Source organism: Maylandia zebra, linkage group LG8, assembly GCF_041146795.1.
Source record: "Maylandia zebra isolate NMK-2024a linkage group LG8, Mzebra_GT3a, whole genome shotgun sequence".
Classification (NCBI taxonomy): Eukaryota; Metazoa; Chordata; class Actinopteri; order Cichliformes; family Cichlidae; genus Maylandia; species Maylandia zebra.
The window spans coordinates 28447518-28678129 of record NC_135174.1 but is presented as its reverse complement, the minus strand read 5'-3'; the positions used below and the strand labels follow the sequence as shown (position 1 = coordinate 28678129).

The 230612-nt window shown below is 42.9% G+C and overlaps 9 protein-coding genes, 1 long non-coding RNA gene and 185 other non-coding genes across 207 annotated transcripts; 61 read left to right on the top strand and 134 right to left on the bottom strand.

Annotated features, from left to right (window-relative positions):
- Positions 1-2616: 2616 nt before the first annotated feature.
- Positions 2617-16985, top strand: wu:fb74b10 (uncharacterized). Of its 3 annotated transcripts, none has more exons than XM_024803419.2 (6): positions 2617-2823; positions 10428-10573; positions 10658-10723; positions 12944-13487; positions 13604-13773; positions 13946-16985. In XM_024803419.2, the coding sequence occupies exons 1-6, from the start codon at positions 2703-2705 to the stop codon at positions 14477-14479; spliced, it is 1581 nt and encodes a 526-aa protein (XP_024659187.1). In that variant the 5' UTR covers positions 2617-2702; the 3' UTR covers positions 14480-16985. The 3 variants fall into 3 exon arrangements, with proteins under 3 accessions (XP_024659187.1, XP_004565254.1, XP_004565253.1); XM_004565197.5 differs by having other exon boundaries at positions 10649-10723; XM_004565196.6 differs by having other exon boundaries at positions 10428-10723.
- Positions 16986-18294: 1309 nt separating this feature from the next.
- Positions 18295-25262, top strand: LOC101468917 (uncharacterized). 2 transcript variants are annotated; one of them, XM_004565192.3, is made up of 5 exons: positions 18599-18736; positions 19329-19509; positions 20244-20330; positions 23153-23292; positions 23729-25262. In XM_004565192.3, the coding sequence occupies exons 3-5, from the start codon at positions 20275-20277 to the stop codon at positions 25177-25179; spliced, it is 1647 nt and encodes a 548-aa protein (XP_004565249.3). In that variant the 5' UTR covers positions 18599-18736; positions 19329-19509; positions 20244-20274; the 3' UTR covers positions 25180-25262. The 2 variants fall into 2 exon arrangements, with proteins under 2 accessions (XP_004565248.3, XP_004565249.3); XM_004565191.3 differs by lacking the exon at positions 19329-19509 and having other exon boundaries at positions 18295-18736.
- A 5445-nt stretch (positions 25263-30707) lies between these two features.
- On the top strand, positions 30708-40153 carry LOC101468621 (uncharacterized). 2 transcript variants are annotated; one of them, XM_023152655.3, is made up of 5 exons: positions 30708-30944; positions 31935-32077; positions 33048-34469; positions 36108-36800; positions 37832-40153. In XM_023152655.3, the coding sequence occupies exons 2-5, from the start codon at positions 31969-31971 to the stop codon at positions 39289-39291; spliced, it is 3684 nt and encodes a 1227-aa protein (XP_023008423.3). In that variant the 5' UTR covers positions 30708-30944; positions 31935-31968; the 3' UTR covers positions 39292-40153. The 2 variants fall into 2 exon arrangements, with proteins under 2 accessions (XP_023008423.3, XP_004565247.3); XM_004565190.4 differs by lacking the exon at positions 37832-40153 and having other exon boundaries at positions 36108-37224.
- A 3140-nt stretch (positions 40154-43293) lies between these two features.
- Positions 43294-49428, top strand: LOC101468336 (uncharacterized). Its single transcript, XM_004565189.3, has 3 exons — positions 43294-43527; positions 44778-45051; positions 46471-49428. Exons 2-3 carry the CDS (start codon positions 44790-44792, stop codon positions 48075-48077), a joined length of 1869 nt encoding a protein of 622 aa, XP_004565246.1. The 5' UTR covers positions 43294-43527; positions 44778-44789; the 3' UTR covers positions 48078-49428.
- Positions 49429-51952: 2524 nt separating this feature from the next.
- LOC101466765 (uncharacterized) lies at positions 51953-61400 on the top strand. 5 transcript variants are annotated; one of them, XR_003024508.2, is made up of 6 exons: positions 51953-52166; positions 54553-54658; positions 55579-56673; positions 57124-58605; positions 59665-59883; positions 60157-60213. XR_003024508.2 is itself a non-coding variant. In XM_076887749.1 (6 exons), the coding sequence occupies exons 3-5, from the start codon at positions 55686-55688 to the stop codon at positions 59855-59857; spliced, it is 2529 nt and encodes an 842-aa protein (XP_076743864.1). In that variant the 5' UTR covers positions 51953-52166; positions 54553-54658; positions 55579-55685; the 3' UTR covers positions 59858-59883; positions 60157-60288. The 5 variants fall into 5 exon arrangements, 4 of the variants coding, with proteins under 4 accessions (XP_076743864.1, XP_004565239.3, XP_076743863.1 ...); XM_076887749.1 differs by having other exon boundaries at positions 59799-59883; positions 60157-60288; XM_004565182.4 differs by lacking the exon at positions 59665-59883 and having other exon boundaries at positions 60157-61400.
- A 1264-nt stretch (positions 61401-62664) lies between these two features.
- LOC143419910 (uncharacterized) lies at positions 62665-67302 on the top strand. 3 transcript variants are annotated; one of them, XM_076887758.1, is made up of 3 exons: positions 62665-62952; positions 63344-63477; positions 64954-67302. In XM_076887758.1, the coding sequence occupies exons 2-3, from the start codon at positions 63375-63377 to the stop codon at positions 66300-66302; spliced, it is 1452 nt and encodes a 483-aa protein (XP_076743873.1). In that variant the 5' UTR covers positions 62665-62952; positions 63344-63374; the 3' UTR covers positions 66303-67302. The 3 variants fall into 3 exon arrangements, with proteins under 3 accessions (XP_076743873.1, XP_076743872.1, XP_076743871.1); XM_076887757.1 differs by having other exon boundaries at positions 62665-63100; XM_076887756.1 differs by having other exon boundaries at positions 62665-63100; positions 63193-63477.
- Positions 67303-70079: 2777 nt separating this feature from the next.
- trnav-cac (transfer RNA valine (anticodon CAC)) lies at positions 70080-70152 on the bottom strand. The gene has a single exon. It is a non-coding gene; the product is annotated as a tRNA-Val (tRNA).
- Positions 70153-70766: 614 nt separating this feature from the next.
- trnav-aac (transfer RNA valine (anticodon AAC)) lies at positions 70767-70839 on the bottom strand. The gene has a single exon. It is a non-coding gene; the product is annotated as a tRNA-Val (tRNA).
- Positions 70840-71361: 522 nt separating this feature from the next.
- trnad-guc (transfer RNA aspartic acid (anticodon GUC)) lies at positions 71362-71433 on the bottom strand. The gene has a single exon. It is a non-coding gene; the product is annotated as a tRNA-Asp (tRNA).
- A 151-nt stretch (positions 71434-71584) lies between these two features.
- Positions 71585-71656, top strand: trnaq-cug (transfer RNA glutamine (anticodon CUG)). Its single transcript has one exon. It is a non-coding gene; the product is annotated as a tRNA-Gln (tRNA).
- A 474-nt stretch (positions 71657-72130) lies between these two features.
- Positions 72131-72203, bottom strand: trnav-cac (transfer RNA valine (anticodon CAC)). The gene has a single exon. It is a non-coding gene; the product is annotated as a tRNA-Val (tRNA).
- A 614-nt stretch (positions 72204-72817) lies between these two features.
- Positions 72818-72890, bottom strand: trnav-aac (transfer RNA valine (anticodon AAC)). Its single transcript has one exon. It is a non-coding gene; the product is annotated as a tRNA-Val (tRNA).
- Positions 72891-73412: 522 nt separating this feature from the next.
- trnad-guc (transfer RNA aspartic acid (anticodon GUC)) lies at positions 73413-73484 on the bottom strand. Its single transcript has one exon. It is a non-coding gene; the product is annotated as a tRNA-Asp (tRNA).
- A 151-nt stretch (positions 73485-73635) lies between these two features.
- On the top strand, positions 73636-73707 carry trnaq-cug (transfer RNA glutamine (anticodon CUG)). The gene has a single exon. It is a non-coding gene; the product is annotated as a tRNA-Gln (tRNA).
- A 474-nt stretch (positions 73708-74181) lies between these two features.
- trnav-cac (transfer RNA valine (anticodon CAC)) lies at positions 74182-74254 on the bottom strand. The gene has a single exon. It is a non-coding gene; the product is annotated as a tRNA-Val (tRNA).
- Positions 74255-74868: 614 nt separating this feature from the next.
- On the bottom strand, positions 74869-74941 carry trnav-uac (transfer RNA valine (anticodon UAC)). Its single transcript has one exon. It is a non-coding gene; the product is annotated as a tRNA-Val (tRNA).
- A 745-nt stretch (positions 74942-75686) lies between these two features.
- On the top strand, positions 75687-75758 carry trnaq-cug (transfer RNA glutamine (anticodon CUG)). The gene has a single exon. It is a non-coding gene; the product is annotated as a tRNA-Gln (tRNA).
- Positions 75759-76232: 474 nt separating this feature from the next.
- trnav-cac (transfer RNA valine (anticodon CAC)) lies at positions 76233-76305 on the bottom strand. Its single transcript has one exon. It is a non-coding gene; the product is annotated as a tRNA-Val (tRNA).
- Positions 76306-76919: 614 nt separating this feature from the next.
- Positions 76920-76992, bottom strand: trnav-aac (transfer RNA valine (anticodon AAC)). Its single transcript has one exon. It is a non-coding gene; the product is annotated as a tRNA-Val (tRNA).
- A 522-nt stretch (positions 76993-77514) lies between these two features.
- trnad-guc (transfer RNA aspartic acid (anticodon GUC)) lies at positions 77515-77586 on the bottom strand. Its single transcript has one exon. It is a non-coding gene; the product is annotated as a tRNA-Asp (tRNA).
- A 151-nt stretch (positions 77587-77737) lies between these two features.
- Positions 77738-77809, top strand: trnaq-cug (transfer RNA glutamine (anticodon CUG)). The gene has a single exon. It is a non-coding gene; the product is annotated as a tRNA-Gln (tRNA).
- Positions 77810-78283: 474 nt separating this feature from the next.
- Positions 78284-78356, bottom strand: trnav-cac (transfer RNA valine (anticodon CAC)). Its single transcript has one exon. It is a non-coding gene; the product is annotated as a tRNA-Val (tRNA).
- A 614-nt stretch (positions 78357-78970) lies between these two features.
- trnav-uac (transfer RNA valine (anticodon UAC)) lies at positions 78971-79043 on the bottom strand. The gene has a single exon. It is a non-coding gene; the product is annotated as a tRNA-Val (tRNA).
- A 522-nt stretch (positions 79044-79565) lies between these two features.
- On the bottom strand, positions 79566-79637 carry trnad-guc (transfer RNA aspartic acid (anticodon GUC)). Its single transcript has one exon. It is a non-coding gene; the product is annotated as a tRNA-Asp (tRNA).
- Positions 79638-79788: 151 nt separating this feature from the next.
- Positions 79789-79860, top strand: trnaq-cug (transfer RNA glutamine (anticodon CUG)). Its single transcript has one exon. It is a non-coding gene; the product is annotated as a tRNA-Gln (tRNA).
- Positions 79861-80334: 474 nt separating this feature from the next.
- trnav-cac (transfer RNA valine (anticodon CAC)) lies at positions 80335-80407 on the bottom strand. Its single transcript has one exon. It is a non-coding gene; the product is annotated as a tRNA-Val (tRNA).
- Positions 80408-81021: 614 nt separating this feature from the next.
- On the bottom strand, positions 81022-81094 carry trnav-uac (transfer RNA valine (anticodon UAC)). The gene has a single exon. It is a non-coding gene; the product is annotated as a tRNA-Val (tRNA).
- Positions 81095-81615: 521 nt separating this feature from the next.
- On the bottom strand, positions 81616-81687 carry trnad-guc (transfer RNA aspartic acid (anticodon GUC)). The gene has a single exon. It is a non-coding gene; the product is annotated as a tRNA-Asp (tRNA).
- Positions 81688-81838: 151 nt separating this feature from the next.
- Positions 81839-81910, top strand: trnaq-cug (transfer RNA glutamine (anticodon CUG)). The gene has a single exon. It is a non-coding gene; the product is annotated as a tRNA-Gln (tRNA).
- Positions 81911-82384: 474 nt separating this feature from the next.
- Positions 82385-82457, bottom strand: trnav-cac (transfer RNA valine (anticodon CAC)). The gene has a single exon. It is a non-coding gene; the product is annotated as a tRNA-Val (tRNA).
- A 614-nt stretch (positions 82458-83071) lies between these two features.
- trnav-aac (transfer RNA valine (anticodon AAC)) lies at positions 83072-83144 on the bottom strand. The gene has a single exon. It is a non-coding gene; the product is annotated as a tRNA-Val (tRNA).
- A 730-nt stretch (positions 83145-83874) lies between these two features.
- trnaq-cug (transfer RNA glutamine (anticodon CUG)) lies at positions 83875-83946 on the top strand. Its single transcript has one exon. It is a non-coding gene; the product is annotated as a tRNA-Gln (tRNA).
- Positions 83947-84420: 474 nt separating this feature from the next.
- On the bottom strand, positions 84421-84493 carry trnav-uac (transfer RNA valine (anticodon UAC)). Its single transcript has one exon. It is a non-coding gene; the product is annotated as a tRNA-Val (tRNA).
- Positions 84494-85015: 522 nt separating this feature from the next.
- On the bottom strand, positions 85016-85087 carry trnad-guc (transfer RNA aspartic acid (anticodon GUC)). The gene has a single exon. It is a non-coding gene; the product is annotated as a tRNA-Asp (tRNA).
- Positions 85088-85238: 151 nt separating this feature from the next.
- On the top strand, positions 85239-85310 carry trnaq-cug (transfer RNA glutamine (anticodon CUG)). Its single transcript has one exon. It is a non-coding gene; the product is annotated as a tRNA-Gln (tRNA).
- Positions 85311-85784: 474 nt separating this feature from the next.
- trnav-cac (transfer RNA valine (anticodon CAC)) lies at positions 85785-85857 on the bottom strand. The gene has a single exon. It is a non-coding gene; the product is annotated as a tRNA-Val (tRNA).
- A 614-nt stretch (positions 85858-86471) lies between these two features.
- Positions 86472-86544, bottom strand: trnav-uac (transfer RNA valine (anticodon UAC)). The gene has a single exon. It is a non-coding gene; the product is annotated as a tRNA-Val (tRNA).
- A 730-nt stretch (positions 86545-87274) lies between these two features.
- Positions 87275-87346, top strand: trnaq-cug (transfer RNA glutamine (anticodon CUG)). The gene has a single exon. It is a non-coding gene; the product is annotated as a tRNA-Gln (tRNA).
- Positions 87347-87820: 474 nt separating this feature from the next.
- trnav-cac (transfer RNA valine (anticodon CAC)) lies at positions 87821-87893 on the bottom strand. Its single transcript has one exon. It is a non-coding gene; the product is annotated as a tRNA-Val (tRNA).
- A 614-nt stretch (positions 87894-88507) lies between these two features.
- trnav-aac (transfer RNA valine (anticodon AAC)) lies at positions 88508-88580 on the bottom strand. The gene has a single exon. It is a non-coding gene; the product is annotated as a tRNA-Val (tRNA).
- A 522-nt stretch (positions 88581-89102) lies between these two features.
- Positions 89103-89174, bottom strand: trnad-guc (transfer RNA aspartic acid (anticodon GUC)). Its single transcript has one exon. It is a non-coding gene; the product is annotated as a tRNA-Asp (tRNA).
- A 151-nt stretch (positions 89175-89325) lies between these two features.
- trnaq-cug (transfer RNA glutamine (anticodon CUG)) lies at positions 89326-89397 on the top strand. Its single transcript has one exon. It is a non-coding gene; the product is annotated as a tRNA-Gln (tRNA).
- Positions 89398-89871: 474 nt separating this feature from the next.
- Positions 89872-89944, bottom strand: trnav-cac (transfer RNA valine (anticodon CAC)). Its single transcript has one exon. It is a non-coding gene; the product is annotated as a tRNA-Val (tRNA).
- A 614-nt stretch (positions 89945-90558) lies between these two features.
- trnav-aac (transfer RNA valine (anticodon AAC)) lies at positions 90559-90631 on the bottom strand. The gene has a single exon. It is a non-coding gene; the product is annotated as a tRNA-Val (tRNA).
- Positions 90632-91153: 522 nt separating this feature from the next.
- Positions 91154-91225, bottom strand: trnad-guc (transfer RNA aspartic acid (anticodon GUC)). The gene has a single exon. It is a non-coding gene; the product is annotated as a tRNA-Asp (tRNA).
- Positions 91226-91376: 151 nt separating this feature from the next.
- On the top strand, positions 91377-91448 carry trnaq-cug (transfer RNA glutamine (anticodon CUG)). The gene has a single exon. It is a non-coding gene; the product is annotated as a tRNA-Gln (tRNA).
- A 474-nt stretch (positions 91449-91922) lies between these two features.
- Positions 91923-91995, bottom strand: trnav-cac (transfer RNA valine (anticodon CAC)). The gene has a single exon. It is a non-coding gene; the product is annotated as a tRNA-Val (tRNA).
- Positions 91996-92609: 614 nt separating this feature from the next.
- trnav-aac (transfer RNA valine (anticodon AAC)) lies at positions 92610-92682 on the bottom strand. The gene has a single exon. It is a non-coding gene; the product is annotated as a tRNA-Val (tRNA).
- Positions 92683-93427: 745 nt separating this feature from the next.
- Positions 93428-93499, top strand: trnaq-cug (transfer RNA glutamine (anticodon CUG)). The gene has a single exon. It is a non-coding gene; the product is annotated as a tRNA-Gln (tRNA).
- Positions 93500-93973: 474 nt separating this feature from the next.
- trnav-cac (transfer RNA valine (anticodon CAC)) lies at positions 93974-94046 on the bottom strand. The gene has a single exon. It is a non-coding gene; the product is annotated as a tRNA-Val (tRNA).
- A 614-nt stretch (positions 94047-94660) lies between these two features.
- On the bottom strand, positions 94661-94733 carry trnav-uac (transfer RNA valine (anticodon UAC)). Its single transcript has one exon. It is a non-coding gene; the product is annotated as a tRNA-Val (tRNA).
- A 522-nt stretch (positions 94734-95255) lies between these two features.
- On the bottom strand, positions 95256-95327 carry trnad-guc (transfer RNA aspartic acid (anticodon GUC)). Its single transcript has one exon. It is a non-coding gene; the product is annotated as a tRNA-Asp (tRNA).
- Positions 95328-95478: 151 nt separating this feature from the next.
- Positions 95479-95550, top strand: trnaq-cug (transfer RNA glutamine (anticodon CUG)). The gene has a single exon. It is a non-coding gene; the product is annotated as a tRNA-Gln (tRNA).
- Positions 95551-96024: 474 nt separating this feature from the next.
- On the bottom strand, positions 96025-96097 carry trnav-cac (transfer RNA valine (anticodon CAC)). The gene has a single exon. It is a non-coding gene; the product is annotated as a tRNA-Val (tRNA).
- A 614-nt stretch (positions 96098-96711) lies between these two features.
- Positions 96712-96784, bottom strand: trnav-uac (transfer RNA valine (anticodon UAC)). Its single transcript has one exon. It is a non-coding gene; the product is annotated as a tRNA-Val (tRNA).
- Positions 96785-97306: 522 nt separating this feature from the next.
- trnad-guc (transfer RNA aspartic acid (anticodon GUC)) lies at positions 97307-97378 on the bottom strand. Its single transcript has one exon. It is a non-coding gene; the product is annotated as a tRNA-Asp (tRNA).
- Positions 97379-97529: 151 nt separating this feature from the next.
- trnaq-cug (transfer RNA glutamine (anticodon CUG)) lies at positions 97530-97601 on the top strand. Its single transcript has one exon. It is a non-coding gene; the product is annotated as a tRNA-Gln (tRNA).
- Positions 97602-98075: 474 nt separating this feature from the next.
- On the bottom strand, positions 98076-98148 carry trnav-cac (transfer RNA valine (anticodon CAC)). The gene has a single exon. It is a non-coding gene; the product is annotated as a tRNA-Val (tRNA).
- A 614-nt stretch (positions 98149-98762) lies between these two features.
- Positions 98763-98835, bottom strand: trnav-uac (transfer RNA valine (anticodon UAC)). The gene has a single exon. It is a non-coding gene; the product is annotated as a tRNA-Val (tRNA).
- Positions 98836-99357: 522 nt separating this feature from the next.
- trnad-guc (transfer RNA aspartic acid (anticodon GUC)) lies at positions 99358-99429 on the bottom strand. Its single transcript has one exon. It is a non-coding gene; the product is annotated as a tRNA-Asp (tRNA).
- A 151-nt stretch (positions 99430-99580) lies between these two features.
- Positions 99581-99652, top strand: trnaq-cug (transfer RNA glutamine (anticodon CUG)). The gene has a single exon. It is a non-coding gene; the product is annotated as a tRNA-Gln (tRNA).
- Positions 99653-100126: 474 nt separating this feature from the next.
- trnav-cac (transfer RNA valine (anticodon CAC)) lies at positions 100127-100199 on the bottom strand. Its single transcript has one exon. It is a non-coding gene; the product is annotated as a tRNA-Val (tRNA).
- Positions 100200-100813: 614 nt separating this feature from the next.
- On the bottom strand, positions 100814-100886 carry trnav-uac (transfer RNA valine (anticodon UAC)). Its single transcript has one exon. It is a non-coding gene; the product is annotated as a tRNA-Val (tRNA).
- Positions 100887-101408: 522 nt separating this feature from the next.
- Positions 101409-101480, bottom strand: trnad-guc (transfer RNA aspartic acid (anticodon GUC)). Its single transcript has one exon. It is a non-coding gene; the product is annotated as a tRNA-Asp (tRNA).
- A 151-nt stretch (positions 101481-101631) lies between these two features.
- trnaq-cug (transfer RNA glutamine (anticodon CUG)) lies at positions 101632-101703 on the top strand. The gene has a single exon. It is a non-coding gene; the product is annotated as a tRNA-Gln (tRNA).
- A 1223-nt stretch (positions 101704-102926) lies between these two features.
- On the bottom strand, positions 102927-102999 carry trnav-cac (transfer RNA valine (anticodon CAC)). The gene has a single exon. It is a non-coding gene; the product is annotated as a tRNA-Val (tRNA).
- A 614-nt stretch (positions 103000-103613) lies between these two features.
- Positions 103614-103686, bottom strand: trnav-uac (transfer RNA valine (anticodon UAC)). Its single transcript has one exon. It is a non-coding gene; the product is annotated as a tRNA-Val (tRNA).
- A 730-nt stretch (positions 103687-104416) lies between these two features.
- On the top strand, positions 104417-104488 carry trnaq-cug (transfer RNA glutamine (anticodon CUG)). The gene has a single exon. It is a non-coding gene; the product is annotated as a tRNA-Gln (tRNA).
- A 474-nt stretch (positions 104489-104962) lies between these two features.
- trnav-cac (transfer RNA valine (anticodon CAC)) lies at positions 104963-105035 on the bottom strand. The gene has a single exon. It is a non-coding gene; the product is annotated as a tRNA-Val (tRNA).
- A 614-nt stretch (positions 105036-105649) lies between these two features.
- Positions 105650-105722, bottom strand: trnav-uac (transfer RNA valine (anticodon UAC)). The gene has a single exon. It is a non-coding gene; the product is annotated as a tRNA-Val (tRNA).
- Positions 105723-106244: 522 nt separating this feature from the next.
- On the bottom strand, positions 106245-106316 carry trnad-guc (transfer RNA aspartic acid (anticodon GUC)). Its single transcript has one exon. It is a non-coding gene; the product is annotated as a tRNA-Asp (tRNA).
- Positions 106317-106467: 151 nt separating this feature from the next.
- On the top strand, positions 106468-106539 carry trnaq-cug (transfer RNA glutamine (anticodon CUG)). Its single transcript has one exon. It is a non-coding gene; the product is annotated as a tRNA-Gln (tRNA).
- Positions 106540-107013: 474 nt separating this feature from the next.
- trnav-cac (transfer RNA valine (anticodon CAC)) lies at positions 107014-107086 on the bottom strand. Its single transcript has one exon. It is a non-coding gene; the product is annotated as a tRNA-Val (tRNA).
- Positions 107087-107700: 614 nt separating this feature from the next.
- On the bottom strand, positions 107701-107773 carry trnav-uac (transfer RNA valine (anticodon UAC)). Its single transcript has one exon. It is a non-coding gene; the product is annotated as a tRNA-Val (tRNA).
- A 730-nt stretch (positions 107774-108503) lies between these two features.
- On the top strand, positions 108504-108575 carry trnaq-cug (transfer RNA glutamine (anticodon CUG)). The gene has a single exon. It is a non-coding gene; the product is annotated as a tRNA-Gln (tRNA).
- A 468-nt stretch (positions 108576-109043) lies between these two features.
- On the bottom strand, positions 109044-109116 carry trnav-uac (transfer RNA valine (anticodon UAC)). Its single transcript has one exon. It is a non-coding gene; the product is annotated as a tRNA-Val (tRNA).
- Positions 109117-109638: 522 nt separating this feature from the next.
- Positions 109639-109710, bottom strand: trnad-guc (transfer RNA aspartic acid (anticodon GUC)). The gene has a single exon. It is a non-coding gene; the product is annotated as a tRNA-Asp (tRNA).
- Positions 109711-109861: 151 nt separating this feature from the next.
- Positions 109862-109933, top strand: trnaq-cug (transfer RNA glutamine (anticodon CUG)). The gene has a single exon. It is a non-coding gene; the product is annotated as a tRNA-Gln (tRNA).
- A 474-nt stretch (positions 109934-110407) lies between these two features.
- On the bottom strand, positions 110408-110480 carry trnav-cac (transfer RNA valine (anticodon CAC)). The gene has a single exon. It is a non-coding gene; the product is annotated as a tRNA-Val (tRNA).
- A 614-nt stretch (positions 110481-111094) lies between these two features.
- Positions 111095-111167, bottom strand: trnav-aac (transfer RNA valine (anticodon AAC)). Its single transcript has one exon. It is a non-coding gene; the product is annotated as a tRNA-Val (tRNA).
- Positions 111168-111689: 522 nt separating this feature from the next.
- Positions 111690-111761, bottom strand: trnad-guc (transfer RNA aspartic acid (anticodon GUC)). The gene has a single exon. It is a non-coding gene; the product is annotated as a tRNA-Asp (tRNA).
- Positions 111762-111912: 151 nt separating this feature from the next.
- trnaq-cug (transfer RNA glutamine (anticodon CUG)) lies at positions 111913-111984 on the top strand. The gene has a single exon. It is a non-coding gene; the product is annotated as a tRNA-Gln (tRNA).
- Positions 111985-112458: 474 nt separating this feature from the next.
- trnav-cac (transfer RNA valine (anticodon CAC)) lies at positions 112459-112531 on the bottom strand. The gene has a single exon. It is a non-coding gene; the product is annotated as a tRNA-Val (tRNA).
- Positions 112532-113145: 614 nt separating this feature from the next.
- Positions 113146-113218, bottom strand: trnav-aac (transfer RNA valine (anticodon AAC)). Its single transcript has one exon. It is a non-coding gene; the product is annotated as a tRNA-Val (tRNA).
- Positions 113219-113740: 522 nt separating this feature from the next.
- Positions 113741-113812, bottom strand: trnad-guc (transfer RNA aspartic acid (anticodon GUC)). Its single transcript has one exon. It is a non-coding gene; the product is annotated as a tRNA-Asp (tRNA).
- A 151-nt stretch (positions 113813-113963) lies between these two features.
- On the top strand, positions 113964-114035 carry trnaq-cug (transfer RNA glutamine (anticodon CUG)). Its single transcript has one exon. It is a non-coding gene; the product is annotated as a tRNA-Gln (tRNA).
- Positions 114036-114509: 474 nt separating this feature from the next.
- On the bottom strand, positions 114510-114582 carry trnav-cac (transfer RNA valine (anticodon CAC)). Its single transcript has one exon. It is a non-coding gene; the product is annotated as a tRNA-Val (tRNA).
- A 614-nt stretch (positions 114583-115196) lies between these two features.
- Positions 115197-115269, bottom strand: trnav-uac (transfer RNA valine (anticodon UAC)). Its single transcript has one exon. It is a non-coding gene; the product is annotated as a tRNA-Val (tRNA).
- A 522-nt stretch (positions 115270-115791) lies between these two features.
- trnad-guc (transfer RNA aspartic acid (anticodon GUC)) lies at positions 115792-115863 on the bottom strand. Its single transcript has one exon. It is a non-coding gene; the product is annotated as a tRNA-Asp (tRNA).
- A 151-nt stretch (positions 115864-116014) lies between these two features.
- trnaq-cug (transfer RNA glutamine (anticodon CUG)) lies at positions 116015-116086 on the top strand. Its single transcript has one exon. It is a non-coding gene; the product is annotated as a tRNA-Gln (tRNA).
- Positions 116087-116560: 474 nt separating this feature from the next.
- On the bottom strand, positions 116561-116633 carry trnav-cac (transfer RNA valine (anticodon CAC)). The gene has a single exon. It is a non-coding gene; the product is annotated as a tRNA-Val (tRNA).
- Positions 116634-117247: 614 nt separating this feature from the next.
- Positions 117248-117320, bottom strand: trnav-uac (transfer RNA valine (anticodon UAC)). The gene has a single exon. It is a non-coding gene; the product is annotated as a tRNA-Val (tRNA).
- A 730-nt stretch (positions 117321-118050) lies between these two features.
- trnaq-cug (transfer RNA glutamine (anticodon CUG)) lies at positions 118051-118122 on the top strand. The gene has a single exon. It is a non-coding gene; the product is annotated as a tRNA-Gln (tRNA).
- Positions 118123-118590: 468 nt separating this feature from the next.
- Positions 118591-118663, bottom strand: trnav-uac (transfer RNA valine (anticodon UAC)). Its single transcript has one exon. It is a non-coding gene; the product is annotated as a tRNA-Val (tRNA).
- A 522-nt stretch (positions 118664-119185) lies between these two features.
- On the bottom strand, positions 119186-119257 carry trnad-guc (transfer RNA aspartic acid (anticodon GUC)). The gene has a single exon. It is a non-coding gene; the product is annotated as a tRNA-Asp (tRNA).
- Positions 119258-119408: 151 nt separating this feature from the next.
- Positions 119409-119480, top strand: trnaq-cug (transfer RNA glutamine (anticodon CUG)). The gene has a single exon. It is a non-coding gene; the product is annotated as a tRNA-Gln (tRNA).
- A 474-nt stretch (positions 119481-119954) lies between these two features.
- On the bottom strand, positions 119955-120027 carry trnav-cac (transfer RNA valine (anticodon CAC)). Its single transcript has one exon. It is a non-coding gene; the product is annotated as a tRNA-Val (tRNA).
- Positions 120028-120641: 614 nt separating this feature from the next.
- trnav-uac (transfer RNA valine (anticodon UAC)) lies at positions 120642-120714 on the bottom strand. Its single transcript has one exon. It is a non-coding gene; the product is annotated as a tRNA-Val (tRNA).
- Positions 120715-121444: 730 nt separating this feature from the next.
- trnaq-cug (transfer RNA glutamine (anticodon CUG)) lies at positions 121445-121516 on the top strand. The gene has a single exon. It is a non-coding gene; the product is annotated as a tRNA-Gln (tRNA).
- Positions 121517-121990: 474 nt separating this feature from the next.
- On the bottom strand, positions 121991-122063 carry trnav-cac (transfer RNA valine (anticodon CAC)). Its single transcript has one exon. It is a non-coding gene; the product is annotated as a tRNA-Val (tRNA).
- Positions 122064-122677: 614 nt separating this feature from the next.
- trnav-aac (transfer RNA valine (anticodon AAC)) lies at positions 122678-122750 on the bottom strand. Its single transcript has one exon. It is a non-coding gene; the product is annotated as a tRNA-Val (tRNA).
- A 522-nt stretch (positions 122751-123272) lies between these two features.
- On the bottom strand, positions 123273-123344 carry trnad-guc (transfer RNA aspartic acid (anticodon GUC)). The gene has a single exon. It is a non-coding gene; the product is annotated as a tRNA-Asp (tRNA).
- Positions 123345-123495: 151 nt separating this feature from the next.
- Positions 123496-123567, top strand: trnaq-cug (transfer RNA glutamine (anticodon CUG)). Its single transcript has one exon. It is a non-coding gene; the product is annotated as a tRNA-Gln (tRNA).
- Positions 123568-124041: 474 nt separating this feature from the next.
- On the bottom strand, positions 124042-124114 carry trnav-cac (transfer RNA valine (anticodon CAC)). The gene has a single exon. It is a non-coding gene; the product is annotated as a tRNA-Val (tRNA).
- Positions 124115-124728: 614 nt separating this feature from the next.
- Positions 124729-124801, bottom strand: trnav-uac (transfer RNA valine (anticodon UAC)). The gene has a single exon. It is a non-coding gene; the product is annotated as a tRNA-Val (tRNA).
- Positions 124802-125323: 522 nt separating this feature from the next.
- Positions 125324-125395, bottom strand: trnad-guc (transfer RNA aspartic acid (anticodon GUC)). The gene has a single exon. It is a non-coding gene; the product is annotated as a tRNA-Asp (tRNA).
- A 151-nt stretch (positions 125396-125546) lies between these two features.
- Positions 125547-125618, top strand: trnaq-cug (transfer RNA glutamine (anticodon CUG)). The gene has a single exon. It is a non-coding gene; the product is annotated as a tRNA-Gln (tRNA).
- A 474-nt stretch (positions 125619-126092) lies between these two features.
- On the bottom strand, positions 126093-126165 carry trnav-cac (transfer RNA valine (anticodon CAC)). Its single transcript has one exon. It is a non-coding gene; the product is annotated as a tRNA-Val (tRNA).
- A 614-nt stretch (positions 126166-126779) lies between these two features.
- On the bottom strand, positions 126780-126852 carry trnav-uac (transfer RNA valine (anticodon UAC)). The gene has a single exon. It is a non-coding gene; the product is annotated as a tRNA-Val (tRNA).
- Positions 126853-127582: 730 nt separating this feature from the next.
- Positions 127583-127654, top strand: trnaq-cug (transfer RNA glutamine (anticodon CUG)). The gene has a single exon. It is a non-coding gene; the product is annotated as a tRNA-Gln (tRNA).
- Positions 127655-128128: 474 nt separating this feature from the next.
- Positions 128129-128201, bottom strand: trnav-cac (transfer RNA valine (anticodon CAC)). Its single transcript has one exon. It is a non-coding gene; the product is annotated as a tRNA-Val (tRNA).
- A 614-nt stretch (positions 128202-128815) lies between these two features.
- On the bottom strand, positions 128816-128888 carry trnav-aac (transfer RNA valine (anticodon AAC)). The gene has a single exon. It is a non-coding gene; the product is annotated as a tRNA-Val (tRNA).
- A 522-nt stretch (positions 128889-129410) lies between these two features.
- trnad-guc (transfer RNA aspartic acid (anticodon GUC)) lies at positions 129411-129482 on the bottom strand. The gene has a single exon. It is a non-coding gene; the product is annotated as a tRNA-Asp (tRNA).
- Positions 129483-129633: 151 nt separating this feature from the next.
- trnaq-cug (transfer RNA glutamine (anticodon CUG)) lies at positions 129634-129705 on the top strand. Its single transcript has one exon. It is a non-coding gene; the product is annotated as a tRNA-Gln (tRNA).
- Positions 129706-130179: 474 nt separating this feature from the next.
- On the bottom strand, positions 130180-130252 carry trnav-cac (transfer RNA valine (anticodon CAC)). Its single transcript has one exon. It is a non-coding gene; the product is annotated as a tRNA-Val (tRNA).
- A 614-nt stretch (positions 130253-130866) lies between these two features.
- On the bottom strand, positions 130867-130939 carry trnav-uac (transfer RNA valine (anticodon UAC)). Its single transcript has one exon. It is a non-coding gene; the product is annotated as a tRNA-Val (tRNA).
- A 522-nt stretch (positions 130940-131461) lies between these two features.
- trnad-guc (transfer RNA aspartic acid (anticodon GUC)) lies at positions 131462-131533 on the bottom strand. The gene has a single exon. It is a non-coding gene; the product is annotated as a tRNA-Asp (tRNA).
- Positions 131534-131684: 151 nt separating this feature from the next.
- Positions 131685-131756, top strand: trnaq-cug (transfer RNA glutamine (anticodon CUG)). Its single transcript has one exon. It is a non-coding gene; the product is annotated as a tRNA-Gln (tRNA).
- Positions 131757-132230: 474 nt separating this feature from the next.
- trnav-cac (transfer RNA valine (anticodon CAC)) lies at positions 132231-132303 on the bottom strand. The gene has a single exon. It is a non-coding gene; the product is annotated as a tRNA-Val (tRNA).
- A 614-nt stretch (positions 132304-132917) lies between these two features.
- On the bottom strand, positions 132918-132990 carry trnav-uac (transfer RNA valine (anticodon UAC)). Its single transcript has one exon. It is a non-coding gene; the product is annotated as a tRNA-Val (tRNA).
- A 730-nt stretch (positions 132991-133720) lies between these two features.
- Positions 133721-133792, top strand: trnaq-cug (transfer RNA glutamine (anticodon CUG)). Its single transcript has one exon. It is a non-coding gene; the product is annotated as a tRNA-Gln (tRNA).
- Positions 133793-134266: 474 nt separating this feature from the next.
- On the bottom strand, positions 134267-134339 carry trnav-cac (transfer RNA valine (anticodon CAC)). Its single transcript has one exon. It is a non-coding gene; the product is annotated as a tRNA-Val (tRNA).
- A 614-nt stretch (positions 134340-134953) lies between these two features.
- trnav-aac (transfer RNA valine (anticodon AAC)) lies at positions 134954-135026 on the bottom strand. The gene has a single exon. It is a non-coding gene; the product is annotated as a tRNA-Val (tRNA).
- Positions 135027-135771: 745 nt separating this feature from the next.
- On the top strand, positions 135772-135843 carry trnaq-cug (transfer RNA glutamine (anticodon CUG)). Its single transcript has one exon. It is a non-coding gene; the product is annotated as a tRNA-Gln (tRNA).
- Positions 135844-136317: 474 nt separating this feature from the next.
- On the bottom strand, positions 136318-136390 carry trnav-cac (transfer RNA valine (anticodon CAC)). The gene has a single exon. It is a non-coding gene; the product is annotated as a tRNA-Val (tRNA).
- A 614-nt stretch (positions 136391-137004) lies between these two features.
- trnav-uac (transfer RNA valine (anticodon UAC)) lies at positions 137005-137077 on the bottom strand. Its single transcript has one exon. It is a non-coding gene; the product is annotated as a tRNA-Val (tRNA).
- Positions 137078-137599: 522 nt separating this feature from the next.
- Positions 137600-137671, bottom strand: trnad-guc (transfer RNA aspartic acid (anticodon GUC)). The gene has a single exon. It is a non-coding gene; the product is annotated as a tRNA-Asp (tRNA).
- Positions 137672-137822: 151 nt separating this feature from the next.
- trnaq-cug (transfer RNA glutamine (anticodon CUG)) lies at positions 137823-137894 on the top strand. Its single transcript has one exon. It is a non-coding gene; the product is annotated as a tRNA-Gln (tRNA).
- A 474-nt stretch (positions 137895-138368) lies between these two features.
- On the bottom strand, positions 138369-138441 carry trnav-cac (transfer RNA valine (anticodon CAC)). The gene has a single exon. It is a non-coding gene; the product is annotated as a tRNA-Val (tRNA).
- Positions 138442-139055: 614 nt separating this feature from the next.
- trnav-uac (transfer RNA valine (anticodon UAC)) lies at positions 139056-139128 on the bottom strand. Its single transcript has one exon. It is a non-coding gene; the product is annotated as a tRNA-Val (tRNA).
- Positions 139129-139858: 730 nt separating this feature from the next.
- trnaq-cug (transfer RNA glutamine (anticodon CUG)) lies at positions 139859-139930 on the top strand. Its single transcript has one exon. It is a non-coding gene; the product is annotated as a tRNA-Gln (tRNA).
- A 474-nt stretch (positions 139931-140404) lies between these two features.
- trnav-uac (transfer RNA valine (anticodon UAC)) lies at positions 140405-140477 on the bottom strand. Its single transcript has one exon. It is a non-coding gene; the product is annotated as a tRNA-Val (tRNA).
- Positions 140478-140999: 522 nt separating this feature from the next.
- trnad-guc (transfer RNA aspartic acid (anticodon GUC)) lies at positions 141000-141071 on the bottom strand. The gene has a single exon. It is a non-coding gene; the product is annotated as a tRNA-Asp (tRNA).
- A 151-nt stretch (positions 141072-141222) lies between these two features.
- On the top strand, positions 141223-141294 carry trnaq-cug (transfer RNA glutamine (anticodon CUG)). Its single transcript has one exon. It is a non-coding gene; the product is annotated as a tRNA-Gln (tRNA).
- A 474-nt stretch (positions 141295-141768) lies between these two features.
- Positions 141769-141841, bottom strand: trnav-cac (transfer RNA valine (anticodon CAC)). Its single transcript has one exon. It is a non-coding gene; the product is annotated as a tRNA-Val (tRNA).
- A 614-nt stretch (positions 141842-142455) lies between these two features.
- Positions 142456-142528, bottom strand: trnav-aac (transfer RNA valine (anticodon AAC)). Its single transcript has one exon. It is a non-coding gene; the product is annotated as a tRNA-Val (tRNA).
- Positions 142529-143050: 522 nt separating this feature from the next.
- Positions 143051-143122, bottom strand: trnad-guc (transfer RNA aspartic acid (anticodon GUC)). Its single transcript has one exon. It is a non-coding gene; the product is annotated as a tRNA-Asp (tRNA).
- A 151-nt stretch (positions 143123-143273) lies between these two features.
- On the top strand, positions 143274-143345 carry trnaq-cug (transfer RNA glutamine (anticodon CUG)). Its single transcript has one exon. It is a non-coding gene; the product is annotated as a tRNA-Gln (tRNA).
- A 474-nt stretch (positions 143346-143819) lies between these two features.
- trnav-cac (transfer RNA valine (anticodon CAC)) lies at positions 143820-143892 on the bottom strand. Its single transcript has one exon. It is a non-coding gene; the product is annotated as a tRNA-Val (tRNA).
- Positions 143893-144506: 614 nt separating this feature from the next.
- On the bottom strand, positions 144507-144579 carry trnav-aac (transfer RNA valine (anticodon AAC)). The gene has a single exon. It is a non-coding gene; the product is annotated as a tRNA-Val (tRNA).
- A 522-nt stretch (positions 144580-145101) lies between these two features.
- Positions 145102-145173, bottom strand: trnad-guc (transfer RNA aspartic acid (anticodon GUC)). Its single transcript has one exon. It is a non-coding gene; the product is annotated as a tRNA-Asp (tRNA).
- A 151-nt stretch (positions 145174-145324) lies between these two features.
- trnaq-cug (transfer RNA glutamine (anticodon CUG)) lies at positions 145325-145396 on the top strand. The gene has a single exon. It is a non-coding gene; the product is annotated as a tRNA-Gln (tRNA).
- Positions 145397-145870: 474 nt separating this feature from the next.
- On the bottom strand, positions 145871-145943 carry trnav-cac (transfer RNA valine (anticodon CAC)). Its single transcript has one exon. It is a non-coding gene; the product is annotated as a tRNA-Val (tRNA).
- Positions 145944-146557: 614 nt separating this feature from the next.
- On the bottom strand, positions 146558-146630 carry trnav-uac (transfer RNA valine (anticodon UAC)). Its single transcript has one exon. It is a non-coding gene; the product is annotated as a tRNA-Val (tRNA).
- A 730-nt stretch (positions 146631-147360) lies between these two features.
- trnaq-cug (transfer RNA glutamine (anticodon CUG)) lies at positions 147361-147432 on the top strand. The gene has a single exon. It is a non-coding gene; the product is annotated as a tRNA-Gln (tRNA).
- A 474-nt stretch (positions 147433-147906) lies between these two features.
- trnav-uac (transfer RNA valine (anticodon UAC)) lies at positions 147907-147979 on the bottom strand. Its single transcript has one exon. It is a non-coding gene; the product is annotated as a tRNA-Val (tRNA).
- Positions 147980-148501: 522 nt separating this feature from the next.
- On the bottom strand, positions 148502-148573 carry trnad-guc (transfer RNA aspartic acid (anticodon GUC)). The gene has a single exon. It is a non-coding gene; the product is annotated as a tRNA-Asp (tRNA).
- A 151-nt stretch (positions 148574-148724) lies between these two features.
- trnaq-cug (transfer RNA glutamine (anticodon CUG)) lies at positions 148725-148796 on the top strand. The gene has a single exon. It is a non-coding gene; the product is annotated as a tRNA-Gln (tRNA).
- Positions 148797-149270: 474 nt separating this feature from the next.
- On the bottom strand, positions 149271-149343 carry trnav-cac (transfer RNA valine (anticodon CAC)). Its single transcript has one exon. It is a non-coding gene; the product is annotated as a tRNA-Val (tRNA).
- Positions 149344-149957: 614 nt separating this feature from the next.
- On the bottom strand, positions 149958-150030 carry trnav-aac (transfer RNA valine (anticodon AAC)). Its single transcript has one exon. It is a non-coding gene; the product is annotated as a tRNA-Val (tRNA).
- Positions 150031-150552: 522 nt separating this feature from the next.
- Positions 150553-150624, bottom strand: trnad-guc (transfer RNA aspartic acid (anticodon GUC)). The gene has a single exon. It is a non-coding gene; the product is annotated as a tRNA-Asp (tRNA).
- A 151-nt stretch (positions 150625-150775) lies between these two features.
- trnaq-cug (transfer RNA glutamine (anticodon CUG)) lies at positions 150776-150847 on the top strand. Its single transcript has one exon. It is a non-coding gene; the product is annotated as a tRNA-Gln (tRNA).
- A 474-nt stretch (positions 150848-151321) lies between these two features.
- Positions 151322-151394, bottom strand: trnav-cac (transfer RNA valine (anticodon CAC)). Its single transcript has one exon. It is a non-coding gene; the product is annotated as a tRNA-Val (tRNA).
- Positions 151395-152008: 614 nt separating this feature from the next.
- On the bottom strand, positions 152009-152081 carry trnav-uac (transfer RNA valine (anticodon UAC)). Its single transcript has one exon. It is a non-coding gene; the product is annotated as a tRNA-Val (tRNA).
- A 730-nt stretch (positions 152082-152811) lies between these two features.
- Positions 152812-152883, top strand: trnaq-cug (transfer RNA glutamine (anticodon CUG)). The gene has a single exon. It is a non-coding gene; the product is annotated as a tRNA-Gln (tRNA).
- A 474-nt stretch (positions 152884-153357) lies between these two features.
- On the bottom strand, positions 153358-153430 carry trnav-uac (transfer RNA valine (anticodon UAC)). Its single transcript has one exon. It is a non-coding gene; the product is annotated as a tRNA-Val (tRNA).
- A 522-nt stretch (positions 153431-153952) lies between these two features.
- Positions 153953-154024, bottom strand: trnad-guc (transfer RNA aspartic acid (anticodon GUC)). The gene has a single exon. It is a non-coding gene; the product is annotated as a tRNA-Asp (tRNA).
- Positions 154025-154175: 151 nt separating this feature from the next.
- trnaq-cug (transfer RNA glutamine (anticodon CUG)) lies at positions 154176-154247 on the top strand. The gene has a single exon. It is a non-coding gene; the product is annotated as a tRNA-Gln (tRNA).
- Positions 154248-154721: 474 nt separating this feature from the next.
- On the bottom strand, positions 154722-154794 carry trnav-cac (transfer RNA valine (anticodon CAC)). The gene has a single exon. It is a non-coding gene; the product is annotated as a tRNA-Val (tRNA).
- Positions 154795-155408: 614 nt separating this feature from the next.
- trnav-aac (transfer RNA valine (anticodon AAC)) lies at positions 155409-155481 on the bottom strand. The gene has a single exon. It is a non-coding gene; the product is annotated as a tRNA-Val (tRNA).
- Positions 155482-156003: 522 nt separating this feature from the next.
- Positions 156004-156075, bottom strand: trnad-guc (transfer RNA aspartic acid (anticodon GUC)). Its single transcript has one exon. It is a non-coding gene; the product is annotated as a tRNA-Asp (tRNA).
- A 151-nt stretch (positions 156076-156226) lies between these two features.
- On the top strand, positions 156227-156298 carry trnaq-cug (transfer RNA glutamine (anticodon CUG)). Its single transcript has one exon. It is a non-coding gene; the product is annotated as a tRNA-Gln (tRNA).
- Positions 156299-156772: 474 nt separating this feature from the next.
- On the bottom strand, positions 156773-156845 carry trnav-cac (transfer RNA valine (anticodon CAC)). Its single transcript has one exon. It is a non-coding gene; the product is annotated as a tRNA-Val (tRNA).
- A 614-nt stretch (positions 156846-157459) lies between these two features.
- Positions 157460-157532, bottom strand: trnav-aac (transfer RNA valine (anticodon AAC)). Its single transcript has one exon. It is a non-coding gene; the product is annotated as a tRNA-Val (tRNA).
- Positions 157533-158054: 522 nt separating this feature from the next.
- On the bottom strand, positions 158055-158126 carry trnad-guc (transfer RNA aspartic acid (anticodon GUC)). The gene has a single exon. It is a non-coding gene; the product is annotated as a tRNA-Asp (tRNA).
- A 151-nt stretch (positions 158127-158277) lies between these two features.
- Positions 158278-158349, top strand: trnaq-cug (transfer RNA glutamine (anticodon CUG)). The gene has a single exon. It is a non-coding gene; the product is annotated as a tRNA-Gln (tRNA).
- A 474-nt stretch (positions 158350-158823) lies between these two features.
- Positions 158824-158896, bottom strand: trnav-cac (transfer RNA valine (anticodon CAC)). Its single transcript has one exon. It is a non-coding gene; the product is annotated as a tRNA-Val (tRNA).
- Positions 158897-159510: 614 nt separating this feature from the next.
- On the bottom strand, positions 159511-159583 carry trnav-aac (transfer RNA valine (anticodon AAC)). Its single transcript has one exon. It is a non-coding gene; the product is annotated as a tRNA-Val (tRNA).
- Positions 159584-160313: 730 nt separating this feature from the next.
- Positions 160314-160385, top strand: trnaq-cug (transfer RNA glutamine (anticodon CUG)). Its single transcript has one exon. It is a non-coding gene; the product is annotated as a tRNA-Gln (tRNA).
- A 474-nt stretch (positions 160386-160859) lies between these two features.
- trnav-uac (transfer RNA valine (anticodon UAC)) lies at positions 160860-160932 on the bottom strand. Its single transcript has one exon. It is a non-coding gene; the product is annotated as a tRNA-Val (tRNA).
- Positions 160933-161454: 522 nt separating this feature from the next.
- Positions 161455-161526, bottom strand: trnad-guc (transfer RNA aspartic acid (anticodon GUC)). The gene has a single exon. It is a non-coding gene; the product is annotated as a tRNA-Asp (tRNA).
- Positions 161527-161677: 151 nt separating this feature from the next.
- trnaq-cug (transfer RNA glutamine (anticodon CUG)) lies at positions 161678-161749 on the top strand. Its single transcript has one exon. It is a non-coding gene; the product is annotated as a tRNA-Gln (tRNA).
- A 474-nt stretch (positions 161750-162223) lies between these two features.
- On the bottom strand, positions 162224-162296 carry trnav-cac (transfer RNA valine (anticodon CAC)). The gene has a single exon. It is a non-coding gene; the product is annotated as a tRNA-Val (tRNA).
- Positions 162297-162910: 614 nt separating this feature from the next.
- trnav-aac (transfer RNA valine (anticodon AAC)) lies at positions 162911-162983 on the bottom strand. Its single transcript has one exon. It is a non-coding gene; the product is annotated as a tRNA-Val (tRNA).
- A 745-nt stretch (positions 162984-163728) lies between these two features.
- trnaq-cug (transfer RNA glutamine (anticodon CUG)) lies at positions 163729-163800 on the top strand. The gene has a single exon. It is a non-coding gene; the product is annotated as a tRNA-Gln (tRNA).
- A 474-nt stretch (positions 163801-164274) lies between these two features.
- Positions 164275-164347, bottom strand: trnav-cac (transfer RNA valine (anticodon CAC)). Its single transcript has one exon. It is a non-coding gene; the product is annotated as a tRNA-Val (tRNA).
- A 614-nt stretch (positions 164348-164961) lies between these two features.
- On the bottom strand, positions 164962-165034 carry trnav-aac (transfer RNA valine (anticodon AAC)). Its single transcript has one exon. It is a non-coding gene; the product is annotated as a tRNA-Val (tRNA).
- A 745-nt stretch (positions 165035-165779) lies between these two features.
- trnaq-cug (transfer RNA glutamine (anticodon CUG)) lies at positions 165780-165851 on the top strand. The gene has a single exon. It is a non-coding gene; the product is annotated as a tRNA-Gln (tRNA).
- Positions 165852-166319: 468 nt separating this feature from the next.
- On the bottom strand, positions 166320-166392 carry trnav-cac (transfer RNA valine (anticodon CAC)). Its single transcript has one exon. It is a non-coding gene; the product is annotated as a tRNA-Val (tRNA).
- Positions 166393-167006: 614 nt separating this feature from the next.
- Positions 167007-167079, bottom strand: trnav-aac (transfer RNA valine (anticodon AAC)). Its single transcript has one exon. It is a non-coding gene; the product is annotated as a tRNA-Val (tRNA).
- A 745-nt stretch (positions 167080-167824) lies between these two features.
- trnaq-cug (transfer RNA glutamine (anticodon CUG)) lies at positions 167825-167896 on the top strand. Its single transcript has one exon. It is a non-coding gene; the product is annotated as a tRNA-Gln (tRNA).
- Positions 167897-168370: 474 nt separating this feature from the next.
- trnav-cac (transfer RNA valine (anticodon CAC)) lies at positions 168371-168443 on the bottom strand. The gene has a single exon. It is a non-coding gene; the product is annotated as a tRNA-Val (tRNA).
- Positions 168444-169057: 614 nt separating this feature from the next.
- On the bottom strand, positions 169058-169130 carry trnav-aac (transfer RNA valine (anticodon AAC)). The gene has a single exon. It is a non-coding gene; the product is annotated as a tRNA-Val (tRNA).
- Positions 169131-169652: 522 nt separating this feature from the next.
- trnad-guc (transfer RNA aspartic acid (anticodon GUC)) lies at positions 169653-169724 on the bottom strand. The gene has a single exon. It is a non-coding gene; the product is annotated as a tRNA-Asp (tRNA).
- Positions 169725-169875: 151 nt separating this feature from the next.
- Positions 169876-169947, top strand: trnaq-cug (transfer RNA glutamine (anticodon CUG)). The gene has a single exon. It is a non-coding gene; the product is annotated as a tRNA-Gln (tRNA).
- A 474-nt stretch (positions 169948-170421) lies between these two features.
- trnav-cac (transfer RNA valine (anticodon CAC)) lies at positions 170422-170494 on the bottom strand. The gene has a single exon. It is a non-coding gene; the product is annotated as a tRNA-Val (tRNA).
- A 614-nt stretch (positions 170495-171108) lies between these two features.
- On the bottom strand, positions 171109-171181 carry trnav-aac (transfer RNA valine (anticodon AAC)). The gene has a single exon. It is a non-coding gene; the product is annotated as a tRNA-Val (tRNA).
- Positions 171182-171703: 522 nt separating this feature from the next.
- Positions 171704-171775, bottom strand: trnad-guc (transfer RNA aspartic acid (anticodon GUC)). The gene has a single exon. It is a non-coding gene; the product is annotated as a tRNA-Asp (tRNA).
- Positions 171776-171926: 151 nt separating this feature from the next.
- Positions 171927-171998, top strand: trnaq-cug (transfer RNA glutamine (anticodon CUG)). The gene has a single exon. It is a non-coding gene; the product is annotated as a tRNA-Gln (tRNA).
- A 474-nt stretch (positions 171999-172472) lies between these two features.
- On the bottom strand, positions 172473-172546 carry trnav-cac (transfer RNA valine (anticodon CAC)). The gene has a single exon. It is a non-coding gene; the product is annotated as a tRNA-Val (tRNA).
- A 617-nt stretch (positions 172547-173163) lies between these two features.
- trnav-aac (transfer RNA valine (anticodon AAC)) lies at positions 173164-173237 on the bottom strand. Its single transcript has one exon. It is a non-coding gene; the product is annotated as a tRNA-Val (tRNA).
- A 998-nt stretch (positions 173238-174235) lies between these two features.
- Positions 174236-178478, top strand: LOC143419912 (uncharacterized). The gene is made up of 2 exons (XR_013099936.1): positions 174236-174548; positions 176631-178478. It is a non-coding gene; the product is annotated as an uncharacterized LOC143419912 (long non-coding RNA).
- Positions 178479-186138: 7660 nt separating this feature from the next.
- On the top strand, positions 186139-189324 carry LOC101487215 (uncharacterized). Its single transcript, XM_076887875.1, has 3 exons — positions 186139-186486; positions 187287-187359; positions 187817-189324. The coding sequence occupies exons 1-3, from the start codon at positions 186139-186141 to the stop codon at positions 189190-189192; spliced, it is 1797 nt and encodes a 598-aa protein (XP_076743990.1). The 3' UTR covers positions 189193-189324.
- A 4908-nt stretch (positions 189325-194232) lies between these two features.
- Positions 194233-211788, top strand: LOC101486931 (uncharacterized). Of its 2 annotated transcripts, XM_024803526.2 has the most exons (7): positions 194233-194605; positions 206159-206263; positions 208317-208412; positions 208727-208822; positions 209137-209235; positions 209451-209587; positions 210001-211788. In XM_024803526.2, exons 1-7 carry the CDS (start codon positions 194415-194417, stop codon positions 211326-211328), a joined length of 2052 nt encoding a protein of 683 aa, XP_024659294.2. In that variant the 5' UTR covers positions 194233-194414; the 3' UTR covers positions 211329-211788. The 2 variants fall into 2 exon arrangements, with proteins under 2 accessions (XP_024659294.2, XP_076743866.1); XM_076887751.1 differs by lacking the exon at positions 208727-208822.
- A 4870-nt stretch (positions 211789-216658) lies between these two features.
- Positions 216659-229396, bottom strand: LOC101486460 (uncharacterized). Of its 2 annotated transcripts, none has more exons than XM_004565985.3 (2): positions 228811-229385; positions 216659-218716 (listed from the first exon to the last, which is right to left on the bottom strand). In XM_004565985.3, exons 1-2 carry the CDS (start codon positions 228929-228931, stop codon positions 217251-217253), a joined length of 1587 nt encoding a protein of 528 aa, XP_004566042.1. In that variant the 5' UTR covers positions 228932-229385; the 3' UTR covers positions 216659-217250. The 2 variants fall into 2 exon arrangements, with proteins under 2 accessions (XP_004566042.1, XP_004566043.3); XM_004565986.4 differs by lacking the exon at positions 216659-218716 and adding an exon at positions 219914-224933 and having other exon boundaries at positions 228811-229396.
- Between the last annotated feature and the right edge of the window lie 1216 nt (positions 229397-230612).

Below are 230612 nucleotides of genomic sequence, written 5' to 3'. Positions count from 1 at the left end.
AAATTTTATAACCTTTCTTTATATTATGCAATCTTTGTAAGATTATTTGTGCACTGACTTTATTTTTTAAAAGACTGTGGTTTAGCTGTGTGCCGTATTTTCCTCCTATCGCGCCCCTTTGAATGGACACTCGTCCCTCTATGGTCTCTACTCGACCTTTTCATGATTAAATGTTACTGTATAATATTTCTTGGCCTTTTGTTTGTTTTTGGTTTATTTGTAACAGACCATCCAGCCAGAGACAGTTTGGTGGATTGTGGAGATTTTTAGAGCGATGCACCAAAGGCAGACAGTGCGGAGAACTGTGCACGTGTCGAGCAGCTCCTCATTTCTTCATATTTCGCAAACATGTGGAAATATAGTGTACGAGGCAAAAAGAGTTTATACAAGTATAATTAGCTAGAAAATTAATGTGTCACCAGATTTATTCTTTTACAGTCTGAACTCTGAGGCAGCTTTCTGTTGTTTATTTCTGGAATAATTCTCCAAACTTTAAAGGACATGTGTCTCCTTGGAAGCACAATATAAAGAAATGAGGGTTGGCTCAAGACTTTTGCACATCAGTTTATTTCATAGCAAAAGATCACACACTTGCAACAAAGTTTATAAACTCAGGAGTTCAATTATTCTCTTTTTTTTTTTTTAGCTATGCACCTGAGTTGGTTTCTTTCACAGCGTCACCAAACAGCAGGTAGCACTGAATCCTGACTGTATCTAAAAGATGGAAGTCGTACCCATGATGTCACTCGCTGTTTTTGGACTCTGCATTTTGAAGCCTAAATATTACTGATTTGGCTGCCACTGAATTAGGGTTCTTGGAGAAGTTATCATATTTAAGTGGTGTGTTAAATTAGCAGCCAGCGGTGGTGTTAATGTACAGACACAGTTACCTGGTGGTTTATTAGCAACAGACTAATAAAATACTATGAATTTCAGTCACCAAAACAGATTAATGAGCTTCTTTTGTGGTTATTATTTGTCTGATAATTCCTGTCACAGGCAGCTATAGCATAACACTGTCAGACCAGCCATGTCCCCAACTTTGAGTCTCACCATTATCCAGATCAGCACAGGCTGTCTCGCTCCCACCTTCAACACACAGCAGTCTTACCAGAGCAAAGTGGTCCACTGAGGATGCCACAGAACACCAGAGGAGCTCTGAGAGGATGCTTTTTACTGACTATACAGCACTATCATCCTGGACATCCCATCATCACATTTGCCTGTGATACAACGACTGACTCTGCCTACAGAGATTTTGAGATTGGAAAACAAAGGAGCAGCGGTGCAGACCTGGCCCCCTCTGCATCAGTGGTGCCAACCTTCAAATTCCTTGGTACCTTCATCTCCCTCAGCACGGCCAAACGTGTTTTCTGGCAAACGCTACAGACCACTGAGACCAAGAACAGAACACCAGCACCACAGTGACCCTCAAGACGCACCCAGGGACTCTGATCACAACCAAGACCAATATTCTAATTACTGAAACAAAAACCACTGTGAAACACATCATCAGTAATGCTCCTTCGCCTAGCATGATTGCATCTTACATCATTACCTTTATCTATTAGTTCACGCCCATTCATCTTAGAGATGTCACCTAAAGGAACAGTAAAGTATTTTTGTGCAGATATATTAATACTTTTAAACTAAGATTAATTGTGAAATTAATCTGGAATAGAAAAGTTATCCTGTTTAGAACTCGATTATATTACTTATTTAAAATTACAATAATAATAATAACATCGGATTCATGTTTTTGTTTTTTACTTTATTTATCACATTTTAGACATACAGTCAAGTAAAACAGGGATCACATAAAAGATGACATTGTGGTAGTACAATGAGGAACAGAAAGAGTGACAAGGACAGTGAGACAAAAGTGAGTACAAAAAATAAAATAAATTAAGGGGAACATAAATAAACAAAAGTTTGCAAGAGCCAAAATCAAGTTAGCAGTTTCAATCGGTTATAGATGTTAACAGTCTTGAGAGCCTTAGTGTTTTTTGATGAGGAGATTGTCCTTATATATTGTGCAAGTTCCATTTTTAATACAAGAAGTTCAGGCTTTCTGCCGAGGACTTTGCTTTTGTGTATATGAAATTTTGCCAAAAATAAAACCTAATTTATAAAGAAGAAAGCATCATTGTCCTTGTCTTTAAAATTATAATAGCCAAAGATAACATCCTTATAGTATAGTTGAAGATTAGGGAGAACAGAGTCAGTAATAAACTTGTGGAAATCCTTCCAGAATTTACACGTAAATTTACACGACCAAAACAGATGAGAAACTGTTTCAGGTTGCTCTTGACAGAAGGTACAGTTTACATTTATTTCAGCCATAAATTTGGACAAATATTGTTTGGTAGGGTAAAACTTACGAATCAACTTAAAGGAAATCTCTTTAATTTTGTTTGTCAAGAAAAACCTTTGTGGTAAAGTCCAAACTTTTTTCCATTTTTTTGCATCCTGAAAGAGAGATCTTAGTTTGGTATTTATAGACTTATGAGAGGAAAAGCAAACATTGCCAAGAGAAGAATGTATCGGATTCATGTTTACACGTCTCCAGTTATAACGCATGATGTCATCTGTAGACGCGGGACCCGAGCAGCAGTGACGTGTAAGTGTGCGACTGTGATCTTTTGTGCTGACTCCGAAGGAGCCTGCAGTTTATTGTGAAGCAGAAAATATCTGCGGACACCATGAATGGAGCGGATTATCTGCAGCAGCACAGCGCCGAGAGTCTGTCCTTCGAAGAGATGCAGCAGATTAACCCGCTCGGAGTCCATCAGCAGCAGAAAGACGAGGGCAGCCAAACCTCCGGTGAGAATAACGACAGATTTAATGTGGAGGAAACGGGCTAGCTGCTAACACACCAGACAGGGATGGCCGTGTGTGGTTTTTTTCTTTTCACTTCATTAAATCAGTTCACATTATCCTGGAACAGCTCGTAGGACACAAGTAACACCGGTGTGAGTTAAGGTTGGTTATGAGGAGGAGTGCAGCGATCCAATCTTTCCCAGTTTCCGATCTGCTTCAGGGTGGAGGGCTGATTCTGCATCTACAGCTGTGGTCACAGGTTTACATCCACTCATCATGGTCACGAATGTCACTGTCATATGGAGTTAGAGCTGGGCGATATGAGATTTTTTCATATCACGATATGTTTTTTTCATTTCAGGCGATAACGATATCTATCACGATATAAGCCAAATAACTATATTTGTAAGATTTAAATGTGCCGTTGCTCACAAGTAAAATGTGAAATAATCAGCAGCTTGTTTTTATTTAAATATTTATTTCCCATAATAAGTTCAACAGGGTAGATGTACTTAAGGAACATGAGACTTTTTCAGATAAATAAAGGCAAATATTGCAAACTACACAAAAGGCAGCCGCTAAAGCGTTTAAGTTTCAAAATAGAACAAACGAAACAGACTAAATTGTCAATTCCACTTAGAAACAAAATATTAATTCTAAAAATAAATCTTAGTTTGTTTTACAGAATAACAGACAAAACTGACTAACTTTTGTCAATATCAAATAAACTGAGAACTAAAAGGAAATTCTCAATCTCTCCTTGTTGTATAGCTGAGCTTTTCAAACAGTTTTAACAGTTACTTTAGTCTGACAAAAGCCGAATGACGAATTAGCGCTTCCAGTCAGAGACTGAGGCTACGTCCACACGTACACGGGTATTTTTGAAAACGGAGATTTTCCGTTTTCGTTTTAAAAATAATCCCGTCCACACATAAAGGCAGAAATGAAGGAAAACGCTGCTATGAACATGCCAAAGCAGCAGGTGGCGCTAGATTCCTAACCGTGCAGAAATGTTGGCCAATCAGAAGTCTAGAAGCCTCGGTGGGAAAAAGTAAACAAAGCTGGGGCATAGAAGCAGAACCGAGTCGTATGTGTGGAGGGACAGTAACTGTGTGTATATGTAAGCATTTAAACACTGCAGAGAGTAGAATTAACAGTATTGTAGAAATTCATTTCACCGAAACAATAACGTGGCGCACAGTGTGACGCATGCACCAGTTTATTGTATTTCCAGACTTGCTTTCGGCACAATTTACAGTGCACGCTACTCTGTTTTTTGTCAGACTTGAAATAGCCGAAATACCTTCACACTACGGAACTTCTATGGCTCTTCCGTTCGACAATCTCTCCGGCGTTGGAACCATCATCTGTTTTCTCTTCGGTCACGCTCGGTTGATTTTTCTAGTCGGCACACTCATTTCCTCCATTACCCGCTGGCTGCTTCCCAAACAAACACACGTGCGGCTTGGCACTTGTGCTGTACGTAACAAGTCACGCGACGTGACGCTGCGGCTGTGATTGGTTCGGCTCTGCGCTACTTAATTTGGATTGGCTGACCTTTTAAAAAAAAAAAAAAAAAAAAGAGGACAAGAGCGGCGAGGTCTATCGCGATAGCTTAATTTCTCTATCGAGTAAAAGTTATATCGCGATACATATCGTTATCGTTCTATCGCCCAGCTCTATATGGAGTTTATCTGATCTTTTTGCAGCGTGGAATGATTGTATTTTTAATGCGTGTTTTTTTCCCCCTCTTCATCCACACAGGGTCAAAAATATACATACAGATTCAAATATAAACATAAAATCTAAACTTTTGGTTGGTTAAATGTCCCTTAACAAACTGCACTTCAGCTTTTTGTTGTTTTTGTATCCATCAACAAGCTTCTGGCATAATTCTGACTGAATATTTGACCACTCTTCCTGGCATAACTTTTGTTTTTAAATTGGTTCGTTCCTTGGCACAGATCAGCTCTTAAGTATAGTCCTCAAATAGGGTTGAGGTCGGAGCCACGTAAATCCAGATGTTTAATGCTAGCCTGCTTTATCCATTTCAAAACCAGTGATGTGTTTGGGATCGTTCTCCTGCGGAAACATCCAACCATGTCCAAGCTTGAACCATCAAGCTGTTGATCTGATGTGAAGTTGAGGGATTTGGAGGTAGTTTTCCTTCTTAATTATTCCATTCACGTTGTGTTATATACCAGTACCACTGGCAGGAAATGGGCCACAGCATGTTTGACAGTCAGTCTTCTTAGGTTTGAATTCTTCAGCTCGACTCTTGTATTTGTGACCAAACAGCTCAATCTTTGTGTCGTCTGACCACAAAAGTTTTCTCGAGAAGGCATTTGGCCCGTCCACGTGGGCAGCTGCACATTTCAGTTGAGCTTGAAGGTTTTGATTTTGGAGCAGAGGCTTCTTTGTTGGTCGGTACCCTGTAACCCTGGCTTCACTGTGGACAGTTGTGCTGGTGTTACAGTAGTTTCCAGTTCATGGCAGGTATGAGCCTCGATGTTTCCTGGGCTGTTCCTGAACATCCTAACCATAGTCCTCCTTTCTGAGTCTGACAGTTCTTCAAGACCAAAGTGGTGACACGTCTGAATAATTTGTACTTGTGCGAGTGAATGTGAGTGCGAATGGTTGTCTGTCCCTGTGTGTTGGCCCTGTGACAGACTGGCGACCTGTCCAGGGTGTACCCCGCCTCTCGCCCTATGACAGCTGGGATAGGCTCCAGCACCCCCCGCGAAGCTGAAAAGGATAAGCGGAAGCGAATGGATGGATCTCTGCAGATCCTTAAACATCCTGGTTTAAGCTGCAGCCTTAGGTCAGCTTCTACAGAGCACTGTTTACAGCAATGGCTTCTTCCTCCAGGCTGGATGGACACTGAAATAACCCACTGTTCAGGCCATGTGCACATTGTACTACACAATTTGCACTTTTAAAATTAATATCTAAGGTTCATCAAGGTTGCACTCACCAGTATACAGACGTTTGTTATAGTTTGTATAGTTTTTTAAGACTTTCTGTTACTTGTATCCTCATATTTATGTTCTCCTTGTGAATATGTTGCTTATTTAAAATGGTTTCTTTTTGTATACAGAGAGCAAAGGGAACCAGAGTCAGATTCCTCATCTGTATGCACAAACTCGGCCAAATAAAGATGACTCTGAATCTGAACAGGCTTTGATCCTGACAACTTAAGACATACATTACAGCATCACTCATTAAAAGGCCAGAATCACCATGGTGTTCATGCCCTTGATGAGTGGATGGAAACTTCTGACCAGAACTGTAACCATAGCAGTGTTTTCTTCTGACTGAACTTGCTTTACAAGCCACATTCACACATTTACACACCACTTCTTACTGTGTGCCTTTGTGTGTCTGTGGAGCAGGGCATCAAATTAGCTCCACTTTTAAGGTGCAGCAGTCTAAGCACAGAAGCCCACGCGGTCTCTAAGGGCTGATTTGGATTTCTGTGGGGAGCTGGTGACGTAACCTACATAAGTGGCTGACATTTTTGCTGGCATTTACACTTGTGCTGGTGCATTATGGGTTAGTTGCAGTTTGTCCCGGTGTTTCATATGTAGTGCCAGCCAACAGAAATAAATAAAATACTGGGTCCTCACCTTTGTCAGAAAAACATGTTTTTCCCTCTAGTTTTCCCCCATTCTTTGTAGTTTCAGCATTCTCCTTCCAGGAATCTGCTGGTATTTGTGAGTCGTTATATTGATGCTGTAATTATTATTCCTTGTATCAAGACAGCGATTGTTATTCTCTCACTAATCAACAGTGCTGAACAGAACAACCACATTAGTTGGCAACTTTGACCTGACATGTAGTTACATTCCCCAGGAGGTGCATGTCAGGATTGCACACTTACACAGAGAGCAGAGACATCCTTCAGATGAGTCCTGTTTCTTCTTCTACTTTTATCTGCAGTGTCAATATTTCACTTCTGTCACTGCCCACAGCTCGTTGCCATAGGTGAGGGTAGCAGCATATCATAGGAGTGCACCAAACATAATGAGAAAGACAGGGAAGGTTATGAAAAAACCATTAGCAAATACACAAATAAAAGTTGTTGTTGTTTTGTTTGTTTTTGCAGTTTTCAGTTTACAAGTCAGGTCCATGCCAAATAGCGCTAATGGATATGTAACCATGACAATGTCATACAAAGAAAAAATGGACATGTTTCTCTTGAATTGGACTGAGTTGTAATTTATATGCAGTTTATTTTTCCTAACGTGTGACGTCTGTGTGTTCTTGATGGTTTTGCTTGTTTGTTTAAACTTTTTTTAATATGTAAGTGACCTCATTTCTTATGTTTGTTTGTTTTTATGCCTGTGAAGCTCTTTGAGCCTCTTTATGTGATTATGTATGAGGCAAATAAAAATGAATTGGACTGAATTGGATTTAGTGACCATTTGAATCTGTTTTTTTAAACGCACATATAATGCAAAACTGGGGGGAAAAAAACTAAACTAAACTGAGCAGTTAGCTCAGGTGATGAATACAGTGGGGCAAAAAAGTATTTAGTCAGCCACCGATTGTGCAAGTTCCCCCACCTAAAATGATGACAGAGGTCAGTAATTTGCACCAGAGGTACACTTCAACTGTGAGAGACAGAATGTGAAAAAAAAAAAAAAAATCCATGAATCCACATGGTAGGATTTGTAAAGAATTTATTCGTAAATCAGGGTGGAAAATAAGTATTTGGTCAATAACAAAAATACAACTCAATACTTTGTAACATAACCTTTGTTGGCAATAACAGAGGTCAAACGTTTACTATAGGTCTTTACCAGGTTTGCACACACAGTAGCTGGTATTTTGGCCCATTCCTCCATGCAGATCTTCTCGAGAGCAGTGATGTTTTGGGGCTGTCGCCGAGCAACACGGACTTTCAACTCCCGCCACAGATTTTCTATGGGGTTGAGGTCTGGAGACTGGCTAGGCCACTCCAGGACTTTCAAATGCTTCTTACGGAGCCACTCCTTTGTTGCCCGGGCGGTGTGTTTTGGATCGTTGTCATGTTGGAAGACCCAGCCTCGTTTCATCTTCAAAGTTCTCACTGATGGAAGGAGGTTTTGGCTCAAAATCTCACGATACATGGCCCCATTCATTCTGTCCTTAACACGGATCAGTCGTCCTGTCCCCTTGGCAGAAAAACAGCCCCATAGCATGCTGTTTCCACCCCCATGCTTCACAGTAGGTATGGTGTTCTTGGGATGCAACTCAGTATTCTTCTTCCTCCAAACACGACGAGTTGAGTTTATACCAAAAAGTTCTACTTTGGTTTCATCTGACCACATGACATTCTCCCAATCCTCTGCTGTATCATCCATGTGCTCTCTGGCAAACTTCAGACGGGCCTGGACATGCACTGGCTTCAGCAGCGGAACACGTCTGGCACTGCGGGATTTGATTCCCTGCCGTTGTAGTGTGTTACTGATGGTGACCTTTGTTACTTTGGTCCCAGCTCTCTGCAGGTCATTCACCAGGTCCCCCCGTGTGGTTCTGGGATCTTTGCTCACCGTTCTCATGATCATTTTGACCCCACAGGATGAGATCTTGCGTGGAGCCCCAGATGGAGGGAGATTATCAGTGGTCTTGTATGTCTTCCATTTTCTGATGATTGCTCCCACAGTTGATTTTTTCACACCAAGCTGCTTGCCTATTGTAGATTCACTCTTCCCAGTCTGGTGCAGGTCTACAATACTTTTCCTGGTGTCCTTCAAAAGCTCTTTGGTCTTGGCCATGGCGGAGTTTGGAGTCTGACTGTTTGAGGCTGTGGACAGGTGTCTTTTATACAGATGATGAGTTCAAACAGGTGCCATTCATACAGGTAACGAGTGGGGGACAGAAAAGCTTCTTACAGAAGACGTTACAGGTCTGTGAGAGCCAGAGATTTTCCTTGTTTGAGGTGACCAAATACTTATTTTCCACCCTAATTTACGAATAAATTCTTTACAAATCCTACCATGTGAATTCATGGATTTTTTTTTCACATTCTGTCTCTCACAGTTGAAGTGTACCTCTGGTGCAAATTACTGACCTCTGTCATCATTTTAAGTGGGGGAACTTGCACAATCGGTGGCTGACTAAATACTTTTTTGCCCCACTGTATGTTAACATTCTTTATGTATTTATATCAGTATGTTAAATATATTTCCTGGGACGGAGTAGATTGCAGTCAGCTGTGTTCTGTCATCTTACCCCTCCCAGTTAAGTGTATAATCCTAGCTATCCGCCTATTAAGTCTGAGGTCATTAGTCATTTTTATTTTATTTAATTTTTATTATTTTTTATTTTAATTTTTTCATTTTTATTTTTATTTATTTTTATTTTATTGTTTTTTAACTTTATTGCTATGTCTGGTTTTATTACTATGTGCATATTAGTATTGTACAGCACTTTGGTCTACCAGGTGTGTTTTTAAAGTGCTATATAAATAAATAATTGATGATGATGGTGATTTCCGGGTCCAAACTCCTCTTCAGGTCCCAAACAAACACTGAGAGATAAAAACTGTCTAAATTCTTTCATCTTTAATAAAATGATCCGTGTGGCTGCTCTGCAATAAAGTTTCAAATCCAGGCATCCACGAGAAACAGGATTTATGAAGTTTGAAGTTCTGAAAAATTTCTGAAAAATTAAAAACATACAGCTCTGCTATCCAACATAAATGAAGACAGAAAACGAAACACCAGTGACGTTTGTAGGGTTGCTGAAGTTGGGCTAGCTGGTATATAATGTTGTGGTGGCTAGCTACAGAGCTATAGTTAGCATAATACAAACACACAGTGAAGCTGGAGGATGAACGCCAAATCTTTATCCCATCGATAAAAATTAAGATGAAGGTTCACGATTTTTAGGGACAAATGCAATCACATGGCAGGAGAAAGATGCTCTAATTGGACCAAACGTCACTCAGGAGATAATCCATTCAGAATTAGTCATTAATATACTGCTGCATGGTTTATATTACTCATAATTTAAAAAATCCCGATCCTCAGCTTCATGTACCCATTCAAATCTTTGTTGGCCTCAGAATTATTTTTTTCTAACCTGATCAAATATTTGATGCCTGGCAAACTGTGAGCTGCTGGGCTGTAGTTACACCGTGAGGTTTTAAAAACTGAGCTTTAAAACAAGTAATTTTGTAATGGTTTTGTAATTGATTCATTCTTTGCTGGAAGACATAATTACACATTATTCAATACAATATATATATTTATGAGTATAACATATATATCTAATTCCATGGCCTGTACCTTTAAATTATTATTTATATGATGGCTTTGAAGCAGGAATTCTCTTATAAACTCTGGTGAAGCAAAGTGAAAAAAACCCCAACTTGTTTCACTTTCACAAACTCCTTCATCCTGACAGCATTTCTTTTAAAACACTCACTGGAAGTACAATGATAAAGCATTTCTTTTATTGCAGGCTAAAAGTCGACTAGAAACACAAGCTTGCTAAAGATTTTCACTCATCTCAGTATAGTTTCATTCTTTCTTCTAATTTCTATCAGATTCCTAGAATACTCCAGTGCTACAATTGCCTTTATAATAATTTAACTCCATGTGTTTTGCTGTTTTCTGCAGAAGTTCAGCAGCTGCTGGAGATGAAAGAGGATCACCCTGAATGGAGCCTCGGTCTGGACCAGCAGGACCGAGAGTCTCTGCAGATAAAGGAGGAACAGGAAGAACTCTGGACCAATCAGGAGGGAGAGCAGCATAATGGATTGAAGGTGACTGATGTCACCACTTTCCCATTCACTATTGTTACTGTAAAGAGTGAAGATGATGATAAAGAGAAGTCTCAGTCTTTGCAGCTTCATCAAAGCCAAACTGAAGACAACAGTGAGATGGAGCCTCTGACCAGCAGCCCAGCTAAACAGGTAAAAACAGAGCCTGATGAAGAGGACTGTGGAGGACCAGAATCAGAAGGGAACCTTGATACACATATTTATTTACAACCAAAAACTGATGTAAAGGCTTCAGACTCTTCTGAGACTGAAGTGAGTAATGATGATGATGACTGGAAGGAGCCTGTATCAGATTCTGGACCTAAAACCAGACACAGTGATGATGTTTGGAAGGTGAGCAGGGAACTTGAGTCAGGCATAAAGAGTCAGGGGGCATTTAACATTTTAAACAAATCCTTTAGCTGCTCAGAGTGTGATAAAGAGTTTCTCCAAAGGCAGTCTCTTCAAAAACACATGACATGTCATTCAAAAATAATTATCCTCCAGCTCCAGCTTGGAAATTAAGAAATCTCATACAGTGAGGAAAAATGTAGAGTCTCAGAGGACAGACCACACCGAAGAGAAACCATTTGGCTGTAATGTTTGTGAAACAACTTTAAGACAGCGGTATAGTCTTGACAGAGACATGAGAGTTCACACAGGAGAGAAACCATTTGGTTGTGATATTTGTAGCAAAAGATTTTCATATTCACGAGATTTGAAAAGACACCAGAGTGTCCATACAGTAGAGAAACAATTTAGTTGTGGTGTTTGTTGTAAAAGATTCAAGCAGAAGATGCATTTCAAGGCTCACAGAAAAGTCCACACAGCAGAGAGGCCATTGGGTTATGAGCCATATAGCTGCGAGGTTTGTGGCAAAAGATTTAACCAAAACACTCATCTTAAGTCTCAAATAAGAATCCACACACGAGAGAAACTTTTCTGTTGTAAGATTTGTACAAAGAAATATAGACATTCTTCTACTTTCAATAAACACATAAAAATTCACACAGGAGAAAAACTGTTTAGATGTGATGTCTTTGGTAAGATATTTACTAATCACGAAAGTTTGAAGATTCACAAGATAGTCCATACTGGAGAGAAACCATATGGCTGTGGTGTTTGTGGCGAAGGATTCAACCGAGGAAGCAATCTGAAGAGACACATGCAACTTCATGTGGGAGAGAAACCATTTGGCTGTGAAGTGTGTGGGAAGAACTTTACATGATCTGAAAAACTGAAAAGACATGTGAAAGTTAATGTAAAAGAGAAACAGTTTGGTAGTGCAGAAATTTTTACGTGACAGGGAAGTCTGAGACACATGGGGACATGTTAATAATGTATTCCCAGTTGTTCACATTTCCATTATTTTGTACAATTAATTGCTACATAAATATAAAACAGTGATACTAGTTGTACTTGGGGTAATATACAATCTATCATTGGTAAATCAGTACTTATAGGTAAGAAATTAGACCTCAGTTAATTTATATCAGGAGAGATAGTTGGAGAAGATCACCTTTAGGACTTTCTGTTAGCTTCCTGGAAGTCATAATGATCAAGAAAGCCACTATAGGCTTTGGTGACTAAATGGGTCCAGGGCTTGCAAAATCGCTAGCCCGACGTCCCGGAGCTAGCGATATCTCCGGTCGGGCCACCAAAATCTGTTGGGTTATCATATAGCCCAACGGTCGGGGCTGAGAAAGATTTTGGTGGCCCGACCGGAGATATCGCTAGCTCCGGGACGTCGGGCTAGCGATTTTGCGAGCCCTGCGGGTCAAAGACAAGACTTTTACAAGTTAGAGTGAGCCTTAATCCCACTGTGAAATGTATCTATTTCTGTGTTTACCTTTTAAAAGAATTTGTTTGACATGATTTGAGTTGAAGCAAACTTTCTTGGGAATATAATTTTATTTTGCACACAAACAGTTTTTGGCCTTGGATACTCTGCTATATATAGTTTTAAATAAGGTTTAATGTACTTAAACTTGGAATATAATTTTATTAATTATATGACCAACAATGTGAAACTGTATATAGTTTTTTTTGTTGCCTTATGCCCCTGTTACACAGGCCTAGAGACCAGTTGACTATCATCCTGCCAACCACTGGTCGCTAGGGTAAAATGTGTAATCCCCGACTGCTTGGCAAGTGGTTGCTGGCTGTCACGAGCTAAAATTAATGGCAAAGAGGTGTATTGTGTTGCACCAAAAACCTCATAGCGATTGCTTTGGTTGCTAGCAGATTGTTACCCATAGTTTGCATGGACACAGACACTCTGCAGACACTCAATAACTACTTGCCGAGCGGTCAGCGGGACTGGTTGGTGACCTTGAGAGCTTTTAATCACTTGACCTCTAACTGTAAATGCAGGTGTGCCGACAGCGCCAACAAGTCTACAGCCAGTCACCAAACATGATGCAAAAAAACGTGTCAAGATTCAGCATCCCGCCAATGGAAAGGAGGACTGCACGTAGATCCATGAAAGGAAGAGGGAGATGGCAGAAGTGCCTGCCTGCCAGTTCCAGTTCGGACATCACTCTTGCAACCTCTCAATACCAGAAGGACTCGGACGAAAACAGTGACCCCTCGCTGTCACTCATTGCCAACATGCCACACACAATGCTGGAGCCGGGCTCGTCAGCCAGCCTGCACGGACGTGTTGGCCACAGAGTTGTGACCGGGGAGCCAGAGTTGGAGATAGAGGATGAAAAGCCAATGGTGTCACATTGGCCCGGGGTCAAGAAGAGGATCCGGATGGAGCCAGAGGCAACTCTCTCGCCCGAACAGGAAGACCACCTCGTAGAGTGGTTTGCAGCTCACCCGTTCTTCTACGACCAGACAGCACGCGACTTCAAGGACAAGCGCAGGCGAGAGCAGCTGCTGGATCAGAAGGCCGAGGAGCTAGGAGTTACCGGTGAGCTATGTCTCTGTAATTTCTGTTGATGCTCAGTATCTTAAAACACTCTAACGTTTTTTATCTTTTTTTAAACGGGACATTTATGTTTGTGTTTTTTTTTCGACTGTGCTCAGGGAACTTCCTCTGGGGGTGGTTCCGCAACATGCGGACCGTCTATGGTAAACTAAGGAAGAAGAAGAATGAGCAAGCAACACGACCACTGACAGCCAGGCAGCGGTGGACTTCAGATATGTTCAAATTCTTGGACAAGCACATGACCATCCGCAGGAGCAGCCTGGGAAAGGTAGAGTAATATGCCCTTTTGTTTGTTTGTTTTTTTCTCCCTTGTAGCTGCTCTGTTTAATGGCGTTTCAGGGGAAGTAGTTAAGCAAAAGTAAATGTGCTATAAAATGTCTGCACTTGCCTTGTATGCATTTGATATTTATGTTAATGTTTGTTTGCTTGTGTTTAAAAAGCTTCAAGGGGCACAGTCCACCAATACCGGAGTGGAAGAGGAGGAGGAGGAAGAGGAAGAAGAAGAAGGAGACGAAGAGCCTGCGAGGTCATCAAGTCGTCCTGGGTCTCCGTCTCCTGTTCCCTCCAGTCAAACCCCAAAGTTAAAGGGCAAGAAGGCCAAGCTCGCCAGCCGCTGCGTCAACAAGGCAGTTCTTCAAATCCCAAACAGCATGTCCTCACTGCAGACGGCTATGAGGTCCCTGCAGGTAGCTATGGAGTCCCTGCAGGCGGCCGTTGGGGGGTTGAGCAACAACCGAGTCATGTACTGTCAATACCTGAGCACCGAGGTGGGCATGCTCACAGAGGAACAGTGGTCAATGTTTCAGCAGGAGACTATGGGGATGCTTATTCGTTTCCGTACTGCCCGTCAGCAGCGGCAGCAGTCCGCAGTTCCAGTCCTCCTCCCTCCGGGCTCCATGGAGTCGATTCCAGGCCCGAGCAGCACTCTGCTCAGTAGTTCCTATTTCCAGTCCCGGCCAGCACCGCCCCAGTAGCCTCTGTCCCAGCAAATTAATTTTTTTATTGAATTTGTGAACTATTTCACAATTTATTTACTGATCATAGTTGAGTGTTTATGTTAATAAACAATCATGTTTCACTGGTACTTACTTCTTGATTCCTTGTATCACAGTAGTAAAACTTGTGCCTTACAGCTGCAAGACATTTTAATTGGCGCAAATTTTACTTTGAGGCGGAGAGTCTCAGTTTCTTGTCGGTGTTATGTGTAAACTTGAAAAATAGAAAAAGCAGATGTTTCTCATTATATTGTACTTTATACATGGACCATTGTGACCTTTAAATTCTTATATTCTAAATTTGAAATTAAAATTTCAATTTCTTTTCATGTGAGTGAACTATCTTGTATTTTGTATTTATTACACTGGGATATAGGGATACCAAAAAAGCTAAAAATAATTGCCTTATTCATTCAAATCTCTCCACAGCCACAAGTTAGCCTACCAGGTTAGAGCTCCAGCAGTGTTATAGTCATGCTTCAGGTAGACTCGCTGCCTTTTGTCATCATGACTTCCTGCTACGAATATCTTGCATGACTGCCTCGTCTCTCCAGGCTTTGGGGATAATGTGTTTGGCATTTTCCTCATGATCCAGGACTGAACACAACATTTAGACACATGCGGACACAATCAAACTGATGACATTTGGCATTTGTTGAAGTTCTGTGGAGAGACAACAGAAGCTGTGGCCAAGTATCTCTTTTTTGTTTTCCACTATATTTATGCTTGACGAAAGTTGGTAGCTAAGGATTCTCTGGTGAACTGTCAAGCATTGACTGTCAGTACTCCGCACTCCATCAAGTGCCAAACTTCTTACTCACCTCCTGTCAACTGTCAAGGGTGCCTGGCATAGACGTGACACCATCTTCAGGGTGTCTACAGTGGCACCACAGAACAACACCAGAAATGGCGCTATACTAACCACAGACAGAAGACTAGAGTGCGTTAGCTGCTGGTAGTCACCAGGTACTGGGAGGTCGGTGCCATTTTGATGCCAGGTTAAAAGGACAGCTGCAGTTAGAAGATGTCTTTGTCAGGCAGACGATCTGCAGAAGCATGTGATACATGGCAGACTTAATTCTCAGGGATTAAACAAAGACAACCCTCTCCAATTCTGCCATCAAGTTTTCTTATTGAACTACTGAATTCAGCATGTTACCAATGCCTGAGGACAGCCATTACTACATTAAGGATGGAGAGTAAAGAGACATAATGAGATCTGAATTGTCCGGCAAGGTGAGTAGGACTGGAGTTGCTCTGAGGATCCTGCTACATATACCCAGTCTGGGTTGATCTCCCACCCACCAGGTGCTGATCACTGAAGAGTAGTTACCTGCCAATTGGTAGGGGAGGTCCACAACCAGCAACCAATCTGAGTCGATTCAGTTGCACAACCAGTCGCCAACCACCTAGCAAATGAAAATATGAACTTCACTTGATTTAGTGGTTGCTGGAGGTCATGAGTATTTGGGGCTGCCCACAGGTCTCTACACCTGTGTGACTGAAGCATTAATTTATCAGCAGCACTCGTGCTTACCTGCATTGTCAACCACCGAAGACACAATTTAAGAAGGAATATTAAAACACAAACTCGACATATTAGAAAGCCTTTCTGGCAGAAAACCCTCAGGTTTGATTTCTGCAGAAGGCAGCAGCTGTTTTGGGCTAAACCGAACACAGTGAGTGGGATATTTAATAAAGTTTAATAAAAATGCAATACTTGTTTCATTATGGATATAAATCAGCAGCACCTTAGGTAAAGCTTTACCAGTACCAGTATGTTGGATGTATCTGCTGAACCAGTGCTTATTTTGGGCATCAGGTTCACCTGGGAACAGTTTTAAACTCTGAACGACATAGTTTAGTGAGCAGAACTCGATATCAGATTAATTCAGTGGTGTATTTCAATGTTGTTAAAATTTAGTTTATAAAATTTTGATGACATGTTTTTTTTTTTTCATTTTGAAGATTTTTCATGAGCATTGTAATTTAAATGGCAAAAGCAGTGTAATTCCTCCAGCTGACTGAATGTATTTGTTAGCAACTGGGTAATCAGTCATGTATGTGTAATGTCAAAGAGTATGATTATGACTGTGGAGGACCAGAGCTCCCAACAAAAAATAAATAAAAGACTAAAACAAACAACTTAATTTGCCTTTAAAACAAAGAGTGCTAAAATAAAAGTAGGCATGAATTAACACGTAAAATGTGACCAGTTGATATTTCTCTTGTATTTGCTTTTTGTGTTTATTTCTCAGTTTGCTGTCCCTTGCAATGTTCATTTAGATAGATCTGTTTCATTTCTTTGTTTCTTGAAACATTTACGTCTGTCTTCTTTTTGTGATGATGAAATGTAAACTAGACCCATTTAAATTCTTAACTGTTGAGCAACTAAAATTCTTTATGAAGCAAAAATTCAAAATGTGTATATCATGTTGTTGAATGCATTTTCTTTCATAAAACAACATTAAATACTTGACCTGTGTTTTGTAGTCACCAGTCTTCTTCTTTAATGGCTTTGTTTGTTTGTTAGGAGCTGCTGTATGGAGCTGATAAAAACTCCACAGGATACCTTTCAATAGAAGAGGTAATGCCTCCTTTCCCCCCAGCTGTTTTGAAACAATGTAAACATTTTCAAAAAGCAATGTTACTGATATCAACATTTAATGTGTTTTGTTTTTGAACTAGTTCAAGTTTTGAGGCTTTAAACTCTTTGCAAATGGCCTCATTCTAATTTTATTTACATGTTGTATTCCAACATTTGGAAACAAGTTTAAATAAAAAAAGTGGGTAGAAGAGGAACTGCATACTTTATAAACAGTGTTTCATTATATCTAATTTTATTAAATGGATGCTCAGTATAGTTACATGCACAGACCTGTTACAGGACACATCTTCAGAGGAAGATTTGAATATTTAAGATTAAAAATAGTATCCACCGGATTGTTTTTTTTTTTTTTAATGCTCAAATTTGTATTTTGAAGAAAGAAAACGGCTTCTTTTGGGGTGTTTTTATTCTTTAATAAAGAAAATACATTTTTAAAAGTAATGACTGTGAAAATAAATTACGATTTAAGATAAACCGTTTTATTAAACAGCTAAGGATGCAGCAAAAGTAAAACAATAATTGTTTTTTTTACATTATGCATCTTAAATGTGTTCTTGTATTTTTTTGTGCGCTGTGCACATTTCACACAGTGCGTTATACTGTATATAAAAGACAAATAACCACATGTGTTATATAACCATATGTGTTTATTGTATGTTAATAACTGTATTTGCGTTTTTATTGTTCTTAATATGGACGTTAAAATGCTTTGTCCCTGTGTAATGTCTTGTTGTTGTTTTTTACATTAAAAAAACTTTTAAAAAACTGTAAGTGCGAATAACCTTTAATCACGCACAATGTTAAACCACAATTAGAACACATGTGCTGTGTGTGTGCTTAAGTAGTTCCATGTCATACTACTCGATATATTGAAACGACATAATGTATTCTGTATCCACTACATACAAATACATAAAATATTATTCTACAAATGTGTTGTACAGTAAATGGTAAATGGCCTGCTTTTGTATAGCGCTTTACTTAGTCGCTAAGGACCCCAAAGCTCTTAACACTACATTCAGTCACACACTGGTGATGGCAGCTACATTGTAGCCACAGCCACCTTTGGCCCGCACTGACGAGGCGAGGCTGCCGGACACTGGCGCCACCGGGCCCCCTGAACTGTACTTGACCCATGAAAACATTCCTCTCACCATCGTCTTTTTGATGTGCATCCTCATGCATCCCACTGAGGAAACCGTTTCGCCAGCAGACACTAGGTAGGAACCTTCTGCTGGTTCTCCGGTGTTGCTAGGGGGAACAAAATACAGATCGGGTTGATCATCAAAGAAAGGTCGGCTCTGTGTTCGTGTGGACCCTCCTGATGGAGGGGTTGTGTTGTCCCTGTAGAACCGCCGCTGGAGCTGGATAATCGCTTTGTTTGGAAAGCCGAAGCCTGGAAAACAAACTGAGGATGAAGAATCATTTTTAAGAGGAAGAAAAGCGATGGAGCTGCAAACCTCACCGTCAGAGCAGCGAAAATACAAAGACGCAAAACTAATCCTGGAAAGGACGCCTCAGGGAAGCACCAGGGTAGATCTCGGGCTTGCTTACTCCAGGTGGGCTGCACTGAAGAGGGACAGATGCTTCCAGACTGACGCTGAACTGGCCGCCTTTCTGCTGGACTGGTAATTTAAACTACCTGTGTGATTAAAAATAGGGTGTAGGCATCAAAATAAGATCAACAACAGGATCAAATTAACCGAATAATGTAAAATTAATATCTGCGCGCATTGGTTGGGATTGATTCAATCATCAGTTTATTCAAATTATTTAAATGCTTAAATATTGCACGGAAATGATGAAGCAAAAGTGTCAGCTAGTCCTTTAACACCTGTGCTGCTACATGATTGGACTGATATTTATGTCCCAAACACACATGAATGTGACTGGTTTGCTTGCTGGTTAGAGATGGATAGAAAGGAGCCTGCAGAGGCACGCACACACACACACACACACACACACACACACACACACACACACACACACACACACAGTCACAGTCGCTCACTCAGCCCATCAGTCAAGCTGACCTGCATCCTGCAGCACAGACTGCAGGAGAGCGAAGCATCTGCCCGTATGTTCACATGTAACGCTGGGCCTAAACCTCGGTAGTATGTATGAAAATTTCACACAAATCTATGTGTCATTTCTACTTTATTACCTGAACAACAACCACATCTACGAGTATGCTTTGCTTGCCTGCTCCCTTTTTCTCAGACGGCTGCTCGAGCAGATGGATCCGCATGTTTGATTTACAGCAGATGGCCTCCACGACTCAACCCTCGCCAAGGATTGCTCTCTCCTCCCAGTCTCGAACCTGGAGATTTGCATGTGTTCGCCACAATACTGCTGAGCTGCTCTACACTGTGGATCCTACTGTTCAGAATTATAATTAAAAGTAAATAGATAAAAAGATATTAAATTATATGTAAAACAAACAAAAGAAAAGTACTAACAGTTACATTTTGTTAGAAAATGAGACATATGTGCAGTGATTTATTGAAACATGTGCAAGCATATATAGAAATGCAGGATATGAGGCAGAAACAGTTTACAAGTGAATATTTGGTGTGAGCACCTTTATTCTACAACACAGACTCAGTGTTTCCTTATTTATTAATATAGAAGCAAGGTGTTTCATTTTTTTAATAGTACCAGCTGTCTGCTGCTGCTACACGGAGAATGACCTCCAACTCTGACCGAACTTCTTGAAATAGAAAAGGGTCAGATAAACAAACTGCTGTTTGCAGGGTCGTGCTTGTTATCAGGAGCACTCTTTTCATTTGCCGATGGCCTGAAGGTCATTGTGGCCTGCAGTGATCAGACTATGTGCTGTGGGTGAGGGGCTCAGCGTTGGCACGATGCTGGGTTTGAATTCACCGGCCAGCCGGAGCCTTTCTCTCTATTCTCTTCCTTTGCTTCTCCCCACAGTCCACAGACATGCATGTTAGGTTAACCTCTGATTCTAAATTATGCTCAGGTGTGAATGTAGCCTTGCAACCTGGCAGTCTCTCTAACACGTATCCCGATTTTCACCCTATTATGGCTGGGTTAGGTCACAGCTGGTATTTCCGTGTTATGCAGATGAGTCGTGTAGCTCTTGAAACTCTTAATTTGCTTTTGTTTTTGCAGTTACGAGAGCAGAGTCACAACATCAAGTTCCATGAATGGAAAACCTCCATCAGTCTCTCAATGTGAGGATTCTAGAGGGACAGAAAGGTGAGTCATCGCTCTGAAATAGCTCCTGTCATGTCACACGTGTGTGAAAGCACAACCGTGGGCGATGTGCTTCATTCATAAACTGTGCATATGAATGTCTCACGCACAAATCTCTGGGTCATTAACATGTTTTGGTTTTTTGTGTACCTACAAATGATGCAGGGCTGAGTTTCTCAAACTAAGATTAATAGCAATCATGTTCATTTAGTTGTCTTTACAAGTTTTTAAACAATGTAAACAAGAAAGCTGGGAACAGGATGAATTAAACAAATGACTGAGGTCAACCATTCAAAGGAACAGACGGTGCAAGAGAGGTGAAGAAGACAGGGCAGGCAGGGTGGATTGGGTGGAGACGAGTGTCGGGGTGATTTGTGACAGATGGCAGTGAGATCTGATGGTTTGGAGACGGTGTGTCCTTCAAGCCGGGTAGAAAGAGATTGAAGTGTGCATCATTTTATTGGAGCCTTCTGTCCAGGCCACTAAAATCATCACAGGAGTTAGAAGTGAAACGATCAATAGGGGAGTTACCATTAACAGGTGGGGCTGATAGGATTTGACCTGCAGGGCTACTCAGGTCGCTTCATTTCAGGGTTAGCAGGGAAGACACCTGGACGATTTTGAGGTAGTTAATACTGGACGAGTCCTCTCACCCACATCAGCTGAACTCTGCAATATCTACTGGGTAAGACTCAAAGGATCAGAGATTAGGACTTTTTATTCACAGAACCAAAATCAACTTCCTGTATAAAGGTTTTGTGGGCCTGCGAGGCCGAGCTGATGTTGAGTCCATCAGAGTGACAGTGCAGAGTTAGAGAGGCGAGGCTGAGATGGTTTGGAGAGGTGAAGAGGAGGGAGAGTGGATATTTTGCACAAAGGATGTAAAAAATGGAGCTGCCAGACAAGAAGGAAAAGAGGAAGACCTCAGAGAAGATTTGTGGATGCAGTGAAGGAGCAACATGTAGTGGGTTAGTGAAACAGAAAAAGGATGCTGGCACAGGATGGGATGGAGGCAGATGATGCACTGTGGTGAACCCTAAAGGGAGCAGACAAATTAAGAAGAAGAAATCAAATTAAATATAATGAACTCCGAAGTCTGCTCTTTGTCACATATTCTGAGAGGCAACCCTGTCTCTACCAGAGGAAGAGAGATAAATGGGTTAGCAAAGTATGTCAAGCTTAAAGTCAGAGGATCCACAAAGGTTGCTGTCTCTTTATGTGGCTGGATCACCACGGCAACCTGGTCTGAACGTGTAACTTTCCCTTCAGCAGGTTCAGAGTTTGAGTGTAAAACCATCACGTTTTATTTATAATGTGCTCTAAGTGTAATATACAGTTAGGTTTTAGACAGTGGCACTTTTTAAAATATATATATTGGGGGCTTTTCAGCCTTGATTGCAGTCGGACAGTGGAAGAGAGAAAATGGGAAAGTTGGGAGAATGACCGGGGAAGACGCACAGTTAATGGTCTCAGGGTAGATTGGAGATACATCGTCCTCAAAAACCTCACTTTCTTGTGGGTCCCCCAGGGGTCCATTCTTGGCCCAGTCCTTCTTTCAATTTACATGCTCCCTATGGGTTCATTTAAAAAAAAAAACATGACATCTCTTTCCATTGTTATGCAGACGACTCACAGGTTTACCAGCCACTAAAACATGAATTTGTGAGTCCTCTGAAGGTTTCACTAGATTGTTTGGAGGACGTTAAGGCTTTAAACTTTCTTAACTTGAATGAACAGAAAACAGAGGTGATTGTGTTTGGTCCCTGTGACCACTACTACACTGGCCCTTTAGAAATTTATTTAAAAAAGAGGAGTGATTTTTGTCTGTAATCTAACGTTTGATAAACAGATTAATGCTGTAATCAAGACGAGTTTCTTTCATCTCCAGCTACTTGCAAAAGTGACGCCATTCCTCTGTTTCAGAGACTTTGAAAGAGATGTCGATGCCTTCATTTCATCTCGCCTCGACTTTTGTAGTAGTCTTTAATCAGTTAGCCGTCTGCAGCTGGTCCAAAACACTGCAGCACAGTTAATAACTGGCACACACAAGCGAGGCCACATATCTCCCATACTAGCATCCTTACACTGGTTGCCAGTTAGATTTCGATTGGATTTTAAGATTTTATTATTTGTTTTTTAAGGCGTTGCACAGGTTAGCACCCTCATACCTTTCTGATCTCTGCGGATCAAATGTTCCTAGCTGTCCCAAGGTCCAGTTTAAAGCACAGAGGAGACCGGGCCTTTGCTGTGACTGCCCCCTTCACATCAGGACCTCCCCAACCTCAGACACTTTCAAAACCCGTCTGAAAACCCACTTTTATTCCTTGGCTTTTACATCAGAATGAGTTTGTACTACTTTTATTTGTCTTATTTACTCAAACGTTCTCATTTTATCCTCCTTTTTCTTGTTTTTATTTCTTTTGATTATCTTAAATGTACGGCACCTTAGTCAACAGTTGTTGTTTTAAATGTGCTACTGTATATAAATACATTTGGCTTTGACTTTGACTTTGATGCAGAGGCTCGAATCTAGTCAGTCTTAGGTCAAGTGAAAGAGAAACTCTTTTTCACTGTTTGACTTAAAATCCGCTCTCTTGGTGTGCAGAAGTACTTATGGACCTAACTGTGGATCTTAAGCTCAGACATATTTAGTCTCTCACAAATAAATCCAGTCAATTGGACATGTGACCCCATTGTACAGAGTTGTGGTACACACTTGTATACTGCATATATATTTTGCACCAGTGATGAGTTAGTTACATTCATGCCTAAGGTTTGCCAATTGTAAGAAATACTAATATTAATGATTGATATTCATGTTTCAGGCAGCTGTATTCAAAAGTACAAAGCGGAGTGTCTGAAATAGAAAATCTTCGCCCTGATGAGCCCAGAGATGACATTTTTGTGTCTCCCACACTGGTCAAATCAGAAGAATCAGCGCAGATACACACCAGGAAAAGTCTGGGTAAAAGACGCACACATTTGTTTGCCTTCATTTTAGACTATAAGCATAGAAAAAATGTACATTTTTGGTAAAACAGTAAAATGTTACAAAACTGCATGAAATTGTAATTAAATTAATCTGTAACTGCATTATCTTTACCCCAGTTTTTCCAGTCGTGATAGTAGATGTGGTCTGGTATACTGACAAAGAAGCAGTCTTTTTACATTCTAGACTGTGGCGAGTAAATGCAGTCCTCCAGCCACAGAGACACCTTAGATACACCTCAGACATTAATAGAGAAAGACGTGTCAGAGTTCATAGTCATTATTGTCTAAATAGCGTAAAGGCAGACAAATGCTTGTCCATGAAATGTTTGCTCCTTAAAATATTATTAAACTCCAGAGAATCTCTGTTAATGTTTTAAATATTAAATGTATGCATGTTTTTGTTGTTTTAGTTTTCCCTTCAGAGGACGAGCAGGTCGAGCAGGACCAGAAGGACTCAGTCCTGCTCCACATTAAGGAGGAACAGGAGGAACTCTTGACCAGTCAGGATGGAGAGCAGCTTAACGGTCTACAGGAGGCTGATAACGCCACACTTCCATTCTCTCATGTTGTTGTGAAGAGTGAAGATGAAGAAGAGAAACCTCCGTGCACACAGCTTCTTCATAGCCAAACCGAAGACAACGCAGAGGCAGAGAGGCGTCAAATCAGCTGCTCAACAAAAATCAAAACAGAAACTGACAGAGAGGACAGTGAAGGAGCAGAGCCAGCTGGGAACCCGGAGTCAAATAACCTGTTACAGCAAAACACCGATGCAAAGACTTTTACCTCTGGTGAAACTGAAGTCAGTATTGGTGCTGATGATGAGGATGATGACACAGATGATTGGCAGGAGCCTTTGTCGGATTCTGGATCTGAAACTGAAGAAAGTGACAGTGACTGTAAGAAGGGCAGGGCCAAAGCCTTCATCTGCTCTGAGTGTGGTAAATGGTTTCAGTACAAGTGGTCTCTTCAGAGACACGTGACACGCCATTCAGGAAAAGCCTCTTTGGGCAGCTTCACCAATAAGAAATGTTTTCCAGTGAAGCAAACTGCAGATTTACAGATCAAAGTCCACACAGGAGAGAAACCATTTGGCTGCAGTCTTTGTGAACAAAGGTTTAGAGATCAGTATAATCTTAAAAGGCACATGAGAATCCACACAGGAGAGAAACCGTTTGGCTGTGGCATTTGTGGTAAAAGATTTAATGGCGAGGGAAATCTGAAAATACACAAAAGAGTTCACACAGGAGAAAAACCATTTGGATGTGGTGTTTGTGGTAGAAAATTTAAGCAGAAGTCACATTTTAAGAAACACATCATGGTTCACACTGAAGAAAGACCTTTTAGTTGTGATGTGTGTGGGAAAGGATTTAAATGGAGGATCCACATGAAGACTCACAGGAGAATCCACACAGATGAGAAACTGTTTGGTTGTGACGTTTGTGGTCGAAGATATAACTGTGAAAGAAATCTTAAGATACACATGAGAGGCCACTCAGACGAAAGACCGTTCGGTTGTGACATTTGTGGTAGGAGGTTTAACTGCAACAGAAATCTTAAGATACACAAGAAGGTCCACACGGGGGAGAGACCATTCGCCTGCGGTGTTTGTGGTAAGAGGTTTTCACAGGTAGGGGCTCGGAACAGGCACAGGAGCGTCCACACTGAAGAGAAACCATTTGCTTGTGATTTGTGTGGACAGAAATTTAACCGAGAGGGTAATCTTGAAAGGCACAAGAGGGTTCATACGGGAGAGAAACCATTTGGCTGTGACATTTGTGGACAAAAATTTACCCGCGAGGGAAGCCTAAAGAGACATATGAGGAACAAGGCAATAAACCATTTGCATGCAGTGAAAGATTAACTGTGATCTCATGACTTAATGTTACATTACTAATACACTGCTCAAAAAAACTTAAGGAACAAGGATCAATATTTATACTCATATGAACTATGTAGTGTGTGAGGAATGAAAGAGTGCCTGAAAATCAAAGTGACATAATTTTGCTGCAGCAACTCAAAATGATGCTCAGTCGTTTGTACGTTCCGCACGTGCTTTTATACATGCCAGAGGTCTGTGCGTCCCTCCAGGGATACGCCTCCCCAGACCACCGCTGAACCAGTCATGCTGGACGATGTTACAGGCAGCATAGCGTTCTCCACAGCTTCTCCAGACCCTTTCACATCAGTCACATGTCCTCATGGTGAACCTGCTCTCATCTGTGAAAATCACAGGGTGTCAGCTGGGTCTTTGTTTGATCAGACATTCACACCTGCTGTGACCTGCTGGAGGTCATTTTGTATCTCTGGCAGTGCTCATCCTGTTTCTCCTTGCACAAAGGTGCAGATCTTATTTCTGTCCCTGTCCGGCTCTCTGTACTGGTAGACACGTATTAATGTGCCATCTTGGAGGAGTTGGAGTACCTGTGCAACTTTTGTAGGCTCTAGGTTTTGCCTCATGCTACCAGTAGTGTAAGGGTATTTGTTCACTGTGGTGCAATTTTATTCACCAATTTTTCCCAGTTCTGAATGTCACACCCCTCTGCAGCAGCAGTAATCGGTAACTGTTTGCACCTAACAAGGTGTGACTAAAGACATGCCTGAGGTTGGCTGTTGGGCTCTCCTGGCTGTCATTTTTTACCAGAGAATATTTAGTCATTTAAAATAAAACCAAAGTTTGTACAAACTCTGGTGTCAGTCTGTTGTGGGCTTGTTTAAAGGCTCTGAGTGGTCATACATCAGCATCATGTTGTTATTATGGATGCATTTTGAATAATGACCTGAGTGTTTTGTACTGTGACCTTTAGTGTTGTGGAGACGTTAGTTCACTTTTGGTGGACCATGTGGTACTGGTATGTAATGTGTGGTATTAATGCTGTTTAAGTGATCTTTGTGGACAAAGGCATAGCTAAGGCTGGCTAGACCCCATCATGCTCTCATTTTAGTCATTAAAAATAAAACCTGGTTGTCGATGGTCTTTATTTATGTGAAGGAAAACATAAAGTATAATGAAGTAAATTGTAAATATGGTTCCACATTTTTATACTCTTGCAGTCTGCACTGTCCTCTTTTGTATCCTGCGTTCGGGAAGGTGACCTCTTTAAATGTCTCTCTTCATATCATAATGAATTTTAATTTTTTTTATAATTTATTAACACCTGGATTTTTGGATGTTCTAATCTGTCTGCACATTCACAACGCGTCGTATATATCTGTGTTTTTGTCAGGAATCGAGTTCAGCTTCATTTTAACTGAATCAGACTGAAAACCAAAAAGGGTGGGCGATGTGACCTCAGGATTAGTCAGTGAACTAGCAACAACACTGCTAAAGACACAAACAGAAATAACTTATTGCTCAGTGTTGTGGAAAAATAAACTGAGAGTTGAAACCAAACTGTCTTTCTGAGATTTATTGATGAAATCTTTGGAAAAGGATAAACACAGCACGAACGCGTTTCATGACAGCTCCTTTGTACTTGCAGTCTTTCCATGTTTACTTGATAAGAAAGCCTCAAAACGTGTATCATGACCTTGAACACAGCTGACTGCAAGTTTCGTTTCATCATTGTATGAACCGGTTAAATAAGATTAAATGCAAAGTTCCCATTACATTTCCATCTTTTTGGATGGAATCACTTCACTCTTTTAGTAATTTTTTTTTAAAGTAAGGTAAGAAACAGTAACATTTAATATTAAAACTTTGAGAAACGATGCTTACATGAGTGAAATAGCCTTACCCATTTTGTAGGGCATAGGTGTTCTAATGGATACTAGAAGCAGATTGATCCAAATATCAGTAGTATCAAAACCATTGGTACTGATATCAGATCAATAGTAGCAATGTAGGATACTTTATTTCCATCCTTCAGGTATTTATTTGGGCCAATGTTCGAACCTCGCTTCGGGAGGAGAAAAAAAGCAACAGAGCACAAATACTGCCAAGGAAGTACAACAAGTTCAGTTTTTATTAAAGAGAGGTAGCCTATCAAACACATCGGTGCTGTCACAGAAACACTCTGAGATTAGTTATTCTAGAAATAAGGAAACTAAAACTGACAAACCTTCCTTGTTCTTGTGTCTGGAGCTGGTGTAGCCTGTTGGAGACCATCGTTGGGATGGTGAAGTTATTTCATCTTGTAGTAAACTTTGTCATCTAAAGGAAAGAATAAAAGCTACAGCTTTGGCCTGGATATAGAATAATAAATTATATACAAAATTGCTTCTAACATATTTGATCATTAGCTCAAATGAAATCTGAATGACCCAGTTAAGTTCAGGGAATTAGTTAAATACACTGTGTCCCTCTGTGACCGTCTCAGCAACGGCGCAATACGTAGTCAATGTCACCATCAGCCCTCGATGGAAGAGCTGATCCAGAAACGATGACTGCAATGGTTTGGCCACATCTGCCGCATGAGCAACCATCGCATCCCACTCCGCCCTCTGCTGCAGCAGCGCTCCGCCCACTGGAGAATCAAGCACGATGCGCCCAAGAAGATTTGGATCAAGCAAACTGAAGATGATCTTAAACAACGACATCTAACCCTCGACCAAGCAAAGGTCAAGGCCACAGATCACAAGGCCTGGAAGTGCATCGTTGACCAAGATGGAAACCCTGTGTTACCCACAGCAATGTATTGGCTTCGTTGACGACCTCACTCGCTGATCACCAGAAGAAGAAGAAGTAAAATACATTGCAGGGCATTTTATTTTCTTATAATCCGAAAGTAGAGAAAGGTATAATCCTTTATGAGAAGTGAATTGAAATACACCCACATTCAAATATCATAAACTTTCACATGCACATCTGTAAGTCTATACTTAAATATTTTACTCATTGTAAACTACATTTTGTTCTATAAAGATAACAAGATGGTAATTTGTGACAGAATCGTGAAGGCTCAAATACTATTGATCTTTCTTATAAAACCCTGTCATCTCTGTTTGGGAAATATGTCAAACCACAGTAATTCATGCAGTTACAGATTTCTACATACGCTGATCGCTGGCTGCTTCAGTCTACGGAAGCACTTTTCATTTCTGAATACTCCTTCTGGTTGTTCATGTGTAATAAAATCAAAAACCTTTCTATTTCTCTTTCTTTCTGCCTGCTCCACTTCCCTCACACATATACACAAACTCAAGGTCACAGCTGCACAGATGCGCACACACACACACACACACACACACACACACACACACACACACACACACACACACACACACACACACACACACACACACACACACACAGTCTGGATTGAAAGATTTAAACATTGCAATTATTTAATTGCAATGATTCTATTCTTATTTAAGTTTATTGATTCTTGATTAGATTTCTGATTTGATTAAAGCAGGAAAAACTATCAGCAAAAGCACACACATAAAAATCACTCTGTGCTCTATTACACCCATAAAGGCTGAATTTTAGGCCTTTTACTTCTGGTTGGAGCTGAGCTGAGGGAGCTCCATCTTCTTGACAGGGATTAATTACTTCTTCTTGTAAGGCTGGCATAGCAACCATTATTCCTGACACTATGCGCTAAACTCAGCCTTAAACCTGTCAAATTGACAGTAATGAAGATGGATGATAAGGTCTGGGAAAAATCCCCAGAAAAGAGCAACTCGAGGGTTAAGATTAGGGTAGAGTAGGCAAGTGTCTGTCTGCTGCTTGTATTCAAGGCTCTACATCCCGGGGTTGCTTAACTTTGTGGCTCTGCTCACTAAACTCAACAAACTACTCAAAAGATCTTTTTGAAAAGTTTGATTTTTGATTGGAGCTAAAAGACGGAATCTACAAGTGATGGATCAGATGGAGTTTATTATTCTGGCTCCAGATTTGCAACCCTGACATCAGGTTGGTGGAGAGATTGGAATGTAAGAAACTGACTCTGTGGACAGGTGTGCTTTATACATATAACACGTTGAGATCAGGAGTATCTGAAATTCATACATTAGTTATAATGTATGTGGCACATGGGCACACAGCCAATCTGTGAAAAGTTCATTTCTTTTTATTGTTTTCTCGATAAAGGTAAACAACTTATAGTGCAAGCTTTTAGACAATATTGAATCTGATGAAGATCTGTGTAACTTGCAGATGTCCAGCAGATATTGCAAATGAAAGAAGAAAGAGGAGTAGCCCTGGAGTCTGGACCGACAGGACCCTCTCCAAAAGAGAGATTTTGACCATTAACTGATGAACCATTTTTATTTATTTATTTTTATCTCTAAAGGTTGTCTTAAAAAATGTGTTTGCTTTTGTAGTCGAAAAAGTTAATGTTAGAAATGTTGACACTGTGATTAATGGTGACACAATATCTAATACAAAAACCACTCAGAGAGCGCAAACCTCTGCAGCTCCCTCCTGTGCAGTGTTTGCGTTTAAGGGAGTAGCATTGTATTTTGTATATATTTATTTTGTTTTCTTTGTTCTTTTTAAATGTAATTTCTAAACTTTGTAGTGAAATAAAAGAAGGGACATCTCAGGCCCTCCATGGTATGGAGGCCTATCTTCCCTGCCAGTGCAAAAACAGGTGTACACACGGGAGCTCACACACACAAACTACACCCTTTTTGGCTCCTACCTCAAAGCACACTGTGCGCTGTTGATCCTACGTGCAGCACAATAATGTTTAATATTTAGTATTTACTGTTATATTCCCATAGATCATCGTCATGTTGTTTATTATATTGCTCTCTCTCTATTTTATTTTTTTTGCTTGTTTTCTCTTTTTTCTTTCTCAACAGGTGATCCAGGTGATTGATATATGTATTTTTTGTCTGTTTATTTTTGTTTTTTGCCCTTTATCACCGTTCCTCTTCCCCGCTGTTTTTCTTTCTCCCTTTTCTTTCCCCCAGTCATGTCTGTCCCGTGTGTAGCAAGTGAAAATAAAATACAATAAACAATAAAAGCAAAGGTGAATCAAATAGACCAATACGGCAAGGCCGGGATAGTCCATTTGGTAAAGTAAATCCGTTGGGCATCTTTCTTTGCCTTTAGACAATAATTCTGATGGCAAAAGAACAAAGCAGGACATGAAATTATGTGATAACAGATGTTTTTCTCCAGAAACAAATGCTTTTAAACCTAAAAAGAATCACTGAATTTCATTTATTAATGTCAGATAGGCTCTTTAGACATCCTAAATAAGAAAGATTTTAGTTTACATATTTATTAGGATGGAATTCTTGAACTGGGTCAAAACTGATCCACACCAAACTGTGAAAATATGAAATATGAACAACGTGTAAGACTTAAAGTTATCAATAATTAATGTCGCTTCAGGAATGCTGGAGTTATAAAGTACACGATCACTGCAGCAGGAAACTAAAAAAGGCGTGTGTAGGAACTTTCGGTTTGTTGTACTGTATTGCGAGGGGGAACAAAACAAAGGACGGACGGAGCCACAGAAAAGTGTCGGTCCTTTCGAAGTGTTTTTATTTTTCCACGTTTTACCAACTGCATGCAATACTTCATATTTAACCCACAGAAAAACGACAACTGTGGACATTAAAGGAGCGAAAATAGGAAGAAGCGTCAAACGCAGGAACCAGTGCGGCTCTCCCACAGCTGCACCACAGCTGTTCCCACAGTGACGCGGAAGTTACCTGTTTGCTGCTCAGCAGGTATTTCTACAGTCTGCTATGAGCATAATTAGCGACGAGAGACAAAATATACAAATATTTGCGCTGAAAATGAAGGAAAAAGACCCGCCGAGGTGTCACTGCTCTGCCCACGGCTATTACTGCAAATAAACCCCACCCAAAATCTCCGTAGCTCAAATCAGCCAAACATGACAGCCAAACGAACAATTACCAGTCCTGTTGCACAAGTGTTTTCAATATCTATTCATATTTCTAATTAATAAATCAAAACAGTCAGGACGGTCGAGAACTCATCTGCAAAGTCTCTCAATATTGTTGGCGAGACAAAATTTCTGGGAATTTCACAGCCAACATTAAAACTCATTTATGCAAATACAGTGCACAAGCCTAAATATGAATGCAACAAAAGTATCTGCATATAAGTACAAAGTAATTGACTAACTTTACTGTTATACTAGATTCGTGTTGGATAATGTGGCAAAGTACATGTACAATATTATAAATTTATTATACACTGTTTGTCAAAGAAATATTGAATATATTCAGCTGTTGATGACAGGGGTGGCAGGGAGGGTGTATTATATAAGGTGCTCTGAAAAAAAAAATCTAAATATTTTAACTGATCATAATTATTAACAGCAAGAAAAAAACATGCTTCCGTCATGCATATAGCTTTCTAACTTTCCAGCTGCCACTCACACACACACACACACACACACACACACACACACACACACACACGATACCACCTCAGGTCCCAGCACATCTTTTACAGGGGAGACATAATCAGCTGTTGGAGCTCAGGTGTGTATCAGCCTCCCCTGACACGGCACCATGAACCAACTGCTCCAGCCGTATGCTGCACCTGAGCCACAAACCACACCCCGCCACAGGATGTTTTACACACAGAGAGCTGACACAGTGTTTTTTATGCAAGTGATCAGTCAGTTATATCTGCACAGATATACAGTTGATATTAAAATACTGATGTCTGTTTAATTACACTTTCAGACATTTGTACCTGAAAACTGTCAGTGGAATAGAGATGCCTCAAAGAAAGAGCCATCAACTGGGTGACCTCCAAGGGCTGCTGTCCCCGATATCTGCACCAACCACATCAGACACGGAACCAACACAAGTTAGGACAGGTCTCGGTAAGACAGATATTTTTTTTCTTTTCTTTTAACACACTACTCTGATATGTAATTCAAATTTTTGTCCTTTCTGGATATCATTTAGGTTTTTTCCAGCACTGGGCACAATGGAATTTGGGAACCTGTTAAAAATGTGTTAATGTCTTCTCTTTTTTTCTTTTCTCCTCAGTTTTGTACATTTCAGTCAAGAGCCAGAGTGAACTACAGTTATCAATAAAGTTTAGTTGCCAAAACATGAAAGAAAAAATATTTCTCTTTGTGTACTGGACCATGTGTGACTGCAGTCATGGCTCAAATGCTGAGCTAATTAAGTCTTGAAGGATACTTGGGGGAAGGTGAAAGACACCTCCAGTACAGCGAGGTGATGAATTCATCACAGCATGTAGCTCTCTCCCGATCACAGCTTGTCCTTTGTTGATGAAGAAATTATAAAACAGGATTCAGGACATCCCTACAGCTGCAACAAGTTATAATTTTTTCTCACTGGAAAAAAAATGAAAAATATTAGTCAAAGATTTAAAAGAATTCTTGTCATACAAAGTGAATAAATTAAAGAGCTCCATGAAGAAATATCTAATAAATAAATAATGCAAATGTTTTTATATGAGGGGGTGGAGTATTTCAGTACCTGTCCTTCTGTTGTCTTCTTCCCTTCAGCCTTTTTTAAATATATTAAAATATTGTTCAGAAATATTGTCAGGCAGGATGATACACCTGTTTTAATGTGAGGTCATAGCTGGATTCATGGACTGGCAATGCGTTCTGTGGTATTAGTGTGTTATAGGATTACTTTTTGGGTAATGAAATCTGAATGGAGATGGAAACGTTTTAGTGATTTTTGATTATTAAATTATTATAAATTCTTTCTAAACGGGTGACAACTTTCAATCATATTTAAGCTGCTGGATAAAAGTGTGAATGTAGTCACATCTATCCATAATATAAATGTGTGTTTCAATGTTGCCTGCAGATGTCCAGCAGATGTTGTTACTTAAAGAAGAGAGCTCAAGTCATGATCAGCAGGATTTGGTCCTCCTCCACATAAAGGAGGAAGAAGAGGAACTCTTGACCAGCCAGGAGGGAGAGCAGTTTCGTGGTCTACAGAAAGCTGATATCACCAGTTTCCCCATCACTGCTGTTTGTGTAAAGAATGAAGATGATGAAGAGAAACCTCACCTCCTACACTTTCATCAAACACCAGCTGAAGACAACAGAGAAGCCGAGCCTTCAACCAGCAGCTCAGTCAAACAGATTAAAGCAGAAGGTGATGGAAAGGACTACAAAGAGCCAGAACCAGCCACAAACCTGAATCCAAATAATAATTTACAACCCAATATTAATGTAAAACGTTCAGACTTGTATGAAGCTGATGATTGGCAGGAACCCCTGACAGAACCTGAACCTGAAAGTGAAGATAGTGAAGAGTCAGGTACAAATAGTGATGCCAAAAAGCCCTTTATCTGTTTTGAGTGTGGTAAGCAGTTTCTCCATGACTGGTCACTTCAGAGACACATCAGACTGAAGTCAGGGAAAAGAGCTTCAAACTGCGATGTCGGTGACAAAAGCTCTGGAGTGAACCAAAATGCAGATTCACAGGGGACAGTTCAAACAGAAGAGAAACCATTTGGCTGTGATGTTTGTGGACAAAGGTTTCAGCTGAATGTGAATCTTAAGGTGCACATGAAAGTCCACACTGGCGAGAAACCATTTAGTTGCAATATCTGTGAAAGAAAGTTTAGACATCAGTGTAACCTTAAGACACATGTGAGAATTCACACCGGAGAGAAACCATTTGGCTGTCGCCTTTGTGATAAAAAGTTTACACAGAGTGTACATTTAAAGACGCACATGAGAAGCCACACGGGAGAGAAGCTATTTTTTTGTGACGTCTGTAGTAAAAGCTTTTCACGACTGAGGATTCTGAAATCGCACAAGAGAGTCCACACAGGAGAGAAACCATTCGACTGTGATGTTTGTCATAAAAGATTTTCACATCTAGGTGATCTAAAGAGACACAAACGCATCCACACGGGAGAGAAACCTTTCAGCTGTAGTGTTTGTGGTAAAAGATTTGCACAGAGGATGCATTTCAAGACACACATGAGAATCCACACAGGAGAGAGACCTTTCGGTTGTGATGTTTGTGGCAAGAGCTTTAACTGTAAGAGAAATCTGAAGACACACATCAGAGTCCACACGGGAGAAAAGCCATTTGGTTGTAATGTTTGTAATAAAAGATTTTCACAGCCAGGAATTTTAAAGAGACACATGAACATCCACACAGAAGTTAGGAAATTTGTACCCGGTAAATCAAGAGGAGTCTATTTGAGGTTGCTCAAATCTAAACCAGCCACATCAGAAATGGAGCAGCTAGCCATCAGAAACAGACAAGGTAAGGGATTAACTTTCCTCATACTCTTGGTTAAATACCATTTAAATAACAATTTCTCCCAGTGCTGTTTCTTTAATGTATGACAGCACTTTCTTCAGGAAGGCTCGGTAATTTTTCCAGTGTCAGTGCCATTTAAGGTTTGGGACTTAGACCTAATTGAATCACAAATCCAAAGGGAATGGATTCATAAGTCAGATTAATGTGGATGTCAATGGAAGCACCAGTGAGACACAGTTTAGAAAAAGGCCAGCAGTGAAAATAATATTAACGATGTGCCTGTGATTCTGTGTGGACCCAGAAACATGTTTTCATAGGAGGAAATGACGTTTCAGTGTTAAGAAACCTTTTGCCAAATTTTAAATATGAGCAAACCCTAATGACAACAACGGCAGCACTTACTCTACAGTAAAATTTACACAGTAAAATTTGCTATGTCTGCCAAACTGATTTCATATTTTAAAATGCACAATAAAACAGAACAGCAGATTTACATTTTTATCTGTAGTCTGAGATGCCTTCGTAGCCTATGTATGTATGTATATTTGTATGATTACAAACACAAACGCATAGTATGCATGTAGCCACACCTGTAAAAGTGCAGAAATATCCATTTTTATATCCATCTAATAATGCAAAGCACCACCCAAAGCACAGCTACATTTAATACATTCATAAAGTGCTTCCCATCTGTGGCCAGGTTATAATCCCCAGTTAACCTAACCTGCATGGGTTCAGATTTTTTATCCTTCTTTTTCATTTTATTTTGTATCTTGTTCTGAACGCAGCCTTCTGATACTACCAGGTGCAGGTGATGTCCTTAAAACAATTTTAAAAAAGATAGTGGTATTTTCATTTCCAATTTGTATGTTTGCAGATGGCATTGTGATCATTGTGAGAGTAGCTACCAGGCGGAAGAGAGCATGGAGTGGTGGTCTTATGCTCTGAAGAGCAATATAATGAAAGGAATGTGTGAATAAGAAGGAGACATGGAAAAGTGAACCTGCAATGAGCACAGGTATTAAAGATAGATGAGTTTAAATACCTGGGGTCAGCCACCCAAAGGTGAAGACGAGAGTGCAGGCAGGGTGGAGTGGTTGAAGGCAAGTGTCAGGGGTGATTTGTGATGGAAGTATCATTTGGAGATGGTGGGACTGACAAAAAGGTGGTAGACAGTGGAGGGATAGTGGATAAGCTGGACAAAGGATGCTGAAGATGGAGCTGCCAGGCAGGTGCAAAAGAGGAAGACCACAGGGGAGGTGAAGGAGGATGTGCAGAGGGGGTGATGTGACAGAGAAGGATGCTGGGATAGGGTGAGATGATCTTCTATGCACCCCTAAAGGGAGCAGCTGGAAGAAGAAAAAAAAAAGAAAATTGTAATAAAATATTTATTTACAAATGCATTTGATGCTATGTGATCCAAAGTTTGTTATAATTTGTAATCCAACAATGATTACTAGCTAATTAAAAGACAACTGGTGGAACCAGGGTAAAAGACTTCGTCCAGTTTTGTTGTTAAAATCCACAAAATAGATCAGCAACAATTTGTTGTTCATTTTATTTCATATATTAAAGCTGCTGAGGATATGTATACTTACACCAGGTCTCCATAATGTGCATTTGTTTGAATGTGTCCTGCAGCTATCCAGGTTGATGAAGGTGTTTCCTCAAACCCCAGTCTGGAGCAGAAGGACCCAGACCTCCTTCACGTGAAGGAGAAACAAGCGAAACTCATCACCAGTCAAGAAGGAGAGCAGCTTAATGGTTTGAAGGAGGCCAGCCTCTCACAGCTTCATCAAAGACTGACCAAGGACCACTGCGAGGCAGATGTTCCATTCTTTAGCTGCTCTGAGTGTGATAAACAATACCTCTACAAGCGATCTCTTCAGAGGCACAAGAAAAGTCATTCAGCAGAAAACTCTGCCAGCTGTTTGGTTAATAAGAAAGTTTCCAGACTGGAGGAAAATGTAGTTGACACAAGCAAGAAAATATTTGGATGTGATATTTGCGAACAGCGATTTCATCAAAAATCCCATCTTAAGACTCACATGAGAATTCACACAGGAGAGAAACCCTTTAGTTGTAATATTTGTGGAAACATATTTAGACATCAGTACAGTCTCGACAGACACATAAGAGTCCACACAGGAGAGAAACCCTTTGCTTGTGATGTTTGCAGTAAAGGTTTTTCACATCTGTGGGATCTGAAAAGACACAAAAGTGTTCACACAAAGAGCCTTCCACCCGAGGAACCCAAAGATCTTGATAAGGTGGCCCCTATTTCACCATCAGCTATATCAGAATTAGTGCAGACACAAGTCAAGAAGGATGTAGGTAAGTGAGATATTTGTGTTTGCTGGAGATTAAAGAAATGTAAAGTATTTCCACAAAACTGTGTAAAAACTGCTTTGTCTATTCTTGCTGTTACATTACTGGCAAAGATTACAAAGGATTACTAACTTTTGCAAGATTAATTTTTGGATTCCTGCTTCCTGTTGTTATGATAAAATTACCTCCTACTATAAGTCGGAGAACATCTTACCAAACTACCAGTTTAAAAGTATTAATAAGATCTGTTAAAAACATTTGCAAACTGTGCTGAAAATTAGGCTTAAAAAAACCCTTTTTTGTATGGAAGTTAAACCTTCTCCTCCCAAAGAGTCATTGGGTGTCTCGCTCTCTTATCTTGTCTATTATTATTTGAAATATTAGAATCTTTAAAAAGTTCTTAAATTATACAGGTGTGTGTAAACAAGTGAATAGCACTTTACACTTAGTAATATTTATACCCTTTATTTATCTGCTTTGTTGTATTGCCAGAATACAGATAATTTCTTCTAAACAATTATGGAAAGATGGGAAGTCTGGGCTTCTCTGCTCAGACTGCTGCCCCTGTGTTCCAAACCAGCAGTGGAAAATGAATGGATAGATATTATACAATGTTATATTAGAAAAGAAAAAAATAGACATACCAGTTATGGTTAACCCAGATGATGACCAATATAAAACTATTAAGATGGAATTAATGAAATTGATTTAAAAGAGCCTAGGGCTCATAAGATCAGAAAAATATTTATTAGGGGTATTTTAAAATGTTCAAACGCATGGTGTCATGTATCGCACACACATTGATAAATATATATTCATATTCCATCCCTGCATCCATTTTCTTCCAGTTATCCTTATTTTCCTCAAATATAAAGCTATTGCTTTTGTTATGTGACCCAGTGGTTCAACTTCTATTGTCAAATGTACTCTTAACTGGCTAACTAATAACTGACCTGACTTTAACCAGCAAGTTAGAGTACATTTAATAATAGATCTTGAACTGAGGATGGTTCAAGATGGTTCACTGTTCCCTGCAGATGTCCAGCAGATGTTGCCAGTTAAAGAAGGGCTTCCTTGGACTCCAAGTTTCGACCAGCAGGACCCAGACCCACTCCACATAAAAGAGGAAGAGGTGGGACAGAAGCGTAACAGTCTGGATGAGGCTGATATCATCAAGTTTCCATTCACTGGTGAAGATGATGAGTTTGCGCAGCTTCATCAAAGCACAGGACAAACAGAGTCTCCAACCAGCTTCTCAGCTAAGGAGATTAAAGCAGAAAGTGATGAAGAGGATGGGGGAGGACCAGAACCAGCCTCCTACTTAGAACCAAATGTTAATTTACAAGCAAATGCTACTGGAAAAGCTTTAGACTTTCACCAGACAGAAGTTGATGTTAAATGTCATGTGCCTCTTTTAAATTTTGAATCTAAAACTGAAGATGGTGAAAAGGGTTGGAAGGAGAATGGACCATGTCAATCAGAGGTAAATAGTGATGTGGGATGTAAGGCCGCTGAAAAATCCTTTAGCTGCTCTGAGTGTGATGAGCAGTTTTTCTGCAATCAGTCTCTTCAGCAGCACAGACAATGTCAATCGAGAAAAGGGAATTCCAGCTGTTTGGTCGATAAGAAATGCCTTAAAGTGAAGCAAAATGCAGAAGAGAAACTGTTTTGTTGTGATATTTGTGGACAAACATTCAACAAAAATGCAAATCTTAAGGTCCACATTAGCGTCCACACAGGAGAGAAACCATTTAGTTGTAACATCTGTGAAAAAACATTTGGGTATAATTGTAGTCTTAAGACACACATGAGAGTCCACACAGGAGAAAAACCATTTGGTTGTAGTTTGTGTGATAAAAAATTCTCACAGAGGATACATTTAAAGACGCACATGAGTGTCCACACTGGCACAAGACCGTTTGTTTGTGATGTTTGTAGCAAAGGATTTTCACAGCTCAGGATTCTGAAGTCACATATGAGCATCCACACAGGAGAAAAGCCATTTTACTGTGAAGTTTGTCCTAAAAGATTTTCAAAAACAGGGGATCTAAGGAGACACATGATTGTTCACACTGTGGAGAAACAATTAAAATCTGCTGATTGTGACAAACAATTCACACAGAGGATACATTTCAAGATGCACATGAGCGTCCACACAGGAGAGAGACCATTTTGTTGTGATACTTGTGGTAAAAGGTTTAATTGTAACAGAAATCTTAAACTACACAAGACCTTTCACACGGGAGAAAAACCATTTGTTTGTGAAATTTGTGGTAAAAGACTTAAGTGTGACAGAAGCCTTAAGATACACATGAGCGTTCACACAGGAGAGAAACCATTTGGTTGTGCTCTTTGTAGTAAAAGTTTTTCTCAGTCAGGTATTTTGAAGAGGCACATCAGAATCCACACAGCAGTGACACCGTTCAGTTGTGACATCTGTGGTAAAAGATTTAACTGTAAGGGGATTCTTAAGTTGCACAAGCGTGTTCATTCATAAGAAAGGCCATTTGTGATGTTTTTGGCAAAAGATTAAAGTCTAACAGCAATCTTAAGAACCACTTAAGAATTCACACAGGAAAGAGACCATTTGGTTGTGACATTTGTGTTATCAGATTTAATGAAGAGGGAAGTCTGAAGAGACACATGAGATGCCGTCATGTAATTGTGGGGAAAGATTTATGAAATTTGATAGTTCCGGTTTCAAAAGAAAATATGTAGATGATCTAAGCTGTGCAATTTTGGCTTTAGTTAAACTAGGAACTTGTCAGTTAAATAAAGTCTGCAGTAAGAGTATGGAGATGTTGCTTTCATGGTGTTAATCTGCTAGAAAGTCTACGCATCAGGTGGAGTGGCATGAAAAGTAACAGAGTCAAAGCAGGGAGGAATTCATTGTGGATCACTCACAGCATTTTGTTCCAGGAGACTGGGCTCTTTGTGAAACCAAAAAAACAGCATTTTTTAACTTAATTAATGTATCACTTTCTTTTAAAAGTCTATTTCAAATCTAGGTTTGGATATGTTTTGATAACAAAATCATTTGGTTAGTTTTAGGCAACAAAACCAGGCCAGGTCAGGGTTAAAAATCGACCCATTCACATAATTCTCTGGTAGAAAACTGTAGGAAGCTGTCACTCATATGCATTCTGACCGCATGGCTCCAGTGATTGTATGGATTGGAACAAATTAGTCTACAGATGCTTAATTTGTTATGTCATCCAAAGGTTTGCTTCTTGGTGATGCTGCATGGTCACTCAGTAAACTGTTCTGGAACATAATCTAACAACCAAGACTGTCTGACCAGCACAGTTTTAATAAGTTTAACAGCCTCTGATGGAATAAAGAAAATATCTTGGTCTATAAACTCTGTTTTGTTACTAGAAACATTCACCCATGCACCATTTTACACAACAGTGGCATTTCCTGCTAATGGCAACATCATCTTTGTGAATTTTAAAATAATATTAAAGTGGAACAGTGGATAGACCTGTTGCCTCACAGGAAAAAGTTTCTGGGTTCAAATCTAGGAAAAAGATGGAAACTTTTTGTTCTACCTGGGCCTGCAGGACCTCTGTCCGAATGCTCCCCACCATGGTCCTACAGCAGGGGTGGGGAACTCCAGGCCTCAGGGACCAATGTCCTGCAGGTTTTAGATGTGTCCTTTATCCAACACAGCTGATTTAAACAGCTAAATGACCTCTTCAACATGTCTTGAAGTTCTGCTCAGGCCTGGTAATGAACTAATCATTTGATTCAGGTGTGTTGACCCAAGGTGATTGTGGTGGAATTAAGGCACGGGGGGACCACAGATCTGTGTTTTGAGCCATCTTTATTTAACATTTGTCACACCACCACAACAACCACCAAGCCCTGAGTCCCCGTGTTTTAACACGGTGGGTGTGATTGCGGGTGCCGTGCAGGTGCGTCCGCACGGCACCGCAGAACACGCCACACCACATACCCCCATCGCCCGATTGAGGCGATGTCTTATTCTATGTGATGGATGCAAAGTAGAGCCAGAATTGCTCAATTAGTGAAAGAAAACATGAATCTTGGCACAAGTGTTATTTTAAGTAGACTGAGCCATGGAGCCACCAGGTTCCTTAGCAACAGTTGCTAGGAAACTTAATTATCGTCACAACCTGATGCATCCTATCTGCTCTATTAAAGGTGGTGCTAGGTTACAGAACATCAAACCTTTATGCAGACATGTATTAAAGGAAAACTCGTCAAAAATAAAAACAGATGTTTGCTTTCCTGCTAAAGAAAAAACAATGAATTCATTTATATCACCATCTCCTTTATTAAAACATGTTTATCTTCAAATTAATATTAGAAACCATTTATACACGAGTTCATAATTGTTTTCATAATGTAACAAATTGAAGTTGTCTATTAGCCAAGTTGCCCTAGCAACCAGATTCGTGAAATTGCATAATGTGCAGTGCTGCCGCCTTCCTGATTTCTTACTTTTTTGCATATTTGTTACACTTAGATGTTTCAGATTATTAAGCAACTTTTAATACTAGACCTAGATAACAATTGTAAATACAAAATGCATTTTTTTTAAAATTATGATTTTATTTATTAAGGAAAAAAGCTATCCAAACCTGACCCTATGTGAAAAGGTAATTGGCTCCTTAACCTGATAACTGATTGTGCCACCACTGGCAGCAACGGTGCAGGGTTTTCCATCATGACCTGTTTAAGATCACACCAGAGCGTATGTGATTTAAGTCCAGACTTTATCTAGAATTTCGGGTTCCTTTTGGTCAGCAGTGGTTTTCTCCTTGGAGCTGCCCCATGAATGCCATTTTGCCCAGTCTCTTTCTTTTTCTTGAATCATTAACTGAGGGCAGTAATGAGTAGTAGTTAGGGTCTGGGGATCAGCAGTGAAAAAAAAACTATTCTATTCTATTATAATCTATTTTATTTTATTCTTTAAACAATCAGGAAGATGGCAAATACTTTGACACAGCACTGTATAGTGAAACCTGCACACTTAAGTTGTCCTCTTGTCAATAACAGGTACCATAGTGAAAGAAAATTTGAAACCAATATTTAACAGTATAAATGGGTAACACATTTGCAAAAGCAAATCACTGCTTTGGTTAGGATTGTCTACACAGTACAGTTTTGTAGCCTGCATCAGTTGAACGTAGTATATATCATGATTTACTGTACACTTTTGAGGCTTTATTTAAATATTTTTTTGGCTAATTTACAATCACAGATGTTCCTGATGTGCATGTGTTTGGGAGAAAGCTGGAGTAGCTGAAGGAGACTCCAGGGACAGGAAGAACGTGTAAACTTCTGCTAGGATCTCAACAGGAATCTTGTTGCTGTGAGGCAACACTGCCAGTCCACCTCTGAGCCATCCCATTAACAACTGTTACTTGCTATCAAGATGATAAAGTACACAGGTCACCTACTCAACCCTGTGGTTCGAACCAGTACACTGAAATCAAAATAATTCATTTGATTAATACAATTTGAATTCATGCATCCCATGTCCTGTTTGCAAAGAAAAACATACTGCTTAGTAATCGTTACTATGCAATAACCAGAAACTCCTGAAATTGTCTATGATGATGATACGGTGAATGCGTGGTTACATATTTTTTGCAGTTGGTTTGACTAAAGTTGAGACTGGAGTGAGATAAACTTGTTTGTGTATGTTTTTTCTTTCTTTTGTGGGTTTCTTTTCAGGAGGTGACACAAACATAGTCTGTTATATCGTATTGTCCAAAGCTTTATTCAGCATTTTTTCTGTTTCTTTTTTACTATGTGCACAATGATGCTTTGCTTGTCCCTTTGAGTAACATTGTTGGTTATCAACAAAATAAAATACAAAAGAAAAAGGAATACAGTATTGGAAAGTAACCAAGTAAATTTAATTAAGTATTATATTTAAGTTCACTTTTTATGTTTTCTTTTTTGGCCGTTTCCTTTAGGATCTTTAGGGTTTCCATGGTCGATCATCTACCTGTCGCACCAACTCTCTGCATGTCCTCCTTCACCACATCCATGAATCTTATTTGAGGTCTTCCTCTTTTCCTCCTGCCTGGCAGCTCCATCTTTAACATCCTTTCTTTACTATCCCTCCTCTGTGCATGCTCAAACCATCTCAGACTCACCTCTCTATTTTTGTCTCAGTCGGGTTTTTATGTGCTTGATGTTATGTATTTCCATGTTAAAATACTGCACCTAACATTTAGTACAAACGTTTAGTTGCTAGTTTAGATTTAAAAGATATGAATGAACAAATTTAAATAGTACCATTTTTTTTATATGTGAAACTATCCAGCAGTATCTAAAATAATCCAGTGCATCACCAAATACAGTAGGAGTGTGGGCTTTAATGAGTCATCGTGACTTGGCAGATTAATATGATTCTAATACTGACTATTTTTATACTTCCACCGTCATAATGCTGGTCATCTTCTATGATGACATAGCACGGGCGTAGGAACAGTCTGTTGTCTGGACTGTGTTGCAGGAGGGAAGAAAATAAAAGCGGGACTTGCTGTCATGTAGTTGGCCTTCTTGCTGCGGGATCGATGCTGCAGATAGATGCAGGAAAATCTTCGTGATTGATTAACACGGAGCAAAGTTTTGGAGCGTCACAAACACAAACCTGGAGAGGCATCCGCCGGAAGCGGCTCGCCCAGGTGGGCGTCAGTGAAGACGGACCGAGGTCAGAGTGACGCTGAAGCTGTCCGGGTCTGCTGCACAGGTAATTTATTCTGTCTGTGTGTGGATGCAGTTTGTTCTTTGGTAGCTGCTCATGTGCACGAGCGAAAACCTGCAGCAGGCAGCACATGTGCTCAGAGACATAACGTAAGGAGGAGACGTGGCACTCGGGAAATCCTGAGGAGAAGTCTGTGGGCGTGGTCGATTAAGCCAAATAATAATAGTAATAATAATGTCCTACCAATTTTATTAATCGTTCCCTTCGACCTCAGTGAAAAACGTTATGCAGTCCGGGTGTGAAAGAGAAGTCAGATATTAGTGTGAGGGCGGAAGTGGCTCTGCTTAGGTGAAGCTGCAGAAAGAAGCAGCCCAACATGTCTGCAATATGTTGTTTAATGCATGCATCATCACCTCGTTACCAGTTTTATAAATAATAAATAGAAACATACATAAAGTGAAATTTATTACCCTGTAATGTCCTGCTGAAGAGATGATCCAGTTTTCCGCCTTCACTGAGATTTTCTGTGAGTCCGTTCTGTGCTGTTGCATTTTGGCGACATCTTATATTTAATACTGAGGTTAAGTGTCACAGCTAATCAAATAGTGCTGAGTGGATGACGGGTTTAATTCTGGCATGTTAAACCAATCGTATTGTTGTGTTTGATTGTACTGAGTACTCTGCATATTAGTTTAACCAACTCTAACATACTGTAACTTTCACGTACTAAGACAGACTGGTGAATAGCTGCATTCACAGATATATGTTATGTAACAGTGCTTATTAATGTATAAAGTAAGGCATCTTTCTGTTATGGAGAAACTAAAGAAAGAACGAAACATGAATGCCGCTCTGTGTGCTCACTGCTGAGAAATCGCTGACCTCTGAAAGTCGACATACCTGACACAGACCTTAGAAACTCAGGTTTGAGTGTTTCCTTATTGATAGAGTGGGTGAGTTGACTCTGACTGATTCCAACATGCTGGCAATCTGCCTGCTTTCATGAATTTCATGACAGTTAATTGAAACCTTTCAACAATCTTTGTGAGAGTCATCGCAGTCAGCAAGAATCAGAGCTGGACAGGTTTGGCTTCCAGCAGGTGACGGTAAATACTTACAGTCATTCTCAGATGGCAAAAATGTGTGCAGTGGCAAAAAAAACAACCCTTTTTTAAAATAATTTTGAGATACAGATATTTGTGTAATTAATTGTGTAATTACAGTTTCAAATCGTTATAGCTGCAATTTATGCACTGAGGACCTGTTTGAATACACAGTGTGCATGTGTGTTTCAGTGTTTCCTGCAGATGTTGCAGTCTGAGGAAGAAGTTCCCTGGAGCATGAGTCTGGACCTCGGCAATATTAAGGAGGAACAGGAGGATCTGCTCAATGACTCGGACGAAGCTGACTACATCAGGTTCTCAGTCACTGATGTTGCTGTGAAGAGTGAAGATGATGAAGACGGACCCCAGTTCTCACAGAGTAATCAGAGCCCAGCTGAAGAGAAAAACGAGGGAGAGCCTCCAGGCTTGTCTTCTTCTTCTGCTGCTGCTGCTTCACAGCTTGCAGGTATCAGGAATTTGGCTCATTTGATCTTGCAAACATTATTTTTGCAGTAAAAAAAATTAAAATAAAATTCCGCTCCCACGTCTGTTGGAGGTCTTTATCCTTCAAGCTCGGGTTCTCTACCAGAGGCCTGGGAGCTTGAGGGTCCTGCGCATAATCTTTGCTGCTGGAGATCTCGGATGTTGTTCCTGGGATTTAAAAAAGAGTCAGTAAGATTTAAAAATTCCTTTGCCATTTGCTTGTCAGGGCAGCACACGCGAATATTGAAGTCCCCAACAATAAGGACATGATCATATTTTGGCATAATTTCAGCCAACAGATCAGAAAAGTCATTTAAGAAGTCCTTATTGTATTTGAGGGGTCTGTAAACCACAGCACAGAGCACTGTGTGAGAGCGCCCTAGCTCAAACACACTCAGTTCAAAGCTACTAGGTGATGTTGAAAAGGACAGTGGTTTACATTTATACTGCTTCTTAAAAACAACCGCTAAACGCTGTTCCTGTGCTGCCATCATTAGTGTCTCTGTGCTGTCTTTCAGTCCAACTTTGCCCAGCCACTGGTAGAATTTCTGGATGTTAGCCACTTCCTCTATCTGCTGGTGGTACATACCGTGTAGGGACCTGTCCTTCCGTGATGGTGCCTCCTCTTTCTTGGGTTTTTGCTGTTTGAGGTGTTGTGGCCATCTTCTCGCCACCTTATGTACTTGTCTCATCCTGGACTTGTCTCATCCTGGACTTGTCTCATCCTGGACTGTGGTACTGACACTGACCAGTCCCCGGCCTCCTTTCTTCCGCTTAGCGTACTGTCTCTAGGTATTGTACTTGGGGTGAAACCCTCCATGCATGCACAGTCTCATGTCTTTTGAGATCACCTAGTTGTGAAAATCTTTTATGACACACCCTACAACCAAAAGCTTTCTCGTATTGATGTAAATATCTTCATGATTAACTCTTTGAACAGTAGTTCTGATAAGACTTGTATTAGCTCTTTATATGTTTTCAATCATTTCATTTGATCTGTCTCCTGGTCAAATCCCACCCATACATGAATATGAAAAGATATCTGTTCTGAGCTTAATAGTCCTTTTTTTCAATTGTATTTATTTTTTGTTACTCAATTGAAAGGCTAATATTTGAAGTCTGCGGATATCTTCAGATCAAATGTTATAATCTAAATATCTTACACATTTTATGGAAATGTATAACTTGATCTACATAGTCTTTCATTTTTTTAAAGCCCTTGTCAGTGTTTTGATGATGCAATAAAGGTGAGATGAACATAATTACACAATTATTAATTTTACTCAGTTTCCAAGAAAAGTTGCAAAAAATATTTATATTGCTCTAAATATTAATAAGCGGTCCAAGAAAATGTGTCAGTACACAGTCACAGCTGTGCTTGTGTCTTTATTGCTCCCTGCAGATGTCCAGCAGATCTTGGTGATTAAAGAAGAGGTTCCTTGGAGCTCATGCCATGATGACCTCCTCCACATTAAGGAGGAACAGGAGGAAATCCTACCTGGTTGTGAGGGAGAACAGCTTAATAGGCCAGAAGAGGATAACATCACCAGGTTCCCATTAACTGCTGTTTCCATAAAGAGTGAAGATGATGAAGAAAAACCCAAGTTCTTCCAGGCAGAGCCTCCAACCAGCAGCTCAGCTAAGCAGATAAAAACAGAAACTGATGCAGAAGACTGTGAAGCAGCAGAAACAGCCTGGAACGCAGATCTGAACACTCATATACACTCGAGGGCTGATGGAAAGGCTTCAGACTCTTATGAAACTGAAGTCAGTATTGATGATGACGATGATGAAGACGACGATGATGACTGGCAGGAACATTGGTCGGATTCTGAACTTGAAACAGAAGACAGTGACAGTGGCTGGAAGGAGAGCGGTACTGATGAGTCAGGAGTAAAAAGTGATATGAGAAGGGAGTCAGCAGAAGGGTCTACCAGCTGTTTGGTTAGTAAGAAATGGGTGAAGCAAAATGCAGAGTCACACATGACAGTCCTCACAGGAGAGAAACCGTTTGGCTGCAATGTTTGTAAAAAAAAATTTAGAGATCTCTACAACTTTAATAGACACATGAGAGGCCACACAGGAGAAAAACCGTTTAGCTGTGATGTTTGTGAAAAAAAATTTAGAGATCAGTATTATCTTAAGACACACATGAGAATCCACACTGGAGAGAAGCTTTTCACGTGCAGTGTTTGTGACAAAAGATTCACACAGAGTTTAAATTTCAAGACGCATATGAGAATTCACACGGGAGAGAAACCATTTAGTTGTGAGTCTTGTGGGAAACGGTTTAACCAAGAGGGAAATCTGAAGATGCACAAAAGACTCCACACAGGAGAGAAACCATTTGGTTGTGATTTTTGTGGCAAAAGATTTCACCAAGAGGGAAATCTGAAGATGCACAAAGCACTCCACACGGGGGAGAAACCGTTTGGTTGTGGAGTGTGTCATAAAAGATTTTCACAACTAGGTGATCTCAAAAGACATGAGACTGTGCATTCAGTGGACAAACCATTTAACTGTAGTATTTGTGATATAAATTTTACCCAGAAAAAGTATTTCGAGAGACACATGAATGTCCATTCAGGGGAGAGACCTTTTGGTTGTGATGTTTGTGGTAAAAGATTTAACACTAGGCGAAATCTTGAGATGCACACCAGAGTCCATACAGGAGAGAAACCGTTTGGTTGCGATGTTTGTAGTAAAAGATTTTCACAGATGGGAATTTTAAGGAGGCACATGAAAGTTCACATGGCAGAGAGACCATTTGGTTGTGACATTTGCAATAGAAGATTTAACAATAAGAGGAATTATGAGACACACATGAAAGTCCACACAGGAGACAAACCATTTGTTTGTGAAGTTTGTGGCAATCAGTTTGCACAGCTAGGAATACTGAAGAGACACATGCTAATTCACGCAGGAAAGAAACCATTTGGTTGTGACGTTTGTAAGAAAAGATATTTACGAGTAGAGGATCTAACAAGACACCAGAGTATCCACACATAAGAACATTCAGTTGTTCTTAATATGGTGAAAGATTAAAATGTAAAAAACATTTCAAGACATACCTGAGGGAAATCGTTTTGTTGTGATTATGTTAAATACCACCCTCTGGTTGTGATGAAAGATTAATGAAAATTTGTTGGTGGGTTTTTTAATTGGAAATTTTTACTATGACCAAATCTGTGTTTACTGTATGACAGTTACATATGTTAAATATGCAACATTGTTCAAAGCAAAGCTATAGTGGGAACTGATCTGGAAATACATATAGTATTTATTTTCAGTGTTAACTTTAGGGACGAATGACCAGAGCCTTTATTAAATCATACTAGAAACCTCTAGCTATAGGTTAACATGAATACACTAAGAGTGTACTCACACTGGGTGATCAGCTAACTTCAATGTGCTCGAGCTGAGATGTTCAGAACAACTGAAATGTGCTTGGACCTGTAGCAAAGCACAGTGTGAGCTCACCGTAAGGCTGTTAGTTCTCAGCATTAATAATGGCAAAGAAGCTCTATTAACATTAAATTTAATGTCGAATCAGTGACTAACATAACAATGTCAAATTGGCCTCGCCTGATTTCACCATGTCCAGATGTCCAGATAAATGTTCGCTTTGTTGGAAACTTTCTGCCTGGTTTGCTTAGAAAAAATAGCAAATATGACTTTGATTTATGCAGCTGTCACTTTAAAAGCAACAGGACATGTTTGGAAACACCGTTCATGAAAATAAAAGCTCTGTATGGGGGTTGAGGAGCAGAGCAGAGCACAATGAAGAGCTTTTTTTTCAGTTGTGATTTTAAGCATACGACTTTAAACAAAATGTGATGCAAAGTGACTGCTGACTGTCTAAGAAATGTAGAAAAGTGATATAAAATATGAAATACAGAAAGTTAATTGCATGCAGTTGAAGGCAAACATTTGCATTCATAAAATGTACTCTGATATTAATCAAGTCACAGCTATATAAACACATCTAATTAATATAAGACACAAACACTCCTGTAGCAGAAGAACACAAGATGATCACTGATGTATAATGTTTACACATATAAATTGCTGATATGTGATAGTCTTCTTTGTTCTATGTGTAGCAGTCATCTGACTTGTGTATGCACACAGGAGCTGTGAAACATGCTCTCCCTGTGTGCGCTTCTAGGGAGAAGGAGGAGATTCTTCTGTGGTTTGCTTGAGTAAATCGCTAAAGTTTTGTTTGATGATGAATTGCAGACATTGTGCTTTAAACGCTGAGGGTTTCTCTTACTTTGGCCTTTGTTATCAGGCCTTCACAGACCTTGTTCGGTTTCTATCTGATCCCGTTTCAAAGGTTCATTAAATAATATAAAAAATACTTTGGAGACTCAAAGTCTTTTATTTGGTTTCAGCTTTCCACCTCAACATTTATTATTTCTCCACACTGAAAACACAGAGAAGTCAATCAGAGACCAGGTTAGAAAATGTAAGTGAACCACTGCAGCAGTGACTTCTAGAAAAGCCTCTTGTAGACAGACGTTCCAGATTTTCAGAGAAACATAGAAGATCATTTGAAAAAGCTGCAAACCAGCAATTTCAAAAGCAGTCTGGATTTTAATTTAAAAATTTTGGAGTGTCTAAAAGGAACACCTCATGCCTTTTAGAGAAAAACATTTACCACTCTGCTGTTCATAAAATCTGCATGATTAGAATAGGTTTTACTTTGTTACATATCTATTTAGTTTTTTTTAAATCTCATTTTTCTTTTGCTTTTTTTGCTTAAGTTTGACTTGTTTGTTTCTTGCTGAAATCTGATGACAGTATGAGAACTTCAGGTCATAGAGGTAGATAGACAAATGTAGGATGGCAGTGCTGTTGGATTTTTACAGTAAAAGAGAGGCAGCAGAATCTATGACACTGTTCTTTGTCCGTTTCCTTTCCTTGGATGAAACCAACTACATAAATAAATAAATAAAATATTATATTATATTACCTGTGTATAGTACTCGTTCATGGTGCTGCTTTTTTTTTTTAATTATTTGGACTTTTGAAAGCCACTTCAGTGTCAATACCATTTTCATCAAAGATGCACTCAGGTCTGGGGACTTCAATTCTGTTTGTTTTACACAGCACCAAATCACAAGAACAGTCACCTCAAGGCGCTTTATATTGTAACGTAGACCCTACAATAAGACATACAGAGAAAAGCCAACATTCATATGACCCCTATGAGAAAGCAGTTTGTCGACAGTGGGAAGGAAAAACTCCCTTTTAACAGGAAGAAACCTCCGGCAGAACCAGGCTCAGGGAGGAGGCATCTGATACTACCAGTTGGGATGAGAGAAGGAAAACAGGATAAAGACATACTGTGGAAGAGAGACAGAGATTAATAACAAGTGTGATTTAATGCAGAGAGGTCTGTTAACACATAGTGAGTGAGAAAGATGACTGTAGAAGAAATATTGCAGCATAACTAAGGTAGGATTCAGGGTCAAGCAAGGCAAAAAGGAAAGTTTGAATCCTAATCTTAAAAGTAGAGATAGGGTCCGTCTCCTGAATCCAAACTGGAAGCTGGTTCCACAGAAGAGGGGCCTGAAAACTGAAGGCTCTGCCTCCCATTCTACTTTTAAATACTCTAGGAACAACAAGTAGGCCTGCAGAGCGAGAGCGAAGTGCTCTAGTGGGGTGATATGGTACTACAAGGTCATTAAGATAAGATGGGGCCTGATTATTTAAGACCTTGTATGTGAGGAGCAGGATTTTGAATTCAATTCTGGATTTAACAGGGAGCCAATAATGGGGAGGCAATATAGGAGAAATATGCTCTCTCTTTCTCGTCCCTGTCAGGACTCTGGCTGCAGCATTTTGGATTTACTGAAGGCTTTTAAGGGAGTTTTTAGGACATCCTGATAATAATGATTTACAGCAGTCCAGCCTAGAAATTATAAATGCATGAGCTAGTTATTCACTCTAATACAGGATATTTCTAATTTTAGAGACATTGCGCAAATGGAAGAAAGCAGATTTTATTGTAAACATAAATGGGGGGCTAGCAAAAAAGCTTGGGAACCACTGATCTCTAAGTGTTTCGTTCACTAGCAAACTGACCGGCCACTTTGTTAGGTTCACCTGTTCTGCTGCTCATTAAAGCAAATATTTAATTAACCAGTCATAAAGCAGCAACTCACTGCATTTAGGCATGTAGACATGGTCAAAATGACCCGCTGCAGATGAACCTGAGCAACAGAATAAAGAAAAGCAGTTTAAGGGATCTTGAAGGTGATTGTTTGGCTTCTTAGTAACAGCTGGGAGTCAAATGTCACCTACCTGAGTGTTGTTACTGAGCATGTCCATCACCTCATGACCACAGGGTTCCTATCTTCTGATGGCTGCTCCCGACATGACATACACCATGTCACAAGGTTTGAAAAACTCTGACTGGTGAACATGATATTGAGCACTGCACTCAAAATTATAAAAATGTTTCCATCAAGTTTGCCCAACCCAGTACTAACAAGGTGTACCTAATGAAGTGGCCTATATAGGGAGACATACGTGTTGTTCTTTTCTTTTCTTTTCTTTTCTTTCTTAAAAAAATATGAATATTATTTTCAGTATTTGACCACATTGAAGCATAATGCATAAAAACTGTTCAAAATTATAAGAAAATTATCAAAGAAAGTCGAAGAAAAAAAGAGCAGGCATTGATTTTTTTATTTTCTATTTACTATATTTAAATACATTTTAGGATTTCTGGGGAAAATATCTGATTGACTAATAACAACAGCTGAATGTCAGCTGAATGCATTACTATTCAGTAAATTACTGCGGGTGATGACGGGGGTAGGAACCGTCTACTAGGTGCACTGTGTTTCGGAGGGGAACAAAACAAAGGTCGGACAGACTAGCCGTGTGTTGTGTTTCGCTTGTAGAGGGATTTCTCCTCATTTCCGTGTCACGTATCTTGTGTTTTAGAGGTTTGAGAAGTTACAATCAGAGGAAAGGAGGATCGTAAAGTAAAGGAGCGAAAACACGGAGATCAGAAATGAAACTCGCCCGGGAGGACCCCGCGGAAGACGGGCGGGCTGATGCTGCCTGTTTCCTCCTCCTGTACAGGTAAATGCGAATATCTGACAGCAAACAGGCGTCCCGATTTTACCTGTATGGACCGGTGTTGTGCCTAAAAATGATCGTCTGTAAAAAGATGATTTCTGGTATATCCTTTATTTATCCAGTTAAAAAAAGTCTCATTGACATTAAAATGTCAAAAAACGTCATCTGACCAAGAGGACAGCAGAAATGACAACAAATATAACAATAGTTCTGTAAACATATTTCAAGTTGACAAAAAAGTACCGGATTGGTTATAATGTAAGTACAATAACCCCGAGTTATAAAGTTATAAAGATACTTGAAAATCAGTTTTTTTTTTAACATATAACCGCTTTGTAAACCATATTCACCGAAGTCTATTTACCAATATACATGAAGATGTTACACTTAAAGAAAGCATACAGAAACTTTGGAAATCAGTTTTTGCCATTCGATCACTTTTTGGCACAAAAAGTAATTGTAATTTTTTGGAATTTATCCTCGTTATTTGTTCTTAAGGGACTCCAAACACAGTTGGTGTGTTTTATAACTAACACGTGATCTGGACCCAGGCTTAAACTCGGTCCTGTGTTTGAGCCGAAACAAAGTCTTAGAGGATATTAGGGCAGTTCAGGGCGTTTTATTTCACTCTGTCCTTTTGCACAGATAACCGGCTGTTTATTGAAGAGTGAAAATTAAAGGTTTAATCACAGAAATGCTGCCATTGCATTCATATGCACCATATGAATGCAAATCACAAGCCAGTAACCTCACACTTTATATACGGGGTGGCTGTAGCTCAAGTGGCAGAGCAGGTCAGCCACTAATCAGAAGGTCGGTGGTTCGATCCCAGGCTGCCTCCTGGCTGCCAAATATCCTTGGGCAAGATGCTAACCCCACGTTTGCCTACTGGTGGTGGTCAGAGGGCCCGGTGGCGCCAGTGTCTGCCTCTGTCAGTGCGCCCCAGGGCAGCTGTGGCTACAATGTAGCTGCCATCACCAGTGTGTGAATGAATGGGTGAATGACTGAATGTAGTGTGAAGCGCTTTGGGGTCCTTAGGGACTAGTAAAGCGCTATACAAATGCAGGCCATTTACCATACGCAGAAACACTAGAAATTAACTTTACAAAGTGCTTTGGGTGAGAATGAGAATTACAGACGTAATTTAAAGGAGATTACTGATTCTGTGAGCCTTATCTGCTCAGCAGGTTCTTTCAAAGTCGAGGTCACCTTTAGATTTTGGACCCGATAGGAGGGCTGGCCCTGAGGATCTGAGGCTGCACGCTGGGTCATCTGGCATCAATGTTTTGTGCTAAATGTGAAAATGATAAGCAAGTTACACAAAAGTCCTGCTGAAAATCTTTCTATTTATTCTTATTGCTCATTAGTATTTGAAAACTCTGCAGAGAGCATCTCCAAAAGTTGATTCTGTTCATCTGGACGTAGCGTTTTGTTTGAGAAACGTTTCGTCACTCATCCAAGTGACTTCTTCAGTCTCAGCTGAACTGATTTTAGTTCATGAGCTGCACACAGACAGATTTGATCTCACGTGTAAAAAGTACCTGATTTATGATGTTTAAGACTTGTAAAGGTATCCATTATTAGACTAGTGACAAACATCTCTGCACGAATTATTCAGTTTCATTAACTTCATGCCATTCAGCATGAGAATGGTTCTGTTTCTACCATTTTCCACTCAACTTAAGAAACTTGTGAACTGTCCTATTTCAAAACATTTTTCACATTGGGTTCTTTTCAAAAGATTAAAAAAGGGAACGTAAACACATTGTAGGCAACTTTAAAGTGAAACTATTTCTTTTGAGGTTTCACAGAAAAATAAAAATGAATGAGCTTGTCTGTGTTTTATTGCATGTATTTAATAAATCTTACTTGACACTTTTAACACTTAAAAGCAAACAGCTGTTTGTTTTTGCACATAAAATATTTCCATATATACAGGATTGGCACTTAAAAAAAATCGTGTAATTTTTTTTACGATCACTGTTTCTTGTCCAAGTGACAATTTATCTACATGTACACATAGGTTTCTTAGTGGTTATATTAAGATAAGATAAGATAAGATAAGATAACCTTTATTAGTCCCACACGTGGGAAATTTGTTTTGTCACAGCAGGAAGTGGACAGTGCAAAAGTTATGAGGCAAAAATTAGAATACAATAAGAATAAATACAGTACACAGCTGTACAGAATAGAATAAAATAAAATACTATATACAGTAGAATAAAATAAATATACAATAAGATAAAAATAGAATACAAATACAAATACTATATACAACTGAGTAAAAATACAACGATGACAGAAAGGATTATTGCACTTAGTATTATTGCATAAGTAATTGCATTGAGTAACCGACTTATTATTGAGATTTGTGCAATCATAATTTCAGCCAGCTGTGAGGGGCTCTGCAGTGGGGATGCCTCGAATAAAGAGCCTTCATCCTGATGACCACACACGCTTCAGGTCTGAGTCGGCAAAAGTCAGGAGAGATCTGGGTGAGTGACACCATAATAACATGACTGATTAACACTTAGTTAAGTGTTAATTAAGCATTATTAAAGAGTGAAGTGATAATTAATAATGTATACTTGTCACTAATCATTTTATACAGTAGATTTGTTTATTCTTTTTTTGAAAAGCTTTTCATTATTCATCAGAATTTTTTGAGTTGTTAAAACTCTTATTTTAAATGTAAATCACAAAGTGAGACTGCCTGATTACTACTAAAACTTATCAATGGCCTGATAATATCAGCTGATATTAGCTATTTGCCAGCCAATCAGACTGACAATGGCTGATAAATCAAATGATCCTTGAAAGTTGAACAAGTAAAGAAGAGACAGGAGGAACACAGTTCAAACACTTTATAAGTGTTGCTGTTGCACAGACAGTCCACCAGAGGGCAGTCTGCATTTTTTTTAAATTAATTAATTAATTATTTTTTAATCTTTGTACAGCACTTTGTCCAACATTTTATTGTTATTAAATGTGCTATATAAATAAAGTAAAGTAAAAGCATCTTCCCTGTTTGCAATGCACATGTTTGGAACACCAAAAACACAGCAACCAGCTGATCTGAACAGAGTAGATGAATAACTACGCATAATAAGTGTTAGGAAAAGCTGTTTTGATATCATGTGTCTGAAGAAAATAAAACATCTGATTTTTTTTTTAAGTTGCCAAATATTTGTATTGGTGTTATAAATACTCCACCGGCCGAGCTCTAACCAGCACAGTGTCGGTGTCTGTTTTATGGATATCAAAGTCATTCCCCAATGTCCTCCAAAATCACAAATCAATTTCAAATTACATTAAAAAAAATACTAAAGAAATTACAAATTTGGTATGGCTCTTTGCAACTACGCAAAGTGACAGTTGAGCATAATGTACAGATGTGTTTTAATGCTTCCTGCAGATGTTCAGCAGATGTTGCAGATTGAAAATGAAGTTCCCAGCATCCCTAATCTGGACCAGCAGGACTCAGACCTCCTTCACATAAAGAAGTAACAGGAGGAGCTCTTGATGACTCAGGAGGCAGAGCAGCTAAATGGGTTAGGGGACACTGAAATTACCAAGGTCCCAATCACTGCTGTGATGAGTGAGGGTGATGAAGAGAAACCTCTGTTCTCACAACTTCATCAGGGACCAGCTGAAGCCAGCATAGAGGCAGAGCCTCGAAACAGCAGCTCAGCCAAACAGATAAAAACAGAAACTGTTGGAGGACCAGAATCAACCAGGTACCCAGATGTTTACAGTCATCTACATCCAAGTACTGATGGAAAGCCTTTAGACTCTTATGAGACTGAAGTTTGCATTGATGATGGTTGGCAGGAGGCTTTGTCCAATTCTGGACCTGAAGACAGTGACACTGTAGATTCACAGATGACAGAAAACACAGAAGAGAAACCATTCAGCTGTGATTTCTGTGGACAGAAATTTAAGAGAGACTCAAATCTTAAGACGCACATTAGAGTTCACACAGGAGAGAAACCATTTAGTTGTAAGATTTGTGAACGAAGTTTTAGAAATCAGTATAATCTAAACCGACACATGAGAGTCCACACAGGAGAGCAACCGTTTGGCTGTGATGTTTGTAATAAACGATTTTCCCATCCAGGGTCTCTGAAGAGACACCAGAATGTGCACACAGGAGAGAAACCGTTCAGCTGTAGCATTTGCAATAAGAAATTTAGACAGAGGATTCATTTCAAGAGACATATGAGAGTCCATACAGGAGAGAAACCATTTGGTTGTGATGTTTGTTGTAAGAGATTTAACTGTAAGAGAAATCTGAAGACACACATGAGAGTCCACACAGGAGAGAGACCGTTCGGCTGTGATGTTTGTAAAAAAAGCTTTTCACAGCCAGGAATTTTAAAGAGACACATGAGCGTCCACACAGGAAATAAGAGTCTTCAGCCAGATCAAACCAGAGATCTCCGATTGGCTGGTGCCATATCTGCATGGCCCACATCACAGCTGGTTCAGACACAAGACACAAGAGATCTAGGTAAGTGACATACATCAGTCTGTCTATAATATACAACAAATATTTAACATGTGCTTGTGGGGATAGGTTAATTGATTAATCTAAATTGTCACTAGGTGTGAATGTGCGAGTGAATGTGAGTGTGAATGGTTGTCTGTCCCTATGTGTTAGCCCTGCGACAGACTGGCGACCTGTCCAGGGTGTACCCCGCCTCTCGCCCTATGACAGCTGGGATAGGCTCCAGCGCCCCCCGCGACCCTGAAAAGGATATGCGGAAGCGAATGGATGGATGGATGGATATTTAATATGTAACAATGCCAATTGTTTTCAGTGGAAAACACTTGGTTTTCTGTGTTGTTGTTTTTTTTTTTCATTTTAAAATTTGTATTAGATTCCAAAATCATTTGTGTAATATTAAAAACTTTAATAGGATTTGTGTCATATGTTTCCATAATTGTGTGTGTGTTTCAGCTACAGCGGCAAGACCTGGACATCTTGCAGATGTCCAGGTCTTGCAGGTTGAAGGAGAGGTTTCCTGCAGCCCTAGTCATGACCAACAGGATCCAGACATCCTCTGTATTAAAGAGGAACAGGAGGAACTGCTGGATGGGCAGGAAGAGGCTGACATCACCAAGGTCCTAATCACAGCTGTTCCTGTGAAAACTGAAGACGATGAAGAGAAGTCACAGTCCTCAGAACTTCATCAGAGATTATCTGAAAACAACACAGAGGGAGAGCCTCCAACCAGTAGCTCAGCAAAACAGATAAAAACAGAAACTGATAACTGTGGATTACCAGAAGCAGACAAGAACCTGGATTTAAATATTAATTTACAACCAAAAACTGATGGAATTGTTTTAGAATCCTATGAGACCGATGTCAGTATTGATGGTGACGAATGGCAGGTGCCTTTGTCAGATTGTGGATGTGGGACTGAAAACAATGAGAAGGGTTTAAAGAAGAAGAAATCACTTGAGTCAGTAGTAAAAGGTAATGTGGACCGTAAAACCGCCAAAAAGAAATTTACCTGCTCTGAGTGTGATAAACAGTTTGTTTACAAGCAGTCTCTTCAGAGGCATGTGGCACGCCGTTCAGCAAAAAAGGCTTCGAACTGTTTGGTTAATAGTGCGTGTTTTAGAGGAAAGCAAAAAACTGCATCACAGGCCAGAAATCAAAGAGAAGCGAACCCACTGAACTGTGATCTCTGTGGACAAAAATGTACCAGTAAAAGAAATCTGAAGGCACACATGAGAATCCACACCGGAGAAAAACCATTTAGTTGTAACGTTTGCGGAAAAAGCTTTCGACATCAGTATACCATCGATAGACACATGCGAATCCATACAGGAGAGAAACCCTTTGGTTGCAGTGATTGTAGTAAACGGTTTGCACAGCTCGGCGATCTTAACCGGCACAAGGCCGTCCACACTGGTTTGAAACCTTTCAGCTGTATTGTCTGTGGTAAAAAATTTAGGCAAAGGAACCATTTTAAGAGACACATGAGAGTCCACACCGGAGAAAAACCGTTCATTTGTGATGTTTGCGGCAAAAGCTTTAATTGTAATAGAAATCTTAGGACGCACATCAGAATCCACACAGGAGAGAAACCATATAGCTGTGACGTTTGTGGTAAACGATTTTTAGAGCAAGCTATTTTAAAGAGACATGCAAGCATCCACACAGGAGAGAGGCCGTTTGTTTGTGATAAGTGTAATAAAACATTTAAGTGTAAGAGAAATCTTACAGCACACATGAGAGTCCACACAGGAGAGAAACCATTCGGTTGTAATGTTTGCAGTAAAAGGTTTACACAATCTGGGATTTTGAAGAGGCACATGAGCGTCCACACTGGAGAAAAGAGCGTTCGCCTGGTGGAAGCCACCGCCGTGGGTTCAAAGTCCCCAAAACTGGTACCAGCCACGTCTGAAATGGTGCAGATGAAAAGAAGTGTAGGTAAGTGACACACATTTGTGTAAACAATTTTTACTGTACATCAAGTATATTAAATCACTTTGTAATAGCACTGTCTCCAGTATGTTTGGGTGTCATATGGATTTTTTCCAATATTAGCTCTAACTGGAGATGAGAATTGAGGAACCGTTCCAAAATTCTTACATTTCACGAATTTTTAAACTTTTGCATATTGCAGTCAGGCTTCTGAGAGAACTGCATAACATTTGCACTGCCAAGACCTGCTACATGGACATGATGCCACTGGTTGACAAAGTGCTTTAAAAAACGCTTTTACTCATGTCGTGGAGCATAGGTGGCCACTGAGTAAATTCTGAATTTTGAGGTCACATTTAAATTGTAATTGTAAATATTTATTCCTTGATATACATACTAAAATATGAAACATGCAAATACCATCATATTAAATTGTGTTAGATGTGGGAAGCTAGATTTCTTAGGGAAAAAAAGAAATGTATTTCATGTCCAGTACTGTGCAGAAGTCAATTTCTTTATACTTTGCTAGAAAAATTGAACATGTGTGCAGGGGCTTATTGAAATATCTGCGAACATACATGAAAATATGAGACAAAACCAGAGTTTGAACAATTCTTACAGGCTTGAAAGTCAGTACTTGGCGTGACCATCTTTATTCTTTAACACAGCTTGAGCTCTCTGAGGCAGCTTTCTGTAATTTCTTTAAGTAGTCTTCAGGAATAGTTCTTCAGGCAAAGAACAGTCAAAGCTTCTTTGCATGTTTCTGGCTTTTGCTCTGTTCTGCCGGGATGATCCCACAGCGCTCCAGTGGTGTTGAGGTCTGGGTAATGGCTGTAATGCAGCTCCAAACCATAGACAGAAGCTTCACCGTGTTTTACAGATGGCTCTAGACTCTCACCATTGTACCTCTCTCCTGACCGCCTCTGTATTTTCTGCTGATGATTTGATCAAATTCGAATTCTGTCCATCAGACCTGTTGCCACTAATTTTCAGTCCAGTTCTTGTGTAAATGTTGATACCTCAGCCTCTCCCTGTTTCCCTTCATTAACAATAGCTTCTTGACAGGTTCCCTTCCACAGAGATCATTTCTCATGAGGCTTAATAGAACAGTAGATGGATGTGCTGAAGGGTGTGTCAGCTATTATTTTCTGAAAGACTGGGCCTAAGCAGCATTCTGAAAAACATTTTGACCCAACCAGTTGCGGCAGATGGCCGCCCCTCCCTGAGCCTGGTTCTGCCAGAAGTTTCTTCCTGTTAAAAGGGAGTTTTTCCTTCCCACTGATGGTAAGTTCTTGCTCATAGGAGGTTGTCTGATTGTTGGCATTTTCTCTGTCATTGCCGGGTCTTTACCTTACAGTATGATGTGCCTTAAGGTGACTGTTTGACACTATATAAATAATATAATATAAACTGAATAGAAGTGTACATTAAAATATGCATATTGAAACTTGTTTTCACAGGGTGATAAAATCAGAATTGAATTATGATTTTACCAGTTATTTCCAAACTTCTTGAATTAGTCAATATTTGGTTGTTGTTTGGTTGTTTTTCCTGCAGATGTCGGGCACACAGAAGAGACTCCCTGTATCCAAGAGGACCAGGATCCAGAGCCCCTCCATGTAAAGGAGGAGCAGAAGGAACTTCTGGCTGGTTGCGAAGACAAGAAGTTATATTTGATGGAGGAGGTTAAAATCACCATGTACCCATTTACTGCCGTTCCTGTTATGAGTGAAGATGAGGAGGAGGAGAAATCCAAGTTCTCACAGCTTCATCAAGACAATATTGACACAAAGCCTCCACCCAGTGTCCCAGCTGAACAGAAAACAGATGGGGAGGACTGTGGGGGACCAGAACCAGGCAAAAACACAGATCTCAAAAGTCATTTACAGCCACATAATGCTGGAACTGTCAGTATTGATGATAAATATGAAGATGATGATGATGTTGGTGACTGGCAGGAACCATTGTCAGATTCTGAACCTGAAACCGAAGAAAATGGTTAGCAGGAGATCAGGGCTCCTGAGTCTGGGATGTAACACTGCCCAAAAAAATCCTTTTCCTGCTTTCGAGTTTGCTCAACTCAAGATGACAAGTCATGTAGGTGAAAGGGCTTCAAGCTGTTTGGTTTATGTGGATGAGAGTTTAACCAAAATACAAATTTTAAAGCACACCAAGAACCAAAAGCACTCAAATGGTAGTGCTTGCAGTAAAAGATTTGCACAAGAGGAGATTCAGTGTGCTATAGAAAGTCATTAATGTCAGTAATGATGAATTTTTATGTTAGCACATAACTTGCATCTAAATTATTTTTCTTTTTTTTAATCTTAAGTTGTTATTGTGTCCAAATTTGCTTTCATCATGAGTTCGAAAACACTCTCACACTTACCACTAGAGCCACCAAATGGGGTTTATTTTGATCCTTTGGTATTTTAAAAATGGTGTAGGCATGGTGAAGCAGGTACCAGTTCAATCTGCCTCCTCCCCACTATGGTTCTAGTGTTAATCACATCATATAATTTCATGACATTATTTGGAACTAGTCTTAAATATGCAATATTACACTAATTCTGCCGAGGGAACCAGTTTGGAAATGCTTAAGTATAATCTTCTTTCAGTGGTTTTCAGAAAACTGACCACCTGTCGTTATTGGAGGTTCTGGAAGCAGATCGTCTTTCTGTCATTGAAAATTAAATGAAGAAGAAAAGACTCAGTTTAATTTTTAGCTACATGATTGTCTTTTAAATTGCAACTTTTGGAGGAAGTTTGAATGTTCACAAAATAATAAAATGTTCTCAACTGTTCGTATTTGTCCTGATCAGTTATGAACTTGGACCATTAAACCAGTTCTGGTCTGACAGTGTTACAGGTTTACTTACTGCTACAGTTGATGTTTTAGTTGCCAGTGTCTGTTTCTTCATGAGGTGCGTTAGGACCTTTGCTCACCTGCCTCAACCTGAGACCAAAGTTAGAGAACTAATGTTTCCTCAAGGTCAAAGGTTAATTATATCATACTGTGAAGGACATGGATGTAACTGAAGCATATTTCATAATTAGAACATATTTTTTCCACAGTACAAAACATAAATATATATTTTTAAAAGATTGTCATTTGTCTCCCATGATATATGTTTCAGATGATGAAGCATAAAGGATGGTCCAGTTTATAAAGATAAAGGAGGTAATAAAGGAAGCACTACTCTTTAGTATTTAGAGAATTTCACCCTGTTTTGATGACTGCTGTGCAGACAAAGATTACTTCACTTGCTTAGGAATTTTCCTAAGGAAAATTCAGTCATCCATCCACAATGCCGTTTGATTAGTAAAGATAAAAACTTTTCATTATGAAAGTGAATTCGGTAAAGGTCACATTTGATGAGATGTACACTCAATATAATCTGAGTTTCATGGGTGGAGTCATACATTGCTTTTTTAAAAAATTTTACTGGCTTCAAGATTAAACTGCAATAAAAATGTCAAATTATGTTTTATTTGTACAATAATAAATAAAACTATTCATATTAGCTCCAGGTGCAATATTTAAATATTATACACTTGAAGGGACCATCGGTCATAACCCAACAAATTAAATGTTTGTGATTCTGAAATGGCTTTTTGCATGAGGGTTCAAATAATGATAAAGAGTTAAAGCAAGAGACAAACACAGTTGCCCGATGGCCAGCCAAAGATACTGACGTAACATTTCTTTGTAATGATGTCAAACAGCCTGAAATTGGAAAACTATTCATCAGTTAACTATTTATTTAATATATTTTGTTCAGCTTATATTTAAAGTAGATAAGACACAAAACAGAAAATAAATGAAAAACAGTGAACCTGATCTGGCTGTATGTTGTCCTCAAACTAAAATGACTTCTTAGGATTTCTTTCGCCACAAAGACTGTTTTGCATGAATCGGAACTGGAGGTTAATTTTACTTTTTAAACTTTAACAATTATTTCTTCGTTCATTCCTCAGGAATCTTTTTGCGTCAGGAAAAAAACGGCTCTAGGAACCTTCTATTATACCGTGTTGTAAAGGGGAACAAAAAAAATGTTGGACTGACGGGCAGGAAGCTGTCCGTCCTGAGACTGTGCGGAGCTTCCAGACGAGTTTTCACCCTCTCACCAGGGAAGCCTGCGGTGCCGAATAATAATTAGAATCGTTTTTATGGTATAACGAGGTTTTGAGACACTGAGACGGTAACATTTCTAATTTAGCACAATAAATAAAACCGGGCGTCAGCTATCGCCGCCAAACGAGCAAAAACATGAAGGAGGAAAAGAAATACACGTTGGGGTCACCTCCTCCACCGGGACATAGCTGAAGAGGACTCACGTGTTTTCTGCTGGATAGGTACTTTATTCCCAGTAGAGTCAGCAGCCACACGGTCATGGATACGGCCAGCACAAGAGGGCTTTTACACAAAAATATAGACCTGCTACCTGGACTAGAATTTAATTTTTAAAAGTTAACCTGACAAAGGACCCAGAGCTGCTCTAAGGTATTGGCAGTAACAGTGATACAGTGAATTCATAACGTTTTGCAACTCTTGCCAGATCATCTCAGTTTAATCTAACATTTGCACTTTGACAGATGCACCAAGAATAACACAGAGTTAATAGTTTGGTGCACAGACCGGAGGAGTCATGGATATATCCATCGAACTTCTGATTGGTAATTGAGCCCCTCTACTGCCTGAGAATGAATGAGTAAATGTTCGGGTGGCTCATTTGTGTCATTGCAGCTTGCACCTGAAAATCACAAGTGGAGTTTCAATGTCTCGATTAAAGATCCTCCAACCGGACGACCCCAAAGGTCTCAGGTTGTGTCCCCTTGTATCTGCATCAGCTACATCAGGTTTGGCAGAAGCACAGGCAGGTGGGTGACCTTCATTTGTTTCATTAACATGTAACTCATTCTCTTGATCAAACAGCAGAAACTAAATTATAAAACACAACAATTAGTGTGTAATGATGCTGTATTCAGGTATTTGGTAACCACTTCAGAGGTTCATGGACAAGAGGATAAAATCTGAAGTTAGTAAAGAAGGTAAAGCTCCAGAAACACTTGGAGCTTGTCTTTATGGTCCATGAAACTGAAATTTATGAGCCAGGATTAGCTGTGTGAGTCCAGTGTGAGTAATTTCTTTACTTAGTGCACTAACACAGTGTGTGAGACGATGTGCTTTGGTTTATGTTCTCGACCACTTCTCACTGAAGAGAATGCATAGTTATAGATAAATAAAGATTTTATTAATGCTACTCTGGGGAAATTCACAGCACTAGGCTCAGAAAGAAAATGTGAATTAGATATACTAGAAAAATAGTGTAAGGAAATTGCACAAAATGCAGTAATGCAGTCGGTAGTAACTGATCATTACTAAATGTGTACAGCGCATTGTGTTCTGCGTCCTGATTGGCTCTAGACCATTGTCAATCAATCTCGTACCGTGTCTCCTGTACCGTACAGAATGCATTCGGCTTGTCAAAGTCTTCGATCAAAAACACAACAATGTAGACAAAACGTTTTTCACCGTCAAAGGCAGCCGCGGGTGCCTTTGGTTTCATTCTATAATACTGGACTTATTTTTCTACGAAGGTTTGAACTTTGAGAGTGTTTAAACAAGAGAGAAAAGTGTGAACATGTTCATGCCTGCCTGAGAAAAGTGTATAAAGCGTGTAGTGAGGGGTTTTACAGCCTTAAAAGATCTATACTAATTGTAAAAAAGAAAGTTGGCTACTTCGCAGATTTCACATATCACGGGTTATTTTTTAGAACGTAACTACGGCGATAAACGAGGGACCACTGTACTTTACTGTTTTTGTGCTAACATTGTTTCTACAAGCTGTTGAATCATATAGGATGTAGCTAGTTTTTCCACACACAGCTTAAACACACTGCTTCTGCAGTTTGGCTTAGTTTTTGTTCAGTAAATAATGACATTGTGTCATATGTTAGAAGGCTGTGCTTAAATGATTTTAGAACCTTGTAGAGAGCAGATGATTTTTTGTTTTTGTTATGTCTTGATGTGTAATACCGTAGAACAGGGATGTCAAACGTATTTTATATCAGGGGCCACATACAGCCCACTTTTATCCTAAGTAGCCCAGACCTGTGACACTCAGCTTTCTGTCAATAAAGAACTTCTGCATTTAAATGTTTTTTTCACACGATAAAGAAAATTAATAATTGACATATGAAATTATCTTGCGGGCCAGATATAATTGTATCGTGGGCTGGATGTGGTCCATTGGCCGTAAGTTTGACATCCCTGACTTAGAACTAGAATTCTCGAACTAAAAATGCATAGCTCCCAGCTTCCTGTGATGCACCTGTAATGTGTGTTTTCTGCAGATGTCCAGCAGATGTTGCCAGTTAAAGAAGAGGTTCCCTCGATCCCCAGTCTGGACCAGCAGGACATAGGCCACATCCACATAAAGGAGGAGCAGGAGGAACTATGGACTGGTCAGGAAGGAGAGCAGCTTAATGGTCTGGGTGCTGTTACTTTGAAGACTGAAGATGAGGAAGAGAAACCTCAAGTCTTAGAGCTTCACCAAGAACCAGCTGAAGATAACAAAGACACACCGACTCCAGCCAGCTGCTCACACAAGCAGATAAAAGGAGAACCTGGTGGAGAGCTCTGTGGAGGACCAGAACCTACCAATACTTCATATCTAAACAGTCTTTTACAACCAAATACTGATGGAAAAGCTTCAGACTATTTCGAGAATGAAGTCACTGTTGATGAGGATGATGATGATTGGCAAGAGCCTTTGTCTGGACCTGAAAGTGAAAGTAGTGATTGGAAGGAGAGCATGAAACATGACTCAGGTGTAAAGAGTGATAATGTGGGACATATCTCTGCCAAACAACCGCTCAGCTGCTCTGAGTGTGGTAAACGCTTTCAGTACAAAGGGTATCTTCAGAGACATTATTCAACACATCATTCAGGAAAAAAAACTTCCAGCCATTTGGTTAATAGAGTGAAGGAAAGTGTTGAATTGCAGACAAAAGTCCACGGTGGAGAGAAACCATTTGGCTGCAGTGTTTGTGGACAAAGATTCAATCAAAATGCAAATCTTAAGACTCACATGAGAGTCCACACAGGGGAAAAACCGTTTACTTGTAGCATTTGTGAAACTAGATTTAGACAGCAGTATAGTCTGGATAGGCACATGAGAATCCACACAGGCGAAAAACCTTTTAGTTGTGGTGTGTGTAGTAAAAGATTTTTACAACTGGGGGATCTGAAGAGACACAGAAGTGTCCATACGGGAGAGAAGCCTTTCGATTGTAATGTTTGTGGTAAAAGATTTACTCAGAGGATTCATTTCAAGACACATCTGAGTGTTCACACGGGTGAGAAGCCATTTGGTTGCGACATTTGTGGTAAAAGATTTAATCGAGTGGGCAATCTGAAGACACACAAAAGAATCCACACAGGAGAGAAACCATTCAGCTGTGAATTTTGTAGTAAAAGGTTTTCACAACAAGGTGTTCTGAAGAGACACAGGAGCATCCACACAGGGCTGAGCCCGTATGCTTGTGATCTTTGTGGTAAACGGTTTAATTATAACAAAAATCTTAACAGGCATATGATAATTCACACAGGAGACAAACCATTTGGCTGTGACATTTGTAATAAAAGATTTTTACAATTAGGGGATTTAAAGAGGCACATGAGAGCACACACAGGAGAATAATTACTTTCATGTTGTGGGGTTAGTGGGAAAGGATTTATCCTAAGAGGGAAATGCAAATCCCCAAAAGTTGATTCTATTCATCTGGACGTAGCGTTTTCAGTGGGAGCAACATTTCGTCACTCATCCAAGTGACTTCTCCAGTCTCAGCTGGCTGCAGGTTTCCCCAACCTTATAAACAGTGCATTTGCACAATGACCGAAACTAGCACCACTGTGAATCCCAAAATACTGAAGAAGTCACTTGGATGAGTGATGAAAAGTTTTGTCCAGATGATCACAATCAACCTTTTGAGATTTACATACCTGGATGACTGAGCATGCATCGAGACAAGAAAATGTGAAGAGACAACAGAGATTGTACTGTACAGTAATCTGATCACAAGATGGAAAATGTATATTAAACAATCCATAGCTTTTGTCCCTCTGATAATTGCAAATAGTAATCATCTGTATCATCTTAGTCCAACATCAGGAATATGTTTTCACATTAACGTATATAGCTTTTTTTCTTTCACCTCCTAGGACCTGGCGTCCACATATGTGGACATCACATTTTGTATTTATACTCAATTTTGCTCTAAAAATGAATATCCTCATATGTGGCTCTTATTTTTCTAAGAAACAAAAATCAGGTAAAAAACATAATCTGGTAATCCTCTGTTTTTACATTCATCGGGTCCCAATCAGCCCAAATATCAAAGAGAAATCAAAAAAGCATGCCATGGAAGAGTTCAGGTCTTAGAAGGTTAAATCTGTCATTATGAGGCTGTTGTGTTCGTATTTTGTAACAGTGTCATTTTTTCTGTCTGTTAGTTTTTAAATTTGTTCCCTGTGAATTTCAATTTGATTGCTGCAACTTGTCAGGAATTTCCCCACACTAAACCAGATTTGGTTTACCACATTGACACTTCAAACTTTGGTGTGGCTCAGGGAGCACAGTGTTTTAGTGCCCTCTATTGTCCAGCAGTCTGTGCATGATAAATAAAATATTTTTAATAGTTTTCTTTGGGTTTTTCTTTCTTTCTATTAATCCAGATGATGTGTCATTTTTATTTGATTGATGATAAAAAGGTTGTAATGACCTGGACCCTGAAAAGTGCACAGGAATGATTATATTGATAAAAGAGGCTTAAGGATTGACACCACAGACTAAACTATGAACACTGATCCGGGAAAAGCAGGACTGATACGTCTGAGAGCGTTTGCAGTTAAATTCCTCCTCTTGTGGGATCAGTGTCTGTTTAGAAAAAAAACAGCTATGGGTAAGAATGAAATGACAGAACTTGACTCTCTCTAACGGCTTGAAAACTTCACAAGAAATACTTAACTTCATTAAAGAAACTTTACTTCTGCATCAACCTTTGGAAAGGTAAGACTTGTGTTGGTGAGATTAAGCCATGTTAACATGGCTTTTACTATTTAATATTCTCTAAAAGAGTAAATTCAATTTTCAGGTTAAGGTCGTAATACATTCTAATGGTTAGCACTCTGGACTCTGAATCCAGCGATCTGAGTTCAATTCTCAGTGGAACCTCATTTGGCTTTCTAGCACTTTGCTCCACAGGTACATTAACACACGCTAGCATCAGAGTTTAGACCAGGGGCCCGTTCTTCGTACCTCGCTAAGTAAGTTAGCTGGATTAGATTGTTGACGATTTCGCGTGATCTTGGATCGTTCGGTTCCCCGAAGCTCATCCGGGACTTGCTGTCATAGCAACAGAGCCGTAAGCGTAAACCTGCTCGGGAGCAGGTTTACTTTATGTAAACAGGATTAGATCGCGGCCACGCAGGTATGTCCGCTTCATTTATACGAAAGCAACAGCGATATTCCACCACTGTTTCACCATAAACAAATAACATCAATGTAACTAAAGATAATGCAGCACTTGATCCTTTTATTGATTTCACACAGATACATACAGGTCATTTCCTAAAAAAGGGAAATGTACTATTAACATTCTATTACATGTATGTGATTATTACAGATGTAATTCATATTTCAGAGTAGTAATTGGAAATCACTTCGTGTAATCAAGATGAGAGACCACGGCTATAAAAGCGAAGGTGGATTTGGGAAGCCTGTCGCAGCCATGTCCTGTCCGTAAACGCGAGCCACCCATTGCGGAAGGTGCAAGATTGATAAGGAGAGTTTTCAGAATTCAGCGTATATTGCGGGATAGACAGGATCCTTTAGCTCAGCGCGACAGTGTGCTCATAGAGAGATATCGATATTCCCGTGAGGGTATTATTTACTTAACCAACTTGTTGACGAGGGGGTGCAGGACCACCACCTGTCTTTTTTTGCTCTGCCCTTTTCTTGGTTGCTGTTATAAACAAACAGATTATTTCAGGGTCTCTTTCCAAGAGACTAAAAGCAATATAAGTGATAAATATTACCATTCTGTAGAATATTCTTATATTTCACTTTTACTTGTTCCCATGTTCTAGTGGGTCCTGTTGTGGCTCTAATGTGAAAGGGGATATAATATAACATATTATAATATAATGTAATATAATTTTGGATAATATAGTGTGATATGATAAATCTACCCTACCGCCTACTGGTGTTGTCCAGAGGGGCCGATGGCGCGATATGGCAGCCTGGCTTCTGTCAGTCTGCCCCAGGGCAGCTGTGGCTACAACCGTAGCTGCCTCCACCAGTGTGTGAATGTGAGAGTGACTGAATAGTGGCATTGTCATGCGCTTTGGGTGCCTTGAAAAGCGCTACATCAATCCACTCCATTATTATTGTCATCATTAAATTACTTACGAGTTTAATTTGTCAGCAACTTTCTGCCAGCCCTCTCTCCTTGCTTTTGCAGCCTTTGCAGTGTTCCCTTGCGTTTTAATTAAAATCTGAAACTCCTGAAATCCCTCACTCAAGAGTTCTTGCTCTGCTGCCGAAAAATACCGAGCGCGATCCTTCGACATTTTCGCCGACCAATCAGAGGGTTGCCGATCAATGTTTCTACTCTCGATGCGTAGCCCCTGTTAAGCCACCCAGTGATCTCACATTACTTCATCCAGCTATACTAATCGTCAACAACAGGTGTGTTCGGAGAACCGGCTTAGCGAGCTCACGGGTAGCGCGATGATTTGATCTCGGATGTAGTAAGCGACGTACGAAGAACGGGCCCCAGGAGTGGGCAATCTCAGTCCACGAGGGTCGGTGACACTGCAGGTTTTAGATGTGTTCTCGAACCAAAACAGCTGACTTAAATGGCTAAATAAGCTCCTCAAAATGTCCTGAAGTTCTCGAGAGGCCTGATAACGAACTAATCATGTGATTCAGGTGTGTTGACCCAAGGTGAGATCTAAAACCTGCAGGGCCCTTGTGTACTGAGATTGCCCAACCCTGGTCTAGAAAGTTAAAGAGCAAGTTAGTGGCCCAGTCAGTTCCACTCCTCTTGTGTTGGCTGATCTCATCATCTCAGTGAAACCTCATCTTCATGCTGCACCAAACCTCGCTCATGCTCTTCTGCTGCACTTTCCACTTCAGCTTCCTGCTGTATCGTTCATTAGCCACCTTGACTCAAGTCAACTTTTCCTCTTGCACTCTTCCCACTTCCAATCCCTTTGCCACCTCTGAAGGCCCCGATCTTCTTCTTGACAAGCTCTTTGATGTCCTTTGTTTGGCTAGCACACAACCTACAGAAGACAAAACCAAGAGACTTAATTCTCAATAGGGATGCAAGTAAAACAGAGAAAATGCTGGACAAGCAGAGTTGTCTAAAGAGTGAATATCAATTCCCTTGTAACCAAAGAAGGAAAAGACCCATGTTTCCGCCCGGTTTCGGACCGGGGACCTTTCGCGTGTGAGGCGAACGTGATAACCACTACACTACGGAAACCCTGAAAGACAGCTTGTTTGGCTTTCCAATGTGTCTCACTGAGTAATCTCGCACTCTGACAAATTTGGTGACATGTTCCTATCATGGCCTTGAAGTAAAAGGAGCCATGGAGAAGAGACAGACGCACTCTAGCAAGGAGTCTGAACTGTAGTCTCCATGTGAGGCTCACTTAAACTTTGGACATTTAGGAGTTCACTAAAGCAAGCACAGCTCAACATATGCTGCCCTAAGAACCCCAGAACCTCTGGCAGCAGAACTGTTGCCTAAAGCGCCCATTTGTTTCATTGCCTTGGGCATTGGCTGAAAATAGGCCCAAGTCCTGTGCAGGCCACCTAGAGCCAGTCATTTCCAAGAGCTTAGTCTGTGCCTCCATCTTCAGGAAATATAGCGACTGGAGATTTGTTGATTTGTGTGAAGTCTGTGGAGTTTGCAGAAATTTGGGCCATAGACAACTCTTTAGCAAGACGAGCATCCAAAGGTTACAGATGTCAGAGACCTGAACCAGATTTGAGTACTTTCTCTTGTCTGTGTCCCAAACAGCAGTAGAACCCCACAAGTTCAAGCAGTGCCTGCAGTCAGACACTTTTATATCAGGACGCATAAGCAAAGACGCATGCTTCCGCCCGGTTTCGGACCGGGGACCTTTCGCGTGTTAGGCGAACGTGATAACCACTACACTACGGAAACTGAGCTTGCGTACCCCGTAGTAATTAAAGGAGCATTTCAATGCTTTCTTACATTTGTGGACTTTTATGACAGATCATGTAGGACTATTGAGAAGGAGGGAACTCCCATTTGTGTCATTCTTCAAGCACTCCCCCACTTATGGCTGTATTGACAATGCAAATTGTGATCTCAAGATTGCATCTCTTGTCATGGGAGCTGATCTTCTGGTTGACAAGCTCTTTGATGTCCTTTGTTTGGCTAGCACACAATCTACAGAAGACAAGACCAAGAAACTTATTTGTCAGTAGGGACGCACGTAAAACAGAGAAAATGCTGCACAAGCAGTGTTCTCTTGGACTAGCATCTCTTCTGATGGGAGCTCTTTCTGAGAAGACCTTTTCGACTTGTGAGCGCACAGGTGGAATTCATGTTTCTTCAAGCCCATTATAGGACTAGATTATTAGATTGACTAGGATCTGGTGTGCGATTAAGGTGTGTGTGGTCATTGCAGGTAAAAGGCAGAACAGAGAAGGAAATTGCTCACTCCCCGTCGGGGAATCGAACCCCGGTCTTCCGCGTGACAGGCGGAGATACTGTCCACTATACTAACGAGGACCTCTGAAGCACTGCAATGGTCACGTCAAGCTGCGATTCGCAGCAGGTATGACAGGTAAAATTTGGCTGGCCGTGTAGAAATCCCCATCGGTTTACCAGGAACTACACTTTTATGCCTGTTTGACACAGATCTTTTGTGTGCTTCAGGCAGGGTTCCATGGTGTAATGGTTAGCACTCTGGACTCTGAATCCAGCGATCTGAGTTCAAGTCTCAGTGGAACCTCATTTGGCTTTCTAGCACTTTGCTCCACAGGTACATTAGCATTAGCACACGCTAGCATAAGAATCTAGTCAGTTGAAGAGCAAGTTAGTGGCCCAGTCAGTTCCACTCCTCTTGTGTTGGCTGATCTCATCTGCACATGGTCTTCATGCTGCACCAAACCTCGCTCATGCTCTTCTGCTGCACTTTCCACTTCAGCTTCCTGCTGTATCGTTCATTAGCCACCTTGACTCAAGTCAACTTTTCCTCTTGCACTCTTCCCACTTCCAATCCCTTTGCCACCTCTGAAGGCCCCGATCTTCTTCTTGACAAGCTCTTTGATGTCCTTTGTTTGGCTAGCACACAACCTACAGAAGACAAAACCAAGAGACTTAATTCTCAATAGGGATGCAAGTAAAACAGAGAAAATGCTGGACAAGCAGAGTTGTCTAAAGAGTGAATATCAATTCCCTTGTAACCAAAGAAGGAAAAGACCCATGTTTCCGCCCGGTTTCGGACCGGGGACCTTTCGCGTGTGAGGCGAACGTGATAACCACTACACTACGGAAACCCCGAAAGACAGCTTGTTTGGCTTTCCAATGTGTCTCACTGAGTAATCTCGCACTCTGACAAATTTGGTGACATGTTCCTATCATGGCCTTGAAGTAAAAGGAGCCATGGAGAAGAGACAGACGCACTCTAGCAAGGAGTCTGAACTGTAGTCTCCATGTTAGGCTCACTTAAACTTTGGACATTTAGGAGTTCACTAAAGCAAGCACAGCTCAACATATGCTGCCCTAAGAACCCCAGAACCTCTGGCAGCAGAACTGTTGCCTAAAGCGCCCATTTGTTTCATTGCCTTGGGCATTGGCTGAAAATAGGCCCAAGTCCTGTGCAGGCCACCTAGAGCCAGTCATTTCCAAGAGCTTAGTCTGTGCCTCCATCTTCAGGAAATATAGCGACTGGAGATTTGTTGATTTGTGTGAAGTCTGTGGAGTTTGCAGAAATTTGGGCCATAGACAACTCTTTAGCAAGACGAGCATCCAAAGGTTACAGATGTCAGAGACCTGAACCAGATTTGAGTACTTTCTCTTGTCTGTGTCCCAAACAGCAGTAGAACCCCACAAGTTCAAGCAGTGCCTGCAGTCAGACACTTTTATATCAGGACGCATAAGCAAAGACGCATGCTTCCGCCCGGTTTCGGACCGGGGACCTTTCGCGTGTTAGGCGAACGTGATAACCACTACACTACGGAAACTGAGCTTGCGTACCCCGTAGTAATTAAAGGAGCATTTCAATGCTTTCTTACATTTGTGGACTTTTATGACAGATCATGTAGGACTATTGAGAAGGAGGGAACTCCCATTTGTGTCATTCTTCAAGCACTCCCCCACTTATGGCTGTATTGACAATGCAAATTGTGATCTCAAGATTGCATCTCTTGTCATGGGAGCTGATCTTCTGGTTGACAAGCTCTTTGATGTCCTTTGTTTGGCTAGCACACAATCTACAGAAGACAAGACCAAGAAACTTATTTGTCAGTAGGGACGCACGTAAAACAGAGAAAATGCTGCACAAGCAGTGTTCTCTTGGACTAGCATCTCTTCTGATGGGAGCTCTTTCTGAGAAGACCTTTTCGACTTGTGAGCGCACAGGTGGAATTCATGTTTCTTCAAGCCCATTATAGGACTAGATTATTAGATTGACTAGGATCTGGTGTGCGATTAAGGTGTGTGTGGTCATTGCAGGTAAAAGGCAGAACAGAGAAGGAAACTGCTCACTCCCCGTCGGGGAATCGAACCCCGGTCTTCCGCGTGACAGGCGGAGATACTGTCCACTATACTAACGAGGACCTCTGAAGCACTGCAATGGTCACGTCAAGCTGCGATTCGCAGCAGGTATGACAGGTAAAATTTGGCTGGCCGTGTAGAAATCCCCATCGGTTTACCAGGAACTACACTTTTATGCCTGTTTGACACAGATCTTTTGTGTGCTTCAGGCAGGGTTCCATGGTGTAATGGTTAGCACTCTGGACTCTGAATCCAGCGATCTGAGTTCAAGTCTCAGTGGAACCTCATTTGGCTTTCTAGCACTTTGCTCCACAGGTACATTAGCATTAGCACACGCTAGCATAAGAATCTAGTCAGTTGAAGAGCAAGTTAGTGGCCCAGTCAGTTCCACTCCTCTTGTGTTGGCTGATCTCATCTGCACATGGTCTTCATGCTGCACCAAACCTCGCTCATGCTCTTCTGCTGCACTTTCCACTTCAGCTTCCTGCTGTATCGTTCATTAGCCACCTTGACTCAAGTCAACTTTTCCTCTTGCACTCTTCCCACTTCCAATCCCTTTGCCACCTCTGAAGGCCCCGATCTTCTTCTTGACAAGCTCTTTGATGTCCTTTGTTTGGCTAGCACACAACCTACAGAAGACAAAACCAAGAGACTTAATTCTCAATAGGGATGCAAGTAAAACAGAGAAAATGCTGGACAAGCAGAGTTGTCTAAAGAGTGAATATCAATTCCCTTGTAACCAAAGAAGGAAAAGACCCATGTTTCCGCGCGGTTTCGGACCGGGGACCTTTCGCGTGTGAGGCGAACGTGATAACCACTACACTACGGAAACCCTGAAAGACAGCTTGTTTGGCTTTCCAATGTGTCTCACTGAGTAATCTCGCACTCTGACAAATTTGGTGACATGTTCCTATCATGGCCTTGAAGTAAAAGGAGCCATGGAGAAGAGACAGACGCACTCTAGCAAGGAGTCTGAACTGTAGTCTCCATGTGAGGCTCACTTAAACTTTGGACATTTAGGAGTTCACTAAAGCAAGCACAGCTCAACATATGCTGCCCTAAGAACCCCAGAACCTCTGGCAGCAGAACTGTTGCCTAAAGCGCCCATTTGTTTCATTGCCTTGGGCATTGGCTGAAAATAGGCCCAAGTCCTGTGCAGGCCACCTAGAGCCAGTCATTTCCAAGAGCTTAGTCTGTGCCTCCATCTTCAGGAAATATAGCGACTGGAGATTTGTTGATTTGTGTGAAGTCTGTGGAGTTTGCAGAAATTTGGGCCATAGACAACTCTTTAGCAAGACGAGCATCCAAAGGTTACAGATGTCAGAGACCTGAACCAGATTTGAGTACTTTCTCTTGTCTGTGTCCCAAACAGCAGTAGAACCCCACAAGTTCAAGCAGTGCCTGCAGTCAGACACTTTTATATCAGGACGCATAAGCAAAGACGCATGCTTCCGCCCGGTTTCGGACCGGGGACCTTTCGCGTGTAAGGCAAACGTGATAACCACTACACTACGGAAACTGAGCTTGCGTACCCCGTAGTAATTAAAGGAGCATTTCAATGCTTTCTTACATTTGTGGACTTTTATGACAGATCATGTAGGACTATTGAGAAGGAGGGAACTCCCATTTGTGTCATTCTTCAAGCACTCCCCCACTTATGGCTGTATTGACAATGCAAATTGTGATCTCAAGATTGCATCTCTTGTCATGGGAGCTGATCTTCTGGTTGACAAGCTCTTTGATGTCCTTTGTTTGGCTAGCACACAATCTACAGAAGACAAGACCAAGAAACTTATTTGTCAGTAGGGACGCACGTAAAACAGAGAAAATGCTGCACAAGCAGTGTTCTCTTGGACTAGCATCTCTTCTGATGGGAGCTCTTTCTGAGAAGACCTTTTCGACTTGTGAGCGCACAGGTGGAATTCATGTTTCTTCAAGCCCATTATAGGACTAGATTATTAGATTGACTAGGATCTGGTGTGCGATTAAGGTGTGTGTGGTCATTGCAGGTAAAAGGCAGAACAGAGAAGGAAACTGCTCACTCCCCGTCGGGGAATCGAACCCCGGTCTTCCGCGTGACAGGTGGAGATACTGTCCACTATACTAACGAGGACCTCTGAAGCACTGCAATGGTCACGTCAAGCTGCGATTCGCAGCAGGTATGACAGGTAAAATTTGGCTGGCCGTGTAGAAATCCCCATCGGTTTACCAGGAACTACACTTTTATGCCTGTTTGACACAGATCTTTTGTGTGCTTCAGGCAGGGTTCCATGGTGTAATGGTTAGCACTCTGGACTCTGAATCCAGCGATCTGAGTTCAAGTCTCAGTGGAACCTCATTTGGCTTTCTAGCACTTTGCTCCACAGGTACATTAGCATTAGCACACGCTAGCATAAGAATCTAGTCAGTTGAAGAGCAAGTTAGTGGCCCAGTCAGTTCCACTCCTCTTGTGTTGGCTGATCTCATCTGCACATGGTCTTCATGCTGCACCAAACCTCGCTCATGCTCTTCTGCTGCACTTTCCACTTCAGCTTCCTGCTGTATCGTTCATTAGCCACCTTGACTCAAGTCAACTTTTCCTCTTGCACTCTTCCCACTTCCAATCCCTTTGCCACCTCTGAAGGCCCCGATCTTCTTCTTGACAAGCTCTTTGATGTCCTTTGTTTGGCTAGCACACAACCTACAGAAGACAAAACCAAGAGACTTAATTCTCAATAGGGATGCAAGTAAAACAGAGAAAATGCTGGACAAGCAGAGTTGTCTAAAGAGTGAATATCAATTCCCTTGTAACCAAAGAAGGAAAAGACCCATGTTTCCGCCCGGTTTCGGACCGGGGACCTTTCGCGTGTGAGGCGAACGTGATAACCACTACACTACGGAAACCCCGAAAGACAGCTTGTTTGGCTTTCCAATGTGTCTCACTGAGTAATCTCGCACTCTGACAAATTTGGTGACATGTTCCTATCATGGCCTTGAAGTAAAAGGAGCCATGGAGAAGAGACAGACGCACTCTAGCAAGGAGTCTGAACTGTAGTCTCCATGTTAGGCTCACTTAAACTTTGGACATTTAGGAGTTCACTAAAGCAAGCACAGCTCAACATATGCTGCCCTAAGAACCCCAGAACCTCTGGCAGCAGAACTGTTGCCTAAAGCGCCCATTTGTTTCATTGCCTTGGGCATTGGCTGAAAATAGGCCCAAGTCCTGTGCAGGCCACCTAGAGCCAGTCATTTCCAAGAGCTTAGTCTGTGCCTCCATCTTCAGGAAATATAGCGACTGGAGATTTGTTGATTTGTGTGAAGTCTGTGGAGTTTGCAGAAATTTGGGCCATAGACAACTCTTTAGCAAGACGAGCATCCAAAGGTTACAGATGTCAGAGACCTGAACCAGATTTGAGTACTTTCTCTTGTCTGTGTCCCAAACAGCAGTAGAACCCCACAAGTTCAAGCAGTGCCTGCAGTCAGACACTTTTATATCAGGACGCATAAGCAAAGACGCATGCTTCCGCCCGGTTTCGGACCGGGGACCTTTCGCGTGTTAGGCGAACGTGATAACCACTACACTACGGAAACTGAGCTTGCGTACCCCGTAGTAATTAAAGGAGCATTTCAATGCTTTCTTACATTTGTGGACTTTTATGACAGATCATGTAGGACTATTGAGAAGGAGGGAACTCCCATTTGTGTCATTCTTCAAGCACTCCCCCACTTATGGCTGTATTGACAATGCAAATTGTGATCTCAAGATTGCATCTCTTGTCATGGGAGCTGATCTTCTGGTTGACAAGCTCTTTGATGTCCTTTGTTTGGCTAGCACACAATCTACAGAAGACAAGACCAAGAAACTTATTTGTCAGTAGGGACGCACGTAAAACAGAGAAAATGCTGCACAAGCAGTGTTCTCTTGGACTAGCATCTCTTCTGATGGGAGCTCTTTCTGAGAAGACCTTTTCGACTTGTGAGCGCACAGGTGGAATTCATGTTTCTTCAAGCCCATTATAGGACTAGATTATTAGATTGACTAGGATCTGGTGTGCGATTAAGGTGTGTGTGGTCATTGCAGGTAAAAGGCAGAACAGAGAAGGAAACTGCTCACTCCCCGTCGGGGAATCGAACCCCGGTCTTCCGCGTGACAGGCGGAGATACTGTCCACTATACTAACGAGGACCTCTGAAGCAGTGCAATGGTCACGTCAAGCTGCGATTCGCAGCAGGTATGACAGGTAAAATTTGGCTGGCCGTGTAGAAATCCCCATCGGTTTACCAGGAACTACACTTTTATGCCTGTTTGACACAGATCTTTTGTGTGCTTCAGGCAGGGTTCCATGGTGTAATGGTTAGCACTCTGGACTCTGAATCCAGCGATCTGAGTTCAAGTCTCAGTGGAACCTCATTTGGCTTTCTAGCACTTTGCTCCACAGGTACATTAGCATTAGCACACGCTAGCATAAGAATCTAGTCAGTTGAAGAGCAAGTTAGTGGCCCAGTCAGTTCCACTCCTCTTGTGTTGGCTGATCTCATCTGCACATGGTCTTCATGCTGCACCAAACCTCGCTCATGCTCTTCTGCTGCACTTTCCACTTCAGCTTCCTGCTGTATCGTTCATTAGCCACCTTGACTCAAGTCAACTTTTCCTCTTGCACTCTTCTCACTTCTAATCCTGTTGCCACCTCTGAAGGCCCCGATCTTCTTCTTGACAAGCTCTTTGATGTCCTTTGTTTGGCTAGCACACAACCTACAGAAGACAAAACCAAGAGACTTAATTCTCAATAGGGATGCAAGTAAAACAGAGAAAATGCTGGACAAGCAGAGTTGTCTAAAGAGTGAATATCAATTCCCTTGTAACCAAAGAAGGAAAAGACCCATGTTTCCGCCCGGTTTCGGACCGGGGACCTTTCGCGTGTGAGGCGAACGTGATAACCACTACACTACGGAAACCCCGAAAGACAGCTTGTTTGGCTTTCCAATGTGTCTCACTGAGTAATCTCGCACTCTGACAAATTTGGTGACATGTTCCTATCATGGCCTTGAAGTAAAAGGAGCCATGGAGAAGAGACAGACGCACTCTAGCAAGGAGTCTGAACTGTAGTCTCCATGTTAGGCTCACTTAAACTTTGGACATTTAGGAGTTCACTAAAGCAAGCACAGCTCAACATATGCTGCCCTAAGAACCCCAGAACCTCTGGCAGCAGAACTGTTGCCTAAAGCGCCCATTTGTTTCATTGCCTTGGGCATTGGCTGAAAATAGGCCCAAGTCCTGTGCAGGCCACCTAGAGCCAGTCATTTCCAAGAGCTTAGTCTGTGCCTCCATCTTCAGGAAATATAGCGACTGGAGATTTGTTGATTTGTGTGAAGTCTGTGGAGTTTGCAGAAATTTGGGCCATAGACAACTCTTTAGCAAGACGAGCATCCAAAGGTTACAGATGTCAGAGACCTGAACCAGATTTGAGTACTTTCTCTTGTCTGTGTCCCAAACAGCAGTAGAACCCCACAAGTTCAAGCAGTGCCTGCAGTCAGACACTTTTATATCAGGACGCATAAGCAAAGACGCATGCTTCCGCCCGGTTTCGGACCGGGGACCTTTCGCGTGTAAGGCGAACGTGATAACCACTACACTACGGAAACTGAGCTTGCGTACCCCGTAGTAATTAAAGGAGCATTTCAATGCTTTCTTACATTTGTGGACTTTTATGACAGATCATGTAGGACTATTGAGAAGGAGGGAACTCCCATTTGTGTCATTCTTCAAGCACTCCCCCACTTATGGCTGTATTGACAATGCAAATTGTGATCTCAAGATTGCATCTCTTGTCATGGGAGCTGATCTTCTGGTTGACAAGCTCTTTGATGTCCTTTGTTTGGCTAGCACACAATCTACAGAAGACAAGACCAAGAAACTTATTTGTCAGTAGGGACGCACGTAAAACAGAGAAAATGCTGCACAAGCAGTGTTCTCTTGGACTAGCATCTCTTCTGATGGGAGCTCTTTCTGAGAAGACCTTTTCGACTTGTGAGCGCACAGGTGGAATTCATGTTTCTTCAAGCCCATTATAGGACTAGATTATTAGATTGACTAGGATCTGGTGTGCGATTAAGGTGTGTGTGGTCATTGCAGGTAAAAGGCAGAACAGAGAAGGAAACTGCTCACTCCCCGTCGGGGAATCGAACCCCGGTCTTCCGCGTGACAGGCGGAGATACTGTCCACTATACTAACGAGGACCTCTGAAGCACTGCAATGGTCACGTCAAGCTGCGATTCGCAGCAGGTATGACAGGTAAAATTTGGCTGGCCGTGTAGAAATCCCCATCGGTTTACCAGGAACTACACTTTTATGCCTGTTTGACACAGATCTTTTGTGTGCTTCAGGCAGGGTTCCATGGTGTAATGGTTAGCACTCTGGACCCTGAATCCAGCGATCTGAGTTCAAGTCTCAGTGGAACCTCATTTGGCTTTCTAGCACTTTGCTCCACAGGTACATTAGCATTAGCACACGCTAGCATAAGAATCTAGTCAGTTGAAGAGCAAGTTAGTGGCCCAGTCAGTTCCACTCCTCTTGTGTTGGCTGATCTCATCTGCACATGGTCTTCATGCTGCACCAAACCTCGCTCATGCTCTTCTGCTGCACTTTCCACTTCAGCTTCCTGCTGTATCGTTCATTAGCCACCTTGACTCAAGTCAACTTTTCCTCTTGCACTCTTCCCACTTCCAATCCCTTTGCCACCTCTGAAGGCCCCGATCTTCTTCTTGACAAGCTCTTTGATGTCCTTTGTTTGGCTAGCACACAACCTACAGAAGACAAAACCAAGAGACTTAATTCTCAATAGGGATGCAAGTAAAACAGAGAAAATGCTGGACAAGCAGAGTTGTCTAAAGAGTGAATATCAATTCCCTTGTAACCAAAGAAGGAAAAGACCCATGTTTCCGCCCGGTTTCGGACCGGGGACCTTTCGCGTGTGAGGCGAACGTGATAACCACTACACTACGGAAACCCCGAAAGACAGCTTGTTTGGCTTTCCAATGTGTCTCACTGAGTAATCTCGCACTCTGACAAATTTGGTGACATGTTCCTATCATGGCCTTGAAGTAAAAGGAGCCATGGAGAAGAGACAGACGCACTCTAGCAAGGAGTCTGAACTGTAGTCTCCATGTTAGGCTCACTTAAACTTTGGACATTTAGGAGTTCACTAAAGCAAGCACAGCTCAACATATGCTGCCCTAAGAACCCCAGAACCTCTGGCAGCAGAACTGTTGCCTAAAGCGCCCATTTGTTTCATTGCCTTGGGCATTGGCTGAAAATAGGCCCAAGTCCTGTGCAGGCCACCTAGAGCCAGTCATTTCCAAGAGCTTAGTCTGTGCCTCCATCTTCAGGAAATATAGCGACTGGAGATTTGTTGATTTGTGTGAAGTCTGTGGAGTTTGCAGAAATTTGGGCCATAGACAACTCTTTAGCAAGACGAGCATCCAAAGGTTACAGATGTCAGAGACCTGAACCAGATTTGAGTACTTTCTCTTGTCTGTGTCCCAAACAGCAGTAGAACCCCACAAGTTCAAGCAGTGCCTGCAGTCAGACACTTTTATATCAGGACGCATAAGCAAAGACGCATGCTTCCGCCCGGTTTCGGACCGGGGACCTTTCGCGTGTAAGGCGAACGTGATAACCACTACACTACGGAAACTGAGCTTGCGTACCCCGTAGTAATTAAAGGAGCATTTCAATGCTTTCTTACATTTGTGGACTTTTATGACAGATCATGTAGGACTATTGAGAAGGAGGGAACTCCCATTTGTGTCATTCTTCAAGCACTCCCCACTTATGGCTGTATTGACAATGCAAATTGTGATCTCAAGATTGCATCTCTTGTCATGGGAGCTGATCTTCTGGTTGACAAGCTCTTTGATGTCCTTTGTTTGGCTAGCACACAATCTACAGAAGACAAGACCAAGAAACTTATTTGTCAGTAGGGACGCACGTAAAACAGAGAAAATGCTGCACAAGCAGTGTTCTCTTGGACTAGCATCTCTTCTGATGGGAGCTCTTTCTGAGAAGACCTTTTCGACTTGTGAGCGCACAGGTGGAATTCATGTTTCTTCAAGCCCATTATAGGACTAGATTATTAGATTGACTAGGATCTGGTGTGCGATTAAGGTGTGTGTGGTCATTGCAGGTAAAAGGCAGAACAGAGAAGGAAACTGCTCACTCCCCGTCGGGGAATCGAACCCCGGTCTTCCGCGTGACAGGCGGAGATACTGTCCACTATACTAACGAGGACCTCTGAAGCACTGCAATGGTCACGTCAAGCTGCGATTCGCAGCAGGTATGACAGGTAAAATTTGGCTGGCCGTGTAGAAATCCCCATCGGTTTACCAGGAACTACACTTTTATGCCTGTTTGACACAGATCTTTTGTGTGCTTCAGGCAGGGTTCCATGGTGTAATGGTTAGCACTCTGGACCCTGAATCCAGCGATCTGAGTTCAAGACTCAGTGGAACCTCATTTGGCTTTCTAGCACTTTGCTCCACAGGTACATTAGCATTAGCACACGCTAGCATAAGAATCTAGTCAGTTGAAGAGCAAGTTAGTGGCCCAGTCAGTTCCACTCCTCTTGTGTTGGCTGATCTCATCTGCACATGGTCTTCATGCTGCACCAAACCTCGCTCATGCTCTTCTGCTGCACTTTCCACTTCAGCTTCCTGCTGTATCGTTCATTAGCCACCTTGACTCAAGTCAACTTTTCCTCTTGCACTCTTCCCACTTCCAATCCCTTTGCCACCTCTGAAGGCCCCGATCTTCTTCTTGACAAGCTCTTTGATGTCCTTTGTTTGGCTAGCACACAACCTACAGAAGACAAAACCAAGAGACTTAATTCTCAATAGGGATGCAAGTAAAACAGAGAAAATGCTGGACAAGCAGAGTTGTCTAAAGAGTGAATATCAATTCCCTTGTAACCAAAGAAGGAAAAGACCCATGTTTCTGCCCGGTTTCGGACCGGGGACCTTTCGCGTGTGAGGCGAACGTGATAACCACTACACTACGGAAACCCCGAAAGACAGCTTGTTTGGCTTTCCAATGTGTCTCACTGAGTAATCTCGCACTCTGACAAATTTGGTGACATGTTCCTATCATGGCCTTGAAGTAAAAGGAGCCATGGAGAAGAGACAGACGCACTCTAGCAAGGAGTCTGAACTGTAGTCTCCATGTTAGGCTCACTTAAACTTTGGACATTTAGGAGTTCACTAAAGCAAGCACAGCTCAACATATGCTGCCCTAAGAACCCCAGAACCTCTGGCAGCAGAACTGTTGCCTAAAGCGCCCATTTGTTTCATTGCCTTGGGCATTGGCTGAAAATAGGCCCAAGTCCTGTGCAGGCCACCTAGAGCCAGTCATTTCCAAGAGCTTAGTCTGTGCCTCCATCTTCAGGAAATATAGCGACTGGAGATTTGTTGATTTGTGTGAAGTCTGTGGAGTTTGCAGAAATTTGGGCCATAGACAACTCTTTAGCAAGACGAGCATCCAAAGGTTACAGATGTCAGAGACCTGAACCAGATTTGAGTACTTTCTCTTGTCTGTGTCCCAAACAGCAGTAGAACCCCACAAGTTCAAGCAGTGCCTGCAGTCAGACACTTTTATATCAGGACGCATAAGCAAAGACGCATGCTTCCGCCCGGTTTCGGACCGGGGACCTTTCGCGTGTTAGGCGAACGTGATAACCACTACACTACGGAAACTGAGCTTGCGTACCCCGTAGTAATTAAAGGAGCATTTCAATGCTTTCTTACATTTGTGGACTTTTATGACAGATCATGTAGGACTATTGAGAAGGAGGGAACTCCCATTTGTGTCATTCTTCAAGCACTCCCCCACTTATGGCTGTATTGACAATGCAAATTGTGATCTCAAGATTGCATCTCTTGTCATGGGAGCTGATCTTCTGGTTGACAAGCTCTTTGATGTCCTTTGTTTGGCTAGCACACAATCTACAGAAGACAAGACCAAGAAACTTATTTGTCAGTAGGGACGCACGTAAAACAGAGAAAATGCTGCACAAGCAGTGTTCTCTTGGACTAGCATCTCTTCTGATGGGAGCTCTTTCTGAGAAGACCTTTTCGACTTGTGAGCGCACAGGTGGAATTCATGTTTCTTCAAGCCCATTATAGGACTAGATTATTAGATTGACTAGGATCTGGTGTGCGATTAAGGTGTGTGTGGTCATTGCAGGTAAAAGGCAGAACAGAGAAGGAAACTGCTCACTCCCCGTCGGGGAATCGCGTGACAGGCGGAGATACTGTCCACTATACTAACGAGGACCTCTGAAGCAGTGCAATGGTCACGTCAAGCTGCGATTCGCAGCAGGTATGACAGGTAAAATTTGGCTGGCCGTGTAGAAATCCCCATCGGTTTACCAGGAACTACACTTTTATGCCTGTTTGACACAGATCTTTTGTGTGCTTCAGGCAGGGTTCCATGGTGTAATGGTTAGCACTCTGGACTCTGAATCCAGCGATCTGAGTTCAAGTCTCAGTGGAACCTCATTTGGCTTTCTAGCACTTTGCTCCACAGGTACATTAGCATTAGCACACGCTAGCATAAGAATCTAGTCAGTTAAAGAGCAAGTTAGTGGCCCAGTCAGTTCCTCTCCTCTTGTGTTGGCTGATCTCATCTGCACATGGTCTTCATGCTGCACCAAACCTCGCTCATGCTCTTCTGCTGCACTTTCCACTTCAGCTTCCTGCTGTATCGTTCATTAGCCACCTTGACTCAAGTCAACTTTTCCTCTTGCACTCTTCTCACTTCTAATCCTGTTGCCACCTCTGAAGGCCCCGATCTTCTTCTTGACAAGCTCTTTGATGTCCTTTGTTTGGCTAGCACACAACCTACAGAAGACAAAACCAAGAGACTTAATTCTCAATAGGGATGCAAGTAAAACAGAGAAAATGCTGGACAAGCAGAGTTGTCTAAAGAGTGAATATCAATTCCCTTGTGACCAAAGAAGGAAAAGACCCATGTTTCCGCCCGGTTTCGGACCGGGGACCTTTCGCGTGTAAGGCGAACGTGATAACCACTACACTACGGAAACTGAGCTTGCGTACCCCGTAGTAATTAAAGGAGCATTTCAATGCTTTCTTACATTTGTGGACTTTTATGACAGATCATGTAGGACTATTGAGAAGGAGGGAACTCCCATTTGTGTCATTCTTCAAGCACTCCCCCACTTATGGCTGTATTGACAATGCAAATTGTGATCTCAAGATTGCATCTCTTGTCATGGGAGCTGATCTTCTGGTTGACAAGCTCTTTGATGTCCTTTGTTTGGCTAGCACACAATCTACAGAAGACAAGACCAAGAAACTTATTTGTCAGTAGGGACGCACGTAAAACAGAGAAAATGCTGCACAAGCAGTGTTCTCTTGGACTAGCATCTCTTCTGATGGGAGCTCTTTCTGAGAAGACCTTTTCGACTTGTGAGCGCACAGGTGGAATTCATGTTTCTTCAAGCCCATTATAGGACTAGATTATTAGATTGACTAGGATCTGGTGTGCGATTAAGGTGTGTGTGGTCATTGCAGGTAAAAGGCAGAACAGAGAAGGAAACTGCTCACTCCCCGTCGGGGAATCGAACCCCGGTCTTCCGCGTGACAGGCGGAGATACTGTCCACTATACTAACGAGGACCTCTGAAGCAGTGCAATGGTCACGTCAAGCTGCGATTCGCAGCAGGTATGACAGGTAAAATTTGGCTGGCCGTGTAGAAATCCCCATCGGTTTACCAGGAACTACACTTTTATGCCTGTTTGACACAGATCTTTTGTGTGCTTCAGGCAGGGTTCCATGGTGTAATGGTTAGCACTCTGGACTCTGAATCCAGCGATCTGAGTTCAAGTCTCAGTGGAACCTCATTTGGCTTTCTAGCACTTTGCTCCACAGGTACATTAGCATTAGCACACCCTAGCATAAGAATCTAGTCAGTTGAAGAGCAAGTTAGTGGCCCAGTCAGTTCCACTCCTCTTGTGTTGGCTGATCTCATCTGCACATGGTCTTCATGCTGCACCAAACCTCGCTCATGCTCTTCTGCTGCACTTTCCACTTCAGCTTCCTGCTGTATCGTTCATTAGCCACCTTGACTCAAGTCAACTTTTCCTCTTGCACTCTTCCCACTTCCAATCCCTTTGCCACCTCTGAAGGCCCCGATCTTCTTCTTGACAAGCTCTTTGATGTCCTTTGTTTGGCTAGCACACAACCTACAGAAGACAAAACCAAGAGACTTAATTCTCAATAGGGATGCAAGTAAAACAGAGAAAATGCTGGACAAGCAGAGTTGTCTAAAGAGTGAATATCAATTCCCTTGTAACCAAAGAAGGAAAAGACCCATGTTTCCGCCCGGTTTCGGACCGGGGACCTTTCGCGTGTGAGGCGAACGTGATAACCACTACACTACGGAAACCCCGAAAGACAGCTTGTTTGGCTTTCCAATGTGTCTCACTGAGTAATCTCGCACTCTGACAAATTTGGTGACATGTTCCTATCATGGCCTTGAAGTAAAAGGAGCCATGGAGAAGAGACAGACGCACTCTAGCAAGGAGTCTGAACTGTAGTCTCCATGTTAGGCTCACTTAAACTTTGGACATTTAGGAGTTCACTAAAGCAAGCACAGCTCAACATATGCTGCCCTAAGAACCCCAGAACCTCTGGCAGCAGAACTGTTGCCTAAAGCGCCCATTTGTTTCATTGCCTTGGGCATTGGCTGAAAATAGGCCCAAGTCCTGTGCAGGCCACCTAGAGCCAGTCATTTCCAAGAGCTTAGTCTGTGCCTCCATCTTCAGGAAATATAGCGACTGGAGATTTGTTGATTTGTGTGAAGTCTGTGGAGTTTGCAGAAATTTGGGCCATAGACAACTCTTTAGCAAGACGAGCATCCAAAGGTTACAGATGTCAGAGACCTGAACCAGATTTGAGTACTTTCTCTTGTCTGTGTCCCAAACAGCAGTAGAACCCCACAAGTTCAAGCAGTGCCTGCAGTCAGACACTTTTATATCAGGACGCATAAGCAAAGACGCATGCTTCCGCCCGGTTTCGGACCGGGGACCTTTCGCGTGTAAGGCGAACGTGATAACCACTACACTACGGAAACTGAGCTTGCGTACCCCGTAGTAATTAAAGGAGCATTTCAATGCTTTCTTACATTTGTGGACTTTTATGACAGATCATGTAGGACTATTGAGAAGGAGGGAACTCCCATTTGTGTCATTCTTCAAGCACTCCCCCACTTATGGCTGTATTGACAATGCAAATTGTGATCTCAAGATTGCATCTCTTGTCATGGGAGCTGATCTTCTGGTTGACAAGCTCTTTGATGTCCTTTGTTTGGCTAGCACACAATCTACAGAAGACAAGACCAAGAAACTTATTTGTCAGTAGGGACGCACGTAAAACAGAGAAAATGCTGCACAAGCAGTGTTCTCTTGGACTAGCATCTCTTCTGATGGGAGCTCTTTCTGAGAAGACCTTTTCGACTTGTGAGCGCACAGGTGGAATTCATGTTTCTTCAAGCCCATTATAGGACTAGATTATTAGATTGACTAGGATCTGGTGTGCGATTAAGGTGTGTGTGGTCATTGCAGGTAAAAGGCAGAACAGAGAAGGAAACTGCTCACTCCCCGTCGGGGAATCGCGTGACAGGCGGAGATACTGTCCACTATACTAACGAGGACCTCTGAAGCAGTGCAATGGTCACGTCAAGCTGCGATTCGCAGCAGGTATGACAGGTAAAATTTGGCTGGCCGTGTAGAAATCCCCATCGGTTTACCAGGAACTACACTTTTATGCCTGTTTGACACAGATCTTTTGTGTGCTTCAGGCCGGGTTCCATGGTGTAATGGTTAGCACTCTGGACTCTGAATCCAGCGATCTGAGTTCAAGTCTCAGTGGAACCTCATTTGGCTTTCTAGCACTTTGCTCCACAGGTACATTAGCATTAGCACACGCTAGCATAAGAATCTAGTCAGTTGAAGAGCAAGTTAGTGGCCCAGTCAGTTCCACTCCTCTTGTGTTGGCTGATCTCATCTGCACATGGTCTTCATGCTGCACCAAACCTCGCTCATGCTCTTCTGCTGCACTTTCCACTTCAGCTTCCTGCTGTATCGTTCATTAGCCACCTTGACTCAAGTCAACTTTTCCTCTTGCACTCTTCCCACTTCCAATCCCTTTGCCACCTCTGAAGGCCCCGATCTTCTTCTTGACAAGCTCTTTGATGTCCTTTGTTTGGCTAGCACACAACCTACAGAAGACAAAACCAAGAGACTTAATTCTCAATAGGGATGCAAGTAAAACAGAGAAAATGCTGGACAAGCAGAGTTGTCTAAAGAGTGAATATCAATTCCCTTGTAACCAAAGAAGGAAAAGACCCATGTTTCCGCCCGGTTTCGGACCGGGGACCTTTCGCGTGTGAGGCGAACGTGATAACCACTACACTACGGAAACCCCGAAAGACAGCTTGTTTGGCTTTCCAATGTGTCTCACTGAGTAATCTCGCACTCTGACAAATTTGGTGACATGTTCCTATCATGGCCTTGAAGTAAAAGGAGCCATGGAGAAGAGACAGACGCACTCTAGCAAGGAGTCTGAACTGTAGTCTCCATGTTAGGCTCACTTAAACTTTGGACATTTAGGAGTTCACTAAAGCAAGCACAGCTCAACATATGCTGCCCTAAGAACCCCAGAACCTCTGGCAGCAGAACTGTTGCCTAAAGCGCCCATTTGTTTCATTGCCTTGGGCATTGGCTGAAAATAGGCCCAAGTCCTGTGCAGGCCACCTAGAGCCAGTCATTTCCAAGAGCTTAGTCTGTGCCTCCATCTTCAGGAAATATAGCGACTGGAGATTTGTTGATTTGTGTGAAGTCTGTGGAGTTTGCAGAAATTTGGGCCATAGACAACTCTTTAGCAAGACGAGCATCCAAAGGTTACAGATGTCAGAGACCTGAACCAGATTTGAGTACTTTCTCTTGTCTGTGTCCCAAACAGCAGTAGAACCCCACAAGTTCAAGCAGTGCCTGCAGTCAGACACTTTTATATCAGGACGCATAAGCAAAGACGCATGCTTCCGCCCGGTTTCGGACCGGGGACCTTTCGCGTGTTAGGCGAACGTGATAACCACTACACTACGGAAACTGAGCTTGCGTACCCCGTAGTAATTAAAGGAGCATTTCAATGCTTTCTTACATTTGTGGACTTTTATGACAGATCATGTAGGACTATTGAGAAGGAGGGAACTCCCATTTGTGTCATTCTTCAAGCACTCCCCCACTTATGGCTGTATTGACAATGCAAATTGTGATCTCAAGATTGCATCTCTTGTCATGGGAGCTGATCTTCTGGTTGACAAGCTCTTTGATGTCCTTTGTTTGGCTAGCACACAATCTACAGAAGACAAGACCAAGAAACTTATTTGTCAGTAGGGACGCACGTAAAACAGAGAAAATGCTGCACAAGCAGTGTTCTCTTGGACTAGCATCTCTTCTGATGGGAGCTCTTTCTGAGAAGACCTTTTCGACTTGTGAGCGCACAGGTGGAATTCATGTTTCTTCAAGCCCATTATAGGACTAGATTATTAGATTGACTAGGATCTGGTGTGCGATTAAGGTGTGTGTGGTCATTGCAGGTAAAAGGCAGAACAGAGAAGGAAACTGCTCACTCCCCGTCGGGGAATCGAACCCCGGTCTTCCGCGTGACAGGCGGAGATACTGTCCACTATACTAACGAGGATCTCTGAAGCACTGCAATGGTCACGTCAAGCTGCGATTCGCAGCAGGTATGACAGGTAAAATTTGGCTGGCCGTGTAGAAATCCCCATCGGTTTACCAGGAACTACACTTTTATGCCTGTTTGACACAGATCTTTTGTGTGCTTCAGGCAGGGTTCCATGGTGTAATGGTTAGCACTCTGGACTCTGAATCCAGCGATCTGAGTTCAAGTCTCAGTGGAACCTCATTTGGCTTTCTAGCACTTTGCTCCACAGGTACATTAGCATTAGCACACGCTAGCATAAGAATCTAGTCAGTTGAAGAGCAAGTTAGTGGCCCAGTCAGTTCCACTCCTCTTGTGTTGGCTGATCTCATCTGCACATGGTCTTCATGCTGCACCAAACCTCGCTCATGCTCTTCTGCTGCACTTTCCACTTCAGCTTCCTGCTGTATCGTTCATTAGCCACCTTGACTCAAGTCAACTTTTCCTCTTGCACTCTTCCCACTTCCAATCCCTTTGCCACCTCTGAAGGCCCCGATCTTCTTCTTGACAAGCTCTTTGATGTCCTTTGTTTGGCTAGCACACAACCTACAGAAGACAAAACCAAGAGACTTAATTCTCAATAGGGATGCAAGTAAAACAGAGAAAATGCTGGACAAGCAGAGTTGTCTAAAGAGTGAATATCAATTCCCTTGTAACCAAAGAAGGAAAAGACCCATGTTTCCGCCCGGTTTCGGACCGGGGACCTTTCGCGTGTGAGGCGAACGTGATAACCACTACACTACGGAAACCCCGAAAGACAGCTTGTTTGGCTTTCCAATGTGTCTCACTGAGTAATCTCGCACTCTGACAAATTTGGTGACATGTTCCTATCATGGCCTTGAAGTAAAAGGAGCCATGGAGAAGAGACAGACGCACTCTAGCAAGGAGTCTGAACTGTAGTCTCCATGTTAGGCTCACTTAAACTTTGGACATTTAGGAGTTCACTAAAGCAAGCACAGCTCAACATATGCTGCCCTAAGAACCCCAGAACCTCTGGCAGCAGAACTGTTGCCTAAAGCGCCCATTTGTTTCATTGCCTTGGGCATTGGCTGAAAATAGGCCCAAGTCCTGTGCAGGCCACCTAGAGCCAGTCATTTCCAAGAGCTTAGTCTGTGCCTCCATCTTCAGGAAATATAGCGACTGGAGATTTGTTGATTTGTGTGAAGTCTGTGGAGTTTGCAGAAATTTGGGCCATAGACAACTCTTTAGCAAGACGAGCATCCAAAGGTTACAGATGTCAGAGACCTGAACCAGATTTGAGTACTTTCTCTTGTCTGTGTCCCAAACAGCAGTAGAACCCCACAAGTTCAAGCAGTGCCTGCAGTCAGACACTTTTATATCAGGACTCATAAGCAAAGACGCATGCTTCCGCCCGGTTTCGGACCGGGGACCTTTCGCGTGTTAGGCGAACGTGATAACCACTACACTACGGAAACTGAGCTTGCGTACCCCGTAGTAATTAAAGGAGCATTTCAATGCTTTCTTACATTTGTGGACTTTTATGACAGATCATGTAGGACTATTGAGAAGGAGGGAACTCCCATTTGTGTCATTCTTCAAGCACTCCCCCACTTATGGCTGTATTGACAATGCAAATTGTGATCTCAAGATTGCATCTCTTGTCATGGGAGCTGATCTTCTGGTTGACAAGCTCTTTGATGTCCTTTGTTTGGCTAGCACACAATCTACAGAAGACAAGACCAAGAAACTTATTTGTCAGTAGGGACGCACGTAAAACAGAGAAAATGCTGCACAAGCAGTGTTCTCTTGGACTAGCATCTCTTCTGATGGGAGCTCTTTCTGAGAAGACCTTTTCGACTTGTGAGCGCACAGGTGGAATTCATGTTTCTTCAAGCCCATTATAGGACTAGATTATTAGATTGACTAGGATCTGGTGTGCGATTAAGGTGTGTGTGGTCATTGCAGGTAAAAGGCAGAACAGAGAAGGAAACTGCTCACTCCCCGTCGGGGAATCGAACCCCGGTCTTCCGCGTGACAGGCGGAGATACTGTCCACTATACTAACGAGGACCTCTGAAGCAGTGCAATGGTCACGTCAAGCTGCGATTCGCAGCAGGTATGACAGGTAAAATTTGGCTGGCCGTGTAGAAATCCCCATCGGTTTACCAGGAACTACACTTTTATGCCTGTTTGACACAGATCTTTTGTGTGCTTCAGGCAGGGTTCCATGGTGTAATGGTTAGCACTCTGGACTCTGAATCCAGCGATCTGAGTTCAAGTCTCAGTGGAACCTCATTTGGCTTTCTAGCACTTTGCTCCACAGGTACATTAGCATTAGCACACGCTAGCATAAGAATCTAGTCAGTTGAAGAGCAAGTTAGTGGCCCAGTCAGTTCCACTCCTCTTGTGTTGGCTGATCTCATCTGCACATGGTCTTCATGCTGCACCAAACCTCGCTCATGCTCTTCTGCTGCACTTTCCACTTCAGCTTCCTGCTGTATCGTTCATTAGCCACCTTGACTCAAGTCAACTTTTCCTCTTGCACTCTTCCCACTTCCAATCCCTTTGCCACCTCTGAAGGCCCCGATCTTCTTCTTGACAAGCTCTTTGATGTCCTTTGTTTGGCTAGCACACAACCTACAGAAGACAAAACCAAGAGACTTAATTCTCAATAGGGATGCAAGTAAAACAGAGAAAATGCTGGACAAGCAGAGTTGTCTAAAGAGTGAATATCAATTCCCTTGTAACCAAAGAAGGAAAAGACCCATGTTTCCGCCCGGTTTCGGACCGGGGACCTTTCGCGTGTGAGGCGAACGTGATAACCACTACACTACGGAAACCCCGAAAGACAGCTTGTTTGGCTTTCCAATGTGTCTCACTGAGTAATCTCGCACTCTGACAAATTTGGTGACATGTTCCTATCATGGCCTTGAAGTAAAAGGAGCCATGGAGAAGAGACAGACGCACTCTAGCAAGGAGTCTGAACTGTAGTCTCCATGTTAGGCTCACTTAAACTTTGGACATTTAGGAGTTCACTAAAGCAAGCACAGCTCAACATATGCTGCCCTAAGAACCCCAGAACCTCTGGCAGCAGAACTGTTGCCTAAAGCGCCCATTTGTTTCATTGCCTTGGGCATTGGCTGAAAATAGGCCCAAGTCCTGTGCAGGCCACCTAGAGCCAGTCATTTCCAAGAGCTTAGTCTGTGCCTCCATCTTCAGGAAATATAGCGACTGGAGATTTGTTGATTTGTGTGAAGTCTGTGGAGTTTGCAGAAATTTGGGCCATAGACAACTCTTTAGCAAGACGAGCATCCAAAGGTTACAGATGTCAGAGACCTGAACCAGATTTGAGTACTTTCTCTTGTCTGTGTCCCAAACAGCAGTAGAACCCCACAAGTTCAAGCAGTGCCTGCAGTCAGACACTTTTATATCAGGACGCATAAGCAAAGACGCATGCTTCCGCCCGGTTTCGGACCGGGGACCTTTCGCGTGTTAGGCGAACGTGATAACCACTACACTACGGAAACTGAGCTTGCGTACCCCGTAGTAATTAAAGGAGCATTTCAATGCTTTCTTACATTTGTGGACTTTTATGACAGATCATGTAGGACTATTGAGGAGGAGGGAACTCCCATTTGTGTCATTCTTCAAGCACTCCCCCACTTATGGCTGTATTGACAATGCAAATTGTGATCTCAAGATTGCATCTCTTGTCATGGGAGCTGATCTTCTGGTTGACAAGCTCTTTGATGTCCTTTGTTTGGCTAGCACACAATCTACAGAAGACAAGACCAAGAAACTTATTTGTCAGTAGGGACGCACGTAAAACAGAGAAAATGCTGCACAAGCAGTGTTCTCTTGGACTAGCATCTCTTCTGATGGGAGCTCTTTCTGAGAAGACCTTTTCGACTTGTGAGCGCACAGGTGGAATTCATGTTTCTTCAAGCCCATTATAGGACTAGATTATTAGATTGACTAGGATCTGGTGTGCGATTAAGGTGTGTGTGGTCATTGCAGGTAAAAGGCAGAACAGAGAAGGAAACTGCTCACTCCCCGTCGGGGAATCGAACCCCGGTCTTCCGCGTGACAGGCGGCGATACTGTCCACTATACTAACGAGGACCTCTGAAGCACTGCAATGGTCACGTCAAGCTGCGATTCGCAGCAGGTATGACAGGTAAAATTTGGCTGGCCGTGTAGAAATCCCCATCGGTTTACCAGGAACTACACTTTTATGCCTGTTTGACACAGATCTTTTGTGTGCTTCAGGCAGGGTTCCATGGTGTAATGGTTAGCACTCTGGACTCTGAATCCAGCGATCTGAGTTCAAGTCTCAGTGGAACCTCATTTGGCTTTCTAGCACTTTGCTCCACAGGTACATTAGCATTAGCACACGCTAGCATAAGAATCTAGTCAGTTGAAGAGCAAGTTAGTGGCCCAGTCAGTTCCACTCCTCTTGTGTTGGCTGATCTCATCTGCACATGGTCTTCATGCTGCACCAAACCTCGCTCATGCTCTTCTGCTGCACTTTCCACTTCAGCTTCCTGCTGTATCGTTCATTAGCCACCTTGACTCAAGTCAACTTTTCCTCTTGCACTCTTCCCACTTCCAATCCCTTTGCCACCTCTGAAGGCCCCGATCTTCTTCTTGACAAGCTCTTTGATGTCCTTTGTTTGGCTAGCACACAACCTACAGAAGACAAAACCAAGAGACTTAATTCTCAATAGGGATGCAAGTAAAACAGAGAAAATGCTGGACAAGCAGAGTTGTCTAAAGAGTGAATATCAATTCCCTTGTAACCAAAGAAGGAAAAGACCCATGTTTCCGCCCGGTTTCGGACCGGGGACCTTTCGCGTGTGAGGCGAACGTGATAACCACTACACTATGGAAACCCCGAAAGACAGCTTGTTTGGCTTTCCAATGTGTCTCACTGAGTAATCTCGCACTCTGACAAATTTGGTGACATGTTCCTATCATGGCCTTGAAGTAAAAGGAGCCATGGAGAAGAGACAGACGCACTCTAGCAAGGAGTCTGAACTGTAGTCTCCATGTTAGGCTCACTTAAACTTTGGACATTTAGGAGTTCACTAAAGCAAGCACAGCTCAACATATGCTGCCCTAAGAACCCCAGAACCTCTGGCAGCAGAACTGTTGCCTAAAGCGCCCATTTGTTTCATTGCCTTGGGCATTGGCTGAAAATAGGCCCAAGTCCTGTGCAGGCCACCTAGAGCCAGTCATTTCCAAGAGCTTAGTCTGTGCCTCCATCTTCAGGAAATATAGCGACTGGAGATTTGTTGATTTGTGTGAAGTCTGTGGAGTTTGCAGAAATTTGGGCCATAGACAACTCTTTAGCAAGACGAGCATCCAGAGGTTACAGATGTCAGAGACCTGAACCAGATTTGAGTACTTTCTCTTGTCTGTGTCCCAAACAGCAGTAGAACCCCACAAGTTCAAGCAGTGCCTGCAGTCAGACACTTTTATATCAGGACGCATAAGCAAAGACGCATGCTTCCGCCCGGTTTCGGACCGGGGACCTTTCGCGTGTAAGGCGAACGTGATAACCACTACACTACGGAAACTGAGCTTGCGTACCCCGTAGTAATTAAAGGAGCATTTCAATGCTTTCTTACATTTGTGGACTTTTATGACAGATCATGTAGGACTATTGAGAAGGAGGGAACTCCCATTTGTGTCATTCTTCAAGCACTCCCCCACTTATGGCTGTATTGACAATGCAAATTGTGATCTCAAGATTGCATCTCTTGTCATGGGAGCTGATCTTCTGGTTGACAAGCTCTTTGATGTCCTTTGTTTGGCTAGCACACAATCTACAGAAGACAAGACCAAGAAACTTATTTGTCAGTAGGGACGCACGTAAAACAGAGAAAATGCTGCACAAGCAGTGTTCTCTTGGACTAGCATCTCTTCTGATGGGAGCTCTTTCTGAGAAGACCTTTTCGACTTGTGAGCGCACAGGTGGAATTCATGTTTCTTCAAGCCCATTATAGGACTAGATTATTAGATTGACTAGGATCTGGTGTGCGATTAAGGTGTGTGTAGTCATTGCAGGTAAAAGGCAGAACAGAGAAGGAAACTGCTCACTCCCCGTCGGGGAATCGAACCCCGGTCTTCCGCGTGACAGGCGGAGATACTGTCCACTATACTAACGAGGACCTCTGAAGCACTGCAATGGTCACGTCAAGCTGCGATTCGCAGCAGGTATGACAGGTAAAATTTGGCTGGCCGTGTAGAAATCCCCATCGGTTTACCAGGAACTACACTTTTATGCCTGTTTGACACAGATCTTTTGTGTGCTTCAGGCAGGGTTCCATGGTGTAATGGTTAGCACTCTGGACCCTGAATCCAGCGATCTGAGTTCAAGTCTCAGTGGAATCTCATTTGGCTTTCTAGCACTTTGCTCCACAGGTACATTAGCATTAGCACACGCTAGCATAAGAATCTAGTCAGTTGAAGAGCAAGTTAGTGGCCCAGTCAGTTCCACTCCTCTTGTGTTGGCTGATCTCATCTGCACATGGTCTTCATGCTGCACCAAACCTCGCTCATGCTCTTCTGCTGCACTTTCCACTTCAGCTTCCTGCTGTATCGTTCATTAGCCACCTTGACTCAAGTCAACTTTTCCTCTTGCACTCTTCCCACTTCCAATCCCTTTGCCACCTCTGAAGGCCCCGATCTTCTTCTTGACAAGCTCTTTGATGTCCTTTGTTTGGCTAGCACACAACCTACAGAAGACAAAACCAAGAGACTTAATTCTCAATAGGGATGCAAGTAAAACAGAGAAAATGCTGGACAAGCAGAGTTGTCTAAAGAGTGAATATCAATTCCCTTGTAACCAAAGAAGGAAAAGACCCATGTTTCCGCCCGGTTTCGGACCGGGGACCTTTCGCGTGTGAGGCGAACGTGATAACCACTACACTACGGAAACCCCGAAAGACAGCTTGTTTGGCTTTCCAATGTGTCTCACTGAGTAATCTCGCACTCTGACAAATTTGGTGACATGTTCCTATCATGGCCTTGAAGTAAAAGGAGCCATGGAGAAGAGACAGACGCACTCTAGCAAGGAGTCTGAACTGTAGTCTCCATGTTAGGCTCACTTAAACTTTGGACATTTAGGAGTTCACTAAAGCAAGCACAGCTCAACATATGCTGCCCTAAGAACCCCAGAACCTCTGGCAGCAGAACTGTTGCCTAAAGCGCCCATTTGTTTCATTGCCTTGGGCATTGGCTGAAAATAGGCCCAAGTCCTGTGCAGGCCACCTAGAGCCAGTCATTTCCAAGAGCTTAGTCTGTGCCTCCATCTTCAGGAAACATAGCGACTGGAGATTTGTTGATTTGTGTGAAGTCTGTGGAGTTTGCAGAAATTTGGGCCATAGACAACTCTTTAGCAAGACGAGCATCCAAAGGTTACAGATGTCAGAGACCTGAACCAGATTTGAGTACTTTCTCTTGTCTGTGTCCCAAACAGCAGTAGAACCCCACAAGTTCAAGCAGTGCCTGCAGTCAGACACTTTTATATCAGGACGCATAAGCAAAGACGCATGCTTCCGCCCGGTTTCGGACCGGGGACCTTTCGCGTGTAAGGCGAACGTGATAACCACTACACTACGGAAACTGAGCTTGCGTACCCCGTAGTAATTAAAGGAGCATTTCAATGCTTTCTTACATTTGTGGACTTTTATGACAGATCATGTAGGACTATTGAGAAGGAGGGAACTCCCATTTGTGTCATTCTTCAAGCACTCCCCCACTTATGGCTGTATTGACAATGCAAATTGTGATCTCAAGATTGCATCTCTTGTCATGGGAGCTGATCTTCTGGTTGACAAGCTCTTTGATGTCCTTTGTTTGGCTAGCACACAATCTACAGAAGACAAGACCAAGAAACTTATTTGTCAGTAGGGACGCACGTAAAACAGAGAAAATGCTGCACAAGCAGTGTTCTCTTGGACTAGCATCTCTTCTGATGGGAGCTCTTTCTGAGAAGACCTTTTCGACTTGTGAGCGCACAGGTGGAATTCATGTTTCTTCAAGCCCATTATAGGACTAGATTATTAGATTGACTAGGATCTGGTGTGCGATTAAGGTGTGTGTGGTCATTGCAGGTAAAAGGCAGAACAGAGAAGGAAACTGCTCACTCCCCGTCGGGGAATCGAACCCCGGTCTTCCGCGTGACAGGCGGAGATACTGTCCACTATACTAACGAGGACCTCTGAAGCACTGCAATGGTCACGTCAAGCTGCGATTCGCAGCAGGTATGACAGGTAAAATTTGGCTGGCCGTGTAGAAATCCCCATCGGTTTACCAGGAACTACACTTTTATGCCTGTTTGACACAGATCTTTTGTGTGCTTCAGGCAGGGTTCCATGGTGTAATGGTTAGCACTCTGGACCCTGAATCCAGCGATCTGAGTTCAAGTCTCAGTGGAACCTCATTTGGCTTTCTAGCACTTTGCTCCACAGGTACATTAGCATTAGCACACGCTAGCATAAGAATCTAGTCAGTTGAAGAGCAAGTTAGTGGCCCAGTCAGTTCCACTCCTCTTGTGTTGGCTGATCTCATCTGCACATGGTCTTCATGCTGCACCAAACCTCGCTCATGCTCTTCTGCTGCACTTTCCACTTCAGCTTCCTGCTGTATCGTTCATTAGCCACCTTGACTCAAGTCAACTTTTCCTCTTGCACTCTTCCCACTTCCAATCCCTTTGCCACCTCTGAAGGCCCCGATCTTCTTCTTGACAAGCTCTTTGATGTCCTTTGTTTGGCTAGCACACAACCTACAGAAGACAAAACCAAGAGACTTAATTCTCAATAGGGATGCAAGTAAAACAGAGAAAATGCTGGACAAGCAGAGTTGTCTAAAGAGTGAATATCAATTCCCTTGTAACCAAAGAAGGAAAAGACCCATGTTTCCGCCCGGTTTCGGACCGGGGACCTTTCGCGTGTGAGGCGAACGTGATAACCACTACACTACGGAAACCCCGAAAGACAGCTTGTTTGGCTTTCCAATGTGTCTCACTGAGTAATCTCGCACTCTGACAAATTTGGTGACATGTTCCTATCATGGCCTTGAAGTAAAAGGAGCCATGGAGAAGAGACAGACGCACTCTAGCAAGGAGTCTGAACTGTAGTCTCCATGTTAGGCTCACTTAAACTTTGGACATTTAGGAGTTCACTAAAGCAAGCACAGCTCAACATATGCTGCCCTAAGAACCCCAGAACCTCTGGCAGCAGAACTGTTGCCTAAAGCGCCCATTTGTTTCATTGCCTTGGGCATTGGCTGAAAATAGGCCCAAGTCCTGTGCAGGCCACCTAGAGCCAGTCATTTCCAAGAGCTTAGTCTGTGCCTCCATCTTCAGGAAATATAGCGACTGGAGATTTGTTGATTTGTGTGAAGTCTGTGGAGTTTGCAGAAATTTGGGCCATAGACAACTCTTTAGCAAGACGAGCATCCAAAGGTTACAGATGTCAGAGACCTGAACCAGATTTGAGTACTTTCTCTTGTCTGTGTCCCAAACAGCAGTAGAACCCCACAAGTTCAAGCAGTGCCTGCAGTCAGACACTTTTATATCAGGACGCATAAGCAAAGACGCATGCTTCCGCCCGGTTTCGGACCGGGGACCTTTCGCGTGTAAGGCGAACGTGATAACCACTACACTACGGAAACTGAGCTTGCGTACCCCGTAGTAATTAAAGGAGCATTTCAATGCTTTCTTACATTTGTGGACTTTTATGACAGATCATGTAGGACTATTGAGAAGGAGGGAACTCCCATTTGTGTCATTCTTCAAGCACTCCCCCACTTATGGCTGTATTGACAATGCAAATTGTGATCTCAAGATTGCATCTCTTGTCATGGGAGCTGATCTTCTGGTTGACAAGCTCTTTGATGTCCTTTGTTTGGCTAGCACACAATCTACAGAAGACAAGACCAAGAAACTTATTTGTCAGTAGGGACGCACGTAAAACAGAGAAAATGCTGCACAAGCAGTGTTCTCTTGGACTAGCATCTCTTCTGATGGGAGCTCTTTCTGAGAAGACCTTTTCGACTTGTGAGCGCACAGGTGGAATTCATGTTTCTTCAAGCCCATTATAGGACTAGATTATTAGATTGACTAGGATCTGGTGTGCGATTAAGGTGTGTGTGGTCATTGCAGGTAAAAGGCAGAACAGAGAAGGAAACTGCTCACTCCCCGTCGGGGAATCGAACCCCGGTCTTCCGCGTGACAGGCGGAGATACTGTCCACTATACTAACGAGGACCTCTGAAGCAGTGCAATGGTCACGTCAAGCTGCGATTCGCAGCAGGTATGACAGGTAAAATTTGGCTGGCCGTGTAGAAATCCCCATCGGTTTACCAGGAACTACACTTTTATGCCTGTTTGACACAGATCTTTTGTGTGCTTCAGGCAGGGTTCCATGGTGTAATGGTTAGCACTCTGGACTCTGAATCCAGCGATCTGAGTTCAAGTCTCAGTGGAACCTCATTTGGCTTTCTAGCACTTTGCTCCACAGGTACATTAGCATTAGCACACCCTAGCATAAGAATCTAGTCAGTTGAAGAGCAAGTTAGTGGCCCAGTCAGTTCCACTCCTCTTGTGTTGGCTGATCTCATCTGCACATGGTCTTCATGCTGCACCAAACCTCGCTCATGCTCTTCTGCTGCACTTTCCACTTCAGCTTCCTGCTGTATCGTTCATTAGCCACCTTGACTCAAGTCAACTTTTCCTCTTGCACTCTTCCCACTTCCAATCCCTTTGCCACCTCTGAAGGCCCCGATCTTCTTCTTGACAAGCTCTTTGATGTCCTTTGTTTGGCTAGCACACAACCTACAGAAGACAAAACCAAGAGACTTAATTCTCAATAGGGATGCAAGTAAAACAGAGAAAATGCTGGACAAGCAGAGTTGTCTAAAGAGTGAATATCAATTCCCTTGTAACCAAAGAAGGAAAAGACCCATGTTTCCGCCCGGTTTCGGACCGGGGACCTTTCGCGTGTGAGGCGAACGTGATAACCACTACACTACGGAAACCCCGAAAGACAGCTTGTTTGGCTTTCCAATGTGTCTCACTGAGTAATCTCGCACTCTGACAAATTTGGTGACATGTTCCTATCATGGCCTTGAAGTAAAAGGAGCCATGGAGAAGAGACAGACGCACTCTAGCAAGGAGTCTGAACTGTAGTCTCCATGTTAGGCTCACTTAAACTTTGGACATTTAGGAGTTCACTAAAGCAAGCACAGCTCAACATATGCTGCCCTAAGAACCCCAGAACCTCTGGCAGCAGAACTGTTGCCTAAAGCGCCCATTTGTTTCATTGCCTTGGGCATTGGCTGAAAATAGGCCCAAGTCCTGTGCAGGCCACCTAGAGCCAGTCATTTCCAAGAGCTTAGTCTGTGCCTCCATCTTCAGGAAATATAGCGACTGGAGATTTGTTGATTTGTGTGAAGTCTGTGGAGTTTGCAGAAATTTGGGCCATAGACAACTCTTTAGCAAGACGAGCATCCAAAGGTTACAGATGTCAGAGACCTGAACCAGATTTGAGTACTTTCTCTTGTCTGTGTCCCAAACAGCAGTAGAACCCCACAAGTTCAAGCAGTGCCTGCAGTCAGACACTTTTATATCAGGACGCATAAGCAAAGACGCATGCTTCCGCCCGGTTTCGGACCGGGGACCTTTCGCGTGTAAGGCGAACGTGATAACCACTACACTACGGAAACTGAGCTTGCGTACCCCGTAGTAATTAAAGGAGCATTTCAATGCTTTCTTACATTTGTGGACTTTTATGACAGATCATGTAGGACTATTGAGAAGGAGGGAACTCCCATTTGTGTCATTCTTCAAGCACTCCCCCACTTATGGCTGTATTGACAATGCAAATTGTGATCTCAAGATTGCATCTCTTGTCATGGGAGCTGATCTTCTGGTTGACAAGCTCTTTGATGTCCTTTGTTTGGCTAGCACACAATCTACAGAAGACAAGACCAAGAAACTTATTTGTCAGTAGGGACGCACGTAAAACAGAGAAAATGCTGCACAAGCAGTGTTCTCTTGGACTAGCATCTCTTCTGATGGGAGCTCTTTCTGAGAAGACCTTTTCGACTTGTGAGCGCACAGGTGGAATTCATGTTTCTTCAAGCCCATTATAGGACTAGATTATTAGATTGACTAGGATCTGGTGTGCGATTAAGGTGTGTGTGGTCATTGCAGGTAAAAGGCAGAACAGAGAAGGAAACTGCTCACTCCCCGTCGGGGAATCGAACCCCGGTCTTCCGCGTGACAGGCGGAGATACTGTCCACTATACTAACGAGGACCTCTGAAGCACTGCAATGGTCACGTCAAGCTGCGATTCGCAGCAGGTATGACAGGTAAAATTTGGCTGGCCGTGTAGAAATCCCCATCGGTTTACCAGGAACTACACTTTTATGCCTGTTTGACACAGATCTTTTGTGTGCTTCAGGCAGGGTTCCATGGTGTAATGGTTAGCACTCTGGACCCTGAATCCAGCGATCTGAGTTCAAGTCTCAGTGGAACCTCATTTGGCTTTCTAGCACTTTGCTCCACAGGTACATTAGCATTAGCACACGCTAGCATAAGAATCTAGTCAGTTGAAGAGCAAGTTAGGCTACGTTCACACTGCAGGTCTTAATGCTCAATTCCGATTTTTTGATCAAATCCGATTTTTTTGTCTGCTCGTTCACACTACAAATAAAATGCGACAGCAAACGCGCTCTAGTGTGAACGCTCAAAGCGGCCCGCATGCGCAAAAGAAGACGTCACACACAACGCGCTCTGTTTAGACCCAGAGCAAACAGTATTGTTTGATAGATGGCCCTTAATATAAAGACTTCGGACTTTATGTTTCCCAATTTTTGCTTTAAGTTATTTTGTTGTTTACATAATAATGTAAATAACCTAATAATTATCCTTATTGCTGTTTTAGAGAGGAGCGGTGCTTCAAAGGATAGCTGCAGATTTCTGTCAGAATCTGCAGATTATACAGTACAAATAAAATGTTCACGTTTCTCCAACGTTGTCTTCCCAACAGTTTCACTGATATCTACACGGGATGGCCAGAGAAGCGTTCGCGATGTCTTCTCTGGCGCTTCTCTGGCACTGATAATTGGCGTCTGTCTTGTGTCAGTGACGTAAAAGACGGATTTAATGCGACCTGACCGTTCAAACAGCAGTCGCTTTCTAAAACATCGGATATGTATCGGATTCAGTACCACATACGAAAGTGACCCAGATCGGATTTGAAAATATCGGATTTGCGCCGTTCACACTGTCATAGCATGATCGGATATGGGTCGCATAGGGTCAAAAAAATCGGATTTGATGCGCTTTCGCCTGCAGTGTGAACGTAGCCTTAGTGGCCCAGTCAGTTCCACTCCTCTTGTGTTGGCTGATCTCATCTGCACATGGTCTTCATGCTGCACCAAACCTCGCTCATGCTCTTCTGCTGCACTTTCCACTTCAGCTTCCTGCTGTATCGTTCATTAGCCACCTTGACTCAAGTCAACTTTTCCTCTTGCACTCTTCCCACTTCCAATCCCTTTGCCACCTCTGAAGGCCCCGATCTTCTTCTTGACAAGCTCTTTGATGTCCTTTGTTTGGCTAGCACACAACCTACAGAAGACAAAACCAAGAGACTTAATTCTCAATAGGGATGCAAGTAAAACAGAGAAAATGCTGGACAAGCAGAGTTGTCTAAAGAGTGAATATCAATTCCCTTGTAACCAAAGAAGGAAAAGACCCATGTTTCCGCCCGGTTTCGGACCGGGGACCTTTCGCGTGTGAGGCGAACGTGATAACCACTACACTACGGAAACCCCGAAAGACAGCTTGTTTGGCTTTCCAATGTGTCTCACTGAGTAATCTCGCACTCTGACAAATTTGGTGACATGTTCCTATCATGGCCTTGAAGTAAAAGGAGCCATGGAGAAGAGACAGACGCACTCTAGCAAGGAGTCTGAACTGTAGTCTCCATGTTAGGCTCACTTAAACTTTGGACATTTAGGAGTTCACTAAAGCAAGCACAGCTCAACATATGCTGCCCTAAGAACCCCAGAACCTCTGGCAGCAGAACTGTTGCCTAAAGCGCCCATTTGTTTCATTGCCTTGGGCATTGGCTGAAAATAGGCCCAAGTCCTGTGCAGGCCACCTAGAGCCAGTCATTTCCAAGAGCTTAGTCTGTGCCTCCATCTTCAGGAAATATAGCGACTGGAGATTTGTTGATTTGTGTGAAGTCTGTGGAGTTTGCAGAAATTTGGGCCATAGACAACTCTTTAGCAAGACGAGCATCCAAAGGTTACAGATGTCAGAGACCTGAACCAGATTTGAGTACTTTCTCTTGTCTGTGTCCCAAACAGCAGTAGAACCCCACAAGTTCAAGCAGTGCCTGCAGTCAGACACTTTTATATCAGGACGCATAAGCAAAGACGCATGCTTCCGCCCGGTTTCGGACCGGGGACCTTTCGCGTGTAAGGCGAACGTGATAACCACTACACTACGGAAACTGAGCTTGCGTACCCCGTAGTAATTAAAGGAGCATTTCAATGCTTTCTTACATTTGTGGACTTTTATGACAGATCATGTAGGACTATTGAGAAGGAGGGAACTCCCATTTGTGTCATTCTTCAAGCACTCCCCCACTTATGGCTGTATTGACAATGCAAATTGTGATCTCAAGATTGCATCTCTTGTCATGGGAGCTGATCTTCTGGTTGACAAGCTCTTTGATGTCCTTTGTTTGGCTAGCACACAATCTACAGAAGACAAGACCAAGAAACTTATTTGTCAGTAGGGACGCACGTAAAACAGAGAAAATGCTGCACAAGCAGTGTTCTCTTGGACTAGCATCTCTTCTGATGGGAGCTCTTTCTGAGAAGACCTTTTCGACTTGTGAGCGCACAGGTGGAATTCATGTTTCTTCAAGCCCATTATAGGACTAGATTATTAGATTGACTAGGATCTGGTGTGCGATTAAGGTGTGTGTGGTCATTGCAGGTAAAAGGCAGAACAGAGAAGGAAACTGCTCACTCCCCGTCGGGGAATCGCGTGACAGGCGGAGATACTGTCCACTATACTAACGAGGACCTCTGAAGCACTGCAATGGTCACGTCAAGCTGCGATTCGCAGCAGGTATGACAGGTAAAATTTGGCTGGCCGTGTAGAAATCCCCATCGGTTTACCAGGAACTACACTTTTATGCCTGTTTGACACAGATCTTTTGTGTGCTTCAGGCAGGGTTCCATGGTGTAATGGTTAGCACTCTGGACCCTGAATCCAGCGATCTGAGTTCAAGTCTCAGTGGAACCTCATTTGGCTTTCTAGCACTTTGCTCCACAGGTACATTAGCATTAGCACACGCTAGCATAAGAATCTAGTCAGTTGAAGAGCAAGTTAGTGGCCCAGTCAGTTCCACTCCTCTTGTGTTGGCTGATCTCATCTGCACATGGTCTTCATGCTGCACCAAACCTCGCTCATGCTCTTCTGCTGCACTTTCCACTTCAGCTTCCTGCTGTATCGTTCATTAGCCACCTTGACTCAAGTCAACTTTTCCTCTTGCACTCTTCCCACTTCCAATCCCTTTGCCACCTCTGAAGGCCCCGATCTTCTTCTTGACAAGCTCTTTGATGTCCTTTGTTTGGCTAGCACACAACCTACAGAAGACAAAACCAAGAGACTTAATTCTCAATAGGGATGCAGGTAAAACAGAGAAAATGCTGGACAAGCAGAGTTGTCTAAAGAGTGAATATCAATTCCCTTGTAACCAAAGAAGGAAAAGACCCATGTTTCCGCCCGGTTTCGGACCGGGGACCTTTCGCGTGTGAGGCGAACGTGATAACCACTACACTACGGAAACCCCGAAAGACAGCTTGTTTGGCTTTCCAATGTGTCTCACTGAGTAATCTCGCACTCTGACAAATTTGGTGACATGTTCCTATCATGGCCTTGAAGTAAAAGGAGCCATGGAGAAGAGACAGACGCACTCTAGCAAGGAGTCTGAACTGTAGTCTCCATGTTAGGCTCACTTAAACTTTGGACATTTAGGAGTTCACTAAAGCAAGCACAGCTCAACATATGCTGCCCTAAGAACCCCAGAACCTCTGGCAGCAGAACTGTTGCCTAAAGCGCCCATTTGTTTCATTGCCTTGGGCATTGGCTGAAAATAGGCCCAAGTCCTGTGCAGGCCACCTAGAGCCAGTCATTTCCAAGAGCTTAGTCTGTGCCTCCATCTTCAGGAAATATAGCGACTGGAGATTTGTTGATTTGTGTGAAGTCTGTGGAGTTTGCAGAAATTTGGGCCATAGACAACTCTTTAGCAAGACGAGCATCCAAAGGTTACAGATGTCAGAGACCTGAACCAGATTTGAGTACTTTCTCTTGTCTGTGTCCCAAACAGCAGTAGAACCCCACAAGTTCAAGCAGTGCCTGCAGTCAGACACTTTTATATCAGGACGCATAAGCAAAGACGCATGCTTCCGCCCGGTTTCGGACCGGGGACCTTTCGCGTGTAAGGCGAACGTGATAACCACTACACTACGGAAACTGAGCTTGCGTACCCCGTAGTAATTAAAGGAGCATTTCAATGCTTTCTTACATTTGTGGACTTTTATGACAGATCATGTAGGACTATTGAGAAGGAGGGAACTCCCATTTGTGTCATTCTTCAAGCACTCCCCCACTTATGGCTGTATTGACAATGCAAATTGTGATCTCAAGATTGCATCTCTTGTCATGGGAGCTGATCTTCTGGTTGACAAGCTCTTTGATGTCCTTTGTTTGGCTAGCACACAATCTACAGAAGACAAGACCAAGAAACTTATTTGTCAGTAGGGACGCACGTAAAACAGAGAAAATGCTGCACAAGCAGTGTTCTCTTGGACTAGCATCTCTTCTGATGGGAGCTCTTTCTGAGAAGACCTTTTCGACTTGTGAGCGCACAGGTGGAATTCATGTTTCTTCAAGCCCATTATAGGACTAGATTATTAGATTGACTAGGATCTGGTGTGCGATTAAGGTGTGTGTGGTCATTGCAGGTAAAAGGCAGAACAGAGAAGGAAACTGCTCACTCCCCGTCGGGGAATCGAACCCCGGTCTTCCGCGTGACAGGCGGAGATACTGTCCACTATACTAACGAGGACCTCTGAAGCACTGCAATGGTCACGTCAAGCTGCGATTCGCAGCAGGTATGACAGGTAAAATTTGGCTGGCCGTGTAGAAATCCCCATCGGTTTACCAGGAACTACACTTTTATGCCTGTTTGACACAGATCTTTTGTGTGCTTCAGGCAGGGTTCCATGGTGTAATGGTTAGCACTCTGGACCCTGAATCCAGCGATCTGAGTTCAAGTCTCAGTGGAACCTCATTTGGCTTTCTAGCACTTTGCTCCACAGGTACATTAGCATTAGCACACGCTAGCATAAGAATCTAGTCAGTTGAAGAGCAAGTTAGTGGCCCAGTCAGTTCCACTCCTCTTGTGTTGGCTGATCTCATCTGCACATGGTCTTCATGCTGCACCAAACCTCGCTCATGCTCTTCTGCTGCACTTTCCACTTCAGCTTCCTGCTGTATCGTTCATTAGCCACCTTGACTCAAGTCAACTTTTCCTCTTGCACTCTTCCCACTTCCAATCCCTTTGCCACCTCTGAAGGCCCCGATCTTCTTCTTGACAAGCTCTTTGATGTCCTTTGTTTGGCTAGCACACAACCTACAGAAGACAAAACCAAGAGACTTAATTCTCAATAGGGATGCAAGTAAAACAGAGAAAATGCTGGACAAGCAGAGTTGTCTAAAGAGTGAATATCAATTCCCTTGTAACCAAAGAAGGAAAAGACCCATGTTTCCGCCCGGTTTCGGACCGGGGACCTTTCGCGTGTGAGGCGAACGTGATAACCACTACACTACGGAAACCCCGAAAGACAGCTTGTTTGGCTTTCCAATGTGTCTCACTGAGTAATCTCGCACTCTGACAAATTTGGTGACATGTTCCTATCATGGCCTTGAAGTAAAAGGAGCCATGGAGAAGAGACAGACGCACTCTAGCAAGGAGTCTGAACTGTAGTCTCCATGTTAGGCTCACTTAAACTTTGGACATTTAGGAGTTCACTAAAGCAAGCACAGCTCAACATATGCTGCCCTAAGAACCCCAGAACCTCTGGCAGCAGAACTGTTGCCTAAAGCGCCCATTTGTTTCATTGCCTTGGGCATTGGCTGAAAATAGGCCCAAGTCCTGTGCAGGCCACCTAGAGCCAGTCATTTCCAAGAGCTTAGTCTGTGCCTCCATCTTCAGGAAATATAGCGACTGGAGATTTGTTGATTTGTGTGAAGTCTGTGGAGTTTGCAGAAATTTGGGCCATAGACAACTCTTTAGCAAGACGAGCATCCAAAGGTTACAGATGTCAGAGACCTGAACCAGATTTGAGTACTTTCTCTTGTCTGTGTCCCAAACAGCAGTAGAACCCCACAAGTTCAAGCAGTGCCTGCAGTCAGACACTTTTATATCAGGACGCATAAGCAAAGACGCATGCTTCCGCCCGGTTTCGGACCGGGGACCTTTCGCGTGTAAGGCGAACGTGATAACCACTACACTACGGAAACTGAGCTTGCGTACCCCGTAGTAATTAAAGGAGCATTTCAATGCTTTCTTACATTTGTGGACTTTTATGACAGATCATGTAGGACTATTGAGAAGGAGGGAACTCCCATTTGTGTCATTCTTCAAGCACTCCCCCACTTATGGCTGTATTGACAATGCAAATTGTGATCTCAAGATTGCATCTCTTGTCATGGGAGCTGATCTTCTGGTTGACAAGCTCTTTGATGTCCTTTGTTTGGCTAGCACACAATCTACAGAAGACAAGACCAAGAAACTTATTTGTCAGTAGGGACGCACGTAAAACAGAGAAAATGCTGCACAAGCAGTGTTCTCTTGGACTAGCATCTCTTCTGATGGGAGCTCTTTCTGAGAAGACCTTTTCGACTTGTGAGCGCACAGGTGGAATTCATGTTTCTTCAAGCCCATTATAGGACTAGATTATTAGATTGACTAGGATCTGGTGTGCGATTAAGGTGTGTGTGGTCATTGCAGGTAAAAGGCAGAACAGAGAAGGAAACTGCTCACTCCCCGTCGGGGAATCGCGTGACAGGCGGAGATACTGTCCACTATACTAACGAGGACCTCTGAAGCAGTGCAATGGTCACGTCAAGCTGCGATTCGCAGCAGGTATGACAGGTAAAATTTGGCTGGCCGTGTAGAAATCCCCATCGGTTTACCAGGAACTACACTTTTATGCCTGTTTGACACAGATCTTTTGTGTGCTTCAGGCAGGGTTCCATGGTGTAATGGTTAGCACTCTGGACTCTGAATCCAGCGATCTGAGTTCAAGTCTCAGTGGAACCTCATTTGGCTTTCTAGCACTTTGCTCCACAGGTACATTAGCACACGCTAGCATAAGAATCTAGTCAGTTAAAGAGCAAGTTAGTGGCCCAGTCAGTTCCTCTCCTCTTGTGTTGGCTGATCTCATCTGCACATGGTCTTCATGCTGCACCAAACCTCGCTCATGCTCTTCTGCTGCACTTTCCACTTCAGCTTCCTGCTGTATCGTTCATTAGCCACCTTGACTCAAGTCAACTTTTCCTCTTGCACTCTTCTCACTTCTAATCCTGTTGCCACCTCTGAAGGCCCGGATCTTCTTCTTGACAAGCTCTTTGATGTCCTTTGTTTGGCTAGCACACAACCTACAGAAGACAAAACCAAGAGACTTAATTCTCAATAGGGATGCAAGTAAAACAGAGAAAATGCTGGACAAGCAGAGTTGTCTAAAGAGTGAATATCAATTCCCTTGTGACCAAAGAAGGAAAAGACCCATGTTTCCACCCGGTTTCGGACCGGGGACCTTTCGCGTGTAAGGCGAACGTGATAACCACTACACTACGGAAACTGAGCTTGCGTACCCCGTAGTAATTAAAGGAGCATTTCAATGCTTTCTTACATTTGTGGACTTTTATGACAGATCATGTAGGACTATTGAGAAGGAGGGAACTCCCATTTGTGTCATTCTTCAAGCACTCCCCCACTTATGGCTGTATTGACAATGCAAATTGTGATCTCAAGATTGCATCTCTTGTCATGGGAGCTGATCTTCTGGTTGACAAGCTCTTTGATGTCCTTTGTTTGGCTAGCACACAATCTACAGAAGACAAGACCAAGAAACTTATTTGTCAGTAGGGACGCACGTAAAACAGAGAAAATGCTGCACAAGCAGTGTTCTCTTGGACTAGCATCTCTTCTGATGGGAGCTCTTTCTGAGAAGACCTTTTCGACTTGTGAGCGCACAGGTGGAATTCATGTTTCTTCAAGCCCATTATAGGACTAGATTATTAGATTGACTAGGATCTGGTGTGCGATTAAGGTGTGTGTGGTCATTGCAGGTAAAAGGCAGAACAGAGAAGGAAACTGCTCACTCCCCGTCGGGGAATCGAACCCCGGTCTTCCGCGTGACAGGCGGAGATACTGTCCACTATACTAACGAGGACCTCTGAAGCAGTGCAATGGTCACGTCAAGCTGCGATTCGCAGCAGGTATGACAGGTAAAATTTGGCTGGCCGTGTAGAAATCCCCATCGGTTTACCAGGAACTACACTTTTATGCCTGTTTGACACAGATCTTTTGTGTGCTTCAGGCAGGGTTCCATGGTGTAATGGTTAGCACTCTGGACTCTGAATCCAGCGATCTGAGTTCAAGTCTCAGTGGAACCTCATTTGGCTTTCTAGCACTTTGCTCCACAGGTACATTAGCATTAGCACACCCTAGCATAAGAATCTAGTCAGTTGAAGAGCAAGTTAGTGGCCCAGTCAGTTCCACTCCTCTTGTGTTGGCTGATCTCATCTGCACATGGTCTTCATGCTGCACCAAACCTCGCTCATGCTCTTCTGCTGCACTTTCCACTTCAGCTTCCTGCTGTATCGTTCATTAGCCACCTTGACTCAAGTCAACTTTTCCTCTTGCACTCTTCCCACTTCCAATCCCTTTGCCACCTCTGAAGGCCCCGATCTTCTTCTTGACAAGCTCTTTGATGTCCTTTGTTTGGCTAGCACACAACCTACAGAAGACAAAACCAAGAGACTTAATTCTCAATAGGGATGCAAGTAAAACAGAGAAAATGCTGGACAAGCAGAGTTGTCTAAAGAGTGAATATCAATTCCCTTGTAACCAAAGAAGGAAAAGACCCATGTTTCCGCCCGGTTTCGGACCGGGGACCTTTCGCGTGTGAGGCGAACGTGATAACCACTACACTACGGAAACCCCGAAAGACAGCTTGTTTGGCTTTCCAATGTGTCTCACTGAGTAATCTCGCACTCTGACAAATTTGGTGACATGTTCCTATCATGGCCTTGAAGTAAAAGGAGCCATGGAGAAGAGACAGACGCACTCTAGCAAGGAGTCTGAACTGTAGTCTCCATGTTAGGCTCACTTAAACTTTGGACATTTAGGAGTTCACTAAAGCAAGCACAGCTCAACATATGCTGCCCTAAGAACCCCAGAACCTCTGGCAGCAGAACTGTTGCCTAAAGCGCCCATTTGTTTCATTGCCTTGGGCATTGGCTGAAAATAGGCCCAAGTCCTGTGCAGGCCACCTAGAGCCAGTCATTTCCAAGAGCTTAGTCTGTGCCTCCATCTTCAGGAAATATAGCGACTGGAGATTTGTTGATTTGTGTGAAGTCTGTGGAGTTTGCAGAAATTTGGGCCATAGACAACTCTTTAGCAAGACGAGCATCCAAAGGTTACAGATGTCAGAGACCTGAACCAGATTTGAGTACTTTCTCTTGTCTGTGTCCCAAACAGCAGTAGAACCCCACAAGTTCAAGCAGTGCCTGCAGTCAGACACTTTTATATCAGGACGCATAAGCAAAGACGCATGCTTCCGCCCGGTTTCGGACCGGGGACCTTTCGCGTGTTAGGCGAACGTGATAACCACTACACTACGGAAACTGAGCTTGCGTACCCCGTAGTAATTAAAGGAGCATTTCAATGCTTTCTTACATTTGTGGACTTTTATGACAGATCATGTAGGACTATTGAGAAGGAGGGAACTCCCATTTGTGTCATTCTTCAAGCACTCCCCCACTTATGGCTGTATTGACAATGCAAATTGTGATCTCAAGATTGCATCTCTTGTCATGGGAGCTGATCTTCTGGTTGACAAGCTCTTTGATGTCCTTTGTTTGGCTAGCACACAATCTACAGAAGACAAGACCAAGAAACTTATTTGTCAGTAGGGACGCACGTAAAACAGAGAAAATGCTGCACAAGCAGTGTTCTCTTGGACTAGCATCTCTTCTGATGGGAGCTCTTTCTGAGAAGACCTTTTCGACTTGTGAGCGCACAGGTGGAATTCATGTTTCTTCAAGCCCATTATAGGACTAGATTATTAGATTGACTAGGATCTGGTGTGCGATTAAGGTGTGTGTGGTCATTGCAGGTAAAAGGCAGAACAGAGAAGGAAACTGCTCACTCCCCGTCGGGGAATCGAACCCCGGTCTTCCGCGTGACAGGCGGAGATACTGTCCACTATACTAACGAGGACCTCTGAAGCAGTGCAATGGTCACGTCAAGCTGCGATTCGCAGCAGGTATGACAGGTAAAATTTGGCTGGCCGTGTAGAAATCCCCATCGGTTTACCAGGAACTACACTTTTATGCCTGTTTGACACAGATCTTTTGTGTGCTTCAGGCAGGGTTCCATGGTGTAATGGTTAGCACTCTGGACTCTGAATCCAGCGATCTGAGTTCAAGTCTCAGTGGAACCTCATTTGGCTTTCTAGCACTTTGCTCCACAGGTACATTAGCATTAGCACACCCTAGCATAAGAATCTAGTCAGTTGAAGAGCAAGTTAGTGGCCCAGTCAGTTCCACTCCTCTTGTGTTGGCTGATCTCATCTGCACATGGTCTTCATGCTGCACCAAACCTCGCTCATGCTCTTCTGCTGCACTTTCCACTTCAGCTTCCTGCTGTATCGTTCATTAGCCACCTTGACTCAAGTCAACTTTTCCTCTTGCACTCTTCCCACTTCCAATCCCTTTGCCACCTCTGAAGGCCCCGATCTTCTTCTTGACAAGCTCTTTGATGTCCTTTGTTTGGCTAGCACACAACCTACAGAAGACAAAACCAAGAGACTTAATTCTCAATAGGGATGCAAGTAAAACAGAGAAAATGCTGGACAAGCAGAGTTGTCTAAAGAGTGAATATCAATTCCCTTGTAACCAAAGAAGGAAAAGACCCATGTTTCCGCCCGGTTTCGGACCGGGGACCTTTCGCGTGTGAGGCGAACGTGATAACCACTACACTACGGAAACCCCGAAAGACAGCTTGTTTGGCTTTCCAATGTGTCTCACTGAGTAATCTCGCACTCTGACAAATTTGGTGACATGTTCCTATCATGGCCTTGAAGTAAAAGGAGCCATGGAGAAGAGACAGACGCACTCTAGCAAGGAGTCTGAACTGTAGTCTCCATGTTAGGCTCACTTAAACTTTGGACATTTAGGAGTTCACTAAAGCAAGCACAGCTCAACATATGCTGCCCTAAGAACCCCAGAACCTCTGGCAGCAGAACTGTTGCCTAAAGCGCCCATTTGTTTCATTGCCTTGGGCATTGGCTGAAAATAGGCCCAAGTCCTGTGCAGGCCACCTAGAGCCAGTCATTTCCAAGAGCTTAGTCTGTGCCTCCATCTTCAGGAAATATAGCGACTGGAGATTTGTTGATTTGTGTGAAGTCTGTGGAGTTTGCAGAAATTTGGGCCATAGACAACTCTTTAGCAAGACGAGCATCCAAAGGTTACAGATGTCAGAGACCTGAACCAGATTTGAGTACTTTCTCTTGTCTGTGTCCCAAACAGCAGTAGAACCCCACAAGTTCAAGCAGTGCCTGCAGTCAGACACTTTTATATCAGGACGCATAAGCAAAGACGCATGCTTCCGCCCGGTTTCGGACCGGGGACCTTTCGCGTGTTAGGCGAACGTGATAACCACTACACTACGGAAACTGAGCTTGCGTACCCCGTAGTAATTAAAGGAGCATTTCAATGCTTTCTTACATTTGTGGACTTTTATGACAGATCATGTAGGACTATTGAGAAGGAGGGAACTCCCATTTGTGTCATTCTTCAAGCACTCCCCCACTTATGGCTGTATTGACAATGCAAATTGTGATCTCAAGATTGCATCTCTTGTCATGGGAGCTGATCTTCTGGTTGACAAGCTCTTTGATGTCCTTTGTTTGGCTAGCACACAATCTACAGAAGACAAGACCAAGAAACTTATTTGTCAGTAGGGACGCACGTAAAACAGAGAAAATGCTGCACAAGCAGTGTTCTCTTGGACTAGCATCTCTTCTGATGGGAGCTCTTTCTGAGAAGACCTTTTCGACTTGTGAGCGCACAGGTGGAATTCATGTTTCTTCAAGCCCATTATAGGACTAGATTATTAGATTGACTAGGATCTGGTGTGCGATTAAGGTGTGTGTGGTCATTGCAGGTAAAAGGCAGAACAGAGAAGGAAACTGCTCACTCCCCGTCGGGGAATCGAACCCCGGTCTTCCGCGTGACAGGCGGAGATACTGTCCACTATACTAACGAGGACCTCTGAAGCAGTGCAATGGTCACGTCAAGCTGCGATTCGCAGCAGGTATGACAGGTAAAATTTGGCTGGCCGTGTAGAAATCCCCATCGGTTTACCAGGAACTACACTTTTATGCCTGTTTGACACAGATCTTTTGTGTGCTTCAGGCAGGGTTCCATGGTGTAATGGTTAGCACTCTGGACTCTGAATCCAGCGATCTGAGTTCAAGTCTCAGTGGAACCTCATTTGGCTTTCTAGCACTTTGCTCCACAGGTACATTAGCATTAGCACACGCTAGCATAAGAATCTAGTCAGTTGAAGAGCAAGTTAGTGGCCCAGTCAGTTCCACTCCTCTTGTGTTGGCTGATCTCATCTGCACATGGTCTTCATGCTGCACCAAACCTCGCTCATGCTCTTCTGCTGCACTTTCCACTTCAGCTTCCTGCTGTATCGTTCATTAGCCACCTTGACTCAAGTCAACTTTTCCTCTTGCACTCTTCCCACTTCCAATCCCTTTGCCACCTCTGAAGGCCCCGATCTTCTTCTTGACAAGCTCTTTGATGTCCTTTGTTTGGCTAGCACACAACCTACAGAAGACAAAACCAAGAGACTTAATTCTCAATAGGGATGCAAGTAAAACAGAGAAAATGCTGGACAAGCAGAGTTGTCTAAAGAGTGAATATCAATTCCCTTGTAACCAAAGAAGGAAAAGACCCATGTTTCCGCCCGGTTTCGGACCGGGGACCTTTCGCGTGTGAGGCGAACGTGATAACCACTACACTACGGAAACCCCGAAAGACAGCTTGTTTGGCTTTCCAATGTGTCTCACTGAGTAATCTCGCACTCTGACAAATTTGGTGACATGTTCCTATCATGGCCTTGAAGTAAAAGGAGCCATGGAGAAGAGACAGACGCACTCTAGCAAGGAGTCTGAACTGTAGTCTCCATGTTAGGCTCACTTAAACTTTGGACATTTAGGAGTTCACTAAAGCAAGCACAGCTCAACATATGCTGCCCTAAGAACCCCAGAACCTCTGGCAGCAGAACTGTTGCCTAAAGCGCCCATTTGTTTCATTGCCTTGGGCATTGGCTGAAAATAGGCCCAAGTCCTGTGCAGGCCACCTAGAGCCAGTCATTTCCAAGAGCTTAGTCTGTGCCTCCATCTTCAGGAAATATAGCGACTGGAGATTTGTTGATTTGTGTGAAGTCTGTGGAGTTTGCAGAAATTTGGGCCATAGACAACTCTTTAGCAAGACGAGCATCCAAAGGTTACAGATGTCAGAGACCTGAACCAGATTTGAGTACTTTCTCTTGTCTGTGTCCCAAACAGCAGTAGAACCCCACAAGTTCAAGCAGTGCCTGCAGTCAGACACTTTTATATCAGGACGCATAAGCAAAGACGCATGCTTCCGCCCGGTTTCGGACCGGGGACCTTTCGCGTGTAAGGCGAACGTGATAACCACTACACTACGGAAACTGAGCTTGCGTACCCCGTAGTAATTAAAGGAGCATTTCAATGCTTTCTTACATTTGTGGACTTTTATGACAGATCATGTAGGACTATTGAGAAGGAGGGAACTCCCATTTGTGTCATTCTTCAAGCACTCCCCCACTTATGGCTGTATTGACAATGCAAATTGTGATCTCAAGATTGCATCTCTTGTCATGGGAGCTGATCTTCTGGTTGACAAGCTCTTTGATGTCCTTTGTTTGGCTAGCACACAATCTACAGAAGACAAGACCAAGAAACTTATTTGTCAGTAGGGACGCACGTAAAACAGAGAAAATGCTGCACAAGCAGTGTTCTCTTGGACTAGCATCTCTTCTGATGGGAGCTCTTTCTGAGAAGACCTTTTCGACTTGTGAGCGCACAGGTGGAATTCATGTTTCTTCAAGCCCATTATAGGACTAGATTATTAGATTGACTAGGATCTGGTGTGCGATTAAGGTGTGTGTGGTCATTGCAGGTAAAAGGCAGAACAGAGAAGGAAACTGCTCACTCCCCGTCGGGGAATCGAACCCCGGTCTTCCGCGTGACAGGCGGAGATACTGTCCACTATACTAACGAGGACCTCTGAAGCACTGCAATGGTCACGTCAAGCTGCGATTCGCAGCAGGTATGACAGGTAAAATTTGGCTGGCCGTGTAGAAATCCCCATCGGTTTACCAGGAACTACACTTTTATGCCTGTTTGACACAGATCTTTTGTGTGCTTCAGGCAGGGTTCCATGGTGTAATGGTTAGCACTCTGGACCCTGAATCCAGCGATCTGAGTTCAAGTCTCAGTGGAACCTCATTTGGCTTTCTAGCACTTTGCTCCACAGGTACATTAGCATTAGCACACGCTAGCATAAGAATCTAGTCAGTTGAAGAGCAAGTTAGTGGCCCAGTCAGTTCCACTCCTCTTGTGTTGGCTGATCTCATCTGCACATGGTCTTCATGCTGCACCAAACCTCGCTCATGCTCTTCTGCTGCACTTTCCACTTCAGCTTCCTGCTGTATCGTTCATTAGCCACCTTGACTCAAGTCAACTTTTCCTCTTGCACTCTTCCCACTTCCAATCCCTTTGCCACCTCTGAAGGCCCCGATCTTCTTCTTGACAAGCTCTTTGATGTCCTTTGTTTGGCTAGCACACAACCTACAGAAGACAAAACCAAGAGACTTAATTCTCAATAGGGATGCAAGTAAAACAGAGAAAATGCTGGACAAGCAGAGTTGTCTAAAGAGTGAATATCAATTCCCTTGTAACCAAAGAAGGAAAAGACCCATGTTTCCGCCCGGTTTCGGACCGGGGACCTTTCGCGTGTGAGGCGAACGTGATAACCACTACACTACGGAAACCCCGAAAGACAGCTTGTTTGGCTTTCCAATGTGTCTCACTGAGTAATCTCGCACTCTGACAAATTTGGTGACATGTTCCTATCATGGCCTTGAAGTAAAAGGAGCCATGGAGAAGAGACAGACGCACTCTAGCAAGGAGTCTGAACTGTAGTCTCCATGTTAGGCTCACTTAAACTTTGGACATTTAGGAGTTCACTAAAGCAAGCACAGCTCAACATATGCTGCCCTAAGAACCCCAGAACCTCTGGCAGCAGAACTGTTGCCTAAAGCGCCCATTTGTTTCATTGCCTTGGGCATTGGCTGAAAATAGGCCCAAGTCCTGTGCAGGCCACCTAGAGCCAGTCATTTCCAAGAGCTTAGTCTGTGCCTCCATCTTCAGGAAATATAGCGACTGGAGATTTGTTGATTTGTGTGAAGTCTGTGGAGTTTGCAGAAATTTGGGCCATAGACAACTCTTTAGCAAGACGAGCATCCAAAGGTTACAGATGTCAGAGACCTGAACCAGATTTGAGTACTTTCTCTTGTCTGTGTCCCAAACAGCAGTAGAACCCCACAAGTTCAAGCAGTGCCTGCAGTCAGACACTTTTATATCAGGACGCATAAGCAAAGACGCATGCTTCCGCCCGGTTTCGGACCGGGGACCTTTCGCGTGTAAGGCGAACGTGATAACCACTACACTACGGAAACTGAGCTTGCGTACCCCGTAGTAATTAAAGGAGCATTTCAATGCTTTCTTACATTTGTGGACTTTTATGACAGATCATGTAGGACTATTGAGAAGGAGGGAACTCCCATTTGTGTCATTCTTCAAGCACTCCCCCACTTATGGCTGTATTGACAATGCAAATTGTGATCTCAAGATTGCATCTCTTGTCATGGGAGCTGATCTTCTGGTTGACAAGCTCTTTGATGTCCTTTGTTTGGCTAGCACACAATCTACAGAAGACAAGACCAAGAAACTTATTTGTCAGTAGGGACGCACGTAAAACAGAGAAAATGCTGCACAAGCAGTGTTCTCTTGGACTAGCATCTCTTCTGATGGGAGCTCTTTCTGAGAAGACCTTTTCGACTTGTGAGCGCACAGGTGGAATTCATGTTTCTTCAAGCCCATTATAGGACTAGATTATTAGATTGACTAGGATCTGGTGTGCGATTAAGGTGTGTGTGGTCATTGCAGGTAAAAGGCAGAACAGAGAAGGAAACTGCTCACTCCCCGTCGGGGAATCGCGTGACAGGCGGAGATACTGTCCACTATACTAACGAGGACCTCTGAAGCAGTGCAATGGTCACGTCAAGCTGCGATTCGCAGCAGGTATGACAGGTAAAATTTGGCTGGCCGTGTAGAAATCCCCATCGGTTTACCAGGAACTACACTTTTATGCCTGTTTGACACAGATCTTTTGTGTGCTTCAGGCAGGGTTCCATGGTGTAATGGTTAGCACTCTGGACTCTGAATCCAGCGATCTGAGTTCAAGTCTCAGTGGAACCTCATTTGGCTTTCTAGCACTTTGCTCCACAGGTACATTAGCACACGCTAGCATAAGAATCTAGTCAGTTAAAGAGCAAGTTAGTGGCCCAGTCAGTTCCTCTCCTCTTGTGTTGGCTGATCTCATCTGCACATGGTCTTCATGCTGCACCAAACCTCGCTCATGCTCTTCTGCTGCACTTTCCACTTCAGCTTCCTGCTGTATCGTTCATTAGCCACCTTGACTCAAGTCAACTTTTCCTCTTGCACTCTTCTCACTTCTAATCCTGTTGCCACCTCTGAAGGCCCGGATCTTCTTCTTGACAAGCTCTTTGATGTCCTTTGTTTGGCTAGCACACAACCTACAGAAGACAAAACCAAGAGACTTAATTCTCAATAGGGATGCAAGTAAAACAGAGAAAATGCTGGACAAGCAGAGTTGTCTAAAGAGTGAATATCAATTCCCTTGTGACCAAAGAAGGAAAAGACCCATGTTTCCACCCGGTTTCGGACCGGGGACCTTTCGCGTGTAAGGCGAACGTGATAACCACTACACTACGGAAACTGAGCTTGCGTACCCCGTAGTAATTAAAGGAGCATTTCAATGCTTTCTTACATTTGTGGACTTTTATGACAGATCATGTAGGACTATTGAGAAGGAGGGAACTCCCATTTGTGTCATTCTTCAAGCACTCCCCCACTTATGGCTGTATTGACAATGCAAATTGTGATCTCAAGATTGCATCTCTTGTCATGGGAGCTGATCTTCTGGTTGACAAGCTCTTTGATGTCCTTTGTTTGGCTAGCACACAATCTACAGAAGACAAGACCAAGAAACTTATTTGTCAGTAGGGACGCACGTAAAACAGAGAAAATGCTGCACAAGCAGTGTTCTCTTGGACTAGCATCTCTTCTGATGGGAGCTCTTTCTGAGAAGACCTTTTCGACTTGTGAGCGCACAGGTGGAATTCATGTTTCTTCAAGCCCATTATAGGACTAGATTATTAGATTGACTAGGATCTGGTGTGCGATTAAGGTGTGTGTGGTCATTGCAGGTAAAAGGCAGAACAGAGAAGGAAACTGCTCACTCCCCGTCGGGGAATCGAACCCCGGTCTTCCGCGTGACAGGCGGAGATACTGTCCACTATACTAACGAGGACCTCTGAAGCAGTGCAATGGTCACGTCAAGCTGCGATTCGCAGCAGGTATGACAGGTAAAATTTGGCTGGCCGTGTAGAAATCCCCATCGGTTTACCAGGAACTACACTTTTATGCCTGTTTGACACAGATCTTTTGTGTGCTTCAGGCAGGGTTCCATGGTGTAATGGTTAGCACTCTGGACTCTGAATCCAGCGATCTGAGTTCAAGTCTCAGTGGAACCTCATTTGGCTTTCTAGCACTTTGCTCCACAGGTACATTAGCATTAGCACACCCTAGCATAAGAATCTAGTCAGTTGAAGAGCAAGTTAGTGGCCCAGTCAGTTCCACTCCTCTTGTGTTGGCTGATCTCATCTGCACATGGTCTTCATGCTGCACCAAACCTCGCTCATGCTCTTCTGCTGCACTTTCCACTTCAGCTTCCTGCTGTATCGTTCATTAGCCACCTTGACTCAAGTCAACTTTTCCTCTTGCACTCTTCCCACTTCCAATCCCTTTGCCACCTCTGAAGGCCCCGATCTTCTTCTTGACAAGCTCTTTGATGTCCTTTGTTTGGCTAGCACACAACCTACAGAAGACAAAACCAAGAGACTTAATTCTCAATAGGGATGCAAGTAAAACAGAGAAAATGCTGGACAAGCAGAGTTGTCTAAAGAGTGAATATCAATTCCCTTGTAACCAAAGAAGGAAAAGACCCATGTTTCCGCCCGGTTTCGGACCGGGGACCTTTCGCGTGTGAGGCGAACGTGATAACCACTACACTACGGAAACCCCGAAAGACAGCTTGTTTGGCTTTCCAATGTGTCTCACTGAGTAATCTCGCACTCTGACAAATTTGGTGACATGTTCCTATCATGGCCTTGAAGTAAAAGGAGCCATGGAGAAGAGACAGACGCACTCTAGCAAGGAGTCTGAACTGTAGTCTCCATGTTAGGCTCACTTAAACTTTGGACATTTAGGAGTTCACTAAAGCAAGCACAGCTCAACATATGCTGCCCTAAGAACCCCAGAACCTCTGGCAGCAGAACTGTTGCCTAAAGCGCCCATTTGTTTCATTGCCTTGGGCATTGGCTGAAAATAGGCCCAAGTCCTGTGCAGGCCACCTAGAGCCAGTCATTTCCAAGAGCTTAGTCTGTGCCTCCATCTTCAGGAAATATAGCGACTGGAGATTTGTTGATTTGTGTGAAGTCTGTGGAGTTTGCAGAAATTTGGGCCATAGACAACTCTTTAGCAAGACGAGCATCCAAAGGTTACAGATGTCAGAGACCTGAACCAGATTTGAGTACTTTCTCTTGTCTGTGTCCCAAACAGCAGTAGAACCCCACAAGTTCAAGCAGTGCCTGCAGTCAGACACTTTTATATCAGGACGCATAAGCAAAGACGCATGCTTCCGCCCGGTTTCGGACCGGGGACCTGTCGCGTGTAAGGCGAACGTGATAACCACTACACTACGGAAACTGAGCTTGCGTACCCCGTAGTAATTAAAGGAGCATTTCAATGCTTTCTTACATTTGTGGACTTTTATGACAGATCATGTAGGACTATTGAGAAGGAGGGAACTCCCATTTGTGTCATTCTTCAAGCACTCCCCCACTTATGGCTGTATTGACAATGCAAATTGTGATCTCAAGATTGCATCTCTTGTCATGGGAGCTGATCTTCTGGTTGACAAGCTCTTTGATGTCCTTTGTTTGGCTAGCACACAATCTACAGAAGACAAGACCAAGAAACTTATTTGTCAGTAGGGACGCACGTAAAACAGAGAAAATGCTGCACAAGCAGTGTTCTCTTGGACTAGCATCTCTTCTGATGGGAGCTCTTTCTGAGAAGACCTTTTCGACTTGTGAGCGCACAGGTGGAATTCATGTTTCTTCAAGCCCATTATAGGACTAGATTATTAGATTGACTAGGATCTGGTGTGCGATTAAGGTGTGTGTGGTCATTGCAGGTAAAAGGCAGAACAGAGAAGGAAACTGCTCACTCCCCGTCGGGGAATCGCGTGACAGGCGGAGATACTGTCCACTATACTAACGAGGACCTCTGAAGCAGTGCAATGGTCACGTCAAGCTGCGATTCGCAGCAGGTATGACAGGTAAAATTTGGCTGGCCGTGTAGAAATCCCCATCGGTTTACCAGGAACTACACTTTTATGCCTGTTTGACACAGATCTTTTGTGTGCTTCAGGCAGGGTTCCATGGTGTAATGGTTAGCACTCTGGACTCTGAATCCAGCGATCTGAGGTCAAGTCTCAGTGGAACCTCATTTGGCTTTCTAGCACTTTGCTCCACAGGTACATTAGCATTAGCACACCCTAGCATAAGAATCTAGTCAGTTGAAGAGCAAGTTAGTGGCCCAGTCAGTTCCACTCCTCTTGTGTTGGCTGATCTCATCTGCACATGGTCTTCATGCTGCACCAAACCTCGCTCATGCTCTTCTGCTGCACTTTCCACTTCAGCTTCCTGCTGTATCGTTCATTAGCCACCTTGACTCAAGTCAACTTTTCCTCTTGCACTCTTCCCACTTCCAATCCCTTTGCCACCTCTGAAGGCCCCGATCTTCTTCTTGACAAGCTCTTTGATGTCCTTTGTTTGGCTAGCACACAACCTACAGAAGACAAAACCAAGAGACTTAATTCTCAATAGGGATGCAAGTAAAACAGAGAAAATGCTGGACAAGCAGAGTTGTCTAAAGAGTGAATATCAATTCCCTTGTAACCAAAGAAGGAAAAGACCCATGTTTCCGCCCGGTTTCGGACCGGGGACCTTTCGCGTGTGAGGCGAACGTGATAACCACTACACTACGGAAACCCCGAAAGACAGCTTGTTTGGCTTTCCAATGTGTCTCACTGAGTAATCTCGCACTCTGACAAATTTGGTGACATGTTCCTATCATGGCCTTGAAGTAAAAGGAGCCATGGAGAAGAGACAGACGCACTCTAGCAAGGAGTCTGAACTGTAGTCTCCATGTTAGGCTCACTTAAACTTTGGACATTTAGGAGTTCACTAAAGCAAGCACAGCTCAACATATGCTGCCCTAAGAACCCCAGAACCTCTGGCAGCAGAACTGTTGCCTAAAGCGCCCATTTGTTTCATTGCCTTGGGCATTGGCTGAAAATAGGCCCAAGTCCTGTGCAGGCCACCTAGAGCCAGTCATTTCCAAGAGCTTAGTCTGTGCCTCCATCTTCAGGAAATATAGCGACTGGAGATTTGTTGATTTGTGTGAAGTCTGTGGAGTTTGCAGAAATTTGGGCCATAGACAACTCTTTAGCAAGACGAGCATCCAAAGGTTACAGATGTCAGAGACCTGAACCAGATTTGAGTACTTTCTCTTGTCTGTGTCCCAAACAGCAGTAGAACCCCACAAGTTCAAGCAGTGCCTGCAGTCAGACACTTTTATATCAGGACGCATAAGCAAAGACGCATGCTTCCGCCCGGTTTCGGACCGGGGACCTTTCGCGTGTTAGGCGAACGTGATAACCACTACACTACGGAAACTGAGCTTGCGTACCCCGTAGTAATTAAAGGAGCATTTCAATGCTTTCTTACATTTGTGGACTTTTATGACAGATCATGTAGGACTATTGAGAAGGAGGGAACTCCCATTTGTGTCATTCTTCAAGCACTCCCCCACTTATGGCTGTATTGACAATGCAAATTGTGATCTCAAGATTGCATCTCTTGTCATGGGAGCTGATCTTCTGGTTGACAAGCTCTTTGATGTCCTTTGTTTGGCTAGCACACAATCTACAGAAGACAAGACCAAGAAACTTATTTGTCAGTAGGGACGCACGTAAAACAGAGAAAATGCTGCACAAGCAGTGTTCTCTTGGACTAGCATCTCTTCTGATGGGAGCTCTTTCTGAGAAGACCTTTTCGACTTGTGAGCGCACAGGTGGAATTCATGTTTCTTCAAGCCCATTATAGGACTAGATTATTAGATTGACTAGGATCTGGTGTGCGATTAAGGTGTGTGTGGTCATTGCAGGTAAAAGGCAGAACAGAGAAGGAAACTGCTCACTCCCCGTCGGGGAATCGAACCCCGGTCTTCCGCGTGACAGGCGGAGATACTGTCCACTATACTAACGAGGACCTCTGAAGCAGTGCAATGGTCACGTCAAGCTGCGATTCGCAGCAGGTATGACAGGTAAAATTTGGCTGGCCGTGTAGAAATCCCCATCGGTTTACCAGGAACTACACTTTTATGCCTGTTTGACACAGATCTTTTGTGTGCTTCAGGCAGGGTTCCATGGTGTAATGGTTAGCACTCTGGACTCTGAATCCAGCGATCTGAGTTCAAGTCTCAGTGGAACCTCATTTGGCTTTCTAGCACTTTGCTCCACAGGTACATTAGCATTAGCACACGCTAGCATAAGAATCTAGTCAGTTGAAGAGCAAGTTAGTGGCCCAGTCAGTTCCACTCCTCTTGTGTTGGCTGATCTCATCTGCACATGGTCTTCATGCTGCACCAAACCTCGCTCATGCTCTTCTGCTGCACTTTCCACTTCAGCTTCCTGCTGTATCGTTCATTAGCCACCTTGACTCAAGTCAACTTTTCCTCTTGCACTCTTCCCACTTCCAATCCCTTTGCCACCTCTGAAGGCCCCGATCTTCTTCTTGACAAGCTCTTTGATGTCCTTTGTTTGGCTAGCACACAACCTACAGAAGACAAAACCAAGAGACTTAATTCTCAATAGGGATGCAAGTAAAACAGAGAAAATGCTGGACAAGCAGAGTTGTCTAAAGAGTGAATATCAATTCCCTTGTAACCAAAGAAGGAAAAGACCCATGTTTCCGCCCGGTTTTGGACCGGGGACCTTTCGCGTGTGAGGCGAACGTGATAACCACTACACTACGGAAACCCCGAAAGACAGCTTGTTTGGCTTTCCAATGTGTCTCACTGAGTAATCTCGCACTCTGACAAATTTGGTGACATGTTCCTATCATGGCCTTGAAGTAAAAGGAGCCATGGAGAAGAGACAGACGCACTCTAGCAAGGAGTCTGAACTGTAGTCTCCATGTTAGGCTCACTTAAACTTTGGACATTTAGGAGTTCACTAAAGCAAGCACAGCTCAACATATGCTGCCCTAAGAACCCCAGAACCTCTGGCAGCAGAACTGTTGCCTAAAGCGCCCATTTGTTTCATTGCCTTGGGCATTGGCTGAAAATAGGCCCAAGTCCTGTGCAGGCCACCTAGAGCCAGTCATTTCCAAGAGCTTAGTCTGTGCCTCCATCTTCAGGAAATATAGCGACTGGAGATTTGTTGATTTGTGTGAAGTCTGTGGAGTTTGCAGAAATTTGGGCCATAGACAACTCTTTAGCAAGACGAGCATCCAAAGGTTACAGATGTCAGAGACCTGAACCAGATTTGAGTACTTTCTCTTGTCTGTGTCCCAAACAGCAGTAGAACCCCACAAGTTCAAGCAGTGCCTGCAGTCAGACACTTTTATATCAGGACGCATAAGCAAAGACGCATGCTTCCGCCCGGTTTCGGACCGGGGACCTTTCGCGTGTAAGGCGAACGTGATAACCACTACACTACGGAAACTGAGCTTGCGTACCCCGTAGTAATTAAAGGAGCATTTCAATGCTTTCTTACATTTGTGGACTTTTATGACAGATCATGTAGGACTATTGAGAAGGAGGGAACTCCCATTTGTGTCATTCTTCAAGCACTCCCCCACTTATGGCTGTATTGACAATGCAAATTGTGATCTCAAGATTGCATCTCTTGTCATGGGAGCTGATCTTCTGGTTGACAAGCTCTTTGATGTCCTTTGTTTGGCTAGCACACAATCTACAGAAGACAAGACCAAGAAACTTATTTGTCAGTAGGGACGCACGTAAAACAGAGAAAATGCTGCACAAGCAGTGTTCTCTTGGACTAGCATCTCTTCTGATGGGAGCTCTTTCTGAGAAGACCTTTTCGACTTGTGAGCGCACAGGTGGAATTCATGTTTCTTCAAGCCCATTATAGGACTAGATTATTAGATTGACTAGGATCTGGTGTGCGATTAAGGTGTGTGTGGTCATTGCAGGTAAAAGACAGAACAGAGAAGGAAACTGCTCACTCCCCGTCGGGGAATCGAACCCCGGTCTTCCGCGTGACAGGCGGAGATACTGTCCACTATACTAACGAGGACCTCTGAAGCACTGCAATGGTCACGTCAAGCTGCGATTCGCAGCAGGTATGACAGGTAAAATTTGGCTGGCCGTGTAGAAATCCCCATCGGTTTACCAGGAACTACACTTTTATGCCTGTTTGACACAGATCTTTTGTGTGCTTCAGGCAGGGTTCCATGGTGTAATGGTTAGCACTCTGGACCCTGAATCCAGCGATCTGAGTTCAAGTCTCAGTGGAACCTCATTTGGCTTTCTAGCACTTTGCTCCACAGGTACATTAGCATTAGCACACGCTAGCATAAGAATCTAGTCAGTTGAAGAGCAAGTTAGTGGCCCAGTCAGTTCCACTCCTCTTGTGTTGGCTGATCTCATCTGCACATGGTCTTCATGCTGCACCAAACCTCGCTCATGCTCTTCTGCTGCACTTTCCACTTCAGCTTCCTGCTGTATCGTTCATTAGCCACCTTGACTCAAGTCAACTTTTCCTCTTGCACTCTTCCCACTTCCAATCCCTTTGCCACCTCTGAAGGCCCCGATCTTCTTCTTGACAAGCTCTTTGATGTCCTTTGTTTGGCTAGCACACAACCTACAGAAGACAAAACCAAGAGACTTAATTCTCAATAGGGATGCAAGTAAAACAGAGAAAATGCTGGACAAGCAGAGTTGTCTAAAGAGTGAATATCAATTCCCTTGTAACCAAAGAAGGAAAAGACCCATGTTTCCGCCCGGTTTCGGACCGGGGACCTTTCGCGTGTGAGGCGAACGTGATAACCACTACACTACGGAAACCCCGAAAGACAGCTTGTTTGGCTTTCCAATGTGTCTCACTGAGTAATCTCGCACTCTGACAAATTTGGTGACATGTTCCTATCATGGCCTTGAAGTAAAAGGAGCCATGGAGAAGAGACAGACGCACTCTAGCAAGGAGTCTGAACTGTAGTCTCCATGTTAGGCTCACTTAAACTTTGGACATTTAGGAGTTCACTAAAGCAAGCACAGCTCAACATATGCTGCCCTAAGAACCCCAGAACCTCTGGCAGCAGAACTGTTGCCTAAAGCGCCCATTTGTTTCATTGCCTTGGGCATTGGCTGAAAATAGGCCCAAGTCCTGTGCAGGCCACCTAGAGCCAGTCATTTCCAAGAGCTTAGTCTGTGCCTCCATCTTCAGGAAATATAGCGACTGGAGATTTGTTGATTTGTGTGAAGTCTGTGGAGTTTGCAGAAATTTGGGCCATAGACAACTCTTTAGCAAGACGAGCATCCAAAGGTTACAGATGTCAGAGACCTGAACCAGATTTGAGTACTTTCTCTTGTCTGTGTCCCAAACAGCAGTAGAACCCCACAAGTTCAAGCAGTGCCTGCAGTCAGACACTTTTATATCAGGACGCATAAGCAAAGACGCATGCTTCCGCCCGGTTTCGGACCGGGGACCTGTCGCGTGTAAGGCGAACGTGATAACCACTACACTACGGAAACTGAGCTTGCGTACCCCGTAGTAATTAAAGGAGCATTTCAATGCTTTCTTACATTTGTGGACTTTTATGACAGATCATGTAGGACTATTGAGAAGGAGGGAACTCCCATTTGTGTCATTCTTCAAGCACTCCCCCACTTATGGCTGTATTGACAATGCAAATTGTGATCTCAAGATTGCATCTCTTGTCATGGGAGCTGATCTTCTGGTTGACAAGCTCTTTGATGTCCTTTGTTTGGCTAGCACACAATCTACAGAAGACAAGACCAAGAAACTTATTTGTCAGTAGGGACGCACGTAAAACAGAGAAAATGCTGCACAAGCAGTGTTCTCTTGGACTAGCATCTCTTCTGATGGGAGCTCTTTCTGAGAAGACCTTTTCGACTTGTGAGCGCACAGGTGGAATTCATGTTTCTTCAAGCCCATTATAGGACTAGATTATTAGATTGACTAGGATCTGGTGTGCGATTAAGGTGTGTGTGGTCATTGCAGGTAAAAGGCAGAACAGAGAAGGAAACTGCTCACTCCCCGTCGGGGAATCGCGTGACAGGCGGAGATACTGTCCACTATACTAACGAGGACCTCTGAAGCAGTGCAATGGTCACGTCAAGCTGCGATTCGCAGCAGGTATGACAGGTAAAATTTGGCTGGCCGTGTAGAAATCCCCATCGGTTTACCAGGAACTACACTTTTATGCCTGTTTGACACAGATCTTTTGTGTGCTTCAGGCAGGGTTCCATGGTGTAATGGTTAGCACTCTGGACTCTGAATCCAGCGATCTGAGGTCAAGTCTCAGTGGAACCTCATTTGGCTTTCTAGCACTTTGCTCCACAGGTACATTAGCATTAGCACACCCTAGCATAAGAATCTAGTCAGTTGAAGAGCAAGTTAGTGGCCCAGTCAGTTCCACTCCTCTTGTGTTGGCTGATCTCATCTGCACATGGTCTTCATGCTGCACCAAACCTCGCTCATGCTCTTCTGCTGCACTTTCCACTTCAGCTTCCTGCTGTATCGTTCATTAGCCACCTTGACTCAAGTCAACTTTTCCTCTTGCACTCTTCCCACTTCCAATCCCTTTGCCACCTCTGAAGGCCCCGATCTTCTTCTTGACAAGCTCTTTGATGTCCTTTGTTTGGCTAGCACACAACCTACAGAAGACAAAACCAAGAGACTTAATTCTCAATAGGGATGCAAGTAAAACAGAGAAAATGCTGGACAAGCAGAGTTGTCTAAAGAGTGAATATCAATTCCCTTGTAACCAAAGAAGGAAAAGACCCATGTTTCCGCCCGGTTTCGGACCGGGGACCTTTCGCGTGTGAGGCGAACGTGATAACCACTACACTACGGAAACCCCGAAAGACAGCTTGTTTGGCTTTCCAATGTGTCTCACTGAGTAATCTCGCACTCTGACAAATTTGGTGACATGTTCCTATCATGGCCTTGAAGTAAAAGGAGCCATGGAGAAGAGACAGACGCACTCTAGCAAGGAGTCTGAACTGTAGTCTCCATGTTAGGCTCACTTAAACTTTGGACATTTAGGAGTTCACTAAAGCAAGCACAGCTCAACATATGCTGCCCTAAGAACCCCAGAACCTCTGGCAGCAGAACTGTTGCCTAAAGCGCCCATTTGTTTCATTGCCTTGGGCATTGGCTGAAAATAGGCCCAAGTCCTGTGCAGGCCACCTAGAGCCAGTCATTTCCAAGAGCTTAGTCTGTGCCTCCATCTTCAGGAAATATAGCGACTGGAGATTTGTTGATTTGTGTGAAGTCTGTGGAGTTTGCAGAAATTTGGGCCATAGACAACTCTTTAGCAAGACGAGCATCCAAAGGTTACAGATGTCAGAGACCTGAACCAGATTTGAGTACTTTCTCTTGTCTGTGTCCCAAACAGCAGTAGAACCCCACAAGTTCAAGCAGTGCCTGCAGTCAGACACTTTTATATCAGGACGCATAAGCAAAGACGCATGCTTCCGCCCGGTTTCGGACCGGGGACCTTTCGCGTGTTAGGCGAACGTGATAACCACTACACTACGGAAACTGAGCTTGCGTACCCCGTAGTAATTAAAGGAGCATTTCAATGCTTTCTTACATTTGTGGACTTTTATGACAGATCATGTAGGACTATTGAGAAGGAGGGAACTCCCATTTGTGTCATTCTTCAAGCACTCCCCCACTTATGGCTGTATTGACAATGCAAATTGTGATCTCAAGATTGCATCTCTTGTCATGGGAGCTGATCTTCTGGTTGACAAGCTCTTTGATGTCCTTTGTTTGGCTAGCACACAATCTACAGAAGACAAGACCAAGAAACTTATTTGTCAGTAGGGACGCACGTAAAACAGAGAAAATGCTGCACAAGCAGTGTTCTCTTGGACTAGCATCTCTTCTGATGGGAGCTCTTTCTGAGAAGACCTTTTCGACTTGTGAGCGCACAGGTGGAATTCATGTTTCTTCAAGCCCATTATAGGACTAGATTATTAGATTGACTAGGATCTGGTGTGCGATTAAGGTGTGTGTGGTCATTGCAGGTAAAAGGCAGAACAGAGAAGGAAACTGCTCACTCCCCGTCGGGGAATCGAACCCCGGTCTTCCGCGTGACAGGCGGAGATACTGTCCACTATACTAACGAGGACCTCTGAAGCAGTGCAATGGTCACGTCAAGCTGCGATTCGCAGCAGGTATGACAGGTAAAATTTGGCTGGCCGTGTAGAAATCCCCATCGGTTTACCAGGAACTACACTTTTATGCCTGTTTGACACAGATCTTTTGTGTGCTTCAGGCAGGGTTCCATGGTGTAATGGTTAGCACTCTGGACTCTGAATCCAGCGATCTGAGTTCAAGTCTCAGTGGAACCTCATTTGGCTTTCTAGCACTTTGCTCCACAGGTACATTAGCATTAGCACACGCTAGCATAAGAATCTAGTCAGTTGAAGAGCAAGTTAGTGGCCCAGTCAGTTCCACTCCTCTTGTGTTGGCTGATCTCATCTGCACATGGTCTTCATGCTGCACCAAACCTCGCTCATGCTCTTCTGCTGCACTTTCCACTTCAGCTTCCTGCTGTATCGTTCATTAGCCACCTTGACTCAAGTCAACTTTTCCTCTTGCACTCTTCCCACTTCCAATCCCTTTGCCACCTCTGAAGGCCCCGATCTTCTTCTTGACAAGCTCTTTGATGTCCTTTGTTTGGCTAGCACACAACCTACAGAAGACAAAACCAAGAGACTTAATTCTCAATAGGGATGCAAGTAAAACAGAGAAAATGCTGGACAAGCAGAGTTGTCTAAAGAGTGAATATCAATTCCCTTGTAACCAAAGAAGGAAAAGACCCATGTTTCCGCCCGGTTTTGGACCGGGGACCTTTCGCGTGTGAGGCGAACGTGATAACCACTACACTACGGAAACCCCGAAAGACAGCTTGTTTGGCTTTCCAATGTGTCTCACTGAGTAATCTCGCACTCTGACAAATTTGGTGACATGTTCCTATCATGGCCTTGAAGTAAAAGGAGCCATGGAGAAGAGACAGACGCACTCTAGCAAGGAGTCTGAACTGTAGTCTCCATGTTAGGCTCACTTAAACTTTGGACATTTAGGAGTTCACTAAAGCAAGCACAGCTCAACATATGCTGCCCTAAGAACCCCAGAACCTCTGGCAGCAGAACTGTTGCCTAAAGCGCCCATTTGTTTCATTGCCTTGGGCATTGGCTGAAAATAGGCCCAAGTCCTGTGCAGGCCACCTAGAGCCAGTCATTTCCAAGAGCTTAGTCTGTGCCTCCATCTTCAGGAAATATAGCGACTGGAGATTTGTTGATTTGTGTGAAGTCTGTGGAGTTTGCAGAAATTTGGGCCATAGACAACTCTTTAGCAAGACGAGCATCCAAAGGTTACAGATGTCAGAGACCTGAACCAGATTTGAGTACTTTCTCTTGTCTGTGTCCCAAACAGCAGTAGAACCCCACAAGTTCAAGCAGTGCCTGCAGTCAGACACTTTTATATCAGGACGCATAAGCAAAGACGCATGCTTCCGCCCGGTTTCGGACCGGGGACCTTTCGCGTGTAAGGCGAACGTGATAACCACTACACTACGGAAACTGAGCTTGCGTACCCCGTAGTAATTAAAGGAGCATTTCAATGCTTTCTTACATTTGTGGACTTTTATGACAGATCATGTAGGACTATTGAGAAGGAGGGAACTCCCATTTGTGTCATTCTTCAAGCACTCCCCCACTTATGGCTGTATTGACAATGCAAATTGTGATCTCAAGATTGCATCTCTTGTCATGGGAGCTGATCTTCTGGTTGACAAGCTCTTTGATGTCCTTTGTTTGGCTAGCACACAATCTACAGAAGACAAGACCAAGAAACTTATTTGTCAGTAGGGACGCACGTAAAACAGAGAAAATGCTGCACAAGCAGTGTTCTCTTGGACTAGCATCTCTTCTGATGGGAGCTCTTTCTGAGAAGACCTTTTCGACTTGTGAGCGCACAGGTGGAATTCATGTTTCTTCAAGCCCATTATAGGACTAGATTATTAGATTGACTAGGATCTGGTGTGCGATTAAGGTGTGTGTGGTCATTGCAGGTAAAAGGCAGAACAGAGAAGGAAACTGCTCACTCCCCGTCGGGGAATCGAACCCCGGTCTTCCGCGTGACAGGCGGAGATACTGTCCACTATACTAACGAGGACCTCTGAAGCACTGCAATGGTCACGTCAAGCTGCGATTCGCAGCAGGTATGACAGGTAAAATTTGGCTGGCCGTGTAGAAATCCCCATCGGTTTACCAGGAACTACACTTTTATGCCTGTTTGACACAGATCTTTTGTGTGCTTCAGGCAGGGTTCCATGGTGTAATGGTTAGCACTCTGGACCCTGAATCCAGCGATCTGAGTTCAAGTCTCAGTGGAACCTCATTTGGCTTTCTAGCACTTTGCTCCACAGGTACATTAGCATTAGCACACGCTAGCATAAGAATCTAGTCAGTTGAAGAGCAAGTTAGTGGCCCAGTCAGTTCCACTCCTCTTGTGTTGGCTGATCTCATCTGCACATGGTCTTCATGCTGCACCAAACCTCGCTCATGCTCTTCTGCTGCACTTTCCACTTCAGCTTCCTGCTGTATCGTTCATTAGCCACCTTGACTCAAGTCAACTTTTCCTCTTGCACTCTTCCCACTTCCAATCCCTTTGCCACCTCTGAAGGCCCCGATCTTCTTCTTGACAAGCTCTTTGATGTCCTTTGTTTGGCTAGCACACAACCTACAGAAGACAAAACCAAGAGACTTAATTCTCAATAGGGATGCAAGTAAAACAGAGAAAATGCTGGACAAGCAGAGTTGTCTAAAGAGTGAATATCAATTCCCTTGTAACCAAAGAAGGAAAAGACCCATGTTTCCGCCCGGTTTCGGACCGGGGACCTTTCGCGTGTGAGGCGAACGTGATAACCACTACACTACGGAAACCCCGAAAGACAGCTTGTTTGGCTTTCCAATGTGTCTCACTGAGTAATCTCGCACTCTGACAAATTTGGTGACATGTTCCTATCATGGCCTTGAAGTAAAAGGAGCCATGGAGAAGAGACAGACGCACTCTAGCAAGGAGTCTGAACTGTAGTCTCCATGTTAGGCTCACTTAAACTTTGGACATTTAGGAGTTCACTAAAGCAAGCACAGCTCAACATATGCTGCCCTAAGAACCCCAGAACCTCTGGCAGCAGAACTGTTGCCTAAAGCGCCCATTTGTTTCATTGCCTTGGGCATTGGCTGAAAATAGGCCCAAGTCCTGTGCAGGCCACCTAGAGCCAGTCATTTCCAAGAGCTTAGTCTGTGCCTCCATCTTCAGGAAATATAGCGACTGGAGATTTGTTGATTTGTGTGAAGTCTGTGGAGTTTGCAGAAATTTGGGCCATAGACAACTCTTTAGCAAGACGAGCATCCAAAGGTTACAGATGTCAGAGACCTGAACCAGATTTGAGTACTTTCTCTTGTCTGTGTCCCAAACAGCAGTAGAACCCCACAAGTTCAAGCAGTGCCTGCAGTCAGACACTTTTATATCAGGACGCATAAGCAAAGACGCATGCTTCCGCCCGGTTTCGGACCGGGGACCTGTCGCGTGTAAGGCGAACGTGATAACCACTACACTACGGAAACTGAGCTTGCGTACCCCGTAGTAATTAAAGGAGCATTTCAATGCTTTCTTACATTTGTGGACTTTTATGACAGATCATGTAGGACTATTGAGAAGGAGGGAACTCCCATTTGTGTCATTCTTCAAGCACTCCCCCACTTATGGCTGTATTGACAATGCAAATTGTGATCTCAAGATTGCATCTCTTGTCATGGGAGCTGATCTTCTGGTTGACAAGCTCTTTGATGTCCTTTGTTTGGCTAGCACACAATCTACAGAAGACAAGACCAAGAAACTTATTTGTCAGTAGGGACGCACGTAAAACAGAGAAAATGCTGCACAAGCAGTGTTCTCTTGGACTAGCATCTCTTCTGATGGGAGCTCTTTCTGAGAAGACCTTTTCGACTTGTGAGCGCACAGGTGGAATTCATGTTTCTTCAAGCCCATTATAGGACTAGATTATTAGATTGACTAGGATCTGGTGTGCGATTAAGGTGTGTGTGGTCATTGCAGGTAAAAGGCAGAACAGAGAAGGAAACTGCTCACTCCCCGTCGGGGAATCGCGTGACAGGCGGAGATACTGTCCACTATACTAACGAGGACCTCTGAAGCAGTGCAATGGTCACGTCAAGCTGCGATTCGCAGCAGGTATGACAGGTAAAATTTGGCTGGCCGTGTAGAAATCCCCATCGGTTTACCAGGAACTACACTTTTATGCCTGTTTGACACAGATCTTTTGTGTGCTTCAGGCAGGGTTCCATGGTGTAATGGTTAGCACTCTGGACTCTGAATCCAGCGATCTGAGGTCAAGTCTCAGTGGAACCTCATTTGGCTTTCTAGCACTTTGCTCCACAGGTACATTAGCATTAGCACACCCTAGCATAAGAATCTAGTCAGTTGAAGAGCAAGTTAGTGGCCCAGTCAGTTCCACTCCTCTTGTGTTGGCTGATCTCATCTGCACATGGTCTTCATGCTGCACCAAACCTCGCTCATGCTCTTCTGCTGCACTTTCCACTTCAGCTTCCTGCTGTATCGTTCATTAGCCACCTTGACTCAAGTCAACTTTTCCTCTTGCACTCTTCCCACTTCCAATCCCTTTGCCACCTCTGAAGGCCCCGATCTTCTTCTTGACAAGCTCTTTGATGTCCTTTGTTTGGCTAGCACACAACCTACAGAAGACAAAACCAAGAGACTTAATTCTCAATAGGGATGCAAGTAAAACAGAGAAAATGCTGGACAAGCAGAGTTGTCTAAAGAGTGAATATCAATTCCCTTGTAACCAAAGAAGGAAAAGACCCATGTTTCCGCCCGGTTTCGGACCGGGGACCTTTCGCGTGTGAGGCGAACGTGATAACCACTACACTACGGAAACCCCGAAAGACAGCTTGTTTGGCTTTCCAATGTGTCTCACTGAGTAATCTCGCACTCTGACAAATTTGGTGACATGTTCCTATCATGGCCTTGAAGTAAAAGGAGCCATGGAGAAGAGACAGACGCACTCTAGCAAGGAGTCTGAACTGTAGTCTCCATGTTAGGCTCACTTAAACTTTGGACATTTAGGAGTTCACTAAAGCAAGCACAGCTCAACATATGCTGCCCTAAGAACCCCAGAACCTCTGGCAGCAGAACTGTTGCCTAAAGCGCCCATTTGTTTCATTGCCTTGGGCATTGGCTGAAAATAGGCCCAAGTCCTGTGCAGGCCACCTAGAGCCAGTCATTTCCAAGAGCTTAGTCTGTGCCTCCATCTTCAGGAAATATAGCGACTGGAGATTTGTTGATTTGTGTGAAGTCTGTGGAGTTTGCAGAAATTTGGGCCATAGACAACTCTTTAGCAAGACGAGCATCCAAAGGTTACAGATGTCAGAGACCTGAACCAGATTTGAGTACTTTCTCTTGTCTGTGTCCCAAACAGCAGTAGAACCCCACAAGTTCAAGCAGTGCCTGCAGTCAGACACTTTTATATCAGGACGCATAAGCAAAGACGCATGCTTCCGCCCGGTTTCGGACCGGGGACCTTTCGCGTGTTAGGCGAACGTGATAACCACTACACTACGGAAACTGAGCTTGCGTACCCCGTAGTAATTAAAGGAGCATTTCAATGCTTTCTTACATTTGTGGACTTTTATGACAGATCATGTAGGACTATTGAGAAGGAGGGAACTCCCATTTGTGTCATTCTTCAAGCACTCCCCCACTTATGGCTGTATTGACAATGCAAATTGTGATCTCAAGATTGCATCTCTTGTCATGGGAGCTGATCTTCTGGTTGACAAGCTCTTTGATGTCCTTTGTTTGGCTAGCACACAATCTACAGAAGACAAGACCAAGAAACTTATTTGTCAGTAGGGACGCACGTAAAACAGAGAAAATGCTGCACAAGCAGTGTTCTCTTGGACTAGCATCTCTTCTGATGGGAGCTCTTTCTGAGAAGACCTTTTCGACTTGTGAGCGCACAGGTGGAATTCATGTTTCTTCAAGCCCATTATAGGACTAGATTATTAGATTGACTAGGATCTGGTGTGCGATTAAGGTGTGTGTGGTCATTGCAGGTAAAAGGCAGAACAGAGAAGGAAACTGCTCACTCCCCGTCGTGGAATCGAACCCCGGTCTTCCGCGTGACAGGCGGAGATACTGTCCACTATACTAACGAGGACCTCTGAAGCAGTGCAATGGTCACGTCAAGCTGCGATTCGCAGCAGGTATGACAGGTAAAATTTGGCTGGCCGTGTAGAAATCCCCATCGGTTTACCAGGAACTACACTTTTATGCCTGTTTGACACAGATCTTTTGTGTGCTTCAGGCAGGGTTCCATGGTGTAATGGTTAGCACTCTGGACTCTGAATCCAGCGATCTGAGTTCAAGTCTCAGTGGAACCTCATTTGGCTTTCTAGCACTTTGCTCCACAGGTACATTAGCATTAGCACACCCTAGCATAAGAATCTAGTCAGTTGAAGAGCAAGTTAGTGGCCCAGTCAGTTCCACTCCTCTTGTGTTGGCTGATCTCATCTGCACATGGTCTTCATGCTGCACCAAACCTCGCTCATGCTCTTCTGCTGCACTTTCCACTTCAGCTTCCTGCTGTATCGTTCATTAGCCACCTTGACTCAAGTCAACTTTTCCTCTTGCACTCTTCCCACTTCCAATCCCTTTGCCACCTCTGAAGGCCCCGATCTTCTTCTTGACAAGCTCTTTGATGTCCTTTGTTTGGCTAGCACACAACCTACAGAAGACAAAACCAAGAGACTTAATTCTCAATAGGGATGCAAGTAAAACAGAGAAAATGCTGGACAAGCAGAGTTGTCTAAAGAGTGAATATCAATTCCCTTGTAACCAAAGAAGGAAAAGACCCATGTTTCCGCCCGGTTTCGGACCGGGGACCTTTCGCGTGTGAGGCGAACGTGATAACCACTACACTACGGAAACCCCGAAAGACAGCTTGTTTGGCTTTCCAATGTGTCTCACTGAGTAATCTCGCACTCTGACAAATTTGGTGACATGTTCCTATCATGGCCTTGAAGTAAAAGGAGCCATGGAGAAGAGACAGACGCACTCTAGCAAGGAGTCTGAACTGTAGTCTCCATGTTAGGCTCACTTAAACTTTGGACATTTAGGAGTTCACTAAAGCAAGCACAGCTCAACATATGCTGCCCTAAGAACCCCAGAACCTCTGGCAGCAGAACTGTTGCCTAAAGCGCCCATTTGTTTCATTGCCTTGGGCATTGGCTGAAAATAGGCCCAAGTCCTGTGCAGGCCACCTAGAGCCAGTCATTTCCAAGAGCTTAGTCTGTGCCTCCATCTTCAGGAAATATAGCGACTGGAGATTTGTTGATTTGTGTGAAGTCTGTGGAGTTTGCAGAAATTTGGGCCATAGACAACTCTTTAGCAAGACGAGCATCCAAAGGTTACAGATGTCAGAGACCTGAACCAGATTTGAGTACTTTCTCTTGTCTGTGTCCCAAACAGCAGTAGAACCCCACAAGTTCAAGCAGTGCCTGCAGTCAGACACTTTTATATCAGGACGCATAAGCAAAGACGCATGCTTCCGCCCGGTTTCGGACCGGGGACCTTTCGCGTGTAAGGCGAACGTGATAACCACTACACTACGGAAACTGAGCTTGCGTACCCCGTAGTAATTAAAGGAGCATTTCAATGCTTTCTTACATTTGTGGACTTTTATGACAGATCATGTAGGACTATTGAGAAGGAGGGAACTCCCATTTGTGTCATTCTTCAAGCACTCCCCCACTTATGGCTGTATTGACAATGCAAATTGTGATCTCAAGATTGCATCTCTTGTCATGGGAGCTGATCTTCTGGTTGACAAGCTCTTTGATGTCCTTTGTTTGGCTAGCACACAATCTACAGAAGACAAGACCAAGAAACTTATTTGTCAGTAGGGACGCACGTAAAACAGAGAAAATGCTGCACAAGCAGTGTTCTCTTGGACTAGCATCTCTTCTGATGGGAGCTCTTTCTGAGAAGACCTTTTCGACTTGTGAGCGCACAGGTGGAATTCATGTTTCTTCAAGCCCATTATAGGACTAGATTATTAGATTGACTAGGATCTGGTGTGCGATTAAGGTGTGTGTGGTCATTGCAGGTAAAAGGCAGAACAGAGAAGGAAACTGCTCACTCCCCGTCGGGGAATCGAACCCCGGTCTTCCGCGTGACAGGCGGAGATACTGTCCACTATACTAACGAGGACCTCTGAAGCACTGCAATGGTCACGTCAAGCTGCGATTCGCAGCAGGTATGACAGGTAAAATTTGGCTGGCCGTGTAGAAATCCCCATCGGTTTACCAGGAACTACACTTTTATGCCTGTTTGACACAGATCTTTTGTGTGCTTCAGGCAGGGTTCCATGGTGTAATGGTTAGCACTCTGGACCCTGAATCCAGCGATCTGAGTTCAAGTCTCAGTGGAACCTCATTTGGCTTTCTAGCACTTTGCTCCACAGGTACATTAGCATTAGCACACGCTAGCATAAGAATCTAGTCAGTTGAAGAGCAAGTTAGTGGCCCAGTCAGTTCCACTCCTCTTGTGTTGGCTGATCTCATCTGCACATGGTCTTCATGCTGCACCAAACCTCGCTCATGCTCTTCTGCTGCACTTTCCACTTCAGCTTCCTGCTGTATCGTTCATTAGCCACCTTGACTCAAGTCAACTTTTCCTCTTGCACTCTTCCCACTTCCAATCCCTTTGCCACCTCTGAAGGCCCCGATCTTCTTCTTGACAAGCTCTTTGATGTCCTTTGTTTGGCTAGCACACAACCTACAGAAGACAAAACCAAGAGACTTAATTCTCAATAGGGATGCAAGTAAAACAGAGAAAATGCTGGACAAGCAGAGTTGTCTAAAGAGTGAATATCAATTCCCTTGTAACCAAAGAAGGAAAAGACCCATGTTTCCGCCCGGTTTCGGACCGGGGACCTTTCGCGTGTGAGGCGAACGTGATAACCACTACACTACGGAAACCCCGAAAGACAGCTTGTTTGGCTTTCCAATGTGTCTCACTGAGTAATCTCGCACTCTGACAAATTTGGTGACATGTTCCTATCATGGCCTTGAAGTAAAAGGAGCCATGGAGAAGAGACAGACGCACTCTAGCAAGGAGTCTGAACTGTAGTCTCCATGTTAGGCTCACTTAAACTTTGGACATTTAGGAGTTCACTAAAGCAAGCACAGCTCAACATATGCTGCCCTAAGAACCCCAGAACCTCTGGCAGCAGAACTGTTGCCTAAAGCGCCCATTTGTTTCATTGCCTTGGGCATTGGCTGAAAATAGGCCCAAGTCCTGTGCAGGCCACCTAGAGCCAGTCATTTCCAAGAGCTTAGTCTGTGCCTCCATCTTCAGGAAATATAGCGACTGGAGATTTGTTGATTTGTGTGAAGTCTGTGGAGTTTGCAGAAATTTGGGCCATAGACAACTCTTTAGCAAGACGAGCATCCAAAGGTTACAGATGTCAGAGACCTGAACCAGATTTGAGTACTTTCTCTTGTCTGTGTCCCAAACAGCAGTAGAACCCCACAAGTTCAAGCAGTGCCTGCAGTCAGACACTTTTATATCAGGACGCATAAGCAAAGACGCATGCTTCCGCCCGGTTTCGGACCGGGGACCTTTCGCGTGTAAGGCGAACGTGATAACCACTACACTACGGAAACTGAGCTTGCGTACCCCATAGTAATTAAAGGAGCATTTCAATGCTTTCTTACATTTGTGGACTTTTATGACAGATCATGTAGGACTATTGAGAAGGAGGGAACTCCCATTTGTGTCATTCTTCAAGCACTCCCCCACTTATGGCTGTATTGACAATGCAAATTGTGATCTCAAGATTGCATCTCTTGTCATGGGAGCTGATCTTCTGGTTGACAAGCTCTTTGATGTCCTTTGTTTGGCTAGCACACAATCTACAGAAGACAAGACCAAGAAACTTATTTGTCAGTAGGGACGCACGTAAAACAGAGAAAATGCTGCACAAGCAGTGTTCTCTTGGACTAGCATCTCTTCTGATGGGAGCTCTTTCTGAGAAGACCTTTTCGACTTGTGAGCGCACAGGTGGAATTCATGTTTCTTCAAGCCCATTATAGGACTAGATTATTAGATTGACTAGGATCTGGTGTGCGATTAAGGTGTGTGTGGTCATTGCAGGTAAAAGGCAGAACAGAGAAGGAAACTGCTCACTCCCCGTCGGGGAATCGCGTGACAGGCGGAGATACTGTCCACTATACTAACGAGGACCTCTGAAGCAGTGCAATGGTCACGTCAAGCTGCGATTCGCAGCAGGTATGACAGGTAAAATTTGGCTGGCCGTGTAGAAATCCCCATCGGTTTACCAGGAACTACACTTTTATGCCTGTTTGACACAGATCTTTTGTGTGCTTCAGGCAGGGTTCCATGGTGTAATGGTTAGCACTCTGGACTCTGAATCCAGCGATCTGAGTTCAAGTCTCAGTGGAACCTCATTTGGCTTTCTAGCACTTTGCTCCACAGGTACATTAGCATTAGCACACGCTAGCATAAGAATCTAGTCAGTTAAAGAGCAAGTTAGTGGCCCAGTCAGTTCCTCTCCTCTTGTGTTGGCTGATCTCATCTGCACATGGTCTTCATGCTGCACCAAACCTCGCTCATGCTCTTCTGCTGCACTTTCCACTTCAGCTTCCTGCTGTATCGTTCATTAGCCACCTTGACTCAAGTCAACTTTTCCTCTTGCATTCTTCTCACTTCTAATCCTGTTGCCACCTCTGAAGGCCCGGATCTTCTTCTTGACAAGCTCTTTGATGTCCTTTGTTTGGCTAGCACACAACCTACAGAAGACAAAACCAAGAGACTTAATTCTCAATAGGGATGCAAGTAAAACAGAGAAAATGCTGGACAAGCAGAGTTGTCTAAAGAGTGAATATCAATTCCCTTGTGACCAAAGAAGGAAAAGACCCATGTTTCCACCCGGTTTCGGACCGGGGACCTTTCGCGTGTAAGGCGAACGTGATAACCACTACACTACGGAAACTGAGCTTGCGTACCCCGTAGTAATTAAAGGAGCATTTCAATGCTTTCTTACATTTGTGGACTTTTATGACAGATCATGTAGGACTATTGAGAAGGAGGGAACTCCCATTTGTGTCATTCTTCAAGCACTCCCCCACTTATGGCTGTATTGACAATGCAAATTGTGATCTCAAGATTGCATCTCTTGTCATGGGAGCTGATCTTCTGGTTGACAAGCTCTTTGATGTCCTTTGTTTGGCTAGCACACAATCTACAGAAGACAAGACCAAGAAACTTATTTGTCAGTAGGGACGCACGTAAAACAGAGAAAATGCTGCACAAGCAGTGTTCTCTTGGACTAGCATCTCTTCTGATGGGAGCTCTTTCTGAGAAGACCTTTTCGACTTGTGAGCGCACAGGTGGAATTCATGTTTCTTCAAGCCCATTATAGGACTAGATTATTAGATTGACTAGGATCTGGTGTGCGATTAAGGTGTGTGTGGTCATTGCAGGTAAAAGGCAGAACAGAGAAGGAAACTGCTCACTCCCCGTCGGGGAATCGAACCCCGGTCTTCCGCGTGACAGGCGGAGATACTGTCCACTATACTAACGAGGACCTCTGAAGCAGTGCAATGGTCACGTCAAGCTGCGATTCGCAGCAGGTATGACAGGTAAAATTTGGCTGGCCGTGTAGAAATCCCCATCGGTTTACCAGGAACTACACTTTTATGCCTGTTTGACACAGATCTTTTGTGTGCTTCAGGCAGGGTTCCATGGTGTAATGGTTAGCACTCTGGACTCTGAATCCAGCGATCTGAGTTCAAGTCTCAGTGGAACCTCATTTGGCTTTCTAGCACTTTGCTCCACAGGTACATTAGCATTAGCACACCCTAGCATAAGAATCTAGTCAGTTGAAGAGCAAGTTAGTGGCCCAGTCAGTTCCACTCCTCTTGTGTTGGCTGATCTCATCTGCACATGGTCTTCATGCTGCACCAAACCTCGCTCATGCTCTTCTGCTGCACTTTCCACTTCAGCTTCCTGCTGTATCGTTCATTAGCCACCTTGACTCAAGTCAACTTTTCCTCTTGCACTCTTCCCACTTCCAATCCCTTTGCCACCTCTGAAGGCCCCGATCTTCTTCTTGACAAGCTCTTTGATGTCCTTTGTTTGGCTAGCACACAACCTACAGAAGACAAAACCAAGAGACTTAATTCTCAATAGGGATGCAAGTAAAACAGAGAAAATGCTGGACAAGCAGAGTTGTCTAAAGAGTGAATATCAATTCCCTTGTAACCAAAGAAGGAAAAGACCCATGTTTCCGCCCGGTTTCGGACCGGGGACCTTTCGCGTGTGAGGCGAACGTGATAACCACTACACTACGGAAACCCCAAAAGACAGCTTGTTTGGCTTTCCAATGTGTCTCACTGAGTAATCTCGCACTCTGACAAATTTGGTGACATGTTCCTATCATGGCCTTGAAGTAAAAGGAGCCATGGAGAAGAGACAGACGCACTCTAGCAAGGAGTCTGAACTGTAGTCTCCATGTTAGGCTCACTTAAACTTTGGACATTTAGGAGTTCACTAAAGCAAGCACAGCTCAACATATGCTGCCCTAAGAACCCCAGAACCTCTGGCAGCAGAACTGTTGCCTAAAGCGCCCATTTGTTTCATTGCCTTGGGCATTGGCTGAAAATAGGCCCAAGTCCTGTGCAGGCCACCTAGAGCCAGTCATTTCCAAGAGCTTAGTCTGTGCCTCCATCTTCAGGAAATATAGCGACTGGAGATTTGTTGATTTGTGTGAAGTCTGTGGAGTTTGCAGAAATTTGGGCCATAGACAACTCTTTAGCAAGACGAGCATCCAAAGGTTACAGATGTCAGAGACCTGAACCAGATTTGAGTACTTTCTCTTGTCTGTGTCCCAAACAGCAGTAGAACCCCACAAGTTCAAGCAGTGCCTGCAGTCAGACACTTTTATATCAGGACGCATAAGCAAAGACGCATGCTTCCGCCCGGTTTCGGACCGGGGACCTTTCGCGTGTTAGGCGAACGTGATAACCACTACACTACGGAAACTGAGCTTGCGTACCCCGTAGTAATTAAAGGAGCATTTCAATGCTTTCTTACATTTGTGGACTTTTATGACAGATCATGTAGGACTATTGAGAAGGAGGGAACTCCCATTTGTGTCATTCTTCAAGCACTCCCCCACTTATGGCTGTATTGACAATGCAAATTGTGATCTCAAGATTGCATCTCTTGTCATGGGAGCTGATCTTCTGGTTGACAAGCTCTTTGATGTCCTTTGTTTGGCTAGCACACAATCTACAGAAGACAAGACCAAGAAACTTATTTGTCAGTAGGGACGCACGTAAAACAGAGAAAATGCTGCACAAGCAGTGTTCTCTTGGACTAGCATCTCTTCTGATGGGAGCTCTTTCTGAGAAGACCTTTTCGACTTGTGAGCGCACAGGTGGAATTCATGTTTCTTCAAGCCCATTATAGGACTAGATTATTAGATTGACTAGGATCTGGTGTGCGATTAAGGTGTGTGTGGTCATTGCAGGTAAAAGGCAGAACAGAGAAGGAAACTGCTCACTCCCCGTCGGGGAATCGAACCCCGGTCTTCCGCGTGACAGGCGGAGATACTGTCCACTATACTAACGAGGACCTCTGAAGCAGTGCAATGGTCACGTCAAGCTGCGATTCGCAGCAGGTATGACAGGTAAAATTTGGCTGGCCGTGTAGAAATCCCCATCGGTTTACCAGGAACTACACTTTTATGCCTGTTTGACACAGATCTTTTGTGTGCTTCAGGCAGGGTTCCATGGTGTAATGGTTAGCACTCTGGACTCTGAATCCAGCGATCTGAGTTCAAGTCTCAGTGGAACCTCATTTGGCTTTCTAGCACTTTGCTCCACAGGTACATTAGCATTAGCACACCCTAGCATAAGAATCTAGTCAGTTGAAGAGCAAGTTAGTGGCCCAGTCAGTTCCACTCCTCTTGTGTTGGCTGATCTCATCTGCACATGGTCTTCATGCTGCACCAAACCTCGCTCATGCTCTTCTGCTGCACTTTCCACTTCAGCTTCCTGCTGTATCGTTCATTAGCCACCTTGACTCAAGTCAACTTTTCCTCTTGCACTCTTCCCACTTCCAATCCCTTTGCCACCTCTGAAGGCCCCGATCTTCTTCTTGACAAGCTCTTTGATGTCCTTTGTTTGGCTAGCACACAACCTACAGAAGACAAAACCAAGAGACTTAATTCTCAATAGGGATGCAAGTAAAACAGAGAAAATGCTGGACAAGCAGAGTTGTCTAAAGAGTGAATATCAATTCCCTTGTAACCAAAGAAGGAAAAGACCCATGTTTCCGCCCGGTTTCGGACCGGGGACCTTTCGCGTGTGAGGCGAACGTGATAACCACTACACTACGGAAACCCCGAAAGACAGCTTGTTTGGCTTTCCAATGTGTCTCACTGAGTAATCTCGCACTCTGACAAATTTGGTGACATGTTCCTATCATGGCCTTGAAGTAAAAGGAGCCATGGAGAAGAGACAGACGCACTCTAGCAAGGAGTCTGAACTGTAGTCTCCATGTTAGGCTCACTTAAACTTTGGACATTTAGGAGTTCACTAAAGCAAGCACAGCTCAACATATGCTGCCCTAAGAACCCCAGAACCTCTGGCAGCAGAACTGTTGCCTAAAGCGCCCATTTGTTTCATTGCCTTGGGCATTGGCTGAAAATAGGCCCAAGTCCTGTGCAGGCCACCTAGAGCCAGTCATTTCCAAGAGCTTAGTCTGTGCCTCCATCTTCAGGAAATATAGCGACTGGAGATTTGTTGATTTGTGTGAAGTCTGTGGAGTTTGCAGAAATTTGGGCCATAGACAACTCTTTAGCAAGACGAGCATCCAAAGGTTACAGATGTCAGAGACCTGAACCAGATTTGAGTACTTTCTCTTGTCTGTGTCCCAAACAGCAGTAGAACCCCACAAGTTCAAGCAGTGCCTGCAGTCAGACACTTTTATATCAGGATGCATAAGCAAAGACGCATGCTTCCGCCCGGTTTCGGACCGGGGACCTTTCGCGTGTTAGGCGAACGTGATAACCACTACACTACGGAAACTGAGCTTGCGTACCCCGTAGTAATTAAAGGAGCATTTCAATGCTTTCTTACATTTGTGGACTTTTATGACAGATCATGTAGGACTATTGAGAAGGAGGGAACTCCCATTTGTGTCATTCTTCAAGCACTCCCCCACTTATGGCTGTATTGACAATGCAAATTGTGATCTCAAGATTGCATCTCTTGTCATGGGAGCTGATCTTCTGGTTGACAAGCTCTTTGATGTCCTTTGTTTGGCTAGCACACAATCTACAGAAGACAAGACCAAGAAACTTATTTGTCAGTAGGGACGCACGTAAAACAGAGAAAATGCTGCACAAGCAGTGTTCTCTTGGACTAGCATCTCTTCTGATGGGAGCTCTTTCTGAGAAGACCTTTTCGACTTGTGAGCGCACAGGTGGAATTCATGTTTCTTCAATCCCATTATAGGACTAGATTATTAGATTGACTAGGATCTGGTGTGCGATTAAGGTGTGTGTGGTCATTGCAGGTAAAAGGCAGAACAGAGAAGGAAACTGCTCACTCCCCGTCGGGGAATCGAACCCCGGTCTTCCGCGTGACAGGCGGAGATACTGTCCACTATACTAACGAGGACCTCTGAAGCACTGCAATGGTCACGTCAAGCTGCGATTCGCAGCAGGTATGACAGGTAAAATTTGGCTGGCCGTGTAGAAATCCCCATCGGTTTACCAGGAACTACACTTTTATGCCTGTTTGACACAGATCTTTTGTGTGCTTCAGGCAGGGTTCCATGGTGTAATGGTTAGCACTCTGGACCCTGAATCCAGCGATCTGAGTTCAAGTCTCAGTGGAACCTCATTTGGCTTTCTAGCACTTTGCTCCACAGGTACATTAGCATTAGCACACCCTAGCATAAGAATCTAGTCAGTTGAAGAGCAAGTTAGTGGCCCAGTCAGTTCCACTCCTCTTGTGTTGGCTGATCTCATCTGCACATGGTCTTCATGCTGCACCAAACCTCGCTCATGCTCTTCTGCTGCACTTTCCACTTCAGCTTCCTGCTGTATCGTTCATTAGCCACCTTGACTCAAGTCAACTTTTCCTCTTGCACTCTTCCCACTTCCAATCCCTTTGCCACCTCTGAAGGCCCCGATCTTCTTCTTGACAAGCTCTTTGATGTCCTTTGTTTGGCTAGCACACAACCTACAGAAGACAAAACCAAGAGACTTAATTCTCAATAGGGATGCAAGTAAAACAGAGAAAATGCTGGACAAGCAGAGTTGTCTAAAGAGTGAATATCAATTCCCTTGTAACCAAAGAAGGAAAAGACCCATGTTTCCGCCCGGTTTCGGACCGGGGACCTTTCGCGTGTGAGGCGAACGTGATAACCACTACACTACGGAAACCCCGAAAGACAGCTTGTTTGGCTTTCCAATGTGTCTCACTGAGTAATCTCGCACTCTGACAAATTTGGTGACATGTTCCTATCATGGCCTTGAAGTAAAAGGAGCCATGGAGAAGAGACAGACGCACTCTAGCAAGGAGTCTGAACTGTAGTCTCCATGTTAGGCTCACTTAAACTTTGGACATTTAGGAGTTCACTAAAGCAAGCACAGCTCAACATATGCTGCCCTAAGAACCCCAGAACCTCTGGCAGCAGAACTGTTGCCTAAAGCGCCCATTTGTTTCATTGCCTTGGGCATTGGCTGAAAATAGGCCCAAGTCCTGTGCAGGCCACCTAGAGCCAGTCATTTCCAAGAGCTTAGTCTGTGCCTCCATCTTCAGGAAATATAGCGACTGGAGATTTGTTGATTTGTGTGAAGTCTGTGGAGTTTGCAGAAATTTGGGCCATAGACAACTCTTTAGCAAGACGAGCATCCAAAGGTTACAGATGTCAGAGACCTGAACCAGATTTGAGTACTTTCTCTTGTCTGTGTCCCAAACAGCAGTAGAACCCCACAAGTTCAAGCAGTGCCTGCAGTCAGACACTTTTATATCAGGACGCATAAGCAAAGACGCATGCTTCCGCCCGGTTTCGGACCGGGGACCTTTCGCGTGTAAGGCGAACGTGATAACCACTACACTACGGAAACTGAGCTTGCGTACCCCGTAGTAATTAAAGGAGCATTTCAATGCTTTCTTACATTTGTGGACTTTTATGACAGATCATGTAGGACTATTGAGAAGGAGGGAACTCCCATTTGTGTCATTCTTCAAGCACTCCCCCACTTATGGCTGTATTGACAATGCAAATTGTGATCTCAAGATTGCATCTCTTGTCATGGGAGCTGATCTTCTGGTTGACAAGCTCTTTGATGTCCTTTGTTTGGCTAGCACACAATCTACAGAAGACAAGACCAAGAAACTTATTTGTCAGTAGGGACGCACGTAAAACAGAGAAAATGCTGCACAAGCAGTGTTCTCTTGGACTAGCATCTCTTCTGATGGGAGCTCTTTCTGAGAAGACCTTTTCGACTTGTGAGCGCACAGGTGGAATTCATGTTTCTTCAAGCCCATTATAGGACTAGATTATTAGATTGACTAGGATCTGGTGTGCGATTAAGGTGTGTGTGGTCATTGCAGGTAAAAGGCAGAACAGAGAAGGAAACTGCTCACTCCCCGTCGGGGAATCGCGTGACAGGCGGAGATACTGTCCACTATACTAACGAGGACCTCTGAAGCAGTGCAATGGTCACGTCAAGCTGCGATTCGCAGCAGGTATGACAGGTAAAATTTGGCTGGCCGTGTAGAAATCCCCATCGGTTTACCAGGAACTACACTTTTATGCCTGTTTGACACAGATCTTTTGTGTGCTTCAGGCAGGGTTCCATGGTGTAATGGTTAGCACTCTGGACTCTGAATCCAGCGATCTGAGTTCAAGTCTCAGTGGAACCTCATTTGGCTTTCTAGCACTTTGCTCCACAGGTACATTAGCATTAGCACACGCTAGCATAAGAATCTAGTCAGTTAAAGAGCAAGTTAGTGGCCCAGTCAGTTCCTCTCCTCTTGTGTTGGCTGATCTCATCTGCACATGGTCTTCATGCTGCACCAAACCTCGCTCATGCTCTTCTGCTGCACTTTCCACTTCAGCTTCCTGCTGTATCGTTCATTAGCCACCTTGACTCAAGTCAACTTTTCCTCTTGCACTCTTCTCACTTCTAATCCTGTTGCCACCTCTGAAGGCCCGGATCTTCTTCTTGACAAGCTCTTTGATGTCCTTTGTTTGGCTAGCACACAACCTACAGAAGACAAAACCAAGAGACTTAATTCTCAATAGGGATGCAAGTAAAACAGAGAAAATGCTGGACAAGCAGAGTTGTCTAAAGAGTGAATATCAATTCCCTTGTGACCAAAGAAGGAAAAGACCCATGTTTCCACCCGGTTTCGGACCGGGGACCTTTCGCGTGTAAGGCGAACGTGATAACCACTACACTACGGAAACTGAGCTTGCGTACCCCGTAGTAATTAAAGGAGCATTTCAATGCTTTCTTACATTTGTGGACTTTTATGACAGATCATGTAGGACTATTGAGAAGGAGGGAACTCCCATTTGTGTCATTCTTCAAGCACTCCCCCACTTATGGCTGTATTGACAATGCAAATTGTGATCTCAAGATTGCATCTCTTGTCATGGGAGCTGATCTTCTGGTTGACAAGCTCTTTGATGTCCTTTGTTTGGCTAGCACACAATCTACAGAAGACAAGACCAAGAAACTTATTTGTCAGTAGGGACGCACGTAAAACAGAGAAAATGCTGCACAAGCAGTGTTCTCTTGGACTAGCATCTCTTCTGATGGGAGCTCTTTCTGAGAAGACCTTTTCGACTTGTGAGCGCACAGGTGGAATTCATGTTTCTTCAAGCCCATTATAGGACTAGATTATTAGATTGACTAGGATCTGGTGTGCGATTAAGGTGTGTGTGGTCATTGCAGGTAAAAGGCAGAACAGAGAAGGAAACTGCTCACTCCCCGTCGGGGAATCGAACCCCGGTCTTCCGCGTGACAGGCGGAGATACTGTCCACTATACTAACGAGGACCTCTGAAGCAGTGCAATGGTCACGTCAAGCTGCGATTCGCAGCAGGTATGACAGGTAAAATTTGGCTGGCCGTGTAGAAATCCCCATCGGTTTACCAGGAACTACACTTTTATGCCTGTTTGACACAGATCTTTTGTGTGCTTCAGGCAGGGTTCCATGGTGTAATGGTTAGCACTCTGGACTCTGAATCCAGCGATCTGAGTTCAAGTCTCAGTGGAACCTCATTTGGCTTTCTAGCACTTTGCTCCACAGGTACATTAGCATTAGCACACCCTAGCATAAGAATCTAGTCAGTTGAAGAGCAAGTTAGTGGCCCAGTCAGTTCCACTCCTCTTGTGTTGGCTGATCTCATCTGCACATGGTCTTCATGCTGCACCAAACCTCGCTCATGCTCTTCTGCTGCACTTTCCACTTCAGCTTCCTGCTGTATCGTTCATTAGCCACCTTGACTCAAGTCAACTTTTCCTCTTGCACTCTTCCCACTTCCAATCCCTTTGCCACCTCTGAAGGCCCCGATCTTCTTCTTGACAAGCTCTTTGATGTCCTTTGTTTGGCTAGCACACAACCTACAGAAGACAAAACCAAGAGACTTAATTCTCAATAGGGATGCAAGTAAAACAGAGAAAATGCTGGACAAGCAGAGTTGTCTAAAGAGTGAATATCAATTCCCTTGTAACCAAAGAAGGAAAAGACCCATGTTTCCGCCCGGTTTCGGACCGGGGACCTTTCGCGTGTGAGGCGAACGTGATAACCACTACACTACGGAAACCCCGAAAGACAGCTTGTTTGGCTTTCCAATGTGTCTCACTGAGTAATCTCGCACTCTGACAAATTTGGTGACATGTTCCTATCATGGCCTTGAAGTAAAAGGAGCCATGGAGAAGAGACAGACGCACTCTAGCAAGGAGTCTGAACTGTAGTCTCCATGTTAGGCTCACTTAAACTTTGGACATTTAGGAGTTCACTAAAGCAAGCACAGCTCAACATATGCTGCCCTAAGAACCCCAGAACCTCTGGCAGCAGAACTGTTGCCTAAAGCGCCCATTTGTTTCATTGCCTTGGGCATTGGCTGAAAATAGGCCCAAGTCCTGTGCAGGCCACCTAGAGCCAGTCATTTCCAAGAGCTTAGTCTGTGCCTCCATCTTCAGGAAATATAGCGACTGGAGATTTGTTGATTTGTGTGAAGTCTGTGGAGTTTGCAGAAATTTGGGCCATAGACAACTCTTTAGCAAGACGAGCATCCAAAGGTTACAGATGTCAGAGACCTGAACCAGATTTGAGTACTTTCTCTTGTCTGTGTCCCAAACAGCAGTAGAACCCCACAAGTTCAAGCAGTGCCTGCAGTCAGACACTTTTATATCAGGACGCATAAGCAAAGACGCATGCTTCCGCCCGGTTTCGGACCGGGGACCTTTCGCGTGTTAGGCGAACGTGATAACCACTACACTACGGAAACTGAGCTTGCGTACCCCGTAGTAATTAAAGGAGCATTTCAATGCTTTCTTACATTTGTGGACTTTTATGACAGATCATGTAGGACTATTGAGAAGGAGGGAACTCCCATTTGTGTCATTCTTCAAGCACTCCCCCACTTATGGCTGTATTGACAATGCAAATTGTGATCTCAAGATTGCATCTCTTGTCATGGGAGCTGATCTTCTGGTTGACAAGCTCTTTGATGTCCTTTGTTTGGCTAGCACACAATCTACAGAAGACAAGACCAAGAAACTTATTTGTCAGTAGGGACGCACGTAAAACAGAGAAAATGCTGCACAAGCAGTGTTCTCTTGGACTAGCATCTCTTCTGATGGGAGCTCTTTCTGAGAAGACCTTTTCGACTTGTGAGCGCACAGGTGGAATTCATGTTTCTTCAAGCCCATTATAGGACTAGATTATTAGATTGACTAGGATCTGGTGTGCGATTAAGGTGTGTGTGGTCATTGCAGGTAAAAGGCAGAACAGAGAAGGAAACTGCTCACTCCCCGTCGGGGAATCGAACCCCGGTCTTCCGCGTGACAGGCGGAGATACTGTCCACTATACTAACGAGGACCTCTGAAGCAGTGCAATGGTCACGTCAAGCTGCGATTCGCAGCAGGTATGACAGGTAAAATTTGGCTGGCCGTGTAGAAATCCCCATCGGTTTACCAGGAACTACACTTTTATGCCTGTTTGACACAGATCTTTTGTGTGCTTCAGGCAGGGTTCCATGGTGTAATGGTTAGCACTCTGGACTCTGAATCCAGCGATCTGAGTTCAAGTCTCAGTGGAACCTCATTTGGCTTTCTAGCACTTTGCTCCACAGGTACATTAGCATTAGCACACCCTAGCATAAGAATCTAGTCAGTTGAAGAGCAAGTTAGTGGCCCAGTCAGTTCCACTCCTCTTGTGTTGGCTGATCTCATCTGCACATGGTCTTCATGCTGCACCAAACCTCGCTCATGCTCTTCTGCTGCACTTTCCACTTCAGCTTCCTGCTGTATCGTTCATTAGCCACCTTGACTCAAGTCAACTTTTCCTCTTGCACTCTTCCCACTTCCAATCCCTTTGCCACCTCTGAAGGCCCCGATCTTCTTCTTGACAAGCTCTTTGATGTCCTTTGTTTGGCTAGCACACAACCTACAGAAGACAAAACCAAGAGACTTAATTCTCAATAGGGATGCAAGTAAAACAGAGAAAATGCTGGACAAGCAGAGTTGTCTAAAGAGTGAATATCAATTCCCTTGTAACCAAAGAAGGAAAAGACCCATGTTTCCGCCCGGTTTCGGACCGGGGACCTTTCGCGTGTGAGGCGAACGTGATAACCACTACACTACGGAAACCCCGAAAGACAGCTTGTTTGGCTTTCCAATGTGTCTCACTGAGTAATCTCGCACTCTGACAAATTTGGTGACATGTTCCTATCATGGCCTTGAAGTAAAAGGAGCCATGGAGAAGAGACAGACGCACTCTAGCAAGGAGTCTGAACTGTAGTCTCCATGTTAGGCTCACTTAAACTTTGGACATTTAGGAGTTCACTAAAGCAAGCACAGCTCAACATATGCTGCCCTAAGAACCCCAGAACCTCTGGCAGCAGAACTGTTGCCTAAAGCGCCCATTTGTTTCATTGCCTTGGGCATTGGCTGAAAATAGGCCCAAGTCCTGTGCAGGCCACCTAGAGCCAGTCATTTCCAAGAGCTTAGTCTGTGCCTCCATCTTCAGGAAATATAGCGACTGGAGATTTGTTGATTTGTGTGAAGTCTGTGGAGTTTGCAGAAATTTGGGCCATAGACAACTCTTTAGCAAGACGAGCATCCAAAGGTTACAGATGTCAGAGACCTGAACCAGATTTGAGTACTTTCTCTTGTCTGTGTCCCAAACAGCAGTAGAACCCCACAAGTTCAAGCAGTGCCTGCAGTCAGACACTTTTATATCAGGACGCATAAGCAAAGACGCATGCTTCCGCCCGGTTTCGGACCGGGGACCTTTCGCGTGTAAGGCGAACGTGATAACCACTACACTACGGAAACTGAGCTTGCGTACCCCGTAGTAATTAAAGGAGCATTTCAATGCTTTCTTACATTTGTGGACTTTTATGACAGATCATGTAGGACTATTGAGAAGGAGGGAACTCCCATTTGTGTCATTCTTCAAGCACTCCCCCACTTATGGCTGTATTGACAATGCAAATTGTGATCTCAAGATTGCATCTCTTGTCATGGGAGCTGATCTTCTGGTTGACAAGCTCTTTGATGTCCTTTGTTTGGCTAGCACACAATCTACAGAAGACAAGACCAAGAAACTTATTTGTCAGTAGGGACGCACGTAAAACAGAGAAAATGCTGCACAAGCAGTGTTCTCTTGGACTAGCATCTCTTCTGATGGGAGCTCTTTCTGAGAAGACCTTTTCGACTTGTGAGCGCACAGGTGGAATTCATGTTTCTTCAAGCCCATTATAGGACTAGATTATTAGATTGACTAGGATCTGGTGTGCGATTAAGGTGTGTGTGGTCATTGCAGGTAAAAGGCAGAACAGAGAAGGAAACTGCTCACTCCCCGTCGGGGAATCGCGTGACAGGCGGAGATACTGTCCACTATACTAACGAGGACCTCTGAAGCAGTGCAATGGTCACGTCAAGCTGCGATTCGCAGCAGGTATGACAGGTAAAATTTGGCTGGCCGTGTAGAAATCCCCATCGGTTTACCAGGAACTACACTTTTATGCCTGTTTGACACAGATCTTTTGTGTGCTTCAGGCAGGGTTCCATGGTGTAATGGTTAGCACTCTGGACTCTGAATCCAGCGATCTGAGTTCAAGTCTCAGTGGAACCTCATTTGGCTTTCTAGCACTTTGCTCCACAGGTACATTAGCATTAGCACACGCTAGCATAAGAATCTAGTCAGTTAAAGAGCAAGTTAGTGGCCCAGTCAGTTCCTCTCCTCTTGTGTTGGCTGATCTCATCTGCACATGGTCTTCATGCTGCACCAAACCTCGCTCATGCTCTTCTGCTGCACTTTCCACTTCAGCTTCCTGCTGTATCATTCATTAGCCACCTTGACTCAAGTCAACTTTTCCTCTTGCACTCTTCTCACTTCTAATCCTGTTGCCACCTCTGAAGGCCCGGATCTTCTTCTTGACAAGCTCTTTGATGTCCTTTGTTTGGCTAGCACACAACCTACAGAAGACAAAACCAAGAGACTTAATTCTCAATAGGGATGCAAGTAAAACAGAGAAAATGCTGGACAAGCAGAGTTGTCTAAAGAGTGAATATCAATTCCCTTGTGACCAAAGAAGGAAAAGACCCATGTTTCCACCCGGTTTCGGACCGGGGACCTTTCGCGTGTAAGGCGAACGTGATAACCACTACACTACGGAAACTGAGCTTGCGTACCCCGTAGTAATTAAAGGAGCATTTCAATGCTTTCTTACATTTGTGGACTTTTATGACAGATCATGTAGGACTATTGAGAAGGAGGGAACTCCCATTTGTGTCATTCTTCAAGCACTCCCCCACTTATGGCTGTATTGACAATGCAAATTGTGATCTCAAGATTGCATCTCTTGTCATGGGAGCTGATCTTCTGGTTGACAAGCTCTTTGATGTCCTTTGTTTGGCTAGCACACAATCTACAGAAGACAAGACCAAGAAACTTATTTGTCAGTAGGGACGCACGTAAAACAGAGAAAATGCTGCACAAGCAGTGTTCTCTTGGACTAGCATCTCTTCTGATGGGAGCTCTTTCTGAGAAGACCTTTTCGACTTGTGAGCGCACAGGTGGAATTCATGTTTCTTCAAGCCCATTATAGGACTAGATTATTAGATTGACTAGGATCTGGTGTGCGATTAAGGTGTGTGTGGTCATTGCAGGTAAAAGGCAGAACAGAGAAGGAAACTGCTCACTCCCCGTCGGGGAATCGAACCCCGGTCTTCCGCGTGACAGGCGGAGATACTGTCCACTATACTAACGAGGACCTCTGAAGCAGTGCAATGGTCACGTCAAGCTGCGATTCGCAGCAGGTATGACAGGTAAAATTTGGCTGGCCGTGTAGAAATCCCCATCGGTTTACCAGGAACTACACTTTTATGCCTGTTTGACACAGATCTTTTGTGTGCTTCAGGCAGGGTTCCATGGTGTAATGGTTAGCACTCTGGACTCTGAATCCAGCGATCTGAGTTCAAGTCTCAGTGGAACCTCATTTGGCTTTCTAGCACTTTGCTCCACAGGTACATTAGCATTAGCACACCCTAGCATAAGAATCTAGTCAGTTGAAGAGCAAGTTAGTGGCCCAGTCAGTTCCACTCCTCTTGTGTTGGCTGATCTCATCTGCACATGGTCTTCATGCTGCACCAAACCTCGCTCATGCTCTTCTGCTGCACTTTCCACTTCAGCTTCCTGCTGTATCGTTCATTAGCCACCTTGACTCAAGTCAACTTTTCCTCTTGCACTCTTCCCACTTCCAATCCCTTTGCCACCTCTGAAGGCCCCGATCTTCTTCTTGACAAGCTCTTTGATGTCCTTTGTTTGGCTAGCACACAACCTACAGAAGACAAAACCAAGAGACTTAATTCTCAATAGGGATGCAAGTAAAACAGAGAAAATGCTGGACAAGCAGAGTTGTCTAAAGAGTGAATATCAATTCCCTTGTAACCAAAGAAGGAAAAGACCCATGTTTCCGCCCGGTTTCGGACCGGGGACCTTTCGCGTGTGAGGCGAACGTGATAACCACTACACTACGGAAACCCCGAAAGACAGCTTGTTTGGCTTTCCAATGTGTCTCACTGAGTAATCTCGCACTCTGACAAATTTGGTGACATGTTCCTATCATGGCCTTGAAGTAAAAGGAGCCATGGAGAAGAGACAGACGCACTCTAGCAAGGAGTCTGAACTGTAGTCTCCATGTTAGGCTCACTTAAACTTTGGACATTTAGGAGTTCACTAAAGCAAGCACAGCTCAACATATGCTGCCCTAAGAACCCCAGAACCTCTGGCAGCAGAACTGTTGCCTAAAGCGCCCATTTGTTTCATTGCCTTGGGCATTGGCTGAAAATAGGCCCAAGTCCTGTGCAGGCCACCTAGAGCCAGTCATTTCCAAGAGCTTAGTCTGTGCCTCCATCTTCAGGAAATATAGCGACTGGAGATTTGTTGATTTGTGTGAAGTCTGTGGAGTTTGCAGAAATTTGGGCCATAGACAACTCTTTAGCAAGACGAGCATCCAAAGGTTACAGATGTCAGAGACCTGAACCAGATTTGAGTACTTTCTCTTGTCTGTGTCCCAAACAGCAGTAGAACCCCACAAGTTCAAGCAGTGCCTGCAGTCAGACACTTTTATATCAGGACGCATAAGCAAAGACGCATGCTTCCGCCCGGTTTCGGACCGGGGACCTTTCGCGTGTTAGGCGAACGTGATAACCACTACACTACGGAAACTGAGCTTGCGTACCCCGTAGTAATTAAAGGAGCATTTCAATGCTTTCTTACATTTGTGGACTTTTATGACAGATCATGTAGGACTATTGAGAAGGAGGGAACTCCCATTTGTGTCATTCTTCAAGCACTCCCCCACTTATGGCTGTATTGACAATGCAAATTGTGATCTCAAGATTGCATCTCTTGTCATGGGAGCTGATCTTCTGGTTGACAAGCTCTTTGATGTCCTTTGTTTGGCTAGCACACAATCTACAGAAGACAAGACCAAGAAACTTATTTGTCAGTAGGGACGCACGTAAAACAGAGAAAATGCTGCACAAGCAGTGTTCTCTTGGACTAGCATCTCTTCTGATGGGAGCTCTTTCTGAGAAGACCTTTTCGACTTGTGAGCGCACAGGTGGAATTCATGTTTCTTCAAGCCCATTATAGGACTAGATTATTAGATTGACTAGGATCTGGTGTGCGATTAAGGTGTGTGTGGTCATTGCAGGTAAAAGGCAGAACAGAGAAGGAAACTGCTCACTCCCCGTCGGGGAATCGAACCCCGGTCTTCCGCGTGACAGGCGGAGATACTGTCCACTATACTAACGAGGACCTCTGAAGCAGTGCAATGGTCACGTCAAGCTGCGATTCGCAGCAGGTATGACAGGTAAAATTTGGCTGGCCGTGTAGAAATCCCCATCGGTTTACCAGGAACTACACTTTTATGCCTGTTTGACACAGATCTTTTGTGTGCTTCAGGCAGGGTTCCATGGTGTAATGGTTAGCACTCTGGACTCTGAATCCAGCGATCTGAGTTCAAGTCTCAGTGGAACCTCATTTGGCTTTCTAGCACTTTGCTCCACAGGTACATTAGCATTAGCACACCCTAGCATAAGAATCTAGTCAGTTGAAGAGCAAGTTAGTGGCCCAGTCAGTTCCACTCCTCTTGTGTTGGCTGATCTCATCTGCACATGGTCTTCATGCTGCACCAAACCTCGCTCATGCTCTTCTGCTGCACTTTCCACTTCAGCTTCCTGCTGTATCGTTCATTAGCCACCTTGACTCAAGTCAACTTTTCCTCTTGCACTCTTCCCACTTCCAATCCCTTTGCCACCTCTGAAGGCCCCGATCTTCTTCTTGACAAGCTCTTTGATGTCCTTTGTTTGGCTAGCACACAACCTACAGAAGACAAAACCAAGAGACTTAATTCTCAATAGGGATGCAAGTAAAACAGAGAAAATGCTGGACAAGCAGAGTTGTCTAAAGAGTGAATATCAATTCCCTTGTAACCAAAGAAGGAAAAGACCCATGTTTCCGCCCGGTTTCGGACCGGGGACCTTTCGCGTGTGAGGCGAACGTGATAACCACTACACTACGGAAACCCCGAAAGACAGCTTGTTTGGCTTTCCAATGTGTCTCACTGAGTAATCTCGCACTCTGACAAATTTGGTGACATGTTCCTATCATGGCCTTGAAGTAAAAGGAGCCATGGAGAAGAGACAGACGCACTCTAGCAAGGAGTCTGAACTGTAGTCTCCATGTTAGGCTCACTTAAACTTTGGACATTTAGGAGTTCACTAAAGCAAGCACAGCTCAACATATGCTGCCCTAAGAACCCCAGAACCTCTGGCAGCAGAACTGTTGCCTAAAGCGCCCATTTGTTTCATTGCCTTGGGCATTGGCTGAAAATAGGCCCAAGTCCTGTGCAGGCCACCTAGAGCCAGTCATTTCCAAGAGCTTAGTCTGTGCCTCCATCTTCAGGAAATATAGCGACTGGAGATTTGTTGATTTGTGTGAAGTCTGTGGAGTTTGCAGAAATTTGGGCCATAGACAACTCTTTAGCAAGACGAGCATCCAAAGGTTACAGATGTCAGAGACCTGAACCAGATTTGAGTACTTTCTCTTGTCTGTGTCCCAAACAGCAGTAGAACCCCACAAGTTCAAGCAGTGCCTGCAGTCAGACACTTTTATATCAGGACGCATAAGCAAAGACGCATGCTTCCGCCCGGTTTCGGACCGGGGACCTTTCGCGTGTTAGGCGAACGTGATAACCACTACACTACGGAAACTGAGCTTGCGTACCCCGTAGTAATTAAAGGAGCATTTCAATGCTTTCTTACATTTGTGGACTTTTATGACAGATCATGTAGGACTATTGAGAAGGAGGGAACTCCCATTTGTGTCATTCTTCAAGCACTCCCCCACTTATGGCTGTATTGACAATGCAAATTGTGATCTCAAGATTGCATCTCTTGTCATGGGAGCTGATCTTCTGGTTGACAAGCTCTTTGATGTCCTTTGTTTGGCTAGCACACAATCTACAGAAGACAAGACCAAGAAACTTATTTGTCAGTAGGGACGCACGTAAAACAGAGAAAATGCTGCACAAGCAGTGTTCTCTTGGACTAGCATCTCTTCTGATGGGAGCTCTTTCTGAGAAGACCTTTTCGACTTGTGAGCGCACAGGTGGAATTCATGTTTCTTCAAGCCCATTATAGGACTAGATTATTAGATTGACTAGGATCTGGTGTGCGATTAAGGTGTGTGTGGTCATTGCAGGTAAAAGGCAGAACAGAGAAGGAAACTGCTCACTCCCCGTCGGGGAATCGAACCCCGGTCTTCCGCGTGACAGGCGGAGATACTGTCCACTATACTAACGAGGACCTCTGAAGCAGTGCAATGGTCACGTCAAGCTGCGATTCGCAGCAGGTATGACAGGTAAAATTTGGCTGGCCGTGTAGAAATCCCCATCGGTTTACCAGGAACTACACTTTTATGCCTGTTTGACACAGATCTTTTGTGTGCTTCAGGCAGGGTTCCATGGTGTAATGGTTAGCACTCTGGACTCTGAATCCAGCGATCTGAGTTCAAGTCTCAGTGGAACCTCATTTGGCTTTCTAGCACTTTGCTCCACAGGTACATTAGCATTAGCACACCCTAGCATAAGAATCTAGTCAGTTGAAGAGCAAGTTAGTGGCCCAGTCAGTTCCACTCCTCTTGTGTTGGCTGATCTCATCTGCACATGGTCTTCATGCTGCACCAAACCTCGCTCATGCTCTTCTGCTGCACTTTCCACTTCAGCTTCCTGCTGTATCGTTCATTAGCCACCTTGACTCAAGTCAACTTTTCCTCTTGCACTCTTCCCACTTCCAATCCCTTTGCCACCTCTGAAGGCCCCGATCTTCTTCTTGACAAGCTCTTTGATGTCCTTTGTTTGGCTAGCACACAACCTACAGAAGACAAAACCAAGAGACTTAATTCTCAATAGGGATGCAAGTAAAACAGAGAAAATGCTGGACAAGCAGAGTTGTCTAAAGAGTGAATATCAATTCCCTTGTAACCAAAGAAGGAAAAGACCCATGTTTCCGCCCGGTTTCGGACCGGGGACCTTTCGCGTGTGAGGCGAACGTGATAACCACTACACTACGGAAACCCCGAAAGACAGCTTGTTTGGCTTTCCAATGTGTCTCACTGAGTAATCTCGCACTCTGACAAATTTGGTGACATGTTCCTATCATGGCCTTGAAGTAAAAGGAGCCATGGAGAAGAGACAGACGCACTCTAGCAAGGAGTCTGAACTGTAGTCTCCATGTTAGGCTCACTTAAACTTTGGACATTTAGGAGTTCACTAAAGCAAGCACAGCTCAACATATGCTGCCCTAAGAACCCCAGAACCTCTGGCAGCAGAACTGTTGCCTAAAGCGCCCATTTGTTTCATTGCCTTGGGCATTGGCTGAAAATAGGCCCAAGTCCTGTGCAGGCCACCTAGAGCCAGTCATTTCCAAGAGCTTAGTCTGTGCCTCCATCTTCAGGAAATATAGCGACTGGAGATTTGTTGATTTGTGTGAAGTCTGTGGAGTTTGCAGAAATTTGGGCCATAGACAACTCTTTAGCAAGACGAGCATCCAAAGGTTACAGATGTCAGAGACCTGAACCAGATTTGAGTACTTTCTCTTGTCTGTGTCCCAAACAGCAGTAGAACCCCACAAGTTCAAGCAGTGCCTGCAGTCAGACACTTTTATATCAGGACGCATAAGCAAAGACGCATGCTTCCGCCCGGTTTCGGACCGGGGACCTTTCGCGTGTTAGGCGAACGTGATAACCACTACACTACGGAAACTGAGCTTGCGTACCCCGTAGTAATTAAAGGAGCATTTCAATGCTTTCTTACATTTGTGGACTTTTATGACAGATCATGTAGGACTATTGAGAAGGAGGGAACTCCCATTTGTGTCATTCTTCAAGCACTCCCCCACTTATGGCTGTATTGACAATGCAAATTGTGATCTCAAGATTGCATCTCTTGTCATGGGAGCTGATCTTCTGGTTGACAAGCTCTTTGATGTCCTTTGTTTGGCTAGCACACAATCTACAGAAGACAAGACCAAGAAACTTATTTGTCAGTAGGGACGCACGTAAAACAGAGAAAATGCTGCACAAGCAGTGTTCTCTTGGACTAGCATCTCTTCTGATGGGAGCTCTTTCTGAGAAGACCTTTTCGACTTGTGAGCGCACAGGTGGAATTCATGTTTCTTCAAGCCCATTATAGGACTAGATTATTAGATTGACTAGGATCTGGTGTGCGATTAAGGTGTGTGTGGTCATTGCAGGTAAAAGGCAGAACAGAGAAGGAAACTGCTCACTCCCCGTCGAGGAATCGCGTGACAGGCGGAGATACTGTCCACTATACTAACGAGGACCTCTGAAGCAGTGCAATGGTCACGTCAAGCTGCGATTCGCAGCAGGTATGACAGGTAAAATTTGGCTGGCCGTGTAGAAATCCCCATCGGTTTACCAGGAACTACACTTTTATGCCTGTTTGACACAGATCTTTTGTGTGCTTCAGGCAGGGTTCCATGGTGTAATGGTTAGCACTCTGGACTCTGAATCCAGCGATCTGAGTTCAAGTCTCAGTGGAACCTCATTTGGCTTTCTAGCACTTTGCTCCACAGGTACATTAGCATTAGCACACGCTAGCATAAGAATCTAGTCAGTTAAAGAGCAAGTTAGTGGCCCAGTCAGTTCCTCTCCTCTTGTGTTGGCTGATCTCATCTGCACATGGTCTTCATGCTGCACCAAACCTCGCTCATGCTCTTCTGCTGCACTTTCCACTTCAGCTTCCTGCTGTATCGTTCATTAGCCACCTTGACTCAAGTCAACTTTTCCTCTTGCACTCTTCTCACTTCTAATCCTGTTGCCACCTCTGAAGGCCCGGATCTTCTTCTTGACAAGCTCTTTGATGTCCTTTGTTTGGCTAGCACACAACCTACAGAAGACAAAACCAAGAGACTTAATTCTCAATAGGGATGCAAGTAAAACAGAGAAAATGCTGGACAAGCAGAGTTGTCTAAAGAGTGAATATCAATTCCCTTGTGACCAAAGAAGGAAAAGACCCATGTTTCCACCCGGTTTCGGACCGGGGACCTTTCGCGTGTAAGGCGAACGTGATAACCACTACACTACGGAAACTGAGCTTGCGTACCCCGTAGTAATTAAAGGAGCATTTCAATGCTTTCTTACATTTGTGGACTTTTATGACAGATCATGTAGGACTATTGAGAAGGAGGGAACTCCCATTTGTGTCATTCTTCAAGCACTCCCCCACTTATGGCTGTATTGACAATGCAAATTGTGATCTCAAGATTGCATCTCTTGTCATGGGAGCTGATCTTCTGGTTGACAAGCTCTTTGATGTCCTTTGTTTGGCTAGCACACAATCTACAGAAGACAAGACCAAGAAACTTATTTGTCAGTAGGGACGCACGTAAAACAGAGAAAATGCTGCACAAGCAGTGTTCTCTTGGACTAGCATCTCTTCTGATGGGAGCTCTTTCTGAGAAGACCTTTTCGACTTGTGAGCGCACAGGTGGAATTCATGTTTCTTCAAGCCCATTATAGGACTAGATTATTAGATTGACTAGGATCTGGTGTGCGATTAAGGTGTGTGTGGTCATTGCAGGTAAAAGGCAGAACAGAGAAGGAAACTGCTCACTCCCCGTCGGGGAATCGAACCCCGGTCTTCCGCGTGACAGGCGGAGATACTGTCCACTATACTAACGAGGACCTCTGAAGCAGTGCAATGGTCACGTCAAGCTGCGATTCGCAGCAGGTATGACAGGTAAAATTTGGCTGGCCGTGTAGAAATCCCCATCGGTTTACCAGGAACTACACTTTTATGCCTGTTTGACACAGATCTTTTGTGTGCTTCAGGCAGGGTTCCATGGTGTAATGGTTAGCACTCTGGACTCTGAATCCAGCGATCTGAGTTCAAGTCTCAGTGGAACCTCATTTGGCTTTCTAGCACTTTGCTCCACAGGTACATTAGCATTAGCACACCCTAGCATAAGAATCTAGTCAGTTGAAGAGCAAGTTAGTGGCCCAGTCAGTTCCACTCCTCTTGTGTTGGCTGATCTCATCTGCACATGGTCTTCATGCTGCACCAAACCTCGCTCATGCTCTTCTGCTGCACTTTCCACTTCAGCTTCCTGCTGTATCGTTCATTAGCCACCTTGACTCAAGTCAACTTTTCCTCTTGCACTCTTCCCACTTCCAATCCCTTTGCCACCTCTGAAGGCCCCGATCTTCTTCTTGACAAGCTCTTTGATGTCCTTTGTTTGGCTAGCACACAACCTACAGAAGACAAAACCAAGAGACTTAATTCTCAATAGGGATGCAAGTAAAACAGAGAAAATGCTGGACAAGCAGAGTTGTCTAAAGAGTGAATATCAATTCCCTTGTAACCAAAGAAGGAAAAGACCCATGTTTCCGCCCGGTTTCGGACCGGGGACCTTTCGCGTGTGAGGCGAACGTGATAACCACTACACTACGGAAACCCCGAAAGACAGCTTGTTTGGCTTTCCAATGTGTCTCACTGAGTAATCTCGCACTCTGACAAATTTGGTGACATGTTCCTATCATGGCCTTGAAGTAAAAGGAGCCATGGAGAAGAGACAGACGCACTCTAGCAAGGAGTCTGAACTGTAGTCTCCATGTTAGGCTCACTTAAACTTTGGACATTTAGGAGTTCACTAAAGCAAGCACAGCTCAACATATGCTGCCCTAAGAACCCCAGAACCTCTGGCAGCAGAACTGTTGCCTAAAGCGCCCATTTGTTTCATTGCCTTGGGCATTGGCTGAAAATAGGCCCAAGTCCTGTGCAGGCCACCTAGAGCCAGTCATTTCCAAGAGCTTAGTCTGTGCCTCCATCTTCAGGAAATATAGCGACTGGAGATTTGTTGATTTGTGTGAAGTCTGTGGAGTTTGCAGAAATTTGGGCCATAGACAACTCTTTAGCAAGACGAGCATCCAAAGGTTACAGATGTCAGAGACCTGAACCAGATTTGAGTACTTTCTCTTGTCTGTGTCCCAAACAGCAGTAGAACCCCACAAGTTCAAGCAGTGCCTGCAGTCAGACACTTTTATATCAGGACGCATAAGCAAAGACGCATGCTTCCGCCCGGTTTCGGACCGGGGACCTTTCGCGTGTTAGGCGAACGTGATAACCACTACACTACGGAAACTGAGCTTGCGTACCCCGTAGTAATTAAAGGAGCATTTCAATGCTTTCTTACATTTGTGGACTTTTATGACAGATCATGTAGGACTATTGAGAAGGAGGGAACTCCCATTTGTGTCATTCTTCAAGCACTCCCCCACTTATGGCTGTATTGACAATGCAAATTGTGATCTCAAGATTGCATCTCTTGTCATGGGAGCTGATCTTCTGGTTGACAAGCTCTTTGATGTCCTTTGTTTGGCTAGCACACAATCTACAGAAGACAAGACCAAGAAACTTATTTGTCAGTAGGGACGCACGTAAAACAGAGAAAATGCTGCACAAGCAGTGTTCTCTTGGACTAGCATCTCTTCTGATGGGAGCTCTTTCTGAGAAGACCTTTTCGACTTGTGAGCGCACAGGTGGAATTCATGTTTCTTCAATCCCATTATAGGACTAGATTATTAGATTGACTAGGATCTGGTGTGCGATTAAGGTGTGTGTGGTCATTGCAGGTAAAAGGCAGAACAGAGAAAGAAACTGCTCACTCCCCGTCGGGGAATCGAACCCCGGTCTTCCGCGTGACAGGCGGCGATACTGTCCACTATACTAACGAGGACCTCTGAAGCACTGCAATGGTCACGTCAAGCTGCGATTCGCAGCAGGTATGACAGGTAAAATTTGGCTGGCCGTGTAGAAATCCCCATCGGTTTACCAGGAACTACACTTTTATGCCTGTTTGACACAGATCTTTTGTGTGCTTCAGGCAGGGTTCCATGGTGTAATGGTTAGCACTCTGGACTCTGAATCCAGCGATCTGAGTTCAAGTCTCAGTGGAACCTCATTTGGCTTTCTAGCACTTTGCTCCACAGGTACATTAGCATTAGCACACGCTAGCATAAGAATCTAGTCAGTTGAAGAGCAAGTTAGTGGCCCAGTCAGTTCCACTCCTCTTGTGTTGGCTGATCTCATCTGCACATGGTCTTCATGCTGCACCAAACCTCGCTCATGCTCTTCTGCTGCACTTTCCACTTCAGCTTCCTGCTGTATCGTTCATTAGCCACCTTGACTCAAGTCAACTTTTCCTCTTGCACTCTTCCCACTTCCAATCCCTTTGCCACCTCTGAAGGCCCCGATCTTCTTCTTGACAAGCTCTTTGATGTCCTTTGTTTGGCTAGCACACAACCTACAGAAGACAAAACCAAGAGACTTAATTCTCAATAGGGATGCAAGTAAAACAGAGAAAATGCTGGACAAGCAGAGTTGTCTAAAGAGTGAATATCAATTCCCTTGTAACCAAAGAAGGAAAAGACCCATGTTTCCGCCCGGTTTCGGACCGGGGACCTTTCGCGTGTGAGGCGAACGTGATAACCACTACACTACGGAAACCCCAAAAGACAGCTTGTTTGGCTTTCCAATGTGTCTCACTGAGTAATCTCGCACTCTGACAAATTTGGTGACATGTTCCTATCATGGCCTTGAAGTAAAAGGAGCCATGGAGAAGAGACAGACGCACTCTAGCAAGGAGTCTGAACTGTAGTCTCCATGTTAGGCTCACTTAAACTTTGGACATTTAGGAGTTCACTAAAGCAAGCACAGCTCAACATATGCTGCCCTAAGAACCCCAGAACCTCTGGCAGCAGAACTGTTGCCTAAAGCGCCCATTTGTTTCATTGCCTTGGGCATTGGCTGAAAATAGGCCCAAGTCCTGTGCAGGCCACCTAGAGCCAGTCATTTCCAAGAGCTTAGTCTGTGCCTCCATCTTCAGGAAATATAGCGACTGGAGATTTGTTGATTTGTGTGAAGTCTGTGGAGTTTGCAGAAATTTGGGCCATAGACAACTCTTTAGCAAGACGAGCATCCAAAGGTTACAGATGTCAGAGACCTGAACCAGATTTGAGTACTTTCTCTTGTCTGTGTCCCAAACAGCAGTAGAACCCCACAAGTTCAAGCAGTGCCTGCAGTCAGACACTTTTATATCAGGACGCATAAGCAAAGACGCATGCTTCCGCCCGGTTTCGGACCGGGGACCTTTCGCGTGTTAGGCGAACGTGATAACCACTACACTACGGAAACTGAGCTTGCGTACCCCGTAGTAATTAAAGGAGCATTTCAATGCTTTCTTACATTTGTGGACTTTTATGACAGATCATGTAGGACTATTGAGAAGGAGGGAACTCCCATTTGTGTCATTCTTCAAGCACTCCCCCACTTATGGCTGTATTGACAATGCAAATTGTGATCTCAAGATTGCATCTCTTGTCATGGGAGCTGATCTTCTGGTTGACAAGCTCTTTGATGTCCTTTGTTTGGCTAGCACACAATCTACAGAAGACAAGACCAAGAAACTTATTTGTCAGTAGGGACGCACGTAAAACAGAGAAAATGCTGCACAAGCAGTGTTCTCTTGGACTAGCATCTCTTCTGATGGGAGCTCTTTCTGAGAAGACCTTTTCGACTTGTGAGCGCACAGGTGGAATTCATGTTTCTTCAAGCCCATTATAGGACTAGATTATTAGATTGACTAGGATCTGGTGTGCGATTAAGGTGTGTGTGGTCATTGCAGGTAAAAGGCAGAACAGAGAAGGAAACTGCTCACTCCCCGTCGGGGAATCGAACCCCGGTTTGCCGCGTGACAGGCGGAGATACTGTCCACTATACTAACGAGGACCTCTGAAGCACTGCAATGGTCACGTCAAGCTGCGATTCGCAGCAGGTATGACAGGTAAAATTTGGCTGGCCGTGTAGAAATCCCCATCGGTTTACCAGGAACTACACTTTTATGCCTGTTTGACACAGATCTTTTGTGTGCTTCAGGCAGGGTTCCATGGTGTAATGGTTAGCACTCTGGACTCTGAATCCAGCGATCTGAGTTCAAGTCTCAGTGGAACCTCATTTGGCTTTCTAGCACTTTGCTCCACAGGTGCATTAGCACACGCTAGCATAAGAATCTAGTCAGTTGAAGAGCAAGTTAGTGGCCCAGTCAGTTCCACTCCTCTTGTGTTGGCTGATCTCATCTGCACATGGTCTTCATGCTGCACCAAACCTCGCTCATGCTCTTCTGCTGCACTTTCCACTTCAGCTTCCTGCTGTATCGTTCATTAGCCACCTTGACTCAAGTCAACTTTTCCTCTTGCACTCTTCCCACTTCCAATCCCTTTGCCACCTCTGAAGGCCCTGATCTTCTTCTTGACAAGCTCTTTGATGTCCTTTGTTTGGCTAGCACACAACCTACAGAAGACAAAACCAAGAGACTTAATTCTCAATAGGGATGCAAGTAAAACAGAGAAAATGCTGGACAAGCAGAGTTGTCTAAAGAGTGAATATCAATTCCCTTGTAACCAAAGAAGGAAAAGACCCATGTTTCCGCCCGGTTTCGGAACGGGGACCTTTCGCGTGTGAGGCGAACGTGATAACCACTACACTACGGAAACCCCAAAAGACAGCTTGTTTGGCTTTCCAATGTGTCTCACTGAGTAATCTCGCACTCTGACAAATTTGGTGACATGTTCCTATCATGGCCTTGAAGTAAAAGGAGCCATGGAGAAGAGACAGACGCACTCTAGCAAGGAGTCTGAACTGTAGTCTCCATGTTAGGCTCACTTAAACTTTGGACATTTAGGAGTTCACTAAAGCAAGCACAGCTCAACATATGCTGCCCTAAGAACCCCAGAACCTCTGGCAGCAGAACTGTTGCCTAAAGCGCCCATTTGTTTCATTGCCTTGGGCATTGGCTGAAAATAGGCCCAAGTCCTGTGCAGGCCACCTAGAGCCAGTCATTTCCAAGAGCTTAGTCTGTGCCTCCATCTTCAGGAAATATAGCGACTGGAGATTTGTTGATTTGTGTGAAGTCTGTGGAGTTTGCAGAAATTTGGGCCATAGACAACTCTTTAGCAAGACGAGCATCCAAAGGTTACAGATGTCAGAGACCTGAACCAGATTTGAGTACTTTCTCTTGTCTGTGTCCCAAACAGCAGTAGAACCCCACAAGTTCAAGCAGTGCCTGCAGTCAGACACTTTTATATCAGGACGCATAAGCAAAGACGCATGCTTCCGCCCGGTTTCGGACCGGGGACCTTTCGCGTGTTAGGCGAACGTGATAACCACTACACTACGGAAACTGAGCTTGCGTACCCCGTAGTAATTAAAGGAGCATTTCAATGCTTTCTTACATTTGTGGACTTTTATGACAGATCATGTAGGACTATTGAGAAGGAGGGAACTCCCATTTGTGTCATTCTTCAAGCACTCCCCCACTTATGGCTGTATTGACAATGCAAATTGTGATCTCAAGATTGCATCTCTTGTCATGGGAGCTGATCTTCTGGTTGACAAGCTCTTTGATGTCCTTTGTTTGGCTAGCACACAATCTACAGAAGACAAGACCAAGAAACTTATTTGTCAGTAGGGACGCACGTAAAACAGAGAAAATGCTGCACAAGCAGTGTTCTCTTGGACTAGCATCTCTTCTGATGGGAGCTCTTTCTGAGAAGACCTTTTCGACTTGTGAGCGCACAGGTGGAATTCATGTTTCTTCAAGCCCATTATAGGACTAGATTATTAGATTGACTAGGATCTGGTGTGCGATTAAGGTGTGTGTGGTCATTGCAGGTAAAAGGCAGAACAGAGAAGGAAACTGCTCACTCCCCGTCGGGGAATCGAACTCCGGTCTTCCGCGTGACAGGCGGAGATACTGTCCACTATACTAACGAGGACCTCTGAAGCACTGCAATGGTCACGTCAAGCTGCGATTCGCAGCAGGTATGACAGGTAAAATTTGGCTGGCCGTGTAGAAATCCCCATCGGTTTACCAGGAACTACACTTTTATGCCTGTTTGACACAGATCTTTTGTGTGCTTCAGGCAGGGTTCCATGGTGTAATGGTTAGCACTCTGGACCCTGAATCCAGCGATCTGAGTTCAAGTCTCAGTGGAACCTCATTTGGCTTTCTAGCACTTTGCTCCACAGGTACATTAGCATTAGCACACGCTAGCATAAGAATCTAGTCAGTTGAAGAGCAAGTTAGTGGCCCAGTCAGTTCCACTCCTCTTGTGTTGGCTGATCTCATCTGCACATGGTCTTCATGCTGCACCAAACCTCGCTCATGCTCTTCTGCTGCACTTTCCACTTCAGCTTCCTGCTGTATCGTTCATTAGCCACCTTGACTCAAGTCAACTTTTCCTCTTGCACTCTTCCCACTTCCAATCCCTTTGCCACCTCTGAAGGCCCCGATCTTCTTCTTGACAAGCTCTTTGATGTCCTTTGTTTGGCTAGCACACAACCTACAGAAGACAAAACCAAGAGACTTAATTCTCAATAGGGATGCAAGTAAAACAGAGAAAATGCTGGACAAGCAGAGTTGTCTAAAGAGTGAATATCAATTCCCTTGTAACCAAAGAAGGAAAAGACCCATGTTTCTGCCCGGTTTCGGACCGGGGACCTTTCGCGTGTGAGGCGAACGTGATAACCACTACACTACGGAAACCCCGAAAGACAGCTTGTTTGGCTTTCCAATGTGTCTCACTGAGTAATCTCGCACTCTGACAAATTTGGTGACATGTTCCTATCATGGCCTTGAAGTAAAAGGAGCCATGGAGAAGAGACAGACGCACTCTAGCAAGGAGTCTGAACTGTAGTCTCCATGTTAGGCTCACTTAAACTTTGGACATTTAGGAGTTCACTAAAGCAAGCACAGCTCAACATATGCTGCCCTAAGAACCCCAGAACCTCTGGCAGCAGAACTGTTGCCTAAAGCGCCCATTTGTTTCATTGCCTTGGGCATTGGCTGAAAATAGGCCCAAGTCCTGTGCAGGCCACCTAGAGCCAGTCATTTCCAAGAGCTTAGTCTGTGCCTCCATCTTCAGGAAATATAGCGACTGGAGATTTGTTGATTTGTGTGAAGTCTGTGGAGTTTGCAGAAATTTGGGCCATAGACAACTCTTTAGCAAGACGAGCATCCAAAGGTTACAGATGTCAGAGACCTGAACCAGATTTGAGTACTTTCTCTTGTCTGTGTCCCAAACAGCAGTAGAACCCCACAAGTTCAAGCAGTGCCTGCAGTCAGACACTTTTATATCAGGACGCATAAGCAAAGACGCATGCTTCCGCCCGGTTTCGGACCGGGGACCTTTCGCGTGTTAGGCGAACGTGATAACCACTACACTACGGAAACTGAGCTTGCGTACCCCGTAGTAATTAAAGGAGCATTTCAATGCTTTCTTACATTTGTGGACTTTTATGACAGATCATGTAGGACTATTGAGAAGGAGGGAACTCCCATTTGTGTCATTCTTCAAGCACTCCCCCACTTATGGCTGTATTGACAATGCAAATTGTGATCTCAAGATTGCATCTCTTGTCATGGGAGCTGATCTTCTGGTTGACAAGCTCTTTGATGTCCTTTGTTTGGCTAGCACACAATCTACAGAAGACAAGACCAAGAAACTTATTTGTCAGTAGGGACGCACGTAAAACAGAGAAAATGCTGCACAAGCAGTGTTCTCTTGGACTAGCATCTCTTCTGATGGGAGCTCTTTCTGAGAAGACCTTTTCGACTTGTGAGCGCACAGGTGGAATTCATGTTTCTTCAAGCCCATTATAGGACTAGATTATTAGATTGACTAGGATCTGGTGTGCGATTAAGGTGTGTGTGGTCATTGCAGGTAAAAGGCAGAACAGAGAAGGAAACTGCTCACTCCCCGTCGGGGAATCGAACCCCGGTCTTCCGCGTGACAGGCGGAGATACTGTCCACTATACTAACGAGGACCTCTGAAGCACTGCAATGGTCACGTCAAGCTGCGATTCGCAGCAGGTATGACAGGTAAAATTTGGCTGGCCGTGTAGAAATCCCCATCGGTTTACCAGGAACTACACTTTTATGCCTGTTTGACACAGATCTTTTGTGTGCTTCAGGCAGGGTTCCATGGTGTAATGGTTAGCACTCTGGACTCTGAATCCAGCGATCTGAGTTCAAGTCTCAGTGGAACCTCATTTGGCTTTCTAGCACTTTGCTCCACAGGTACATTAGCATTAGCACACGCTAGCATAAGAATCTAGTCAGTTGAAGAGCAAGTTAGTGGCCCAGTCAGTTCCACTCCTCTTGTGTTGGCTGATCTCATCTGCACATGGTCTTCATGCTGCACCAAACCTCGCTCATGCTCTTCTGCTGCACTTTCCACTTCAGCTTCCTGCTGTATCATTCATTAGCCACCTTGACTCAAGTCAACTTTTCCTCTTGCACTCTTCCCACTTCCAATCCCTTTGCCACCTCTGAAGGCCCTGATCTTCTTCTTGACAAGCTCTTTGATGTCCTTTGTTTGGCTAGCACACAACCTACAGAAGACAAAACCAAGAGACTTAATTCTCAATAGGGATGCAAGTAAAACAGAGAAAATGCTGGACAAGCAGAGTTGTCTAAAGAGTGAATATCAATTCCCTTGTAACCAAAGAAGGAAAAGACCCATGTTTCCGCCCGGTTTCGGAACGGGGACCTTTCGCGTGTGAGGCGAACGTGATAACCACTACACTACGGAAACCCCAAAAGACAGCTTGTTTGGCTTTCCAATGTGTCTCACTGAGTAATCTCGCACTCTGACAAATTTGGTGACATGTTCCTATCATGGCCTTGAAGTAAAAGGAGCCATGGAGAAGAGACAGACGCACTCTAGCAAGGAGTCTGAACTGTAGTCTCCATGTTAGGCTCACTTAAACTTTGGACATTTAGGAGTTCACTAAAGCAAGCACAGCTCAACATATGCTGCCCTAAGAACCCCAGAACCTCTGGCAGCAGAACTGTTGCCTAAAGCGCCCATTTGTTTCATTGCCTTGGGCATTGGCTGAAAATAGGCCCAAGTCCTGTGCAGGCCACCTAGAGCCAGTCATTTCCAAGAGCTTAGTCTGTGCCTCCATCTTCAGGAAATATAGCGACTGGAGATTTGTTGATTTGTGTGAAGTCTGTGGAGTTTGCAGAAATTTGGGCCATAGACAACTCTTTAGCAAGACGAGCATCCAAAGGTTACAGATGTCAGAGACCTGAACCAGATTTGAGTACTTTCTCTTGTCTGTGTCCCAAACAGCAGTAGAACCCCACAAGTTCAAGCAGTGCCTGCAGTCAGACACTTTTATATCAGGACGCATAAGCAAAGACGCATGCTTCCGCCCGGTTTCGGACCGGGGACCTTTCGCGTGTTAGGCGAACGTGATAACCACTACACTACGGAAACTGAGCTTGCGTACCCCGTAGTAATTAAAGGAGCATTTCAATGCTTTCTTACATTTGTGGACTTTTATGACAGATCATGTAGGACTATTGAGAAGGAGGGAACTCCCATTTGTGTCATTCTTCAAGCACTCCCCCACTTATGGCTGTATTGACAATGCAAATTGTGATCTCAAGATTGCATCTCTTGTCATGGGAGCTGATTTTCTGGTTGACAAGCTCTTTGATGTCCTTTGTTTGGCTAGCACACAATCTACAGAAGACAAGACCAAGAAACTTATTTGTCAGTAGGGACGCACGTAAAACAGAGAAAATGCTGCACAAGCAGTGTTCTCTTGGACTAGCATCTCTTCTGATGGGAGCTCTTTCTGAGAAGACCTTTTCGACTTGTGAGCGCACAGGTGGAATTCATGTTTCTTCAAGCCCATTATAGGACTAGATTATTAGATTGACTAGGATCTGGTGTGCGATTAAGGTGTGTGTGGTCATTGCAGGTAAAAGGCAGAACAGAGAAGGAAACTGCTCACTCCCCGTCGGGGAATCGAACCCCGGTCTTCCGCGTGACAGGCGGAGATACTGTCCACTATACTAACGAGGACCTCTGAAGCACTGCAATGGTCACGTCAAGCTGCGATTCGCAGCAGGTATGACAGGTAAAATTTGGCTGGCCGTGTAGAAATCCCCATCGGTTTACCAGGAACTACACTTTTATGCCTGTTTGACACAGATCTTTTGTGTGCTTCAGGCAGGGTTCCATGGTGTAATGGTTAGCACTCTGGACTCTGAATCCAGCGATCTGAGTTCAAGTCTCAGTGGAACCTCATTTGGCTTTCTAGCACTTTGCTCCACAGGTACATTAGCATTAGCACACGCTAGCATAAGAATCTAGTCAGTTGAAGAGCAAGTTAGTGGCCCAGTCAGTTCCACTCCTCTTGTGTTGGCTGATCTCATCTGCACATGGTCTTCATGCTGCACCAAACCTCGCTCATGCTCTTCTGCTGCACTTTCCACTTCAGCTTCCTGCTGTATCGTTCATTAGCCACCTTGACTCAAGTCAACTTTTCCTCTTGCACTCTTCCCACTTCCAATCCCTTTGCCACCTCTGAAGGCCCCGATCTTCTTCTTGACAAGCTCTTTGATGTCCTTTGTTTGGCTAGCACACAACCTACAGAAGACAAAACCAAGAGACTTAATTCTCAATAGGGATGCAAGTAAAACAGAGAAAATGCTGGACAAGCAGAGTTGTCTAAAGAGTGAATATCAATTCCCTTGTAACCAAAGAAGGAAAAGACCCATGTTTCACGCCCGGTTTCGGACCGGGGACCTTTCGCGTGTGAGGCGAACGTGATAACCACTACACTACGGAAACCCCGAAAGACAGCTTGTTTGGCTTTCCAATGTGTCTCACTGAGTAATCTCGCACTCTGACAAATTTGGTGACATGTTCCTATCATGGCCTTGAAGTAAAAGGAGCCATGGAGAAGAGACAGACGCACTCTAGCAAGGAGTCTGAACTGTAGTCTCCATGTTAGGCTCACTTAAACTTTGGACATTTAGGAGTTCACTAAAGCAAGCACAGCTCAACATATGCTGCCCTAAGAACCCCAGAACCTCTGGCAGCAGAACTGTTGCCTAAAGCGCCCATTTGTTTCATTGCCTTGGGCATTGGCTGAAAATAGGCCCAAGTCCTGTGCAGGCCACCTAGAGCCAGTCATTTCCAAGAGCTTAGTCTGTGCCTCCATCTTCAGGAAATATAGCGACTGGAGATTTGTTGATTTGTGTGAAGTCTGTGGAGTTTGCAGAAATTTGGGCCATAGACAACTCTTTAGCAAGACGAGCATCCAAAGGTTACAGATGTCAGAGACCTGAACCAGATTTGAGTACTTTCTCTTGTCTGTGTCCCAAACAGCAGTAGAACCCCACAAGTTCAAGCAGTGCCTGCAGTCAGACACTTTTATATCAGGACGCATAAGCAAAGAAGAAGCATGTTTCCGCCCGGTTTCGAACCGGGGGACCTTTCGCGTGTAAGGCGAACGTGATAACCACTACACTACGGAAACGACGCTTCCTGTGTTAGTATGCTCCCTCAACAAAGCTGCTGTTTTGAGTTTCATTCCTCTCCATATATGAATCCTGCATTTCGGTCCTATTTCCTGCCTGCCTCACAGCGAGAAGGTCAGTTTATCAGATGCATGAAGCTGCTTGAAGAATTTACAAACCGCCAGTTTTTAAGCAGTTTTATATCCTTAATGACACATCACAGCCTGCTTGTGTGTCTACAGTCCCTGTGTGTTCTTTTTGTTAATTTAAAGTAATGTTAATTTAAAGTAATGCTTAATTAAGTAGCTATCCCCTTTAGGGTTAAACATGTTTGTTTTTTCCTTGCTAATAACTGTTTGTTATCAGTGATTTTTAATTTGCTTATTTTCAGTATTTTTTGTCAGTATGTATGTTCGTAATAAAAATTGTATTCTTATCAACTTATCAACTACTTTCTTACCCTTCATTGATATTTCTCCACTTAATTAGACTATTTCCAAAATGATTCAACAATGAGAGATTGTATAGAAACACTGAAAATGATGTCTTAAGATACAAAAACAAATTAACTCGGAGGATCCATCCTAGGATAGGTGTTAGCAGAGGATACGACAGAATCTTTTTACTTTTGCCCTATTGGATAGTAATAGTGAAGACACGTAACAAAGGGCTGCAGAACAGACCTGAACCCGGGCCAGCCGCTCTCAGCCATATGGCATATCGTCGGCTACTCAGATCTCTTATCTTGAGCTATATTTAAGCATTTCAAATTATTTCCACCTACAAGATTAAACATCATTAATCCATAACTTTGATTATAATGTTTATTATTCTGTATAATGAGTATGATTGCTTCACGTACTTTAATTATATTTGCCTAAATCTTTAGTACTCTTAATCTATTTCAGTAAGATTGCGGCTTTTACTTAAGTTAAAGTTTAGAGAGAAAAAAGGAGGCTTGAATGTGTAGGAACCTTCGTTTTCTTGTACTGAGTTTCAGGGGGGAACAAAACAAAGATCGGACTCACTGGCATGTAGCTTATGGAGACGATGCCCATCCCTCGGTATGTTTTTTGCGAACCGTGTTGTGTTCTGTGAATTTTGAGGAGCCACAAGCTGACAAATGGAGGATCTCAGCGTTTAATAAACTCACTGGAGCGCGAATCTGAGCCGCCAATGAAGCTAAAACACGAAGATACGGAAGTAAATGTGGAGGGGCTGCCGCAGGAAGGCAGGGTGAACATCGGTGTTACCTTCCCCAGGTGGAAAGCACTGAAGAGGGACAAATGTTTCCAGACTGACGCTGAACTTGCGTGTTTTCTGCTGGACAGGTAACCTCTGCTACCTATGGGGGAAATATCTTAACCCCGTTGGGATACAGATTGTACGTACGATGCTCCAAAAGTTTAAACTCAGACTTGGGGTGTAACAGGTGTAAATGCGTCATGCTGCTTTTCTCGACCGCGGTAAAGTGAGCCGTCATTTGTGAGCCGCGGTCAAGCCAGCCGCCTCGTATCCGCCGCATAAATTTCCTTGCGCTTTTACACCAGTCTTTACGGTAGCGCCTTTTCGCTTTATATCCTGATTGAAAGCCTAGACTCGCGCACACGTGCGCGCGCGCGAACAGTCGCACGCACATGCGCGCACACAAATTACAATGAAACAGCCCGATACAGTCAATACAATTATGGAAATGTCAGAAATTCATGAAAAATCATCCTGAGTAGTTGAGGTCCAACTTTCAACAGATTCCTTCTCTGGGACACCTACTGTACCTGTGTGCCAAGTTTCATCCAGATTTACTGTAGAATTCCTCAGAAATTAAAGGGTACTTATATTCAATTCAATACAGTCAATACAATAGAATTATGTCAATTTTCAAAAATTCATTAAAAATCATCCTGAGTAGTTGAGGTCCAACTTTCAACACATCCCTCCTCTGGGACACCTACTGTACCTGTGTGCCAAGTTTCATCCAGATTTACTGTAGAATTCCTCAGAAATTAAAGGGTACTTGTATCCACTGCAGTCAGCCAATACAATATAATTATGTCATTTCTCAAAAATTCATGAAAAATCATCCTGAGTAGTTGAGGTCCAACTTTCAACAGATTCCTTCTCTGGGACACCTACTGTACCTGTGTGCCAGGTTTCAGCCAGATTTACTGTAAAATTCCTCAGAAATTAAAGGAAACTTATTTTCAACGCAATCAGCCAATACAATAGAATTATGTCAATTTTCAAAAATTCATTAAAAATCATCCTGAGTAGATGAGGTACAACAATCAACACATCCCTCCTCTGGGACACCTACTGTACCTGTGTGCCAAGTTTCAGCCAGATTTACTGTAATATTCTTCAGAAATTGCAGGGAACTTATGTTCAGTTCAAGAAAGGCTGAAAGACGACCACCACTGAACAAGACACAGAAGCTGAAACGTCAAGACTGGGCCAAGAAATATCTCAAGACTGGTTTTTCTAAGGTTTTATGGACTGATGAAATGAGAGTGAGTCTTGATGGGCCAGATGGATGGGCCCGTGGCTGGATTGGTAAAGGGCAGAGAGCTCCAGTCCGACTCAGACGCCAGCAAGGTGGAGGTGGAGTACTGGTTTGGGCTGGTATCATCAAAGATGAGCTTGTGGGGCCTTTTCGGGTTGAGGATGGAGTCAAGCTCAACTCCCAGTCCTACTGCCAGTTTCTGGAAGACACCTTCTTCAAGCAGTGGTACAGGAAGAAGTCTGCATCCTTCAAGAAAAACATGATTTTCATGCAGGACAATGCTCCATCACACGCGTCCAAGTACTCCACAGCGTGGCTGGCAAGAAAGGGTATAAAAGAAGACAAACTAATGACATGGCCACCTTGTTCACCTGATCTGAACCCCATTGAGAACCTGTGGTCCATCATAAAATGTGAGATTTAAAGGAGGGAAAACAGTACACCTCTCTGAACAGTGTCTGGGAGGCTGTGGTTGCTGCTGCACGCAATGTTGATGGTGAACAGATCAAAACACTGACAGAATCCATGGATGGCAGGCTTTTGAGTGTCCTTGCAAAGAAAGGTGGCTATATTGGGCACTGATTTGTTTTTGTTTTGTTTTTGAATGTCAGAAATGTATATTTGTGAATGTGGAGATGTTATATTGGTTTCACTGGTAAAAATAAATAATTGAAATGGGTATATATTTGTTTTTTGTTAAGTTGCCTAATAATTATGCACAGTAATAGTCACCTGCACACACAGATATCCCCCTAAAATAACTAAAACTAAAAACAAACTAAAAACTACTTCCAAAAACATTCAGCTTTGATATTAATGAGTTTTTTGGGTTCATTGAGAACATGGTTGTTGTTCAATAATAAAATTATTCCTCAAAAATACAACTTGCCTAATAATTCTGCACTCCCTGTAGGTCTGTTGACAGAGCTCTGTACAGGTCTGCTCGAGCTGACCTGAAAAGGGGTCCCACCTGTCCAGCAACAACACATGGCATGGAATAATAGACATCATAAACCACAGAGGCAGAACTGTGAAAACAGAAAACCTGAGTGTGCAGCTAGCAGAGGAAATAAACAGCTTCTTCGCCCGCTTTGAAACACCACAACAGCAGCATTCATCTGCCTCAGCCCTGCTCCCATCCTCATCCTCACCTGGTTCCTGCACCGCTCCATTCACTGTAACGGAGCACGATGTCAGATGTGTGTTCCTAGCAGTGAACCCCAGGAAGGCGGCCGGTCCAGACGGAATACGTGGTAAAGTGCTAAGACCATGTGCCCACCAGCTCACCCTCATCTCCACCAGAATCTTCAACCTCTCACTGGATGAAGCAGCCATCCCATCCTGTCTAAAATCAGCCACAATCATCCCAGTACCAAAGAAGTCTCCCATCACCAGCCTGAACTATTATTGCCCTGTGGCCCTCACACCGGTAATCATGAAATGCTTTGAGAGACTAGTCCTTCAGCACACCAAGAATTACCTCCCCCCAGAATTCGACCCCCACCAGTTTGCATACCGTGCAAACAGATTCACAGAAGATGCCATCACCCTCCACTCGGTGCTGAGTCACCTAGAACAGCGGCAGAGCTACGCCAGAATGCTCTTTGTGGACTACAGCTCACCCTTCCACCACTCGCCCATTGAGAGCCTACTAACTTACTGCATCACAGTATGGTACGGCAGCTGCACTAAGGTGGATAGAGCCACCCTCCCAGCATGTTTGCAATGAGTAGGAGATGCTCTGTATCTCACTGTACAACTGTATAGTGACAAAGGTATTGGGTTCTTTTCTAAAAAATTGCTATAAACAGAGGAACCCAAACTGATGAAAAGTGGCGAATATTTTTTTTCAAATGACTATTTTTAGTGGATGTTTGATATGGAGGCAGAATGACAGAATGTTAAAAGAAGTTACTTTTAGTCATTCTAAGCTGGGCATTGCGTTCTCTGGCTGTTCAAAGCCATGGAACTTTAGACTTTCCAAGCAAATAATGATGGCCATACTGATGTTCTTTTCAGTACATTTTACTTTATGTTCATTTTCATTTTTATGATGTTTCTATTTTTACATAATTCCTCCCACATAGCAAAATTGGTATGGCCTGGATCTGTCCCACACAATGTGCTTACACATGGCCTGCGTACCGCAAAGAATGACGGCCCTATGGTGGCCCAGATCTGGTTTACCAGAGGTGGCCCACACATGAGCCAGCACAAGGCCAGTTGCAGACACACTGCTGGCCCTGTGCTGGCCCAGAACAGTTTCAGCTCTGGCCCCAGATGTCAGCCTAATGTGTACCTTAGCCATGTAAGCCATGTAATAACAACATGTGCTGGAAGATAATAGTGCAAAAGTAACATGACGAAACTCTGTTCAGACAGTGAATGGACTGATTCTTATACAGCACTTTTTTACTCACCCATATTACTCAAAGTGCTCTATACAACATGTCACATTCACCCAATCAGGCCAAATGTGGCATGCCATCACATAAACAGTGCCATCTTACCATGCCAGAAGTCATCCAGCAGTGCCGGCTTGACACCAGATCCAGGCAAGACCCGTCTGCTATGTGGGATGACTTGTTCTTTTGGCGTTTTAGTTGTGGATTATGTTTGGGCTGTCTCTCTTGCCCTTTCAGTATTGTTTTCTTGTGCTTCTAAGTGTCCCTTTGTTTCTTTTTAGGTTATGTAGTATGGGTTAGAGATATTTTGTATGTTGTTTTTGTTTAATAAATCCGCCTTTTGGATTATTCCCTGATGTGCCTGAGTTCTGTTATTTAGTGTCACTTTGAAAGGACACACATCCAGCATTGACATATAATTGTTCTTTCAATTTTTGATAAACATTACAGTGAATTGAGATGTAACTTGGCCCAGAGGTACGGTAGGACGCCCAGAGTAAGAAAGTGTTGAAAGTTGGACCTCAACTATTATGGATGATTTTTAATGAATTTTTGAAATTTCCATAATTGTAGTGTATTGGCTGTATTGAATTGCATATAAATGTCCTTTAATTTCTGAGTAATTTTACAGTGAATCTGGCTGAAACTTGGCACACAGGTACAGTAGGTGTCCCAGAGGAGGGATGTGTTGAAAGTTGGACCTCAACTACTCAGGATGATTTTTAATGAATTTCTGAAAATTGACATAATTCTATTGTATTGGCTGACTGCAGTGGATACAAGTACCCTTTAATTTCTGAGGAATTCTACAGTAAATCTGGATGAAACTTGGCACACAGGTACAGTAGGTGTCCCAGAGAAGGAATCTGTATTTTAAAAAAGAGTGGACTTCATATTTGAACTATAATGACACTCCCGAAACATCAGCTTCTGTTCTATGGGAAGCAGGGAAAGCTGTGATGAGAGGTAAAATAATTTCTTTCTCATCACATAAAAAGAAAAAAGAAAACAAAAATATTCAGGAATTAGAAAAAAACATCAAATCACTAGAAGAAGCCTACGCGTCCCACCAAGATCAGGAAACATTGAACAAAATACGCAAAACAAAACTAGAATTAAATGAGATAATTGATAAAAAAAAACAAAATTCTTAGTACAAAGACTACGCCTACAAAATTATGAACATGGTAATAAATCCGGTCAATTTCTAGCAAACCAGCTAAAAATAAATAAAGAAAAAACAACTATATGTGCTGTTCAAGATTCATCTGGGAACACAATATATGATCCGATACAAATAAACAACATTTTCAGGGATTTCTATAAAACGTTGTATTCACCACAAATAAACCCATCTAAAAAAGAAATTGATCAGTTTTTGGACAACATAACTCTTCCAAAATTATTGGACACTCAAGCAATGGCACTGGATTCACCACTGACACCAGGTGAACTCCAGGAAGCCCTGATAAGTATGCACAATAATAAGGCTCCAGGTCCAGATGGCTTTCCTGCAGAATTCTACAAAGAATTCTGGTCGATTCTAGCACCAGTTTTCTACAGAACGTTGTTGGAAATTAAAGAAAAGGGCAGACTTCCATCAAATATGAATTCTGCAAACATTAATCTCCTGCTAAAACCAGGCAAAGACCCTGTATATCCCTCAAGCTATCGTCCAATATCCCTTATAAATGTAGACCTTAAAATAATCTGCAAAGCTCTCTCAAAGAGACTGGAGAAAATAACCCCCCTCTTAATTCATCCTGACCAAACTGGTTTCATAAAAGGTAGGCACTCATCAACAAATACACGTAGATTACTTAATTTGATAGACTACTCATACAGTAAAAACCTAGAAACTACAATATTCTCTTTAGACGCAGAAAAAGCATTTGACAGAGTTAACTGGAAATTTCTATTTGCAACTTTACACAAATTTGGTTTTGGATCCTCTTTCATAAACTGGTTAAAAATATTATATAATTCCCCAACAGCTTGTGTTAGAACAAATGACCAGACATCCTCCAGCTTCTGTCTCTTGAGGGGCACCAGGCAGGGATGCCCACTCTCCCCTTCACTATTTGCAATTTTTATTGAACCACTAGCAGCAGCAATTAGACAGAATTCAGTAATTAAGGGCATAAAATGCAAGAATGTGGAACATAAAATCAGCCTTTATGCGGATGATGTGTTACTCTTTCTCCAAAATTCACAAACCAATATCTCTGGGGTGATTGAATTGATAAACTCTTTTGCAAGAATATCAGATTACTCAATTAACTGGTCAAAATCTACAGTCCTACCGATTAATTGCTCCTTCCATAATTCCTCTTCTACACCACTGCAATCGGGAAATATAAAATATTTAGGTATTAATGTTTCTCCCAAGCTTGCAGATCTAACTAAATTAAACCATATCCCACTTTTAAAGAAGGTAGAAGATGATCTGGCTAGATGGAAATGTCTACCCATATCACTCATGGGAAGGGTTGCCGCTATAAAAATGATGGTCTTACCAAAAATAAATTATTTATTCTCAATGATCCCAACTAAACCGCCACAAGATTGGTTCAGATCTCTAGATTCATGTATGTCCAAATTCCTTTGGAAAAATAAACCCCCACGTATAAGCTTAAAAACACTACAAAAGACCAAGGATAAAGGAGGACTAGAACTGCCTAACTTTCAGCACTACTTCTTAGCCAACAGGCTTCAGTTTATCTCAGGATGGCTAAAACACACCCTCTTAGATGAACCTTGGCTAGATGTAGAACAAGCACTCTGCAATAATCTAGAGATCCCAGACCTACCATTTATCAGCTCAAACATCCAACGACATGAATGCTTTAAAAGCATCAACATCAGCTCTTCTCTGACAGCATGGTGGGAGTTTCTAAAATTGACGGTGTCTTCATTAATCCCATGCAAACGTACACCTATCTGAAACAACCCTGACATATTACAAAACAATAATATGATAAACTTTTCAGATTGGAGTGATAAAGGAATCAAATATTTAGAACATATACTAGAAGGAACATAATTTATTTCATTTGACGGACTAGTTACACAATATGGGATCAACAAGAAAAGATTTTTAGAATATCAACAAATTAAATCCATAGTAAAAAAGAAATTTAAACCGGGTCAAGTTGAACTACAAACACCACCAAGTGTGGTTCAATTTCTTACTCTTAAACCCCCCAAATTACTATCCAAAATATACAGAATGCTTTCTAAAACAGATGAATCAATATCACTTCCTATTGCAAAGTGGGAAGCGGATTTATCAGTTAACTTAGACCTAAACTTCTGGTCTCAGATTTGCTTAAAAACCTTTCATCTAATTAGAAATCCCAGTCTTCCGAGATCAGACGAGGTCGGGTGTGCTCAGGGTGGTATGGCCGTACAATGAGCGGGTGGAGGGAGGTTCGGAGTCTTCTCTCACCCCCGTTCTCTGCGACCTGCTGGAGCAGGGGGGCTAGGACTAGGAGGAGGAGTTGGTCGTCCGACTGCGGTCTGGAGTGTGGAGCCTTCCTGCTGCTGCGGAGTCGGGGCGGTCTGCCTCCCCCCACCGCAGGGAAAAAGGAAACACCACCTGGGTCTGGGTGCAGTTCCCCCCTCCAGGGGCGGGGGCACCTAGACCCGGTTTGTAGAGTACGCTTGGGGAGTGTGATCGTGTGTACAACGTCTCTTTATGTCTGTCTCCACGTTGGTTGAGTGTGGAGTAAGTGCATATGAGAGCATGAGGGTGGGAATGGATGTTTGTATCTGTGTGTGCCTGTATGTCTGTGTCTATATGTCAGGTTGGGTGTCAGGCGCCACCTCTCTGGGGACATCTCAGGCCCTCCAAGGTTTGGAGGCCTATCTCCCCCTACCACCACTTCCCCTGCCAGTGGCGGACCCCCTCAGACATCGGTGCGTTGGTGGTTCTTTGTGTCCGGGGATGGGCGTCCAGGTACACACCGGCTCACTCCTTTGCGGCCGCTTATCGGGGCCTGGAGCCTGGGGCTCGCTCAGGCCACTTCGGAGGTGGGGTGCCCCCGGCCTCTCGGCCTGGGACTCGGTCACTCAGGCGCAGCTGGCTGCCGGCGGAGCTCACGGGCGCGTCACTGCAACTCCCCCTGGCTTCTGCTCCGCGGCTGCTGAGTGAGCCCTCATCTGGGACTCTCCTCAGCTCTTTCTGGGACAGTGGCGCAGCTGCCCCTCTGTTGGTCTTCCTTGGTCTCTTGTGTTCTGGGGGCCTCTGGATGTCTGGAGTTTTGATCTCCTCCACACCTGCTTCACGCCCTGGAGGACGGGGCTGTGGCCCCCCCACACCCTCTAGCAGATTATTACATGAAGGAACCTTTTAAAAAAACAAAAAACAAGCGCGTCCATGCTCACAGGTGTACACACGGGTGATCACACCCACAAACTACACCCTTTTTGGCTCCTACCTCAAAGCACACTGTGTTCTGTTGATCTTATGTGCTGCACAATAATGTTTAACATTTAGTATTTACTGTCATATTCCCATATATCATTGTGATGTTGTTTATTCTATTACTCTTGTTCTCTTCTGCTTGCTTTCTTTTTTCTTTCTCAGCAGGTGATCCAGGTGATTGATCTATGCATTTTTTTTTCTCTGCCCGTTCTGTTGGTTTTTGTCTTTTGCCCTTCTCCCCCGTCCCTCTTCTCAGCTGTTTCTCTTTCCCTCTTTCTTTCTCCCCTTCTTTCCCCCAGTCAAGTCTGTCCCGTATTCAGTAAGTGAAAATAAAATAAATAATAAAAGGTGAATCAAATGGACCATTACGGCAAGGCTGGGATGGTCAGTTTGGTAAAGTAAATCCGTTGGGCATCTTTCTTTGCCTTTTCATCTGATGGCAAAAGAGCCAAACGGGACAGGCCAAAAAAAAAAAAAAAAAAAATTACAAAAAGTATAGATTTTACAATTATTGACTGCTGTCTTGTAACCACCTTGATAAAACAGAATGATTGCCTCATTAATGATTGAAAATTGTTCCTCTAAAGAGTGAAACAGTTAACAATTCTGCATATTTGCCACAGACCTTACTAATGTTATATCTCTTTGCTGATAGAGTCTGTTTTTCAGTGAATGGCTGTAGTTTGTTTTGTTTTTTTCCAACAGCCTTCCCTACGCAAAGATTCCACTCCTCTAACGTGTCTTGGAAACTTCAAACCATTCGCCTCGGGAGGATGAATTCATGTGAACTGATTAATGTTAAAAAATAAATAAATAATAAAAGAAAAAAAAAAAAAAAATGATGATTTTTAATGAATTTTTGAAAATTGACATAATTCTATTGTATTGATGGTATTGAATTGAATATAAGTTTCCTTTAATTTCTGAGGAATTCTACAGTAAATCTGGATGAAACTTGGCACACAGGTACAGTAGGTGTCCCAGAGGAGGGATCTGTTGAAAGTTGGACCTCAACTACTCAAGATGATTTTTAATGAATTTTTGAAAATTGACATAATTCTATTGTATTGGCTGATTGCGTTGAATATACGTTTCCTTTAATTTCTGAGGAATTCTACAGTAAATCTGGATGAAACTTGGCACACAGGTACAGTAGGTGTCCCAGAGAAGGAATCTGTTGAAAGTTGGACCTCAACTACTCAGGATGATTTTTCATGAATTTTTGAAAATTGACATAATTATATTGTATTGGCTGACTGCAGTGGATACAAGTACCCTTTAATTTCTGAGGAATTCTACAGTAAATCTGGCTGAAACCTGGCACACAGGTACAGTAGGTGTTCCGGAGGAGGAATGTGTTGAAAGTTGGACCTCAACTACTCAGGATGACTTTTAATGAATTTCTGACATTTCCATAATTGTATTGACTGTATCGGGCTGTTTCATTGTAATTTGTGTGCGCGCATGTGCGTGCGACTGTTCGCGCGCGCGCACGTGTGCGCGGGTATAGGCTTTCAATCGGCACATAAAGCGTAAAGGCGCTACCGTAAAGACTGGTGTAAAAGCGCAAGGAAATTTATGCGGCGGATACGAGGCGGCTGGCTTGACCGCGGCTCACAAATGACGGCTCACTTTACCGCGGTTTTTCTCGGGTATATGTATCAGTGTGAGGTGAAGTGACTCTGGTATAAAGGGCAGATTGGAGCCAGTTTTTAACTCTGAAGATTTTGTGCTCAGCCTGTTCAGCATCAGCTGCGACAATAACTTTCATATGAAGGACTGATTGGGGCCAGTTTTCAGCTCAGGAGGTTTATAGACAAACATGTTGGGAGTCCAAAAGCAGCATAATTTCATTTAGCAGGAAAGTAGGGTTTAAGTGTTTTGGGTTCTTGTTCATAACTAAAAGCAAAGTGGAGTGGGAGAAAGATAGGTAGATGCCTTAACCCAGACCTTCCCAAAGTGTGTGTGGGGGGGGGGGGGGATGCAGAGCCATGGCAGGGATGCATGCATCGCAGTATGAAAGGGGGGGGGACAAAACGCTTGCACACTGCTAGCACGGGGCGCCTACAGGAATGCAAAGCAAGAGATGAAGCTGAATATGTTTCCAAAACAACTTCATTCTAAGCCAAAGACTAGAAAATATGGTTAAGCAAATCTTCCCTTTGGTTTCACCTGCACAAGTGCCGAGGTAGGTCTCCCTGCAGAATTGGTTTTCCCTTTGTCAGGAGCAGCTCTGGGCTCTTCAAATCACGGACAAACAGTATCCCACATTCTTGATTTTTATTTCACAAACACTTGTTGTAATGGCTAACTACTGGTGACATTTTGGAGATGACAGTTCTTTATACAGTAAAGTTACAGCGGGATACAAATAATATCAGACTGATCCTGCCACGATTTGTTCCCCCGGTTCAAATCACGGACAAACAGTATCCTACAGCTGTTTATGTTTTTAAACCCATTTTGCACAGAGAGGCATTTTTTAAAAATGTATTGATAGCAATGTTGAATATTATTACACAGGAAAAAAACAACTACAGTAAAATAATCACACCGTGATGCCTCTGTCTTTGTAAATGGAGGGACAGTAACTGCGTGTGTATGTAAGCATGTAAAACCTGCAGATAGTCAGATTAACAGTATTTTGTCTCTATCTGCCTTTCTGCGATTCAACTCATGTAAACAATAACGTGGCGCACAGCGTGACGTGAAAAAGGCACATACCTTTGATGTTGTGTGACAAACTCTGTATTCCTCCTCCACACGTAAACGCAAAAAAGGAGTTTTAAAAAATCTCCGTTTTCATGATTCACGCCGTTTACGTGTGGACGAAACAGCTGCGTTTTCAAAAGTACCCGTGTAGGCGTGGACATAGCGTAAAAGAGTTAGTAGTTTATTTTCTTACTACCTGTAGTTTATTGCACATTACTTGTATTTGCTTAATTGTTTACTGCATTTCGTTGCCCTGTACCTGTGCATGTGCAATGACAATAAAGTTGAATTCTATTCTATTCTAATTCTATTCTACTAAATGTTTGAGGTGTGAAATAAACCGCAGTGGAGCAAAATATGGGCGTGTGTGGTTGGAGGATGTGTTTGTGCGTGCGTGTGCATGCGCGCGTGCACTCACGCGGGGGGGGCGAACATTTTTCTTGTAAAACAAAGGGGGCCTAGCAAAAAAAGTTTGGGAACCACTGCACTAATAACTTTTTTTCTGTCTTCTTCTCCTTTAGGAAAAAAAAAAAAGCTTTTCCAAAAACACATTCAGAGTCATGCAAAAAAAAAAAAAAGCAATTTCCCCAAAAGATGTTTCATGTTGTATTTTACTGACACAGTCCTGAAGTGACAAAGCACAGATTTCTATATGTGTGGACTTTCCTTCATATCAGACACAAAACTGATGCTGTACATTCACAGTGTGTGTCTTTTTATCTGTCCGTGATTGTTATTTATTCTTGTTTTTTGCACACATGAGTCCACTGTTCCTTTTAGTATAAATCATAATTAAAATAAATGGTATGTGACTTTAAGACATATCCTGTTGTTTTTCTTTATTCAGCTATGAGAGAAGTGCCACACCATCGTCTGCTATGAATGGAAAATTTTCAGATCTTCAGCAGCTGTTGCCAGTTAAAGAAGAGGTTCGCTGGAGTCCCAGTCTGGACCAGCAGGACACAGACCTTCATCACAAAAATGAGGTACGTGAGGGAGAACAGTTTGATGGCCTGGTTGAAGCTGATATCACCAGGTTTCCAATTAGTCCTGTGAAGAGTGAAGATGATGATGAGAAACCTGACTCCTTGCAGCTTCATCAAAGGCCTCTGACCAGCTGCTCAGATAAACAAATGAAAGCAGAAACTGATGGAGAGGACTGTGGAGGACCAGGATCAGCCACTGACCCAAACCCACAACAGAGTCCTGATTCTCTTGAGATGGAAGTCAGCTTTGGTGATAAATTGCATAAACCTGAAATTGAAGACAGTTATGATGGTAGAAAGAAGAGCAGGACACTTGAGTCAGGCAAAAATGAAGATCTGGAATTTAACAGTGCCAACACATCCTTCAACTGCTCTGACTGTGGTAAACATTTCCTTTATAGGCAAACTCTTCAGAGACATGTGACAAGTCATTTGGGAAAAAGGACAAATAAAAAATGTTTTAAAATGAAGCAAAATCCACATTCACAGATGGCGGGCCACAAAGAAGAGAGACTGTTTGATTGTGATGTCTGTGGACATAAATTTAAGAGAGAAGCAAATCTTACAACACACATTAGAGTTCACACAGGTGAGAAACCATTTAGCTGTAACGTTTGTGAAAAAAAATTTAGACATCAGTATAATCTCTATAGACATTTGAAAATCCACACTGGAAAGAAATCATTTAGTTGTGCTGTTTGTAATAAAACATTTTCACAACGGTGGGACCTGAAAAGACACAAGATTGTCCACACAGGAGAGAAACCCTTTAACTGTAGTATGTGTGGCAAAAAATTTACACAGAGGAATCATTTTAAGAGACATATTAGGGTCCACACTGGGGAGAGACTGGTTGGTTGTGATGTCTGTGGTAAAAGATTTAACTGTAAGAGAAACCTAAAGACACACATGAAAGTTCACACAGGAGCAAAACCATACAGCTGTGATATTTGCAATAAAAGATTTTCACAACCAGGAATTTTGAAAAGACACAGGAGCATCCACACAGGAGTTAAGAGCCTTCGACCAGATGAACCAAGACGTCTTGGTTTGATGGCACTCGTGACACAATCAGCTGCTTCAGAACTGGTGCAGACACAAGTCTTGAACAGAGTAGGTAAGTGAAGCACATTCAATTGCATTTGTTGTAGCGTATTAACATATAACTCGTATGGGCTATCAAAACACATTATTTTCACAATAGTGTATAGCAGGTAATTGTGCTTTCTTCCAAAGCATTAGGGATTTTCTGATAGTGGGGATTTACTCCAAAAATACACTGTCTGCAGCTGCATGACATTCTGGCTCTGACACGGCCAGGATGATGCTTCTCGTTCCAACAGATGTGTTTCACAAATATCCCAGAACTGACACACTGTTCCATTTGCTTAAAATAGACTTCTTTTTTTTTTCTAACTGAAGCCATGTCAAGCTGTACAGATCAGTTGGGGAGGACAGGCAAATAGCCAGATGAGTGACAGGGAGAATGCAGTAAATATTGAAAATAAAACAACCGACACATGCTAAATACTCCAGTCTATGGACATTTGTGTTTCTGGGTTCCCTGCAGATGGTCAGCAGACGTTCCTGATTAAAGAGGAGTTTCCCTTGAGCCCCTTTGTGGACCAGCAGGACTCAGACCTCTACCAGATAAAGGCAGAACAGAAGGAACTCTTCACCTGTCGTGAGGGAGAGTACTTTAATGGGCTGCAGGAAACTGATATTACCAGGTTTCCAGTCACTGCAATTCGAGTGAAAAGTGAAGATGATGAAGAGAAACCTTACTGCTCGCAACTTAATCAAGACAACAATGATTCCGAGCCTCCAAGCAGCTGCTCAGACAAACAAATAAAGTCAGAAACTGATGGAGGGCACTGTGGAGAGCCAGACCCTGACAAAAACCAGTCTGGTCATTTAAAACAAAATACTGATGGAAAAGTTTCTGACTCTTGTGAAACTGAAGTCAGTATTGATGATGATGATGATGATGATGATGATGATGATGATTGGCAGGAGCCTTTGACAGACTCTGGACCAGAAACTGAAGTCAGTAGCAATGGTGGGAAGGACAGCAAGGCTCTTGATTCAGGTTTAAAGTGTAAACGGTCTCTTCAGAAACATGTTATCAGTAGTTCAGGGAGAAGGTCTTCATGCTGTTTAGCTAATAAGAAATGCTTAAAAGTGAACCGAACTGATTTAGAAGGAATCCAAACAGAAGATAAACCATTTGGCTGTGATACTTGTGGACAAAGATTTAATCAAAACGCACATCTAAAGACCCACATGAGAATCCACACAGGAGAGAAACCATTCCGCTGTAACATTTGTGAAAAAATATTTAGACATCAATACAACCTTAACAGACACATGAGAGTCCACACGGGAGATAAACCATTTAGCTGTGATGTTTGTGGACAAAAATTTAACCGTAACACAAATCTCAAGACGCATATGCGGATTCACACGGGGGAGAAACCATTTGGTTGTGGTCTTTGCAGTAAAAGATTTTCACAGCCTGGGGATCTGAAAAGACATATGAGTGTCCACACAGGTGAGAAACCATTCAAATGTAGCATTTGTAGTAAAAGATTTACGCAGAGGATTCATTACAAAACTCACATGAGCGTTCACACAGGAGAAAGACCATTTGGTTGTGACTTGTGTGGCAAAACATTTAACAGAGAAGGAAATCTGAAAATCCACAAAAGAGTCCACACAGGGGAGAAACCTTTTGGTTGTGATATTTGTGGACAAAAATTTAACCAAAGCACAAATCTGAAGACACACATGAGAGTCCACTCTGGAGAAAAACCTTTCCACTGTAGCATTTGTGGAGAAAGATTCACGCGAGAGGGAAGTCTGAGGAGACACATGAGACGCCAGGGAATGAACCATTTGATTGTGGTGAAAAGTTTACATGACAGTAATCATAATGTAATTAAATGAATATTTTTTTAATATATGTTGACAAAACATATATAATGCAATGGTGGTTTTTCAGTATTTCTAATTATGTTATTTATTATAAATCTGTAAATTATATAATACTAAACAATAAAACTGGGGGGAGAACTGGTCTGACAGTGCTTCCTTTTTTGTGGTTTCTACATTTCAAAAAAATGATTCATGTGTGCTGCTTGCAGGTTCTTGGACTTATGGCACTTCAAATTAATTTTAGTGTTAAAAAGGAAATGGAAGAAAGACTGGGACCTTTTCGTCATTGTTGCATGACAGAAATGCTTTCAGCAATTAAAATTTTATGATTTATCACACAAAGTAACCAGGTAAAGGTGCCGTTAGAAGGGTACGTTCTTTTTGCCAGAAACCTTTCCTGCAGCTTCCTTCAGTGCTAACATGTTATAGATTCAGTTGACTTTATATTCATATATTTTCAGTTTTCTAGGTTCAAGTTCCTAACCCTAAACCACAGGGGGAAGTTTGTTGGCTACAGAATCAGTTAGGTTTAGGAAAAAAAATAATGATTTGGGCTCAAATAAATTTTAGGGCTTTTTTGTGTCTGAAATTCTAAAAAGGCATTTTCTTTTTCAAATGTGTTTTGAGTGGCCAAATAGGCTAACAGATTTTGAATAGAGCCTCTGTAGTACTCTTCATAACATTTCAGCTGCTGCTCTACAAAAATAATTTTTACATTTCTAAGTAAAATTAAAAAGACTACAGTGAATAAAGTCTCTGATGTATCCACAGGTCAGCCTGTGTGAAAAGACAGGGCTTATGTAAGTTAAAGCACTGATTATTGAACAGTCTGTGCTTTTGCGACTATAGTTTTAGAACAGACAACAGGCATCTACATCAGTTCATATGATTCAGCCCTAAATATATGCTTTATCAAAAAGGAAGTTTGGAGACTAATCTTAAAAATAGAGATGGATATTGGTTCCAAAGAGGAGGGGCCTGAAAACTGAAGGCTCTGCCTCCCATTCTACATTTAAATACTTTTAAATGGTGTGAGTGTGAAGTACTCTAATAGGGTGATATGGTACTATAAGAAAATGAGATGGGGCCTGATTATTTGAGACCTTGTATGTGAGAAGCAGAATTTTGAATTCTGGATGTAACAGGGAGCCAATACAGGAGAAATCTGCTCTCTCTTTCTAGTCCCTGTCAGGACTCTTGCTGCAGCATTTTGGATTAACTGAAGGCTTTTCAGGGAGTTTTTAGGACATCCTGATAATAATGATTTACAGTAGTCCAGCCTAGAAGTAATAAATCCATGAACTAGTTTTTCAGTATCACTCAAACACAGGATATTTTTAATTTTAGAGATATTGCACAAATTGAACAAAGCAGTCTTACATATTTTTGTAATATGTGCATTGAAGGACATGTCCTGGTGAACAATGACTCCAAGGTTCCTCACAGCGTTACTGGAGGCCAAGGTAATGCCATCCAGAGTAAGAATCTGGTTAGATACCATATTTCTAAGATTTTCAGGGCCGAGTACAATAACCTCAGTTTGATCTGAATTTAAAAGCAGAAAGTTAGCGGCCATCCAGGTCTTTATGTCTTTAAGACATTCCTGCAGTTTAATTAATTGCTGTGTGTTATCTGGCTTCATGAATAGATACATTTGGGTGCTATTCCTTCTGATGATACTGCCTAAGTCAGGGGTCTCGAACTCCAGTCCTCGAGGGCCGGTGTCGTGAAGGCGACTGTTGTTGTGATTTGGCGCTGTATGAACAATAGATGCACTAGAGGGGAAACAGCGGCACTGCCTCCAAAGCTGGAATGTTTTTACAGGGGGAAGTCATTCTTGTTTTTTTCCTCTACATCTTTTCTGACTGTCTTGAAACTTTTTCATGTGTCCCTGTTGCAACACACCTGAATACAATTAGTAAGACTCTATAGAACTTGACTGAATGCTGAGGTTGCTATTCAGCCATTTGATTCATGTTACAGCAGCTCATGAGTGAATGAACACGGTGCAATAAAAGTACTTTTAGAAAGAAATTTTTCCAAACACTTAAATTTACTTGTGTAGGGTTAGGGGTTGCCACTTCAGCATGCAGTCAAGTTCGTGAGTAAATCGCTTTGGCTGAGATTATAGTTTTAGTCATAGTTTTCACACAGCTGAGTAAACATGAAACAGAAAACTGATAAAACAGAAGTGTGAAATGGTAGAGGATTTACTCCAATGTCCTGCTATATATTAGCAAGCGAGGAGCAGATGGCTGAGTTTATTAAACTCCACCGAGACAGCTGGTGATGCAATTCTGAAGGCTAGACCATCCCATTTCACATCCTCGCCCTTCCAGCCTTCTCAGTCTTTGAAGGACCCGGCCCGTGTAGAGCACAAAGGCTGCGTCCTCCGAAGGATGCAGCCTAGTTTTTGGGACACAGCTACAGTGTACTTTCAAGAACAATTTCCCATCAAAAATTGCAATTTTCTGTATTATTCGCCTCCTTATTACACACTACTCTACCGTTGTTTACAGCGCAGTCAGCCACTGTTTTTTTGTTTTGTTTTGCCTCCAAAAATGACCTCAGACAAGAAAGCCTCATTTCTGCTCTTCAGTACTGAAGAAATTGAAACTTTTTAATTGTGCCAAATTGCAAAACGCTTAGCTGTGTCTCTAATGAAACTGCTGTAACTTTTCTCTGTTTCACTTCAGCAGCATCAGGTAATGATCCTATGTTGATTCATTGTAGCTTGCCATCACCAGTGTGTGAATGTGTGCGTGAATGGGTGGAGGACTGGATGTGTGAAGCGCTTCAGGGTCCTTAGGGACTAGTAAAGCGCTGTACAAATGCAGGCCATTTGCCATTCAGGGTTTTCTTCAGTTTTTGTTCTACTGTAGAATATTTTTAAGGATATCTCACTTATCTGCTATAAAAAGCCAGGCCAGGAAAATCTCCTTCATGTTTTTCTGTTTTATTACTTTGACACAAAGGCATCTGCTGTGATGCTCACACCCAGGGGCAATTCTAGGATCAGAGCTTTGGGGGTGCTGAGCACCCAGAAAGCTGCCCATCCAGGCAAGGTAAACTTTACTTGTCACAATGAGACTTCTTCCCTGTCTCTATCAGTCCCTGCATCCTTAAATGTCTCCAGTTGTCCCGAGTTCCCTCTGACTGTCTCCTTGGTGCATTTAAACCCCTGTTCCTCCCTGTCCTCATCGTCTGTTGTCTTCAGCTCCATTATCAGTCGGAATTTTACCCTCTCTGTGCAAGTCTGCAAATTTCTTTATTAAATCATATGATTCTTAAATTCACCAAGCCTCTCTGTACCTGGGTCCTCGTCACAAAACATGACATCACTGTTTTGTACATTTTAACACAATTTAATCCCCACATTTGTGAAAGAAAAGCAAAACCCTTTTTTGAAAAGTCTGTAACAAAACCATCAAATCTGATAAAGGTTATTTAAATGCTGCTAAAGACTACTACTGCCAAAGAAGAATGGATTGGAATTTAAAAAAAAAGAAAACATATCCTAACCTTAATTACTGCGGGAGAATAATGAATGATGCTTACAGTGAGTAAAAAGTAAACTGAGTGCATTTTTTTGGACAGAGATTCACTTTTAATGTGTTTGCATAATATAATACAGATACATAAAAATACACTCCAAAAATACAAGAGTCCTTGAAATGTACAAAATATTATTAAAACATTGAGACACCTTGGCCTATGGTACAATGTATACAATGCATGAAAAGATCTTTACTGCAGATACTACTATGGCTCTGCAGATTTTTTCTTTTCTTTTAAACTATGTCGCCTCAGCTTGAGGTTGGTAAATCTGTCTATCACATTTTGGTGGTCAAGTCTCTCAAGCATCTTTCTCAACTGACATCACAGCCAGGTGCTGGAGTCTGCTTTGACCCATGGTCCTTCTCAGCCAGGTATGAAGCTGACTCAAGACACTAAAAGACCTCTCACAGCTACAGCTGCTAACTGGGTTTGTTAGGGCAACCTGAATAACAGTTTTCAGTGTGGGGAAGATCCGATTATCCAGAAGATGAACTCCGCTGCGTCTCAGCCACTATCGCTCTGGCAGCAACGGCGCTAGAACCAGAGCGGGGAGGGGTTATCTATACTTTTGTTGTTAAAGTGTTCCATCTCAATTAAGTACTGTATGCTTTTTATATTTTTAGTAGTGTGTCACACAAACAGCAGATATTGTCAAAAAAGTAAGATATCTTTGGGGGTGCTTTGATTCTTTTTGGGCTAAAATCACCCCTGCTCACACCTCTGATGAAGTCTCACAAGCGTCAGCTTTGTTTTTACACATAGATATAAAAATATGGATATGTACTGATAAATGATCAGAATTATAATATTTCTGCCCATCTGAGTTAAAGTTGAATCGAATCGGATTGAATTGAATCGGGACCTTGTGAATCGGAATTGAATCAATTACAGAAATCAAAATCAATACCTAGCCCTACTCTGGCTTCCTCGCACAGTCCAGAGATGTACTTATTGATACAACTAGTGATTCTAATTTGGCTGCGGATTTGAGGTGCTGTATGAGTGGTTTAAATGTGACTGATTATGCTGCCTTAATGACAGTAAACAGTGGATGTCTTTAAAAAAACATTTAATCAAATGAAAAAAAACAAGAGCCCCAGGTGGTGTATGGATGCTTCCCGACGTTCCTTATACTCACGATCAGTGAAGAATATGTTATCATAACTTTCTTACCTTAATAATTTAGATCATTTATGCATATTTCCCCTCTAATGAATCATTACTATTTTACTAAGCCATTTTAGATTCTGCATTAACTTACTTTTGGTATTTTAGAGAAAACTGGTCTCACTTTGCGTTGAGGCTCTTATTTTATTCACCTTTCAAACTTTGTAAACAGGTCTCTTTTTATTCAATTTGAAATTTTTAAAAATGGAAACCTACCTTCTTTTTTTAATTATTTGATATTGGATAAATATCAGATTATCTGAGTGAGCTACACACCCTTTACCAGGTCACACCCAGAAAGGACACTGCTTTCGGGTAAAATTCAGGGGTAGGAACTTTCTGTTGGGGGATGTGTGTTGCAAGGGGGAACAAAAGAAAGTCCGGACTGAGGGACACGCTGCTGTTTTGGTCATGTGCTAGTCGTTTTTATCGTCCTCATGGAAGAATCGTCGCTTGTGCCTTAACTTTTTGTGGTGTTGTGGGGACTTTGAGTGTCCGCATTTGGAAAAATGCAGGATCATAATTATTATTTCTCAGGAGAAAAGATCAAGGACGTGCTGTCGAACAAGCTGGGGCACGAAGAGGAAAAACTGGAAGAAACGAAAGTGTTCTTAGGCGTCGCCTTCTCCAGGTGGACCTCGCTGAAGAGGGACAAAAGTTTTCAGAGTGATGCCGAAGTGGCCTGCTTTCTGCTGGACAGGTAATTCAAGTTGTGCCCGAAAGCGACGCGTGAATCGGTGTTACTGTTAGAAAAATTACGAAGTGAGACACAGCGTAACAATTGCGTTTATTTGCATGCGAGGAAGCAGTGTTAACGTCCCTTCGAGCCTCTTTATCTTTCCAACGCTGTGCTGGGAACAGAAACGTGTGAGACGGTTTTACAGGAAACACAGTTAGCTACGTGGTGTACTAGTACAGGGGTACTCAACCAGGATTTAGAGGTCAAGCAACATAGAACTATACGTACACACATTATAACCATTGAAACGTGATAACTGTGCACGTTCAAGTGACGGCTGTGAACAGTTTTAGGGGCTCATTTTCTTCCGCTCCTTTAATCAACTCCCCCACTTGTTTGCTCGTTAAAATAATTGAGCTCCAGCTTGTCCTTCCAGGATTATTTTTTTTTAACCCGGGCTTACATGTGGAGGTGCCCATTCATGAGCTGGGATGACATTTAGCTTTGAGCATGTTCACTGTGGAGAAAATTGCATGGCTTTTTTGTGTGGAGGCATTGCTCTGTTTTCAATGGCCACTTTTCTTTTTGCACAAAACGTTTGTTCTTTATTTTTTCTCCGTTTTTCACAGCTTTCTCCGGCGCACTCGTCTGTATCGGTCCCTTTCATTTTCTACACGTATCGCTTTCTTCCTGCCGTCTTCTCTAATCTAATCGCTTAAGCCCCTTTTTCTACAACCCAGTAATGGCGGCTTTATTTTTATTGAACGAGACGCTCGCATTACTCATCTAGTGGGTAGGGTTACTGACCAGCCAATCGGTGGCATGCAGTCGGATGACGTCACATTTCAGTACCTGTTCAGATCGCTTGGAACGCTGTCACTGTCACGAGAGAGGAAACAAGATGGCGGAGTGAGCAGCAACTTTACTGCAGGCGTCCGAACTTTTTGGCTTTTTTTTGTCCTGAAACTCTGAATTTATTAAAAGCAATAACCCGTTTTTTGCGCTTTTTGTGCACTTCAACCAGCCACTGGAGAACTAACTGTAAACCAGCTTTAATTTGTAATTTGTCCGGGGTTAATTTTGATACTTGTCCTATGATCACGATGGATCATGACTACAACGTTTCGGTATTGAGGGAGGCGTGTGACGAGGAGGATATTCAAGATTTGGAGATCACTGACATGACTTCCAAGGACTCCAGAATCAACTGGGCTCACACTCCGACGAAAAGCCCTAACCCGAAGAAAGCAAGAGGGGTGCGAGCGCAGCCGCTGGAGGAGGAGGACACCGCTGCAGCAATCTTGCAAGCAGTCAATGTGTTAACGCAAAAGATGGATGAACAGACGGCGTTGCTGCGTAAGTTTGAAAAGCGCATTGACATGAACACGGCGGAAATAAGAAAAAATAAAGAAAGTATAGTAGAACTCCAGGAGAAAGTTGGTGAGCTGCAGAAAGAAAACAAATCCCTGCGCAGCTCCTGTGAGGAACATGCTCGATATAAGAGGAGATGGAACCTAAGGCTGACTGGTCTTCCTGAGAAAGATGATGAAAACACGAGAGAGTCAGTTATCGGGATTCTCACCAGAGTTGTGCCCTTGTCTGTGGATAAACTGAGAGAGACTGTTGATACTGTTCATCGGCTGGGAAAGAAGGGGAACGCTGCATCTTCCGGGTCCCCGAGAGCCATAATTATCCAGTTTGGCATGAGAACGGTCCGGGACGACGTCTGGAAGAAATCGAGGCATGCGAGGGTTTGCAAGGAGATGAACATCCACTTCAAGGAAGACTTCTCCAAGGAAGATTGGGAGGCTCGAGTTAAGCTGTGGCCGCTGGTCCAGGGTTCCAGGAGTAAGGGAAAGAGCGTTTTTGAAGGACGGCTACGCTCTGATTGATAACCAAAGAGTGGACCCGAACTGATTTTCTTTTGTGTGACCTTTTACACCTCTCAGGTATGCTGCTGTTGATTAAGCCTATTGCTTAGCATGTCATTTAATTTAAAATTTCCCGGTTGTTAAGGGTTATTGCACTGAATAGTTATTTTATACAGGACACGGCTGCTCGTTCCTGCGTGTCTTCTTAAGTTTCTTTTTCTTTTCCCCAATACTTTTGTCAGGGGGCTAAGAAACATTGTGAAGCGTAAGGCTATCTTTCTTTTTTGCAAGGAGCAACAGGCTAACTGTGTCTTTCTACAAGAGACCCATTCGGCAGAGGCAGACACAAAGTTCTGGAAAACACAGTGGGGTGAATCTGTTTTCTTTAGTCATGGTACGTCTCACTCAGCTGGAGTGATGATTTTATTTAATAGGTTTCCGGGAAATGTCATAGACTGTAAAAGTGATTCTGATGGTCATTGGCTGATGATAGTGTCAGAGATTAATGGTTCAAAATACATTCTGCTGTGTGTATATGGTTATACTAATAGAGCTCAGAATAAGAAACTTCTAACCTTCCTTTGTGAACAGTTAGAGCAATGGAAATTGAGCTATCTTGTTGACAAAGTTGTTGTGGGGGGAGACTTTAACGTAGCTCCTGATCCCTCTGTAGATCGTCTTCCATCCAGGACCTCATGCCACAGTTACGATGAAAGTATCCTTAATTTGGTCAACAAAGTTAGTCTCTGTGACGCTTGGAGGCTGAAAAATCCATCTGTATCTCAATTTACTTGGTTTAATTCATCTAATAATGGTCAGTGTTCCAGGATTGATTACTGGTTAGTCTCTAACAATTTGATCAACAACATTTCTAAGTGTGAAATCTCCGCTTCCCCTCTAACTGATCACTGTTTGATTTCCTTATTCATCTCATTAACCAAGGTGAAACATCAATCCCTTATTTGGAAATTCAACAACAACCTTCTGCATAATGACAACTTCTGCCTTGAAGTGAGAAATTTAATTGTGGAAATTGATAAACTAGATATGTCACATGTGAGCAAATGGGAATGGTTTAAATTCCAAGTTAAACAGGTAGCAATTCAAATTAGCAAATCCATTGCTAAACAGAAAAGACAGGAGCAACAAAGCATTATTGAAAGAATTAACAGGCTATGCTGCAAACAGGATTTATCTCTGGACGAACATGTACAACTAAACACTTTTCAATCTCAACTAGACAAAATGTTCTTAGAGAAAGCCAATGGTGCCTATGTTCGTTCAAGAGCCCGGTGGATTGAGGAGGGTGAGAAAAACTCTTCCTACTTTTTTAATTTAGAAAAATACAGACAATCAAATAAGAAGATTCAATCACTGAATATCAAGGGGGTTTTGACTGAGGACCATGACAAAATAAACGTGGAAATACTTCATTTTTACAGTAACCTTTACAAGTCAACCTATTCAACGGAGAATGGCACTGTGTTTCTGGAAAGTCTTAGAGGCCTTAATGGGACATTGGATGTGGATATAAAGGTTCGTATGGAGAGTAAACTTGCAATCGAAGAGCTGGACAAGGCAATCGGACAAATGCCCAGGGGCAAATCACCAGGTATTGATGGGCTAACAGTGGAATTTTACTCCTTTTTCTGGCATGACATTAGATTAACTCTTTACAGTGCTTACTTAGAATGTATCTCATCAACTAATCTTTCACCTACAATGAAACAAGGTTTAATCACTTTAATTCCAAAACCCAACAAAGACAAACTACTTCTGGATAATTGGAGACCCATAACCCTTCTGTGTAATGATTATAAATTACTGGCTCATGTATATGCGAACCGCTTAAATGATTGTTTAACACATTTAGTGGATGAATGTCAGTCGGCGTTTATAAAAGGAAGACATATACACAATCACATTAGATTGATTTTTGATATGCTTGATTATCGCCAGTATATAAAGACAGAAAGCTTAGTGTTGTTTTTGGACTTTTATAAGGCTTTTGACACGGTTGAACATCCCTTCCTGCTTAAAGCCTTGAATTTCCTGGGTTTTGGGGATAACTTTTGTAATGTGATCAAAATGTTTTACAGTAACATTTCTAGCTCTGTCTCGCTTAACCCTGGAATGACACCTAGGTTTGAAGTGCAGAGAGGTATCCGTCAGGGATGCCCTATTTCCCCCAAATTGTTCATATTAACCACTCAACTGCTGGCACTTATCATCCAAAAAGACCCTGATTTGTATGGTATTAACATTTTTGACAAGGAATTCAAAATAAGCCAGTTTGCTGACGATACTGCACTGTTTTTAAGAGATAAATCCATGGTAGCTAAAGCGCTTAACACTATCTCATTATTCTCCCAGGCGTCAGGACTATGTCTGAATATTAACAAATGTGAATTGTTACCTATTCACACGTGTTCTGATTCTAATATAGCTTCTATAAGAGTTGAACTGGAAGTTAAATATTTAGGTATAGTGATTTCTAAAAATATGTCCCGAAGAGAAGACAACAACATCTGCAATCGTATCGTCGACATGAAGAAATCCCTTAGTCGTTGGTTGACCAGGGATATCACTATATTTGGCAGAGTCATCCTTTCCAAAGCTGAAGGTATCTCTAAATTAATTTACCCATGTCATTCTCTTTATGTTTCTCCCCAAAATATTAGGAAAGCCAACTCAATTATTTTTCAATTCCTATGGAAAAACAAAACCCACTATATTAAGAGATCACAGTTGGTTAAAGATTATGAGAAGGGTGGTGTCAGAGCCTTAGACTTTGAATCAATGATCGGAACTTTTAAGATCAACTGGCTCAGAGCTTGCTTATCTCAGTCTGATTCCATGTGGTTTCATATACCCAGATCTTTATTTAAGGAACTAGGAGGAATTGATTTTCTATTAAAATGTGACTTTGAGACTAGTAAAATACCTGTTACACTCTCTAATTTTCACAAACAGATTCTTCATTTTTGGAAAATGATGTTTACACACAACTTTTCTCCTCATATGTCGACCCTATGGAACAATAGTGATAACTGCTAACAAAAAGACATTATTTATCAGGAACTGGTTTGAGAGTGGTATCTTGTTTGTAACTGACTTGCTGGATTTGAGTGGTGCTCTATTGGATTACGTGTCTTTCTCAAAGAGACACAACTTTAATTGTCCATTAAAAGAATACAGAAAAGTTTGCTGTGCTATCCCTTTGGCCCCAAGGCAGCTGATACGCAACACAATGCTACACTCTGAGGTCAATCCAGCGCTGCCAAACCTAAAAATTGGTAACTGCATCCTAAATGATAGTAAATGTAACAATAAATTTATCAGTGTGAATTTTAAATCTATTCTTTTCCAGGGGTTTAACTCAGGTAGATATTTGCAGGCCCTTCATGGGGACCAGTCACTCATGGAAAAGGTGTTCTCAAAATTCATTCAGTGGCCTGTCTCCCCAAAAGTAAAAGAAACTCATTTCAAGATAATTAATAATATATATCCTGTGTCTGAATTTTTAAAGAGGTGGTTTAAATTTGAGGTTAACCAGTGTGCATTTTGTGATTCAGCCTGTGAAACATTACACCATTTGTTTTTCTCATGTCCTGTGTCAGCTGCCTTTTGGTTAGAACTACACAGCTGGTTATCCCTCAAGATCAACGATATGCCGCAATCTATGATGACATTTCCCATTTGCTACTGTTTTGATTATTACCTATATTGTGTATCAACCTGTGCTCCTTTTAATTTCTTCCCCATTAATACTGTGGATCTTTTGTCTAGCCCCCTCCCCCCCATATCCTTGCTGTTAGTTTTGTTGTATTGACTATGTTCTTTTTTTTTTTTTATCCTCCACGAGAGTTCATTTGCACTATAATGTATTATTTTGTTTGTGACTGTATTGTTCCAATTGTTAATAAAAATAAAAAAAAATTAAAAAAAAGCTGTCACTGTCACTACCCGATCCGTACCGGAAACCCGATCGGTACCCCGCATGCGCGAAAGGTGTCTACTTCCGGTCGAAGCGTTTTACGATAGTTACGGGTCAGAGTATCTGTTAAGAATAATAAGTATCTCTTAACATGTTTCCAATAATGAAGCATTTCAATATAATGTAGACAAAAATGAAAAATAAAAAGATAGTTATGGATCAGGACTCCCCGATCCTTACTGCGCATGTGCAAAGTCGGACCATACAAATTGGGTCTACCCGATCCGTACCGCGCATGTGCAGGGATTTTCTTCTTCTTCTGTTCGTTTAATGGCAGTTTACTCCCCAGTATAAGAGGATACTGCCACCTGCTGACCAAGCGAATGAACCCTATTGTAAACTGAATTAGCGTAATTACAAACATCTGTTAAATTTGATTTAGTGATAGTCGAGTGTGTTTATGCTTGCATGTGTGGAGAAGATTGATTGGAATAGTGATGATGATGTCCGCTTACACTGTCAATTGTCAGTAAACACTTCATCTGGCTGATGAATCTACACGTGACATATTACAAAGTCTGTATTATTAACTCTGTAATTAAGCGCCATTCTTCTTATTTACGGCGCTGTTGTTCAATCGGGGAACGCTCTCTGTTGAGGAGAGAAGCGTGAATTTGTTTGTATACGGATGATCCATTGTTTAAATGTCCCGGTAGTCGAAAAGGAGGCAGAGCTGTTGAGAAATGCTAGGAGCTAACTGGGCGCTAACCGTATCATTCAAATATATTGAATGTCGCAATGTTGGCAAAGAGAGGAAGTGACGTATGATTTGCGCATGCGGGGTACCGATCGGGTTTCTGGTACGGATCGGGTAGTGACAGTCACTACCCGATCCGTACCCTGCATGCGCGAAAGGTGTCTACTTCCGGTCGAAGCATTTTACGATAGTTACAGGTCAGAGTATCTGTTAAGATGTTAAGAATAACAAGTATATCTTAAAATGTTTCCGATAATGAAACATTTAATATAATGTAGACAAAAATAAAAAGATAGTGACAGATCGTTACTGCGCATGTGCAAAGTCGGACCGTACAAATCGGGTCTACCCGATCCGTACCGCGCATGTGCAGGGGTTTTCTTCTTCTTCTGTTCGTTTAATGGCAGTGTACTCCCCAGTGTACGAGGATACCGCCACCTGCTGACTTAGCGAATGAACCCTATTGTAAACTGAATTACAAACGTGTGTTAAATTTGATTTAGTGATAATTGAGTGTGTTTATGCTTGTCTGTGAGGAGAGGATTGTTGGAATAGTGATGATGTCCACTATTACTGTCAATTGCCAGTAAACACTTCATCTGGCTGCTGAATCTTCACGTTAGGGCTGGGCCATATTATACCGTTCACGGTAATACCGGTATAATGTTAGGCAACGATAGGAAAATGAAATATCGCGATAGAATGGGAGTAAAACGCGCATGCACAGTGCCTTTGTTTTTGTTGAGTGAAACAGATGAACCAGAATTGGTTTGTAAAAATGGTGCAACTTCCGTGATGTGGAACTGGTTTGGTGTTTGTCCATCAGATACACAACAAAGCACATTTTTTTGCAGAACATGCAACCAGCCGTTGTTATTGTCATATTTGTCGGACTAAGATGCTCTTAAATCTGGGAGTAATCTGGGTCCTAAACTCCGTATGCTTCAGCTCAAACAACACTGCAGCATCACTTAGAGTTAAAAACTGTCTAAATTCTTTCATCTTTAATAAAACGATCAGCATTGCTGCTTTACCAGGTGTAACTATAAAGTTTAACTTCCAGGCATCCATGAAAACAAAAGTTATTACATTTAACGGCGTTAGAAGTTAGCAGGAAGCTAGCGGAAGTTAGCTCGCTAGTTTCGCTAGTTACCTAAGCATGATATTGCATGTTCTGACTGAGAGATTTCTGAAAAAAATCAAACGTACAGCTCTGCTATCACTTCCAACATAAATGAAGACTGGAAACTAAACAGCAGCGACGTTTGCAGGGTTACTGAAGTTGGGCTAGCTGGTATATAATGATGTGCTACGTGATCGCTAGCGACACAGCTATGTTAGCATAACATAAACAGTGAAGCTGGAGGACGAACACTAACACTTTTCCACTTATAAAAGTTAACGTGAAGGTTCTTCATGGTTAGAGACAAATGCAATCGCATGGCAGGATGCTGTAAACGGACCAAACTTCAGTCAGGAGAACAACTGAGATAATCCATCCACAATACGAGGTTAGTCATTAATATACTGCAGCAACATGGGAATAGAGCAGCTGCCAGAGAATTCAACATTAATGAATCAATGGTACAGAAGTGGAGGAAGCAAGAAGAATGAGTTTAATAAAGTTTGATTTATCTGACTGCTTTGTTTCGCTTAATGTGCCTTATAATCCCGTGCACCTTATGGTCCGAAAAATGCGTAATGCACACTGCAGTTTAATGTTGCAAAGCACCTCTTTTTAACTTCAGTGGATATTATACATGGTTATGCTCAGGATATGTCAGCCCATTTCTACTGGAAATGCCTTTTGGTTAAACTTTCAGCAAGGAATTTGCATTTGCACTGTTACATTTTTATAAAGCTTTAATGTACATAAAAACCAGCTTCTTGTTTAAGTGAAAATAAATGGAAGGTTGTCTTTTTGCGCTAGTAATGTTGTGGAGTTGTATTTTGTCTCGCATCAATTATATCGTCGGTTATATCGTTATCGCAAATTTTCAAATATATATCGTGATAAATATTTTTGGCCATATCGCCCTGCTCTACTTCACGTGACATATTATAAAGTCTGTATTATTAACTCTGTCATTAGGCACCATTCTTCTTATTTTACGGCGCTGTTGTTCAATCGGTGGACGCTCTCTGTTGAGGAAAAAAGCAAAAATTTGTTGCGGATACGGATTATTCATTGTTTAAATGTCCCGGTAGTCGAAAAGGAGGCAGAGCTGCTGAGAAATGCTAGGAGCTAACTGGGCGCTAACCGTATCATTCAAATATATTGAATGTTGGCAAAGAGAGGAAGTGACGTAACATTTGCGCATGCGGGGTACCGATCGGGTTTCCGGTACGGATCGGGTAGTGACAAACCCATGTGTTCTGGGAATCCATCCTACCTCAAAAAACATCCTACCCAATGTTTCTGCGCAGACACGGCGCATGCGCACAACACCAAACTCACATTAAGTGTAGCTTGCCATCACCAGTGTGTGAATGTGTGTGTGAATGGGTGGATGACTGGTTGTGTAAAGCGCTTTGGGGTCCTTAGGGACTAGTAAAGCGCTATACAAATACAGGCCATTTACCATTTATTTACCATTAACTTCTTTTTCTCTCACCCATTCGGAATACTTCTTCAGGTTATGTTATGGTTAGGTTAGGGGTAGGGTTAGGGTTTAGTCACAAGCCACCGTCAAATTATAATACGGGTAGGACGATTTGTCAGAGTAGGATGGTTTCTCAAAACCCCGGGAGAGCAGGTACTAAAAAGTACTTGCTACCAAGTAATATGATCTAATGGAAAACCCTGAAAACCGTGCTGAGGCAATCTGACTAGGTATTAGTTAAAAAAGGGCTTAACTCCGAGCTGTGGCACTGTAGCGTCTTAGTATTTTCCACCATCATTATTGCGTTACACCTAGGGCTGCCTCAAACGATTATTTTGATAGTCGACTATTCACCGATTATTTTTGCAATTAGTCGACTAATCAGATTATGCATCCACTGGACATAAAGCGTACAGCTTATTGCACCAGCATGCATCTGCTCTTATATAACTATCATTAGCTTACAGCTTTAAGTGTCTAAGGTATGTGTTAACTAAAAATAAAGATAAGATGATAGTTTATTAAACTTTTAATGGAATTTGCAGATTGTTTCAGTGGTGTTTAATAAACTCAGCCGTCTGCTCCTTGCTCACTAAAATATAATAGGACACTGGAATAAATTCTCACATTTGTTTAATCAGTTTTCTGTTTGATGTTTATTCAGCTGTGTGAAAACTGTAACTTTAATCTCAGCCAAACTGATTTACTCAGGAACAAATAAAACACTGAAGAAAGCCAAACAGTAACATTTTTGTTATCTAAGTGACTTATATATCATGTTTAACCTGAGTAGTGAAAGACCACAGGGGGTTTGCGGTTCTCACCAGCTCTAGTGAGCCTTGAGTCCCCCGGCTAGCTATCGAGCTGGTGGGTAACGGACGTCTCCGAAAACGTCGGAGCACTTATGCAAAAATGTGATGTCTTGATAAACCGAGCAGATATTTGAAGGTTACACAGCTACATTCTTGCTTGAAAATATGCTAAAAGTTTAGTAATATTAAAACTAAATAGCTGCTGCCATTGTTGGAAATTGGAATTGGCTGGGCCGTGCTGTGTGTCTACGAATTTGGACAGCCTTCGTTGCGTCGCAATAGCGTAATGAGCCTACAAATGCAGCCACCGAAAGATGCGGCTCCTGAATTTGTACACGGCTACAATACCGGAGCCGCCGCCTCCTTCTCCTCCTCCTCCTCCTCCTTCTCCTTCTCCTTCTTCTTCTTCTTCTTCTTCTTCTTCTTCGTTTAATGGTAGCTGGCATCCTTGTACATGCATTGCTCCAACCTTCTGTTTCAGGCCGTTCTTACACTCTGAAATCCTACTACTTATTCCTGCATCTTTCAGGATCTTACAAAGCTTCAAACAACGCGTCGGCTATTAAATTAGTCGATGTAATCGTGACTTGTCGACTGATCGTGGCAGCCCTAAATACACCCCAGTGCTGTCTGCAGTGTCATCATAGGTCATCTGTGCAGTCGTCCACCTTCTGCCCTATTTGGTGATACATGATGGTCTTGGTTAGAGCAGTCAAAGGAGCTTGCAAAGAAAAGCGTCTGGACTTCTTTAAGTTACTTGAAGACGTTCCACCTCTCATCCGAGACGCTTCTTCAGTTCTAAGGTCAAATGGTGGAGAGTCCCAGATATAAGCCCTCCTTTGACTACGATGACCTGGATGACTGAGAACCTTTACAGACACCTTGGTTAGAGCAGTTTCGATCAGTCTCTGGATCAACCTTCTCAGGGAGGGAACGCAGCAGCATTCGCAAACAGTCAGCAAGGCCATTGCAACTGCTTACTTGTATGTTAGATGGAAGTACATGACCACCAGCTTCCTTTTGGATAACTGTGCGAGTAACGGCACTGTCACAAAGAACAGTTATTGGCTTACCTGTAGCCAGCAAGGATACTTGGGGCAGTTTTTCAGCTGAATTTAAGGAAATCACTACATTTTCAAAGACAACACTTCTGATTTCCTCCCATCTAGTCTCCCTTCCCATTTATCTTGGTGGTTATCATCCCTCTTGCGTTGATGTGCATGGCATAATAATTTGACACTGTTTCAACTACAATTTCCAGAAGATGGACTACAAAATGCACATCTTACTTCATGTTTTTACTGCATTGTTACAGCTGGTCTCAGAAACAATGGTGTGAAATGAAAAAACACATTAACTTTGTGCTGTTCAGCGGTGTAATTTTAAAAATGTGTATTTATCAATGTTAAAAAGGGTTCGAGTTTCACAAATGAATGTGTTTTGATGCTTGATCTGTACAACAGTGTTAGTTGTGGGTTAAATGTTGTTTCATTTGATCGATTCATGTGATAGGAACAGTCAGAGAGGAAGGTTAATGCCACCAGCAGTTGTCATGTAGAATTTAACATTTTGATGTTTCTGTTGTTTCCTCCAGCTATGAGAGAGTTGTGATGACATCAGCGCCCACAAAGGAAAAGCCTTCACAAGTCCCAGCTCCAGCTACCTTTGGCACCAGTCATTCTTTTAATGGAGCCAACAGGCAAGTCCTTCCATGTCAAGAAATTCCATATGTTTTGAATACGAATGAATACATGTTCATGTATATGTACACTACCAGTTTAAAGTTTGGACACACCTTCTCATTTAATGTTTTTTTTTCTTTATTTTTATGACTCTTTACATTGTAGATTCTCACTGAAAGCATCAAAACTATGAATGAACACATTTGGAGTTATGTAATAATTGAAAAAGTGTGAAATAACTTAAAACATGGTTTATATTTTAGATTCTTCAAAATAGGCACCTTTGCTTCTTTAGGTTGTTACCTGAAATGGTTTTCCAGCAGCCTTGAAGGAGTTCTTAGAGATGCTGAACACTTGTTGGCCCTTTTGCCTTCAGTCTGCGGTCCATCTCATCCCAAACCATTTTGATTGGGTTTAGGTCAGGTGACTGTGGAGGCCAGGGCATCTGGCGCAGCACTCCATCACTCTCCTTCTTGGTTAAATAGCCCTTGCACAGCCTGGAGGTGTGTTTGTCCTTTTGAAAAATAATTGGTAGTCTAACTAAACACAAACCGGATGGGATGGCATGTCACAGTAGGATGCTGTGGTAACCAAGCTGGTTCGGTGTGCCTTCAATTTTGAATAAGTCCCCAATAGTGTCACCAGCAAAGCACCCTCACACCGTCACACCACCTCCTCCATGCTCCACATTGGGAACCATGCATGTAGAGACCATTCGTTCCCCTTTTCTGCATCACACAAAGACACGGCAGGTGGAACCAAAGATCTCAAATTTGGACTAATCAGACCAAAACACAGATTTACACTGGTCTAATGTCCATTCCTTGTGTTTCTTGGCCCAAACAAATCTCTTCTGTTTGTTGCTTTTCCTTAGTGGTAGTTTCTTAGCAGCTATTTGACCATAAAGGCCTGATTCACACTGTGTCATCTGAACTGTTGATGTAGAGACGTGTCTGTTACTGGAGCTCTGTGTGGCATTTTCCTGGGGTGTAGTTAACTTGTGATTTCTGAGGCTCGTCACTCGGATGAATTTATCCTCAGCAGCAGAGGTGACTCTTCCTTTCCTGGGGCGGTCCTCATGCGAGCCAGTTTTCTCGTTGCGCTTGATGGTCTTTGTGACTGCACCTGGGAACACATTCAAAGTTTTTGCAGTTTTCTGGACTGACTGACCTTCTGTTCTTAAAGTAATGATGGACTGTTGTTTCTCTTTACTTAGCTGATAGTTTTTGTCATAATATGAATTCTAACAGTTGTCAAATAGGGCTGTCAGCTGTGTACCAACTTGATTTCTGCACAACACAACTGGTAGTCCCAACCACATTTAGAAAGCAAGAAATTCCACAAATGAACCCTGGCAGGCACACCTGTAAAGTGAAAACCATTTCAGGTGACTATATCATGAAGCTCATTAAGAGAAGGCCAAGGATTTGCAGCGCTGTCTACAAAGCAAAGGGTGGCTACTTTCAGGAATGTAAAATATAAGATATATTTGGGATTATTTATCAATTTTTACTTTGCTACACAATTACATACATCTTGCTTCATATATTTGATGTCTTCAGTATGTAGGTGAAGGAAAGATGTGAAAGGGAATTTATAATCACTTACAATGAGAACATCGTTGTGTACTCCAGACTCTGTGATTATGTCAGAGCTTCCCAAAGTGTGCCCCCCCCCCCCTCAATGAAAAGGGGGGAAAAAATGCTTGGAAACTGCTAGCATGGGGCGCCCACACAAACGCAAAGCAGGAGATGAAGCATCGCTGAATATGTTTCCAAACCAACTTCATTCTAAGACAAATGGTGTGAAATGAAAAAACACATTATTAACTTTGTGCTGTTCAGCGGTGTAATTTTAAAAATGTGTATTTATCAATGTTAAAAAGGGTTCGAGCTTCACAAATTAATGTGTGCTTTGATGTTTGATCTGTACAACAGTGTTAGTTGTGGGTTAAATGTTGTTTCATTTGATCGATTCATATGATAGGAACAGTCAGAGAGGAAGGTTAATGCCGCCAGCAGTTGTGTCATGTAGAATTTAACATTTTGATGTTTCTGTTGTTTCCTCCAGCTATGAGAGAGTTGTGATGACATCAGCGCCCACAAAGGAAAAGCCTTCACAAGTCCCAGCCCCAGCTACCACTGATACACCTCGTTCTTTCAACAGGCAAGTCCTTCCATGTCTAAATTTATAAATGTTTTGCATATATTCAGGCTGCTAGTTTGGTTTTAAGATAAATGTAATGCTGCATTTTGTTGCCACTGGCTCAGAACTAACAAACTTTGATACAGTCAGTTTGGACTTTTTCTTCCAGCGTCTGTACACACAACCAATGGCATGAAATGAAACATATTTATATTTGTGCCGTTCATTGTTGTAGGTTTAAAATAAACCATCTGTTGATATGCTCCTCATCGTTAATGCCACCAGCACTTGTCATGTAGAATTTAACATTTTGATGTTTCTGTTGTTTCCTCCAGTTATGAGAGAGTTGTGATGACATCAGCACCCACAAAGGAAAAGCCTTCACAAGTCCCAGCCCCAGCTACCACTGATACACCTCGTTCTTTCAACAGGCAAGTCCTTCCATGTCTAAATTTATAAATGTTTTGCATATATTCAGGCTGCTAGTTTGGTTTTAAGATAAATGTAATGCTGCATTTTGTTGCCACTGGCTCAGAACTAACAAACTTTGATACAGTCAGTTTGGACTTTTTCTTCCAGCGTCTGTACACACAACCAATGGCATGAAATGAAACATATTTATATTTGTGCCGTTCATTGTTGTAGGTTTAAAATAAACCATCTGTTGATATGCTCCTCATCGTTAATGCCACCAGCACTTGTCATGTAGAATTTAACATTTTGATGTTTCTGTTGTTTCCTCCAGCTATGAGAGAGTTGTGATGACATCATTGGCTACAAAGGAAAAACCGTTACAAGTCATAGGTCCAGCTGCCTTTGGCGCCACTTTGAGTGGAGCAAACAGGTAAGTCTTTCCTTGTCCAAATTTGTATGTTTTTGTATATAGTCATGTATACATTTTAAAGATTAAATTCCATGGCTAGTATCTGTTTTTGGATCAGTTGAGCCCAACAGAAAACAGAACCATGCGCAAACACAAAATTAGTATTTATAAGAACCATTAGTCTCACGCGTTGTGGGGTATAACTCTGAATATCTCGATGGCTTATTGTTTTTCAGATTTCCATATCCAAGATTGCCAAACGGAGTGGGGATGCGTCCAGTGACTAACCTTCAACCACCTGACCCTAGAATTCTCAAAATGGTTGTATTTGTACCTCCACGAGCAACATCAGTGTTAACACAAGTCAGGAGAAGTAAGTATTAAATTATTTTTAATTTTATTGTAGCCTATTAAATTACCATTATTCCCACAGAATTATGTAAAAACTATTAGATGGCACAATAACTTAATATTTGATGGCACTAACTTACACATGGCTGGGCATTATTTTATCCATAAATTACTACAATTGACTGTTGCAACTGCTCTCTACTTTGTGATTTAAACTAAAGAAAGGTAAATAATACAACAACTGTCAAATGGGTCCATCAGCTGTGAAGTGGAACTGAGACCTTTTCACCAGTTTTAATAAAAATAAATGCTGTTCTTAGATAATTTGTAATTTGAAAATCTTTCCAAAAATAGAAATGTGTCCTTTTATTTTCAAAATAATATTAAAACTGTAGACACACACTCATCCGTTATCCACATCTGTGTTCAATGCAGATGCCCAAGATGCTCCACCTCAATTAAATGCTGGTCTGAAACAGCGGGTCATAGATCATCTCCAGCTAAAGAAAAAACAGGAAGAAGGGCCCACAAAGATGGAGCTGGAGGAGCGTTGTATAAAGATGGAGCTGGAGGAGCGTCATATAGAGGAGGAGCAGGAGGAGTGTTGTATAAAGATGGAGCTGGAAGAGCATCGTATAAAGATCGAGGTGGAGGAGCGTCGTATAGAGACGGAGCTGGAGGAGCGTCATATAGAGATGGATCTGGAGGAGCGTCGTATAATAAATCAGCAGGAGCGCATTGAAAAGGAGGAGCAGGAAGAATGCCACTTAAAAGACGAACACAAAGAACGCCAAATAAAGGAGGAGCAGGAGGAACATCACATAAATAGCGAAGAGGTTGAAGTGAATCTTAATGGGATAAAGGAGGCTGATATCACCGGGTTCCTGCTCACTTCTGTTCATGTGAAGAGTGAAAATGATGAAAAGAAACCGCAGTCCCCACAACCTCATCAAGGCCCGCCTCTCAAAAACATGGAAGCGCAGACACAAACCAGAGGATCAGGTAAACAAATGAAAACAGAAACTGAGGACGATGAAGGAAGCAAAAAGGCTAGGAACTCTTATCACAGTAGCTGTTTACCACAGAATACTAATTTACAGGCTTCAGACTTCACCGAGACTAAAGATGGTACTGTGGATGGTGATAATTATTGGCAGGAGCCATTGTCTGCTTCTGAACCTGAAACTGAAGATGGCAAGAGTAAAAATTCTAACCTGCATCAGTCTCTGTCAGAATCTGGATCTGAAACTGAAGACAGCAGCATTGATAATTATAACTTGCACAGATCTTCATCAGAATCTGGCTCTGAAACTGAAGACAGCAGCATTGATAATTATAACTTGCACGGATCTTCATCAGAATCTGGCTCTGAAACTGAAGACAGCAGCATTGATAATTATAACTTGCACGAATCTTCATCAGAATCTGGATCTGAAACGGAAAGCAGCAGCAGCATTGATAATTATAACTTGCATGGACCTTCATCAGAATCTGGATCTGAAACGGAAAGTAGTAGCAGCAGCAGCAGCAGCACCAGCACAAGCACCAGCAGCGTTGATAATTATAATTTGCACAGACCTTCATCAGAATCTGGATCTGAAACTGAAGGCAGCATCAATGAAGATAATGGTAAATGGCGGAAACCGTTGTTAAACTCTGAACCTAAACTTGTAAACAGTGGTGCAAATGGAAAAAAGCGATTTCACACACCAGAGAAACCTTTTCGTTGTAAAATTAGACGTAAAACAAGTAAAATATTTTAATAAACTAAAACAGATTACTTAAGACTCATAGGACAGGACAAACAGTTTGCAGCTTTTATAAAAAAAAAAAAAATGATGACAATAATAATAATAATAATAAGGTTAAAGTGTCAGACGTAGGGGTTCACATGGGGCCGAGAGAGAGACCATTTAGTTGTAGCGTCGGCAGCCACATGACTGATGGCATGACATGATTAATTATACATTTTTAGTGTTATGGTCATTGGTGTTTCTGATGGCTTTCTAGCATGCACGGCAGAGTAGGAAATTTGAACAAGGGGTTATCTTATCAAATTCATGTTTCTAAATTGCTGAATAGTTAGTTGATCAGTACAAGGGAATAATTCCAGATGATGCTGTGTACATGGTCTTTTGGTAATTATTAGTGGCAGTAATCTGATTTAAACCATTTTTGTTATGATGGCTAAGGTAACATCAATAAAGCACACTGAGAAACTGCCTCCATGCTTTTTCTTTACTGGAGCCTATCCCAGATGTTAGAAATCAAGAGAAGTGGGTACACTTTGAATTGACCTTTAAGGTGGAAGTCATTAAACTGTGATTTGACCAAGTTTTTGTAGCTAATCTCCAACCTTCCCTTTGTGAAGAAAAAAAAGAAAAAGAAAAAACATATATTTAAAAGATTAGTTGTAAAACAGCTAACTGATCAGCTGCAAAGGAATGGTTTATTTGAGTTTCAGTCAGGTTTCAGAGCTCATCACACTACAGAAAACAGGTGTACTTGGAGAGTCCTGATGTGTTCAGTTTTTTCAGAAGAAAGTACAGGAGAAATGTCTGTCGTTTAAAAAGATTTAATTTCAACTGCCGACCCTGGATCGGGCCATACAATTTTATACCCCAATAATAACAAGTGTTATTATGACATACTTCTTACAGAAGCGACGTGGCAGTCCTGCTGTCTCCCTACGAGTCTTCTCTCTGTTCATGTCCAACCTTGCCTCATATTGCTCCTCTTCCTGGGATAACAAAGACAGAAAAAAAGAAACCACCTCCCTGCTTAACCTTGATTATTAATATTATCCTACTGATTCCATTTAATATCCAAGTTTGAGACATTCTATTAAGACTCCCTTGGCCCAGAAAATATCATCTTGACTGTTAACCGGCGTGATGTGTATGTATGTTGCAAAGAAAAGTCACTCTACGTCAATCGCAATATTTGAATTCAGTCATGGCTAGGGATGGGTATTGATAAGATTTTCACGATTCCGATTCCATTTTCGATTCTGTTTAACGATTCGATTCTTTATCGATTCTCTTATCGATTCTCTTATCGATTCTTTTTAAAAAAAGGAGAACACGAAGGTCGATTAGCTTAGAACTTTGTTTTATATCTTCTCTTTGACCAAGATAGAAATTTAGGAGTAACAAATCCAGCAGTGAGATCTTAAGAGATCCAGCCTACGGCTCTTCAATGGGGAGTCACAGGGTCCCCGGGGAAAAAAAAATTGTAAATGTAAAATAATAAAATAAATATTCTTCTGTGGCAATAACAAAGTATAACATAAATTATTCTGTAGCAATTACACAAAAATATCCAGTAATGTCCCTGCCTACAATTAAACACATTCACTTACCGAAAATCGGGGGCATCTGCTGTGGCAAATGGGTGCAAGCCTTTGACCACAAACTTAGTCTCTGCTCGGTAACATTAGTCTATCCTGGCTTGAAAGGAGACGCTACCGGTAGACTGCAGCGAGAACTGCCAGCGAGCGCCAGCCAGACTCTGTCTCTCTCATCATGGTCATCTAAACGCACAGTAATGGCAGATAAGGCAGATCGCGCTAACATAATATGCACTGTTAGTTGATCATTTACCTGCCGCATTAACGGGAGAGGACGTGCAAACGTTACCGCTGCTGCTGGGTTGAGATTCACGAGTCCAGAGCGGAATTAAAAACACGACATTCATTTAAGGTCATCGCGTGTTTTGTGAGCAAATGCTTTTGCATATTCGTAGTGTTTCCTCCCTTAAATGAAATATCTACTTTGCAAGTATTGCAAGTTGCCCTGTTGTCTTCCGTTCTTGTAAAATATAACCAAACTTTTGAGCGTTTGAGCCGCCATGTTTCCAGCCAGGTAAATGACGCTCCGCAACGTGGTGACGTCATTCAGGGCGACTGGAATCGATAAGGGAATCGTTTGCAAAAATGGCAAACAATTCCAAGGAATTGAAACAGTGGGAACCGGTTCTCAACAAGAACCGGTTTTCGATACCCATCCCTAGTCATGGCGCTGAATGAAGCTTCTGACCTTCATAACATGGAGCACCAACACTTTAATGAGCACATCGCAGTGTGTTTATAGGAAATCATAAAAACAGCTTTATTTAATCATTTTAATCCTAACAGTCCTCTAATTAAGGTTAATTATGGAATTCCACAGGGTTCAGTGCTAGGACAGATTCTTTTTTTTTTTTTTTTTTTATGTATTTATTTATGCAAGTTTCAAGATTTTTTTACACATTCACAAACAGCGGGACAGAAGAACACAGACAATAAAGACAATAACAACCAAAAAAAACAAAGAAACAAAAAAAAACAGAGCAACAAACCACACAACAGGGTACAAGGCCAGCACTTATTAAAAACAGCAGAGAAGCAAACAAAGCAAGTGGTATACATGTCAAACAACTCACAATCTAGTGAGTCCAATCCACAAGATCAAATCCAAAGATCGCTAGGAGGAGCTGATAACAATCATGCAAAAACAGTTATGGGCAACAGCTCAGAATGAAAGCAGTTAAAACAATGTGGTCAGGACCCAGGGCGTGGACTGTCCTTCTTAATGTGGTCTATAAAGGGCCCCCATATCTTCCTGAACTTCTCCATGGAATCAGACGTAGAGAACCGAATTTCTTCCAGGTATAGACAGGAGACCATCTCCTCGAGCCACCTCTTGAAGCAGGGAGGGGAGGCAGATTTCCACTCCCCCAGAATCAAACGTTTGGCAATCACCATACCAAACATGAGGGCCTGTTGAACAGCAAAGGGAAGTGCCAAGGAGTCGCCGGAGCAGCCCAGGATCACCATAAGACAGTCAGGATACAGTTGCCTATCATAAACAGTGCTATAGAAACTAAAAATACTAGTCCAAAAGGCTGTAAGCGTAGAACAGGACCAAAAAAGATGCCCAAGAGTACCGTCCACAAGTTTACATTTATCACATTTGGGGGAAACGTTAGGAAAAATCTTGTTCAATTTGGTTTTGGAATAGTGCAGTCTATGGACAACCTTAAATTGAATTAACTGAAGCCGGGCGTTAACAGAGCATAGTTTTATCCGACTTAACACTTCAGCCCATAGATCGTCAGAGATAACCAAACCAGTGTCCCTTGTCCAAGCCTCTTTAATATGGCAAGAGGGGGCTGCCGAAGAAAAAAGGTTGACAAGCCGAGAAATTAAGTGTTTTGAGGTGGGAGGTTCGTTCATCATATTGTAAAAGACATGCTGTATGGGGATGGTATCTAAATTTGAGAATGCTTGCTTGACATAATTCCTAATTTGTAAGTACCGAAAAAAATGACTTGTAGGGAGATTGTACTTTGTCTGAAGCTGAGCAAAAGAGGCAAAATGATTGTCAATATAAAGATCCTTTATAGCAATTAACCCTTTGACAGGCCATTGTTTGAAAGCAGCATCCATTGTACTAGGCGTAAAGCTAGGATTGTGGCAGATCGGGGCAAAAGTTGACACTACCGGGAGGTTCAAGATTCTCTTAATTTGATTCAATATTTTTACGGAGTTGCAAAGAATAAAGTCATCACATGCACTTTTAATAACCGATTTTGAAAATAAGATAGCTGGCAAGGATGCTCCAGTGTGCTCGATAGCAGTGCTAAGCTCCAATTCGAGCCATTTAGGGCTGGACCTGCATCCCACAGCATCACCAACTATAGGCAGATTCCAGAAGACCCAGGCTAGGACAGATTCTGTTTACATTATACATGCTTAAGCTAGGTAGTAACATTAGAAGGCAAAGCATACATTTTCACTGCTACACAGATGACACGCAACTTTATCTATCCATGAAGCCAGATAACACACACCAACACTGCTTTCTTCCGTTTGTGCAACATCTCTAAAATTAGAAACATACAGTCTCAGACTGATGCTGAAGTAGCTAAACCATTTATTCTAGGCTCGACTAGTGTAATTTGTTATCATTAGGATGTCCTAAAACTCCCTGAAAAGCCTTCAGTTGATCCAAAATGTTGCAGCAAGAGTACTGACAGGGACTAGAAAGAGGGAGCATATTGGCTTCCCTTTATTGGTTCCCTGTTAAATCCAGAACTGAATTTATAATCCTGCTTCTCATGTATGTATGTATATATTTTTATTAGGGGTGCAACAATACTCATATCGATATTGAACCATTCGATACAGTGCTTTCGGTTCGGTACGCATATGTATCGAACAATACAAAATTTTTAATTTATTTTATCAACTTTTCTTCTGACGATGCTGTCTGTGTTGAGCACTCAGTGGATCTGCATTCGACTACTCCGCCTAGGTTGCACTGTCGAGCGCAGATCCACTGAGCGCAGCGCAAGCTAGCAAGACAGAAGCTAAGCTTGTCGCAACATGGCAAATTGAACCTCCTCCACCCTCATTCAGATCTGGCCTTTGGAACTATTTTGGTCTTCTTGTGAAGCATGACCCTGAAGGTAAGCGCGTCATGGACAAAAGTAAAACTATGTCGGATGTGCCACGCAATGCTCAATTGGTGGGAACTACTGCATTAGCGCAGTTTGCTCGTTAACGTGTTGACGCCGTCCAGCCCGTGTTGACGCCGTCCATATATATGTATATGTGTATATCTACGTGTGTGTGTGTGTGTGTGTGTGTGTGTGTGTGTGTGTGTGTGTGTGTGTGTGTGTGTGTGTGTGTGTTTAAATATGTATATAATAACGTGCAATCAAGGCCAGTGGCTACACTACTGCATATTTGAAATTTACAGGAACCATACCACTGGTGTGGCTGTAGCTCAGGAGGTAGAGCAGGTCACCTACCTATCGGAAGGTTGGTGGTTCAATCTTTGGCTTCTCCAGTCTGCATGCCAAGTATCCTTGGGTAAGATACTAACCCTAAGTCGCTCTCTGATGCATCCATCGGAGTATGAATGTAGTTAGGAAACAGTACCAAGCTTGGGTAAAGTGCTTGTGAGATTGGGTAAATGTGGCTTATCCAACAATGCCACAGGTTATAAGCATTGTGAAAAATGATGATAATTGATGACATCATGCTTCAAGTAAAAAGCTCAAGAGGAAGAATAAAAAGAATAAATATTTTATTAATCAAGAAGTTGGCAAGTTACTGTTAGAGCAACCAAAAAAGAAAGTGATTAAATACAAAATCTAAATACAATAAGGAGTTGAAATTAAATGCAAAATTAAAACCTAAATAACATTAGTTGATATACTCCATACCAGAAAAGCAATCAGGAGTAGATGTGTCCATCTGGTTCTGTGTTATCCAACACCACATGGCTGCTGTTTGACTGTGGTATGCTGATCCAAACTTATTTTGGTGCACACCCACCCACCCACCGAGTTCTGGTTTATACAGAAAAACAAAATGCTCAAGCATAGATTATTATTAAAAATATTATGACTAAACATGGTTATGTACCTTGGATATAGAAAATGTATAAATAAATGCTATCTGGAATTCAAGTAATATATTTCCCAATTACAATATAGCTTGCATCACTTTGAGCACATGGTACCACCCCTACTATAAATGTCACCAGCCATAGTCTCTATTTTTTTTCATACAGTACAGGGCATCCTTCAAAGCACCCAATAGCATGAACAGACATAATTAATGACCAAACAAACAAAAAAGATCCGTCCAACTTATTCATTAGCAGGTAAGTGCATTCACAGAACCTTCAAAGCTGTTACTCCGTGTGGGTTTTCACGTGTCTGTTTAGATTTCCCTTCTGAGTAAACGTTTTACCACAAACACCACAGCTAAATGGCTTCTCTCCAGTGTGGACTCTCATGTGTCTCGTCAGAGTTCCCTGATGGGTGAATCTCTTCCCACATACAGTGCAGCTAAACTGTTTCTCTCCGGTGTGAACTCTGATGTGGATCTTGAGATCGCGCTGATGTACAAAGTTTTTGCCACAGACATCGCAACCATGTGGTTTCTCTCCTGTGTGGCCTCTTGTGTGGGCTTTGAGATGTGATTTCCTGTTAAATCTTTTGCCACAAATATCACAGCCATATGGTTTCTCTCCTGTGTGAACCCTTGTGTGTGCTTTAACAAGCGCCATCCGGTTAAACCTTTTACCACAAATGTCGCAAGCAAACTGTTTTTCTCCTGTGTGAACTCTCATGTGTGCACTTAATTGTGTTTTCCGGTTATATCTTTTACTGCAAAGATCACAACCAAATGGTTTTTCTCTTGTGTGAACTCTCATATGTCTCTTCAGGTCCACCTGTTGTGTAAATCTTTTTGTGCAAACCCCACAACCGAATGGTTTCTCACCTGTGTGAACCCTGATGTGCCTCTTGATATTTTGCTGTTGTGTAAACCTTTCACCACAGATGTCACATACAAACGGTTTCTCTCCTGTGTGGATTCTGATGTGCGCCTTGAAACTATAGAGATGTCGAAAACGCTTTCCACAAAAATCACAATGAAATGGTTTTTCACCAGTGTGAATTCGGATATGTGTCTTAAGATTTTGTTTTTGTGTAAATCGTTTTCCGCAAATACCACAGATAAATTGTCTGTCTTGTCTGGGTGAATCTACATTTCCCAAATGCCTGGAGGAAGTTTCCATTAAATGGCTTGTCATGAGCCTCTGAACAGGCCTCTTGCTTTTTGGAGATTTGAGTCCATTTGCACTTGATGTAGGAGCTCCCTGATTATTTTCACCGTCATCATTTGGAGGTCCAGAATCTGACAAAGGTTCCTGCCAATCACCACCACCATCGTCACTATCATCATCATCATCATCTGAGACGTCAGTCGCAGAAGAGTCTGAAGCCTTCTCATCAGTATTTGGATCTGGGTTCCATAGTCCAGGTCCAGGTCCTTCACGGTCCTCTCCATCACTTTCTGTTTTTATCTGTTTAGCTAAGCTGCAAAGTGGAGGCTCTGCCTCTCCCATTTGATTCTGAAGGAGAAGTAAAGAGTTAGGCTTCTCTTCATCGTTTTCAGTCTTCACAGGACCAGCAGTGAGTTGGAGCCTGATGATATCAGCCTTTGTTAGATCATTAAGCGGCTCTCCCACCTCACTGTTACTGAGTTCATCTTGTTCCTCCTTTTTAAAGAGAAGCTCTGGGCCCTTCTGGTCCGGACTGTTGCTCCATTCATGGGAAACCTCTTCTTTGATCACCAGCAGCTGTTGGACATCTGCAGAGAACACAAAAACAGACATGGGACAACAGTGACTCCATATTCTTGTGGTCAACAGAAGAATTTGTATACATGGTGATGGTGCACACTGATGCTAACTGCTGTATCATAAAGTGCTTGAACAAGAATCTAATGTGAAAATAAATTAACACTTTTTTTTTAAATCAAGCCTTCCAAATTCAACATATAACTACATGACCTGCAACAAATATGATTATTTCCAGCTGTGAAAGCACTATTAGTGTTTGTCATTAACTTCCAAATGCCAAATACTAAAAGTGCTTTTCCATTCTTAAAGAGCTTCCAAAGGCAAAAAACACCAAAGCCCTGTACCAGATTTGAGTACTTTACCACAAATGTCGCAAGCAAACTTACTTTCTCTTCTTTGTTTCCCAACAACAGTACAACCCCACAAGATAAAGCAGTACCTGCAGTCAGACACTTTTGTATCAGGACGCATAAGCAAAGAAGCATGTTTCTGCCCGGTTTCAGACCAGGGACTTTTCACATCTTAGGTGAACGTGATAACCACTACACTACGGAAACGGCACATGCTTCTACTGTATTTGTTATTTGTTTATTTCTGGACTGAAGAATATGTTTTCTTTAAAAAAAAATTTTTAAAGAACTGAAAGGGTTTAGTTCTTTTGACAAGCAGTTATCAAAAAATTATGCAATTTCTAAAACTGAAACAAAAGAGTAGTCCATTTTTAAAAAAAAAAAATATTTTTTTTCTCTTTGAATATTTACTTTTTTCCAATAACAAGACCAAATTATTTCTTATTCAATTAGCTCCAGGCCTGGCTATGATTATTGTGAAAAGATGTGGGTCATTAGGTTGGTGGCAGTGTGAAAGATAAAAATACATATAGCAACATAAAAGTATCTCCAACTGACCAGAGCGTATTTCCAGCAGCTCGCCTCGATAACCAGTAAACTTGTTAGTGACTACTGTCAGCAGAAAACAAAAAGACTAAATCCACATACAAAAAGAAAGTAACTTGAGAGTTTCAGGTGCTGTTTAGTAAAATTATATTCTTTCTCTCAACTTCAAGTCACCTAATCCGTAACAAAAAGGGAAATAATTTAATTACCATAAAAATGTCAAAAACCTGAACCTAAGACTTTCATTTTTTGATTCTGTATTCTTTGTAAACAACAACAACAACAAAGACAACTGTAGCTATGTTGCTTGAAAAAATACATCTTTATTTTTATCACCACAGACATCTTACACACTAAGAACTATTAACTTACAATGTACAGGTTTAATTAAAAGAAAACAAGAAATCCATCAAAGAAGTTAAACATGACAAGGCATGGCCCAGGCTGCTAGCTGCATTGACTTTTTGACAAGATAACTAATCAAAAACAGATCTGGATGGGATGAGCTAGGCAATGACCGGAGCCAAACCAGATCCAGGTGTGATCCAGTCTGAATCCCCGATCCATTTTGGATCCATCCTGCCATAAAAACATAGTCTGACTGGGAAATGATCTGCTGATCTAGTTCTGGTTCTGGGTCAACAGTCTTGGTGGGTCCGACTCTGAATTTCAGATAATGAAACTTTAAACTGGTATTTTACGTCAATTAATGACTGAATTCCAACCTGTGGACACACTTCAATATGAAATGTAATTAGATTACAATCAGACTGTTTGCAGCTGGATTTTAAAAGTCACTTTAACAACACATTTTGTTCAGTTTTACAGTTTTAAGTCATTTCAGTCTCATGTTCACTGAGATTTTCTCCAAGATCTAGCTGTGACAGACATCTTTCCAACAGTATGATTGATTACAACACAGTAAACATCAGTGAGGACCTCACCTGGACACTGAACACCACACAGCTGGTCAAGAAGGCTCAGCAGCGGCTGTATTTCCTGAGGAGGCTGAGGAAATTTAATTTGTTGGCCAAGATCCTCAGCAGCTTCTACAGCTGCACTGTGGAGAACACACCATCAAGCTGCATTACTGCGTGGTACGGCAGCAGTACTGCTATGGACTGCAAACGCCTGCAGAGAGTGATAACAACTGCAGAGAAGATCGCCCTCTCTGCAGAGCATCTACCATCACAGAGTCCAGAGGAGAGCTGCCTCCATCCTCAAAGACCCCACACAGCCTCAACACGGACTGTTCACACTTCTGCTCTCAATACCAAGGTTTAGAAGTGTGAAATCCAGAACATCCCGATTCAACAACTCCTTCTATCAGATTCCTGAACATCTGACCTACCTCAACTGCAATTTGCACATCAGGACACTTTGCACACTAAGTTCATTTTGCACATTAAGCTCCTTTGTACATCCATTTACATTGACATCTGCATACCTTACTTGTCTTCACTTATTTTGTTTGTACTTATTTATCTTTCACTATTTTTTTATCCTTATTTTTTTTATGTTATTTATCTTAATATCTTGTCTTATTTGTATCCTTATTTATCTTGCTCCTTCAACCCTACCTAACTTGGCATTGGTGTGTGGACAGCAAAGGAAGAATTTCATTGCACAGAGAAATGCTATTTCTTCTGTACACGTGACAACACTTTGAAACTTTATACAGGTGATTTTGATGTAAACAGTGATTCTATAGTAATGTACACTGTTTCCAGTCTAATTTAACTAACTGGCTGACAGTCTGATACCTGCATTAATATTCAAAGACTCTCACAGTTAGAAAGATGGATTTACAGTGGCTTGCAAAAGTATTCGCCTCCCTTGAACTTTCCCACATTTTGTCACATTACAGCCACAAACATGAATCAATTTTATTGGAATTCCATGTGAAAGACCAAAACAAAGTGGTGTAAAAGTGAGAAGTGGAATGAAAATCATACATGATTCCAAACATTTTTTACAAATAAATAACTGCAAAGTGGAGTGTGCGTAATTATTCAGCCCCCTTTGGTCTGAGTGCAGTCAGTTGCCCATAGACGTTGCCTGATGAGTGCTAATGACTAAATAGAGTGCACCTGTGTGTAATCTAATGTCAGTACAAATACAGCTGCTCTGTGACGGCCTCAGAGATTGTCTAAGAGAATATTGGGAGCGACAACACCATGAAATCCAAAGAACACACCAGACAGGTCAGGGATAAAGTTATTGAGAAATTTAGGCTTAGGCTACAAAAAGATTTCCCAAGCCTTGAACATCCCATGGAGCACCGTGGGACACTCAGAAATTGAAGGAGTATGGCACAACTGTAAACCTACCAAGACAAGGCCATCCATCTAAACTCAAAGGCCGAACAAGGAGAGCGCTGATCAGAAATGCAGCCAAGAGGCCCATGGTGACTCTGGACGAGCTGCAGAGATCTACAGCTCAGGTGGGGGAATCTGTCCATAGGACAACTATTAGTCGTGCACTGCACAAAGTTGGCCTTTATGGAAGAGTGGCAAAAAGAAAGCCATTGTTAACAGAAAACCATAAGAAGTCCAGTTTGCAGTTTGCCACAAGCCATGTGGGGGACACAGCAAACATGTGGAAGAAGCTGCTCTGGTCACATGAGAACAAAATGGAACTTTTTGGCCAAAATGCAAAACGCTATGTGTGGTGGAAAACTAACACTGCACATCACTCTGAACACACCATCCCCACTGTCAAATATGGTGGTGGTAGCATCATGCTCTGGGGGTGCTTCTCTTCAGCAGGGACAGGGAAGCTGGTCAGAGTTGATGGGAAGATGGATGGAGCCAAATACAGGACAATCTTGGAATCCTGGGGCAGAGGTTCACCTCCAGCAGGACATCGACCCTAAACATAAAGCCAGGGCAACAATGGAATGGTTTAAAACAAAACATATCCATGTGTTAGAATGGCCCAGTCAAAGTCCAGATCTAAATCCAATCGAGAATCTGTGGCAAGATCCGAAAACTGCTGTTCACAAACGCTGTCCATCTAATCCAGCGGTCCCCAACCCCCGGGCCGTGAGTCGTTTGGTACCGGGCCGCGAGAGTTGAGGCTCAGGTGTGAAATGTATGGTTTTCAGGGTTTTTATCGGTTTTCAGCGTTATTTTGTTATCGTTTTTATCGTTAACTCTGTTTTCCTGGGTCTTTTCAAGTGTGTTATGAATAAATCTTTTTTTCGGTACCGGTACTGGTTTTATTTTGTTGTATTTATCCGCGACACCTTAAAGGCTGGTCCGTGAAAATATTGTCGGGCATAAACTGGTCCGTGGCGCCAAAAAGGTTGGAGACCGCTGATCTAATCTGACTGAGCTGGAGTTGTTTTGCAAAGAAGAGCTATAATTGCAGCAAAAGGTGGTTCTACAAAGTATTGACTCAGGGGGCTGAATAATTACGCACACCCCACTTTTCAGTTATTTATTTGTAAAAAAAATGTTTGGAATCATGTATGATTTTCGTTCCGCGTCTCACGTGTGCACCACTTTGTGTTGGTCTTTCACGTGGAATTCCAATGAAATTGATTCATGTTTGTGGCTGTAATGTGACAAAACGTGGGGAAGTTCAAGGGGGGCGAATACTTTTGCAAGCCACTATAATTCTTAGCTGATAATAAATAAGTGAGATATTCACTTTCTTCACTCATACAAATTGACCACTGAAAAATTAAAAAGCCAACATGGTAAATAAAAAGATAGTGAATTGACACCTAATCAGCATTTTAGTGTTTATAAAATGTAAACTTGTCTAAATTCATTTGCTCCACCAAGTGGTTTGATAGCAACTTTTGGAATAAGGAAATGAGTCAGTTTGTTAAAGAAAACTTGTCAGTGAGTAGGTTTAGTGTACAGAGTCTCACTCAGTTTAAGTTAACTTTCTTTGTGAATCAGAAATCCTCAAGTTTATCTCATCTCAGGTTTAACGAACACAGATTGGTTGGTTAAAACTGTTTCAAATAGCACTAAGACCCAGTACAATTTCTACTGTGTGTGGCTTCTCGTGTGCCTATTTAGACTTCCCTGTTGAGTAAAAGTTTTCCCACACACATTACAACCAAATGGTTTCTCTCCAGTGTGCACCCTCATGTGTCTCTTGAGGCTTCCCTGCTGAGTAAATCGCTTTTCACATGCAGGACAGCTGAACTGTTTCTCTCCAGTGTGGACTCTGATGTGTATTTTGAGGTCATGTTGATGCACAAACTTTTTCCCACATGCACCACAGCTGAATGGTTTCTCTCCTGTGTGTACCCTCATGTGCCTCTTCAGAACCCCCTGCTGTGTAAACATTTTATTACACAGATTGCAGCCAAATGGTTTCTCTCTCGTGTGAACTCTCATATGTCTCTTCAGAACGCCCTGCTGTGTAAATCGTTTTGCGCAGACAACACAGCTGAATGGTTTCTCTCCTGTGTGAACCCTCATGTGGCGTTTGAGATTTTGCTTTTTTCTAAATTTTTCACCACAAATGCCACAAACAAACGGTTTTTCCCCAGTATGGATTCTGATGTGTACTTTAAAACTATAGTGATGTCTAAAGTCTTTTCCACAAAAATCACAGTTATATGGTTTATCACCTGTGTGGACTCTCATATGTGTCTTCAGATTTTGTTTCTGTTTAAATCTTTTTGCACAAACACCACAGGTAAATGTTTTTTCTCCTGTGTTGACTATCATCTTTGAAAATTCACTTTGTTTCACTCTGTTAAATTTCTCATTAGCCAAACAGCCATAAGGCCTTTTGAATGAATGACATGTCTTCCTTCTCTGAAAAGAACACTTGCTTTTCAGTGATTTCAGAGTTTTCAAGTTTGATTTAGGTATAGGGCAACCACTGTCACCATCTTCGTTTGCAGGTCCAGCATCAGACAAAGGCTCCTGCCAATCATCTCCATCACTAATGTCTGTTTCAGAAGAGTCTGGGGCCTTCTCAACAGCATTTAGTTGGAAATGAAAATTTGGATTAGAGTTCCCAGCGATTTCTGGTCCTCTACAATCCTTTTCATCAATTTCATTGTTGATATTTGTAGCTGAGCTGCTGTTTGTAGCTTCTGCTTCTGCATTGTCTTCAGTCTGACTTTGATGAAGCTGTACAATCTGAGGTTTTTCTTCTCTTTCATCTTCACACTTCATGGAAATAGAAGACAATGTGCACTTAGTGCTAACAGCAAGATGCGCTCCCCCTGTATCGATCCACAGCTCCTCATGCTCCTCCTTTATGTGGAGGTGGTCTAGATTCTGCTGGTCCAGACTGGGGGTCCAGGGTAGCTCTTCTTTAATCACCAACATCTGCTGGACATCTGCGGGGAATACTGAAACATACATGTACATCACTGACTGTAGGCTTCTATATGTTCACCTTGATTTCAGTAGCTGTTAATGTAATCTGAAATTCAAGTTACAGTGGGGATTATTTTGAGACCAAAAATGAAACACTATCCATCACCAGTCACCCTAACAATTACAGTAATGGTAAGAAGTTTAAATCCACTTCTCATGGGTGTGAATGTCATGGTAATTTTGGGCTTTTAATTTTTAATTTCTTTGAGCTGTTCTTTTAAAAGTAAAAAAAAAACAACCCAACAACAACAGAGTTCAGTTTAATTTTATTTCATTTATTTGAATTAATTTAATTTATAGACGGCATTGCAGAAACACTGTACCAACTGTCATGCATGGTGATTCATGCGTGACAGTTTCATTGTCATCAGGCTGTTTTACTGCCTGTGCTAAATTCCACCAACAGAATGGAATAATGAAGGAAGACTACCTCCAAATTCTTCAACTTCACCTCAAATCAACAGCTAGATGGTTGAAATTGGGACACAGTTAACGTTCTAACAGGATAATGGGCTGAAACACATCAAAACTGGCATCGGGATGAATAAACCAGGCTGACATTAAGGTTCTGGAATGGGCAAAGCCCAGAGATCCATCCACTTGAAACTTTGTGAACTATGCTTACACTCGGATCTGTGCCAGGAAACCAAACAATTTTAAATAAACGCTAACAATTCTGCTGAGAAGAGTGGTCAAGAGTGGTCAAAATCCAGCCTGAATTATGTGAGAAGCTTGTTGATGGATAACAAGTCTGGTCAAGGTGCAGTTAGCTAAGGGACATTTAACCAAATATTAATGTACATATTTCAACTTGTATGACCCTGTGTGGCTTAGAAAATCCAAAATAAATTCAAAGTTGTGCACATAATTGTTGTTGTTTTTTAATCATTAAAGATGTATGCTGTATGGTAATTCTAACCTACCTGGAAAAAGAAGTATTCAAACAAATTGTTAAATGACCAAATTCACTATGACACTTCATGGCCATGATGAGTGGATGGAAGCTTTGGACCAAACATTTATCAATTTCATTTTCCCCTCTTCTGTAGAACCAGATTCCAGTTTGGATTCAGGAGATGGACTTAATCTTTACTTTTAAGATTAGGCTTCAAACTTATCTTATCCCTGAATCCTCCCTTAGTTATGCTGCAGTAAGTGTAGGCTGCTGGGGGATTCCCATGATGCACTGGGTGTTTCTTCTTCAGTCACCTTTCTAACTCATTATGTGTTAATAGACCTCTCTGCACTGAATCATACTTGTTATTAATCTCTGGCTCTCTTCCACAGCATGTCTTCGTCCTGTTTTCCTCCTCTCACCCCAACCGGTTGCGGCGGTTAAAAGGGAGTTTTTCCTTCCCACTGTCACCAAAGTCCTTGTTCATAGGGATTCATATGGTTGTTGGGTTTTTCTCTATGTATTATTGCTTTATATTGTACAATATAAAGCACCTTGAGGCGACTGTTGTTGTGATTTGATGCTGTATAAATAACATTTTTTGAATTGAAATTTTGGTAAACCACAGATCTTTATCTTGGGGATGTGGTAAAAATAAAGCTTAGATATAATTACTTATGAAGCAGTAAAGGAAGCAAAAACAAAAACCTCAAATGGCTAGAGACAAAATAATGATGGCTTAATAGACTGCCTGGAGGTCTTTCACACCTGTGACACCAAAACCTTTTCTTTCTTTCTTTGCATAAGATCTGATATAAGCGCATGCCATCATGATTCAGTTACAACAATGCTTTCACAATGAAAAGATTGTGGTTCAGCATGCCATCCAGTATGGAGATGTCAGGGGGAACGTGGGTCAAAATGATTTGGTCAAATTTCTCAGCAAGACGGAGCTCCTTGCTACACTTCGGGTTCCATTTTGAAGTTTCTCAAAGTGAAAAAGCTCAAAGTTCTTTGGGCTTAGCCAGCAGTCTCTTGATGTGAATATTATTGAGTACATCTGAGGACAAAGATGGAAATATGGAGGAGGAAACCCAAGAAGCTGGAGCAGCTTTGGGATGCCTGCAGGCCAGCCTTTGATTTCATACCCGATGACTTCGTGTCAAACTGAATAGCAATAGTTCTGCAGTTCTGTAAGCTAAAGGAAGCCGTATAAGACATTCAGTTTCATGTTTATACTGTGATAAAATAATACACTGATTTTCAGTATATAAAGTATTTACTTAACCCATTTAATCCCAAATGTTTCCCTGCAAAATGAGTGAATGCATTTTACTCCTTAGACTTCCCCTACACACAATATGTTGAATTAAATGTCATAGGCAGTTAAAACGGCAGTTGTTGCCAGTGGGATTGAATGGGTATTTAAGTAAAAACATAAAATGTTTTGACAGTTTGATTGTTTTAATATGCAGCAGAGTGTTTGTTCAGCAATAGGCTGACATGTTTGTGATTATCATATAGAAGCAAATCTCAATTAAATTAATACTTTTTTAGTAGCCTTTAAATAAACTGGTGACCCTCAACAAAAACATGAAATACTCCTGACTACAAATTTTACACAAAATTAAAAGTAATATATTAGCTCCTATAATTGTGATGTACCCATCACAAGACTTTCCTCCAAGAATGTATCAGCCCATCAGGAGATAAATCCGAAGCATAACGTAAACACTGATATTCTATTGGAACTGGAAAATGTTGTAACAGCTCACCTAATTTGCTCAGCAGATCCTGATACACTGCAAACAGATTTATGAGCATGCAGAAGGACATTTATTGTTTAAAGGGAAATCTGATCATTACTGTTATTAAGTGGCGAGAGGTGCTTTGCATTACATGATCCAGGATGAAATCTTGGAATGTTAAAGTGTACAGACACAAAGTGGTTATCCCATAATCCCATATGTAATGATAAACATAGGGAAGGCATGTTGCTCTGTGATGTTTTCATACCACAAATATCTTTGTTTCATGAACTAAACTTAACTTTAGGGAGAGCACCGTCCATATTTTTCTATCTAAAAGCAAAAATCATGAAAAATTATATAAGAACATTCAAAAGCTGAAGAAGCTCCTTTACGGGTGACAAATAATATTTATTTTTTATAATGAAATTCCTAGAAAAAAATAAAAATAAAAAAAGAGTTGAATGCTTAGAACATTTTTTTTATTTGGTTGTACTTTTTCTTTGAGCTTTTAGGAAACCAAAAAACTGGAGGTCTGAAAAATGTTTCAGTCAGAGCGACGGTTACAAAATGCCACGTTTAAAGTCACCAAAATCAACTTTCGCCTTCATTCTGATGCTCAGTCTCAACAGCAGGTCGCCTTGACCACTGAGATGCTGCCATGTGACTGACTGATTAAAAATTTGTATAAATGAGTGATTAAACAGCTGTACCTAACAAAGTGGCCAATGAGCGTATATCTGCTAATTAATGTAACCAAACAAACCATTTAGATTAATGTCAGACATTTTAAGGAAGGAGTGAAATGCATAAAAACCCAATAAGCCTTAAAACAGATAAGTTTATTTGTATATATGTATTTATTTTTTTCATTTATCTCTTGTTTGCCCCTTATATCATTTGAAAGTTATATAGATTTTTTTTCTTTGCTCAAAGGTAGTTTTTAAAAAGGAATTACTTTAAAAACTACAAGATTTCTTGCATATGTGCGCGGTGTAAAGCGGCCGGGTGCTACACGATGCCCAGATGAGTTCCGCCTTTTTAACTCCGAGAACACAAAAAGTCATTGATAGCAAATACTTTTGTTATTTTTACAAATTGAGATTAGCAGATCGTGAGAAGATGTGCGATCGTGATCTCCACCCAGCCCCACAGCGAATCAGCTGTTAGCAGATTTCTTCGCATTCCAGCTGTGTTTATTCTTACCAGCGGTTTGGTTTATATCAGCGTCCTGCAGCTGTTCAACATCTGGAGGTTTAATGTCCGGCTTTTCTTCAAACTGCAGACTCTCAGCTCTGTTATGATCAAGATAATCCACTTCATTCATGGTGTCGACTCCTCTTTAAAATAAACTGCAGGCTTGTGTGACACGAACCAGGCCTGTGCAGAATCGATCACCGCCGATCACAGTGAAACACGCCCTGGTTACATTTGTCTGTCTCGCTTTGATCCATGAACGTGTTCAAGTACTCAAAGGGGGATCGTGCTCTTCTGAATTATTTTGGAAACGAATTATTGATGTCTGCTGTGTTTTGAACAGGCATCTGCACGGACAGCTTCCCTCTTCATTCCACACAGCATCTCCACCGGCTTTTATTCGCGCTGCATTCACGCAGTTTACCCACGTTGTCATCCACTCACCTCGAAAACCATGAAACCTTTAAAACACAAGAGCACACGAAGTAATTCAGGCTATTAAAAATAAAACGGACCAGGGTTTACATGTGCGTTTTATCACGATGGTTTACTGGCCTCTAACGGCCGATCTCAAGAAGTGCATCACAACATAACGAGACGTACTGACGACACTTCCGGTGGGTACGTTCAAAATACAAGTTAAAGTATTAACCAGCATTAAGATTTTAACTTTGTAAAAGAAAATAACTTACTTAGGGGAGTGTCATTTTTTGTGTGTATGAAAAAATTTGCTGATACACAAAATAATGTTACAACACATCATTCTTATCTTGTAAAACAAAACCAAATGTTATGTTTTCTCTAGAGAGGGAAACAGAGATTGATTAAATATTTGGTTTTATATTTACAATCTGTTTTTATTTCTATAAACAAAAGAAACACAACTAGGACAAAATTTTCTCATGTACAGTATCAACCGTTTCTTCCTCATTTCCTTTTTTCTTCCACCCATTTATGTCTCTCTGCTTCATAGACGAGAGACTCCTCAAATTCTTCCAGGCCATCTCCTTGGCCATGCCTTTATCTCTGTATAGAGAGTACACTTTTGAAGGGCAGTAGATGTATTTCCCTGCCACTTCAGGGAAGCCCATATGAATGTGTGGGCTATTTGGTCCCTGTTCCAGGTCCATGTCGCAGAATCTGCAGAGGCGGCCTGTTTGTTGGGATTCTGGCCTTTTCCTCTTTTTCTCCACCCTCTTCTTGGTAGCATCCAGTTCCCTCTGTCTGAACAAAGGGGTATTTTAGGGTTATCATTCCCTTAGCAGTTTAACTTTGATGCACCTTCTTTGAACAATAGAAATACTATAGTGGATGGAGGCTCCAACTGTCTCATATTGGGACTCGGGCTAACTACAGGCAAGGTTACTCTTTGTCTGCCTTTTTCCCTCAGGCTGCTGCTGCTTTTCTAAGATGCCTTCCATAATCTTCTCTATTGAGTCTTGTGTGAGAGATGTAGACAGGGATGGAGGAGGTGGGTTAAAGACACCTGGCTCCATGGAAGACTACAGGAACATTAGTTGTGTCACTCCCTTCTGTTGAAGAGTGCCACAGTTGCTGAATCTACAGAAGTTGTTTCTGGGCTTGTGTTCAAAGAAGAACTGATGTTTAGAGGTTTACCTAAGTGCTTCACATAACAGGATATGTACAGTTTCCTTTTTTGCCCTCAGTTTAACTTTGTTGTCCTCATCCATTTCATCATTTTTGCTAGCATTAGCCCCAGCGCTAGCCAAAATGTCTCCCTCGTCATTAACTTCACTTTCTACAGTGTCCATCTCAGCCATAGATTGAACTCGTTTCTTGTTTTTTGTCTT

Coding starts and splice junctions, on each gene's coding strand:
- LOC101486931 (XM_024803526.2), top strand. CDS start 194,415: ATGCAGGATCATAATTATTATTTCTCAGGAGAAAAGATCAAGGACGTG. Junction 206,264..208,316: donor TCTTTTAATGGAGCCAACAG/GCAAGTCCTTCC, acceptor TGTTTCCTCCAG/CTATGAGAGAGTTGTGATGA. Junction 209,588..210,000: donor GTTAACACAAGTCAGGAGAA/GTAAGTATTAAA, acceptor TGTTCAATGCAG/ATGCCCAAGATGCTCCACCT.
- wu:fb74b10 (XM_004565196.6), top strand. CDS start 2,703: ATGAATGGAGCGGATTATCTGCAGCAGCACAGCGCCGAGAGTCTGTCC. Junction 2,824..10,427: donor CGAGGGCAGCCAAACCTCCG/GTGAGAATAACG, acceptor TGTTTTCTGCAG/AAGTTCAGCAGCTGCTGGAG. Junction 10,724..12,943: donor CCAGCAGCCCAGCTAAACAG/GTAAAAACAGAG, acceptor CTGTAAATGCAG/GTGTGCCGACAGCGCCAACA.
- LOC101487215 (XM_076887875.1), top strand. CDS start 186,139: ATGAATGGAAAATTTTCAGATCTTCAGCAGCTGTTGCCAGTTAAAGAA. Junction 186,487..187,286: donor CTGATTCTCTTGAGATGGAA/GTCAGCTTTGGT, acceptor AGATGAACCAAG/ACGTCTTGGTTTGATGGCAC. Junction 187,360..187,816: donor AGACACAAGTCTTGAACAGA/GTAGGTAAGTGA, acceptor GGTTCCCTGCAG/ATGGTCAGCAGACGTTCCTG.
- LOC101468917 (XM_004565191.3), top strand. CDS start 18,555: ATGGAGCTGCAAACCTCACCGTCAGAGCAGCGAAAATACAAAGACGCA. Junction 18,737..20,243: donor GCCGCCTTTCTGCTGGACTG/GTAATTTAAACT, acceptor TTGTTTTTGCAG/TTACGAGAGCAGAGTCACAA. Junction 20,331..23,152: donor GATTCTAGAGGGACAGAAAG/GTGAGTCATCGC, acceptor TTCATGTTTCAG/GCAGCTGTATTCAAAAGTAC.
- LOC101468621 (XM_023152655.3), top strand. CDS start 31,969: ATGCCTCAAAGAAAGAGCCATCAACTGGGTGACCTCCAAGGGCTGCTG. Junction 34,470..36,107: donor AGCCATCAGAAACAGACAAG/GTAAGGGATTAA, acceptor TGTGTCCTGCAG/CTATCCAGGTTGATGAAGGT. Junction 36,801..37,831: donor ACAAGTCAAGAAGGATGTAG/GTAAGTGAGATA, acceptor TGTTCCCTGCAG/ATGTCCAGCAGATGTTGCCA.
- LOC101468336 (XM_004565189.3), top strand. CDS start 44,790: ATGTTGCAGTCTGAGGAAGAAGTTCCCTGGAGCATGAGTCTGGACCTC. Junction 45,052..46,470: donor TGCTGCTTCACAGCTTGCAG/GTATCAGGAATT, acceptor TGCTCCCTGCAG/ATGTCCAGCAGATCTTGGTG.
- LOC101466765 (XM_004565182.4), top strand. CDS start 55,686: ATGACTCAGGAGGCAGAGCAGCTAAATGGGTTAGGGGACACTGAAATT. Junction 56,674..57,123: donor ACAAGACACAAGAGATCTAG/GTAAGTGACATA, acceptor TGTGTGTTTCAG/CTACAGCGGCAAGACCTGGA. Junction 58,606..60,156: donor GCAGATGAAAAGAAGTGTAG/GTAAGTGACACA, acceptor TTTTTCCTGCAG/ATGTCGGGCACACAGAAGAG.
- LOC143419910 (XM_076887758.1), top strand. CDS start 63,375: ATGTCTCGATTAAAGATCCTCCAACCGGACGACCCCAAAGGTCTCAGG. Junction 63,478..64,953: donor TTTGGCAGAAGCACAGGCAG/GTGGGTGACCTT, acceptor TGTTTTCTGCAG/ATGTCCAGCAGATGTTGCCA.
- LOC101486460 (XM_004565985.3), bottom strand. CDS start 228,931: ATGAATGAAGTGGATTATCTTGATCATAACAGAGCTGAGAGTCTGCAG. Junction 218,717..228,810: donor TGATATAAACCAAACCGCTG/GTAAGAATAAAC, acceptor TGTTCTCTGCAG/ATGTCCAACAGCTGCTGGTG.